At 42.7% G+C, this 253,885-nt stretch overlaps 1 pseudogene; it reads right to left on the reverse strand.

Moving 5' to 3' along the window:
- Window positions 1–60,742: 60,742 nt before the first annotated feature.
- LOC127576941 (CTTNBP2 N-terminal-like protein) lies at window positions 60,743–204,756 on the reverse strand (annotated as a pseudogene).
- Window positions 204,757–253,885: the final 49,129 nt, after the last annotated feature.

The following is a 253,885-nucleotide window of genomic DNA, read 5'->3' on the forward strand; positions in this document are numbered from 1 at the left end:
TAATGAATGAGGTTTAGCACTGGAAAGTGAACAACTGAGGGCATCGGGAGAGAGTCTGCCCAATTAATTCATCATACAGGCTGGTGACAATGAAAAGGATAAGCATGTGATTTTACTCTGGTTGCTGGGAAAAGGGTGACAGCTTTGAAGAGGAGTAAACATAGCCACTGGCAGAAAATACATTTTTATAGACTGCGGCTGTAATTTACTTCATTCGAGTCTGATTAACTGAGCTTGACTGAAATGTTAGTTCTTCTAAAATTAAACTAACTATTTCAGGGATAAATAAAGTGCAAACTTTAAATTTAAAAAAATTTTTAAAAAATTTTATTTTACAGCGTGGTAACAGGCCCTTCCGGCCCAACGAGTCCGTGCCGCCCTTTTTTTTTAAACCCATATTAACCTACCCGTACGTCTTTAGAATGTGGGAGGAAACCGGAGCACCCGGAGGAAACCCACGCTGACACAGGAGAATGTACAAACTCCTTACAGACAGTGACGGGAATCGAACCCCGATCGCTGGTGCTGTAATAGCGTCGCGCTAACCACTACGCTACCGTGCCGCTCTTAACTTAGAAATCTAAACTAACCTAAAAGGATAATAGAGAATTGACAGAGCACTTAAAAGGGAAGAGGGAGTGAACTTTCCAGGGATTGTTACTGATACCGGGACCAATCTGCCCACAGTTTTGGTTTTCGAGCAGACCAAAGTAGGTCAGCATGTTCCATTTTCAGTGTTATGGGTGTTGGCCCAGCTCAGTTATCGCTAGTCTCAACTCTGGTGGAAACGATATGGATGTGTGTCTAAGTCCCATTCCATAAGACCTTCTCCGAAGACCTTCCAAAGGGTTGAGGAAGAGAAAGAGAACTTTTTTTTAACTTACTGATTTTTTTTCATAAGTTGATTGTGACTGGCAAGGCCAGACGTTTTTGTCCATCCCTCAATGCCATTTAGAACATGCGATGAGCTGCATTATGAACCACTGCAGCCCTCCTGTTGAAGGTACTCCCACAGAGCTGCTGTGTTGGAGTTCCAGGATTTAAACTCAGATATGATGAGGGACTAGCGATATATTTCCGAGTCAGGATGGTGTGTGTGTTGTGGGTTTGAAAGGTTCTGCCAGTGGGTCCTTGGCAAGTAACTGCAGTGCATTTTGTGGATGGTGCCCACAGTGTCTGCAGGAGTAAGTGAAAGTTTAGTGTGGTAGATGGGATGCCAGTTAGGTGGGCTGCTGTGTCCTAAATGGCACTGAGCTCTTTTAGTGTTGATGAAGCTGTATTCAGCCAGACAAGTGGAGACTACTTGATCATGCTCCTACCTATGCCTTGTAGATGCTGGAAAGACTATGGAGTTTTATGAGGTGAGTCATTTGTTGCAGGATACCCAGCCTCTGACCTGCTCTCTCTGCCACAGCATTTATCTTGCTAGTTTTGTGGTCCTCTGGTCAATGATAACCTCCAGGATGTTGATGGTGGGGAGGACTCAGCATTGATAATGTCATTAAATGAGGAGAGCTGATTGGAGATGGTCATTTGCCTGGTCCTACAATGGTGTGAATGTTACTGTTCACACTTTAATGTTGTTTAGGTTTTGCTGCATGTTGGCCGTGCTCCTTCACTTCCTGAGGAGACATGAATGGAATTGAACCTTATGCAGTCATCAGGGAACATCCCCACTTCTGATCTGATGATAGAAGGGAGGTCATTGATGAAGCAGCTGAAGATGTTTGGACCCTGAGGAGCTCCTGCAATGGTGTCCTGGGACAGGGATGATCAGCTTCCGACAGCCAGAATTACCTTCCTTCATATGATGTACGACTCTAATCACTGGAACGTTTTCCTCTAGGTGCTAATTGACTTCAGTTTTACCAGGGATTTTTCTGTTTTAAGGGCTTTGTGAATATACATAAAATAGTATTAAAAACAGAAAATGCTGCAAATACTCAGCAGGTCAGGCAACATCTGTGGAGAGTGAAACAGGGTTAGTGTTTCAGGTCAATGACTTTTCAACACAATGTCATGTTTCCAGGATCTACAATATTTTACTGTAATGAGGTCTGGAGCCCAGCAGTTCTAGTGAAATTCAAACTGAGTATCAGTGAGCAGTTTATTGACAAGTCTGCTTGACTTTGCTGTTTTCTGTATTCCATTATTGTTTTCCTTTTGTACTACCTCGATGTACTTTTGTATGGAATGATCTGTCTGGATGGCATGTAAACAAAAGCTTTTCACTGTACCTCAGTACATGTGACAATAATAAACCAATTACCTATTACCAATGATCTCAACTATGTCTTGGCAACATATGGGGTGACCTAAATTCACTAAAGACTGACTTCTATGTTGATGGGAACCTCAGGCAACAGCATGGGTGGATCAGCCTTGTTATTAGCTCTCACGCTTTGGGGACTGGATGTTGTTGGAACTGGGTAGGTACGTGGGATGTTTGGTGGAGGAATATATTTCTGCTGTTGCTCATGGTCCACGGTGCCTTATATGCCCCATTTTGAGCCGCCATGCCTGTTCTGAACTATCCAATTTAGCATGATATAGTGTCATTCAGTATGATGGAGACTATCCCCAAAGTGAAGGCAAAAACTTTGTCTCTTGAAGACTGTGGTGATTAGTGCTTTCAAGGAGGTAGTTTGGGTGAAGATGAGGTCATAGGGGTTTATCCATCATGTTGGTTCACTCACTATCTGCTGCCCTCCCAATCTGGCAGTTTTGTCCTTCAGGACTTGACCAGCTTGGTCAGTGACAGTGCTGCCAAGTGACTTCTGGTGTTGCACAGTGAAGTTCCCCTGTACATACTGTGTTCTGTGCCCTTGCTACTTTTGGTGCTTCTTCCAAGTGGAGGAGTGTTGACTCATCAGCTCAGGGTGGATGGTAGGTGGTAATCAGGAGGCTTCCTTGTCCATGTTTGCCCTGGTGCCATGAGACATCATGGGGTTTGGTATCAATGCTGGGGATGCTTGTACCATCCCTTCCTGCTGGTGGAACACACCATCTCCTGCTGGTGAAACAGGATGTACCCAGAAGTTGTGATGGTGGAGTCTAGCATATTTGTAGGATTCAGTGAGGATGACTACGTCAGCCTGTCCCAATGTAGACCATTCCCCAGATAGATATTCGTGAAGAACTTGCAAAATGGTGATGAAGGACAGCTCCTTCTGGACTTGCTGTTTTGACAATTATACTACCCAGAGGTTCCTCAGTGGTGACCTCCCTCCCAAGTACAAGTTCTCCTGAGAACCTCGACTTGGGAGGGAGGTCATCACCAAGAAAATGATGGTCTACCTTCACAACACCTGACTATTTAACAGCCAAGATATCATGACAGGAGGTTACTGTATGACTCCAACTCTACTTCGACCTCACACACTTGCTTCTCCCAAAACTGACAAGCACAGCCAACCAGCTTCCACCAATACAAACAGCATTCTTCATGTGGGTTTTGAACAGTGCCTAAGCTATGGAGTAGGTATGCCTTCTTTACTCAAAAAACAATCTTGATGGTTCCGACTTTTTGGAGGTTGCCGTGGGGGTAACTTCATCATCAACAACTGTACCCGTGGGGATTTCTCAGTATATCCAGAAGGATCATGGAGAAAGAGGCTCTGATTAATATCTCAGCCTATACTCTGCCACCGTGGCCAAACTTCTCCATCTCAGTGTTGGTCAAGCCAGGAAGCCACAGAAGTCTGTAACTCTCTCAACTCTCTCTTAAGAACATTTAAAATATACTTGGACAGGTACATGGAGGAAAGGTTTAGAGGGATATGGGCCAAACGCATGTAAATGGTATTAGCTTCAATGGGGATCTTGGTCAGCATGGACCAGTTAGGCTGAAGCGACTGTTTCTGCGCTGTATGTCTCTATGACTCTCAGCTAAATAACTACAAACTCAGCAGCTGTGGCCCTGTGATATTTGCTTAGCAAATGAGGGGCAGCATTGAGTTCAGAGCAATTTCTAATCATCCAGCAAATGAGCTTTAAGGCTTGGTACTCTCCATACAATTTCTTCAAGAACGTAAGAAAAGAGAAACAGGAGTAGGCCACCAGGCCCATCAAACATGTCCTGCCATTCAATATAGCTGATCTAGGCTGGCCTCAGCTCCTCTTCTGTTCCAGTTCCCCCTGACTCAATTCCTCCATCTTTCAAAAATTTATCTCCCTCCGTCTTAAATAATGATCTTCCTTCCACAATTCTCTGGGAGTAAAAAGTTCCAGAGATTCTCCACCTTCTTCATTTTAAATGACCGGCCCCTTACCTTGTAATTATGTCTAACATCTACCCTGTCATGCCCCTCAGGATCTTATGTGTCTCAGTAAGGTCACCCTCATTCTTATAAGCTCTAAGGAATGCAGACCGAACCTGCTTAGCCTCGCCTGATAGATCAACACTCTTATCCCAGGAATTAGCCTGGTGAATCTCCTTGGACTGCCTCCATTGCTACCATATCCTTATTTAGGTGAGGGGACCAAAACTGTGCATGGTATTCCAGGTGCGGCCTCACCAGCACCCTGTACAATTGTAACTACCTGCTGCACCTGCCCGCTAGCATTTTGTGTTTCATGCACAGCACCTAGGTTCCTCTGAACTTCACCCATTTGCAGTCTCTCTCTGTTTAGATAATAATTTGATTCCTCCTGCTGAAGTGCATGACCGCACACTTCCCCACATTAAACTCCATTTGCCAGGTTTTTGCCCAATCACTCAATCTATCTCTATCCCATTGCAGCCTCACAATATTTTCATCACAACACGCACTTCCACCTACCTTTGTGTCATCGGCAAACTTAGATACCTTACACTTTGACCCCTCCTCCAGGTCATTAACGTAAATAGTAAATAATTGACGGTCAGGAATTGATTCCTAGGGTACTCCACTAGAGAGTCAACTCTCTCTGCTAATTATGGTTACTGACCTGTCTATCAGAGCACCTTCATCTCCAGAACCCCATTCTGTTACTACATCTGACTTTTGAAGAAAACCTCACTGGAGGACATACTCTTAGGATAATGGGTAAGAGATTTAGAGAGGATCTGAGGAAGAACCTTTTCACTCAGAGGGTGGTTGGGATCTGGAACACACTGCCTGAAGGTGGTGCTGGAAGCAGGAGGCGATCACCGGTGATGGACCGGGACTGGAAGCTGTGTGGTTTGGGTCACACCAGATGCAGAGCTCAGAGGATGCCTGTGAGATCCAGGAGAGTGTGTTGGCATTGCTATCCTATATCCAGATGTTGGTATCTCTCCTGCCTCCACTGGTTCTCTGGTAATGCCCTTGCATGCTCCCCACAGCCAACTAACACCGGCCTACATACAGCCTGGTTCCACCTGTCACCTATCAGCCCTTGTCTCACCCATCCTGCTCACTCCTTTTTGCTGGCGACCTTCCCTCTCAGTTCTGATGCAGGGTTTCACTCTGAAATGGCGACCATCCCTTTGCCTCTACAGATGCTGCTTGACCTGTTGAGTTCCTCCAGCAGTTTGCTTTTTGCTTCAGATTCCAGCATCCACAGAGTCTTGTATCTCTTAGCTTTTATTTATTTGTTAATGCTCTTGTGATGCATTTTGGAAGTTTTTTTTCTACATTACTATATAACTGGAAATGGTTGTTTAAAGACGTTTCCTTACTGGGACCCAAGACAATCCTTCAGAGCTCACTGAGTTTATGTTTGTAAATTGATGTAAATATAAGGATTTTCCTTTTGTAGCTTTCTAAAAATATTATTCTAACACTGAGCACAATCTATATTAAATTTACAGTTAAAATAACAGCAAGAATATGCAGGCTGTCACTTTCAATCTCTGATTTAACATTTCATTCGCTGTATTAACATCTTTTATTAATATTTGAAGAAACTAATCTGCAGCATCGTGGGGAGAGCACAGTCAAAATATCGTGCACTGCAACAGTGGAGGTTGAGTGCTCTGCTGCAGAAAAGATAGGATAAGGTATCTTTATTACTCACGTGTACATCGAAACACACAGTGAAATGCATCTCTTAGGTAGAGTGTTCTGGGGGCAGCCTGCAAGTGTCGCCACACTTCCGGCGCCAACATAGCATGCCCACAACTTCCTAACCCATACGACTTTGGAATGTGGGAGGAAACCGGAGCACTCGGAGGAAACCCACGCAGACACGGGGAGAACGTACAAACTCCTTACAGACAGCAGCAGGAATTGAACCCGGGTCACTGGCGCTGTAATGGCGTTACTCTAACCGCTATACTATAATATCACTGCACCTCATGCTCCTGCAGCTGCCTCTCAGAGATCAGGGATCTTCAGCTAAAACCTGCCATGCAGTGGTGACAGGAGCCTTTAAGACCACTCTAACTACCAGTGACTACTGGACTTGGCCCACACTGTCTCACCTCCCATTGTCCAATGTTCTCTGTGAGCCAGAAAGAAGTTCTCCTTGACACCAACCCCCACTTTCTGTAGTGGTTAGCATAATGCTATTATAGTGCCAGTGACCCAGGTTCAAATCCTGCCGCTGCCTGTAAGGAGTTTGGACGTTCTCCCTGTGTCTGCGTGGGTTTCCTCTGGGTGCTCCAGTTTCTTCCCACATTCCAGAGACGTACGGGTTAGGAGCTGTGGGCATGCTATGTTGGCCCCAGAAGCGTGGCGACACTTGCGGGCTACCCCCACAACATTCTCAGTAATGCAAAAAGATGCATTTCACTGTGTGTTTTGATGTACGTGTGACTAATAGATAAATATCTTAAAGGCATTTAAAATCACACCAGCCATCTTGAGAAACAGCCTTCAGCAGTTAAGTCATGGACACTGGACCACTATACAGGAATAGGATACAGATACTTCATCACTGACCCACTGCAAGGGTCTCTGGCTGTGACCCCCTGTGAAGACAGTGGGTTCCACACAAGCCATGGATGGTATGACCAGCTGGTCCACAAATGGAAGGTGGTCAGTGACCAGAAGGGCAGCCCCGGCCGTGAGGTCCAAACCTTGGAACCCATTAAATTGCCACTTGAGATCTTTCACAGGAGGCAGAGATACGTCCAAGGGTAAAACCAGACCATAATTAGATTGGATGATGGCCAATCAGAAACCAACTGAAACTGTTGGATCAATATTGCTCCCTGATCCCAAAGGGAACCGCAGAATATCCCATCCTGACACTTGAACTGAGTCAGACTTGGCATCCATGCCTGAGAGAGGCTCTCTGAGCTTGGCTGAACTCTCTCCTCCCTCCTCCTCCTCCCATGAGCATATGTCACGGCTTGAAGCTGACACCCTGGAGAGCGCTCCCCATTCCCAGGCAACCTTCCCCGCCCACTCCCTTCCCAAATACATGCTCTACCAACTTGAAATTGATACCCGACACAACCCTGAGAACCTGGATCATATCCCTTACCCACTTCCTGGCCGAGCTTTCAGCTAACATGGCTGCCACCCACTGACAGCAGGTCAGATTGGTCTGGATATAGAACTGAGCTGGGCCAGCACAGAATGGTACAGCACAGCATGGCCAGACCCAAATCCATATGACTGAGCAGAATGTAGACCTGTACAGCACCTACAACTGTGCCCACTGATGTGTGAACATTAATATCCATGCACCAGAGTCTGGCCATCAATCACCTTGGTTCCCCTTTGTCACTGGATCAAGACATTTGCTCTGTGAAGCCAGTGTGTAATGGCAACTAGATGTTAAATGAAACCAAACACACACACAAGCATCTTCCATTCACAGTAGGAAAGTGGGATGTAGAATGTCAGGACCTTCATGGACAATCTCAACAACAATAGACCCGAAGGTTGCTGTGCTATCAGAACTGAGATGGTTTGACATCAACACTGCAACGGCTGAGTGAGTCATAATGGGAAGGAATTGGCCACTTTAAAGAACAATGCAGTGGCTACCCCTTCTGGAGGGGTGCACTAGAAGAAGAACACCTTCTTTTGCAGGGCGGGCTTACCAATAAGAATGAGCTGGTATATCAACTCCCCCTGCAGAATTAGGAAATGCCTTATGACCCTCTGACTCACTCCAGCACAGAAACAACACATCTGCAGCCAAACTTTGAAGCTTCAAATGGGGCCAAGGAGGACTTCACTCTGACCTTCAGAAAAATAAAAGGAAACAAACTGATCCTCGACGCCAGAGTGGGAAGGGATGCCTTCCTTTGGCAATTGTGATTGGTGAGGAAGGAGTAGGGAAGCCTCACTCCAGTGAGCTCCTTTCCTTGACTAACTGCTCAGAGTACAGCCTCATCATAATGATGTCCTGTTTCATGACAGGTGAGCACAAGACATCACGGCAACACCCTCAGTCCAAGCACTAGTACCCACTAGATTATATCATCGTCTGAGCAAGGATCCGCAAAGATGTCAGCATCATCAGCACCATGACAGGCACCAATGACTGTCGGTTCTCACCACCACCTAAACCACTCCATTATCTGTGCTACTGCAGAAAGATAAGTGTCAAAGGTTTGGAACCCCATAAAGCTGGCTCTTCTCAGACAGCACCTCAGAAATGATACCATTAACTCTCAGCCCACAGGAGCCGAAGGGCGTCCAGTGTGTGGTCTGCCCTGAAAGCTGACCTATTTACCACCTGCGAGGAGACTCTTGGCTTTTGTAACAAGAAGAAGCAGGGCTGGTTTGATGAGAAGGGCTAAGAGATTGAAGAGCTGATCTGGTCCTTGGAAGAAACCCTGGAAGTTGCGTTGGTAGACATCTGCAGATGGAGAACTGTCCTCTGCCCACATTGGGGAAGGCCACTACCCTGCCTGCCACTCAGCGTCACCCCTCTCTCCTGGAGCAGGTGGTGCTCCTCTGCTTGGCCTCATTTGACCAGCTGTCCCTTTTCCACATCTGGACCAAGGACAACCCCTGGCGAGATGCAATAAGTGCTCCTCAAAATGTTTCCACTAATAAGTAGAACACCCTTAATGCATTGGATTATATTTGTACCCTTGTTAAACAGCATGTTTGATGTTGCTGGTGACAGCAAGCCTGCAGAGTCATGTGATCATTTTCACAGAAATTCATTTGCTGATCCCAAAGCAATCTCATCTGACAGGCACAGTAGTGTAGCGGTTAGCGTAACGCCATTACAGTGTCAGCGACCCGGGTTCAATTCCAGCCACTGCCTGGAAGAAGTTTGTACGTTCTCCCCGTGTCTGTGTGGGTTTCCTCGGGGTGCTCCGGTTTCCTCTCACATTCCAAAGACGTACAGGTCAGGAAGTTGTGGGCATGCCATGTTGGCGCTGGAAGCGTGGTGACACTTGCGGGCTGGCCCCAGTACACTCTGTGCAAAAGGTGCATTTCACTGTGTGTTTCAATGTACACGTGACTAATAAAGATATATTATATTATCTTGTCTTGTCTTCTCTTCTCTTCTTTTAGGGAAAGTGCAGTGCAGGTAGACAGTAAGGTGCAAGGTCACAATGAGGTAGATTGTGAGGTCAAGAGTCCATCTTATCCTACTAGGGGACCATTCAATAGTTTTATAAGATAATTATCTGATCTTATCATATCTTATCTTATCTCATCTTATCTTAACTACTCAGCCCTTGTTACTCCAAAGAGTGCCCAAAAGGATGTGGTGGCATACCACTTCTTTAAGGTGTGGTCCCCAGAGAATCTACAAAATAAACGTTGGTGACATTTTAAGAAAGTGTCTAAGAAAACCTCCACTATGTTCCAGGGGTTCAATTCATTGCTCCAGTTAGGAATTCTTTCAAGTAGTGAGTACGTCTTTCAATAAATCATGCCATAATTCATGTCGGCATATGCTGGCCAAAACTGAGGGCATAGGGGTAATGGTGAATGTCATAGCAGGGGTAGAGGGTTGCTTAAAGAATAGAAAATAGAATATGAACAAATGGGTTGCTTTCAGATGGGCAGACTCCACAGGGACTCACCACTTATTCACAATTTAGATGAATGTGTTGGAAGGAAAAGCAACCCAATGTTGCTGAACATATTCAAGGCTGAGGCTGAAAGTTTGGTGGAAATTATGGAGACTGGCCAGCAGAGCAGAAAAAGTCACAGGGTCTTGTTGAATGACAGAACAGGCTTGTGGGGCCAGTTGACTGACTCCTGCTTCTGTTTCTCAAGTTGTTATGTTGAACTCCACATTTACCCCCAAATAACTGCCTCAAACAAGGAAATATAGAGTCTCGAACAAGGGGATAGAGTTACAAGATTAGGGATGGTGATTTAAAACTAACGTGTAGGGATATTTTCTCGCAGAGGGTGGTGAATATCTAAAATTCTCCTCCCTTGTGGAGGGTGGATCACTGGGTTTACTTAAGGAGGACAGAGATAAATTGTTGAATGATTAGGGAATTGAGGGCCCTGGGGAACTGGCACAGAAAAGGAGTTGAGTCCTGGGGGAGATCTGCCATGATCACATTGAATCGCAGGGCAGGCTTGAGGGGCTGAGTGACCTACTTCTTTTCCTCAAGTTCTCAGGTGTAACCTCACTTTGACTCTGTGTCCACTCAAACCATCCCTGAATGCCAACAGCTCCTCACTATTTTGTTTAACCCCAACATGAAGCAACAAAACTTCAGATTTTAAAATTAAATTGGTAATGCTAGTGACATTGTTTGGCAAGTAGTTAAGAATTATTATACTATTTTAAATTTATTTCAAGCTGAATACACCAACTCAAACTACAGCTGTATTTAGTGGGTAACCAGTGGGTCTGTAAAAGGATTTCAGTGCCAAATCCTGCAGTGAGGTTTGGAGCAGGGCTACTCATCATCAACTAACAAATTTCACTGTTTAACTACAGACTCGGGAAGTTGGTTACTGATTTACCCGGTAATAAATCAGTCACCTATGTCACAGTGTTGCAGTTGGTGAGCTGCTGCCTCACTTGAGTTCAATCCTAGCACCCACTTCCCTGCCCTGTGCTGTCTGTGTGGAGTTTGTACCTTCTCCATGTGACCACATGGATTTCTTCCGGATGCTTCAGTTTCCTCCCACACCCCATAGATGTGTGGGTTGGTGGGTTAGTGGGTTTATTGGCCACTATAAATGGCCCCTAGTGTCTAGGTGAGTGGCAGGATCTCGGGGGGAGTTGATGAGAATGTGGGGGCAATAAAAATGGGGATTAATGTAGGTTTAGTGTAAATGGGTGGTTGATAGTCACCGTGCACTTGTGAGCTATAGGGTCTGGTTCCTTGCTGTATCTCTATGTGCTGTGAACCTCAGTGTTACTCTCTTCATCAACATTATGACACATTCAAACCAGTATTAACACTCAAACACAATAAAATGACTTAATGGCTCCACTGCATTAACAAAATCTATAATCACAATTACCTGTGAAGTTGAGGTTAATTTTCCTTATTGACTTTATAATGTAGAGCGATTTTTTTGTAGGCTTTCTTGGCCAGTGAGTATGCCATCAAATCCGTGTTTATTGACTATCCCTTGTTATCCAGCAGAGGTGGGTGGGTTACTGCCCCATATTGCAGCTGAACCTGGGGTGATGGTATTCACACAATGGTGTGACGTGGAGAATTTCAGCAGATTGTTGCACTGATCAGGAGAGGATACCAACCCTACTCCAGGATGTGACCTTCAGGAAAAGTTAAGAAATAAGAACTAGAAGCAGGAACGGGCCAAATGTCCTCTTGAGACTGCTCCGTCATTCAATGAGATGATGGCCAATCCACTGCATCAAGTGCAGCTTCCTGCCTGATTCCAGGTAACAGAGAAGGAGAAATAGGGGGAAAGCTTGTCCAGCCTGATTGAGACTCTTCCTTCATAAATTTTCAGAGAGATTGGTAGAAGTCATTTGCTCCATTAATCTTAAGGTACTACTAGTATATGAAAGCCTTTATGTAAACTTCTTATGAGTCGCAAACTTCCTGACTTAGAAATACGTATTCATAAATACATCTCATTTTTTTTATCGTTAACTTGGTCTAAATCCTGGCACGGTAGTGTAGCGGTTAGCGTAACACTATCACAGTGCCAGAGACTCGGGTTCAATTCCGGCCGCTGTCTGTAAGGAGTTTGTACGTTCTCCCCATGTCTGTGTGGGTTTCCTCCAGGTGCTCTGGTTTCCTCCCACATTCTAAAGATGTACAGGTTAGGAAGTTGTGGGCATGCTACGTTGGCGCTGGAAGCGTGGCAACACTTGCGGGCTGTCCCAAGAACACTCTATGCAAAAAGATGCATTTCACTGTGTGTTTCAATGTACATGTGACTAATAAAGAAATCTTATCTTAAAAATCCCCACCCAACAGAATAATGGGAGTACCTTCACCAGAAGGACTCCAATAGTTTAAGAAGTTGGCTCATTACCTTCTTCTCAAGGGTAACCAGTGCCTGAAAGTGTGCAATGTAGATTCACAGGACGTTGCCTGGGATGGAATGTTTTAGTTATGAAGAGAGACCAGAGAGTCTAGGTCTGTTTTCTCAGGAGTCAAAAAGGCTTAAGAGGGAACATGACTGAGGTACATAAAATCATGAGGGGTATAGATGAGGGAGACAGTGGAATCTTTTCTCCTTATCAGAGGAGTAGGAGATTTGAGGGGGACCTTTTCACCCAGAGTGCACAGCCAGAGAGAGTGATGTAAATAGAGTTACTGACAACATTTAAGAGGTATCTAGATGAGCACTTGAAATGCTGAGGCATTGAAAGCTATGGGCCAGATATGGGAAGATGAGATTAACACTGACGGGTGCCCACTGGTTGTCATGGTCATGGTGGGCAGAAAGACCTGTTCCTGTGTTGTATGACTCTAGTACTTGATGGGTAATAAATGCTGCCCTTCTTAGTGACACCCAGAGCCAAGACTAAAATATTCTCCCACTGCTATTAGAGGCAGACAGAATAATTGTCAATAATACAAATATATTGTTAAGAAGGAGAAACAAATAATACAAAATTAAATAGCCAGGAGATGGAGTGATTAAGAAGGTTAACATTGATTAACTTACCTGAGTATTCTCTAAGTGTGCCTCAGATGCCATAGTAATCTGTATAAATGGGCATCACCACGAAGATCACGGACAGTGCACCAGATGTGAAGAACTGGATCTAATAGTTTTCCTCTCTATTTAAACTAGAATTGTAAGGTCAGCACCACTTGTATGTGGAATTGATCTCCACCACTTTTAGTTGTTTTCTCTTAGAATTCGAGAATGGGATTGTTATGGCACAGAAGAGGCCATTTGGCGCATCATGTTCTTAAATGCTCTTTGTAGAGCAGTCCCAAGAGGTACACTTCCCAGCAGCCACAATCATGTCATGAAATGTCAATTATGTCTGATTCACTTTGTTTCCTGCACCTCTGTTGGTGGACAATTCAGAATTAATCTCTGTATAAAAATGGTTTCCTCACAACACCTCTGTACTTTTTGCCCATCTAGTTAAATATGTGCCACTGATCTTTGAACCATATGCTGATTGGAATAGCTTCACTTTATTTACCCTATCTAAACCAGTCCTGATCTTGTATCCCTCCACCATGCCTTCTTCAGCCATCTTCAGTTTAATGTTGCATCTGAAGTTGCCAACCTTTGAGTAAAACTTTTCCGCACTGTGTCAAAGACCTTCACATCCTTTCTGAATTGTAGTGACCAGAAATGAATACCATGCACCAGTTGTAACCATTGTTTCCAGAAAGATCCAATGTAATCTCCCTGCTTTTGTTTTCTATGTCATTTTCCTAATTCAGCATCCTATGTGCTTTACTACTAGCCACAGAAGGCATTATGGAATAAAATTAAGAGTTCACAGTTTTGGAGTAATACCTTGGCTTGCATTGAGGATTGGTTAATGGATAGGAAACAGAGTGAGAATAAACTAGTCGTTTTTGAGTTGGAAGGCTGGTGGGAGACAGATTTTTGGGACTGGTGTCCCAGCCAACTGCTTACAAGCTATACCAATGATTTAGATGAGGGAATCAAGTGTAATATAAGAAAGTTTGCTGACAACGTAGGTTGTGAGGAAGGTACAGAGAGGCTCAAGGGGGATTATAGACAGGTTAACTGGATGGGGAAGAGCTAATGTGGAAAAATGCAGAGCCTTTCATTTTGGTTGAAAAGACAGAATGGTGGAGTATTTTTTAAAATGTGAGAGATTGAAAGGCTATTGGGACACCCCTTTCTAGAAGCACGATGTAGGGGAATGTGAGGTTATTCATTTTGGTATTGAGAACAGAGAAGCAGAGTATTCTTTAAAAGAAGAGAGACTACAGAACCTTGCTGTGTGTTCGGGACCTGTACATGAATCACTGGAAGTCAACAGTGCAGATGCAACAAATAATTTGGAAGGCACACAGCATATTAGCCTTTATAGCAAGAGATTTTAATACAAGTTTAGAGATAACTTGCTTCGATTATATACAGTATTGATGAGACTGCATCCAAAATGTGTGTATTTCTAGTCTTCCTACATAAGGAAAGATAATCTAGTGATAAAGAAAGTGCAGCAAAGGTTCAACAGATTGATTTCTGGGTTTGTCATTTACATAGAAGAGAGGCGAGATTTACATCTGAGGAGAGATTTAACCAGCAGAGCCCATACAAGGAGGAAAGGTTAGAAAATTCAAAAGATTCTCTCCCCTCTGGTTGAAGAAATTAGAAGTAAGAAAGAAAGGAACTACGAAATTCCTGTGGAGCCTGATAGGGTAGATGTGTCGCTGATACCTCCCTGGCTGGGTGTCTAGAACCGGGCTCATAGTCTCAAAAATGGGGTTGGCCATTCAGGATAGAGATGAGAAGAAAATTCTTCACCCAGAGGAGGTTGAATCTTAGGAAATCCCCCCTGAAAAGGGATGTGAAGTGTCAATCAGTGAGTATATTCAAGACAGAGAATGATAGATTTTTAGATACTAAGGGATTCAAGTTCTATGGGAGTGGAGCAGGAATGACGGCTGAATGGCTTACTGCTTCTATTTCTGATGTTCTCTGAACATGTCCTTCTGTCTTCAAAGGTTTGTTCTCACTTATACCCAGGACCCTCTGTTCCAGCACACCCTTTATTACTATGTCATTTAGTCCACATTGTAGTTTCCCATTCTTCCTGCCACAATGAATCACTTCATACTTCTTTGTATTAAGTTATATCAGCCCATTCTGCCAGCCAATCTACGTCCCCTTGTAATATTGCTTTCCTTCCCACCACTGAGCATGGCTCTATGTATCATCTGCAAATTTCATCCAGAACATCCATATTAAGTCATTAATATGTCTCAAAATGTCTGGTGTTCCCAACACCGACCCCTGGGGAAAACCATTGTTGACCATCCACCAGAGTGAAAAGAAACCATTTACCATGACCCTGCTTATGATATCCATGCTGCCACTGACATTCTAATTCCACGCAGCTCAGTTCTGCTAACCAGCTTGTTGTGCAGGACTCTGTCAAGTGCCTTCTTAAAATTCTTACATCTACTATATCCTCTTCATTAACTCTCTCTGTTAAATCATCAAAAAATTCAATTTAGTTAGTCAAACAAGATACGGCATTAATAAATCCATGCCAGATTTCCTTTAACAATTCGAACATTTCAAAGTGCCTCTTTTTAGCATTGTATATGCTTTAAAGAACTCCCCCACCACTGAGGTTAAATTAAAACAGCCTGCAGTGAATGTAAGTGCCATGTGATGTGTTGCCAAGTGAGTTAATGAGAACTTTCTCCTTTTGCCTATTTGATAAAAAGCTGCATTTCAAAAGGTAATACAAGCAATAACAATAAAAGAAAAATAATTTTCCTTCTATACATTAATCATTCTGTTTTCTCATTCCATGCCAACTATGAGGCACCACACAAGAGCTAAGAGCTGGATGGACAACTTGCTCCCAAAGTAAGGGCAAAGGAACGCTGATGCGCATTGCAGTGTAGTTGACCTATTAACTAGATCCTCCTTGAGTCTGAGGGGTCATGGCTTCCCATTGCACTTACTAGATCAGTCTAATAGCAGGTACACAACAATGACATCAGTGTCTTAGGAGGGACTGGCCATCTCACTCTGCCACAGCTTAGTATTTTGGAATGCCACCATACTTGCAGTATCCTCAGTCCACCGTGATACAATTTGTTCTAATGGTATATTAAAGCTTAATCTCTGATACACAGCTACCAGGGTTGAAGAATAACGCTATGCTTTTTCTTTTGTTTTCTTTTAATGCTTTTGCTATTTAGCTACAAACATGGAGGGACATGGAGGAAGGCCATATAATGGAGAACAGACAGTGTTGGCAGTCTTTGACCAATGTCCTGGGATGCTTGGCTGTGAAGCTCAACAGTATTAATGAAATCACGAAGAAGGTATGACAGCGGATCTTCTTCGTTAGGAGTTTGGGTATGTCATCAAAGACATACCAAATCTCCTCAAATTTCTATAGATGTGCAATGGGGAGCATTCTGACTGGTTGCATCACAGCCTGGTATGGAGACGACAATCTACAGAATCGCAAGAGGCTGCAGAGGGTTGTAGACTCTGCCAGTTCCATCATGGGCACAACCCTCCCCACCATTGGGGACATCTTCAAGAAGGTGGCATCCATCACCAAGACCCTCACCATCCGGGACATCCTCTCTTCTCGTTACTACCATCGGGGAGGAGGTACAGGAGCCTGAAGACCCACACTCGATTCAGAAGCAACTTCTTCCCCTCCACCATCAGATTTCTGAACAGTCCATGAACCCATGAACACTACCTCGTTATTTTTTTGCACTATTTATTTATTTTTGTAATTTATAGTAATCTTATGTTTTTGCACTGTCTTGCTTCCGCAAAACAACAAATTTCATGTCATATAAGTCAGTGATAATAAAACTGATTCTAATTCTGAATATGCATGCAACCTACTAGATCAGGTTCACTTAGGTACATGTTGCAAGATTTGCTTTATTATCAACACGGTGTACAGCCATTCATCGAGTCTATTTCTCATGTATTTTACATGGACATGGTTTAATGGATTAGTTGTGTAAGGTGCAAAGAGGCTTTGACTGCCTATGGATCCAGGAACCCTTAATTTGGCTCTAACTGATCTTAAGCTAGAAAATAATTTTCTGATGGTTTAGGAGGGATGATGCACTCTGGTGTCATCAAGGCTCCACTTCCAATCAGTGAATGTAACACACCCTGTATAGAGTGACTCCTACCACTGGAGGATAGGACCCGTGACAATTCAAGAGCTGTTCAGTGACTGAGGAGGTATGGTATTCCCCTCTGAAAGTTAAACCTCACTCGTTGATTTGAATCATTCGTGCTGTTTCTGTCTCCATAGATGCTGCCCGACCTGATGAGTATTCATGGTGTTTTCTGTTTTTTTCTCTCAGATTTCTAGCATCTGCAGTCTTTTTCCTTTAATTACACCTCCCTGTTGTTTTGTTTTCATATGTTTGTAGAGGGAGTAAATCAGGTCAAAGACAATGATTAGGTATGGTTTGTAACTAACGTGGTGTATTTTCTGTCCAGAAAGTTTTATATAATTGCTATTTGTTCTATATTGCATTACGACTGGTATGGAGGCTCAAATGCACAGGATTGCAAGAGAGTGTAGAGCGCTGTAGACTCAACTGTCCCCACTATTGAGGACATCTTCAAGAGGAGGTGCCTCAAGAAGACGGCATCCATCCGGGACATCCTCCCTTCTCGTTACTTCCATCAGGGAGGAGGTACAAGAGCCTGAAGACGGACAGACAATGATTCAGAAACAGCTTCTTCCTCTCCAGCATCAGATTTCTGAATGGTCCATGAACCCATGAACACTACCTCGTTATTTCTTTTATTTTTGCACTACTTATTTATTTTTGTAACTTATAGTAATTTTATGTCTTTGTCGCAAAACAACAAGTTTCACGTCATGTAAGTCAGTGGTAATAAACCTGATTCTAATTCTGAAACCTGCCTTGCTGAGACAAGAAAGATATACTTAGACCACAAGAAAAAGAAGGAAACTTTTTCTGCTCTTAATGCTCTGACAGCCTGGGAAGAAAAATGGTTGACTGAATCGAGTCCCATGACATGTGAAAACCTGATGTGTGCAGCTTGACTGCCCTTGTCATTGAACTGAAAGCTGGATGTGCAATTTGGACCCTTTATCTTGGCCTCTGTCAAAGAGACATTTGTGGCTGGCTCCACCGCTGCAGGAAGAACCATGCTTGGTGAGTTACACAGGTTGGGGAGCTGTCAACCTGTGACAGGTTGTGCATCTATTTGATTGACACCTGGACCAGCTCGGATCAGCCTGAGTAGCACCCAGCAAAGTGGAACAAATAGTTCTCCTGGGCCTTGCTATTCTGCTGCCTAAGATGAGGGAGAATTAGCAGCTGGTGCATGAAATGAGAAACCAAAGGCTGAGGAGTGGTTGCAATTTATTGTGTGAATCTGGTACACAGTATGATGACAGTTTTTCGTTAAGTCTTGAATAACACACTGCTGTGAAAGTTCAGAAGCCTGATTAAAGTGAAAATACCAGAGTGTGTTTTTATATTTCTTAGTTCTCAGGATGTCTGCATTGATGCAATGGTTGGCACTTAACACCCATTGCTGTTATCTTCCAGTGATACAACTGAGCAACTTGTTCGTCTATTATAGAGGGCTGTTTAAAGCCAACCACATTGGTGTCAGGCTACAAAATGGCTGGGTGGCATAAGGATTGTAGATTTCCTTCCCTATCGGTTTTACGAGAATTTGACTGCCTCATCCTTACTTTTATTAATATTAGATTTTATTTTCCAGAGTGTTTAAAAACTTAAATCCTCAAACATGGTGGGATCTGAACTCACATCCTTTCTTGATTAATGCTCTAGGTTTGTGGATTATTAGTTTAGGACATAGTTACTGAACCAATGCATGTGTACATAGGAAAAATAGATTATCCATTTTATTATTATATAATGGGGGGACAATTGCCTTTGTTGGATAATTGTAGTAAAGAAGTTGATTAAATAAATACTTAAGTAAAATCAGCAGAAAGTTTGGGTTAACATATCAAGTGTACTTAGCGCCGATCTGTGGAATCCCATCTTTTCAAATAAAGGCTATTTATCTATTTTCATTTATTTGCAGTTTGTTTACACAGCAACAACGACAAGCCCAGGAAACCAAAAGCTTGATGAGAGGTAGGTTTAAAGGAAGAAAACAAAGTGGAGAGAAGAAAAGGGAGAAGGAGAGATGTATGGAGGGAACTCCAGGGCCTTAGCAGCGAAAGGCAGAACTGCCAATGGAGCAAATAAACTCAGGAGAATCACGTGGTCAGAACTGGAGAAGTGTATATGAGTGAAGGGGTTATACAACAGGGGCAGATTACAGAGGGGTGAAGCTATGAGTTGATGCTCAACTGGAGATCAATGTAGGTAGGTCAGCATGCACAATAATGTTGAGTAGTTGGACATGATGAGGTTAGACACAGACAGCAGAGGTCTTGATGACAAGTTTACAGTAAGTGGAAAGAGAGAAGCATTAGAATAGTCAACTAACTCATGCAAATATTGAAAGCTCATTTCATTCCAATCTTCTAAGTGAGAGATTTGAAATATTATGAAAGCATTTGGAAAGGGAGGATTATGGAGGAATTACCATTCCCTATTTCATTGATGTTCTGATTGCAATGGAGAGCAAATAAAACAGGGTGAGGAGATGTTGTCTAGAGGCACAAAACTGAAGCAGGAGGAGGAGGAGATGTTTTTAAGAAGGTGCAGACCTGGAGAGCACAAGTGCATGAGAAGTAGATCCAGGAGAGGTCATGTGGCCCTGAGCCTACTAAGCCAAGTCTACTTACTTACCTGATCCCCAAATTTCTTGCTTCTCTGATTGTCCAAAAATCTATCCCGAATGGACTCAGTGACAGAGGATCCAAGACCCCTCATGGTAGAGAACTCTAGAAGTCCACAACATCCTATTTCAGTCCCAAGTGATTAGTCAGAAACCAGTCATCTTAACGTTGATGGCCGGAAAATTACTGCAAAATCTAAAGGAGAATGTGGAAGAAACTATGATGAATATTCAGTATGGGTTTAAAAATGGAATGCAACTTCCTGGGTTTGTGTTGGTGCCAGGGCAGCCTCCAGTGGCCCTCTCCACTGGATCTGCTCTCAGGTGGCATTTGCTCATCCAGCTTTGCCAGCACATGGACTTCAAACTTCCACTGCTGAAGTACAATAGTGGCGCAATAGTATCTGACAATGAGCATCTTCATCACATAAAATTCAGACCAGTACCACCTGACATTCAACAGTAAGACCAATGCCCATTTTCCAAGCACTTGGGGGGGGTGTGTGTAAACTGTCATCAGGGAACAGGATCAACCAGGCAGTGAGTCACTGGTTCCAGAAGATCATCATTGCAGCAGAGATGGGGTTGCAGTTAACATTATCAACCTATTTCTCATTGCACCAATAAAGCATAGAAACAGGACCGAGTCCATAGTGATCTTTAGGCACCCATTTACTCTAATCATATTGTATTCTCTCCAAGTTTTCATCAGCTCCGGCCAGATTATACCCAGCACCTACACACTAGGGGCAATTTGCAGTGGCCAATTAACCTACTGACCCACATGTACTTGGAATGTGGGAAGAAACTGGAGCAACTGGGGAAAACCCACACAGTCTCATGGAGAATGTGCAAACTCCACGTGGGCAGCACAGGAGGTCAGGACTGAACCCTGGTTCACTGGAGTTGTGAAGCAGCAGCTCCACCAGCTGTGCTACTATATTGCCCTGTCTCCGAGGTTCACACCAAGGACAATAATGAGAACTACCTTCAGGTCGCTAGGAGTCACGCTCAGAACAGAAAAGTTCCTGCTATGTATCTGCCTCTGCCCACGTAGCCCAGACTAGAAAAACCAACTGCAAGGGCTCTGACCAAGTGCCAGTGGTGAGACAATGTATTCAGGCTGACAACGTTAACATTCTTTCCACTGGAATTCAGACACTGGCCTTGGCACTGCCCCTTAGTCAGCCAGCTCAGAGTGTTGGGTGAGATGATGGGGTCTGAAGCCGGGCTGCCCCAGCCCAGATCTGATCACAGTCGCCCTTCATCTGCTGCTTCCCCTATGGCAAGGGAGCAAGTTACTCCCCTGGTCTGTCAGCAGCTACAGAGGGGTCCCCTAACCCAGAGATAGAAAGCAGATCCCAGAGAGTCCCTGTCATTCTCTGAGAACAGGACATCAGGGGACCTGGCGATCTGCTGAAGGTCTGATCTCACTGCCCTGGTGTCTGGCCTAACAGTCAAGTCAGCCCCAGAATGGTGGTGTCTATGCCCTTACCTGGCATCAAGACAGCCTTGCGAGCTGGTAAGTGGTAGAGGTGGGTACAATTACAGCTTTTAGTAGACGTTTGGACAGATTCATGGACAGGAAAAGATTAGAGGGATATGGGTCAAAGCAGGCAAATGGGACTAGCTCAAGAAGGCACCTTGGTCAGCATGGACGAGTTGGGCCAAAGGGCCAGTTGTTGTTTTGTAAGGCTCTATGATAATGGCTCAAAACACGAGGTGCTCCTGGTGCTGCCACGTGAGCTCACCCTCTGCCATGAAGAATAGCCGCGTCTGTTCCTGCTGGCATGCTGGACTCCCCACTCCCCACATGGCATAGTGTGGTTTCTCAACGTTCTGCAGAAGGACCCCGTCCTACTCTTTGATGTTTCTCCCTGGCTTTCTCCAACTGGACAACACAACAAACATCTACAGTTGCAACAGAATCCACGTTCTCCTGTCAGCTGCGCCAGCTGAGTCCTCCAGAGCAGAACTGGGTGTCTCTGTTCGCTGGAAGTTAACACACTGGTTATCACAGATTTCTCAACCAGCAACACTTCATCATGTTGACATTGTGCATTTATCCAGACCTCACCATTCTGCCAGGAAGTGGGACATGAGTTGGTGGTCGGGAGGGTCAAGTACATTGATGCAGTAATCTCCCTCCTCTTCCTCATCAGAATCAGGCTGCCAGGAGTCGGGTGGCTGTCCAGACACGATTCCTTCCTCCTCTGTAACATTAAAGGCAAAAGAACATGGCTACGCTGAGAGGAGGACACAGGGCAGAGGGGAGCTTATGAGACACTCAATATCCTCAAAGCAAGTGGACCTCCCCCATTAATCACAGGCTCAGTGACAGCAGAGCCCATGGTCACCAATACACGCTACTCCACTCATCTGCCACTGGGACTGGAAAGGACCCTTTAGTACACAGTGCGAGATGCCAGTTCCTATCCCATTTCCCCTGCAAGAGAAAGGCTGCAGAGGCTTGTAGACTCAGTCAGCTCCATCACGGGCACAACCGCCCCCACCATCGAGGACATCTTCAAGAGGCGGTGCCTCAAGAAGGTGGCATCCATCATTAAGGACCCTCACCACCTGGGACATGCTCTCTTCCTGTTACTACCATTGGGGAAGAGGTACAGGAGCCTGAAGACCTACACTCAATGTTTCAGGAACAGCTTCTTCCCCTCCGTCATCAGATTTCTGAACTGTCCAGGAGCTCATGAACACTACCTCATTATTCCTCTTTTGAACTATTTACTTATTTTTGTAACTTACAGTAACTTTTATGTCTTTATTTCTTTGCATCTTACTGCTGCTGCTGCAAAGCAAACAAATTTCATGACATATATCAGTGATAATGAACCTGATTCTGATTCTGAGTTTCTCTCTTGCATTTGTATGAAAAGGTTGCAAAGGTAGAACTGCTGTCGGTGTGTTGTGTGAGAATGTTGGGAGGGTGGGGAGTGTGTGAGGGAAGCAATACTGGCTTTAGATGGAATGAGATTTGTGGGTGACTCTACGAACCTTGACGTCACTAGTGAGGTCACTGAATTCTTTTCCCACATGACAAACATATCCATGGTGCCTTCCTCCTGGTAGTGATCTCTCTTGTAGCCTCCTGGTAGTTTTCTCCTGCATAGGGTGGGGTAGTAGGGGACCATGGCATCCCTGAAGCTCTCAGCTTCCTCCAAGAGGAAGTCTGCTCACCAGCCAGATCCCTTGCAGCCATTGTTTTAGTATCATGTGTCTGTAAACCGGCAGTGGTGTGACTAAGTGGTCAGGAGCTCTCTCAGAGCTAAAGCCCTGACATCTCCTGCTGATGGTTCACTTTAACTGGTCCATGATGTTGGTGGAAAGAGCACGTAGTTAAGGTTACCTGTGGGAAGGTTGTGACACTAATCATAAAACACTTCCAGCACAGAAGGAGGCTACACTGCCTATTATATTCCCACCGGCTATCAGTCTTACTTCGCCCACCAGCCCTCTCTGTAATCATACAAACTTTTCTCCACCATTAATTTATCAATTCCAGCTTGGAGGCCATAATGAAGCCTGCCTCCACCACACCTACAGGCAGTGGCTTCCAGAATTCAAACAGACACTGCATAAAATTTTTGTCCTGCCACTATTAATTCCTTCCCCCTTTGTTCTTTACCTGTAACCTCTGGTTCTCGACAGCAACACCAAAGGGGGCAGCCCACCGTTATCCACTCTTTCCAGACTTCTCATCATTTTATATACTTCTCCCCAATCTCCCCTCAGCTGTCTCTTCTCCAAAAATAGCCTCTCTAATCTATCCCTAACTAATGCCCCTCATCCAAGGAACCCTTCATGTAAATCTTTACTGGACAGTCTCTACCACCGTCATATACTTACTATGTCTGAGGAGTTCCTTGCTGACCTCCCCAGGAGCGTATAACTAGCCCAAGAGATTACTCTGTCCCCAACTTTGCAGAACATCACACTTTGTAAAAGGTAATGTCCACTGCAGCCATAAACTGGTCCAGCTCCGTGACATGATTAATCACAACTTCACACTTTCTATTCGGAGGCCCAAACAAATCTGCAGTAGAAATAAGAGTATTGAGAGCCTAAAATCTATTGCGATTATTATTACAGCAACTGCTGGAATGTAATTTATTTTATGAATTTGCATTTAAATAATCTGTAAATCAGGTTAGTAGTTAACGGTTTAAATGTCTGGAAGTACATTATATATCTGACAAATATTGATTTAAAAAAATAAATGTTCCACGTAAACATTTGTGCAGAATTCTGCTGACTGTGATTTTTCTCTTTATTCTTTCAAGTGTCAATGGTATCTTATGTGTCAGACATGTGGTAAACAAATGATGCAGAAGTCCTTGCTTTGACTGAGTTATTTTTTCTCATTGCATTTTCCCTTTCACTTTAGGTTTTGAATGGAGGGATATTTTGTTTTGCCCATTAACTTGTATCCAATTTATCCTCCTTAACTCTATTAAACTCTAATCCCTCAACTCCCTCAAGAACTCGACACTGGTCCTATACTCTGTCCTCTTGCACACTCACATTTCCATTGACCAGCCACACTTGCTCTGATCTAGATCCTAAACTTTGGAGCTTTACCCCTTGGATTCTCTGCTCCACTATCTCTCTGCAAGGTCGACGATATGAGTCTCCACCTTTCCAACAAAGATTTAGGCTCAGTTTGAGAACAGTGTAAAAATACAACCCTTGTCAAATGTTCTGACCCCTAGACATCAAACTAACCAGTTAATAAAAATAAGTATAATATATTGTAAGTGTTAGATCTTGAAGAACCATTAGTACCATGAGGTATGATTTGTGATACATCTTGGTTCAGCCATTGCTATTAGTTGAGTATTTTTCACCTTCTACAAAGGATATTTGGTTAGAAGCTCCATCCTTGTTACAGCAATAGAGGAGAACCAATGGATGTCACAGTGGTGATGAGTTTATGATGTCGCTGCTGAGAAAGTAGCAAGGTAGTAATCAGATGTGAGGGAAAAGAGTACATGTTTCTCTAGATCAAGAGGGAATGATTGCAGGTAATAGACACGGTGGATACGTCATTGAGCTGGAGAAGTATGAGAGGTCGCAGCACTTTACGCTGTAAATGAAGCAGGTGGAGATGCTCTTGAGAGTAAATGTCATTGTTGGGGTCCCGAGAGATGACACATTTTCGACAAGCAACCATTTGTGAAAGAAGGTAGATGATTCTATTACTCGTACTAGGGATGGAGACATAAATTTATTAGTGCTACAAGGACATGATTTCTTATGAGCACGTTGTAAGAACTTTGAAGAGAGACTTTAATTCAGTTCCTTCAGAGATTTCACTATTGGGTTTGAGATACTTTAGAAACATTTTATAGTTGTATTTACTGTAGTGGTTAATAGGTGTAGAGATCCATGTTAAGTTTGGAGTTACAAATGATGCTTAGGTATGTATGTGATATACTGTATAGGTCATCCCAAGGTTTCAGCAGGTATCTGTTCCTGGGAGCTGTTCGCAACCCAAACAGATTGCAAATGGGAACCGAGTTCCCTGGTGGCAGAAGGTGCCTGCAGCTGGCAAATCCATACGGCCAGTCTCCCAAATGTTCGTTCCTATGTACAGGCTGTACATAAGTGGGGTGTTCATAAGCTGGGGAAGAGCTGTATTCATAGTTATGATTATTTAATACGGAATATGAGATTTGTCACATGTGAATCTTATCAGAGAAGTTATTTATTGGATTTGTCAATCTCAGGGTGCCTATTGTAAATTATGTTTGGTGTTGCAGAGGACAGGATCAGACAATGAGTAGCTTTACGTTTAGTTAAATGGTATAGTTATTAATTTGTGAATTCAAGGGCTCTCTGGGTTACGAATGACCTCATCTATGGAAATCCAACATTATGCAAATTCTCCCATACAATTATAAAGCATTGTTCAAGCTAGTAATAATAATGATAATAATAGTAATAAGACTATGTTTCATGGTAGTTAATAATGACTGGATAGAGTATATATTCGTAGAGTCATAGAGTCATAGAGCAATACAGCACAGACACAGGCCCTTCGGCCTAGCCAGTCCATGCTGACCATGGTGGATGTGGTCTACATGGATTTTAGTAAGGCGTTTGATAAGGTTCCACATGGTAGGCTTCTACAGAAGGTCAGAGGCCAAGGGATCCAGGGAGGCTTGGCAGTATGGATTCAGAATTGGCTTGCCTGTAGAAAGCAGAGGGTTGTGCTGGAGGGAGTGCATTCGGACTGGAGGGCTGTGACTAGTGGTGTCCCACAGGTATCGGTTCTGGGACCTCTACTTTTTGTGATATTTATTAATGACTTAGATGAGGGGGTGGAAGGGTGGGTTAGCAAGTTTGCAGATGACACAAAGATCGGTGGTGTTGTGGATAGTGTGGAGGGCTGTTGAAGCTCACAGAGAGATATTGATAGGATGCAGAGCTGGGCTGACAAGTGGCAGATGGAGTTCAATCCGGAGAAGTGTGAGGTGGTGCACTTTGGAAGGACAAACTCCAAGGCAGAGTACAAGGTAAATGACAGGATTCTGGGCAGTGTAGAGGAGCAGAGGGATCTGGGGGTTCACATCCACAGATCACTGAAAGTCGCCTCGCAGGTAGATAGGGTAGTTAAGAAAGCTTATGGGATGTTAGCTATCCTAAGTTGTGGAATCGAGTTTAAGAGCTGCGAAGTAATGATGCAGCTTTACAAAACTCTGGTTAGGCCACACTTAGAGTACTGTGTCCAGTTCTGGTCGCCTCATTATAGGAAGGATGTGGAAGCGTTGGAAAGGGTGCAGAGGAGACTTACCAGGATGCTGCCTGGATTAGAGAGTATGGATTATGAGGAGAGACTAAAGGAGCTAGGGCTTTACTCATTGGAGAGAAGGAGGATGAGGGGAGGCATGATAGAGGTATACAAGTTATTAGGAGGAATCGATAGAGTGGACAGCCAGCGCCTCTTTCCCAGGGCACCACTGCTCAAAACAAGAGGACATGGCTTTAAGGTAATGGGTGGGAAGTTCAAGGGAGATGTTAGAGAGAGGTTTTTCACCCAAAGAGTGGTTGGTGCATGGAATGTGCTGCCTGGGGTGGTGGTGGAGGCTGATACGTTGGTCAAGTTCAAGAGATTGTTAGATAATCATATGGAGGAATTTAAGATAGAGGAATATGTGGGAAGAAGGGGTTAGATCGTCTTAGGTGTGGTTTGAAGGGCGGCACAACATGGTGGGCCGAAGGGCCTGTATTGTGCTGGGTTGTTCTATGGTTCTATGGTGCCACCCTGCTAGTCCCAATTTCCTGCGTTCGGCCCATATATCTCAAAGCCCTGCCCCTCCATGTACCTATCCAAGTGCCTCTTAAATGCCTCAACCACTTCCTCGGGCAGCTCATTCAATATACTCACAAACCTCTGCGTGAAAAATTTGCCCCTCAGGTCCCCTTTAATCCTTCTCCTCTCACCGGAAACTTGTGTCTCTTAGTTTTGGACTCCCCTACCCTGGGGAAAAGATTGTTACTGTCCACCTTATCTGTGCCTCTCATAATTTTAAACACTTCTATAAGGTTGCCCCTCATTCTCCTACGTTCCAAGGAATAAAGACCCAGCCTGGCCAACTTCTCCCTGTAACTCAGGCCCTCTTGTCCTGGCAACATCCTCATAAATCTTTCCAGTTTAACCACGTCTTTCCTATAACGGGGTGACCAACACTGTACACAGTACTCCAAGTGCGGCCTCACCAACGACTTATACAACTGCAACATAATGTCCCAACTCCTATACTCATTGCCCTGACTGATGAAGACCAACGTGCTAAACACCTTTTTCACCACCTGTCTACCTATGGTGCCACTTTCAATGAACTATGCACTTGTACTCCTAGGTCCCTCTGTTCCATTACACTCCCTAGTGCTCTACTATTCATAGTATAAGTCCTACGCTTTGACTTTGACTTTTCAAAATGCATCACCTCACACTCATCTGTATTGAAATCCATTTGTCACTCCTCAGCCCACTTCCCTAACCGATCAAGATCCCCCTGTAATCTACGATAACCTTCTTCACTGTCAATGACACCTCCTAATTTTGTGTCATCCACAAACTTACTGATCAAGGCTTGTACATTCGCATCCAAGTCGTTTATATAAATAACGAATAATAAGGGTCCCAACACTGACCCCTGCAGCACACCACTGGTCACTGGCCTCCATTCTGAGGAACAACCTTCGACCACCACCCTCTGCTTCTTACCTCTGAACCAATTTTGAATCCACCTAACCAGCTCTTCCTGGATTCCATGGCACCTAACCTTTCAGACCAGCCTGCCATGCGAAATCTTGTCAAAGACCTTGTTGAAGTCCAAATGGACAACATCCACTGCCCTACCCTCATCTACCTTTTTGGTTACCTCTTCAAAAAACTCTAAAAGATTTGTCAAGCACGACTTTCCACGCACAACGCCATGCTGACTCCTCCTAATCAGACTTAGTCTATCCAAATGCTGGCAGATCCTGTCCCTCAGAATTCCCTCCAGTAACTTCCCCACCACTGATGTCAGGCTGACTGGCCTGTAGTTCCCTGGCTTGTCCTTGCTACCCTTCTTAAACAACAGAACAACATTAGCCACCTTCTAGTCTTTGGGAACTTTACCAGTGGCTAATGATGAAGCAAATATCTCCATAAGGGTCTCCATGATTTCTTCTCTAGCCTCCCACAAAGTCCGAGGATGCACTCAGTCAGGCCCTGGGGATTTATCCACCATAATGCGCTGTAAGGCTAAAAATACCTCCTCCCTGGTAATATGAATCTTCACCAAAACATCTCCACTTTTTTCCCTTGTCTCTTGAGTAACTATGATTTTCTCCTCAGTAAATACCGAGGCAAAATATTCATTAAAAATTCAACCTATTTCCTTCAGCTCGAGACATAGGTGGCCCTGCTGATCTCTAAGGGGACTTACTCTCTCCCTAGCCACTCTTTTACTCTTAGTATCACCATAGAACACTTGGGATTTTCCTTAACCTTACCTGCCAGATCCATCTCATACCCTCTCTTGCCCTCCTGATTTCCCTTTTAAGAGTATTCTTAATCTTCTTATTGTCATCAAAGGATTCACTTGTCCCCGACCTCCTAAACCCAATGTATTCTTCCTTATTTTTCTTGACCAGAGCCTCAGTATCTCTCGTCAGCCAAGGTTCCCTACCTATACTTGCCGGGTTTACCCTTCACCCTAACAGGAAGATGCTGCACCTGGACTCTTGCTATTGCACGCTTGCCTGTCATTCTTTTCCCTTCAAACAGGCTCACCTGATTAATCTCTGCTAGATCCTGCCTAATTCCCCCAAAGTTATCCCTGCTCCAGGTTAGGACACTAACCTGTGGACCTGTCCTGTCCTTTTCCATCACTCTCTTAAAACTAAAAGAATTATGGTCACTAGAGCCAAAGTGCTCCCTGGCTGCCACTTCAGTTACTTGCCCTGCCCCGTTCCCGAAGAGAACTATTGCACCCTCTATATATTGACTCAGGAAACTTTCCTGGACCCATTTCACAAATTCCACCCCGTCCAGGCCCTTAACACTCTATGTGGCCCAGTGAATACCAGGGAAGTTAAAATCTCCCACTAATACAACACTATTATTCTTATAACTATGAGCAATTCCTCAACACACCTGCTCCTCAAGTTCCCGCTATTTGGTGGTCTATAATACAGCCCCACTAGAGTGATCCTCCCCTTCTCGTTTCTAAGTTCTACCCATATGGCCTCAATGGACGATCCTCCAAGAATGTCATTTCTAAGTACTGCTGTGACGTCCTCCCTTAAGCAGCATCCCCTCCTCGCTTACCTGTACCTCTGTCACACCTGTAGCATCTATATCCTGGAACATTGAGCTGCCAGTCCTGCCCTTCTCACTGCCATGTTTCTGTTATGGCTGTAACATCCCAGAGCCAATCCATGCTCTGAGTTCATCTGCCTTACCTGTTAGACCTTGTGCATTGAGATAAATGCAGTTTAGCTAAGTATTCCTTTCCCTCCCTTTACTGTGCCTCTGGCTATCCTGATTACTAAACTTCAGGATCACGATCACGATCAGAATCAGGTTTATTATCACTGACATATGTTGTGAAATTTGTAGTTTTGTGGCAGCAGTACAGTGCAAAAAATAAAGACATAAAAATTACTATAAGTTACAAAAATAAATAAATTGTGTGAAAGAGGAATAATGAGGTAGTGTTCATGGGTTCACGGACCATTCAGAAATCTGATGGTGGAGAGGAAGAAGCTGTTCCTGAAACGTTGAGTGTGGATCTTCAGGCTCCTGTACCTCCTCCCTGATGGTAGTAACGTGAAAAGGGTATGTCCCAGATGGTGAGGGTCCTCAATGATGGATGCCGTCTCCTTGAGGCACCGCCTCTTGAAGATGTCCTCGATGGCGGGGAGGGTTGTGCCCGTGATGGAGCTGGCTGAGTCTACAACCATCTGCAGCCTCTTTCAATCCTGCACATTGGAGCCTCCATACTAGGCCATGATGCAACCAGTCAGAATGCTCTCCATTGTACATCTGCAGAAATTTGCAAGTCTTTGGTGACTCACCAAATCTCCACAAACTCCTAATGAAGTACAGCCATCGGCATGCCTTCTTCGTGATTGCATCAATATGTTGGGCCCAAGATAGATCCTCTGCTCTCAAGATAGCTCTCGCTGGCTACTGCTTTATCCCATGACTTGCTCCTGCTCAGTCCTACCCCCCTGCCAATCTAGTTTAAACCCTCTAGTGCAGCACTAGCAAATTTCCCTGCAAGGATATTGGTCCCTCTCTGGTTCAAGTGCACCCATCCCTCCTGTACAGGTCGCCTCTACCCCAGAAGAGATCCCAATGGTCCAAGAACCTGAATCACTGCCCCCTGCAGCAGCCCCTCAGCCATGAATTCGTCTGGCCTATTTTTCTATTTCTGACCTCGTTAGCACATGGCACCAGGAGATGACCACACTCGAGGTCCTGTTTCTCAACTTCTTAACTAACTCCCAATACTTATTCTTGAGGACCTCATCCCTTGTTCTACCTATGTCATCTGTACCAACACGTACAACGACCTCTGGCTGTTCACCCTCTCCCTTGAGAATTTTCTGCAGCCACTCAGAGATATCTTTGACCTTGGCACCCAGGAGACAACACGTCATCCTGGCATCTCTTCTGCGGCCACAGAATCTAGAGTCTAGAGGGCATATGTTTAAGGTGAGAGGGGAAAGGGGACCTGAAGGGGAAGTTTTTCACACAGAGGGTGATGGGTAAATGGAACAAGGTGCCAGATGAAGTGGTAGAGGCGGGTGCAATTACAATGTTCAAGAGACATTTGGACAGATATATGGATAGGAAAGGTTTAGAGGGATATGTGCCAGATGCAGGCAAATAGAACTAGCTTGGGAAGCCACTTTGGTCAGCATGGACATGTTGGGCCCAAGGGTCTGTTTCCATGCTGTATAACTCTATGACTCTATAACCAAAAAAATCTTGGACTGTAAACCAATTAGTCAGTCTTTCTGTGGTCATTGTATTCAAAGTTGCACTTCACCATCCAAATTTTCTGTGAAGACTTGCAAGCACCTAACATGACACTCAGGAGGTTCCAAAATCATTACAGTTCACCTAAATTCATCTGATCTCGATTTATGCATGTCCCTTTCATTTTGGTCTCTCACCCCAATGTAATTAGTTCTGACTTTGCCTAGGTATATAGGAATTGTAATTGGCTATTCAACTCCTCAAGCCCACTCAATCACATCAGAGTTGCTAGGTACCTCAACATTTACCCTCTCTCATTCTCAATCTGAAAGCTCAAATTCATCCACAGCTTCCATGGAGGGAAATAAACAATCTTCCTTTCCAGTCCTGATGAAGGGTCTCAGCCTGAAACATTGACTGTTCCTTTCCCTCCATGGATGCTGCCTGACCTGCTGAGTTCCTCCAGCACTTTTTGTGCATTGCTCCAGATTCCAGCATCTGCAGAATCTCTTGTGTCTCTGATCCACAGCTTCCTTCCTTATGGGAAAACAAATTCAGATTTCTGCTATCTTACATGAAAACAAAATAATTTCTAATTTCACTTCAGAATAAAAAAGCCCCTTGTTCTAATATTTTCCATATCTACCCAATAAAATCTGTCTAACATCTTAAACACCTTGATTAGAATACCTCTCCATTTCAGTATTGCTCTGGTGAGCTTCTCCATTCATGAATTTATTAAATGAATACTGAGTCATATTTTGCCACTACTCAGTCTTATCTCCAATGAGAACAGGTCTAATTCTTTGTGTTTAACCGCAACAGATTTCTATCTACTATTCCCTACCTGCCAATTTCCAGGGGGTAGTCACCTCCTTAAGTGACTGAAGATATTGTTTCCTTGACAGATTCACTAGACTGCCTTACAGTTACCATTATTATTCAGTAAGTGACTGTCGAATGAGGTTATAGCAAAAGCTATGCTGACTGGATTATGACCACAGTGGAAATGTGGGAAAAACACTGATTCTTCCAAAAGACAAACTGCATTAAGGATGATTGGTTTGCTTTCAGATAATCATGACCATATCAACCTGTTTACAGCAAAAGCTTCTGGGCAAACAACAATGTCTGTATTCTGGTGTCAGCCAGTTGTGGAGTATAATCATTAATTACATTTTATTGTTAGGATGAGACATTAAACCCTGGTCCCATGTGCCCTCTCATGTGGATGCAAAGTATTTTGAAACAGAGTGATCAATGTGGGAGAGGGCCAAAGAATTAAAGTGACAGGTGACAGGAACCTCAGGTCTGCCCCTGCAGACTGAATGAAGATTTTCTGCATTACAGTTACCCAATCTACATTTGGTTTCTCCGCTATAGAGGTGACCACATCATGAACACCAAATGCAATACACTAATTTGGAAGCGCAAGTGCTGCTTCATCTGGAAGGATTGTTTTGGTTCCTGGATGGTGGGAGGAGAAGAGTTAAAAGGACAGGTGTTGTATATTCTGTATTTGCATGAGGAAGTGCCATGAGAAGGGGACTGGTTGGTGGAGTTCCAGGGAAGAAGGCCCTTGTTTGTCATTCATCAATTTAAATTTTGAAGTCCAAGTATTGTCTTGTAAATCAGGAGAAAATTTTTAAAAACCTGCGTTTCTGCAGCATCTTTTGCAACTTCAGGGAAGTGTTTTACAACCATTGCTTGTGTTTGTACTTAGAGTTATTGTTCACAGAGAGGTCCAAGCTGATAATGACCAGATAACCGTACCAGTGGCTCAGGGATAAATGTTAACCAGGATACCCCTACACTTCTTTGAAATGATATCACAGGACATTAAACATGGTCCTGAGAGGACATACGGGGCCTCGTTTTAATGCTTCATATGAAAGAAGGCATCTTCACTGGTTCAGCATCCTCTCAACACCTCAGTAAAGTGCCAATTTTGGTGTCACATGGTTATAGTATATCCAGATCTGTGACCCATGGATCACAAGTGGTTAAGGACAGATAGAGTCAAGCCATTTCTGTCTCTACTTTTTGGAGAATCTGAACGTTCTTCTATAATGCTGTTTAGTAAGGCAAATATCAAGGATAGAGTTTCTAAGCAGACATCCTGCATTGAGGGTGAATAGTTCTCAACAAACTGCAGTATCTGATGCAATGATATGGCAGAGATCATACCTCACGTTACATACAATTTTTAATATACACTGTGTTCCCTTTATAAGATATGAAACCCATAACAATAATAAATGTCTGTACATTTAAATTGTTCTATCGATTAACTATTTATATATAACATGAAGGTGGACTGGGAAATGCAGCAAGGTGGTAGTACTCAGGAGAGTGAGTTTGTGGAATGTCTAAGGGATGTTTTTCTGGAGCAACTTATTGAGGAGCAAGGTGGTAGTACTCAGGAGAGTGAGTTTGTGGAATGTCTAAGGGATGTTTTTCTGGAGCAACTTATTGAGGAGCCCACCAGGGGATCGGCTGTTTTGGATTGGGTGCTGTGTAGTGAGCCCGAGGTGATTAGGGAACTAAAGGTAAAGGAACCACTGGGAACAAGTGATCACAATATGATTGAGTTTAGTTTCAAGTTTGAGAAGGAGAAGCTGATAACTGGTGTATCGATATTTCAGTGGAATAAGGGAAATTACAAAGGTATGAGAGATGAGTTGGCCCAAATTGATTGGAGGAGTAAGTTAGCTGAAGGGCCGGCAGAGGAAAAATGGAAGAAATTTCTACAGGAAATAAGGACAATGCAGGACAGATATATTCCAAGAAAAAAGGTTTTGAATGGAAAAAAGGCACAGATGTGGATAACGAGGGAGGTGAAGGATAAAATAAAAGCAAAAGGGGCGGCGTACAAAGTAGCAAAAATTAGTGGGAAAACAGAAGATTGGAACGATTTTAAAAATCTGCAGAGAGAAACTAAGAAGGTCATTAGGAAAGCAAAGATGAGTTACGAAAGGAAGCTGGCGGACAACATTCGGAAGGATTCTAAGAGTTTTTTTAAATACATAAGGAATAAAAGAGAGACACGGGTTGACATAGGACCAATTGATAACGGTGCAGGAGGTATTATAATGGATGATAGTGAGATGGCAAGGGAATTGAATGAATATTTTGCATCGGTCTTCACCGTGGAGGACATAAGCAATGTGCCCATTAGTCAGGAGTCTCACGAATTGGAGCTGAGTTCAATTGAGATTAATAGGGAGAAGGTGCTTGGAAAACTAAAGGGGCTTAAGGCTGATAAGGCTCCCGGACCGGATGAGGTGCATCCCCGGGTTCTGAAGGAGGTGGCTGTGGAGATAGCGGAGGCGTTGGCGATTATTTTTCAGGAATCGATAGATTCTGGCATGGTTCCGGAGGACTGGAGGGTAGCGAATGTAGTTTCGTTGTATAAGAAAGGTGGGAGGCAGCACAAAGGCAATTACAGACCTATTAGTCTGACGTCAGTGGTGGGAAAATTATTGGAATCTATCCTCAAGGAGGAGGTTACCGAATACCTAGAGGCGCAAGGCAAGATAGGACCTAGTCAACATGGTTTTGTGAAGGGGAGGTCCTGTCTGACCAACCTATTGGAGTTTTTTGAAGAAATCACAGGTAGGGTGGATAAGGGAGAGGCGGTAGATGTTGTGTATTTAGACTTTCAAAAGGCCTTCGATAAGGTGCCTCACAAGAGACTGATTAATAAGATGAGAGGTCATGGAATTATGGGCAGGGTAGCAAAATGGGTGGAGAATTGGCTGGTTGGCAGGAAGCAAAGGGTGGAAATAAAAGGATCTCGTTCTGGTTGGTTACCGGTTACTAGTGGTGTGCCGCAAGGGTCGGTGTTGGGGCCTCTCCTTTTTACCTTGTACATCAATGATTTGGATGATGGAATAAATGGTTGTGTGGCTAAGTTTGCGGATGACACCAAGATAAGTGGAGGAGTAGGGAGCATAGAGGAAATAGAAAGAATGCAGAGGGACCTAGACAGTTTAGGAGAATGGGCAAGGAAATGGCAGATGAGATTCAATGTTGAGAAATGTGCAGTTGTACACTTTGGAAGTAGAAATAAGCGGGTAGATTATTATCTAGAAGGAGAGAAGATTGATAGTGCGGTAGTACAAAGGGACTTGGGGGTACTCGTACAAGATACCTTAAAAGTTAACCACCAGGTTGGATCAGTGGTTAAGAAAGCGAATGCTATGTTGGCATTCATCTCGAGAGGTATAGTGTATAAAAGTAAGGACGTGTTGATGAGGCTCTACGGGGCGCTAGTGAGGCCTCATTTGGAATACTGTGCGCAGTTTTGGGCCCCGCATCTTAGGAAGGATGTGCTGACGTTGGAGAGGGTTCAGAGGAGATTTACGAGAATGATTCCAGGAATGAAAGGGCTTAAGTATGATGAGCGTTTGTCGGCTCTTGGACTGTACTCGCTGGAGTACAGAAGGATGAGAGGGGACCTCGTAGCGACATTTAAAATGTTGACAGGTAAGGATAGAGTAGATGTGGCTAGGCTGTTTCCCTTGGTGGGCGTGTCCAGGACCAGAGGACACAATCTTAGAATTAGAGGGTACAGTTTCAAGACAGAGATGAGGAGAAGTTTCTTTACCCAGAGGGTGGTGAAATTGTGGAACTCCTTGCCACGCACAGCAGTGGAGGCCAGATCAGTGGGGGTATTCAAGGAGGAGATAGACAGATATCTAAATAGTCAGGGTATCAAGGGATATGGGGATAAGGCTGGCAAATGGGATTAGAATAGTTTTTTTTTCTCTCTCTTTTTTCCCACCCCATTTCTTTTTCCCTTTTTCTTGGAGCAGACTCGATGGGCCGAATGGCCTGCTTCTGCTCCCTTATCTTGTGATCTTGTGATCTTGTGATAATGTAAAATTGCACAACTAATTACGGGCAGTCCCCAGATTATGCAAAGTTTCCATTTCTGAGAACTCTCTGTGCATCAATTTCTCCATAAGTCAGAAACATCCGTTTTCTATAGCTACCTATATCGTATCACTCTACATACATTTACTATAATTCTTTTATTTCATTGAAAAATTATCCCAGCACTACCATAATTAAGCTAATGGAATTAAACTAATGGTGTAGGAGTGGGGGAGTTGAGGCTTTGGCTCAAGAGGCTTGGGTGAGGAGGCACGGGTAAGAACAGGTAAGGTTTTATTTTCCTGTTCATCCTTAGTACTTGGTTCAGTGTAAACAGGAAGGGAGTTAGGGCAGTGGAATGCTCCTCCTGCAAGATGTGGGAAATCAGAGAACCTCACGGTCTCCCTGACAACTACACCTGTGGGAAGTGCACCCAGCTGCAGCTCCTGACAGACTGGGTGAAGGAACTGGAGCTGGATTTGAATGTACTCAAGATCATTCAGGATGCTGAGAGCATCATAGATGAGACTTTTACTGAGGTGGTCACACCCAAGGTACAGGGTTCAGATAGATGGGTGACCACCAGGAAAAGTAAGGGGAGTAGGCAGAGTGCAGGGTTCCCCTGTGGCTATTCCCCTCACTAACAGATAGATCTATCTCTCACTAGAGATAGAGAGCTTAGTGGAATGGTGTCATGATAACAACCTTGCCCTCAATGTCAACAAAACAAAAGAGCTGGTCATTGACTTCAGGAAAGGGGGTGGTGTACATTCACTTGTCTACATCAACGGTGCCGAGGTCGAGAGGGTTGAGAGCTTCAAGTTCCTAGGAGTGAACATCACCAACAGCCTGTCCTGGTCAAATCACGTAGATGCCACAGCCAAGAAAGCTCACCAGCGCCTCAACTTCCTCAAGAGGCTAAAGAAATTTGGTTTGTCCCCTTTGACTCTCACCAACTTTTACAGATGCACCATAGAAAGCGTCCTATCTGGATGCATCACGGCTTGGTACGGGAACTGCTCTGCCCAGGACAGCAAGAAACTGCGGAGAGTTGTGGACACAGCTCAGTGCATTACGGACACCAGCCTCCCCTCCTTGGACTCTGTCTTTACCTCTCGCTGTCTTGGTGAAGCAGCCAGCATAATCAAAGACCCCACCCACCCGGGACATTCTCTCTTCTCTCCTCTTCCATTGAGTAGAAGATACAGGAGCCTGAAGGCACGTACCACCAGACTTAAGGACAGCTTCTACCCCACTGTGATAAGACTATTGAACAGTTCCCTTATACAATGAGATGGACTATGACCGCACGATCTACCTTGTTGTGACCTCACACTTATTGCACCGCACTTTCTCTGTAGCTGTGACACTTTACTCTGTACTGTTATTGTTTTTACCTGTACTACATCAATGCACTCTGTACTGACTCAATGTAACTGCACTGTGTAATGAATTGACCTGTATGATCGGTTTGTAAGACAAGCTTTTCACTGTACCTCAGTACAAGTGACAATAATAAACCAATACCAATACCAATAACAGGTATCCCTCTTTGGATACTGTTGAGGAGGATGTTCTTTCAAGGGTGAGCAGTAGTAGTCAAGTCTCTGGCACCATGATGGGCTCTGAGGCTCAGAGGGAAAGGGTGCAGTCAGCCAGGATGACAGTGATCAGAGACTCAACAGGAGATTCTGTGATTAAGCTAGAAAGGGTACAGAAAAGATTAATGAGGAGAGACTGAATAAGCTGGGATTGTTTTCCCTGGAGCGAGGGGCGCTGAGGTGTGATCTTATGGAGTTTATAAAATCATGAGGGAGATAGATACAGTAAATAGTCACAATCTTTTTCCCAGGGTAGGAGAGTCTAAAACTAGACCCTTTCTAGCTTAATCACATCCTTCCTATAGAATGGCAACCAGAACTGCACACAATATTTCAGGTGTAGTCTCACCAATGTCTTCTACAGCTGTAACATGATGTCCCAACTCTTGAACTTAATGCACTGTCCATTGAAAGCAAGCACACCTTCCTCACCACTTTGTCCAGCTGTGTTGCCACTTCTAGGGAACCATATACTGCACACCTAGGTCTTTCCATTCTACAACACTTTCCAGCGCCCAGTCATTTACTGTATATGCCCTGCCCTGGTTGTTAATTTAAAATGTTGAATGGGTGAACAAAGGATAATCCTGATCAAATAACATAGTCTGTAGACTCTTCCGACATGAGATTTGTGTATGCAACCACTTCAGGTTAATTGTTTGTCTGAAGATCAAAATTCATAAAAGTAAGTGGATTGCTTATAACTCACATCTGTTCGTTATGAACTAAACTCTGAGGAAAAAATTATGAGTACTTAATGCAATAATACTTTACACAATAATTTAGAAAGTATTAGCAACTTGAATTTATTCCCCATCTTAAAGCCCTAAGGGCACAAAGAGTTTTCCACTTTACATAGGACTACAGGTGCATTAATTATACTGTTGAGCTCTAATTGAATACGATATATTGCCTCATTTAGATTATTAGGAAATATAGCTCTTTGCATAGATGGAGACTGAAATTTGAAATGGGTGAAATATATATTTGAAAGCCCTGCTAAAATTAGCTTTAATATTTGCCAGTACATTACAACCAGCACTTCTTCACAAACATATGGAGATCCATACACATTTGCAATAGAAAAGAACCCAGGCCATTGTGTTTGTGCCAGATTATGTTAGTACAATTCAAGTTAAGTCTCATTGCCCCATTCTTATTCTGTACTTTGCACTTTCCTGCACTTGAAATAGCCACCCAAATTTCTATCCAACAATACAGTTCTCTGCCTCAGCTGTTGCCTGGGATAATGTGTTTCATCCCTTCCCCTTTAGGATGACAACAGGCCCAGAGATTCGCTGTACTGGCCCACCCAGCTCTGTGGTGAAGTAGGTAATAATATTGGTATTGGTATTAGTTTATTATTGTCACTTGTACTGAGGTACAGTGAAAACTTGTCTTGCATACTGATTGTACAGGTCAATTCATTACACAGTGCACTGAGGTAGTACAGGATAAAAACAATAACAGAATACAGAGCAAGGTGTCACAGCTACAGGGAAGTGCATTGCAAGTAGACAACAAGGTGCAAGGTCATAACAAGGAATATTTACAGTAATAAAATTATTTCACAGAGCAGTATTGAGACATTTCAGAGGACAGCACTGGAAGTAGCTTCTATTGGATGAGTAATCACATTTTATCACCACAGAGCTGGCTGAGAAAAATCAAGTATAGTACCCGGAGAGTTCCCGTCAATTATCAAATGTTTTGGCCGTACTATAATGAAATATTAATTAAATAAATAAAAGACCAGGAAGTCATCTTACTTATCTCCCAAGTGGTAAAATAGAAAGGCAAATCTGTAAATTATGCAAAGGATATTAGAGATAGGATATCTGGCAGCATGTCCATACCTCACAGTTGGAAATTATGAATCAGGTTTCTGTGATTCCTGAGCTGGCTTTTATTTGAATGGTACTGCATTATCAAATTATATTAATGGTTAGAGAATCCAAATAATTTGCTGCAGGAACATTGTACAGATAACCAGCATCCTACAGATTGGGGAATGCATTAATTAAAATTATTTATCACTGTACATGAAGACACAATTATCACCATAATAAAGTTTAGCATTGAAGTTAAAGAAGTATATGGGTATAAAAAAATTCAAAATCATTACCAATTCAAAAATAGTTTAAACACATAGGACAATCTATTAGCTGGGTTTGTTTAATGGCATTATATCACAGTTATGTTCAATGTGCATGATTATGTTATGAATTAATGAAGTTTTCAGTTTATGTTCAATGTTACATTTATATAGTTAACCTCCAGATACTCTGGTGTCCCTTTGTCATGTGGACATAAACTGAAAATATTCTTCTTTCTGGAGTCTATTGTGTTGATGTCATATTGTTCTGCATTCTACTGGCACATTTAGATTCAATGCTCAACTTATCTCTCTTTAGTCACTGTCTTCTCATCTGAGCCAAGCCAACCTACTGTATACGTTGTTCCTCTGCATTGTCACCATATTACATTTCCCTCTCCATGTTAGGTGACAGCTATGGCTCAGTTGCAACCATTCTTGTAACTGAATCAGAAGGCCCTGGATTCAAGCATTGTTGGCAGAGATTTGACCACAAATATCTTGGTTGATAGTCCGCTGTAGCACCCAGGGGACGCTACATTGTCAACTTCTTTTGCTGTTGACCATTTAAGCAAGTTGCTGGCAATGTAGGGTGTGTGCCTGTTCACTGTACCCATTCAAAAGAAAACAAGACAGATTCCCTGGAGAAGCCAACATACAGTGGTTGAGCCAATGAAGGAATACATCATCCTGTCAGTCTTTTGGAATTTATTTCATCATGCTGGGTTTGGAGGGGAACTTCTTAGAGCTATTTTTCCTAAACTGGCTCACACTTTTCTTTTTTTTCTGGCCTCTCCTAGGATGGTATTCAATACTCAGAAGTTCTGAAGGTTTTACAGTTCCCATCCTTGGCTTCAAATCCTCTATGGCCTTGCTTCTTTCTAACTCTGTAAGCTCCTCTGGCATCCCTGATTCTTTTGACCCACCGGTACTGGCTTTGCCTTAAGCTGTCTCAACCCTATGATTTGCAATCCTCCCCACCCACCTAAACTCATCTGCCATCCTACTTGTTCCTTTTCTGTTGTTGCTCCTTCAAAAGCCACCAGATTGATCAAACATCCAGTCAAGTGTCCTAGTACCTCTTCATGTGGGTTGGTGTCAAAATTAGTCTTCTGTGAAGCCTTGGACCATTTCACTACATTAAAGTATCACATAACTACTCACAGTTGCTCAGAACAACCTGGAGGAACTCAGTGGGTCAGGCAGCATCTACGGAGGGAAATGGATAGTTGATGTTTTGGGTCAAGCCCCTTCATGAAGGGTCTTGAAGGGTGAAGGGTTCTGACCCGAAACGTCGATTGTCCATTTCCCTCCACAGATGCTGCCTGACCTGCCGAGTTCCTCCAGATTCCAGCGTGTGCAGTCTCGTGTCTCTACTCACAGTTGACGTTTGATTCTACTGTAATTATTTTTCTTTTGCCATTAAGAAATTTTTGCACCTTCTCAAAATCTCTAGATCTTGAGTCCAAAGATTATCATTTCTTTTAACAAAATAAATCCCTTTTTAAATGTATATCATTACAATTGACCAGTCAAGGTGACTCATTCTGTACATAAATCTTTCCTAAAATAGGTGGGTATCAGATTTTAATTGGTTTGACAAAGGCCAATCCTCTCATTAGGTGTTAAGCTTCCTTGCTTTTCTCAGTTCCTAAATCAAGACAAGGTGACACCTTGGTGATATCTATAGTCTCAGAGTCATTATTCTTACCGCTGAGTCACAGTCATTACACTTTTATTTACTTACTGTGACTTCTGGATAGCCTGAAGATGCAGAATCTTGACAAGTCTATGCTCAACCAACACTTGTCCTTTAAAGAAGCATGTTGGCAGTTTCTATCGAACCTCTGATATTATCCAGTCTCTACAAGCCTATGGTTGGTGTTTGCAAAATTTTATTATTACCCTTTTGATTTTTTCTAAATTGGAATTGGAATTGGTTTATTATTGTCACATGTACCGAGGTACAGTGAAAAACTTGTCTTGCAAACTGTTCATGCAGATCAATTCGTTACAAAAGCGCTTTGAGGTAGTACAAGGTAAAACAAGGGTTATAAGGCGTTGGTCAGAACACATTTGGAGTATTGTGAGCAGTTTTGGGCCCCATATCTAAGGAAGGATGTGCTGGCATTGGAGAGGGTCCAGAGGAGGTTTACAATAATGATCCCAGGAATGAAAGAGTTAATGTATGAGGAGTGTTTGATGGCTCTGGGCCCTAAATTGCTGGAAGTTAGAAGGATGAGGGGTGGATCTCCTTGAAACCTACCCAATATTGAAAGGTCTGGATAGAGTGGACGTGGAGAGGATGTTTCCAGTAGTGGGAGAGTCTAGGACCAGAGGGCACAGCCTCAGAATAGAAGGACTTTCCTTTAGAATAGAGATGAAAAAGAATTTCTTTAGCCAGGGGGTGGTGAATCTGTGGAATTCATTGCCACAGAGGGCTGTGGAGGCCAAGTCATTGGGTATATTTAAAGCAGAGGTTGATAGGTTCTTGATTAGTAAGGGTGTCAAAGGCTACAGGGGGAAGGCAGGAGAATGGGGTTGAGAGGGAAACATAAATCAGCCATGATCAAATGGTGCAGCAAACTCGAAGGGCCGAATGGCCTAATTCTGCTCCTTTGGCTTATGGCCTTAAAGCAATAACAGAATGCAGAATAAAGTGTAACAGTTCAGAGAAAGTGCAGTGGAGATAGACAATAAGGTGCAAGGTCATAACATAGAATCATAGAATCATAGAACAGTACAGCACAATACAGGCCCTTTGGCCCACAATGTTGTGTCGACCTTAAAACCTCGCCTAAGACTATCTAACCTCTACCTCCCTCATATCCCTCTATTTTAAATTCCTCCATATGCTTATCTAGGAATCTCCTGAATTTGACCAATGTACCTGCCTCCACCACCACCCCAGGCAGTGCAATCCATGCCCCAACCATTCCCTGGGTAAAACGCCTTCCTCTGATATCTCCCTTGAACTTTCCACCCATTACTTTAAAGCCATGCCTTCTTGTCTTGAGCATTGGTGCCCTGGGAAAGAGGCGCTGGCTGTTTACTCTGTCTGTTCCTCTTAATATTTTGTATACCTCTATCATGTCTCCCTTCATCCTCCTTCTCTCCAAAGTGTAAAGCCCTAGCTCCCTCAGTCTCTCCTCATAATGCAGACTCTCTAAACCAGGCAGCATCCCGGTAAATCTCTTCTGCACCCTTTCCAACACTTTCACATCTTTCTTATAATGAGGCAACCAGAACTGGACACAGTACTCTAAGTGTGGTCTAACCAGAGTTTTGTAGAGCTGCATCATTACCTTGCGGCTCCTAAACTCGATCCCACGACTTATGAATGCTAACATCCTATATGCTTTCTTACTGAGGTAGATTGTGAGGTCAAGGGTCCATCTTATTGTACTAGGGAATGATTCAATAGTCTTATAACAGCGGGACAGAAGCTGTCCTTGAGCCTGGTAGTATGTGCTTTCAGGGGAGAAGAAATAATGTCCAGGGTGGGTGAGGTCTTTGATTATGTTGGCTGCTTTACTGAGGCAGCGCGAAGTGCAGACAGACTCCATGGTGGGGAGGCTGGTTTCCATGACATGCTGAGTTGTGTCCACAACTCTCTGCAGTGTCTAGTAGTCTTAGGCATAGCAGTGCCATACTGATGGCATGATGCATCCAGATAGGATGCTTTCTTTGGTACATCAATAAAAATTGGCAAAGGTTGATGGGGACATGCCAAATTTCTTTAGCCTTCTGGGGAAGTAGAGGTGCTGGTGAGCTTTCTTGGCTGTGGTATCTACATGGTTGGACCAGGAGAGGCTAGTGGTGATGTTCACTCCTAGGAACTTGAAGATCTCATCCATCTTGACCTCAGCACCGTTGATGTAGACAGGAGCATGTGCACCGCCCCCCCCTTTCTGAAGTCAATGACCAGCTCTTTTGTTTTGCTGACATTGAGGGAAAGGTTGTTGTCATAAACACCATGTTACTAAGCTCTCTATCTCCTTCCTGTGCTCTGACTCATTGTTATTTGAAATATGGCCCACTATGGTGGTATCATCTGCAAACTTGTAGATGGAGTTAGAGCTGAATCTGGCCACACAGTCATGAGTGTATAGGCCGTAGAGTAGAGGGCTGAGGATGCAGCCTTGTGGGGAACTAGTGTTGAGAATAATCATGCTGGAGGTGTTGCTGCCTATCCTTACCGATTGCAGTCTGTTGGTCAAGAAGTCAAAGATCAAAGGGAAGTGTCGAGTTCCAGGTCCTGGAGTTTGGTGATGAGTTTGTTTGGAATTATAGTATTGAAGGTGGAGCTGTAGTCAATGAAAAACAGTCTAACGTTGGAGTCTTCACTGTCCAGATGCTCCCAAATTAAGTATAGGGCCAGGGAGATGGCGTCCATCATAGATCTGTTTTGGTGGTAGGCAAATTGCAGTGGGTTGAGGTTGTCTAGGAGGCTGGAGTTAATGTGTGCCATGACCAGCCTCTCAAAGCACTTCATGATTATAGGATGGTATAACAGGGACATGCTTCTCAGAAGATCCTTCTGCAGTTGTTTATGCTCCTTATGCTTCATGCTTCAGTGTCACTTTCCATTCTCATTCTTTATTGTTTTTGGAGTATTTGTACAATATCAGTTACTTAACTGTGATTAATTGCAGTGTATCAGGTTCTGTCAAAGATGGCAAAGGGCAGACAAATGGTTGGGAATGTTATGCAGTGTGGGTCAAAGGACAGCTAACTGATCTGTCTGCCCTCGAGAGGATTAACTTCGTTCAAGAAGCAACAACACTGAATCAAAGTCTTGTTGCATTTGAAATTTAACTCTGGTTGTTTCACATTTATCAGATCACAGAAAATGGATGATCATATATGGGTGTTTATATGCTTTTGAAACATTACTGGCACTATCTCATTATAAATAACTGTAATACTAGTATAAAATTATATAAGGTTACAAAAATTTTCACCATTTTCCAAATCAGTCAGCCCAAGTTGTTTCTTCTAAGATTTAAGCTTACTCCACCCCATCCTATTACCACATCGTTCTATTCCTTTCCTCTTCAGGTGATTATTATATTTTTACCTTTGCTGAATTTGACCAGGAAACTTACGATTTGGAGAGATATTTGTTTATCGAATTCATCATGTACCTGGTGAAAGGACAAGAGCCGTAATGCCTGAGTTAAGATAGTCAATGGTATGAAGGAAAGGTTCTCAAAATAGTCACAATTTCTCAATTGTATCGAGGTGGCAGTGGATGGTATTACAATAAATGCTTAGCAATTGGTGTTGCAGTCCATTGGAGCATATTAGTTTGTTTTTCACCTTTGAGTGTGAACCTTGAAGCATCCTTTCCTATTTGACTGTCTCAGGATATTTTTAGTAACGTGGCTCTACCTTTTCTTCTTGCTTAAGGCCTCCTTGAGGATTACAATGTCCTTTAGTTCACTGCCTTCCTGTGGATTGATCTTGAATAGCAAAGGATTGGGCCAGTCTCCAGTTGGTGTTGATTCCCAAAGAAGTGATTTCTGATCTTGGAAATTCCAGACTTCCCCAGGAGACTTACAGGAGTCAGCAAAACAAAATATTTTAATTTTGAATCATGAAATTTTTTCATACCGTTGACTATTTCAAAATGGCTCTTGGTACTTTCTTCAAGTGCTTGATAAGGTCCTTAGACAAACGCCTTCACTAACCTCTTTGAAGTACAGCCACTCAGATCAATTTTTAGTTTAATTTTTCTTTGCACAATCCAATAAAAACTTAATCCAGTCTTAAGCACATATTTTATATGTAGTGTTTCAAATTCTCATAATTACCTCCAATATGCTTAATTATGTCTTTAATAAAGGCCGATCTGTTCCAGGTCATGTTAAATTCTACCTGACTAAAATGATTTATAATATTAATCATGTACAGTTAAGATTGGGGACTGGTAGATGCTGAGGTATAAGGTTGGTGGCACAGAGCACTGTCATTTAGTTCTTTGCACAGTCACTAAATAGGATACTGAAAAAATGTTATATTTTTGCACTTGACAAGGTTCAACCTATTTTTAGCCTTTTTTGTACTGCATTAATCCCGTTGGCTCAAAAAAGAAAAAGAAGTTTCATTTATGCAGTGACTTCACTGCGTGTCCAAAGTGCTTCACAACCAATGAAAAACTTCTGGAGTTCATTCATTTTTCTACCCACCAAACTGTGTATAGCAAGGTCCCACAAACTTCAGTGCAATAGAGAGGTGAACAATGACCAGGGCTGCATCCTGGCAGGGATTAACACCTGGCGCGGATTGTTTCCCAATGGGTTTTGAAGGTAGGAGGGTTGGGGGAGGGGTTTGGATTAGTGGGTTGGTGGGACAAGATGAGTTTCTATTTCAACCTGTTAGAGCCATGCCTACTGGATCCAGGCTGTAGATTTTTGCTTGCCAGGCCACTGAATAATATGTGTTCATAGAGTTAGTCTTCCTGAGAGCATTGATATTTCCTTTACTATTACATTTCTAGTTGCTGTGTTTGCAGAAAAAGGATAAAATCTCTTCTTGTAATTGTACCACAGTACTCTAGGTGTCAGCCTTAGCTCATGCGGTTACATTCCTCTATTTGATTTAAAAAACTGTTGGTTCAAATCCCATTTGAGCCTGTAATCTAGGTTTACACTCTGAGGCAATGTGACATTATTGGAAGTGCTATCTTTCAGATGAGATGTGAAAGCAAAGCACCATCTGCCCTCACAGATGGGTGTGAACGATCTCATGGAGTTATCTGAAGAAGAGCAAGAGAGATATCTCTGAGACCCTGGTCAATTTTACTCTTCAACTGAATCACTAAATCAGGTTAGCGGCTATCTGCTCAATTATATCATTGTGTTTGTGGGCAGAAGCAGATTGGCTGCTGCACTTCCTGAGGTAAACTGTGACCATCCTTTAATGTTACTAATACCTGAAAATAAACAGAAGATGCTGGAAATTCTCATCAGGTCAGGCAGCATCTATGGCAATAGAAAAAGAGTTAAGTATTTTGCTTTTATTTTACAATTACTTGGGTTGGCTGTGAAGTACTGTGGAATCCCAAGGACAACCTATATAAATAAAAGAAAGCTCTTCATTTTCCTTAATATTGAGAAGCAATCTCTAGGCGATAAAGGGAGGATTGCCAGGCAACATTATGTCAGTGTCAGATGTCCTTGAGGATAATTGATGAAAATAAAAGATATTCCTTGTTGTTTCTCTGGTTGAACTCTGCAATTGCAACACTGTTAAATACAAAATGGAATAAAGTTTAGACATAGGTGTGTGTGTGTGTGTGTGTGTGTGTGTGTGTGTGTGTGTGTGTGTGTGTGTGTGTGTGTGTGTGTGTGTGTGTGTGTGTGTGTGTCTGTGTCTGTGTGTCTGTGTTTTGAAACTTGTTCTGACAACCTTGCATTTAGCTTAGCCTATTAAATAGTGGGTCTGAGTCGTTGAGTTTCAATAAGCTCAGCCTGGTTCATCTGGGCTGTGGGTTTCCCACTTTTCCATGAATATCTCCCTGGAGTTGGTTGGATGTCAGTGAGAGGAGGGATTATTTTTTATATAATTGCAAATTGAGCTTTTTTCTTCCCTGTTAACATCATAATCTGTCCATCATGTTTTATGTAGCAAGCTGATATAAGGTCATAGATTTGAACTCAATGTAATTAGAATTGATTTTGCTGAACCTAATGCCTCTTTTGGGACATTCATTGGCTCCATCATCATAAAACAGCTTTTTCGTACCTCTTAGGTTTTTTCTGTCATGTTGATGCTAACACAAGCACTGGTTGCTTTATTCTAGCGCTCCTACTTCATCTGGGAGCTAATGGTTAGTTTCGGCCATTAGTTCATCAGTGTTGAACTTCATCTTATTTTACACAGCAAGAGCCACTGAGAAACAACCAGGAGAACAAAGTCCAGCACATTACACAAGGTCCATATGCCATACGGTGCAGACATTATCTGCTGGTAATGAACCATTTGCCATATTCATAAAGGCTGAACATAAGAAATAGGACAAAGAGCAGGGGACTCGGCCCCTCAAGTCTGCCCCGCCATTCAATATGGTCATGGTTGATCTGATCTTACCTCCTCTTCTGTGCCAGCGCTCCACAGCCATCAGTTACCTGACCTTCCAAAAATTATTTGCTTCCTCTTTAAATATCCAAGATCACCCAGCCTCCTCAACCTTCTGGAGCAGAGAATTCTAGAGATTCACTACCCTTTGCGTGAAGTTCCTATGCATCTCAGTTCTAAATTACCACCCCTAATCTTGTAACTATTTCCCCTTGTACTATTTCCCCTTCTCCTACTAGTGGAAACATCTCAACACTTATCCTGTCGTGCCCATTAAGTGTTTCAATAAGATCACTCCTCATTCTTCTGAACTCCTGAAGAACATAGATCTAATTTCTTTTGCTGCTCATGATAGGTCAACTCTCTCATCCCAAGAATTAGCCTCAAGAATCTCTTCTGGACTGCCTTCAATTCCAGTATATCCTTTCTTACATAAAGGCAATCCTTCCATAAATAAGGAGACCAGAGATGTTGACAGTACTCCAGGCATGCACTCGCCATTACTCTGTACAATTTTAACAACAGTATTTCTGAGCTACAACCCTCTTGCAATAAAGAGCAATGTGCTATTTGCCTTCCTAACCATTTGCTGCACCTAACTGCTAACATTTTGTGATTTGAGCACAAAAATAACTAGATTCCTCTGTACATTGCTCATCTGTAACCTTTCTTCGTTTAGTTAATAGTCTGCCTTTAGATTCCTCTGACTGAAATGTATAATCTCACACTTTCCCACATCAAACTCTATTTGCCAAGTTTTCACCCTTTCACTCAACCTATCTACAGTCCTAATATCCTCATCACAACATCTTGCTGCCTTGGTGAAGCAGCCGGCATAATCAAAGACCCCACCCAGCTGGGTCATTCTCTCTTCTCTCCTCTTCCATCAGGTAGAAGATACAGGAGCCTGAGGGCACATTCCACAAGACTTAAGGACAGCTTCTATCCCACTGTGATAAGACTATTGAATGAGTTGGACTCTGACCTCACAATCTACCTTGTTGTGACCTTGCACCTTATTGTCTACATGCTCTGCATTTTCTCTGTAGCTGTGACACTTTACTCTGTACTGTTATTGTTTTTACCTGTACTACCTCAATGTACTCTGTACTAACTCAGTGTAACTGCACTGTGTAATGAATTGACCTGTACGATCAGTATGCAAGACAAGTTTTTCACTGTACCTCAGTACAAGTGACAATAATAAACCAATACCAATACCAATACAACATGCTCTCCTATTTATTTTCATGTCATTCACAAAACTGGATACTTTACACTCTAGCCCCTCCCCCAGATCATTAATATAAACCACAAATAATTGAGGGCCAAGAAGTGATCCTTGGTTGTAATCCTCATTGCAACCTTGCAGCCTGAAAACGACCTGTCTGTTTATTCTGACTCTGTCTTCTAAGTGAAATCCAATCCATGCAAACACACCTCCCCCAATACCATAGGCATCAGCCTTTTATATGGTACCTCAAATTCCTTCTGAAAATCCAAATATGCTACATCTACAGGTTCCCCTCTATCAACTCTACTAAATACATCCTCAAACAATTCCAGTAAATTTTTCAAACAGGATTTACCTTTCATAAAATCATGTTGATGGTTTGATACATTAAGCTTCTTTAAATGACTACCTGTTTCTTCCTTGATTATAGATTCCAGCATCATGCCAACAACAAATGTTAAGCCATCAGGCCTATAGTTGCCTGCCTTTGGTCTTCATTCCTTCTTAAACAATGAGGTCACATTTACAGATTTTCAATTCCAGAACTCAGTGAGTTTTGGAAAACTTCAACCAATGGCTCCACCACCTCTGCAGCCATTTCCTCTAAAACCCTCAGGTACAGGCCATCAGGACCTAGTGACTTGTCTACCTTTAGTGTCATTAGTTTTTCTGATACCTTGTACCTCGTGATAGTGGTTGCTCCAAGTTTATCCATACTGCTTGAAACTAGCCTATCACAAATCTTTGGGATGCTTGCAGTATCCTCAACTGTGAAGGTTGATGTAGGGTATTGATTAAACTTCCCTCCATATCCTTGTTTCTAGTTATTAGTTCCCCAGTCTCACTGCCCTCTTTCTCCCCATATTACCCCTCATTCCTGATTACTTTCATATCCACTCAGTTGCCCTTTCCCTGCTGAATGCCCCACTGCCCCCTGCTTCCAAATTTCAATCACTTTCACTTGTCTCCCAACTGTGCAGCCTCACTTGGTCACTTCCACTGTCTCCTTATTATTTTCCTGCCACCTAATTGGTGTGTGCTTTGTACCCCTCACGCGGTGGAAAGATGAGACCAGAACTCCACTCAGTGGGCCACCAGCAAAATGTAATGGGCGTCAAACAATCTTCTGGAGGAACTCAGCGAGTCGAGCAGCATTTGTACGGGGAAAGGGTTTATCAATGTTTCAGTTCAAAACCCTGCATCAGGACTGTTGAAGGGTTTTAACCCGAAACGCTGACAATTCCTTTTCCCCTACAGATGCTGCTCGACCCATTGAGTTCTTCCAACAGGTTGTTTGTTGTTCCAGGTTCCAGCATCTGCAGTCTCTTGTGTCTCCATATATTGGATTCCATTTGCAGGAAAGGGGCGGGGACAATCAGGAGGAGAGGGCAATCAGGAGGAGAGGGGTGGAAGAAACCAGGAGGAGAGGGGCAACTGGGGGAGTGGTTTTGATTAGGACAAAGGAGGCTATTACCCCCTCTCTCTCAATCACTTTCACTGTTTCCTAAATGCCCTCTTTTTCTCATTTTCCCTATCTCATAAGACATAAGAGCAGAATTAGGTCATTTGGCCCATCGAGTCTGCTCTGCTATTCGATCATGGTTGACTTATCTTTCCCTCTCAACCCCATTCTCCTCCCTTCTCCCTGTGACCTTTGATGCCCTTACTAATCAAGAACCTATCAACCTTTGCTATAAATATACCCACTTACTTGGCCTCCACAGCCCTCAGTGGTAATAAATTCCACAGATTCCCTACCCTCTGGCTAAAGAAATTCCTCCTCATCTCTGTCCTAAAGGAATGTTCTTCTATTCTGAGGCTGTGCCCTCCGGTCCTAGACCAGAAACATCCTCTCCATGTCCAATCTATCCAGGCCTTTCAATATTGGGTAGGTTTGAATGAGATCCCCCCCTCATCCTTCTAACCTCCAGCGACTGCAAGCCCAGAGCCATCAAACGCTCCTAATACATTAACTCTTTCATTCCTGGGATCATTATTGTAAACCTCCTCTGAACCCTCTCTAATGCCAGCACATCCTTCCTTGGATATGGGTCCCAGAACTGTTCACAATACTCTGGTCTGACTAGTGGTCTGACCAATGCCTTATAAAGCCTCAGCATTATATCTTTGCTTTTATATTCTAGTCCTCTCGAAATGACTGCTAACATTGCATTTGCCTTCCTTACTGTCAACTGCTATCTCCCAACTGTATTCCCATCTTGATCACTTTCCAGTCTCTAATTGTCCCCCCTCTCAATCACATTGCCTATCTTTCAGTTCCCCTTTTCCTCTTAATCACTTCTCCTTTCACCCAATTGCCCCTTCTGATCACTTCCCTTATCTCCAATTGCCCCTTCCTTTTAATGCCCTTCTGCTCACACCTGATTGCTTGCCATCAGTTCTACCTTTCAATTGTACCTTCCCAAATCCTTTGTCCCCATAAAAACCACGTCCTCTGATTTCTCCCCTCCTCCTGAATGCTTCCACCCCTGTTCCAGTGAGAACTTGGGAGCCACTGCCAAATATCCACATAATTCTTTGTTGATGACCTATTGGGTGTCACCCAGCAGGGACTGGTGGCCTTCTGATCCTACCTGTTTCTGCAGCAGGAGGTGTCTTGCGTGTGCACCAATACCAACAGCTAAGAAATACACAGGGTGAATGGAATGAGCAACTTGTTTGCATGATACCTCTCACGAGCTAATAGCATTCTATTACCCGAAGTGACAGCCACACAATTTGAGGTTACAATGAATTATTAAAAAGATGTGCCTCTGGGACTAGAGTTCAGTCAGATAAAAACTTGAGGCATCAAGGGTGATAATAAAGGATGAATCGGGTAGGAATAATTCTCAGTGAAGCATGAAGCAGGCTTTCAGTTGATCTGGACATGTGGCAGCTACAGATAGAGACAACAATCATCTCACTATTTACAAGATGTTCATTAAAAGAAAATTTCAAAGTAATAAATCTGCAAATGGACAGCTCTGAGAAACCTCGTGCTTTAATTATTTAGAATTACTTGAAGCTTACATAAGCCTGCTTTGAATTTGACACCAAATCATAAAATATTATTTCATGTTTCTCACAACCCAGAAGCAGGGAATTCAGCCCATCAAGTTTATTCTGGCTCTCAGGGAGATCTGATGACTGCATTTTATTTCCCAGTACCCTGTTCTCTCTCACATGCTCCTCAACTCCTGACAATTCTCCTGCCATCCCCCGACACTGGGAGCAACTTACAGAGAACAATTAACCTATCAGGCAGCAGGAAGAGGAGGCAGTGTCCCTTTTTGCTTCGGCAGCTACTGTGCCTGGAATGATACGTAGTCTTGGAAGCTTGGGGAGAAAGTGGGGGGAGCGAGATTAGTTGGATTGGCCTTGCCTTTGACGGGTGGAATGAATGACCTTCTTTCAAGCTGGAACCATACTGTGATTGAAATTCAAGGAGGCAGAGACCTTGGTCTCTACAGAACATAGGACAGGAAAGCACAGGATCAGGCCCATGATGTTGGGCCAAACTAATTAAGCTATTGACACCTAATCCCTTCTGCCTACGCAATGTCCATATCCCTCCATTCTCTGCACATTCATGTACCTATCTAAGAGCCTCTTAAACGCCTCTATCGTATCTGCCTCCACCACCACCCCTGGCAGCGCATTCTAGGCACCCACCACTCTCTGGTGTAAAAGACGTGCCCTGCATGTCTCCTTTGAACTTTCCCACTCTCACTTTAAATCCATGCCTTCAAATATTGGACATTTCAACCCTGGAAAAAGATACCAGCTGACTACTCTATCTATGTCTCTCATAATTTTATGAACTTCTATTTGGTCTCCCCTCAGCTTCCATTGCTCCAGAGAAAGCAACCCTAGTTTGTCCAACCGCTCCTTATAGCACATGCCCTCTAATCCAGGCAGCATCCTGGTAAACCTCTTCTGCACCGTCCCCAAAACCTCAACATCCTTCCTGTAATGGGGCGACCAGAATCGAATGCAATACTCCAGATGTGGCCTAACTAGAGTTTTATAAAGATGCAACATAACTTACTGACTTGAACTCAATGCCTCGACTAATAAAGGCAAGCATGCCATACGCCTTCTTCACCACCCTATTGATGTGTGGAACAGTTCTAGCTCCATACCTGGTGATCTCCCCAGATACATTGCTCATCAGAGAGCTGGAGATGTGAGGCTCCCTGTACCCTACTGGTAATGATGATTTATTGACATGAACCCTTCTTCCCCATCTCCCCCCAGGGTCCTCTTCTCCTGCCTCCAATGCCCAGCCTGCAGGCGCAGCATGCCCGGAGGCACCAGCACAGGAACGTGCATGGCAAATAGGTAACATGGAGAAATGAAAATGTGTATCACCCGTGGTTGCTCCATCCACTTGTAGTAGACACTTAAAGGGATGGCCAGCCTCCAAACATCTGTGTAGAAGGTGGAAGAGGTATACCTTAGGTGACTGAGTACGTTTTAGGCAGCACAGCCATTGTGAATGAAGTGCTATGGAAACTTAGTTCACTGAGAGGGGCCAACGATGTTTGAATGTTTGAAAGCAGAATGCTGTGAATATCATTTGCATGCTGGCATGGACAGTGAGCAGAGGTGCCAGCTGAGTTTTGAGAAACATTCAATTCATACAGCACAACTTATGGTTGAAAACAATGAAAGGCTGAAAGAAGTGACACCATATAATCCAGTTTCTGGACATTGATATATTGCTTTACATGAGAACACAAGAAGTAGGAACAGGAGAAGGGCACTTGGCCCTTCTAGCATGCTCTGTCATTCAATGAGGTCATGGCCAATCTTCCATCTCAGCACCATTTTCTTCGTCATATCCCCTAATTCTCTTAATATCCTTTGGTTATTTATCTTTTCAATGAATATTTAAATGTTAATGTCATCGTGATATTTATTTTTCCTTTCCATCAACTTATGTTTATTTCCAAACCTGTGTACTGATGATCTCCCTGGATAGCTCTTTTTGGTTCTTATGGATGTGAGGGTACATGGGGAGCATATCTGATGGACTGGATCATGGACTCAGTATAAATCAGGTAGTTAAGTCCCACCTCCACTGATTTGAGTGTCAGTACTAACAGTGGTGCCACTGTTTGAATGGGACATGAATTCAAATTCCCACCTTTCAGGTGGATCTAAAAGATATCATGGAACTATTTCAGAGAAGTACAGGACAGATGTCTGACCCGTCCTGGGGACCATTTGTCCTCAACCATCACCAAAATCAGCTACATTACAACAAAATGTAGTTCAGAAGTTTATTCACTGCAAGTTCTTGAGGGTATCCTGAAATCTTGAAAGGAACAAGTCCTAGTTCTTTCTCATCCAAAGGAATATCTCATCAATGCCAATATTTACTGATTGTCCGTAAAACATTTTGGGATGCTCTGTGATTCTGGAAACTGTAAAATCAAAGGCTTTCTTTATCTTCACTTTAACATTCCCTCCAATGCCACATAAACTTTGTTTCCTCATTTGTGCTAAATGCTTCTTTCCCCTCCACAGCTCAATATTTCCCTACAACATAGCAGGAGGTCATTCAGCCCATCAAGCCTATGACAGCTCTCAGAACAATCCCATTCTCCACCTATTCTCTCACGCATGCCCATAAACTCCATCCTGATTCTTCTATCAGCCACCCACACCACAGATAATATATAGTAGCCAGTTAAACCAACAACCAGTACATCTTGAGAATGTGGTGGAAACTTACATGGTCACAGGGAGAACATGCAAACACCACAGACAGCAGTGGAGGTCATGTCTGGACCTGGAGCTACGTGAGAGCTGCACTACCCACTGTGCTGCCCTGCTTTATGAAACCTAAAACTCTGTAACTGGATCACCGTTCCTGTTTCTGGGAGGTATTCACTGAACCTACCTTGAGCTTCTGGAATGTACAATTAATTGTGGGTAGCTGTCTTGGTGTGTGAAAGCTGTGAAATGTAAATATGAACAGTGCTAAGTGTGTAAGGATGTGTTGGAGCATGTGAATATCAGGCAGGAGTGCTGATTCATTGAGGTTGTTGGTAACAGGGGTACGGTTCATCGTAAAGTGTGGATGATGTATTCACTGATATAGAAAATGTATGCGTAGAGTCATAGGGTCATACAGCACAGAAGTGGGTCCATCCGCCCACCACTGACCATCAAGTGCCCATTTATACTAATTCTGCACTAATCCCAATTTTTTTCTGTTCTCCCCAGATTCCCATAAACTTCTTCCAGATTCCACCACTCACCTACACACTGGGGGCAATTTACAGTGGCCAATTAACCTAATAACCTGCACGTCTTTGTAATATGCGAGGAAACGCATGTGAACGTACAAACTCCACAGGTCAGCATTGAACCCATGTCGCTGGAGCTGTGAGGCAGCGGCTGCACAAACTGCAGTGCTGTGTCACTGTGGCACTGTAACCAGGTCCTTCGTGGTGGACTCCTGATGACATCACCTTTATCTACACCCCCCAACTCCACCCCACTCCAGCTGTTTATATATCTGGGGGTTGTAAAAAAAATCAAGATCTTTCCTCTGCTGTAATTCCTCCACCAGGATTTCTAGTGCAGCGCAGAATACTGTGGAGCCGATTCTTTCCCACTGGTGCTTTTCATGGAATGTTGTTCAGGTCAGTCCCTATTAGCACCTTCCCGTAAAATAGTGCTGACTGAGTTTAAGAGATGTGGATGATTGAAGCAGGTGTTACCAAGTTGAGATATTGGCAGTTTACTGGTACATGCAGCTAATGAACAGTGTAGTTAGTGCGAACTACAGGGGGGTCATTACTTAAGCACAGATAGCACCACACTGGTGTCCTTCAGAAGTGAGAGGGGTGGATTAACCATGCTTTGTTATCCTGTTTTCAGGGGCTATCAATTTATTCTCCCAAACCTCACTTTAACACTCATATGAGGTGGGATTTATGTAAAACCAAACCTTTTTGAATTACACTTTTTCTTTAAATGTTCAGCTAAGTTGGGTCCACATTTGCTATTGAACCTGTAAACTATGGCCTAGTCTCCTACTTGCAGTGTCAAGCTGATTTCTAAACAACCATGGTCCCTCTTTCCATTTTTGGACTGACATGTGTATCTTATTGAGGGGCTGATCCCAGGCCTCTCTTGACATTGCTCTTGGATTTGCTGGAAGTTTCCAAATTGAGAAGTTAATTGTGTCCACAAAACTGAACAGGCTTTCTGTTAGGAAATCTCTCAGTGAGTTGCACTAAGATGATTGATTAGAGGAATTAAAGGAACAATTAAATAATTAAAGGAAGATGTCTTTTATGGAACTTCCCACTCGCTAGTGCAATTTTACCATTTCTATTTAACCAATTAATTAATTATCCAACTAATTCCCTTGTCTATGATAATATTAGACTGTAGCCATACGCGGTGCATGACAGAAAAGAAAACGCAGAAACGCGGAGGCTGGACTGGAGCAGACTTTACTGACTCAAACAAAACGCGCGTGCTCGCTAAAGTAACCGAGAACCTCTCCGGCGGACGTGACCTGTGGTCCACGCCGGAAGGCCCGCCCCGTGGTTAGTCTGCATCGCGCTCCTGCGCATGGGCCCGCGGCCGCCGATGGCGGTTCGAGTTCTGGGGGTCCAGACCGCTACGCCACCCCCTCCAGAATCGTCCATCGGGGGCGTGGGATCCCCAGTCTGTGTGTCCTTCTTGGGTGGCCTGCCCCGCCGGCGCGGTGAGGGCACCTTCACGGGCTGTCCGGTGTCCAAATGCGCCGGTTTGAGGTGGTCCACTGTGAAGGTCTCCTCGCGGCCCCCCAGCTCCATGACACACGTAGGTTCGTTGTGCCAGATCACCTTGAAGGGTCCTTCGTATGGCCTTTGCAGAGGGGACTTGTGCATGCCCCTGCGAATGAAAACGTACTCACAGTCCCTGAGATCCCTAGGAACGAAAGACGGTGTAGTGCCATGTCTGGAGGTTGGAACCGGTGCCAGGCTCCCCACCTTCATCAGCACTTCCACCGGCGTCCCTGCTGGACCTTGGGCTTCCGGCACAAACTTGCCCGCGACCGTCAGGGGGGTCCCGTAAACCAACTCCACTGAGGAGGTGCCCAGGTCCTCCTTTGGGGCCATGCGATGCCCAGTAGAACCCAAGGAAGTTCATCTGCCCAGATGGGCCCTCTGAGGCATGCCATCAGGGCTGACTTGAGGTGCCTGTGGAAACGCTCAACCAAACTGTTGGCCTGTGGGTGGTACGCCGTGGTGTGGTGTAACTGGGTGCCCAGGAGCTGCACCAGTGCTGTCCACAACCCTGACGTGAACTGTGCCCCTCTGTCGGAGGTGATGTCCGCTGGAAGTCTGAACCTGGCGATCCAGTTTGCGATGAGCGTCCTGGCGCAGGACTCAGTGGACGTGTCTGCTAGTGGCTTGTCCTCCGGCCATCTGGTGAACTTGTCAACCATGGTGAAGATATACCTGGCGCCCAGGGAGATGGGCAGCGGGCCGATGATGTCCACGTGGATAGGCTGAAACCTGTCGAGCGTCGGTTGGAACTGTTGGAGGGGGGCCTTAGCGCGCCGCTGGCCTTTGGCGGTCTGGCAGTGTACACAGGTCCTGGCCCAGTGTCTGACCTGCTTGCGCAGACTGTGCCAGACGAATTTTTCTGAGACCAATTTGGTGGATGCCCGGATGGACGGGTGGGCCAGGCCGTGTAGCGTGTCGAACACCCACCGCCTCAATGCTGTTGGTACCATGGGCCGAGGTCTGCCAGTCGACATGTCGCACAGGAGCCGAACCGCTGTAGGGCCGACGGGGATGTCCTCCAGCCGGAGTCCCGAAATGGCGGTACGATAGGCCGGGATCTCAGTGTCCGCTTGTTTTGCCTGCGCCAGCACCGTGTAGTTGACCCCTGGGGCTGAGGTGGTCACTTAATGGATGTGGGGATGAGACAGCGTGTCGGCGACCACATTTGTTCTTCCCCGCGATGTGGCAGATGTTGGTGGTAAACTCTGAGATAAACAAGAGGTGCCTCTGCTGCCGAGCCGACTATGGGTCCGATACCTTTGCAAGGGCAAAGGTGAGGGGTTTGTGGTCCGTATACGCGGTGAAATCCCTTCCTTCGAGGAAATACCGGAAGTGCCGGATGGCTAGGTAGGGCGCTAGCAACTCCTTGTCGAAGGTGCTGTACTTCACCTCCGGTGGTCGCAGGTGTCGGCTGAAAAAGGCGAGCGGTTGCCACTGGCCCTCGACGAGTTGCTCCAGGACTCCGCCAACCGCCATGTCAGAAGTGTCGACTGTGAGCGCCATGGGTACATCGACTCTCGGATGTACTAGGAGGGCCGCCTTCGCCAAAGCCTCTTTGGTCTGCTCGAAGGCTTCCATGGACTCCGCGTCCCATTCCACCTCTTTGGTCTTGCCAGCCGTGAGACCGAACAAGGGTCTAATGATGCGCGCCGCTGCCGGCATGAACTGGTGGTAGAAATTCACCATCCCCACGAACTCCTGCAGGCCCTTGACCATGCTGGATTTGGGAAACTGGCGGATGGCCTGGACCTTGTCCGGCAGAGGGGCGGCTCCTTGCTGGTTGACCCTGTGGCCCAAGAAGTCGATCTCCGTCAGCCCGAATTGGCTCTTCGCCTGGTTGATTGCCAGTCTGTGGTCACTCAGGCGCTGGCAGAGCTGGCGCAAATGTGCCACATGCTCCTTGCATGACTTGCTGGCCACCAGGATGTCGTCTAGGTAGATGAAGACGAAATCCAGGCCTCGCCCATTAGCCTCTGGAAAGTCTGAGCTGCGTTCTTGAAACCGAAGGGCATCCTTAGGAATTCAAACAGCCCGAAAGTGTTGATGAGGGCTGTCTTGCGCACATCGTCAGGGTGCACGGGGATCTGATGATACCCTCGGACCAGGTCGATTTTTGAAAAGATGGTCGACCCCTGGAGGTTGGCCGTGAAGTACTGGATGTGGGGCACCGGGTATCTGTTGGCGGTTGTGGCGTCGTTAAGTCTCCTGTAGTCCCCACAGGGCCTCCAACCTCCTGCAGACTTGGGCACCATGTGCAGTGGCAATGCCCAAAGACTGTCCGAGCGGCAGATGATCCCCATCTCCTCCATTTTCCGGAACTCCTCCTTGGCGAGGCGGAGCTTTTTGAGTGGCAGCCTATGGGTCCGGGCGTGCAGCGGTGGTCCTTGCGTGGGAATGTGGTGCTGTACGCCGTGCTTGGGGCCGGCAGTGGAGAACTGTGGGGTGATGATGGAGGGGAAATCCGCCAGCACCCTGGCGAACTCGTCACCCGAGAGTGTGATGGAGTCCAGGTGAAGGGCCGGGAACTGAGCTTCCCCGAGCTGGAAGGTTTGGAAAGTCTCGGCGTGGACCAAACGCCGGCCTTTCAGGTCGACCAGAAGACGCTTGGCCTGTAGGAAATCCGCCCCTAGTAATGGCTGCGACACCGCTGCTACCGTGAAGGTCCAGGTAAAACAACTGGGGCTGAAACACAGTGGGATGGTACGCGAGCCGTACGTCTGGATGGTGGTGCCGTTCACGGCTGTGAGGTCGGGGCCTGGGGCCGCGGTACGGGTGTCCATGTTTGAGGGGAGAAGGACGCTGATCTCGGCCCTGGTGTCCACCAGGAAACGTCGCCCGGAATGTTGGTCCCAGAGGAACAGGAGGCTGTCGCGGTGGCCAGCCATCAAAGCCACTAGCGACGGCTGGCTCCAGGGTTTCCCGGGAAGGCACACGGTGGATGGCAGCGGCGCATGTTTGACCCCCACCTCTGATGGTAAAAACACCATTGGTCCGAACCCTCTTCTTTGTCCCCCATGGGTCTCGGCAGTTTCAGTTGTGGGGTCTTGGCCTTAGGCTGCGCGGTCGTGGTTAGGCAGATGAAAGCCGCTCCCCTCTGCTTACTCTGCCACAAAATGTCCGCCCTGGCCGCGAGGCTGCACAGGTCGCTGAAATCTTCACCTGCAAGGAGTAGGCGAAAGTTCTCTGGCAGTTGCTCGGGGAACAGCTGCTCGAAAAGGAGGCAGGGTTTATGGCCATCCATGAGTGCCAGCATGTCGTCCATCAGCTCGGATGGCTTGTGGTTGCCCAGGCCGTCCATGCGCAGGAGCCGTGCGGCTCATTCGCAGCAGGAGAGTCCGAAAGTGCGGAGGAGGAGTGCCTTGATTTTAATGTACCTGTCCTCTGTAGGTGGATAGTGCAGGAAGTTGATGATCTGTGCTGCCATGTCCTGGTTGAGCGCGCTGACCACGTAGTAGTACCGTATGGTGTTGGCTGTAATGCCTCTGATGCTGAACTGGGCCTCAGCCTGCTCGAACCAAACATGGGGCTGAGTGGCCCAGAAAGTTGGGAGCTTGAGCGAGGCTGCGTTGTGCGAGTCGTTGGGATTCATGTCACGGGTTCCAGATGCTGTCTGGGAGCATTGGGGTCACCAAATGTAGCCGTACACAGCGCGTGGCAGAAAAGAAAATGCAGAAATGCGGAGGCTGGACTGGAGCACACTTCGCTGACTCAAACAAAGCGCATGCCCTCACTGAAGTAACCGAGAGCCTCTCCGGCTGACGTGATGTGCGGTCCCTGCCGGAAGGCCCCCCCCACGGTTAGTCTATGCCGCACTCACGCGCACGTGCCCGCGCCCGCCGATGGCAGTTCGAGTCCTGCGGGTCCGGGCCGCTACCAGAGAAACATTGATCGGGAGCCTTTAATTTCCCCAACAACCTGATATACATTGATCGAGTCTAGTTCTTCAGTTCAGAATGATTCCAAATCAAAAGAATGATATTGTTGGGATTGTCAACACTTGTCAACCTTATGCTTTTCTCTTTATATATCTATAAGACTCATGTTGTTTGTTCTGATATTGCCAGTATACTCTCATAAGCTGTTTTATCCCTCTTTATTAGCTTTTTTAGACTCTTGCTGTTGGTCCCTGAAAATTTCCAGTCCTCTGGTCAACCACTAGCTTTTGCCACTTCTTAAGCTTTAGTGTTTGATTTAATGTTTTCCTTGACTTCTTTTGTTACTCGCAGATGCCACATCTTTCCCATTGACTCCCTTTTTCTGCTTGAGATAAATTTCTGCTGAGTATTAAGAAATAGCTGCTTAAGTACCTGCCACAGCTCATCTCCTCACCTTTCCTTCAGCCTATTTTTCTAGACCATTCAAGACAGCTCTTCCTTCATACCTTTACAATTGCCCTTACTTAAATTGAGGACACTGGTTTTGGATCTGAGGTGTGTGCCCTCAAAGTGTATCTGGAATTCTACCATGTTGTGATCAGTAGTCCCTGCAGGATCCTTAATGATAACATCATTTATTAATCCTACCTCATTATCCAGATTTATCACTATGTATATAAAACTGACTCCTAGTTTTGAGAAGTTCAATTCTCTTTTTATAAAGCTCCAAATTAGGAGCAACAGAGTATTTTTTATCAATTTCTTTAATCCTACCAACCAATATACGTATTTCATTATTAGTTTGTTTTCTCAATCCAGCAGGATATGAAATAATTTGACCACGGATATAAGCTTTAAAGGTATCCCATAATATCCCATGGGAAATTTCTTCTGTAGAGTTAGTTGAAAAGAAAAAGACAATCTGCTCTTTAATAAAATTAATGAAGTTTAAATCCTGAAGCGGAGAAGAATTGAACCGCCATTGCCTGGCGCCAGAAATTATGTCCGCTAGTTTGATTGATAACTTCAATGGCGCATGATTGGAAATGGCAATTGCATCATACTTACAATCAATAACAGATGGAGCTAATCGAAAGTCGATAAAGGAATAATCAATTCTAGAGTAATTGTGATAAACATGAGAAAAGAATGAAAACTCTTTATCGTTGGGGTGTAGAAACCTCCAAACTTCTAGAATTCCAGAATCAACTAGAAAGGAATTGATAAAGATAACGGATTTGTTCGGAAGTACTTGATTAGACACAGACCTATCCATCTAAGGGTTCAAACAACAGTTGAAATCTCCACCCATAATCAACGTATATTCGTTTAAGTTAGGAAAAGATGCAAATAAATGTTTAAAGAACTCGGGATAGTCAATGTTAGGTGCATAAACATTAAACCTAACAACTTTTTTGTTATGAAGTACGCCAGTAATTAATCAAAATCTACCGTTCGGGTCTGAAATTGTTTCGTAACGAACAAATGAAATCGAGGAGTCTATAAAAATAGAAACTCCTTTCAACTTAGCTTGTGAATTAGAGTGGAATTATTGACCTTTCCAAAACCTAAAAAAACGCTGATTATCCTCCTTCCTAATATGAGTCTCCTGAGCAAAAATAATCTGAGCATCCAATCTATGGAAAACTTTAAAAATCTTCTTCTGTTTAATAGGATGGTTTAAACCATTCGTATTCCATGAACCAAAGTTAATTATGTTATCCATTTTACTTAAATAAAGCATATGGTACGTAAAGGGTTAACCTTGCTGCGCAGGAGACTCATTAATCAGGAAGCAGGAAAGAGGTTCAAAGAGGAGCCAAATGTTACAACAATTCAGACATATTTGCAGTTTTAGGTCAGTCCAGAAAGAAAAAGCTAAGCTAAGAATAGCCCCACCCCCACCAATAAAAGCCCGAAAACTGGCCAATAGACAGCTAAAAAGCTAACTACAAAATCCCTTAACCCCACCTCTCTTGATGGCAAATCTCCAACTTAAAAGGAATGCAAGACAACACCATTAGTCAAAACATTGAGATAAGAGTACCAAAAACATTCCGAACATATAAACATGTAGAGAAAAAAGCAGTTAAAATTTCTAAAAGGCGACATATTAAGAAATACAATCTTACTAATAATTCAAAAAAATCATCAAATCAGATTCTAAATTATTTCAAAAATAAACAAATAAAAACAATAAAGTAAAATAATAAAATAAAAGAAAAGAATCGTAAAATAGAAGCATGATAAATATCTATATTCCAAAACCAGACACGATAGTATTAACAAAGGGCAAAAAAATCTCCGGTCATAAAAAGTTCAGATCCATGAGAGTTATTAACTTATAGAACAAATGGGTATAAAAATGAATGAATAGTACGTTTATTGGCCATCTGGAGATGAAAGTTGATTGTTAAGAAAGTTTTCAGCTTCATCCACGGAGCTAAACCATTTACGTGATTTGTCAGGGAGAACAACCCTTAACTGGGTTGGAAATAGCAATGCAGGTTGAAATTTCCTCTGACAGAGCTGTGACTTGATCGGTTTAAAAAGCAACCTCTCTTTCATAATTTCTGGACTGTAATCTTCAACCAGATGAAGCTTCAGATCTTTGTATTGGATAATTCTTTTACGACGAGCAATTCGAATTAAATCCTCTTTGGTATTCACATAGTGGAATCGCAAGATTACTGGCCGTGGTTTTTGGTCTTCGAGAGGTTTAGGTCTTAAAGCTCGATGAGCATGATCAAGTATAGGGACGGGCAGAAAAAACTTCAAATCCAAACATATCCATTAAAAATTTGGAAAAGAATTCAATAGGATTACCAGTCTTGACATTTTCATGGAGACCAATTATCCTTAGGTTTTTTCTCCGACTTCGACTTTCTAAGTCAATAATCTTCTGTCTGTACTGTTCAAATGCTTGAGTGGTCAAAGTTAGTTTCTTTTCCAACGAGTCCAGTCTACGATCTCTCTGTCTGCCAGCTTCATCCAGTTCAGAAATTAGTTTCTGTTACTTTGCATTTTCCTGTTTAAGTGCTGTTAATCTTCCTTCGATCTCCTTTAACAACACTTCCAAAGTGGAAAATCTTTGATCAAATTTTTCATTTTTTTTCATCCGGGAGTTTGGAGATAGGTTCCAAGGTGAGTTGGGGTTCGTCAGACCCATTGCTTTCAGCTGCTGCTTTTTGACTTCTAGTAGACATTTCCAGCAGTTAAAAATCAAAGTCCAATCATATAAAAGTATTATAAAAGTATTATTATTATTTTAACATACGTAGTAAAAGGGTGGTGGGAAGAAATTAAAAAGAGAGTGGAGCAGTGCCAAGATGCAACCTACTCCATATAGCGCCACCAAGAGAGTTAGAACAGAGAGACCGAGGGTTACAAGTATATGGTTTCCTGGAAGTGATAACACAGGTAGACCAGGTGGTGAAGAAAGCATATGGCACACTGGCCTTGATCGAACAGGGCACTGAATAGAAGAGTTGGACATCAATATTCCAGGTGCAGTCTCACCAACATCCTACACAGCTGTATAGGACATTGGTGAGACCACACCTGGAATATTGTGTGCATTTCTGGTCGCCATACTATAGGAAGGAGGTGATTAAACTAGAGAGAGTGCAGAGAAGGTTCACAAGGATGTTGCTGGGACTGGAGGGCTTGAGTTATGAGAAGAGACTGGATAGACTGGGGTTGTTTTCTCTGGAGTGAAGGAGGCTGAGGGGTGACCTTCTAGAAGTTTATAAAATCATGAGGGGCATAGATAAGGTAAGTGGTCAGAATCTCTTTTCCAGGTTAGGGGAGTCTAAAACTAGAGGACGTAAGTTTAAGGTGTGAGGGGAAAGTTTATTACATAGAGGGTGCAGATTATATGGAATGAGCTGCCAGAGGAAGTGATAGCTCCATGTACAATTACAATGTTTAAGAGACATTTAGACAAAATTTAAGGATAGGAAAGGTTTAGGGGGATATGGACCAAATGCAGGCAAATGGGATTAGCTCAGAAAGGCACCTTGGTCTGCATGGATGAGTTGGGCTGAAGGGCCTGTTTCTGCACCTTATAAATCTATGATTCTATCTAACTCTCTCTCTCTCTTCCTTTAAAGCACACTTTAAAACCAACTTCTTTTGGTCATCTGAGGTCACTTTTCCATTTGACTCAGTCCGTTTTTCATACACCTGTTAATATTACTATGAAATGCCTTGGGTGTTTTGCTTTGTTAAAGTTGTTATGAAATTAAGTTGTAGTTGGTAATGGCAACTTTCCAGAAATTAAAGATTCATCTTCAGGAGAGTGCTGCAAGCATTCCAGTGGGAAATTCATAATGCATTAAGTAAGTTGTCTTGCTTTATTTGTACTTCTGTGTAAAAAAAGTGCTGACTATGGAACTGGGTGGAGAGGGCTGTGGGTGGTGGGAAGTGTGGGAAAGGTTGTTTGATAGTTCAAAATCATCTAATTAGTTGTGTCCACTTTGCAGTTGCTTTGAGAAGGTATAACATGGTGGACCTGTTAGGTGACCAGTGAGGAGAGTAAAAAGTTGGCACTTGGAGGTCAATGCGATGAAATCTCCCGGAATACCTTTCAACCAGAGTTGACAACACTGTTATTCTCATTGTCATAGTAATACATCTCCTGCTGGGCCCCTGTAGTAAACTCGTCAAGATTGCCCAATAGAATAAAACAAAGCTCAATTTAACTACAGCCACAGCCGAGGTGACCTTGCTGGCTGCTGGGCTGTCAATGTCAAAAGAAGAACGAGATTGCACCCAAGTAATGGTTCAGCAAACTCCTGCAGATATAATGCATTTGCGTAGGTCATTTGTTAGTTGAGTGACATGCAGGCACACGTATAAAGATCTAAACACTGTGGTGTCACAATACATTATTGAAAACTTCTATCACTACTTTAATGGTTTACTCTTAGAATAGAATACTGCTGAGGCTCAACATTATTCCACGTGAAAGGTCTTTAAAATAATGTTGGAATTTATATACCTTTGTTGACCCTTATAAAAAGGTTGTTTGTATTGTGCTTACTCTTCCAAAAACCCAGTAACTGTATTTTCTTGATCTAGTCTTTAAATACAATCAACAGGAACCACATTCATAATCAACCTGCTGCTGATGGAGCCTCATAACAATGTATGGACACCACTGCATTGTGTTGCCAAAACTGTTGTCTGCTTTGATACTAGGATACACATCCATTCATCACTTGTGTCTTATGTAATAATGAAAACCATGTTAGTTATCTGAATTTATACATCATCAAAAATATAGCACCTTTAATATAGTAATACATGCCAAGATAGTTCACAGTAGTGCAACCAACAAACATTTGATCCTGAGACACAGGTGTCCAAAAATTTGGCCAAAGAGATCAGTTTTTAAAGATTGTAATAGATTATGAAAAATATTAAAAAGAGAGTGAGAGACTTAAGAAAGACTTGGCACTGGAAGGAATTGAAATTGAAAGTGTGCAAGAGGCTAGAGAATAGGAGGAGTGCAAGATCTCAGACTTATCCTGCATTCTGATTCCTTGAAAAGCCAGTTTTATGTGGGATGGAGATACAGACTGAATTCTCAGACCTGCCTTCTGAAACCTGTTGTACTAAATGTAATGATATTTATTTTATGATGAGGTTCAAAATTATTTCTGTCACCACCTTTATGCACTCCAGGACTGTTATATTGATCGCTCTTTACAAACCTGCCAGCAAGGCCATTAATAAATGGCTGCATTTCCCATGAGTGACAATCTATTTTGACCTGAACCAATCAGGATTTATTTTTTGGTTTTCATATTATCATTCTCGACTGAACGGGAATGTTTCTTTAAATCTAAACGTACCTGCTTAAAAATGCATATTCTTCCACAATAGCCTATTTGCAAGTAATTGAGTGGGTCAAAGAAAGAGATGAGCCATCACAATCAGATTACCTGTTGCAATTCTGAGCAGTCACCTTAGTTTGACTGGTAATTTTGCTGTGTTTTTTAATGGCTGTCGGGTGATACAGAAATAGCAATAATGCAGCAAGTCAATGGGACTTGAATGTTTTGAGGTAAATTAGTTAAAGCTGCATTACAAAAACCATTGTATGGAATTATATTTAATTATGTAGAATAGGAAGGACAGTAACAGGTCAACAAAAGCTGATATTTAAATTCCACTTGTGCTTCATCTCATCTTTCCTCATCTAACACTAACGGCACAACCCATCCGTTCCACACCCCTCAAAGGATTATCAAGTGACTTTCATATTTGCATCACTCTCAGGGAAAAGATGTTTCTCTGATCTCCCTGTTTCATTCTTTGGTGAGTTTCTTACATTGGTGAGCCCTAGTTTTCCTCTTCCCCACAAGTGGAAGCAAGCTCACTGTCTCTGCTCTTTTCAGGGTATCAACATTTATCATGCTTTTCAAAGATCTATGTATAATCCCTGCTCGCCCCTCTGGGCAAAGCCGTCCATTTTGTTAGGAAAAATTTTAAAAAGGAGCCTATTGATGATGAGAAATTGCAGAGCTCTGAGATACAGAAGAGTGTGGGTATCCTACTGGATAATTTGCAAAAGGCAGGTACAACAGGTAATTAGAAAAGCTAAAAAACTGTGAAGGTAATTGTATGCAAAGGTTCAGAGGATATCTACCAAGATCATGTCTGCAGTACTGAGTGCAGTATTCACCTTATTTAAAGAAGATTGTTAATATGTTGGAAGGAGTTCAGAGGCTTATTATACTAATACCTGGAAGGAGCAGTTTACCTTATGAGGAAGAGTTGGACAGGCTGGGCTTGTATCCACTAGACTTTGAAAAGTGAGTCGGGACTTGATCAAAGCATGTAAGATCCTGAGGGGTCTTGACAGGGTGGCTGTGAGGAGGACATTTCCTCTTGTGGGAGAATCTAGAGGTAGGGGTCTATTTAAAATAAAGGGTCACTCATTTCAAGCAGAAATGAGGTGGAATTTCTTTGCCTCTGAGGATCATGAGTCATTGGAACTTTCTTTCTCAAAGGGCAATTGAAGCAGAGTCTAAATATTCTTGTCGGTTCTGGATAAGCAAGTGGATAAAAGGTTACAAATCTGCTTCAGGGTCTCTATATTCTTTTTTTTTGTTTACAGCATGGTAACAGGCCCTTCTGGCCTGACGAGTCCACGTCACCCATTTTTTTTAACCCAAATTAACCTACCCATACGTCTTGGAATGTGGGAGGAAACCGGAGCACCCGGAGGAAACCCACGCAGACACGGGAGAATGTACAAACTCCTTACAGATAGCGACGGGAATCGAACCCCAATCGCTGGCACTGTAATTTATAACTTGGCATCCTAAACATCTAGGTAGCACCTCATCCATCATATCATACTTCCACTGTAGCAGTGGAGGCAATTGGCTCAAACTCCTCACTGATAAGACAGCAGTAGATTAGTTATAAACTAATCAGCCTTGGTTTTATTGATGGTGGAGCAGGCCTGAGGAGCTGAGAAGCACTTCTGCTCCTAATTTATACATTCATATTTTTGTTTGTTCTCTTTTCAAGGGAAGGGAGACCAGCTTCTTAATCCTGATGAAAAACACTATAGTGCTGGAGGAACTCAGCAGGCCAGGCAGCATCTGTGGAGAAAAGCAGGCAGTCAACGTTTCGGGTCAGGACCCTTCTTCAGGACTACCTGCTTTTCTCCACGGATGCTTCCTGGCCTGCTGAGTTCCTCCAGCATCGTAGTGTTTTTCATCTAGATTCCAGCATCTGCAGTCCTTTGTTTCTCCAGCCTATTCATCCTTTTCTGATGGGTGTACTGATACATTTCCGGTATCATCCTTGTAAATCTTTCTTTTTCATCCTCTTCAGGGTCTCTATATTCTTTTTATAACATGGCAATCTATACATCTGGGGAGCACCTCATCCATCATATCATATTTCCTCTGTTGCAGTGGAGGCAAATGGCTCAAACTCCTCACTGATAAAACAACAGCAGATTAGAACTGAACTTTCAAAGAATGTCAACCCAGAACCAAAAAAAAGAATTGTAAAGGCTTCCCACCACTGAGTCCTTGAGACATGGTCATCTGCTAGTCAGATATCGGGCTGTGGTGCAGGTGTGTAAGGGTGAATCACCTCAGCTTCCCCATTGATGACTGGGAGCACCTCTTATGCAGTTATTGGGGTGGGGCTGTGGGATTAAAAAGCCACCATCTTCACCACTACCACAGGTGCATACATCAATGTTCCTTGATGTATACTGTAGTTCTTTTCTAGTTGTACTCTCTGCCTGATTGTATTTGTCATTCTCTGTCTAATGAGCCACTCTTAAAGGTTCCACAGAAAACATGCCCAGGAAACATTTATTTTGTTAAGGTCTGTAAGGTCAGGGGAAACAGGACTATGTCTCTGGTGCCTACAATAAAACAGTAGCACAATGCTAATTCATTATGACCTGCCTTAGCAAATGGTCCTGAAATGAGTGTCATTCCCCTCACTTCAATGTCAAAATGAGACTGGGTGATCTCTGGGGAAGTCAACAACAGCAGGGTGTCAGACCAGACTGGGTGTAGGCTATTATACTGATGAACTCGCCATTGCTGGATTTACTTTAGAAGGGCAAACTGGGCTCAACAATGTCAAACTTCTCCTGTTCTGAATTCACTATGTATTATATGGGTACTATGTATTGGCAATCTGCCAGTGTAATATACCTGCCATTATTACTTATCCATCAAAGGCATTTTATCCAGCAAAAAATTGAAATTTCATTATTTTCTATTTTAAAATGTAAAATGTAGCTGTCATTTGTTGAAGATTGTTGTAGGACAAGCACTATTTACACCAGAACCCAACTGATGCAGCCTGCTTGCCATCTGTTGGAATGTTATGTCATTATGAGCGAAAATCTTTAATTATTTGTGAGTGGTTAGGTTAATCAGTACACAAACAATGTACGACACCTTCAGAATGAGTGTAATCCTCTTTGAAAATTTGATTTATGACCAAGCATTTCAGTTCTAGATTTAAAATTAAAAAAATTGCATAGCAGAGCTTGAATCCATCTATAAAACAGTTTGTTCAAAACTTTTATCCTTAGGCGTGGTATTTAAATTCAGTTGATTAAATAAGCTTTTACCCCCAAAAAAAGAAGAAACTTTTCTGAGTTACGGTTGTAAACCCTTACCTGTTTACTAATGCCTGTATATCAGACTCACAGAAGTCTGGCTGACCGTCAACAAGCCCCTTGAGTTCAGAGAAAAGATAGAACTGGATCAAGCTGGATGCTGAACTCAGACATGGCAAAGTTGCCTGCAGCCCCGGTCACTGTTGCATGAGCATTTTAGGGACTGGTGTGTAATGGCTAAATTGGGAAAGCTGTCCAACAGGCAAGTCAATCAGCAGCCCAAAATAGTTGTACACACAGATTCATACCCTATGTGTTACAGCACAACTCCATCACAGTCTCTGGGCATGCCCTGTCCCACCAGAGGTAGTAGCAGGATGATGTACAGGTAAAAGGAAGTAACCTGAGGAACCCTCAGCATTGACTCCGCACTCCGTGAAGTCTCACTGGCAAGGAAACTTCCTCCTGATTACCACCTACTGACCTCTACTGCGACTCCTCCGTGTTGAACTACGATTGGAAGATGCACTGAAAGAAGCAAAGGCACAGAATGTACTCTGGATTGGGGGCTTCAACATCCATCACTAAAATTGGGTAGCAGCGTGGCTGAATCCTGAAGAACGCATCTGTCAGGCTGTGGGTCTGTGGCAGATGGTGTGTGAACCAACACAAGAATAAATCTACTTGGCCCTGTTTCTATCTGTGGGAGATGCACCTGGATAGGATGGCACTGGTAGGACTGACTACTTCACAATCCTTGTGGAAGCAAAGTCCTATCTTCATATGGATCACACCCTCCATTGTGTTGTGTGGGACAATAATTGTGCTGAATGGAATGGATTCCTTTCAAGTTTGACAGCTCAAACTTGGGCTTTGATAAAGTGTGTTGGACCTTAAGCCCAGGTTTGTAGCAGGACATTAAGCAAGTTTCAGAAGAGGAAAAGGAGTTGAGGGAAGGGGTACATGGATCAGTCCTTGTTTCATTTCACTTGGACCTCTTTATCTGTACTGATGCTGCTACCTTCACTCATACAGAACTCAAACATTTCATTGCTTATGCTGCTAATCTCTTATGAGCTCGCACTTTCACAAGGTCCATCTCTGAATTTTCCCTTCCCTCTCTGAATCTGTCTCAGGGGATAGGTTAGCGACAAACATCCACAGACTCCCATATATCCTGACTGTCCTTTCTCTCACCCTGCCTTCTGTAAAGACTATAGTCCATTCTCCATGCTCCATCCTATGTGCTTTGATGATGCGTTCTTATACAGATCTGCCTCTGAGATGTCTTCGTTATTCCTTTAAACGTGGCTTTCCCCCTACCGTGTTCAACAGAGCCTTTGATTGTGGAATTCTTTGCCAGAGAGGGCTGTGGAGGCCAAGTCATTGGGTATGTTTAAGGAAGAAATTGATACATTCTTGACTGGTAAAGGGGTGAAGGGTTACGGGGAGAAGGCAGGAGAATGGGGTTAAAAAAAAGCCATGATTGAATGGCGGAGCAGACTTGATGGGCCGAATGGTCTAATTCTGCTCCTGTATCTTATGGTCTTATGGTCTGTATCTCATCTATTTCCCACAGCTCTGCTCTCATTTCCTCTTCCCCAAGACAGAGCGAAGATCGACTCAAATTCAACAATTCTAGACAATAGTTTTCTCTGTATTCGGACTCTACAGTCCTGCTGCAGGGTATCTATTTGTAATATTAACTTGTTTTTTCTCTCTCCACTGACACTGACTGATTTGCCGGGTATTTTCTACAGCTCTGAGCTGCATTTCACAGCTTTTAGATGTCCCTTCCTTTATCTCCATAAATTCCCTCATCAATCTATCAACCGAATAGCTTTATCATTATGGCAACCCTGGCCCCACCTATCAGTGATTTTCCCTTTGACCTTTCTATCCCTTTCCAATTTAAAACTAACTTGTTTTCACTCCTTGCTTGTGATGGTGGGTCTACTGAAGCATTAACTCTGTTCCTCTCTCCACAGACGCTGCCTGACCTGCTGCGTATTTCCATCATTTTCTGTTTTCATACTGAACAAGATGCAGCTCTTGTTCTAAGTTGATTTTCAAAATGAGTGGTAGCCAGTTATGCAGTGTCATACCTTTTCACAAAGGAACAAAAGAATTTAAGAACTAAGATCAGGATTAGATCAAAGGGCCCTTGAAACTGCAGCTGTTCCACCATTTAACATGACCTTTGTTAATCAGCTCTACTCCCTCAGCCCTTCTTGAGTCACTTTGTTCCCTTAGGGCTAAAAATTTTATCAATACCATCTTGGAATATATTAATTGTCTGAATATCCCAGTCCCGATTCAGGGTTTCAACCCAAAACGTCAACAATTCCTTTCCTTCCTTAGATGCTGCTCGACCCACTGAGTTCCTCCAGCAGATTGCTGCTGTATTCTCAGTCTTGTTGGGTACAGAAAACAGCCCACTCCTTATCCCAGTACTAAATAGTCAACTTCTTATGCTGATCCCTTGATCCCTGCTTCTAGCTTTTCCAGGAAGACAGATGTTCAGCGTGAACCCTAGACCCTAGCAAACGGTCTAAGAACTTTATATTTTCTGTTTAGATCGCGATCCACTGAGGCCCAACTTCAGCTCCTTTCTATACTCCACCAGTTACTCTTTGCTATTCAGAAAAAGGCCCTTTTATTCCTATTATCTGTATTCTGTTCTCAATACATTCTAGCAAGATAAGATAAGGTAAGATAAGATAAGATTTCTTTATTAGTCACATGCACATTGAAACACACAGTGAAATGCATCTTTTACGTAGAGTTTTCTGGGGCCAGTCCGCAAGTGTCACCACACTTCCAGCGCCAACATAGCATGCCCACAACTTCCTAACCCCGTACGTCTTTGGAATGTGGGAGGAAACCGGAGCACCTGGAGGAAAGCCACACAGACACAGGGAGAATGTACAAACTCCTTACAGACAGTGGCCAGAATTGAACCCAGGTCGCTCGTGCTGTAATAGCGTTACGCTATCGCAATCATGAGCCCTGAACTTGAGTCGCAACCTCATGTGGCACACATTTTTCAACACCTTCTGGGCATCCATATTCATTACATCTCACTGATTCCCTCATCTCTAACCTGCAAGTTACAACCTCAAAAATACCATCACATTTGCCAAGCACTGCTTCCTTTTTGTAAACTTGTGTGGATTCTGTCCAAATCAGCAATGCCCAACACGATTCACTACGCTCCCAATTAGAGTTTGACTTCTCTTCTTAGGCAGTCCCTTGGGGTCAAGGATGATGTTTGATCACTCCAGTTTTGTGAATTGTGATATGGCTGAAGATTTCTATGCAGGAACCTTAGACTGACACTGGTGGGGCTGTTCTTGATTGCTGGATGGTGGTAGTGGTGGTGAGGAGATGGGGAGTTTAGTTTGCTGTAGCTCTTTCAGTTGCTTTTGCATGATCTCTGTGTGCTCCTGTGCCTTCCCTTATGACTCTCCTCCATTTTGAGCAGAAACGACCATAGTTAGTGGGAATGTTATACTTTGAGAATATCCTTAAAGTAGTTATTCTGTCCTCTTAGAGATGTCTTCCTGTGACAAAGCTCAGTGTAGGGTGATTCTGGGGATGTTGGCCCGGAGGGGATTAATTTATCTATCATGCTGATGGATTTGGAGAATTTTGGAGAGATAATGTTGATGCTACCACTCCAGTGCTTTGAGTTTTTCACATCTGTGAACCATACAGGCTGGCAGGTTCACTGCTGCTCCATTGATGAAAAGTTCAGTGCCTGGTCTCAGGCTTTAGTCTTTGAATGCCCTTTTCCTCAGTCAGTCAAAGGCTGTGCTAGCACATTGGAGGTGGTGGTGAATTTTATCATCAATGTCTGCCTTCACTGAGAGGTGAATCCCAAGGTAAGGGAGGTAGTCCACATTTTTCCAGGGTCTTGATTGTCTGGGTGGTGCTGTGCGGCAAAGGCAAACTGGTAGAGGTCCTTTATCTTCTGAATGTTCAGGGTAAGGTCCAAGAGTTTGGTTAAAGAGTCAAAAATGACTTGGAGCTCCACCTCCAATGCACACATATGCACGTTTCGTCTGTATCAATGACTGAATTGAGGATGATCTTGGCTCTTAAGTGCTGATGACAAAGATCGACCAGTTGTCCACTGACTGTGTAGACTAAGTTCACTTTAACGGGAAGCTTGTTGGAGTTGAGATGCAGCATTGTGGCAAGGAAGAACGAGAAGAGGGATGGTCCAATGAGATTGCCTTGTTTGATCCCAGTCTCCATTGGGATTGGGTGGTGGGGACATTGGTTCGGACCATGCCTGCATGTCATCATCTGGTAGATGTAGTATGGAAAGAATTTCTGAGGTCTGCCAAATTTAAGAATGATTCTCCATATTCCCTCTCAGTTTGTAGAGTTTTAAGATCTTATGAGGTCGGAAAAGCCACGTATGGTGGTTGGTGTTGCTCTCCACATTTTTCTTGGATTTGCTGTGTGGTGAAGATAATGTCCCTTGTACCTCTTGATAGAGGAGATCCATACTACAACTCCAGGAGGAGCAAAGGCCTGTGCGAGTCCTGATGCAGGGTTTCGACCCGAAACGTTGACAATTCCTTCCCCCCCACGGATGCTGCTCGACCCGCTGAGTTCCTCCAGCAGACTGTCTGTTGCTCCAGATTCCAGCATCTGCAGTTTCTGGGGTCGCCTCTGGGAAGAGGCAACTGAGGAGGCCATTGCAATGACTTCCCCTGTGGCAGACAGCAAGGATACCTCCCCTGTAATTATCACAATTGGACTTGTCTCCTTTTCCGAAAATGGTCCCAATTAAGGAATCTCTTTTATCCCCTGGAACATCCTTTTCTTTCATGGTGAGTAAACAGAGGTTGTGAGTTCTTATTAACAATACTTCAGAAAGAATTTTCCTGACAATTAATGTCAGGTAAATTGCCTCAAAATTCCATGTTTTCTCATCTTTGTCTTCCTTGAACAGTAATGTAACACCTTTTATCTTTCATTGTTAAGAAACTGTTGCAGATACAGGGAATTCTAGAAGATCAAAATCAATATATGCAATTGATCTGCAGGTATCTTTTTTAAAATCCTGGGACGTGGGCCATCAGGTAGCTTTTAATATCTCAAGTCCTTTATTGATATTAATAACTTTAAATTTTAGGCTCTCACTGGGCCTTTGATTCAATACAAAATCAATACAAATTAGGCTGTGAACATCTTTTTTGTAGGGCTACAGCTGTGCTGACTGGTTTATGAGTTCAGCAAATAAAATGCCACAGAACTGTATATTTGTTAATGTCAAAACTTTCCGCAATAACAATTTGTATTTATTTTGTGCCTTTAACAAGATGCCCCAACCTGCTTCACAGGAGAGAAGTCAGGCGAAATTGATACTAAGGCAGAGAAGGAGATCTTGAGGAGATTCCAGAAGCTTAGTCAGAGGCAGGCTTTAGGGATTTTTTAAGCACAGGGATGGCAAGAAGGAGTAGAGATATTTAGGGAAGGAATTCCAAAGCTTAGGACATAAACAGATGAAAGACAGCCACCATCGGTGGATCAAAGAAGATCAGGAACATATGGAGCCCAGAATTAATTCAGCAACCTGAAACATTAGTTTTGTTTTCCTCTCTCCTCTGATGGGATCTCAGGCTTGGGAAGGGTCATGGCAGAGATTACTAACTTATATTAACTATAACTTTCCAGTATTGCCCAGCATGTCCATCATTTTCTGTTTTTATTTCTGATTTTTGGTGTTGCTGGCATTTTGATTATGATTAGTTCTTAAGAGGACTGCAGATATGAAGGAGGTTGTAGCGACTGAGAGTGCAGGCTATAAACATCTGCATACCATGATAAGAATCAGCACATTGCTTGACTGGAAGCTGGGTCAGTCGGTAGATAATGGGTGAATCAATAGGATAAGGAGCTATTAAAAGATTAGGAGTTTCAAATGAGCTTAACAGGAGATAGAGTCGTAGAGAGGTACAGCATGGAAACTGGCCCTTTGGCTCACTGATGTAAAAGGTAACTGGAAATGTAAGGGTCAATGGCGTGCAGCTATTATTTCTTCAACCATGGTGTGATATTGCTTCAACCATGGTGTGACTATAGTTATGACTGCAAGTTGTGCAGGTGCTGGTGAGAAACAAAGGAGTACTTAAGGCATATCTTGTTTTGCTAAAAGTTTGCTGTAAGCAACTGCTCTAGTATGTGCAATTTCCCACATAGGCTTCTTTAGATTAAGTATAAAAGGAGGGACACTAACATGTAAATCTCTGAGTGGGGATCAGTACAGAGATTGGGTTACACTGTTTACTCTTTCTCTTTAACCCTCACTCCCGCTAGCATTAAAATAACAAAACATTAATTGTATTCTCCTTGGTTCTGCTGTTGTCTGCTTTATTACAGCGTGGGTTGACTTTCACACTGTGTGCACACTGAACGACAACCATCCATTTGTACTTATCCTACATTAATCCCACTTTTTATTTCCCCCACATTCTCATCAACTACCACTCACCTACACACTAGTGACAATTTACAGTAGCCCATTAAAATATCAACCTGCACATTTTTAGGATGTGGGAGGAAAACGGAGCACCAAGAGGAAACCCACGCGGTCACCATGCAACTCCACACAGACAGCACCCCAGGTCAGGATTGAACCTAGTCTCTAAACTGGTAAATTGTTTTTTTATTGTCACATGTACCGAGGTAAAATGAAAAACTTTGTTTTGCATGCCATCCATACAGGTCATTTCATTACAACAGTATGTTGAGGTACTACAAGGGAAAACAATAACAGAATGCAGAATAAAGTGTTACAGTTACAGAGAAAGTGAGAAAGTGCAGTGCAGGCAGACAATTAGGTGCAAGGCCATAACAAGGTAGATTATGAGGTCAAGAGTCAATCTTATTGTACTATGAGGCAGCAGTTCTCCTAGCTGTGCCACTGTGCTGCCATAGGACCCTAGGATATGGTGCTGTAATAGGATAAATATTAGTCCAGATGTGACAGAGGTACAGCTGAGGGTTTCAACAGCACGTAAACTGAATTGGGGCAGAGAAGAACAAAACCGTGCATATAGAAATAGGTGATTTTGATTTTAGAGTTGATATGGGGTTGGCCATTCCTTGTGAGGTCAAATGGGATCTCAGGCTTGGGAAAGGTCATGGCAGAGATTACCAACTATATTAAAAAGTTAACTATAACTTTGCAGAAGCTGACAATCTGACTTTAAGTTTTTCCTTTGTGCTTGTAATAGTAAATTTGAAGGCAGAGTATTTTTTTGCAATTGGCTCCTGGTGTGAAACCTCACCAAATGAGAAAGTTTCTTGGGGATTCCAGCACCTGACACCACCACAAATGGGCAGAGATTTCCATTCATGGAACAAAGCAGTAAAACTACCTTTGAAATAAAAACAGAAAATTCTGGAACACTCAGCAAGTCAGGCAGCATCTGCGGAAAGAGAAACAATTAATGTTTCAGGTCTGATGAAGAGTACTGGACTTGAAGCGTTAGCTGTTTTTACTCCCACAGATGTTGCCTGACCTGCTGAGTTTTTCCAGCTGTGTTTTTTTTAATTTCACACAGTGACCTGACTGATTAAGACCAGGTTTCCTTCCCGAAAAGGCATGAATGAATCAGTTCCATGTCGATGGCAAACAGACTACTTCGTTATTACTTCTAGATTCTTTTTACACTGAATTTAAAGTCCAGGTCTCTGGATTATTTGTCCCATGAGTAACAACTAAATCTACTGCACCTGTACTGATAAAAAGTTGCCTCTATATATGCTGTGACCACTGGTAAAGCTCTCAACTTTGAGTCAGAAGTTCTGAGTTCAAGCCCCATTCAGATATTCAAGTGTAAAGTGCAGAGAGTGCTGACATTTTTAATTCCTCATCCCATACCCACTCTTGACCTTTGAGGAAAAACTGAACAGAAGCCCTTAAGAAAATGTGATGGGAGAGATTGTGGTAGGAAGCCTTGCTCTCTGATGCCAGTCATTTTAATTTGGTCCCATTTCTTGTTCTGTTTTGCACCTCTCATTATTTTCTTTAAATCCCTTTGCTGCTCGTTACAGTTCTCTTGGTCTCAGCCTACCCAATACTTGAAGGGCAACTTTGTTGGGCTCTGTCAAAAGGGCAGGAGGATGGGACTCATTAAGTAGTTCTTTCAAATAGCTGCTCCCAGCCTGATGAGATTTTTGATCCATGGAGTGCTGCATCCTCTCAGGATTCACTGCTGCATTTACACTTTTCAATGCTCAGCGCAAAGAATTAACACTTGAAGCCATGACGAATGGAATACTGGGAACGTGGGTGAAGAACACAGGTAGAGCTGGACAGCTGATATTATAGTTACTGTCTGGATATGGAATTGAAGAGCCCAGATAAGAGTTGAGAGAATGGCAAACTTGTTCCAAGCCTGACTTACAGGAGGAGGGTGGCCAATGATAGGAAATGATAAGGATAACAGGTTCTGAATCATAATTTCATTAACGCGCCAACTGCTATACCTGGCCTTACTCAGGTTGCTATGCTGGCAATCATGATGTTTGCTTTTATTTCCATGTAGTCAGGCTTGATAATATTTCTTGCAAATGAAATAAAATTCAATTTAAGTATATCATTATTTCATGAATAATATAATTAGGGGATTAGAATCATGTAGTTACCAATCAAACATACACACTGAAAGTAAATATGTATGCAAAAATTACATCCAATAGAATTCTCATTAAATAGGTATATACGTAAGCACAATGTGCAATTTACTAGATTTGAATGTTGAAGTGCTTCAGAATACATTATATTTATTTTGAATCCAGTGTAAAAATATATAGGTTATTTTTACCTCCAACTCTGGAGCAACCAACATATAGCTGACCATGGGAAAAGCACTGAGTTTTGAGATTAGCCATAGAACCATAGAACAGTACAGCACAATACAGGCCCTTCGGCCCACCATGTTGTGCCGACCTTCAAACCACTCCTAAGACTATCTAACCCCTTCCTCCCACATATTCCTCTATCTTAAATTCCTCCATATGCTTATCTAACAATCTCTTGAACTTGACCAACGTATCAGCCTCCACCACCACCCCAGGCAGCACATTCCATGCACCAACCACTCTCTGGGTGAAAAACCTCCCTCTGACATCTCCCTTGAATTTCCCACCCATTACCTTAAAGCCATGCCCTCTTGTATTGAGCATTGGTGCCCTGGGAAAGAGGCGCTGGCTGTCCACTCTACCTATTCCTCTTAATATTTTGTATACCTCTATCATGTCTCCCCTTATCCTCCTTCCCTCCAATGTGTAAAGCCCCAGCTCATTTAGTCTCTCCTCATAATCCATACTCTCTAATCCAGGCAGCATCCTGGTAAATCTCCTCTGCACCCTTTCCAATGCCTCCACATCCTTCCTATAATGAGGCCACCAGAACTGAACACAGTACTCTAAGTGTTGTCTAAGCAGAGTTTTGTAAAGCCGCATCATTACTTTGCAGCTCTTAAACTCGATCCCACGACTTATGAAAGCTAACATCCCATAAGCTTTCTTAACTACCTGATTGGCTGCAACCTGCAGATATCTGGCTTTTCAATTGGCTTCCTTTACATCTGGATATAAGGCTAAGAATATCATTGGTCAAGGCATTGAAAACCAGGCAGTGTCCTAGATCTAGTCCTTATTTTTGTCAAATTAGATTGTCTCAGTTTCTGCAATAGAATGATGACCCAATAAATGATTTTTGTACCCTTGAACTTAGGTTACAAAAGGGTCAATTTCTAGGATTGGCTACAGTGGCCAATTCTAGAGAAATGGGTTTGAATTAACACAAGAACAGAAAGGGATATTGTTGTACTGTGTTCCCCACCTTAACTGCTTGTGGAACTAAAAGCCTCTTTAGAACCAATATGATATGGCAGATAAATGGAGAGAATTTGTTTATAAGCTGAGAATTTCAGCTCCACAGTGTTAATAATATGCTGACACAAAGGTCTTCAATATGCTGACAATTTTCCTCAATGCTGTCCATGAAGGTACTCTCTCCAGTTACTGGCTGAGTATCTTCAGCATAATAACCTTGAAAAATTATTGGCAAAAACACTCTTCAAAATTATGAACAAAATTCTTCTTGCAATTTTCCAAAGCTTAACATAAAGATTTTGGTACTTTGAAGCCAAATACTCTTAGTTTTTTGGACATAAAAGTTCTGTTTAGCTGGAAGTTCCTGCTCAGCCACTGTCATCAGAAATCATCAGATTTCTTGGGGACTTGCTTCTATCATAATCCAATTTATCACAATGAAACAACTATTCCTGAGCTTAGTGAATCAAGTCATTTAAAATGTATGCTCAGTATGTTTCTTGAGTCTATGAAGGATTTTGTGTTAACAAACTTCAAACAAATGATATTATTCAAAAATACCTTGTTCTAATAGAATAATATTGAACATAGAGTAGGTCCACAAGTATTCATTATGGCTTTCAAAATGCATAGCGCAAGGAAGAAGACAATGTCAGCAAGTAAACATTGAAATAGGTAGATTAAGGCCAAAAACTTTTAGTGATTTAGTCCTTGTGCCTTCTTAATGCTCATAGTAAAATTATGTTGAACAGGGAACTGAAGTTGCATGAATTGAAAAGGCAGATCAGATGAGGTAATTGGTATCTGAGGAATGAAGACATTTTCCCCAACAGCATTACCAGTCGTTATTGTAGCCTCAATTACACATGGTAGTTATTTTTGAACTGATAGTCTTGTGCTGTTACGTAGTATTGGTGGATCCAAATTCCTGAGTAGTTTGATTGCAGCTACTTGTAGTTCAAGATGATGTGCTGGCACACCAGGTAGTCTCATAGACTTTAAAAATTCAGCAGGCAAATGCCCAGCCTCGTCAACATCTGTCACACTGTCAATAGATTTATATCATACAAATTGTCCGGGAAGCTTCAAAGGAGAACCTTTATTCATGGCCTGTGCTGCGTCATTTTTTTGGTGCTAAAATTGCTCTTTCACGCAACCATTGGTAATTCAAATACTGTCGAGTGACATTTGGGGAAACAGCTTGCATCGGATCATTAAGTGATGTAACAACTCAGCCTAAGTTTTTCATCAACATAATTCCTTTGTATTTAATTTCCCCTTTTCCTAATTTGAGTAAATTTGAAGCAAACTCTCTCGCAGGTGAATTGCCTGTCAAATGTGTTCGCAGTCTGGTTTTTAAGCGTAATTGTTTAACATTTTCCCAAATATATGATACTTTAATACAGGCTTTCAATTCCTCTGCTTTAGAACCTCATGGAATTACTGGTAGCATTTGAAGAAAATCTCCAGCTAGCACTAAAGTAACACCTCCCATTAATTTATTATTGTCTCTAAAATTTTGTTATGTTCGATCTAATGCTTCAATGGTGGCTTTGTGAGTCACTGTACATTTATCCCAGACAATACGTTCACAGCTTTTTTAGAAGTTTTTCCTTTGCTGTTCCGCAACCAATGCTACTTGTATTTAAAAGCCAAATGTGTAGTTTCCACGTCAAATGTGTTTTTGATGTCACAGACAGGGCAATCATGTTTTGTCTTTGAAATTCAGCCCAAAGTAGATTAATAAGGAAAGTCTTTCCCGTTCCACCAGAAGCATTTAAAAGAGTATGATTTCTTTATCATTGCAAGCAGTCACTGTAACACTATCTAAGGCATTTCTTTGGTACTTCACTAAGCCTGGTTCTTTCCCTGGGATATATCCGTCTAACTGGTTTAAATCATAACTGGTCTCCCGCAGAAACTTGGTGCACAAATTTTCACTTTCTCTTTGTGGGTCAGGTAGACCAAAAGTACTTGGGTCAGGTCCAACCAAATATTTAGTACCTCAAAAATAGATCTGCAAAAAAAAACCTCATTAATTTTCAATGGGGAAATTTCAAATTAGGCCCCTTTAGGTCAATGGGAAGACTCCTATGGGGATGTTAGAAAAACTAAGAGTGTGGTGAGCATCCTTATGCTGATATAAGACACACAGGCATTTATTATCTGTCTTGGGATGAATATTAGGATAGTACAGCAACAACCCTGGTGTTTCAGTTTGGAATGGGTTGTCTTTGCCTCAGGACAACAGTGTTGACGTGAATGGTTGAGGACACTATTACGGTGTGGTAGACATATGTCCTGGTAATTCTATCACACAGTACCTGCTTTTTATGTATTATGTGACTGAATTGACTCACAAAATAATTCACCAATCACAAAAGCCAACCAAATCCGATGCTTGGAGCAGCTGGAGCACACAGGGTGTCATCAATACCTGTGCAACACTCTGTTGGAGAAGCCCCTGTGAAATTAAATCATGGGAATGAAATTAACACTTGGAATCCTCAGTGTCAGCCAAGAGAAGGAAGGTATTAACAAGGACGTAAGCAAAAGGAGCAGGAGAAGGCCACAGGACCATCATCACAAAGTGGAATTCAGACCAGTTCTCCTCGAGCCTCGGCAGCACTAACATTACTCATTGGCCAGTGGACCCAAACCTTGGAAATCACATGATAAGGCAATAGTCAGATATTGAATGACTGTGTCAAAGTGCCAGTCTAGTGCTGATCTTCCCGCCTCCCAAAGATGTTGCTCCATCTGATCTTGGACTCTGCTCCATTTTTCTGCTTGATTCTCATAACCACTATAGACCAAATATATGTCTCCCTCAGCCATGAATACACTCAGTGACTCTGGTTCTCTAGCTTCACAGCTCTCAGAGTTAGGGAACTCCATAGATTCACAGCCTAGTGACAGAAGAATTCCCTCCTCACCTCCATCTCACTCTACCCCCTGAGTTCTGCATTTCAGCAAGAGGGAAAACATCCTCAAAGCATCTACCCCAGCAAGGCCCTTCCAGATCTTATTCTTCGAACTCTAATGCAAATAAGCCCAACACGCTCAATCACTCTTTGTATGTCAACTCCTTCACCCCAGGAATCAATCCAATGAACCTTTACTGATCTGACTCCAATGCAAGAAAATTCTTCCCTAAACAAGGTAGCCAAAACTGTACCCAGAATTCTAGATGTGATACCACCAGCTCCCCGTTCAGTTACAACAAGGCTATATGCTTTCATAAGCCATCCCCTTTGCATTAAAGGATATTTTCATTTGCCTCCCTGATTAGTTCCCGTACCTGCATGCTAACTAGTGTTTCATTTATCTAGACTCCTCAGTACATTTTTTAGTCGTTCTCCATTAAAAAAATATTCTGCTTATCTAGTTTCCCTACCCAAGCCAATAACCTTACAATTCCCCAAATTATACTCTTGGAAAGGGGCATGTCAAAGAAATGGAAGATCATCACACTCACCAAAAGCTGACCTCCCTGCGATGACCAACAGTGCTGACGTATAAAGACGCAGATCCCCACACTGATCCAGTCTCCTTCTTGGGTCCTCCCGCTAGTGTTCACTTCCATCTCTCCTTCATCACAAGCCAGAATATTTGCAAGCAAGTAATGCAACATTCACAATATTCTATACATGCAAGCAATAATGTTACCATATGTTGACCCTGATGCATGCCCTATTTTGTCTGTTTCCCGTGTGTCATTGCCTGTCCTACTACGTCAATGCAAAATGCTGCCACTATGGCTACAGATAAGCTGGTGGTTGGCTTCTCTCTTGCTGTGAGGATGTTTGCAAATGACTGTGAAGACCAGAGATGCCTGGCTTCAGACTGCATCATCTGCCACAGCAGTCTTGGCAATAGATCTTGGTTGGAGTAGATGCTGCCAAGGCATCGAGAGCTATGGACCATGTGCTGGTTAATAGGATTAGTGAAATTGGGCACTTGATCGTCGGCATGGCCAAGGTGGGCTGAAGGACCTGTTTCTGCGTTGTATGACTCTATCACTCTACGGGCATTGATTTACTGATCTGTTGGACAACTGCAAGAGCTTCACAGAATGTCCATGTTGGGAGCACAAATGCTGCTATCCTGAGACAGGAGAGCAGATTCTTATTGTACAGACCCACTGACACTTGCCCACACTGGGGCACCAGGTAGCTTGGCAATCTGCTGGACAATGGATCAAGCAACCTCTAATGCAGCCTCAAAAGTCCGTGCTGTTAGTGAAATCCGGCATTGAGAAAGCAGCAGTCTGTGCCCAACTGCCAGCTGGAATGGACACAGGTTGACCACTCAGTACCCAAGTGCTGGGTGCCCTCCAACCATGCTGCTATGGTAACTGGGAGCTCTGCCATCATCAGATACCCTAAACTTGGTTTCATGCCAACAAGGAGCTGGCCTCCACTTTCCTGCTGGAAACAATGGCTCCAGGCACAATGTGAAGGTCTCTGAGTGGTTAACATTGAGCTCCCTCATGCTCCATGATGTTCCCAGAAGACCTTTGGATGGGCCAGTCAATGCCTTTGTTGCCATCCAACGCCCTCATTTGGGTCCTCCAGAACTGAAGAATGACATTGCCCTCTGGTTAGGTGGCACATGGTCGACCCTTCTCTCCTGGTCCAGCGCCCATCCATTTGTGCCGGATGTCCCACCATGTACAGATCCCGACTCCACCTTCTCTGAGATGCGGGATCTGAGCTGGCAGACTGATTCAGTGACACTCTGTCTCCTTCCATTTTCTCAGCAGAGTCTTGAGGTAGCCACAATGGCTTGGTCATGTTGAGGGGAGGGGACATAGAAGAACATGTATGAAAGCTCTTGATTTTCCCAAGGAAATAAAATTGTGAGATGAGGAGAGATGGAAAGTGAGGACAGATTCGATATAAATGTATTTTTGATCCGCCAGTGCCCATTATTGCTTGTACTGTCTTCTCAAAGCTGTGAGATTAGAAGCACCCCCTCCTGTCTGTAACTGCAGCTACAAATTTTCTCCTTCTGGACAGATGGAAGCTAATTAATGAGAATGTGTTGGAATGAAACGACTGCTCTGGTTAAATAGGTGTAGGTTTATATGTGAGGTGTGAGCTGTGTGTATGAGACTAGACCAGTAGGATGTGTGTGAGTGTAATATTGCTGTCAGATGGGCCTGGTGGCTACTTCCACTGATGTGTGAGGCCATTGAACTTCTATCAGCGCCATGGGCCTCCCCCCTGGCAATAACGTCTCATGTCACCTTCTCCTATTGGTGCTTAATCTCAGTTAAAAGGGACTTCCCCTCCCTCTTCCCCTTTCCCCCAGTACACAGGACTACTATGCAGCTGTCAGCCTCTTGGACAAGGATGCCAATGAATCCAGGACCCTTTCCAATCTGTGTGTACGGCTGTATGCAACTTTAACATTGTATGAGAGGTAAAGATTTCCTGCTAAGGATGAATTCAATGGTCATCCCTGTTGAGTTTCATGAAATTACTTGGGCTTAACATATGCTAATGAACAAGTCAATAAAATATGTGATTGAACAGTGCACACTCTTCTGTCTGGTTTGGGGATGCTCCATCATGCATCAACAGTAATCGTAAAGACAGTTGCAGGTGCCCACTGAGTGACAATTTAGCACATGTTGTTACTGATAATGCAGTTTTAAGCATTCAATATTAACAGAGGTCAATGTTGAACATATTATCTACTGAAGGTAGATGAAGGGAGAACATGCTGGAAATACTCAGCATCTGTGGAGAGATAAACAGAATTAATGTTTCTGTTTGATGACCTTTCATTTGCTGAGGGGTACCTGGATAGACAGCATGATCAAAGGCATTTTAAAGTGAGGTCTGCACATTATTTTCTGGCTTGTTGAGAGATACTGCTTCTAGGACATTAACCAGAGATATCACTATGCTGAATTTCTGCCCAGATCAATGCTTATGAGCCTGTGATCTTCCCCTTGCTCTGGTGGTTGTCACTGAGGTCTTGAAGAACCCTGGTTGTTCTAGGATCCAGAGTCTGGGAAGCAAACAATAGGAAGACAATATTCCAGCAGAGCATGGTGCAAATTATATTTCTTTTATCCTAACTGTTAATAAGTCCCCATGCTCTTCTTGTGGTTACCATGGAGACTGGGCAGCAAACCATGCAGAATCAGATGGCAATATTTGAATATGTGATGTTATCACCAGTCTTGACAATATGCAACTCATATTTTTGACATTTAAGACTTTTTAATTGCAAAGAACTGACTGTGGTTAGCATAGAAAATTCACAGAAAATGGCATTCTTGGTTTACAAGCCAATTAAGTGATACATGAGATATCAATCGCTACCTTTTTTTTAATAAAGGATGGATTTCAGACATTGCCTGTCCTACACAAGGGAGCTTTTGTGAAAGGATAACGCGTTTTCACATTAAATTGATGCGCAAGGTAAAGAAAAAATTCAGCAGTTTCTTTTCCACTTTCCCATAAGTTAACATGACAATGGGGAGATTTGGCTGATGGAAAATAATGAGTCCCAAAAGTTGTCAGTTCTCTGCACTTTAAATGTGTGAGTGGTTAATTTAAATTGCAAATCTTGTGTGAATTGCTGCAGACAGTGCTTAGGTCTTGCCTCCATGTAATAAAGGGGATGCAGAGGGTTATGCAAGAAAAGATCAATAACTTTAACTGAGCGCAGAAGTTTCAGTGAGGACCAAAAGGCTGGGATTCTTATTTTTTGTAGAATAGGGAAGCCAAATTAAGCTCCAAGAAATAATGAAAAGTATTGATTGAGTGGATGTGGAGAAGACACTTCCTTGTGGGAGAGACCAGGAGATGCAGGAAGATCTGAATGTCATAGTGCATGATTCTCAAAAGGTAAGGATGCAGTTACAGCCAGTAATAAGGAAAGCTAACAGAACATTACTGTTTATTGCTAGGGGAACTGAATAAAAATGTAGGGAGCTTATGCTTCAGTTCAATAGACATTGTTGAGATCACTTCTGAAATACTCTGTACAATATTGGTCTCCTTACTTAAGGAAGGCTGTTAATATGTTAGAAAGAGTTAAAACAGAATTAAAGGATGTTTGGTATGCTAACACCTGAACTGGGCAAATGTCCTATTAGGAAAATTTGGACACGCTTGGCTTGTATTTTCTGGATTTAGGAGAGGGTGGTGGTCATTGGCTCGTCATGCAAAACTTCAGTTGCATCTGAGACTCAAGGCCATAGTCACAATGGACTGGGTGTTATGCATTATCACTGGGGAAAATGCCCTGCCCAGTCCTCCTTTCCAGAGGCTGAGCTTGAGAGCCAGTCAGTTACAAGCTCAACCAGCTTGTTGCTTGTAGTGTAATGCAGAAGATAGCAAGAACTTTGTAATTGGTTTAGAATAGTGATATGTATACATTCTACTCAGTTTACGAACACATTGTGACATGTGCAACTAACATTGTTTAAAACCACTGGTGTGGTAATGGTTAATGTGTTAAACAGCTTAATTTAAGCTTGTCTGCTATAGTGGAGACATGAGATTGCAGATACTGGAACCTGGAGCAACAAACAATCTGCTGGAGGAACTCAGTGTGTCAAGCAGCATCTGCGCGGGTGTGGGGGGGGAGGGTGGAAGGAATTCTTGACGATTCAGGTTGAAACCCTGCCCTAGTCCTGATGCAGGGTTTTGATCTGAAACATCAACAAATCTCCCCAACAGCCCCCCCCCCCCCCCCCCGCATAGATGCTGCTCAGCCTCCAGCAGATTGTTTGTTGTTTTCGCGTGTGATTTGTCACGTGACCAGAAGGAGTCATCAAGTTACAGGAAGTTATTTGATCATGTGTATATAAGGAGACTTTTTGGCTAATGGAGAGGACTTTACCTTTAGATTGGGATTGTGAGTGGTGTTAAGGGCCATAAACAGAGAAGATACTCTTATATTGGCTGTTACCAAGAGTCCCTGACAACAGAAAGAATGTAAGAACACTGTTTTGCTTGAGAACTGTTTGTTTCTTGGATCTTTCTTTCTTTTTCAATCTTTTTATTAATTTTCAAATTAATGCAGATTAATACATAAAACATCAGTAATTATACACGTGATACAAAGAGATCGGGAGGACAATCATGACATATATAGTCATAAAGAATAAAAAACATATTCTAGGTCCCACAGTTTCTTGGTAAATGAATATATTACAAAAAAAATCAAAAAGAGAAAGAAAAAGATTTATTATATTAAAAAAAACCAAATTGAAAAAAAATATAAGTAATAAAACGAAACAAACTAAAAAAATTTTCAAAAGAAAAAAAAATGGACTGATATTTCTCGATGAACAAAGAGCATTATTATGTTGTCAACTCCGCTCCTCTAAGTTCAAAGATTATTGAAAACAGATCTATATCATACGAAAATATTGAATGAATGGACTCCAAAGTTCCTCAATTTTAAGCGAAGAATCAACAGTGCCACTCCTAATTTTTTCTAAGTTTAAACATGATATAGTTTGAGAAAACCATTGAAAAGTAGTGGGAGGTATTGGATCCTTCCACTTAAACAAAATGGATCACTTGGCCATTAATGTAACAAAGGCAATCATACGACAAGCAGCAGCAGATAAGTGGCCAGATTCCATGATTGGTAGCCCCAAAATTGCAGTAATTGGGTGAGGTTGTAAATCAATATTCAATACAGCTGAAATAATGTTAAAAATGTCTTTCCAATATTTTTCCAAAAGAGGACAGGACCAAAACATATGAAGCCACCTCCAAATTACATCTATCACATATAGGATTTATATGGTGATAAACACGGGCTAACTTGTCCTTCGACATATGGGTCCTGTGAACCACCTTAAATTGTATCCAAGAGTGTCTGGCACACATTGAAGATGTATTAACTAATTGAAGAATTTTCTTCCATGTCTCTGTGGGTAAAAGTATCTCTCCCATTCATTCTTAATTTTATCAAGTGTCTCTGGACGTATTTTCATAATTAGATCATAAATTATTGCTATCAAGCCCTTTGATAGGGATTAAAGCCTAAAATTTTTTCCATAATTTCAATTTTATATGAAGTCGGAAAAGAAGGCATAGTAACTTTTAAAAAATTTCTAATCTGTAAGTATCAAAAAAAGTGTGATCTAGGCAAATTGTATTTATTAGACAACTGTTCAAAAGATTAAAACAATTATCAATGAATAAATCATGGAAACATGTTATTCCCTTCATTTTCCATAAAGTAAAAGTTAAGTCGATTCTGGATGGTTGAAAGAAAAAATTAGATTGAATGGGGTTTGATAAATTAAATTTATTCAATCCAAAGAATTTACGGAATTGAAACCATATTCGTATTGTATGTTTAACTATTGGGTTAGTCATATGTTAACTCAAGTTAGTAAGTGCAAAAGGGAGTGAGGCTCCTAAAATAGAAACTAATGAAAATCCTTGCACTGATTTATACTCAAGGTATACCCATTTGGGACATTGAATTACATCTAAATCTTGTGCCCAAAAAATTAAATATCTGATATTAATTGCCCAGTAATATAATCTAAGGTTAGGCAAAGCCATGCCACCATCCTTTTTTAATTTTTGTAAATATTTCTTACTTAACCTTGGGTTTTTATTCTGCCATATATATGAAAGAATTTTAGAATCGATAGTGGCAAAAAAAGATTTCGGGATGAAAGTTGGAATCGCCTGAAATAAATATAGAAATTTTGGTAAAATATTCATCTTAACCGCATAGAGATAATGGGGACCATTTCATAAATAATTGTTTAACGTGATCAATTAAAGGTAACAAGTTAACTTTAAACAGGTCCTTATGCTTCTTGGTAATTTTAACTCCCAAATACATAAAATGGTCTGCTACTAATCTAAATGGTAATTGCCTATAAATTGGGGTTTGCGTATTTAATGGAAAGAGTTCACTCTTATTAAGATTTAATCTATAACCAGAAAAAACACTAAACTGAGCAAGCAGTGATAATACTGCAGGGATGGATTCATCTGGGTTAAAAATATAAAGTAACAAGTCATCTGCATATCGAGATACCTTATCCACGAGAGATACCCTGTCCACGAGTGATACCAAATATGTTAAAAGAATCCTGAAGGGCAATTGCCAAGGGTTCCAAAGCAATATCAAATAATAAAGGACTTAGAGGGCAACTCTGTCTAGTGCCTTCAAAAAGCCAGAACAGTGAGGATCTCTGAATATTAGTAAGTATTGAAGCCATAGGTGTATGATAAATCGATTGATCGCAGATATAAAATTGGGACTAAAATTAAATTTCTCAAGTGTATTAAATAAATATTCCCATTCACTCTATCAAATGCCTTTTCAGCATCTGATGAAATAACACATTCTGGAATTTTAGATGAGGGGATATATATAATATTCATTAACCTCCCAATGTTAAAATGCAAATAACGATTCTGGATAAATCCTGTCTGGTCATCAGAGACAATTTGTGGAAGAACCTTTTCCAATCTAGAAGCCAATATTTTGGAAAATATTTTGGAATCCACATTTAATAAAGAAATGGGTCTGTAAGATGCACATCCAGTGGGATCTTTATCCTTTTTAAGAATTAAAGAGATAGTAGCTTCATAAAAGGATTGTGGTAGTTTACCCACTGATAGGGCATCTTTATAAATTTTTCCTAACCAGGGAGAAAGAAGATCAGAAAAGGATTTAAAAAATTCGACTGTATACCCATCAGGACTGGGTGTTTTACCAGAATTCATTGAAGAAATTGCTCTCTTTATTTCTTCCTCCGAAATGTGTGCATCTAATATTGAACGTTCATTACATGATAATTTCGGAGTCTTCAGGTCCCTTAAAAAACCGTGCATTAATGTAGAATCCTCAGGGAATTCTCAGGAAGTATAAAATTCTTGAAAAGATTTATTAATTTGTTCATGGTCCACCGTATAGTTACCATCTGGTTTACGAATTTCAATAATCTGACGTTTAGTTGAAGCAGCTTTCAGTTGATTGGCAAGCAATCTACCAGATTTGTCACCATGTATATAAAACTGACTTCTGGTTTTAAGTAATTGATTTTCAATTGGAGATGTTAATAGTAAACTATGTTGTAATTGAAGTTCTGTTCTCTTGTTATAGAGCTCCAAATTAGGAGCATCAGAATATTTTTTATCGATTTCTTTAGTCTTATCAGCCAATATATGTATTTCATTATTAGTTTGTTTTTTCAATCCAGCAGAACATGAAATAATTTGACCGCGGATATATGCTTTAAAAGTATCTCATTTCATTCCACTGGAAATTTCTTCAGTAAAATTAGTTAAAAAGAAAAATGAAATCTGTTCTTTAATAAATTGGACAAAGTCTAAACATTGCAATAGAAAAGAAGGATTGAATCGCCATTGTTTGACACCAGAGGGTACATCTGGTAATTTAATTGATAATTTCAATGGCACATGATCAGAAATGGCAATTGCATCATATTTACAATCAATAATAAATGGAGCTAATCTAGCATCAGTAAAAAAGTAATCAATCCTCGAGTAATTATGATAAACCATAGAACCATAGAACCATCAAACATGAGAAAAAAATGAAAATTCTTTATCATATGGGTGTAGAAATCTCCAAACATCTAAAATTCCGGAATCAACTAAAAAGGAATTAATAAAGACAACGGATTTGTTTGGAAGTGCAGGATTTGACACAGATCTATCCATCAGAGGGTTTAAACAGCAGTTGAAATCTCCTCCCATGATCAAAGTATATTTGTTTAAATCAGGAAAAGATGCAAATAAATGTTTAAAATATTCAGGATGATCAACATTAGGTGCATAGACATTAACCATAACAACTTTTTTATTATGAAGTAAGCCAGTAATTAATAAAAATCTACCATTCGGGTCTGAAATTATCTCATGATGAACAAATGAAACCGAGGAGTCTATAAAAATAGAGACTCTTTTCACCTTTGCTTGTGAATTAGAATGGAACTGCTGATCCCTCCAAAATCTAAAAAAGCGCTGATTATCCTCTCTCCTAATATGAGTCTCCTGCACAAAAATAATCTGAGCATTCCGTCTATGAAAAACTTTAATAAAGACCTTGTTGTGCTTAATTGCATTATTTAAACCATACATATTCCAGGAAACAAAATTAATCATCTTATCCATTTCAATAGACTAAAAACATATGGTATGTAAAGGATTAACGTTACTGTACAGGAGGCTCATTAACAGGAAGAGGAAAAAGAGTTCAAAGAGGAGCTGGATAGGATGAGAATTCAGACATATTTGTAGTTCATCAGTCCAGAGGAAGAAAAAACTAACCTAAAAACAGCCCCACCCCCCACCCACAAAAGCCTTAAAACTGGCCAATAGGCAGCCAGAAAGCTATCTACTAGTTCAAATACCCCCAACTCTATTGGTGGCAAATCTCCAAAATTGAAAAGAATGTAAACCACCTTTTGTAGTCAAAACAAACTATTGAAAAACCCAAAACAAATTTACCGAACTATAAGCAAACTTGTTAAAAAATTTAAACAAAGGCAAAGGATATTAACAGTCAACACTTAAAAAATACAGTTTTATAATTATTTCAAAGAAAAAAACGATCAATCACTTTGTCAAGTTCTTGATTATTATTAAAACAGAGCATTAAAAAATTATTGAACTAAAAGAGATAATAGAAAAAGGAAAAGAAGAATCTTTAAGTATGATAGGTGTCCATGTTCCAGAACCAAGCAGGAGAACATTAACAAAAGAGAAAAAAGTATCTCCAAAGTTAGAAAGAGTCAAATCTGAAAGTTAATTATTACTTAATAGATCAAATAAGTATTAAATCAAGGAAGAACACATTTCTTAACCCTCTAAAATTGAAGGCTAGTCCATGAGAAAATCTTCGGCATCCTTGATGGAGTTAAACCATTTACGGATTTATCGGGTAATGTAATTCTCAGCCGTGCTGGAAATAATAATGCTAGATGGTAATTGCTTTGTTAAAGACGCGACATAACTGGTTTGTAACTCAGTCTCTCTTTCATAACTTCTGGGGTGTAATCTTCAACCAAACAAAACTTCCACTGTTTATATTGAATCATTCCACAACGACGAGCAATTCAAATCAAATGTTCATTACGTAATGAAATCTCAACATTACTGGCCGTGGTTTTTGCTCTGGCGGAGGCTTTGGTCTTGTCGCTCGATGACCACAATCAAGAATAGGCTGAGCAGAAAACACTTCAGAGCCAAAGACATCTACCAGAAGTTTAGAAAAGAATTCAATGCGGTTGCCAGTTTCAGCATTTTCTGGAAATCCGATGATTCTTACATTTGTTCTCCGACTGCGACTCTCTAAATCAATAATCCTCTGTTTTTGCTGTTCCAGCTTTTGTTTGGTCGTAATTAAATCTTTTTCGAGTGAGTTCAGTCTGGAATCTCTCTTTTTACCAGCTTGATCCAGCTCAGCAATTAATTGCTGCATTTTAGCATTTTCCTGAATGAGTGTATTTTGTCTGTGTTCCATGTCCTTTAAAAGTGTTTCCAAATCGGCAAATCTTTGATCAAGCTTTTTATCCAGTTTAGAAATAGCTTCCAAAGTAGGTTGAGGTTCTCCATTATTCTTGCCATTAGCTCCAGCTTCGGATCTGGTATTCATTTCCGCAGTTAAAAATCAAAATTAATCTTGTAACAGTATTATAAAAGTCTTATTAAAGGGTGTTACATGAAAGTTAGATGGAGCAGAGCCAAAATATGCCTCACTCCATGCAGCGCCACCAATAGACTCTTCTTGGATCAATTGAATGGACTTCCCCTTTGAACCATGGTCATGAATAGTATTGTGCTACTGATGACTCTTACATCTACTGTTGCTAGGGGTCTCACTAGTAGTAGGGCTATGAAAATAGTGTTTATTTTAGTAGGGCAAACTGTTTTCTCCTTGCTTAATAAAACAATTTTCTCAAACGTTGATTGGATCAGAATCATATTGTAATAAAGCAGTGTTTTGCAACAACATTGAAGGGGGTTGTTGTGAGAGGCAGTGGGGGTGGAAGAAATTTGGATTCCACGTACTTATAAGGTGGGGGGAGAAGTAGTAGGGGGACTGTCAGATTTTTCTAGGGCTGTGGTTGTGAAGTTGGTGTTTCTTAATGAAGAAGATAGCTTTTGTAATGCTAATCATGAGACTACCAAATGTCTTAAAAATTCTTCAGCTCTTATCTTTATTTGGTCTGACCTATACATGACTGCAATGTGGTTGACTCATTTGGTCCTCGAACAGCCAATTATGCTGAAAGGGTGAAATTGTATGGATGACTCAGCAATCACTTTGGCAATGGATTTGCAGATGGCGCTGTCGTTCCAAGCCCAGATCTTGTAAAATCCAATTTTATGAGGGCGGATAGGGATAGAAAATAAATGCTGACCATAGATGTCCAGACCTCTTGAAACAAATTGAGTATCTCACAATTTTAAGTGTAGTCTGTTTTTTCTTCTCACCATAGTGAATAGCCATGTATTTTCCAACAATATATTTCTGTCTTCTTCTTATCCATTTGCTTAACTTGTCTACATCCTTTTGCAAACCTTTTGTGTCTACCTTTTGACTAACTTTCCCGCCATTCTTTGTATCACCTCCATGTCAGATCTGCTACAAATAGGGCCTTAACATGAATTGTGGATAGCTGTGCGTTTAGTGCTGACAGCCCATTGGTAGGAAGCCAACATTAAGACAATTCACTAATTCCCTCTCTGTTTTCTCCATGCTAATTTTGCTCCCCTATTCCAGTGAGCCCTTAGTTTATGGAACAAAGGCTTTTGAATATTTAAATATCCCATATCCACTTATTTCCATTTATTAATCCTGCAAATTACATCCTCAAAACTCACTATTTTATTTGTCCATTAAACTTCCTTTTCTTGAAGCTGTGTTGACTCTGCCTAATCATATTATTACCTGCTAACTGCCCTTTTACCATCTCCTTAATGATGGGTCCCCGCATTTGTTGATAACAAATGACAGGCAGACTGGACTATGGCTCTCTCCATTGTTCTCCTTGCTTTCTTAAAATCAGGGGTGCATTTGTGCCCTGTCAGTCTGCTGGGACTGTTTAAAATATCTCGGAAAATCATAATGCATCCACTCTCTGTTGCTCTCTTAGAACCCTGGGTTGAAAAGTATCAAATGAAAAGCAATTTGCCAAGTTTTGTCTTCTTCATTTCTCTGGAACTTTCTCTGTCATGGTTTTAACGACTTTATCCTCACTTTTATTTAACCCTCAGTTCCATTTCTGCTACATTTATTGTGTCTTCTGCGGTGGATGGATATAAAATCCTTGTTTCATGTCTCAGTCACTTCTTCATTCTAGTCTATAATTTCTTCCCTTATTGTCTCAATGGGGCTCACATTTACTTTTGCTGCTCTCCTTTTTATTTGGTTTTGGCAGTTCCTACACTTCTTTATTGTACCTCTTGGCAATTTACTCCCGTATGCAGTCTTTCCCTCCTTTATCAATTTTCATTACTGCTCACTAAAATCCCCCCAATCCTCAGGCACTCTGCTGTCCTTGACAACATCACAAACATTTTTAATCGTGTATCCTTAACCTCCGTAGTTAGTCACAGATGGATCACTTTTCTCATGGTTTTTATTTCTCTGTGGGAGGTACATTTGTTCAAAATTGAGATATTTATTTATTTCTGGGAAACTTTTCAGTCTATTTTCCCATGCTACTTTCGCCAGTTCAGCCCTCATACCCTTTGGCTTTAGTCAAGATTAATACTCTAATATCTGACTCATCTTTGCTTCTCTCCATCTGACTACAAGATTGTGATAGTTTTTGCCTCCTTTTACCCTGCTTCAAAAATATCAATCAAGTTGATGAGTCACAGCCTTGTCCACACGGGCTCTTTCCAATCAGTGGAGCATATTCAGCATGTTCAGTCACTCAATTCATAATTACAGACTCTAGTAATTTCCCAGCAACTTATGTTAGACAGAGGTCCATAACTCTCTGCTTTTCCTCTCTCACCTTTCTTAAATAGAACATAATGATTATTATTGCCTCGCAAATCTTCTCCATGGTCTGTCTCTGACCTCTGCATTAAATGTCATCCAAGCTGGGGATTTATTTGCTTTTAGCCCTTTTGGACTGTTTGGTCCTTCAGAATCACTAATAATGAAGTCATTGATTATAACTGGGTTAAGTTTAATTTGTATGTTGCTCACGTCTCCCGTTGTGAATGGAGGAAGCATTCATTCAGGGCATTTACTATTCTGTGCTGAACTTCAGTTTCCCGCCTACTTGCATCTTTTATAGGTTTCGCATGTTCTTTGATTAATCTGTGTAATATTGAAAGCACTTTTTACTTCCTAGCTTCACCTTGGGCATGGTGGTATTTTCTGGATCCCACTTTGCGGTTGTATTTGCCTTTAGATGAATTCTTTTATTCCTGTTTCTTTTCTCTCTGAGTCCCTTGAATGTATTGTTGTCTCTTGCCAGCAGGCCCATCATATTTAAAACTGTGTTTGAATTGAGTCTTCTAATGTCTGCCCTCTGTTGTTCAGCTTTATAGGGCTCCAAACACAAAGGTCCCTCCCTATTACTCTGAATGCAATCAATCCATGGTCTTAGTCATTAGGTTAGAGATTAAAATATGTAGCACCCTTTTTTAGGCACGAACTTTATACAATTCAAAAATTTAATGTAATAGTTGACACCATAACCTGCAATACCTCAAAAATTTAAAGTAATAATTGACACCACAACCTGCAATACCTTTTCTTGCTAAGTTATGAGCTCAACTTTAAGTACTCTTGATATGTTGATAATCTGGTATTGTATGTCTTCTGGTGACTGACCTGATCACTCCTTCCCAACTGCAGTGTCTTCATTGTTGTGATCCTGTTATCTTAAGGCCAAACTCTGCTGGTCATTAACAGTTGCCTCTGCAACTTCTCTTTGTGCTCCGTTCACATTAACATACAGCATGGAAACGGGCCCTTCGGCCCAACTGGTCCATGCCAACCAAGGTTGCCAGCTAAGCTAGTCCCATTTGCCTGTGTTTGGCCCATATCCTTCCAAACCTTTCCTATCCATGTACCGCCCAAGTATCTTTTAGATTTTGTTAATGTATCTACCTCAACTGCTTCCTCTGGCAGCTCATTTCATATATGGACCACCCTCTGGGTGAAAAAGTTGCCCCTCGGGTTGCTATTAAATCTTTCCCCTCTTGCCTTTAACCTAGGCCCTGTAGTTCTTGATTCCCCAAAGCTGGGAAAAAGACTGTCCACATTCACCCTATCCATGTCCCTCATGATTTTATACACTTTCATTGCCCTACGCTCCAATGAAAGAAGTCCCAACTGTTCACCCAATCGTCCTGATATTCCCATCCGTATTTTCCAATCTCTCCATGACATTTCTCCTATTTCTGTAACTTTCCCCAGCCCTATAACCTTCTGAGATATTTGTCCACCTCCAGTTCTGACTTCTTGTGGATCTCTGGAACTCTCTCCCCAGCTCCACCTCCTCTTTTAAGAGGGATTTTTACAGTTAGCTCTCTGACCAAGCATTTGGTTACCTGACCTAACATCTCCTTATATGCCAAATATTGCTCCTATGGAGCACCTAGCAACATTTTCCCATGTTAAAGATGCAAGTTCTTGTTCACTTCCACACCCCAGTGCTTGACGTCAGATAAATACAATGGCCTAGAAACTTTTACACGCAGCACAGCAATTTTGTGTTCCAAGCAAATGAATTTAATGCATGATGCAATTACAGTTTTGTGTGTAGTTTTCATAGTATAAATATTTGGACCTGGGTCCTCCATATTGGTATTGGTTTATTATTGTCACGTACCGAGGTACAGTGAAAAACTTGTCTTGCATACCGTTCGTACAGATCAATTCATTATACAGTGCATTGAGGTAGTACAGAGTGCACTGAGGTAGTACAGGGTAAAAACAATGACAGAATACAGAATAAAATGTCACAGCTACAGGGAAGTGCATTGCAGGTAGACAATAAGGTGCAAGGTCATAACAAGATAGATTGTGAGGTCAACTTATGATGGGTGTGCAGAGGCTTCAAACAACTTTCAATACATTCTTGGCTGTCAACTCGCATACAATTCACTTCTACAGCTGTGGCTTGCAAATGGCTTGGGTCACTCATCCAGAAGCAGGCTTTCACAAAGTAGGGAAGGCTTTCTTATGTACTACCGAAAAGAAACCTGGCTAATGTCAGTGAGCAAAATATTCCATTTGGACCATCAAGTCTATGCCAGTAGACCGAGCAACATTATTTTCCCCGCTAATTTTCTCTATATCCTTTTCTCCCCACATTCCCATCACCCATAGTATACTATAGGGCAATTTGCAGTGACTAATTAACATACCGACCTGCGTGTTTTTGGGATGTGGGAGGAAACTGTGGCACTCAGAAGACTGAACCCTGGACACTGGAGCTGTGAGACAGCAGCTCTACTGATTGCACCACTGTGCCATCCATTGATGCAGTTTGGAAGGGAGAATAACTGTGACAAGATGTGGGCTCCATGTTGATGAAGATCGAAGAGATTTAAAGATACAATTTCACAAAGCACAAAGTGCCTTCAATATCTTTCTTGGATTCATCTGCCTCTTCTATTCTTGCTAATTGATAAGTTAACAAAAACAGTTGGAGAACAAAGTAATATAATTTTTGATTTTATCATTGAGGCTCAGAACATAAAACCAAGAGGTAATGATGAGTCTGTATCAAAACAAAATCCCAATTATTACGGTGTACTGTATTTGTTTCTACTCTATGGGACGTTAAGAGGACATTAATAGGGTTCCAAAGTCCTCCTGTTATGAGGAAATTCCAAAATATAGAAACCCTTGAAATACTGGTGTTTTCTTCCAAAAAAAATGCATATACCAAGACAAATTCGAAAAGGTTTTACAATAATGAAAGAAGGGTTTGGGTATATAGTACACTGTATTCAGTAACTGAAAATCTAGGGTTATGGGAATGAATAAAAAATAAATAGCATAAAGCAAGCAAAACTGAGTTTGTAGAATTCACTTGAGGCAAAAACTGTCAACATCCAAAATTAGACAGTTGGATGGTGAAAATGGGGGAATGATGGAAAGTGGAATTAAGGAAAGGAAGTGATATGGAAACAGATGGGTAAAGTTGGTTAGGACTATTGGCTCTCAAGGGATTGAAATGCGAGCACAGCCTGGTTGATCTGAACAATTCGTTTCTGTGCTGTAATATCTATGCATTTCCATGTAAACGTTAATCCCCATGATTTTACAGTTTTCTAAAAATGAGACCTTTCCCTTAAAAGTGAAGAACTATTGGCCACAATGGAAAAGTTTCACAAGCAAAATGAAGGCTGATGGTGGAAGAAGGAATAATTCCTTCTAAATGTGGAAAGTGATTCCTTCCAAATGTGGAAAGTGATTCCTTCTAAATGTGGAAAGTGATTCCTTCTAAATGTGGAAAGCTGTCAAGAGTTTATAAGATTTTTAAATGTACTTTTCTGTCTCTGTGAAGAATGAACTATTGACTCTGTCCAAATTTTTAAACTCTTAGCTCATTAAAATGTTATATTTAGATTTGCAGCCGAAGATTCTCCTTTCTTTTCTCCATGCTTTAGTTGCATTTGTGTGTCAACAACTTTGATGAAGAATTTTTGTCGCCCCTGTTACAATGGAACTAAGGACTTAATTCTGATGACAAGATTCCCTGGGACAACAAGCTGCTAACTGTGGTGGTGCTTTCCGACCGTATGTTCTCAAAATTGCAGATTTTACTTTGTGCAGACATAATTTATTAGAAGTCTTTTATCTGGGCACCCTCGTTCAGTTACCTTCCCTCTTTAATCCCTCTCTCATTCCTTCTTGGTTTTAACTCCCTATATAACGGTGACCTATCAGTAGAAGTAAAATATCCTTCCGGTCCTTTTTTCCTTTGCAGAGAATGCCCAGTCATTTCAAAAAGCACCATTAGACTTATTTGAAACAATAGACAATTGACACCAAAGATGGAAGACAACGTGCCCCATGCCACACAGGGTTACCAGCACGACCCTTACATCAATATGAAGTAATGGCATCGGGCACTCAAAATCTGACAATCAGCCCACTGGCACCCCAAAGAAATTCAGGATGAATCTTTCGCTGTTTTAAACCACAAGGTAACTGACAATATGGTTGAAGTGCAAAATTGGTGGTGATTCATACATAAAGCTCAAGCAAAATCTGGAGGATGGTACTGAGACAGTGTTTCCAAAGAATTCTGTTTTAATGCTACTTCTCAGAAGTATTGCCTCTGACTGAGAAGTTTGAAAATACATACTGAATATCCACAACTGCCTCCTCGCTTCCCCCATGAAGCGGCCACACAGACACGTATACACATACACAGTCACACACATACAGACACACACACACACACAAACACACACAAATACACACAGACACAGACTCACAGACACACACACAAACGCAGACAGACACACAGACACAGACAGACCAACACACACATTCACACACACACACAGACACAGACAGACACACATGTACATTGACACAGACCCATACATAGACACAGACAGACAGACACAAACACATACACATGCACGCAGTCTCACACACACACACACACACACACACACACACACACACACACACAGAGGCAGACAGACAGACACACAATCACAATCACGTTAACTTTTTGACTGATCATTTTTGACTTCCTATCCCCCAGGATGGATTACTTTATTACTCCATGACTTGAATCCGACTGCCAGTGAGTGCAGCTGCATTGGACAACAAGGGTGAAAGCCACAGTGAAAAGCTAAAATTCTTTGTTTCTTATCAGTTCAAGCATTATGTAGACAGCAAGCAGCATCTCGCAATGCAGTACTTCAAACTGATCTTACAGCTAAATATTTATCAGAATAACCTTGATACTGCTTTACCCTTGCTGTGATTTACGAATTACTTACCAATATTATTCATTATTTTGACTTTTTCTCCCATTGGGTGCACCAAAGATTGCAAAAAGCTGATCCAATGCAAATGGGAAGATAAATGACGATTAACTTGAAGATATAAGACAATAGAAAAAAATATATAATTTATTTTTAAATTATAAATGACACATTTCAGATATTACTGGACTACAGGCCTGTTATGGAGTTTTACAGAAAATGTCCCCAATTTCCTTCCCTCTCAAGTTTCATCATCAATTTCTTGACTTAAAAATTAGCGTGGCCGCAGCTGGGTTGATCACCACAAGTTAGACGTGGTTATGCTGATTGAGGTCCCATCTATAAACTAAATAACTATGCTTGTTAAATGATAAACTGCATGTTCCATGATTAAATAATATCTTTTAAAAATGATTGATTTTGGGATTTGGATGTTGCTGGAAGGTCAGCATTTATTGACAACCACTAATTTTATTGGGGGTGTAGATAAGGTGAAAGGTCACAGTCTTTTTCCCAGGGCAGGGGAGTCTAATACTAAAGGACGTAGATTTAAGGTGAGAGGGGAAAGATTTAAAAGGGACCTGGGGGGCAACTTTTCCACATATGGTAGGTGGGCATGTGGAATGAGCCGCCAGAGGAAGCTGTAGAGGCGGGTACAATTACAATGTTTAAGAGACACTTAGACAGGTACATGGACAGAAAAGGTTTAGAGGGATATGGGCCAAACATAGGCAAATGGAACTAGCTTGGATAGACATCTTGGTCAGCGTGGATGAGTTAGACCGAAGGGCCTGTTTCCATGCTGTATAAATCTATAACTCTAATGCATTCTATAACATGTACATAACATAAAGTGTTCTATATGTCAGAAATAAAATATTTGTATGAGATGAGTACAACTCCTACATCACTGAAGAAGTTGGAAGCCATCCATGATGAAGCAATGTATTTGATGGCACCCTATCCAATCCCAGGAATATCCATCCCCTGCTTACAAATGTACAATCTACAAGTTACAATGCAGCTATGGAAATTTCACAGACAGTATTATGTTTGGAACATGTTTCCACTCTTTCATTGGAAAGGCAAGATCTCAGAATTATCCCATACATTACCCTGGATTTTGATGTCAGCAGTGAAGTTATGGTGCTTGATGATGTCTCTGAAGAAAGATGCCCACAAGGATCCAGCAATCTCTGCAGTGAGGATTTCATCTTTTCCTGGTCCTTTGCTGTGGAACTCAATAGAACAACCACTAAATCATCCAGTTTTCTACATGGAACTTAGTAGACAAGCTATGTGCTCATCTAACTCTGCTCACCTAACTTGAGTTCCACCAGGTATACTCTGACCCCCTCAACTGGAATTCACTAGTCTTCAAATGAACCCCAACAAACCTGCAAGTGGCAGATGATCCCTTTAGATAGAACAGGTGCAGAGTGTGCTCCTGGTATTGAGACACAGGAGACTGCAGATGCTGGAATCTGAAGCAACAAACAGGACTGATGCAGGGTTTCGACTTGAAACGTTGACAATTCCTTTCCTGCCACAGATGCTGCTCGATCTGCTGAGTTCCTCCAGCAGATTGTTGCTCCCTGGCATTGAGATCTGCTTTCCTATATGTGATCCATACTGAATAATTACACACATATCATTCTGTTTTGAGTGTGGGTGTGTGTGTGTGTGTGTGTGTGTGTGTGTGGGGGGGGGGGTGTCTCCAGCTCAGTGTTGCATGTTAACCAGTGTCATGCATACTTGGCGTGCTCAAATGAAGTTCTTAATATGTGCACTTTATGAATGCTTAACTGCTACAAGTCAATCATGCAGCACTTAAAATTTATTTGCTGCACCACTGATTTGTGCGGCTGCTATTTCCTGTGGCTGAAGAGTTGATGAAATGAGAGAGAAGATTTAGGGTGATTGGTAGGATCAGAGAATGACCAGAGGAATAAAATTTTATCCATTGAGTGATTAGGATTGGAACGTTCTGCCTGACAGGGCAGTAGATTGAGATTCAATTGTATCTTTCCAAAGGGAACTAGATAAATACTTGAAGGAGAAAATAGTTACAGGGATATAGGTAAGGGTGAAAGAGAGAGTAGGATAGATATAGAATTGATGGCTGGATGACTACCTTCTGTCCTGAACCTTTCCACAATTTACTCAATGCAACACTCCAATAGTTCAACCAAGAGTAACAGGCAGGCTACCAGAGCCACCTTGTTAAAACTGATCCTGGTAACTGTTACACAAAGACACAAGAGATTCTGCAGATGCTTTATTTCTCTCCATAAATGCTGCCTGACCTGCTGAGTTCCTCCAGCATTTCGTATGGAATCAATCCCATGGAGTGATCACCCACCACGTTCATCATTTTTATGGCCCATTTTCATCCTAAGTAAGATGTTGATGTCGAAGAGTTGTTTAGCTCATTTACAACCTCTTAAATGGGGCAAGGAGGGGAAGAGTTAAGGGTGAAATGGTTTTCATGGTGTTTCTGAGACCTATAGACTGTTGAGTGCATCTTGGAATTTGTATAGTGCCTTTAACATTGCAAATTGTCTCAAGATGCTTCGAAGCATCATAATTAGACAAAGATTAACATTAAGCCACATGAAGAGATCTTAAAGTTGTAGAAAATAAGTTGTCAACCATACGTGCTTTAAGAAACATCAGAGATAGAGGGAGAGGTAGAGAAGTTTGGGGGGAACTCCAGCCCTGAGGATCCCCACAGCTGAAGGGTCAGCCACCTGAGGAAGAATGACTAAAACTGGTGTGACTAATGTGTAGGAATCAGAGGAGGGCTTCTGGAAGTCACAGACAAAGGTAAGGAGAGAGGTCATGCATGAATTTGAAGTATTAAATCTGAGCCACTGCTGGACTGAGAACTGAACATAAGAACACAAGAAGTAGGACCCTGGCTTTTCAAGCCTGCCCTGCCATTCAATATGATGATCGCTGATCTGCTCCAGGTTGAATATCCTCCACTGTGTCCATTAGCTCTCAATTCCCTGTTCTTTCAATAATTTACCTAGACCTCTTTAAATGCCCCCAGGAATCCAGCCTCCACAACCCTCTGGGGTAGAAAATTCTAGAGATTCACCACCCTCTGCATGAAAAAATTCCAATGCACCTCGGTTTTAACTATATCCCTCTTACCTTATAACTCCGTCCCCCATTTGAGACTTTCCCGCTTGTGGAACATCTGCCATCACGTACATGTTTCATTAAGATCACCCCTCATTCGCCTAAATTCCAACTTCTTTAGCCACTTGTGAAAGGGCAATCCTCTGGTGCTGATGTACGTTGTCCAGCATAAGGTTGATAGGGAAGTGGGGTAATGAGATGACGCAAATTAATGCACGACCAGTTTTTGTTGGTGGAAAGTGCGAAGTGGGAGGCCAACTAAAAGAATCTTGTAATGGTTGTGTCTGCAGGTAACGTGAGAATGAATGAGGTCTTCAACAGCAGAAGCACTAAGGCAAGGAAGGAGGTGGGTGAACATATATAAGACGAAGTAGGCTTCCTTGGTGCTGGAGATGATATGGGGCCTGCAGCTCAGCTCAGGATCACCTAGAAAGCTAAGGTGGTGAATGATCTGGCTCCTCCTCAGACTGTTGCCATGAAGGGGGGCTGTGGAGCAGAGATCAGTCTTTCCAGAGTCTAATCAAGGCAAATTGCAACTCATCTGTCAGTAGATGCGTGGCAAGGATCGTGATAAACCGTTGGGAGTGGGGGCTGGAGCGACATTATGTTAGATCTTGATGCTGTAATGTTCATGTGGAACCTGATTTGGATCAAGCATGTGGAAGAGAAAACAGGAGGGGGTTAAGGATCCTTGGAGTATCCAGGGGGAGCAGCAGTAAGAAAAAGCAGTGCAGGATTGATTACATGGATAAGGATCAAGCACAGTCCCGCTCAGCTGGATGGCGGAGAGGCAATGTTGGCGGAGGTTGCTGTAGTGAACCATGGAAAACATTGCAGGATGAAACATAATTCACTCTCGTCACAACCACATGCAGCACCATTAGAACTTTGATAAGGCTCATTTAGGATCTTTGGGGTGAGAAATGGATTGATGGGATCAAGCATCATAACAGGATTCCAGTGTGGAAGGAGGCTATTTATCCCACCTTGACCAATAGAATCATGTTGTAATTGCACAAAACATTGTTTAGACTCCACTTAGAATATTGTGTACAGTTCTGGTCACCTCTTTACAGGAAGTATGCGGTAGCAATAGGAGAGAGTGCAGAAGAGATTCACCGGGATGTTGCCTGGAATGGAGGGCTGTAGTTATTCGGAGAGATTGGATTGGCTGGGTTTATTCTCACTGGGACATAGGAGGATGAGGTTTGTCCTTATGGAGGCTTACAAATTTATGAGGAGCAGAGATAGGTTAGATAGTCCGATTTTTTTCCCCAGGGCAGGGGAGTATAGAACTAGAGGACACAGGTTTAAGGTGAGAGAGGAAAAAGTTAAAGGAGATCTGAGGGGTAGGTTTTTCACACAGAAGGGTGATGAATAATCGGAACGAACTGCCAGAAGAGGTAGTGGAGGCAGATACTACTTCAATATTTTTAGAAGGCATTTGGACAAGTACTTGGACAGGAAAGGAGTAGAGGGATGTGGGCCTAATGCAACAAATGGGATCAGTGTGTACAGGGATTATGGTCAGCGTGGATGAGATGGGCTGAAAGGGCTCTTCTCTGTGCTGTATGATTCTATGGTTTATGTCAGTGCAGGCTCTCTACCAGAGCAATGCTCTTATTCCACCCACCAGCCCTTTCTCTGCATTTACAGTATATATCCAATTTCCTTTTGAAGGTGGCAGTGGAACCTGACTCCACCACATCTACAGGCAGTGCATTCCAGCTTCCAACCACACACTGCACAAAGAAGTTTTTCCTCCTGTCACTATTAATTCTCTTCCCCTTTATCTTATACTTGTGACCTCTAGTCCTTGACACCTCCACCAAAGGGGGCAAGCTTACCACTATCCACTCTGTCCAAATCTCTCATCATTTTATATACTTCTGTCAAATTTCCCCTCAGCCTTCTCTTCTCCAAAGATGGCAGTCCCAGCCTCTCTAATCTACCCCTGTAACTGTCATCCCTCATTGCAGGAGATCATTTCTGGACCCCCATTTATGCCTTCACATTCTTCTTGTAATGTGGTGACCAGAACTGAACACAATACTCCAGATGAGGATGGAGCAATGTTTTATAAAGGTTCAGTGTAACACTGCTGTGTTTATACTCTGCCTTTAATGACAAAGCCCAGGATTGTGTCTGCCTTATTAACTACTTTCTCAAATAATTTTCAATGATTTAGGTGGAGTTGTACCATACAATGTAGCTCTCACATAAAACCGTGGAGAATGCATTTTAGCTGCATTATAAGCACATTGCAACATGCTCAGAAATAAAACAGTTGATTAGTAGTTATTCTTTACTTGCAGCCAGAAGCAGGGAGAATCCATTGATACTTTCTTAACAGAGCTAAGAATGTAGGCTCATTCTGTCTCAGAACTGCTGTCTCATAGGTTTGAATTACTTGCTCATCTGAGTTGGATTGTTTCTGGGATCTGGGAGTGCAGCCAGAGGGAAAGGCTACTACATGAGTTGGAGCCAACTCCAGGAACATGCTTACTGACATGCAAAGCTGTAGAACTTTCTAAAAGCCAGGTTACATTGGTAATTGGTTTATATTATTGTCATATATACTGAGCTACAGTGAAAAGCTTTTGTTTCCATGCCATTCAGACAGATCATTCCGTACATAAGTACATCAAGGTAGTCCAAAAGGGAAAAAAAAAACAGAATGCAGAATATAGTGTTACTGTAACAGAGACAGTGCAGTGCAGGCAGACAAATAAAGTGCAAGGGCCATGATGAAGAAGATTGAGAGATCAAGAGTTCACCTTTATTGTATAAGAGGTCTGTTCAAGAGTCTTATAACAGTGGGATGGAAGCTATCCTTGAGCCTGGTGGTATGTGTTCCCAAGCTTTTGTATCTTCTGCATGATGGGAGAGGGGAGAAGAGAGAATGACCAGGATAGGAGGGGTCTTTGATTATGTTGGCTGCTTTCCTGAGGCATAGAGAAGTATAGACAGAGTCCACGGAGGGGAGGCTCGTTTCCATGACATGCTGAGCTGTGTCCACAACTCTCTGCAGTTTCTTGTGGTCACGGGCAGAGCAGTTGCCATACTGAAGCGTGATGCATCCAGATAGGATGCTTTCCATGGTGTGTCTGTAAAAATTGGTGAGGGTCATTGGGGACATGCTGATTTTCCTTAGCCTTCTGAGGAAGTAGAGGTACTGATGTGCTTTCTTGACCATGGTGTTGACGTGGTTGGACCAGGGCAAAGTGTAGGTGACATAAACTGGAAAGCCAAAGGCAGGAAGTACGCAGGCAGAGCACGGGACAAAAGGCAGAACAAGGAATGTACGGTCAAGGTGGGATGAATGTTGCAAGTATTGTTTATGCTAACATGAGCTGCTGATAAGGGAATTCCTTGGCTATGTGGATTGGAAAATCACTTCTGGAAAAATTGCACATCGAAGAGGCCATCGAAAGTCCGTGGAGTGGAGATGAGATTTGCAGGGACAGAACAATGAACCACGTGGCAAAGGAGGTGAATTTTGTGAAAGGAGCAGACCGAGCAGCAGTGGGCAACTAGGCCCTTAAACCTAGTTGGCCATTTATTAAGATCATGACTGATTTAATTCTACTCTCAACTCTGTATTCACATCTACAGAGGTCCTTTCGCTCCTCTGCTTATCAGTTACAGGTCTACCTCTGCCCTTAAATGTTCAATGACTGCTTCCACCATCTATCTTAGGAAGACAGTTTCCAAGATGTGTGTTCCTCTGAAAGAAACAAGTCACCTCATCGGTCTTAAATAGGCGATCCTTTATTTTTTAAACAATAACCCGTAGTTCTGGATTCCCCCACAAAAAGAAACGTTCTCTCCACGTCCATTGGATTTGGAGGATTTTGCAAAGGCAGTTTTGGTATTCCCCATTACAGCTGCTCCCTTTGTTCTATCTGTCCCTTCCTCCACTTACTATGCAAATTAAAACTAACTTGTTTTTCTCTTTCTTAGTTCTCTCGAAGAATCTTTGACCTAAAAATGTTAACTCGGTTTCTCTTTCCGCAGATGTGGTGTAAACTGGTGAGTGTTTGCATCATTTTGCATTTTTAATCCTCTCCACATCCACCTTGTCCGGACTACTCAGAATCTTATATATTTCAATGAAGTCCCATCTCACTCTTCTAAACTTCAGCAGACACAAGCCTAGCCTGTCCAACTTGACCTTCATAAGAGAACCTGCCCATTTTGAGTATTAGTTTGGTAAACCTTCCCTGAACTAGTTTCAATGCACTAGCACCCTTCCCAAAATAAGGAGACCAATGCTGTACACAGCACTCCAAATGGCCAATATAATTGAAGCATAAAATCCTTACCTTTATATTCAATTTCCCCAGCAATAAATTTGGCACGGTAGTGTAGCAGTTAGCGTAACGCTATTACAGCGCCAGCAATCCGGGTTCAATTCCCGCCGCTGTCTGTAAGGAGTTTGTACGTTCTCCCTGTGTCTGTGTGGGTTTCCTCTGGATGCTCTGGTTTCCTCCCACAGTCCAAAGACGTACAGGTTAGGAACTATGGGCATGCTATGTTGGCGCCGGAAGCATGACGACGCTTGCGGGCTGGCCCCCAGCACATTCTCAGTAATGCAAAAAGATGCATTTCACTGTATGTTTTGATGTACATGTGACTAATAAATAAATATATAAATATATAATAACACTCTGAATACCCATTAGATATATCCAGTCCTAAATGTTGGTGCAAGGGGATCCAGTGACATTCCAGCTTGACTCAGGCACAACGTGTAACATCCTGTCAAGGCAAACCATCAATCTCCAGGTGGTGTAGTTAAAACTAAGAAGTCCTGTGCTGTTAATACACAGCAAGAATACATTGAAACCAGCTGGGAGGACCACCTATGGTCTTTGAATGTGGTGAACCCAAAGAATCAAGAGGGTTATAATGTGTATTTCATCCTGGTGGAATGGAAAGACATCACACCCATACCCGAAAGAAATCTAGTCTTTTTCCCTTTTCCTCTTTGGAGTCCCCTGGAGTCATGGAAGGCTTGCTTCTGCTACAGTTCTGAGGTGTCGAATAAAATGAACATGATTTCCTCAGATTGTACCACAGGAACTGCGTGACAGGATGGTGGGTGGGTAGTGTGGGATGTGTGTGCTCCTTACACTGTTTTCCAGGATACTGCCTGTTCCCAGTGAAGAGATTTAAGATTCTCACAGCAATCCCGGACATTCCTGCTCCATTTTGAATGGTCATGGGCACAAGTCAGTGAGAATGTTACACGGCTTCTAGTGGTCTTTGAGAATATCTTGAATCATTTCCTCTGTCCTCTTGGTAATCTTTTGCTGTGAAGGAGCTCAGAGGACACTGTTTTTGCTGTCTAGCACATGACTGATGGGCCTGCTCCTGAGAACTGGCTGAAAGTTATTAGAGCCTGGGGATGTTGGTCTGGGAAAAGGCTCTGGCATTGGTTTGTTTATTCTGCCAATGGATTTGGAAGATTTGCATTTTGTCCGTGCTTCTTCAGTGCTTTGAGGTGCCTGGTGTACGCAGGCCACATCTTAGAAGCATACACAAGGTCGGGGATCAGTGATGACCTGCAGACTATGGGCTTGGATTTGAGGTCTTGACTTCTTGTACTCTTCTCCCCAGATAGCCGAATGCTTTGCTGGCACACTGGATTTCATCATCGATGTTTATCTTTGCTGAGAGGTAGTTCCCAAGATGTGGAGTATGGTCTGGGGTTTTGCTGTTGATTTTTGTTGGATGGTTCTATGAAACAGGGCAGTTTGGCAGAGGACCATTATTTTTGGCAGTGAACAAGCTGATGATGACTCGCATATCGTCTCCTGAAGGTCCAGATAGACAAGCGTCATCTGCCACAGAAGAGGCCTGATTGATGGAAGAAGCTGTGGAGACACTGACAGAGGGAGAGAGAAGACACCACAGCTCAGCACCTGGCATTGGGACAATTGTGATCAGTTAGGATCAGACCTGGAAGGACAATCCATTGACCCAAGTACCTGGAAGACTTTGTGCCAGAGTTGGGACAGTTATTTTGGATGTTTGTTTTTACCCTTTTCTGTTCACTTAGGAGGGATGTTACACATATGCATGTGTAATTTTGGATGTGTAACCCCACATGAATTGTAGCATCTGCATGTTGCTACAGACAGTTCATTGCAGGGACTTTGAAGCTGTCTATTTCTGTAGATACTGCTGCTCTAAGAAATATTGCTTTGAACGTTTTAAGTTATTTTAGAAATAAAGTCCTTTGTTAGCTTAAAATTACTGACTCTTCTCCTGTGTCTTAGTGAGTGAATGAGAGGAAGATACTGAGGTGGTTGCCAGATTAGCAGCCAGTAATTTTCAACCGAAACAGATAAGAGGTTTCTTGTATGTGCTATTCAGGGTCTGAATGCCTGCCCTAGCATTGACTTTGTAGACCATGCAGCTTGAGGTTTTGTTTTGTTTTGCTGAACCCCCGACAGTGACTTAGACTTATGGTTGTTAAACAGAACTGCAGGAGGCCATTAACCAAAAAAAATGCTGCCGTTCCATAATAAACGCTGGGCTTTCACTCCTGGTCATCCCCTTTGCCCCACCCCTTGTTTAACCAGCATTGCTGAAGCAGACTTCAACCAGTGAAAAGCTCTGGAATGCCAATTGTTCTCTGCACTTCTCTCACTTTATTAAAATGAGACCCTGGTTACAACCTCCAGTCTCCCTTGGCCTAATGCCTGTGAGTGAGCACAGCAGGCACACTGCTCAATCTGGCTAGGTTCCAAAGAGACCTGAATTCCTTCCTGCAGAGCTGTAGGTTGAGCTGCCAAGAACTGCAAGCAGATGTGAGTCCTCTTTGCTCGCTTTGGAGTGAGTGTTGGCAACAAGTCCAATTATCCAACCCTGTAGGTTTGTTACAGAGACTTTTGAGTCTGTATAGGGGAATAGTTGAAGGTTACCCAGCTAAATTCACAGATCACCAAGAGTGGCCAACTCTGTGGTATTTGTCCTACCTTTTCCAATAGGTATTGGCTATCAGAGTTCTTTGGAAAAGTTCCCAGTAGAATCCAGCTCACTCACCCAGCTATGAATTAGGTTGGCTACTTATTCACCAGTACTGCTGTTGATGACTGAGCACGTGATCTATTTCTGACATTGCTGCACTGGGTCAATATTCTTGACCTTTAGGGGTTCCCTTCCCTCCAAAGGGATTTTGTTTTGATTGGTCGCTCCACTCCAAACTCTAACTAATCATTAGTTAGAGAATTGATGAATGTAAGTTACAGACAAGTAACAACAAACTCCTCCCACAGGGTGCCATGAGCAGACCCACGCCACAGTGATCTATGAATGATTCTGATTCTTCATGGTTTAAAAGTTAAAGTATGGGAAGTAACATTCAAATATCCAACTAAATATGGGAAAAAGGATTATTCTTTACCATACGTTTGAAAATCTGATTATAACATTGTGATTTGTTATGTTATAGGAAATTATGTTTTTTCCTTTATTCTGAAAAGATTCATGGAAGAATTTTACAGTTCTTGACTAATTTGGATCTTCATGAACGATAGGCTGGAAGTGTATTTGTTATTGCTTGTTGCAACTTTCCTGATAACGATCCTCAGAAGTAATTGCAAATATGAACTCTAACTTGACTGAGGCTCCATAACTGAATTTTGATGTTTTTTCATTCACCTTGCTTCAAGGAGTCTTGTCCACAATTTAGCACAATTATTTTAGATACACTCTTGCCAATTAAATATAGATTATGAATAGTGATGACATGGAGATGAATAATAGAAAGGACATTTTGTAATGTTACCTTCAAAGAATTGCTAACAAAATGAAGCCTTTTTTAAACATTACACAAATGAACTTATACATGGATAGCACAACAAATAATCTTTAGTACAAAAGAACTGAATAATCTGACAGAAGAATCAAAGTTTCATTATAAGAACAAAATACAATCCTGAATAATTTTCCATTGAGGACTCCAGTGAACTGTATCTGATTATTGCCCATATGGTGCAATGTGTTTACAATTAATAATATGACAACTAATGTGACAGGCAACATTTCTTTCCCATATTTTCTTCAGAGCTCTGCACATCCTCCACGAAGTCCACCTTTTGTTAACTACATGCACTTAGTTTTTGAAGAAGATACAAAGTGATAGAATGTGTATGTCACCTTTCACAACTTCAGAATGTTCCAATATACTTTACAACCAATGAAGGACTTATGAGGTGTAGTCAATGAGATAATGGAGAAAACAAAGTATCTAATTTCTGCAAAGTCTCATAATTAATTGTGGAATAAATGGCAAGATCGTTTGCTTTTGCTGGTTTCTTGAATTATAAGTCTTGGCCAAAACTCGAGGAGAAGTCGTCTATCCTTCTCTTACATTCACTTGAATGGGCAGATGGTTCTTTGGTCTAATGTTTCATCCAAAACAATGGAGCACTCCCTCAGTGTTGTCAATATTGATACGGAGTGAGGTGGAGTAACAGATGGACCATGAAGTGTACGTCTACAGATTCTAGATGTAGCAGGACAAGTAATTAAGGTGGTTAAAAAGGCATGCTAGGTGCTTTTTTAAAATTAACTGCAGCATAGAACATAACAGCAGGGAGGTTATTCTGGAGCTCTATGCCACAGTAGCTAAGCCACACTTGAGTACTGCATATATTTCTTGTACCACATTACAGGAAAGCTGTGATTGCAGTGGAGAGGCTGCAGGGGAGGTTTACAAGGATATTGCCATGACTGGTAGTTATGAAGAAAGAATGGAACAGAGGAACCTAAGAACAGACCATCTGGGATGTGTAAAATTCTGAGGAGGCCCATGTACAACAAAAAAGGAGGATTCTTTGTTTCCCTTCAGCAGAGGGGTCAGAAAGAGGCAGTACATGTTTCAAGTAATCAGTAGAAGGCACCCACTGAATGACCTTGTCAGCACTTAGATTCCAAAAGTTGGTCTACCTGATAGTTTTCTGTAAACTTTGGAAAGAGTCTAAGAAGCCTGCACTAAGTTTTGAATCTGCCCACTCAGATGTCCAGATATCTGCAAACTGCAGAGATAACCATAGTCACTTTAAGCATTACACAGCCCCAGAAAGGCAAACAAGCTAACTCATAATTATTCTTGGCCCACTGAATTGAAAATGTAAAACTGTAATTAAATTGTTTGAAGACTCACCTTTTCCCTTCTAACTCGTTCTTGCTCAAGTTCCAATTGCTCAGATAATCTATCATCCGACAATTTGGAATCAGGCTCACAGGGGTCTGATTCCCACACTTCCTTCCACTCACCAGGGCTCTGGTTCACATGCTCCCTTACACTTTCCTGATTCAGCATCACTAATGTCCCAAGCACACCAGGTTATTGGAGTTTTACTTATGAGGACAGTGGTTAAGTAGTGTTCTGAAAAACTTAGATGAAAAATCTACTATCAGAGTGTGAATTACACCATAGTTACAAGAGAATTTAAATTTAATTGAGTTTACACAAATAAACAATTAATGTTAGCACTGGTTGCTGTGAAACCACTGGGCTGTGGTAAGAATCAATCTGAGTCACTCTTGCCCTTCAGGGAAGAAGTGAGAAGGAGTGCAAGGAGTGCAGGGAAGAAGTGAGAATCACTGCAAGGTGATTGATGTTTAACTGACCTCTGAATGATCTAAGAAGCTATTTATTTGCCAAAACCACTATGTTGAAACACAATTATAGCGAGAATTTGCAAGGATTTGAACACAATAGGGTCCAGCATACTTGGCCTTGCAAAGTACTCTTCACAAACTTTGGTGGACTGGTGTCGAAGAAGAGGAAACTGCAGTATGGACCAATCAAGCAACTACTTGACATTGTCAGACTTAGAAAGTCGCACCTTACAGACAACATCTTTGACTCCTTCAACATGTGTGATGAGAATAGTAATTAGAAAAGCACTGGATAATTCAACTCCTTCATCAACATCTCTGACTCCTTCTTCAAAATCCCTGGTCATGTCCTGTCCCATGGGCAGGACATACCTACAGACCCAGTGAAATCTCATGGCATCAGGTCAAACATCCCAAATACAACCTACCGTCCTCCCTCAAATGAATCAGTAAGAACAGCCCTTGCTAATAGCAAGGACACAGTATGTACTATGGCTGGAGAACTTCAATAATCATCACAAAGGTTAGCATCATACTTGGCCAAGTTTTGAAGGTCATACCTGGCCATATTCTGAAGGACACAGCTGCCATATGGTAAGTCATTGACTATGAGGAATAAACCTAGATGACCATATGCTCATCAGTCTATATGTTGCAAAAGCATCTGTCTATAACAGTATTGGCAGAATTGATCATGGCACAGTTCTTGTGGAAATAGTCCCGTCTTCATACCAAGCACACATTTCGCCATGTTGTCTGGTCCTATGGGATACATTCAGAACAGATATGGCAACTCAAAACTCATGAAGTGCTGTGGATCATTAGTAATGGAGGAATTATATTCCAGTGCAGTCTGTAAATCACAGACCAAATATATCCATTCGACCATAACTGTCAGGTCAGGAGACCAAACCTGGTGCAATGAAGAGGGTAGAAAAGCATACCAGAAGCATCAACACGTGTGCATAATAATGTGCTGCCAACCTTATCAAGACTGTATGTGGGCTAAACAGTAAAGGTGGCATGTAATTGGTAGAACTAAGAAATTCCATAACAAATGGTTCAGATCAAAGTTCTGAAGTTCTGCCACATCCAGTAAGGAATAAGATAAGATAAGATAAGATAAGATAAGATATCTTTATTAGTCACATGTACATTGAAACATACAGTGAAATGCATGTTTTATATAGAGTGTTCTGGGGGGGCAGTCCGCAAGTGTTGTCACGCTTCCGGCACCAACATAGCATGCCCACAACTTCCTAACCCGTTGTCTTTGGAATGTGGGAGGAAAATGGAGCACCTGGAGGAAAATCACGCAGACACGGGGAGAACATACAAACTCTTCACAGACAGTGGCCGGCATTGAACCCGGGTCACTGGTGCTACACTATTATTCAATTAAGGAACTAACATGAGGTTGAAACTCCAAGAACAACCCCATCCCCAAAGATGGTGGAGACTGGCTTGTGAGTGCCAAAGAAAAGTTTTAAACAGTTGCCACTATCTTCATCCAAAAGTGCTGAGTGGATAACTCAGCTTCCTCCTGAGACCCCTGGCTATCATAGATTAACCCCATGCAAGTTTAAGAATTGACAACAATATCTAAATGCATTGGAATTAGTTCAGAGAAGGGTAAGGGTGATGCCTGGGTTGTCTTTTGAGGAAAGGTTGGGCAGGCTGGTCTTGTATCTGCTGGAGATTAGAAGAGTGAGAGGGGACTTGATTGAAACATTTAGGATTCTGAGGGGTCTCGTCAGGGTGATGCAGAGAGACCTGGGAGAACCTAGAACAAAGGCCCACTGTTTAAAAATAAGTGGTCACCCATTTAAAACAGAGATTAGATGAATTTTTTTCCCAGACGTTTGTAAGTCTTTGAACTCCCTTCTTCAAGGGATAGTTGAAGTAGAGATTTTAAATATTTTTAAGACAGAGAAAGATAGTTTCATGATAGACACGAGGATAAAAGAATACCAGAGATAGTTGTGAATGTGGAGTTGAGATTACAATCAGATCAATCATGACCTCATTGAGTGGTGAAACAGATTGGGAAAATAAATGTCTATCTCTGCTCTTAATTTATACGTTTGTATGTACGCCTGTATGCAACAAAGACTATGGCACCAGATATCATCCTGGCCGAGTCCAGAAGGCTTGCTCTTTAGACTTACTGCACCGCAAGCCATGTAGCTCCAGTACAGTTACAACACTGGCATCTAAATGGCAATGTGGAACATTGCCCAGGTATGCCCTGGAAATAAACTGTCAGACAAATCCATTCTGGCTAATTACCATCCAATCTGTCCACTCTCAATCACCAGTAAAGTGACAGAAGGTGTTGTTAACTTTGCTGTCAAGTGACACATGTTCAGCAGTAACCTGCTCACTGTTGCCCAGTTTGAGGTTTGCTCGGACTGCTTGGCTCCAGACTTCATCACAACATTGGTGTAAACAAGGACTGAAGAGCAGCACTCCAGAGGCAAGGTGAGAGTGACTTCCTTTGATATCAAGGTTGCATTTGACTGCATCAAGTAAAGGATTTGAACGTGAGCCCTGGTAAAATGAAAGTCAATGGAAATCAATTACTCTGATGGTTGGAGTGATATTTTGTACAGCAGAGGGATGATTTTGTTTGTGGAAGGTCAATCTTCCCAGCTCCAGAACATCACTTCAAGAGTTCCTTAGGATTGTGTCCTAGGCACAGTCACCTTCAGCTATTTCATCAACGACTTTCCTTCCATCGTAAAGTCAGAATTGGGATGATTACAAAATGTTCAACTCCATTTGCAACTCCTCAGCAAATGAAGCAGTCCATGTATTTAGAAAGACATAAAAACGTCATGTTATTTCCCTCCTGGTTCAATGAACCTACAACTGACATTAAGTACCACACACAGGAAGCATTTTTTCTCCTTTGAAATTTGCTTTCTAATGGCTTCTGGATATGTGGATTCCTTTAGCCGTGACAAGTTTCTTTGCTTGACATTGTTTTCTTCTGTTATTGATGTCACACTCTGTTCAACTGTGCACTAAATTGGTGAATTTGACTTCATTCTGAAATAAAGCAGAAAAGGTGATACAAGTTTACACTTTATGTTCCTGTAGGACTGTTTTTCACTTAGTTAATCCAATGGATGTGGAACAAAAGGGGCCCTTGGCATGATGCTCCCCAGTCAACAAATGGAGCCATTTGACCAATCCACACTAGCATCCTGTTTTCATACCACCTTGACCACAAAATGGCCAAAGGCACTTCACTGGAGCATTATCAAGCAACATCTAACACTGAGGATACATTAGGGCAAATGATTCAAGGAATCTGTTGAAACAATTGACCCAGAGGGAGAGAGAACTCATGAGTCGGAGAAGTTTATGGAGGGAATTACTGAGCTTGGGGCCTTGATATCTGAAGGAACAGCTCCCAATGGCAGAGGAATTAAAATGTGCAGGAGGCCAGGATTTCAGGAGCATAGTATTCTTGGAGAATTTTAAGGATGGAGGAAGCTACCCAAGTAAGATGTAACAAGGTCATAGTGGGATTTGAAGATGAGTGATGAGTTTTCTGGTATATTGACTGATAGGGCAGTGTTTCTTTCAGTGTTCCATAAGAGTGAACATCGAGCTTTTAAGGGTACTCTGATCATGGTCACAGTTCTTGGCAGGGAAATTTGCAGTCTGTAAACAAGCAGTGCTGTGCTGTGGTTGTCGATGCTGGGTGCCTGCTCCTTATGATAAGCTGGATACTGACCCAAAAGGGAAGGCCGTTTTGGAGAAGCAGAAAGCTTCTCTAATTTTTTTATAAATCAGCTCAATAATTTCTTGAAGTAGCATTTTTCCAAGAAAGATGTTCTCCACTCCACCATTCCCAGCACAGCCTTACTTGGTGGAGGAATGGCCCACACATAGGTGGGTGGGGAGGTGGAGTGTGGCCCCATGCAGCTAATCAGCTACATTTAATGAAGCCTAGAATGGAGTAATTTCGCCCTTTACCTCACACCATTCCAGGAGAGAGCCATTCTTCCTCAGGGCCTGCAAGAGGGAGGCACAGAATATCTTTGGAAGGAAATACTTTATCTGCTTCTGCCTTAGCTATTTTCCTGCTGAAATGTGCACCTACAACTTGCCTATCTCTAGTTTGAGTACATCAAGGCATTCCCTTTGGGTGTTCACTATTATAGCCCCAATAAACTTAAGGGTTTTCCAAAATCCTGCTCCACATGTTCTGATGTGAAGCATTCCGTTGACCTGCTCCCCACGGATGGGGCTTCCCGGGTTATGGAACACTTGACTTAGGGAAATCTAACTTTATGCAAATTCTCCCATAAATTTCAAGATATTTCAAGATTCAAAAATTATAACAATAATAATAATAATAATAATAATAATAATAAACTTTTTTGTAGCATTCATTAACAACTGGATACAGTATATATTCCATTAGTTTAATAATAAGTAGTGTTAGGGTGAATATTCAATGAAATGAATGAGTTATAGCAAATGTATGCAGAGTGATACAATACTATAGAAAACTATAGAAAATGGATGTTTCTGACTTATGGAAAAATCAGCTGATGGATAGCTCTCAGGAAAGGAGCCCTTATACAATCCGCGGACTGCCTGTACTTGCTGACCAACACTGGCTCCCAGTTAAGTAAAGTCTCAGTTTTAAAATCCCCATTTTCATATTCTTTCATGGTGTCACTCTGCTCCAGCTCTGTAATTTCTTCCAGCCTCTAACCTCCAATTCTGGCCTCTTGCACACTTCCAACTTCCATTGTCAGGAGCTGTGCCTTCAGCTGCCGATGCCTAAGCTCTGGAATTCTCTCCCCAAACTGCTTCTTGCTCCTCTAATTCATTTTTAAAATTCATCTCTTTCACAAACATTTGGTTAACTGCCTAAGTATCTGCTTATATCACTTAGCAACAATTTTTTTGATAAAGCCTGTGAGACTTCTTGCTCTGGTAAAGGAAATATATAAATGTGAGTTCTTGTTGTCATTAAGTGAAACAGACAGTGATCAGTCATGAATTACTAGGATGTGTTAAGAAGTAAATTTATGCTCATTGCCGGCATGTTCTTGTACTGCATCAGTAGTCCTGTGTGCCCGTTGATGGAAAAAAAACAGAGTGAGGATAATTATTGTTACTTCAGTTATGATTTCATTTGACATCATCTATTACTGACTTAATTCTGCAGTATTTGACTCAAACCGGTTCTTAGCGCATGGGAGGAGAAATTCTCCTGTTTCTCCAGTGGTTAATTGGCACATGATTTTGATTCCAGAAGGTTAGAATAGTGCTGGTCCACCCAACTGACTGTGGTGAATCTTGGCTGCTCTTCCTGGCAGCCACTTGAAATAGGCATTCACTTCTTTGGAATTTACCAACAGGAAATTATTCTCATGATCTACAAGCAGCAGAATACTGACGGATTGGAAATTCCTCTAGTTGATGAAGAAGTCTGAATTGTTATCTGGAGTCCTGATTTGTATGTGAATGCAATGAATCACTGTCCAGCATATCCCAATGCCTGAGATGCCATTTTCACCTTCGAAATAGTTGACATAATTTCTTTGCAAACATAGTGCCTTTGTGAACTTCCTGATGTTGCAGCGAACAGCACACTGAGTGCCACATCAGAGATCTGCCATGGCTGCCTGGAAAGATCCTGTGTCAAGGAAGTTGAAAGTCAAAGTGACCTTGACCTCCTTAGAGAGATCAATCCAGATATGAGAACATAACTGAAGGCTCCACTTATCTCAGCCTTTAAACAAAAATGACCCTGCAGCCTGAACATTGCTCATCAAACAAAAGTCCAGGTTGATGTCTCTGAATATACTCTGGGAATCTCTAAATTCAATCTCCTGCTTCGGCAGGAGAACAGGGTCAATAAAACAGGGGCATAAGAAGGGCATAATGTAGATGGGTGAGTTAGTAAGTTTGCAGACGATACAAAGATTGGTGCCGTTGTGGATAGTGTAGAAGATTATAGATCAGTTGCAGATAAGGGTGGAGAAATGGCAGATGGAGTTTAATCCAGCCAAGTGTGAGGTGTCGTACTTTGGGAGATCAAATGTAAAGGGACAGTACACTGTTAATGGCAAGACCCTTAACAGTGTTGATGTACAGAGTTCAGAGTACAAAGTCCATAGTTCCCTAAAAGTGGTTGCACAAGTTGATAGGGCAGTAAAGAAGGCATATTGCATGCTCTTATTACTTGAGGTACTGAGTTCAAGTGTCAGGAAGTTATGTTGCAGCTTTACAAAACTCTGGTTAGGCCACATCTGGAGTACACACATGGCCTGCCATGTTCATACCAATGATTCCAGTAACGGAGTGCAGCCAGAAGTATGACCAGTGGGGCACCCACTGTCTGAACATCTCAGCAGCTAAATGCCGAAAAAGTCCCTTACTGCCAGTTGCAGTGCTCTCTGTGAGCTTTGAAAGGTCCTTGAGCAAGTTCTGAAACTGGTTAGTCAGGTCTCCCAACGTCAACAGGGAGTCCCTTCGTGTGGCGATGAATACAAGAATTTAACATGATGTGATCCTGCTTCAGGAGGACTACTCAGTGATGGTCATTGTGTGGAGATTTGAGCTCCAATTTATGTCGATACGAATAGAAATGTATGTTGTGTGAATAGTGATATCATTGAGTATGTGACAGGTAAACTCACATGAACAGAAGTGTCCAATCCAATTTCAAAACTGGCAAAACCAATTGATTTCCTTCAGGTAAAACCAAAACTGGATTGAACAATTCTTAAAAAGTGCTACATGATCCCATTCAAGACAAGCCTTTTTAATCTGAAATTTGAAAATCCTGTGGTGGGAGCATGTTGCAACCTTTCACCTATCCACACAGGCCAGAGTTTGTGGACCAAAGATTCAAAAAAACTCAAACACATTTTTCAGCTACTCAGTCACATGCCTTGCCATATCTGAATGTCTGGCTGATACATGTATATCGCCATGAGCCTCTCTGCTTTGATTAGCATGCATCATTGTGTCCATATCCACCACTTTTTGTGTATTTTTATGTCCAAAACCCCCTTACTTTCTTGGAAAGAGACCCCCTGAGTAAGTCACATCATGTTTATTCCTTCAATAATATAAAGCTCTCTGTGACACCTTTTCTTCTCAAATGAGAGCTGTTCTTCCACGCCCACAAAATACAATTGGTGTTTCTCCATTATTGTGGCTTTCAACGTGTACAGGGTCTGTTAAAAAAAATCTTTACTACTACTCATTCTTCACACAAGTCAAAATCTTCACAGCTACATTAGCGGCCTTTCAACATTTATACTGACTAAGCTGCTCATTAGCTTTGAGAAATATTAAGGGATGCAATTGCATTACGATTGGCTGCCAGTGGTCCATGCCTGCTAATGAAATAATGTTTCTAGAAAACTAATATTTTAAAACAACTCTGCTTTGGATTTGTTAGTGGGTTATAAACTGTGATGGAGATTGAGTACTGCCCCAGTTCATAAAAAGTAAGATGTTAATTTATGCCATTTTTAAAGCAAATGGCTTTGAGTTGGGGAGCTCTGGAGGCAAAAAATTGATCATGTGAAGTAAAATTACATTAACTGACCGACAGTTTAGCTCCAGGTGCTAATTTTGCTGTTGTACAAGCTCCAGTTTGCTCAATTTTAGTTCTAATTAAGCTGCAAAATACAAATAATGAATTAAAACAACAATAGGCTTAATGAAAAAGTTAACACTATTGTTCCACTTCCAAACCTTTCATCACACCATTCCCATTGTTCCATTTGCTAATGCTAATAACAGTGATAAGCTGCAGAAGGAACCATCAGCTTGCTGGTTTAATGATGTCCTCTACAGTTTATCATCAATGCAATATTGCCCCCACCATCTCAGAGATATTTCCTTTATCCTATCCATCTACTTTATCCTCTCTGCAACCTAAAACTAATTTGTCTTTTTGTTCCTTTTTCCCCAGCTCTGATGAAAGATTTTCAATCTGAAAGAAACCTAGTTCCATTTCCACAGATGCTGCCTGACCAGCTGAGTGTTTCCAACATTTTTGTTTTTTTTTAAATTTCAAATTTCCAACATCTGCAGTATTTTTATTTTATTTTCAGTTAAGAGCTGGGCTCTGAAATATGCACAGGAGATGGATGGGCTTCTAGGGGGTGTCACCCAGAAAGGAGGAGAACAGGATCAATAAAACAGGGGCATAAGAAGGGCATAATGTAGATGGGTGAGTTAGTAAGTTTGTAGACGATACAAAGATTGGTGCCATTGCGGATACTGTAGAAGATTGCCAAAGGCCACAGCAGGATATAGATCAGTTGCAGATAAGGGTGGAGAAATGGCAGATGGAGTTTAATCCAGCCAAGTGTGAGGTGTCGTACTTTGGGAGATCAAATGTAAAGGGACAGTACACTGTTAATGGCAAGACCCTTAAGATAAGATAAGATTTCTTTATTAGTCACATGTACGTCAAAACACACAGTGAAATGCATCTTTTGCGTAGAGTGTTCTGGGAGCAGCCCGCAAGTGTCGCCACGCTTCCGGCCCCAACATAGCATGCCCACAACTTCCTAACCCGTACATCTTTTGAACTGTTGGAGGAAACCGGAGCACCCGGAGGAAACCCATGCAGACTTGGGGAGAACGTATAAACTCCTTACAGACAGCGACTGGAATTGAACCCTTAACAGTGTTGATGTACAGAGTTGAGAGTACAAAGCCCATAGATCCCTAAAAGTGGTTGCACAAGTTGATAGGGCAGTAAAGAAGGCATATGGCATGCCTTTATTAGTTGAGGTACTGAGCTCAAGAGTCAGTAAGTTATGTTGCAGCTTTACAAAACTCTGGTTAGGTTGCATCTGGAGTATTACTTTCATTTCTGGTCACCCCATTATAGGAAGAGTGTGGGGGCTTTGGAGAGGGTGCAGAAGAGGTTTACCAGGATGCCTCCTGGATTAGAGGGCATTTCTTATGAGAAGAAGTCAGACAAACTTAGGCTGTTTTCTCTGAAGAACCAGAGATTGAGGGGAGACCTGATAGAAGTTTATAAAATTATGAGGGGCATAGATAGACAGACAGTATTTTTTGCCCAGGGTTAAAATGTCTAATACTAGAGGGCATGCATTTAAGGTGAGAGGGGGTAAATTCAAAGGATATATGTGGGCAAGTTTTTTTACACAGTGTGGTGGGTGCCTGGAATCCAATGCCAAGGGTGGTCTTGGAGGCAAATACGATAGAGGTGTTTAAGAGATTCTTACGCAGAGAATATGAATATGCAGAGAATAAAGGCATATGGACGTGTAGGCAGAAGGGACTAGTTTAGTAGGCTTTTAATTACTAGTTTAATTAGTTTGACACAACACCATGGGCGATAGGGTCTGTTCCTATGCTGTAAGAGATGTTCTAAGAGAGTGGATGTAGGGCCAGATGAGGTTACAAAGACCAGGCGGGGTAAAGTCAGGAGATGCTTTTACAGATGAAAATTGGAAGTTTCTATTGAAACATCAGCAGCCTGGCAACTGTTTTAATCAGCAAGGACGCAGGGCAATGGTTGAGCAGAAATGTGGTGCAGAGCTTTGGACATTCTGAGGCTTACAGATTGCAAAGGATGGGAGCCAGCTAGGATAGCATTGGATTGATTGAATGTAGAGGTTGCCAGGACCTGGATGAGGGTTCCAGCAGCAGATTGAAGGAGGCAGGAGAAGAGTTGATGCTCTGGAGGTGCAATTCAGTAGTCTTTGTGATGAAGAGGACCTGGTGTCAGAAGTTCAGTTTCAAAGTGAATTGGATGGTGAGAATTTGACTAATTTGGTTCAGATTGAGCTAGTGACTAGGAGGAGGAGGAAATCATCGGTGAGGGAATGCAGACTGTGCCAATGGCTGAAAGTGATGGCTTTGCTCTTTAAAACATTCAGCTGCAGTAAGTTGCCATTCATACAGCATTGGATGGAAGAGAAGTAATCTGTCAACACAGAGGCAGAGAGGAAAAGAGACACTTGGTGGAGAAACAGAGATTGGTGTGTCAGTGTTTAATTGGAAGCATCTGTGATGCGCTCTGGAGCATTTATTTTACATTAAAGGCATTACAGTCATTCCTAAGGTTGGTTACACAGCTAGCAAACTCATCTTGCTCAGTCTACTTTTATGCTTTTAGCTAACCCATCAATTTGGCTCCTACCTTCACAGGAGTACTAGCAAAAGTTCTGGTATGAGTACGTGTCTACACAGAAACAGGCTCCTTCACCTGCCATCTCAATACTGATCATTAAATACCCAGCTATATTATTCCCATTTGGTTCTTAGTCTTCTATGCCTTTGCAATTCAAGTGCTTGTCTAGATACTTCTCAGATGTTGTGTGAGTACCTGCCTTCACCACCTCCTCAGGCAATATGTTCTAGGTTCCAATCATCCTCTTGGTGAAAAATTCCTCCTCACACCTCCTCTAAATTTCTTACCCCAACTCTATGCCGATGCCCTCTAGTTTTAGGCAGGACTGCTATGGCGATAATATGCTATCAGTATTAAAAAAATCCTGAGTTGCTTCACAAGTGCAATTTTAACGACAATTGAAGAAGACCCACAGGTGATATCTGACCAGTTGATCAAATACTTGGTCAACGGGATGTGTTTTAAGGAGCATCTTAAAGCTGGAAAGGGAGGCAAAGAGACAGAGTGATTTTAGAAAGGAATTTCAGAGCTTGGAGCCTCGGCGACTGAAGGTATGGCTAGAAATGGTGCAGTGATTAAATCTGAGGATAAGGATGAAGGCATCCCCAATTGGAGCCACTCTAATCCCACCATAGATTCAACCAATTAATTACATTCTGGAATAAAAAGCTACAAATGGCAATGATGACTGTGAAACTACTGATTGTTGTAAAGAACCATCTGGTTCACTAATGTCCTTTAGCAAAGGAAATGTACCATCCTTACATGGACAAGAGAAAAAGAATAGAAGGTGGGAAAAGGTGAGCTCAGCCACTTTGGCTGGAAAAGTAGAAAGATAGAGGAACTGTTTAAATGGTGAAAGGTGTTGGTGTTCAGAGGGACTTGAGTGGCCTTGTAGACAAACTACTGAAAGTTAGCTTGCAGGTACAAAATGCAATTAGGAAGGCAAATGCTATGTTGGCTTTTAGTGCAAGAAGATTTGAAAACAAAAGTAGGGACATCTTGCTCCAATTATATAGGGCACCCTTGGGACTGCTTCCAGAATATTGTACCTTCTTTCTTTCTGAGGCAGTTCCTTGGGACTGAGGATGATGTTTCCACTCTGGTTCTGTTTGGGCTCTGACATGACTAGTGAGGCCAATGTGGGAAGCACAGACTTTCCCATAGATGGGGCTGGAGGTTCCTGACGGGTCAGGCAGGTGGGTAGTTAGTGAGGTGGTGTGTTCCTTCCATCATTTTCGCTGGGAATCTGCAAGTCCTTTTTCTCATGTCCATGTCCATGTACCTGCAAGCTAACTTTCAGTGGTTTGTATAAAAGGACACTTAAGTCCCTCTGAACACCAACACCTTTCACCATTTAAACAGTTCCTCTATCTTTCTACTTTTCCAACCAAAGCCTAGCTTTGAAGTTCTCACCACCGTCCCGAATGCTCCATTTCCACTTGGAATACTCATGGACCAAAGGTTCCCAGGATTTTGCAGTTTTTCCAAGGAAGCTTTGGGCACATTCTTGAATCTTTTCCTCTAACTGCCTGTAATCTTGTCCCATGACAGTGCTCAGTATAGACTCTATTCTGCCTCCTCAATGAAGGATACAATTGCAGCAGAGGGAGTGCAGCGAGGTTCACCAGATTAAATGCTGGAAAACTGGTTTTGTCAAATGAGAAAAGTGAAGAGATTAAGCAGACTGAGCCTATAGTGTCTTGACTTTAAGAGGATCTCACTGAAGGGTACAAAATACTTTGAAAGAGTAGACGAGGGAGAATGTTTCTCCTGGCTGGAGTGTCTAGAATCAAGAATCACAATCCCTAAACAAGGAGTCCCTCAGGAAGGAGATGAAAACACAATTCCTTCATCCTGAAAAAAGTGACTCTTTGAAATTCTCCATCCAAGAGAATTACGAAGGCTCAGCCACTGGGTATTTTCAACACAGAGATTCTTAGATATGATGGACTGGAATTAGTTTGGGGTTATGCAGGAAAGTGATGCTTGTGTTAAAAGATCAGCCATAATCTTATTGAGCAGGGGAGCTGTCAAATGGGCTACACCTGCCTTCGATTTCTTACATTCTTAACTTCAAACTCACACAAATGTGTTTGACTCTTAAGTGAAATGGCTTAGTAAGCCACTCAATTCAAGGGCAATTAGGAATAGATATTAAATGCTGGCCTTGCCACATCATGTGAATGAATTAAACAAATCTGATAACATGGTTGAGAACACTGCAAAGGAAGGGGAAGTTGGAGGTGTGGGCAATTAGCAATCTTTTGAGGAAGGGGTAGTTTTGAAAGGGAGGGTGATAGTGCTTGTGGAGACAAAACCAATTAATATTTGTATCATTATTCTGCAATGTAACCTCATCACTGTTAGAATATTCCTTTTTGATTTATGGACAGCTAATCCCAAGATACAATCTTGCATTTTAGTAACTAGCATGGTAATAGCTTCCTATTGATTGGAAACTTCGAGCAAATGATTAATAATCATGCCAAACTCTTTTCCTTCTGCATCATTGCTGATGACACCATCTCATTATGTTTTCTGTTTCTAGTTCCAATATGCAGTGCCTTATTTTTATTTCAGCACATTAATGGATGGTTTGCACAATCGAGAGTGACCCAGCTCATTCCTTCTGACTGATGTAGGATGTCAAAAGAACAGCAAGTTGCAGATGGGTGGAGCAAGGCAACCTTGGTAAACTGACAATGAGACTTTCATGTTTTAAAGTTATGATCCCTGAGGGACCTCAAGTCTTGCAAACTGCATAATTTCTTAGCAATAATAGAAAAGCATACTTCTCTGATCCATATAGCTTGGCTGCAGACATCCACCTTCAGCCATGGGGGAAGGCAACAGTTAACATTAAGCAAACTATTGTCACTTCAGTTCAAACAATGGCTGCTGGGTGATGAAAAAATTATCACTGTTCACTGAGCAAAGAGGTCAGATGACAGCAGGAACTCATGGTAGGCCAACTAATGTGGAGTGGTATCTTATTTATTTGTTCAGTAGCACTACCTCAACTTTGTCACTTATTATAATGAATTGCATAGAACTAGTAGTATTAAGAAAGGCCATTCAGCCCAACAACACCATACTAGTGGTTACATTCTACAAATGCCTCCTCTTCAACTACCTGTACCAGACTATCTTTCTATTTGGTTCTTCCTCATGCACTTAGCAAGCTTCCCTTTTAATAGATCTATGCCTTTTTGCCTGAACTTCTCATCTGTGATCCTCTAATATATTCCATAGTCCAGCCACTATCTGAGTAAAGTTTCTCCAGAATTCTCCACTACACTTATTTGATGATTATCTTTTATTTATAACCCCCAGTCTGGTTTCCTTCACAACTACAAACAATTTCATCTACTCTCTCAACAACAATGGTAATACTTGCATCTATACAGCAATATTAAAATGGTAAAACATCCCAAAGCCCTTCACAGGAGCTGCTTCATGTTCTGAAGATCTCTCTTTTTTTGCACAACTGCAGTTGTAATGTACCTTTAAAGCAGCAAGTACTCCCGAAGGTGTTTGACAGGAAGATCATTGGACAAAAAAATTAACTTTAAGCCACAGGAGATTTTAGGGCAGATGACCAAATGCTTGGCCAAAGAGGTAGGCTTCAATGCATCTAATAAAGGACGAAAGGGAGGTAGAGAGACCATTTATTAATGAGGTAGAAATAAAACTTATCCTCAGTGCTCCATTGCTGGTTAACTTTCAACAGGATAGAGTTTTGTTCTTTACATCCAATCTACAATCCAATGCCTCTTCAGATTTTAGGATTTTGATTGGCTGAAAACAGAGCCTATGTTTTTATACAAAACAAAATTGATTTTATATTATCTCTAAAAAATTCTTCAGGGAAGTGGGTGATAGGATCAGGAAAAAAATCGGCTGACTTGATAATTTAATGAAAGGATAGAAGTAGCCAACTGTAGATTGTTTTATTCAATTAATTCAATTTTCAGGATCAGTGCATTGTTATTCCGGATTGTCCTTGAACTGAGTTGCCTGCAACATCATTTCAGCGGGATTTAGCTGTTAATCACGCTGGTGGGCTTAAAGACACACAGATACCAGACTAATTAAAATTGTCAGATTTTTGTCGCAGAAGGACAGTAGTGAACCAGATGGGTTCAAAAAGGCAGTAAAAGACCATTCAATCGATAACAAAAACAGAAAGTGTTGATGATACTCGGCAGGTCATGCAGCATCAATGGAGAGAGAAAAACAGAGAAGACATTTCAGATCGATGAACTATCACAAGAACATAAGTGGACATTCTGCTGAAACATAAAACTCTCTACGTGTTCAACCAGGTTGGGAGCACAGCCTCTGTATATTGCTGATAATTGCCTGTTATCCTGGGCGCTATTCTGATTCTTTAATTCTGCATCTGTCCAGTGTGCCATTTGTATTTCACCCACTACAGCAAGCCAAAGACAACAAGGGCTATCCCTCACAAATCGAAAGGTCATCAGCCTAAAACGTTACTCCTGTTTCTCTCTCCACAGATCCTGCCTGAGCATTTCCAGCATTTATGTTTCCGACCTTCATGACATGGCTCGATTTCAGTCAGGAAGCAAACCAATGAGAGCCAAGCTGCCACACCTAATAAATATGTGGGCAGGTACAGTAGTGCAGTGGTTAGTGTAACGCTATTACAGCGCCAGCTACTTTGGTTCAATTCTGGCTACTGTCTGTAAGGAGTTTGTATGTTCTCCCTGGGTCTGTGTGGGTTTCCTCCGGGTGCTCCGGTTTCCTCCCACGTTCCAAAGACGTACGGGTTAGGAAGTTGTGAGAATGCTATGTTGGAGCTGGAAGGGTGGCAACACTTGCGGGCTTCCCCCAGAACACTCTAACGCAAGAAGATGCATTTCACCGTGTGTTTTGATGTGACTAATAAAGATTTCTTATCTAAAAATACGATATCGTTCACCACCAGTGTCCTCAAGCAATGTTTCCATTGTCTGCTTTGTTCTAATGGATCCCTGTGGTTGCCAGTTGAACAGATATCAAGATCTGTGACATTAGGCTGAATGCTGCATGACTTGGCCACTGTGAGGGACCAGTGTGAGCAGATAGAGTCTACCACCATGTATCAGACATGAAGCTGAAGAATGGGAGGATGAAGAGGAGGAACAAAAGGGAAAGGAAGACCAGGAAGATGAAGGGAGGTTACAATACAGGTTCTCCCTTTCTCCCTGTGTCGTCTGTGTTGAATTTCTTTGTAATCAGTATCAGCAGTTTTGCCACAACCCCCTTTCTGCAGCAGTCTTCCATCCCCGGTGTTCCATTCTGAAAATCCTTGCATCCAACTGCTCTGGGCCTCATGCATTCATTTATAATTTAGTTCACTTAATTATTGAATTCAGAACTAGATCTATATTAATGATGCTCTGAGCTAATTTCAAAAGATCAAATCAATGCCTATATTCAAAAATATACACGCGGTAATCGAGCCCCTCAGGTTATTGCCTTACACAACAGCTACTTCCCACAGACATGGTGTGGCCTTTGTCAAACAGCTTGTGCCAAATACACTTCAGTTTCTCTGGAGGCAGAAGATGGAGCCAGAGCAGAGCTGTGATTTTTGGGTGGTGCTTTGAATGGGCAATCCTGGGATTGGCCATCACTGGAAGGCCAGAGTATAATGATCATTTCTGCCTGCCGCTTGAGTTGATGAGCTCTTCCAGCTTTGGTCAAATTCAGGAGATTGTTAGATAAGCATATGGAGGAATTTAAAATAGGGGGATATGTGGAAGGAAGGGGTTAGATAGTCTTAGGCGTGGTTTAAAGGTCGGCACAACATGGTGGGCTGAAGGGCCAGTATTGTGCTGTATTGCTCTATGGTTCTATGGTTCACTGTCGTCTTTGTAATTGAGGTACCCCTGAGTGCTGTCAGGGACAGAGTGCCAGGTTTTCAGTAACAAAGGAATAGCAAAATATTTTTGTCAGGTTGCCTTGGAGACTACCTTGCAGATGTTGGTGTATCCAGGTGATTGCTGCCCTTGTCTTCCAAGAGGTGAAAGGAGCTGCATCTGTCAGAAGATGGGAAATCTTTGCAAGGTCAAGAGTAAAGTCTCCTGCTGCAGAGCACACAATCTCTACATGCACTTGTAGCCAGAAGGCATCAAATATCAAGGCAATAGATTAAACAACACATGGGAGGATGTTGAATAAAGTTCACTGGAACAGAGAGTCACTGAAAGCAGGACAGGTCAACATGGGGTTTAAAAAGGCACTTTGGAACCTTATCCTTATTAACAAAAACAGAGAATATAAAAGCAGGGGGATTCTGCTGGAAATATATGTAATACTTGTTAGACTATAACTAGTGTACATTAAAGAAAAGGTGTAATTATACTGGAGAGGCTACAGTAGAAAATTATGGGGATGTTGCAGGGACTGGAACATTCTAACTGTGAGGAAAAATGGAAATTCTGGAATTGTTTTCTTTACAACAGAGGCAGCTGAGGGGAGACTTGATTGGGATGTACAAAGCTATGAGGGGACTAGACAGAATAAATAGGAAGGATCCCCAATTTTCTTCAGCTGCGGGGTTAAGATCCAGGGGGTGGTGGTAGGGGAGGTGGTGGTCTGGTATTGATTCAAAGCAGCTAATGTTAGAATGAGAGTGGAGATGAAAAAAAGTGATGGAGATCTGGAACTCTCTGCCTGAAAGTCTGGCTGAGGCAGAGACCTTCGCCACATTTGAAAGTGCCTGGATATGGACTTAAAGAGCTGATAACCTACAGGGCTACAGACCTGCAGGTGCTAGACCTGGTATAACACTGTCTCTATTTTTAACTAGCACACATATGATGGGCCAAATGAACGTCTTCTGCATGATAGGTTTTCTATGATTCCACAAGTCCAGGCAGTGACATGTTTCCCCTTGATACCCATTGAGTTCAGTTTTACCAAGGCTCCCTGAAGCTACGTTTGGTCAAAAATTGCTGAGTGTGATTGCTGTCAGGAGCAATCACACTCACTTCACCTCTTTTGGACCAATGTTTGTACCAAGGCTCTGATGAAGTCTGGAACCAAGTCGTTTTGGCAAATGTCAAACTAAGCTTTACTGATGGGCTTACTGGTGAATAAATGCTGCTTGACATCACTGTCAACAATACCTTCCACCATTTTGCTAAAAAATTGACTAATTAGGTAGTTATTAGCTAAATTGAATTTGTTTTGCTTTTTGTGGGCAGGACACACCAGGACAATTATCCCCATTGTCAGGTAGATGCAATGTTTCAACTGTATGCCCGGAGACATGGCCAGTTCTGGAACGCCGTTCTTCAGGACCACAGATGGGATCCCATTGCCTTGGCTGCATCCAGTGATCTGAGCTGCTCCTCGATATCACATGGAAGGAACAAAATTGGCCGAGAGCTGAGTTCTCTGATGACAGGGTCTCAGGAGGAAACCTGTAATGGGCGCAGGAGGCCGCCTGCCTTCAGCTGAGCCTTGATGTTCCTCCATGCTGCTGACAGCTTCTCTAAAGGAGCTGTTGGCTGAAGATCAATGAAATGTTTCCAAAAGGTTAGTTGCTCAAAACCAGTTTTTAAGTCACACTTGTACTTTCTTAAGAGATTTTAAGTATAACATTGAAATCTCTTAAATCACTACAATAGTATTGAGTATTAGATAGCATATTATTGTAATTACTGTTTAAATTGATAATTTTCTGCTTGAGTGTCAACACATAATGCTTATTATTAATTTCAGCATTGAAGCTGACTGAAGAGATTTTATACTGTAGGCATGTATCTGCCTTGCAGTACACAAACTATGTAGTTTCCCTGATGGTACAGTTGCCCCCATGATATGAAGAGTTACACAGCAGCCGTGCTTGTTGAGGTATTGCAGGCATACGTCCTAGAAGTACCCATCCATTGTTCTCATGGGGTACACAATTATATGCGGAATTCCCGTGAATTTCTGATCGGTTGTCGTGGTGGGTTGTTCTCTGGCCATTAGTGTCCAGTGTAAAAATGGACTCCCTGTCTCCCAATGTCTTTTTCCATGGTGAACCAACTGTACAAAGATCCTTTGATAACCATTGTCAAAGTTTGGTGCTACTTTCCTCAAATGATAAGAGTCCCTCTTGATGAGTTACTCTGATGAAATAATTTCATTCCACAGTAAATTAACCTTGCAGAGAAATCATAGATAATGAGATTATACTTTATTCTAATTAAGCCTAATTTGTTGAACAGCAAACTGAGCACCAACAGTTAACTCCAGTTCATAATGAGCTGATCTAAGCTTGCATATTCCAATAAAACTGAATAAGATACACCCACGTAAGTAAGTTGAATTATGTCCAGAGCTCGGACTTTACAAGCTCTTGTTCCACATGTGACATCTGTCAGCATCCATGGAAAGACCCCCAAAGGATATTAGACTTTAAAAGGTCTGATGTAAAGAGCCTTATGAAACTTGATCTCATTTAGAACTTTTTCCAATAAGATTAAAGACTCTGAAGTTTCCTCCAGATGGTTATCAAATTTATTTTCGTAAAGAAAATAAAGGAATTGTATCATTAAGCATGAAAAATCCAGAAGCAGGAATGCCAATTTTTAAAATTATTAAGTTTTCAATGAGAAGTTTTATTCTAATTCATTTATGGTTCCATCTCTAGGATAATTAGGATATTAAAAAAGAGGATTTAGTTGTGGAGCTGGAAATACATTTGTGTAGACAGATTCATTGATTTCTAATGGAGCTTATTTGATTTGAATTTAATTTGAAATTTGAATCAAATAGATTCCTTCACTTGGACTCTGTTGAAGGGTCATTGAACTGAAACATGAACCAGATTTTTTCTCTCCACAGGTGTTGCCTGACCTGCTGAGTATCCCCAGTATTTTCTGCTTTTATTTCAGATCTTCAGCATCTACAGTTTTTTGCTCTTTCGATTCCATTACTTGATTGACTCCAAAATCCTCCTTGAAATGACCCAGTAAACTACACACTTTTACTGTTACTTAGGGCAACAAAGAACAGCTAATAAATAACCTGCTAATGACACACGGAAAGCAAGGGTGAATAAAGGAATTAAATTAGTGGAAATCAGTAACTCCTACAAGCAGCAGTTTACTGAAGTGTTACCTTTGGAACAATTGTTTTGAATTGATTGAAATGAAAACAACAGCTTCATAATAGAATTAAAACAAAATTGAAGAAATCTCTTCCGAAATTGATTCAAACACACATAAAAGGTCAACAGCAGTGTAGGAAAATTGGCAATTGACAGTGTCAAATATTTTGCTCCATGCTATAGATTAAAACACCTCTCTGAAAATGTTAGAGTTGTGTTTGAACAAAGTATACAATATTCAAAGAAAATACTGCCCAAACTTGGGTAAATGTACAGTGAATATGTTTGCAGCTTCAGAGTAAGTAGATGAATATGTAATGGCACATGTTGTTCCAGATTGTGGTGTTGATTTATGCTGAACTGGAATTTGGATGTGGAAAACTGCTGAGGTGTGTAAAATAGTGAAGTTTACAGACCAATGTGAAACGAGGGTGAATGAGAGTCTTGACACGGCAATAAACTTTTATGCTAACATATTTTCTTGCTCCTTTTAGCTTACGTGCATTGTTAAAGTTATTGGATTGCTCTGCATCTTGTAATGGAGACAGACATGACGGCCTCATTTCTCCAGAGGTCCAGTATTTTCCTACATTTTAACCTCAAAATGTGCAAGGGTAAGAAAGGACTTGGATTTCAATCGGACATTCATGACCTCAGGATTGCTGAATGTGCTTTTTGGCCATGGAATGCAGTTATTGTTCAGTACTGGCACTGTGAGGCAATTAGCACGCAGCAAGCTCCCACAAACAGCAAAGAGATATGTGACCCGTTCATCTGTTCAACAAAAAAACCTTCTCAAACTGCGATATCCTGCCTTATTGTTACCACCTCCCCAAACAACCTGCCCCAGGATTATCCTCATGTATTTTCTGTATGTGTGTGATGTATATATGATGTATGCGCACATGCACAGAATATTTAGAGAGAGTGGAATGAACAAGATGTATGTGTTTTACTGGTACTCCATATCTCTTAGTGATTCATTATACTCTGAGCACCACAGTGTAAGAACTCATAAGCATTACACATTAGGGATGAAGATGAGGAGAAAGAAGATAACTCTGAGTTCAGCAAGAGACCTACCTGTGAGCTGACAGCATTGGCAACCACAACAGCACTGGCATTGTTGCTGAGTGAGGGCTGGGACAGAATTCTTGCCAAAGGTCTGCACAAGAAGTGGGGCAGCGTAACTCAAGAGACTCCAGGACAAGTACTTTGGGTGAGGACTGGCAATGTCCGAGTGGAGATGTGTGAGGCCATGCAGATATGGTGAGGTCAACAGAGCGACTTCCGATGTGAATTCTGGGATGATCTGAAAACATGGGAATCGCATTGAGAACTAGAACATAGAACAGTACAGCACAACAATAGGACTTTCGGCCCACAATGTTGTGCCGAACCAAGTAAGCTGATGACACCTAATCTCTTCTGCCTGCACGTGGTCCATATCCCTCCATTCTCTGCACATTCATGTGTCTATCTAAGAGCCTGCTGAATGCCTCTATCAAATCTGCCTCCACGGCCACCCCTGGCAGTGCATTCAAGACACCCACCACTCACTGTGTAAAGAAACTTGCCCTGCACATCTCCTTTGAACTTTCTCCCTCTCACCTTAAATGCATTGCAGCTAATTTAATGAACAGCAGGCGGCAGCCATTAAATTAACTTGGCACTGAAAAAGCGGGAAACTGCATATTCTGGTGCAATGCCATTAGCTTTGACAGGAACAGCGATAGAAGAAGAAAATCAAAATGGCTACTCAGACTCAAACAGATTACACTGAAAGTCTTGTTGTTTATGGTCAGGCGCTGAACCTTTTGGTTCGGTCACAGAACATGCGGAAAACTTTCCCCAGAACAAGTAACATAGTGAAAATTGATGATAATGGTGAGATAGTGCTTACACAAAATATTATCATAGAGGAGTGCTTCACTTCTGTTCATTGAAATGTGTTGTGAAGCATACAGTACATTAGCAAATCTTCCAATGAGGCAGAAAGCAAAAGATGTTTAGTTTTGTGAAATAGTGCTGAAGATACAGGATCATTTCAGTCCTGATCCCTCAGAAACTGTGGAGAGCTACAAATCTGGAACATGGAATCAGATGAGGCTTTCAGCTCGTTGTCTTGGCACCGTAACTTTTGTGTCTTCTTTGATAGTGAGTTGCTCAAGAAGTTTGCTTGTAGTTTAATTGACATACAAATTCAACTGAAAGTTATTAAACATACAGAATCTCATGTTTGCTCATATGTGTTAAAATGTAACGTCTGTGGAGATGGCATGAGAAGTTCTAAAGAATATTGTCCTGTGCATGGTACAAAAATGATAGCAGTTTACAGTCACAGAACAGAAGCAAAAGCTGGAGTTCAAAAGCAGAATGCAAAGCATGTTGCTGAGGCTGGCAGAGCTAACTGCCCCATATGTATCAGGAGTCATTCACCACATGTGTGTCAAATTTAAATGGCAACATCTTTTAATTGCCTGAAAAAAAGGGCACATATGCTCTGTATGTGGGTCTAAAGCCAAGATGACTAATCAAAGCTGTAGTGTGATTTCACCACATAAGGAAGGTTTCACAGTAAACAATGGAGAATTGGGCTTATGTAGAATTTGCAGCAATGGCAGTAAGCAGAATGACTTCGACAAAAGTATAGTTATGTCATCGATATATCTATCTGGCTCCAGACCGATCGATTGATCATGGCCAAGGACACATGTTTAAGTCAGTTCCACCAAGTGCATAGTGGACTTGAAAACCATTTGGACGAAATATTGAAGGCTTTCAGTCAAACAAAATGCTTAGTGAATCACAATGGTGATACCTGGTTTGCAAGTTCATAGCTTCCTGAAAGTTATGACGCAGGTGGATAGGTAGTGAAGAAGGCATTTGGTATGGTTGCCTTCATAAGCTGAGGCATTGAATATAAGAGTTGGGACATGATATTGCAGTTGTACAAAACATTGGTTAGATCGCACTTAGAGTATTGTGTACAACTCTGGTCACCACATTACAGGAAGGATGTCGTAGCAATAGAAAGAGTGCAGAACAGATTCATCAAGGTGTTGTCTGGAATGGAGGGCTGTAATTATAAAGACAGATTTGTTAGACTGGGTTTATTTTCATTGGAATGTAGGAGGCTGAGGGGGTGACCTTACAGAGGTTTACAAAATTATAAGAGGTATAAATAGGACATATAGTCAGAATCTTTATCCCAGGTTGGGGGAGTCTAGAACTAGAGGGCACAGGCTTAAGGTGAGAAGGGTGAAATTTAAAGGAGATCTGCGGGGTCATTTTTTCATGCAGAAGATGGTGAATGTTTGGAATGAGCTGCAAGAGGAGGTAGCTGAGGCAGATATACTGTAATTACAGCATTTAAGAGCTATTTGGACAGGTCCTGAGAAATGAAAGGTATAGAGGGGAGGCCTAATGCAGGTAATGAGATTAGCATTGATAGGTGTCATGGTTAGCATGGACGAAGTGGGTTGCAAGGGCCCATTCCTGCGCTGTACATTTCTATGATTCAAATAGAATTATCAATTATATCTGATTACTCTAATCAACTAACACTAATGGACAAAGATTGGGTCAGAGAACTGAAGATGGACTGGAAGGAGGTATGCAGCATGAATACTTCAATGGGTGTCACAGTGGTACAGTGAGTAGAGCAACTGCTTCACAGCTCCAGTGACCCAGTTCAGTCCTGACTTTGGGTACTGTCTGTGTGGAGTTTGCATGTTTTCCTTGTGACTATGTAGATTCCCCCCCCCCCCCCCCCCCCCCCCCCCCGGGTGCTCTGGTTTCTTATCGACGTATGGTTTGGGTGCTTGATTGGCTGCTGTGAATTGTCCCAAGTATGGAGATGAGTGAGAGAATCTGGGGGGAGTTGATGGGAATGTGGGGAGAATAGGTTACAGGGAATATTAGTAGGGGAACAGGACCGCTCTTAAATGGGCTGAGAGGTCTCCTCTGTTGTTATGGAACATATTAAATATGAAAAGCACAGTTTGACAAACTGTTGGGAAGGTCGTCAGAAATGTTCCAGGACTCGATGAGAAGCCTTGACCTGTGCCATGTGCATTGAAGAGCTAAGTATAAGTTAGAATGAAATGGGGTTCGGATGAAACAGAGTTCTCGTGAAGACAAGTCTGAGTGACTCGACAAAAGCAGATAAAACTTTTCACCTGTATGGTGACTACAAGGTGATGTTGCATCAGGTTGTGTACAATGAACAGTACCCATTAACTACCTCACAGGATCTGTATACAGAGCTGGCAGAAGCCAAAATCATCATCAAACTGTATCTGCCACATGCATATGATCAGATGAATGTGGATAAGGAGAATCTGTATTATTTAACGATTTACACTTGTAAGGGTCTGCATTCATGCACAACACCACCTTATGGTGTGAAATAATCCTAGAATTTTCACATTGCCAAGGACATGCTACTGCAAGGTTTAGATAACAGTCTATGTAATGAAGACAATATGCTAATAGCCATAAATACTGAAGAAGAAAACCTCTGAATATTATTTCAGGTGACTCTCAAATGCAGTATAGAAGTGAAAAGATGCAAATGCACATGTGTACAGCAAGGAGTAGTTTATTGTGGGTTAAAAGGAGATACAAATGGATTATAATTAGACAAAGAAAATGTAGGATCAATTGTGGAGTCAAGGAAACCTGAAAACATTACAGAATTTAAGTCATTCTTAGGCAGGATTCAACACTATGTTAGGTTTATCAGACTTGAAACAGGATCAATGCTATTACATCAGTTAGCATAACCAGATGAAAAATCAAATTGTGGCAAAGATAAGGAAAAAGCATGCAACTTATTTAAGCGTCTATGAAGAGAGTCTCTGTTAGTTCACTATGGTACAATGTGAATGATGAAACACGCCTGTGAATGATAGATTGGAAGCTGGAATCAGTTCTGCAATGAACAATGGTGAAGAAAAAAATAATTGATTTGCATCACCCACATGGACAAAGAATGAGAAAAACTATACTTGTATTGGGTAAATATTTTACTTAGTTGAAAATAGAAGAGAAAAATGAAACAAATTGAAACAGAAAGAAAATGGGAAGTCTTCAACTGCCATTTTTTAAAAAAAAGTAATTGTTTCTTTGACAACTCTGGCCTCCACCTTATCACACGTATTCCCTTTTCCATTCTCCCCATATGCAACTTAACACACATTTCCAGTTACTAATGAAAGGCCATTAATCCAAAACAACCCCTGTTTCTCTCTCCATTAAACACCTCTTAATCTGTTGTGTGCATCTAGCATTTTCTGTTTTGGTTCAGAACCTTCTCTTGGTTGGCATGGAGTTTGCTTCATACCAGAGAAAGGTACCAAAAATATATCCTGACCAACATAGTCAAGGTATATTGGACAGGTATCCAGTTTATTTCCCCTTTATTGACCATGGAGTTTTTGACCTTTTGTTTTCTCTTTCAGGATAGTGGGCAAAGAATGCCGTGATGTGATGAGTAGTCCTCTGCCGACTTAATCAGATAGGCTGATTGGAGTTGCAGGATCTTCCAGTCAAATGTTTTTGCATTATTGTACACTTTACAAAGAACCTCATCATATTGAAGTAGAATCAAGGCTTGACATTACTAATTTACACTATAATTATAATAACAGTGCAACGTGCTTTCCCAACACTGTCCTCTTATTATAAGTGCAGCCTTAGCCAGAGCACAAGCAGACATTGTGAGTCCCCTCAGAGATTATCTTGCTGCACTTTGCTTCAGTGCCAGTTTGGACCTTGATGCCCAATTCCCACCATACATTTTTACCACTGAAGTAAAGCTCAGGTGGGCTTCAGGCAATTATTGAATGACCAAGAGCAAAAGAGGGAAGTGGGCCAGGTTATGAGTGAATGGGTATTATAGCACCCTGTACACAAAGGAAATTGCTTTAGGATGATTTCCTCTCCTCTCCTGGACAGAAAGATATGAATTGAAATCAGTCAACTGGAAACTCTTAATGACTTCTCCAAGGCAGAATCAGAATATGTCATATGCAATTGTAATAGTTTCCACTAAAGCCAATTTACAAACCTTTTTTTTTCTCCCTTCAATAAATTAAGCTTAACTTCAGAGAACATGTTTAAATGACTGAAAGTAGCAGCACATACTCACTGGAGAGGATTTGACTTGTTTTTCACATTGAGGAATGTCACTGTACTGATATGAAGAAGACAGTGAAACCAAACTGGTGTCAGCAAGGAGGCGATTACTGTATGTTATCCCTCAACCCTTCTTGTTCTGCACTGTTGCCATAATAACACAAAGCACACTTCTTGTGAAAAATATCTGAAAATAGGAGATTGGGAGAAGTTAAAGACTCAACCAGAAGGGAGCTATGAGCAGTGTGAAAGAATTATGCAGTCACAGCCTTTAACCCTTGATGGCTGGGTAAGACAATTCTGTTTTCCATACAAGCAATTCCCTTTACTTCTGAGCGTGGTGTCAAATTAGTGAGAATTCTACTCGGAAACTGGGTCCACTTGTGTTGAGAAGCCATCACCACCAGTAATTGATTTTCAAAGCTCATTTTTTATTTGAGAATTACCACCAGGAAAGGGAAGGGGCATTTATCATACCTCATCTAAAGACCCTCCAATGAAGATTTTGGTTTACTATGGTTGATCATGTCGTTCTACTTTTTCCTTTCTTCTGTTCCAAAATTCATTCAGGACAGTTGTTAAGTTTTTCCCCAGCAATAGTAATCATTTATTCACTATGGTTCTTTTTTCATTCCTAATTACCAACTAATTATCTAGAATTGCAGGTGGTTCTGTCGTATGCACTCAACAATGTGGTGATGTGACTGTCACTCACAAGCAAAAATGAAACATTTCAGAATTTAATCTGAACTTTTCCACTAAAAAAGGAAAAGGTGAAATGAACTATAATCCTTACAAGATGAACAGTTCATCCTTTAACCCCCTACTGAGGCATGGATTTGATGTTGAGAAAATTTGCCATCAACACGTATTCTGAATGCAAGGACGCAGCTGGAAACCCTCCCTGATGTGAGAGAGCTAGACAATGCTCAGGTTTTCTCATTCAACATTGTAATAAAACTATTAAAAAACACAGAAGAAAAATCGACGATTAAATCTAACCATGCCTTGTTGAGAATGCTGCTAATTTTTTTGATTAAAACCTTACATTGACCCTGAGGAAACATATGGACTGACATCATTGGCTTGTGGCTTGCCCATAAACCTGGCTGGGCCAGGTGGATCCTTGTCCTGAGTCTCTTCCACCATTCGATCATGGCTGATTTTTTTCTCAACTCAATTCTCCTGCCTTTTCCCTGTAACCATATCAATCAAGAACCTTAAATACACCCATTTGTCATCTATATTAACGATTTGGATGACAATGTTGTCAACATGGTTAGTACATTTGCAGATGACACCAAAGTTGGTGGTTCAGTGTACAACTTGGATAAACATCTTGGTCAGCATGGATGAGTTGAGCCAAAGGGATCGTTTTTGTGCTGTATAACTCTATGACTCTAAATCTCCAGGCTGGAGGAGAGCGTGCAGCTAAGTAAAGAGACAGGGGAGAATGCAGCTTCTGTCACATCCACTTTGAGGTGGTAAACAGAGACTGTAGGGATCTGGGCAGTGTGTCAAATACATGGAGCAGCTGCTGCCTGTCTGCAGCAATGTCCACACTCATCATGCCAGCCAGGTAGTAACCTCAAGCCCTGCGTCTCGGTGCTGAGTGGCTGCACCGCCTGGCTCAGGTCTCACAGGCGGCCTCTGCACTCTGCGTCAGCAGTTCAATGCACACTAAGCGGTGCAGTGATGAGATTATCATTTCACTGCTGTAGGAGCACTGGGTTCCCACCACAGGAGCCCACAACCTAGAGCAGATGTCTTTCTTACAGGAGAAGCAAAGGACTGCAGATGCTGGAATCTAGATGAAAAACATGATGATGCTGGAGGAACTCAGCAGGCCAGGCAGTATCCGTGGAGAAAAGCAGGAGGTCAACGTTCGGGGTCGGGACTCTTCTTCAGTACAGGGAGTTTCATACCTGTGAGTGTTCAGAGTCCAGGAGAAGAGTGCTATAACTAATCTGTAGGAGGACGCTAAGTGGGGTGCTGGTAAACCAGAGCTCTGGACCATTGCTTGAGAGACAGGAGTTGGAATCCCACCATAGCATCTGGGAAATTTAAATTCAAGTTGCAAATCATTCCTGGAATTTTAAATAAATCTTGTCTCAGCAAAGGCAAACATGTCACAACCAGACTCTTATAGTGATTCATTAATGTGCTTCAGGGAAGGCAATCTGACATCTTTACCTAGTTAGGCCTACGTGTGACTCCAGACCCACAAATGTGGTGGTCTCCTCATTTCAGGGGTAGTTAGGGACAGGAAATAAATGCCAGCATTGCCAGTGATGTCCACACCCTGCAAACAACCAGCACAAGAAAGTGTACCACCTGTGGTTACACACCAGCTGGACACTGAGGGAGTGGAATCCTTTTTGAATGGAGGCAACTTTCTGACAATCAAAAGCATCCTGCATTATGTAGGTCTGCCACTGTTCTTGGGCAAATGAGAATGACACGTACTCGCCTCTCTTGTAATAGAGAGCAGCAGTGATATCCTGAATGCAGCTTGTGGATGGCAAATTACAAACACACAAAAGTTCACGGTGATAGTCACCTTGATGGTCTGCAGTAATCCATTCTTTGGTAATTGGTAATTGGTTTATTACTGTCACATGTACCAAGACACAGTGAAAAACTTTTGTTCCATGTCATCCATACAGATCATTTCAAAACAAAAGTACATCAGGGTAGTACAAAGGGAAAAGCAATAACAGAATGCAGAATATAGTGTTACAGTTACAGAGAAAGTGCAGTGCAGGCAGACAATAAGGTGCAAGGCCTACAACGAGGTAGATTGTGAGGTCAAGTGTTCACCTTTATCGTAGAAGTCCATTCAAGAGTCTTATAACAGTGAAATGGATATTTTAAGATTTTTCTTTATTAGTCACATGTACATCGAAACACACAGTGAAATGCATCTTTTGCATAGAGTGTTCTTGGGGGCAGCCTGCAAGTGTCGCCATGCTCCGGTGCCAACATAGCATGCCCACAACTTCGGAACCCGTACATCTTTGGAATGTGGGAGGAAACTGGAGCACCCAGCGACGGGAATCGAACCTGGGTTGCTGGCGCTGTAATAGCGTTACCCTAACTGTTATACTACCGTGCCTCCCTTGAAGCTGTCCTTGAGCCTGATGGTGGGTGTTTTGAAACCTTTATATCTTCTGTCCAACGGAAGTGGGGAGAAGAGAGAATGACCGGGGTGGGAGGGGTCTTTGATTATGTTGGCTGCTTTTCTGAGGCAGTGGGAAGTGTAGACAGAGTCAATAGGGGGGAGTTTGGTTATTGTGATGTCACGAACTAGCAACAAAAAAAACACACTGAGCATGATTTAGTGTTAAAAACTATTTTATTAATCACTACTTATGATAATACGTAAAATAAAAGTAAAAATGTTAGTATGTTAGAATTCAAAAATGTTAAACCTCGAACGTTAACCCCAAAACTAAACTCTTCGTGTATGTGTGTGACAAAGTCCAAAACTCCCAGTTCCTGAATGGTTCTTAAAGTTCAGTTCCGCAAGCCATAAGGTGAAACATGAGCAAGGGCTTCTTCAACAACCACCGTTGTCTGAAGATAAGATGTAGATGTAGAAAAACATAGAGAGAGTACATACGAAATCCAAATGTTCCACGATGGAACCCAAACGACACTTCAGTGTTTACTCGGTAGTGACTTCCTCACCCCGAAAAGCATCCGAACCGTGGTCGTCCACACACAAATACCTGTTTCCTTCTACAGGTCAGCAACAAAGTGAACTCCACCGGATTACTTCCAACTTCCATACATGGATTTCAGTGGCAAACACAGTTATTGTTTCTCATCCATCGATAGAGAAAACAAGCAGGCTGGTGTCTCTCTCCCTTCTCTCTCTCTCTCTCTCCTTCTTCTTCTTCTGCCTTCTTCAACAACGTCATTACGTCCTTTATCTTCTATTGACGTAAGCACGCCCCACACACACATACACACACACTCTCTATCTTAAAGGGACTTTCACTGAGTCCGTAACAGTGAGCTGTGTCCACAACTCCTTGCAATTTCTTCTGGTCTTGGGCAGAGCAGTTGCCATATCCTGTGATGCATCTGGATAGGATGCTTTCTATGGTGTATCTATAAAAATCGGTGAGTGTCAATGGTGATGGCCTTCTGAGGAAGTAGAGGTATTGGTGTGCTTTCTTGGCCACAGCATCTACGTGGGCAAGCTCTTGGTGATATTTACACCGAGGAACTTGAAGCTCTCAACTGTCTTCACCTTGGCATCATTGATACATCCAGGAGCGTGTGCTCTCTCCCGCTTCCTGAAGTCAATGACCATCTTTTTTGTTTTGCTGACATTGAAGACTCTCATTGTGGTTGTCATGGCTGCACATTTCAGTGAGGATAACCTTGTCGAAGCAAAGTTTCTCACAATGTTCCTTGATGAAGCTGGGGGGAGATCCGTTTCCTTAACATTCTGGCCTCCTGCAGAGAGCCATCCTCCTCCTCTTTACTGGAACTCAACCGGTTTTCATAGTGCTAGAAAACAAGTGCTATGGAGGGATAATTTTATGCCCTTGGTGTGTCATCTGGACCATGGGAGGAAATGCGATGAAGAGAATTACTTGAGTATATGAATTATGGCTGAACATCTCAACCATGTATTAGCCAATGCTCCTGATATTTAAAATAACCCCTTTCACATGCTTTTTCGGAATATTTTCTGCCTTAATGGAATAGTTGCAACCGAGCCTAACCTCCTATTTTGACCTAGCAACCACTGGTGTTGGTGATCTAACATGACAGCAGCGAAGTTCTCCTCACCTTTAAATCACAAACAAAAAGGTTTTATAGATTTTTTTTTGACAGTGCTAAACTTGTTAACACTGATTGAGGCCCACTTTCAGCACAGATGCTTTCACAGTCATTGATGTTCATTGAATTACCTCTGTTATTGTCTGGGCTCACCTTGAATGAGAGTTAAAGCAAGTTAAAGGAATCCTGAACTGTTTACAGGATGAGCAGCATCACTATATTTATTTCTTGGAGACCAGAGACAGTGATCATTGCATCTTCAGTCCTTGGAAATGGTGCACTGGGTGGCCTAGACTAGTCATATGGCGCTGGCTCTAGTTTGAACATGTTGGGGCAATCTTATCACTTTAATTTACATGAACTCACAGTCAAGCATTCACTTATCACATCATGTCAGTCCAATCTATAGTGATCATGATGAATAAGTTTGCAGATGGAAAAAAATTGGCCATTGCCACAGGGTTTGCTCCTTACTTTTCTGCTACTTAAAATGAGTTGTAGATTGCATAGTATTGTTTAGTTTCTGTCAGTAAGGCATTGGTGTGGGTCACGTATTGAGGACATCATGTGCTTGAGTGATGCAGAGAGAAATGACAGATCAGCTGATGGGAGCCATGCTCAGATGTTCCAACCTTCAGTGGAGATTTCTGTCATGTAAAACATACACAATGTGATTTTTATGCGCGATATGTGCATCAAAAAGCAGATACAAATGGGTCCAGTTTCTGGTCACCACTCATGACCATGATTGCAAAGGGATTTTTATTCCTACAACTTAAAACATTTGTTTACCCAAGATTTAAGATGTTCAAACAGCACCAATAAACAAAACTTACTGTAACAATTGTGGAACAAGCTTCATTGCTCGTACGCACACTGCTCAAATTCTTTCACTGCTTGTTCATGGAGGTTTATCAATTCTGAATCTCTCTGGATCTTGACCACTATTTAAGGCCCAGTTACTTGAAAGTTCTTGTTCTTAAGTAGACTGCATTTCTCAGGATCAGGACTGCCAAAATAATAATAACTGGTTGAAAGTGCAACAACAGAAATAAAACTAACCTTAACTCCTTCTCCATATGAAATTTTGTGTAGTGGTTTAGTGTAGCACAATTACAGCTCCAGTGACCCAGGTTCAATTCTGGCCACTGTCTGTAAGGAGTTTGTATGTTCTCCCCATGTCTGCGTGGGTTTCCTCCGGGTGCTCTGGTTTCCTCCCACATTCCAAAGACGTACGGGTTAGGAAATTGAGGGCATGCTATGTTGGCGCCGGAAGCGTGGCGACACTTGCGGGCTGCCCCCAGAACACTCTACGCAAAAGATGTATTTCACTGTGTGTTTTGATGTACATGTGACTCATAAAGAAACCTTATCAAATGCAGTGAGCTATCCATATGTGGAATCTAATTTACTCTTAAAAAGGTATCATTGTTAAGTGGAGCTAGATTTTCTGGTTTTCTTGCAGTGAATATCATCTTTTGCCTAATCGCATGTAATCATCACAGATTCATTTTATAATAAGGTATTAATGATATCACTCCACATTAGCCAATGAAAGTTCGGTTGCATTCCACTTTTAATCCTGTTTGAATGCGGACTGTGGATAATGTTGTGTTGCTATGAACCTGATGGAAAGCTCAATGCAGAAAGTTGCAGGTACCCTGGCTCTTAAACCTGGCAATTAATAGGTACTAACCAATATTAATTGGCTGCTGATTTGAAAATATGAAGAAGAGTTACTCAAGATATCTACCCCCTGACTACAGCAAGTAGAAACAGACTTAAAATAATAAAAGCTAAAAGACAAGTTCACCTATCCATGTCTGAGCCTCTGATGGTATGAAGATGGATGGGAAATTTAACCTAAATGACATTGCAAAATGCGATAATGGATTAGTGGCCCATTATACATCTTACTCAATTTTTTAATGTGGTCTGGGTGGTCAAATTGTTACTGATTATTTTGTCCTGCTGCTGAAGTTGAATTTTGTTCTCCAAACATGTAGTTTTGCAGCTCAGACCCTTGCTGAGAGAGTGGGGTTCAAAGGAAACCTTGATTATCCTGAACATTTCCTGCCTTTCTCAGTATTTCAAAGAGAAGAGCACCAGGTTATGATTTTAACAGCCTTGGGCATTAACTTTTGACTGAGAAGAAAAGCGGAGAAGAAAATCACATGAAAGGATTGATTGGTTTGATCTTCCATTTAAATGAATGAAACCAGAATTATTTAAAAATTTGTTGGTTTCTCAGAATGATTATTTAAGAAATTATGTGGTTTCTACAGGAAATGAGAGGGAAAAGAAAAGCCTGCCATTATGCAGTGCCATAGAACCATAGAACCATACAGCACAAAATAGGCCCTTCGGCCCACCATATTGTGCCATCCATCAAACCACCCTCACACTATCTAAACCTTCCTCCCGCATATCCCTCTATCTCACATTCCTCCATGTGCCTATCCAACAAACTCTTGAACCTGTCCAATGTATCTGCCTCCACCACCACCCCAGGCAGTGCATTCCATGCACCAACCACTCTCTGGGTGAAAAACCTCCCCCTGACATCTCCCCTGAACCTCCCACCCATAACCTTAAAGCCATGCCCTCTCGTCTTGAGCATTGGTGCCCTGGAAAGGAGGCGCTGGCTGTCTACTCTATCTATTCCTCTCAATATTTTATATACCTCTATCATGTCTCCCCTCATCCTCCTCCTTTCCAGTGAATAAAGCCCTAGCACCTTAAGCCTTTCCTCATATTCCATACGCTCTAATCCAGGCAGCATCCTGGTAAATCTCCTCTGCACCCTCTCCAACACCTCCACATCCTTCCTATAATGTGGCGACCAGAACTGAACACAGTACTCTAGGTGTGGTCTAACTAAAGTTTTGTAAAGCTGCATCATCACTTTGCGGCTCTTAAACTCAATCCCACGATTTATGAAAGCTAACATCCCATAGGCCTTCTTAACTGCTCTATCCACCTGTGAGGAAACTTTCAGTGAACTGTGAATATGAACCCCCCAGATCCCTCTGCTCCTCTACACTGTCAAGTACCTTGCCATTTACCCTGTACTCTGCCCTGGAGTTTGTCCTTCCAAAGTGTACCACCTCACACTTCTCCGGATTGAACTCCATCTGCCACTTGTCAGCCCAGCTCTGCATCCTATCAATATCCCTCTGTAAGTTCTGACAGCCCTCCACACTATCCACAACACCGCCGACCTTAGTGTTGTCCGCAAACTTACTAACCCAGCCTTCCACCCCCTCATCTAAGTCATCTATAAATATCACAAAAAGTAGAGGTCCCAGAACCGATCCCTGTGGGACACCACTAGTCACTGCCCTCCAATCTGAGGGCACTCCTTCCACCACAACCCTTTGCTTTCTATAGGCAAGCCAATTCCTAATCCACACAGCCAAGCTTCCCTGGATCCCTTGGCCTCCGACCTTCTGAAGAAGCCTAGCATGAGGTACCTTATCAAACACCTTACTAAAATCCATATAGGCCACATCCACCGCACTACCCTCATCAATCTTCCTCGTCACCTCCTCAAAGTGCCTTTTCAGGAACTCAGACTATTCCAAATTCAATACAGCCAGTGGAGCGAGATTGGCACAGATGTCTAGCTACCTGAAACCCCAAAATATCAGAGTTGGGTTTTAAAGAGAAATCTTGCCACTAAACCAAATGCAGTTTTCTGCTATTAATTGAGGACATGCCTAGAGTGAAGTGGTAGAAAATGACAAGACCAAGAACAGATCTAGAGAAAGGGGTGAAGACAGGGCAGATAGAAAGAAATGAGACTGAGTGTGGACGGTGGCAAGTACAGCAATGGAAAAGGGCGTGGTTATGAGAACATGGTGGTTCTGTCGATCTTGCTCTTTCTGCTTATCATTGTGCAGTTTCAAAATCCATCTCCCAGCCACCTCAGGTACCTTTGCGCAATAGTTTTCCGTTGGCATTAATATTGCACATCTTAATATATGCGTTAAGTAACAGCTCACTGCATTAAAGAACCCTCTCCTCATAGCTCCTCTGATTCTTTTGTTACTTACCTTTAATCTTTCCTTTGGTTGCTGTCCTTCCTGCCAGGAGGACACGCTCCTTATTCAGATCTTCAGCATCTCTCCAGTATTGCCCATTCTACAAATCTGGCATTGGGACCCATGAAAATTCCTCAGTATCCCAACATTAAAGTAGGTGAGCTGATTCCTCTTCCCTACATCTCCTGAAGGTGGCTCATGGTGGGATGGAGCTCACAGTGATTGCTTGAAATGGACAAGAGACATAAAAGTGTAGTCAACATACAAACATAGCAGGGTAATTTGCTGGAATGATGGAGGATAAATACACTACAGGGTGAAGACCATCTGATAGACTCAGTTTTCTGGAAGTATTTTTGAAAATCTTTTACTTAAGGCTCATAGAAGCTAGGTTAAAAAACCACAGGAGAGCAGATGGGGAGAAACACATGGAAAGCAAGGGAGGACGTGCCAAGTAAGTTGCATAGGTGATGCATTGGTATTGGTATTGGTTTATTATTGTCACTTGTACCGAGGTACAGTGAAAAGCTTGTCTTACAAACGGATCGTACAGGTCAATTCATTACACAGTGCAGTTACATTGAGTTAGTACAGAGTGCATTGATGTAGTACAGGTAAAAACAATAACAGTACAGAGTAAAGCGTCACAGTTACAGAGAAAGTGCAGTGCAATAAGGTGCAAGGTCACAACAAGGTAGATCGTGAGGTCATAGTCCATCTCATTGTATAAGGGAACTGTTCAATAGTCTTATCACTGTGGGGTAGAAGCTGTCCTTAAGTCTGGTGGTACGTGCCTTCAGGCTCCTGTATCTTCTCCCCGATGGAAGAGGAGAGAAGAGAGAATGTCCCAGGTGGGTGGGGTCTTTGATTATACTGACTGCTTCACCAAGACAGTGAGAGGTAAAGACAAGAGTCCAAGGAGGGGAGGCTCATGTCCATAATGCGCTGGGCTGTGTCCACAACCCTCTGCAGTTTCTTGCAGTCCTGGGCAGAGCAGTTGCCATACCAAGCTGTGATACATGCAGATAGGATGCTTTCTATGGTGCATCTGTAAAAGTTGGTGAGAGTCAAAGGGGACAAACCAAATTTCTTTAGCCTCCTAAGGAAGTAGAGGCGCTATCTTTGCATCTTTGATTTTTGCATCTTTGTTAGCCATAGGTGAGGTACCAGAAGACTGGAGGATAGTTAATGTTGTTCCTTTATTTAAGGTGGGCAGCAGGGATATCAGGTAACTAGAGGCTGGAGAGCCTTGCGTCAGTAGCAGGGAAATTATTGGAGAAAATCCTAAGGGATTTATGTATTTTTTGAAAGGCAGGGACTGATCAGGGATAGTCAGCATGGCCTTGTGTGAGGGAGGAATCCTGCCTTACTAGTTTAATTGAGCTTTCTAAGGAGCTAACTAAAAGATTGATGAAGGCAGGGCAATAGACTTTGTTCATATGGACTTTAGTAAGGCATTTTACAAGGTCCCACATGGTAAGCTGGTCCAGAAAGTTAAGGCATATGGGATCGCAGGCAAGCTAGATAATTGGATCCAAAATGGGTTTGGTGACAGGAGGGAGATGGTAGTAGTGGAAGAATGATTTTCTGATTGGAAGTTTGTGACCAATGGTGTACCACAGGGATCGGTGCTGGGACCCTTGTTGTTCGTGAAATATATCAGCAACTTGGATGTGAATAAATTTGTGGATGACACAAAAGTTGGTGGTGTTGTGGATAGCAAGGAAGGTTGTTGAAGGCTACAGCAGGATATAGACCAGGTGGAAGGTTGGGAGGAGTGCTGGCAAATGGAATTTATTCCTGACAAGTACAAAGTCATGTATTTTGGGAAGGCAAATAAGTTGGGTATGTACAGCAAAAGGTATGGTGCTAAGGAATGTTGAATGAACAGAGCAATCTTGAATTTAAGTCCATAGTTCCCCGAAATTGGCAACACAGTCAGATAGGATGGCGAGAAAGGCATAAGGCACATTTGTCTTCATAGCTTGGGACATTGAATATAAAAATTGGGATGTTATGTTGCAACTTTGCAAACCACTGGTTTGAATGCATGTGGAGTATTGTGTGCAGTTCCGGTCATCAAACTATAGGAAGGACGTGGTTGTGCGGGAGAAAGTGTGCTGGAGGTTCACCGGGATGTTGCCTGAATTGGAGGACTTTAGTTATGGGGCGAGATCGGATAGTTTAGGTTTGTTTTCCCTGGAACGAAGGCTGAGGGGTGACCTGATAACATATATGAAATTATAAGAAGCAAAGAAAGGGTAGAAAGTCAGTATCTTTCCCCAGGGTATCAAAAACAGGAGGGCATAGGTTTAAAGTGAGAGGATGTGAATGTAGGAGGTATGATTAATAAGTTTGCAGATGACATGAAAATTGGTGGTGTTGTGGATAGCAAGGGACCTCGTGAGGAGAAAGTTTTTTTTACACAGAGAGTGGTTGATATCTGAAACCTGTTGCCAGAGGTAGTGGTGGAGTCAGATACAATCACCACATTTAAGAGATATTTAGACAGGCACTCAAATAGGCAAAGAATCGAGGGACATGGACCTGGTGTGGGAAAATGGACTAAAAGATCAGCCTAGGTGTGGTGCACCAAAGGGCCTGTTTCTGTGTTGTACATGTCTATGACTCTATGAAGCAACTGAAGATGGTTGGGCCAAACACACTGTCCTGAGGGAATCCTGCAGCAATACTCTAGAATTGAGAGGTGTGAACCAGAGAGGTGCAACTCTTGATACCCATCATCTTCAACTTTACTAATGCCACGGTGAACTGAATGCTGCCTTAATGTCAAGGTCTATCATACTCGAGTCCCATCTGGAATTCAAGTCTTGTTCCATGTTTGGACCTGGACTGCGATTAGGTCTGGAGCCAAGTGGTTCTGTCAGAACCAAAATTGAGCACCAGTTAGTAGGTATTGAATGAACCAGTTCTGACTGATAGCCTTGTCAACAATGTCATCCATCAAGCTGCTTTTGAGTGATATTAGACCAATGAGGTAATGATTAGCAGGATTGGACTTGGCTTGCTTTCTTGTGGAAAAGACATACCCGCACAATTTCCTAGAATTGGATAAATGCCACTACTGCACCTGTAGCTGGCTGTGGGTGCAGTTATTTCTGAAGCACAATTGCTCATCATTACACCAGGATGTTGCCTGGCCTTTTGCAGAATGCAATGCTCCCAGCCGTTCCTTGATATTACATGGAGTGAATTGAATTGGTCGAAGACATTCTTCTTTGATGGCAGGGTCCTCAGGAGGAGGCTGAGGGATTATCCACCTCCTTGTTGACAGGGTTCCAAATGCTTCAGTCCCATATTTGGCATTCACACGTTGGACTCTGCCATCACTGGATGTTCTTTGCACCTCCTCCTCCCATCAGCAGTTTGATGACTTCATGTGGCAAGACTGCAGAACTTTGACCTTATCCATTGATTATCAATGAGCTTAGCTCTGTCCACAGCACTCTGGTTCATGTTTAGAATACACTTAGTCCTATGTTGTAATCTCATTTTTAAATGCCTGCTGTTGCCCTAGGTCTACACTCTTTATTAAACCAGGGCTGGTGCCTGGTTTGATGGAGTGGCAGAGTGGGGGATACGTTGGGTCATAAGGTTACAGGTTGTGGTGGAATACAATCCTGGAACTCCCTTCCCCTCAGCAGCATGGAAGCCGTTCTGGTAGGTGGATCACCACCTTCTCAATGGCAGTAAGGGATGGGCAATAAATGCTGCCCTCCAGGGCTTTCTGCGGCAATAGTTTCACCATTCAAGAGGGAGAGCAGAATAAGCCCTGTCTCTAACATTGCTGAAAAACTTTGACAGCAGGCTAAGCCACATCCCCTGTCAAAGCTAGCTTCAAACCTATGTCAAAAACCATCAATATTACGGAATATGCTTGACATTCAGAAGCTTTCAAAAACTGCTGCAATCAAATAAAATTCTTCAAACTATTATAAAAATTTTATAGTATTTATAAAAATTAAGTAAACACTTAAAATCCCTTCAAAATATTTTAAACATTTAATTCAACTCAAATAACTAAATCTATTAATATTACTTGGCAATAGTGGCTGAGTAGTTAAGGATTGGACTTGAGATACAACGAGGTCTCTACAGGTTCGAACCCCACTTGCTGCAGTGATGTGTCTGAGGGCAGCACAATGGCAATGCAGCTATTTCACACCTACAGCAATCCTGGTTCAATTCTGACCTCCAGTACTGTCTGTCTGGAGTTTGCATCTTCTCCCTGTACCAGGTGAGCTTCTCCAGAGTGCTCCAGTTTCTTCCCACATCCCAAATACATGCTTGTCAGTAGATTACTTCAAATTATGCTTCGTGTAGGTGGCCGGTGGGAGAATTGGGTGGCGGGACTGGGGAATTGTGGGGGGGGTGGGGTGGGGTGTGAGGATGGAAGTGTTGTGTTAATGCAAGTGTGAAAGAGTAGCAAATATGCTATGGGGAAATGAGTGGGCCAGTAGGGTTGACTTATGAGCCAGCATACACTCAATGACCCAAATGATCTCCTACATTGTAAGGAAATACGAATGTGAATACTTGAGTATCTCACAATAGTTCTTTGAAATGAATGGAGAAGACTCACTGTCCTGGTTGTAACCTGGTGTGCACTGTGTGAGACGATTCCCTGCCACTGATTCAGGAGCATAGATCTCATGTGCAGGCCATGGAGAAAGTCTCCATATTTCTGGTGGAGATTGTGGAAAAGATGAATGAGTCCATAACCTACAATTGTAAAAAACGTAATTGATGTATCATGGCATGAGTTACACTGGAGACTGGGATATCAGTGCAATCTCAAGATATCAGACTATTCCAAACAACACTCACAAAATGCTGGAGGAACTCAGCAGGTCAGGCAGCATCTATGGAGGGAAATAAACAGTCAACGTTTCGGGTTGAGGCCCTTCATCAGGACTAGAAAGGAAGAGGGCAGAAGCCAGAGTCAAAAGGTAGGGGGAGTGGGAGGGGCAGGAGCTGCCAGCTGATAGTTGAGTCCAGGTGAGAGGGGGAAGGTAGGAAGGTGGGGGAGAGGTGTGTTAAAGGGGGTGATGTAAGAAGCTGGGAGGTGATAGGGTGGAAGAGACAAAGGGCTGAAGAAGAAGGAATCAGATAGGAGAGGACAGTAGACCATGGAATAAAGGGAAGGAGGTGGGCAGGCGATAGGCAGCTTGTGAGGAAGGGGGGAAAAAGAGGGGTTGAGGGGACCACAGGAATGAGATAAAACAAAGGGGGGCGGGGGAGGGAAAGCAGAGGGGAGGGGTTACCGGAAGTTGAGAAATCGATGTTGATGCCATCAGGTTGGAGACTACCAAGACAGAATATGAGGTGTTGTTCCTCCAACCTGCATCTGGCCTCAAAATGGCAGTAGAGGAGGCTGTGAATGGACATGTCAGTATGGGAATTGGGAAGTGAAATTGAAGTGGCTGGCCACCGGGAAAGTCTGACTGTTGCGGCAGATGGAGCGAAGGTGCTTGATGAAGTAGTCACCCAATCTGCGCCGGGTCTCACCGATGTAGAGGAGGCCACACCGGATACAATAAATAACACCCTCAGATTCTCAGGTGAAGCGCTGCCTCACCTGGAAAGACTGTCTGGGGCCCTGAATGGTGGTGAGGGAGGAGGTGTAGGGACAGGTGTAGCACTTTGGTCTAGGGCCCTGAATGGTGGTGAGGGAGGCACTTAGACGAGTACCTTCACTCTGTCTGCCACAACAGCCAGGATCTCCCGGTGGCCACTCACTTCAATTCCGCTTCCCACCCCCATACTGACAGGTCCATCCACAGCCTCCTCTACTGCCACTTTGAGGCCAGATGCAGGTTGGAGGAGCAACACTTCATATTCCATCTTGGTAGTCTCTAAACCGACAGCATCAACATCAATTTCTCCCATTTCTGGTAACCCCTCCTCTCTGTTTTCCCCCCTTCCCCCCCTTTGTTTCCCTCATTCCTGTGGACCCCTCACCCCATTTCATTTCCTTCCCCCTCCCTCACAACCTGCCCATCACCTCCCTCTGGTTCCCCACCTCCTTCCCTTTATTCCATGGTCTCCAGTCCTCTCCTATTGGATTCCTTCTTCTTCAGCCCTTTGCCCCTTCCACCTATCACCTCCCAGCTTCTTACATCACTCCCTTCCATCCTCCCTCCTCCACCCACCTACCTTCCCCTTCTCACCTAGACTCACCTATCACCCGTCAGCTTGTGCTCCTCCCACTCCCCCGACCTTTTTATTCTGGCTTCTGCCCTCTTCCTTTACAGTCCTGATGAAGGGTCTCCACCCGGAAAGTCGACTGTTTATTTCCCTCCATAGATGCTGCCTGACCTGCTGAGTTCCTTCAGTATTTTGCATGTGTTGTCCCAGATGTCAGCATCTGCAGAATCTCTTGTGTCTTAGACTATTCCAAAGGCAGCTTTTGCTTCCAGAGTCAGTAAAGACTCAAGAACATAAGAGGCAGGATTCGGCAACAAGCCTGCCCTGCCATTCACATTTTATCTACCCCAGGCCTTATCTCCTCTTCTGAGCCAGTTCCACATCGCTCTCAATTCCCTGGACTTCGGTTGAGGTTTTGGTTTGCTCTAATTCAGGCTTTTAACACTAAGATGTGATTATTTAAGCAGCTTCCATGTAGATTATTAGCCAACTTCAGCCTTCAGCCAACAGTAACTGTAATGGGGTGCAAGTATTGAGTATAAATATTGTAGCTGCCTGTTTGCCCTCGATGTGCAAGTCAAATAGAACATAGAACATAGAACAGTTTGGGACAGGATCAGGCCCTTCTGCCCACGTTGTTGAGCCGAACTAATTAAAGTATTAAGTAAATGCCTAATTAAACTCATCCCTTCTGCCTACACAGCATCCATATCCCTCCATTCTCTGCATATTCATGTGCCTAGCTAAGAGCCTCTTAAACACCTCTATCTACCACGCCCAGCAGTGCATTCCAGGCACCCGGCATTCTCTGTGTAAAAATCTTGCCCCACACATTTCCTAACTAACAATAAGAAAAAGGCCTTTAAAGGAATCAGTTCACTTTTCTAAGCACCAGCTAAATCTTCATAGTCTTTATTGGTACAGTCATTGGTATCAGATCGTAAACACTCCTGACATTGAAGAGGAACCGGTAGGAGAAGATCTCACACATTAAAGTACTACAGGGATTCAAATCTGAAATTCAAAAAAAACAGAACCAAGGTAAGTAAACATTGTGATACAGGTCTAACATCATGGCAGAAGAGCTTTTGAGCTGCTGTCTTGTCTACTACTTTCCTCATGTTGCATTGATAAGAGGTATCAGCAGTATCATGGCACAATGAAATGACATGTTAATAGACATGAATGTTACTAGGTTTTCATGTATTGTTTTCGAAGGACTAGTAATATCCTTTACACGGAGATTGATATATGTTAGGTTCTTTCCCAGAGACAATAATAGATTTGAAAGTTTGACTGAAGTAATGTTAGAGACAGTAAAATGTTTTATTGCACCCCTAAGAGTCTTCCTTTATGTCTGTGATTGTTTCTAGACTGAACCAATGTGCTGTTAACTTGTATAATTGTTTATGGAGGATCCAGCAAGCCACTACATTTCAGGAAACTTGTTCCTTAAAATGCAAACAGAGACCATTTAACCCATTGAGAGTTTATGCCAGCTCTCAGAGGAATCCCGTCGATCCCATTCCCTCACTTATCTCCCTGCTGCCTGTTCTCTCTCAGATGCCCATCAATTCCCTAGTTCTCTGCCACCCACTGCACTGGGGACATTTTACAGTGGACACTCAACCCACCAGCATGACTTTTGAGATGTGGGAGGAAACTGGAGCACCCAGGAGAAACGCAAATGGTCACAGGGACAACAGATGAACAGCAAAAGAGGTCACAAAAGAACTCAGGTTATTGGAGATGTGAGACAGCAGCACTACCTGCTAAACCACCCCAGAGCAATCGGACCTGTCTTGACAATTACTATGAGATCTTCCAACACCATGGCTGCAAAGGGGACATCAGCTAAGGCCACGAAAGGTACTCGTGATTCTCCTGTCAGCCATGCCTTTACATGGCTGTGCCCAACAAAGCAGGTATGTTAGAATGCCTGAGAATGAATGAATCATGACTGCTCCTTGAATAGAAGTTACTGTCAGTGCAGTGTAACATAGCATCATTCATTATCTGCAGGGAGAGCTTTATTGGCAATTAATGGCACCATACACTTCTTTCAAAAGCAATAACAGAAAACAGCTAACTCAGCTCAGACTAGAATCATAAGAATGATAGCCAGCTCTCCGGTGCATTGCTCCTGTGAGAAGTCTTTGAGACCAGATTCTTCCTGCTTATTTGAAGTCGCTGAAACCCATTGTATCCAGTGACATTTTACTCACTTTTTTACCCCCTAGAGCCCTATATTAGTACACCTTGGGCAGAGGGAAGGCATTTGAATCAGGGTGTAAAAGTAGTCTGGGAGTGGGAAAAAGATAGTACATCTTGGGAGAGGGGAAGCCTAGGATAGCAGAGCCTTAGCATTTTCTCTGTGAGAGCACTCCTGCTTTTCCTGGCTTCACTGAAGAGAGATAGTTTGCAAATTATCTTAAGATAAGATTTCTTTATTAGTCACACATACTTCAAAACACACAGTGAAATACATCTTTTTGCGTAGTGATTTGGGGGGCAGCCCACAAGTGTCGCCACGCTTCCGGCGCCAACATAGCATGCCCACAACTTCCTAATCACTTCATGCCACTCACTGTCTCCCACACAGCCTTGCCCTGTAAGGACTTCTGGGACCAGTTAAGATACTACTCAGGTTCTGTGTTGAAACAAGGAATCAAAAGCATCAGAGTGGGGTGGAGCATAGGAACATTGAGAGCAGGAGAAGCTCATATGACCCCAAGCATTCAACTATGTTATCTGTGCCAAAATCAGTTTGCACATCTTGCTTCCAAATTCCTTGCCACCCTTCCCAAACTGAAATCAAGTGGAATAGCTCCATTTTAACTACATGTCTGCTCCTTCCTGGGCATTCCCAGGCACGGTAGTGTAACGGTTAGCATAATGCTTTACAGCGCTAGCAACCCGGGTTCAATTCTGGCAGCTGTCTGTAAGGAGCTTGTACGGTCTCCCCACATCTGCGTGGGTTTCCTCCGGGTGCTCTGGTTTCCTCCCACATTCCAAAGATGTACAGGTTAGGAAGTTGTTTGCATGCTATGTTGACGCCGGAAGCGTGGCAACACTTGCGGGCTGCCCCCAGAACACTCTACACAAAGATGCATTTCACTGTGTGTTTTGATGTACATGTGACTAATAAAGATAAAGAAGATTCTTTATGTTCCTGAAGTATTGGTATTGGTATTGGTTTATTATTGTCACTTGTACAGAGGTACAGTGAAAAGCTTGTCTTGCAAACCGATCGTACAGGTCAATCCATTACACAGTGCAGTTACATTGAGTTAGTACAAAGTGCGTTGAGTTAGTACAGGTAAAAACAGTAACAGTACAGAGTAAAGTGTCACAGCTACAGAGAAAGTGCAGTGCAATAAGGTGCAAGGTCACAACAAGTGACGTGAGGTCATAGTCCATCTCATTGTACAAGGGAACTGTTCAATAGTCTTATCACAGTGGGGTAGAAGCTGTCCTTAAGTCTGGTGGTATCGGGCGCCTGTATCTTCTACCCGATGGAAGAGGAGAGAAGAAAGAATGTCCCAGGTGGGTGGGGTCTTTGATTATGCTGGCTGCTTCACCAAGACAATGAAAGGTAAAGACAGAGTCCAAGGAGGGGAGGCTGGTGTCCGTGATGCGCTGGGCTGTGTCCACAGCTCTCTGCAGCTTCTTTCGGTCCTGGGCAGAGCAGCAGTCCTGAAGTGAAGATGTGAAAACAACATCTCTTTGTCAATGACATTACTTTGTTTTCCCATTAATAAATTCAAGTGTATTACGTTTGGAATATCACTATTACTTTTTTAATAGTATGTCTTTGGAATGTCGGAGGAAACCGGAGCACCCGGAGGAAACCCACGCAGACACGGGGAGACCGTACAAACTCCTTACAGACAGCAGTGATAAACAGATATAATTATGGGGTTCAAAGTGTATCAAATCGTAGCAATCACTAAAGACGAACCAAATCCAAGCAGGTGTGACAAAAGAAGCTTTCTTTGAGTACACATTCAGAACTAAGCCGTCCAAAACTTGATTCAATACCAATGCATGCAAGGAGACCAGGAAATTCCCAAAGCTGGCTACAAGATCAAATTAATATTTATGTGTCATTAATTGTACACATTGATAATTCACTTGTATCTTTCGATTGCTTTAAACAAAAAAAGGGAACAATGCATAATGTAAGTTTATTGTTCTCTCTGTATCCCTTTTCGTGATCCTACGGGACAGCAGAGTTATGTGGTGTAACCTGCTTCTGAATGAACAGGTTCAGAGACTTATCAATGTTCCAGCTAAGAATCTCAATACAAGAATAGTTTGCATGTTATCTCTAGTAAATAAACCTATGTATACATAAGTATGACAGGAGGAAGGCCTTTGGAAGATATAGATAGTCCTGTCAGCTAAGCAGAAAAGGGGCAAATGAAATGTAATCAGATATAGGTAGGGTAATACATTTGAGGAGGTGCAACCATGCCATACACAATAGATGGGAGGTTATTGAGTGGTGTGGAGACACAGAGGGATCTTAGGGTCAATGTTATAGATCCTTAAAAGTAGCAGGATAGGTCAATAAAGTGGTTAAAAAGGCATACAGGAAGCTTTCTGAGGCATAGAATATCTGATCAGTGAGGTTATGTTGGAATTGTACACAATGCATATATTTATCACTTTATAGGAAAGCTGTGATTGTATTGGAGTGATTGAAAAGGAGATTTAAACTGGTAAATTTGTAAATTGGTTTATTCTTGTTACATGTACCGAGGTACAGTGAAGTGAAGAACTTTGTTTTGCATGCCATCCATACAGATAATTTCATCACATCGGCATATTGAGGTAGTACAAGGGAAAAGCAATAACAGGATGCAGAGTATAGTGTTACAGTTACAGAGACAGTGCAGTACAGACAGACAATAAAGGTGCAAGGCTGTGTCGAGGTAGATTGTGAGGTCACAAGTCCATCTTATCATACAAGGGGACCGATCAGTAGTCTTATAACAGCAGGATAGAAGATATTCCAAGACTGTAAGACTTTAGCTCTGATGAAAGACTAGATTGAATATTTTTTTCTTTGGTTCAGAGGAGACAAAGGGGGACCTAATTAAGATGTGCAAAAATGAAGGGCTTAGGTCAAATAAGTAGGAAAATCATATTTCCTTAAATTGAAGGGTCAAAAACTATATTTAAAGTAATTGGTAGAATGATTGGAGGGAAAGTGAAGAAAAAAATCTTTTCTAAAAGTGGCAGGGACTAGAACAGTGGTAGAGGCAGAAATGCTCATTACATTTAATTAGTACTTGGATGTTCACTTGAAGAGCTTTGACCTGCAGGCCCACAGACCAAGTGCTGGAAGGATGGGGAAGGGGAAAGAATTTGGCTGGGAAGCTTTCTTTTGCCTGGCACAGACATGTTGAGCCCAGCAACCTCCTTCATAAATATGCATTGATTATATGATTGAGTACGTCACATATGAAGATATTGCAGGGAGATTTTAGGAGAACACAGGTAGATTGGTATCCCTAGTGGATTGGTAACCTAGGGCAAGTGTGAGCTACTGCTTAAAATGTATCTCTTTGTCCAAGCTTTTGGTTAACTTGTTCTATGGCAAATTTTAATAATGCCACTTTAAAGTGCCTTGGGACATTTTACTACACTAAACACTGCATTTAAATGCAAGCTGTCTTGCTGTTATAACCTTTAAACGTGTATACTTGAAAAGGGAATCTTAGAACAGGGTGGGGGTTCAACTTGATTTCTCTGTCAAAGATAGGAAGATATGGCACAGAGACTGTTCAAAATAACCAGTTTCAATCAATGCCAGGTGATTCATTGCAATTTCAACACTTTTGCTTTGAGTTGGACAGAAGGTCTGGAATGATTTTGAGTGAACAGCTTGAAGCAGGAAGATACTGAATTGCAAAACAATTGTTAATAGAATGTAAAAAGTGGTGAGCAATTTGAATGAGGAAAGTGATTATTCTTACATATTAACAAAAGGTATTTGAAACAACTGGAGAAAACACCCAATCAAGAAGCGGTGAATTCTTTCACTAATTCATCTGGCATGAAAGTTGGTGCTGAGGAACAGTTCATGAGAAAGGAAGAAGCAAGGTGACACAATGTGTCACAATTGGCTCTTTTGTGTTGCTGTTCACCAGGACCAGAATCAACGATAGAGCTACCAACAAGCACCTTTTATCGAAGGCAATAAGCTATCAAATAGCAGCTGAGAGATAAAAGTCATACAACAGGATACACACAGTAATTCACATTCATACAATACAGCACTGCTTTCCTCTAAAAAATATAACAATCCTGTATAAATCAGCAGCTTTCTGTATATTTATTAAATTGTGCCCTTGGTAACTATCTATAATAGATCTATAATTATACACCAAGTTAAATATTTACAAATAAATACAGTATAAATTCAATCAATCTACAGGTTTATAGGTTTTCTTAACCTCTGAGTAGAAAGATATCATTGTCATCACTGAAATGTTCACCCTGAATTCTGATAGATTACTTCCTCCAGTCAATTGCCTCATCTACTCAGTTTCAGATCTTCAGTGCCTCTTGATCCAGGTCCTGCCCAGTAATTGCTGCATCATAGTACCAGTCCTATAACTCATCCTGCTCCTCATGTTCTCAACCACCATCTTCTTGCACATCACAGGCTTGTACTAATGGACTACATGAACTTTTTGACATTACTCACCCCTCTTCACCATGTAGATCATGACTCCCAGCGTATTTCCAATCTCTCCACTGCTTCAGGTCAACAATTCTTCATGGACTGGTGACTGGAGCACAATCACGGTGACCCCAACTGACATCACCTTTCCTCGGTTCTCCTCTGTTCCTACACCCATTCTTCCAAGTTAGGTTGCACTAAGTTCTGCCATGTTCACAGCCTTTGGCCCAACAGTATCGCAGCCAGGGGATATCAAACATAATGTTCTCTATATCAAAGAGCTTTTGCTCTCTTTAACCAGTCCATACACCAGCCTATCCCACAGTGTCCTTAGCCTAGCCTGGAATTGCGTCTTCAAGTTCCTGGTCATATGAATCAACTGTGACTCTTTGGTGCTTCAACAAAGGATCTATTCACAAAATACCTCATGAGTGGTTTATGGCACCTCCAGAAGCAATGTCTCTTGTGTCTCTGTACCTAATGCCAGCAATAATATCCCCTTCCCCTTTGTGTATGGTTACATTATCCTCTCTGGGATGGCATAATTTTGGTTCACTCTCAGGATTATTTCTATCCGTTCTATGTACAGAGTGAGTGGCTGAGGCCACTCGTACCTTTCAAGCTTGTCAACTCATCGACCACGTCTGCTGCCGGCCATCATTACCGCCCTACCTGGAGAATCAAAGTCTCTATTATTACACTCTTGTTTACTGCCCTGCTATTTCCTCAAGCCACAGCATCCCAAACTTGTCAACAATGTGGTGTCCATGGGCTGTTTTGCATTGCTGTTCACTGTGACAAGGAACAAGACAGAAGCTACCAACATCCTTTGCTGAAGGTTGTAAACTCTCAACTAATGGCAGTAACAGTGACTGATGCATTAATGTATCAAGAGTCATATCACATGGCACACACAGTTCTTAAAGATACATGCATATAGTGGTAATTATTTATATTATAAATTTTAATATTTTAATTCATGAACCTTTGAGCCTGTGTTCTGCCCTTAGGTTCATCTGAACTTACCTTGTTTTTACTGATGAGATTCTTGAACGACTTACCAGGAAAGAGTAATTGAGCCTTCCCTCATGGCTTTTATCTCCACTATACCTCCTCCCAAATGTGTGGATTAAAGAATCCCACTTATGTTTTAAAAGGCGGCATTGTCACACATCCAGCTGAGACCTAGAACCACCCCCCCCCCCCCCCACCTCCAGTGAATTTCAACCTGCTTTATGGAGCCAGCTGTCCAGCTTTGGTTGTCTCTAGAATGCAGCCCAAACTCAACCATTCTATGTCAGAGGCAAAAGGACCACCACTGAGTAAATGGTTACTTCATTTGAACAGAAGCATCACGTGGTTTGCTAACCAGCATTTTGAGATTTATTCCAATCTCCACTTGTTAGGGCTATCGGGAGTGAGGTCCCAACCGAACCCTTGTCTCAGAGATGGGAGAATGATCACACAGCCAAGGGCTTGCTATCATAAACCCTTTCTGTGCCACAACTTGGTGTGGGTTGTGACTTGGAGAACAGAGGCTTAGGTTTGTCCTTGTAAGATGGTACATCCCTGGCAATCATGAGTGATGCCATGGGAGATCAACTAGTCTAATTTCATTATGCATTGCTATATTTTATCACTTCTATTACATTGTTGCTATGGAAAGTGTGGCATTTCTATTAAAAATGTAATCATCTTCTAAAACATAAGGATAAATCACATGGAATCAATAAAAATCCATTAAACTCCGAGTTGGTTGTTCTGAGCAGACCATTATATTAATGTAAATGAGTATTATACTTCAAAATTCTCTGCTGAAACTGCTGCCCCAAAAGAGCTCTCTGAATGTTAATTTGTTTCTTTGGCTGTGAGCTTCACTTTGTTCAAGGCCAGATCAGCTGGTTCTGGATCTTGGTCACGTACTTTAACAGCACCATTACAGAGTAAGAATTCAAATTTGCTTGCTCCATTTGTCTATGCCATTAAACAGTCATTATAATCCTTTTGACAGTTCAACTGTCAATATTTTTTCAGGCTTTATTAGTTGATAAGAGGCTGAAGCACCATCAGTGATATTAATAATACATTTACTGTGTGTCTACATCATGAGAGGGATATTAATGCATTATCCCCAGTTCAAGCATGGACATGGTAATTAGAGCCATGTATTAATATACAGTGGCTTTCATGTCTGCTCAGATTTCACCGGAGTTTTCAGTTTTCAGAAAGGTGGAGCGGATATAGTGAGGACACTTCTTCTGATGGGAGACACAACTGAAAGGTAGGAGTATCCCCAAAAGAACTTTACACAAGGAAGAGTGGAGATCTGGAAATATCTTCCCAAAATACCTTGTTACTCAATGAATTTCAAGGATAAGCCTGATGGAATGTTGTTGAATTTTGGAACAACTACAGTTAAAGCAAACATTAAAATACAAATAAGCCATGATCTCATTGAATGGGAGGACAAACTTGGCCAAAGCCCTTCTGATGTATTAAAGTTAATATTAAATGACTCATGGAACTATCTGTACAGCAGAAAACTTAATTCCCCAGCCAATAGCTTAACTGTATTCCGAATCTTGCTCTGCTCTGGATCTGGCATTGAAATACAAATCCCAATGCCCAGCACTTGGTGCATAGCCCTCTGTGCCTATGTGATTCAAGTGCTTATCTGTACACTTCTGAAATGCTTTCAGTGACGCCGCCTCAAACTATTCTCTCTGACAGTGCATTTCAGGTACTTACCACCAGCCTATACAAGCCTCCAGTGTACAAATTCCAAAGATTCCCACAAGCAATTCTTTAAATGATCATCCCCTATCCAGTAACTATGTCCCCTCAAGATTCTCTCAGTTCTGCAGAAACATGTAGAATGGACATGGAGATTTGTGTGCACGACAGACTTTCCCACAGTCTGGGTATTCAAAGACTCGATCATGTCCATACAGAGAACTTGCTCTGGATCTGACCCACCAATATTGTTGATTCTCAGATGCCCTCAGCAACAGCCAAGATGGTTGCACATTTGTACCAAAACCAGGATGGCCATCAGGCATTAACCTCTGCACCAAATGCAAACATTGCAAAATGAGAGCAACTTTGCTAAGACCTCCTCACAGACATCTGGAGACTGGTATCTAAATTATGAGAACTGTCCCATCCACTGGTTAAGAAAGAGCCTCCCATAGTCACAGAAACATGCCTCAAACAATAGGCCAGACTCCTCCATACAATCCCAGAGGGGTGACTTTGTGGAGTATGGATGGGAAGTGTCCTGGGAGTCCCATAGGATCAGGTCAAACATGTGCAAGGAAATCAACAACTATCCTCCTCAGCTAATAAATTAATGCTTCTCCATGTTGAATAGTACTTGGATGTCACATGGCCACAGCATGTACTCTGGATATGGTCTTCAATGTTCATCACCTGGAGTGGCTTAGTAGCACCATCTGTTCATCAGTAGCCTGAAGGACACAGCTGCAAGAATGGGTCTGCGGTGATTGTAGAGTGAACCAGCCTGAAAAAAAGACCTACATACCTCATCTGCTCCAATCTACCTGTGACAGATGCATCTGTCCATGCCAGCACAGGGCAAATGATCACTGCACAATCCTAATAGAGATGACAGCCCACCTTCACACAATTCTGTTGGGCACCACTACAAATGTGCTAAATGGGAAAGACTCAGGACAGATCTGGCAGCTCAAAACTGGTATCTATGAGGTCTGATACCATCGGTAGCAGCAGAAATGTCTATAACTTTAAGGCTTCATAATTCCCTCACTCTACCATTATCATCATGCTAGAGGATCAGCTCTGGTTCAAGGAGGAATACAGAAGGGCATGCTAGGAGCAGCACCAGCCACACCTAAAAATGAGGTCCCAACCTGGTGAAGCTGCAACACAGCACTACACGCAAACCCAATAGCAATAATGGCATGCAGTAGACAGAGCTAAGCAGACTGAAGGTACATGGATTAGATCAAAGCTCTGCAGTTCTCTCACATCTAGTCATGAACGGTGTTGGGCAATTTGTCAGCTAAGGGATGCCAAGAATATCCCCATCCTTAATGTTGCTGGGGCCTGGTATATTAGTGCTTAAGGCAAGGCTGAAACAATCTGATCCGTGGTAAGCTAGAAGTGCAAATTGTAAGATAGATCTCAGCTTTCTCCTAAGATTCTTATCTTCACTGAAGCCAACCTCCAGAAAAGTCCATTCACTTCATGTGATATCAAGAAATGCCTAAGAGCATTGAATGCAGTAAAGGCTGAGGGACACAGCAGTCCAGTAGCAATACTGACGATCTGCACTCCAGAACTAGTTGCAACTCTGGCCAAGCTGTTCCAGTACAGTTACAACGCTGGCACTTACCCGACAACATTAAGGAGGTCATCTGAACTCAAGGAGAGGAAAAGAAAGTAGGAGCAGGGGTACACCATCATTCCCCTTCTAGCCCTCTAACCTCTAACCTGCATGATCGTGACTGATCTGCCCCAGGCCTCAACTTTTCTAGAAAGATAGAAAACTTGCAGCACAATTCAGGCCCTTCAGCCCACAAAGCTGTGCTGAATGCTGTGTTGAAAGCTGTGTTTTCTTCTGTGTCGGTTTCCCATTTGTCTTCATTTTCCTGATCTTTCAAAAAATTATCTATCTCCTCTTTAACTACCACCAATGATCTAGAATCATAGAATGGACAACATAGGAACAGGCCATTTGGCCCAACTGTTCATGCTCACCAGTGGGCATCCTTCCATACAAATCCCAATGCCCAGCACTTGATGCATAGCCCTCTATGCTTGTGTGATTCAAGTGCTCATCTGGACACCTCTTAAATGCTTACAGTGACCCAGCCTCAACCATTCTCTCTGGTAGTGCATTTCAGGTACTTACCACCAGCCTATACAAACCTCCAGGGTACAAATTCCAAAGATTCCCCCAAGCAATTCCTTAAATGATCATTCCCCTATCCAGTAACTATGTCCCCTCAAGATTCTCTCAGTTCTGCAGAAACATGTAGAATGGGCATGGGAGATCTGTGTGCACGACAGACCCTTCCCACAGTCCTGGGCATTCAAAGACTTGATCATGTCCATACAGGGAACTTGCTGGCAAACCCCTGCCAGGAGTGCTTGGTCGTAGTCCTGGAGGGTCCCCTGTGCATAATTAAACATGCTTTCTGCCCCCCTATACTTCATCAGCATGTCCAGGGTCCCTCTGGCCCCCAGGAGCACTTTCTCACCTTCTTCTCAATATTGCAGCACCCACTCATTGAGTAGCAATAAGACTTTTCTGGAAGAATGGGTGATTTGCAGATGCAACAGGTTATTAAGAAGGCAAATGGAATGTTGGCCTTCATTGCTAGAGGGATTGAATTTAAGAGCAGGGAGGTTATGCTGCAACTGTACGGGGTACTGGTGAGGTCGCACCTGGAATACTGCGTGCAGTTCTGATCTCCTTACTTGAGAAAGATATACTGGCTTGGAGGCAGTGCAGAGGAGGGTTCACCAGGTTGATTCCTGAGATGTGGGGGCTTGCCTATGAGGAGAGATTGAGTTGCCTGGGACTATACTCACTGGAATTCAGAAAAATGAGAGGGGATCTTAGAGAAACATATAAAATTATGAAAGGGATAGATAAGGTAGAGGCAGGAAAGTTTTTTCCACTGGTAGGTGAGACTAGAACTAGGGGACATTGCCTCAAGATTCGGGGGAATAGATTTAGGACTGAGATGAGGAGGAACTGCTTTTCCCAGAGAGTAGTGAATCTGTGGAATTCTCTGCCCAGGGAAGCAGTAGAGGCTACCTTATTAAATATATTTAAGACACAGTTACATAGATTTTTGCATAGTAGGAGAATTAAGGGTTATGGGGGAAAGGCAGGTAGGTGGATTTGAGCCCATGGCCAGATCAGCCATGATCTTATTGAATGGTGGAGCAGACTCGATGGGCCTGATGGCCTATTCCTGCTCCTATTTCTTATGTTCTTAAGAATATTTCTTGTACTGTGGTATGTCACTATCTGCAGAGGTTGTACTTGCAAGCCTAACTGTTGGCAGCTGCCAGAACATGCAATGGATCAACAGAAGAACACTGTGTTGAAACCTTTGCATGTGAAGTACTCTGTGGCTGACTTTCACAAGCATCATTAGCGTGATTGCAGCTGCGTTTTTAACATCTTTAAAAGGCAGCAAAGTAGTAAAAGTAGTAAAGCTGGTGAATGTGTAAATATTTCAAGAGGCTGTTTCTTCAAGAACTTGATATTTTTGTATTGTAATGAATGGGGAAAAGAATTGTACTGAAGCGCTAACTGTGAAAGGAACAGGTAGGTTAGGTAGAAAATATTTCCTCACATAGGGTGACATTCAGAACAAGAAAACACATTCTTAAAATTAGGGGCTGAGTCATCCAGAGCTGAAATCAGGAAGTACTCTTTCATATAAATATTTTGGGGCAATTGGAACTGCCTCTGCCAAAATCTGTTGAAGTATCAATTTAAAATGCAAGAGCTGGTATTGATAGAGTTTTGCTCTGCAAAGATATTGTGGTGTGAAGCGAAGAAAGCTATGTGTCATTCACATACAGATTCACCATAATCTAATTGAACAATGAAACATGTTCAGGGAACTAAACAGCCTTCTTATTCCAAGTAGGCCCATGTAGGGGAGGGGTTAAGAGAAGCTCTGATTATTCCCAGTGCCTGGTACATTTGGATCACAAATTCTTTAACCCTGAAAATAGGATTGTCCTGTATGAAAGGGAAGCAGAGCTGGTTGTGTGGTGGGAGAAGAGGTTGTCTTTTCAGGAGCCATTTGTTTGAACTGCAAATCAATCAAGCATTTTCTCAGTTAGATTCAGTGCAGAATTACACTTCTGCCTTCCCAGGTTCTTACTGAGTGTCTTTAGAGGTCAGATGTGTCTTGAATAATGTTCCACTCTTGGTCGATTTTTTTTTATCCACATCTGCTGGGTATATTCTATTCAGTGTAATCTATTTGGTGTGGCAGCAAATTAGTGAATTAAATGGAATAATAAAGCATACAGGACAAGGTACTTGTACAATTTTGAATTTGTAGTAAAGTTTGTTTTTGCATGAGATCTAACTACTACACTTTGAATGTCAAAACTCTAAATGTGTTGAGATCATTTTATTGTGAACAGTTGAGTAGTCTTTATGGATTCGTTTTTATGAACTGAGCATTTTGAGCTCGCATGAAAAGATATTATTCATTTTTACATAGTGGTGAGCTTTCATGAATAATTAAGCAAATCATTTTGCAACAGCAGGATGGAACAAACAAACATTTAATTTTCATACCCAAGCTATATTTCTTTCATATTCTGTTGTTCGAGTAAAAATTAACTTGCAGTAAATGCTTAGATTTTATATTCTCATGTAATTTTTTATCTGCTCTACCAGATTTTCAAAGGGCAGAGTATGAAACAGCCAGCATCCCATTTTAGTGCCAATAAATCTGATTCATTGATTTTATCATAACCTTTCAAATCATTTTAATCTGCTGGGTTAATTTCAGACAAAGCATCTGAAAACAAATTAAACCTCATTTCTAATAACTTTGACTGATTTGGATGTCAACAAACAGCCTGAGAAATTTCACAGTCTGAAAAGTCTCATCATCCAAATGTACTTTAAAAAATTTATTCCTCTCCCTTTTAACATACTTGAGTAATGGTGACTTGTTGCTTAATTTATAGGCAATACTCTCTGCCTCTTTACATCTACTTCTGCCTAGTTTATGTATAATTATTATATTTTCAATAAATCCTCAAGATTTAAACCTCATTTGCAAGGCCAGCATTTTTTACTTATCCCTTATTGCCCTGTGTTTGATATAAGTAACTTGCCAGATGCTCAGAGGGCAAGAGTTAACCTCCCTAATGTGAGATCAGTACTTTGCCCCCTGTGATTTCTCATCTCCTTTCTGCTACGCAGTGAAAACCCTGTTTCAGTTTCCACATTTACATTGTTGACCCCAAATCAACATCATCTCTCAACTCCTCCACTCTAAGTTGCCAGATTTATTTTACCAGTTCAGAACCAGATAGGCAGAAGTCTCATCCAGCCACACTAAGGGGCAATCAAAGCGTTGTCCCTTCACAAAGTAAAAGCAAATCCTACGGATGCTGGAAATCTGAAATAAAAACAGAAAACATTGGAAACGCTCAACAGGTCATGCAGAGAGAAGGCAGGGGGAAGAGATAACATCTACATGGAGGTGGAGATGGAAGAGATAACACCTATGGTCGTTCATTCGTCCATTAGTTGACCTAAAAACAGTAACTCTGTTTCTCTTTCCATAGATGTTCCTGATCGGCTGATTATTTCCAGAATTTCCTATTTTATTCCATTGTCTTCTGGTTCTGCTACAAACCATTCTCCAGCTCTCTCTCTCTCTCCCTGGCATTGTCTGAGGCTTAAACAGACTATGGAATGTTGCGTCATGTTCAATGGGACTGGTAAGGCAAATAGCTCAGTTTTCACTTGGTGACTTACACATTGCAAGTGAGCGAGGACGTAGGTGAATATGAGAATTAAGAGGAGTGGGCCATCTGTTCCTTTAAGGCCTGCTTCCACCATTTATTGAGATCGTGGCTGATCTTCTACTTCAGCTCCATTTTCCTGCATTGCACCATATCCCTTGATTCCCTTAAAATTCAAAATCCAATCGATCCCCGATTTGAACGAATTCAAAGTCAGAGCCATCGTAGTGCAGTGGGGTGGAGATATCCAAAGTTTCACCCCATCAGTGAAGAGGGTTATCACCGGGGAGACAGAAATAGCAGTGGGCAGTCTGCTTCAGAGGATACAGACCAGCTGAACTTTTGTTATGAACCAGCAACAAAAGAAACACACTGAGTCATGATTCAGTGTTAAAATCTATTTTCTTAATCACTACTTATGATAATAAGAAAAATAAAAGTAAAAATGTTAGTATGTTAGAAGTAAAAATGTTAAACCTTGAACATTAACCCCAAAACTAAACTTTTCGTGTGTGTGTGGCAAAGTCCCAAACTCCAAGTCCAGGAATGGTTCTTAAAGTTCAGTTCAGCAAGCCATGAGGTGAAACATAAGCAAAGGCTTCTTCAACAACCACCGTTGTCTGAAGATAAGACGTAGATGTAGAGAACATAGAGAGAGTATAATCACGAAATCCAAATGTTCCACGATGGAACCCAAATGACACCTCAGTGTTCACTCGGGAGTGACTTCCTCACCCTGAAAAGCATCCAAGTCGTGGTCGTCCACACAAATACCTGTTTCCTTCTACAGGTCAGCAACAAAGTGAACGCCACCGGATTACTCCCAATTTCCATACGTGGATTGCAGTGGACAGACAGAGTTAGTTGTTTCTCATCCATTGATAGAGAAACTAGCAGGCTGGTGTCTCTGTCTCCCTTTTCTCTCTCTCGCTCTCTCTCTTTCGACTGGCCGTCTTCACAACATCATTACGTCCTTTATCTTTGGTTGACGTAAGCACGCCACACACACACACACACACACCACACACACAGACTACAGACACACACATACACAGACACAGACACAGACATCACACACACACAACTCTATCTTAAAGGGACAATTCACCGAGTCCGTAACACTTTTCAACAACTCAACATGATACCATCACCTTGAGGGTAACTGAATAAGAATCTTCAGGAGCAGTTGCTAAGAAAATGCAAGTTTGGTATTGGTTTATTATTGTCACTTGTACCAAGGTACAGTTGAAACGCTGTCTTACAAACCGATCGTGAACAGGTCAATTCATTACACAGTGCATTACATTGAGTTAGTACAGAGTGCATTGATGTAGTACGGTAAAAATAATAACAGTACAGAGTGAAGTGTCACAGCTACAGAGAAGTGCAGTGCAATAAGGTGCAAGGTCACAACAAGGTAGATCGTGAGGTCATAGTCCATTCATTGTATAAGAGGGACCGTTCATAGTCTTATCACAGGTGAAGGTAGAAAGCTATCCTTAAAGTCTGGTGGTACGTGCCCTCAGGTTCCTGTATCTTCTACCTGATGGAAGAGGAGAGAAGAGAGAAATGTCCCAGGTGGGTGGGGTCTTTGATTAGGCTGTCTGCTACACCAAGACAACGAGAGGTAAAGACAGAGTCCAAGGAGGGGAGGCTGGTGTCCCGTGATGCGCTGGGCTGTGTCCACAACTCCTCGGCAGCTTCTTGTGGTCCTGGGCAGAGCAGTTGCCGTACCAAGCCATAATACATTCAGATAGGATGCGTTCTATTGTGCACCAGTAAAAGGTTGGTGAGAGTCAAAGGTGGACAAAACCAAATTTCTTTAGCCTCCTGAGGAAGTAGAGGTGCTGGTGAGCTTCGTGGCCATGGCATCTATGTGATTTGAACCAGGACAGGCTGTTGGTGATGTTCACTGGTCCCAGGACTTTGAAGCTCTCAACCCTCTTTACCTCAGCACCATTGAGTGTAGATAGGTGTGTGTACACTACACCCCCTTTCCTGAAGTCAATGACCAGCTCTTAGTTTTGTTGACATTGAGGGAAAGGTTGTTGTCAATGAACACCATTCCACTAATCTGTCTATCTACCTTCCAGTACTCTGACTCATCGCTGTTTGAGATACGGCCCACAATGTGTGGTATCATCTGCAAACTTGTAGAGTGAGTTGAGAGCAGAAATCTGGACACGCAGTCCATGTAGTGCATAGGAGTATAGAGTAAGGGGCTGAGGACGCAGCCTTGTGGGGCACCAGTGTTGAGAATAATCGTGCCAGAGGTATGGCTGCCTATCCTCACTGATTGCGGTCTGTTTGTTAGAAAGTCAAGGATCCAGTTACAGAGGGAGGTGTTGAGTCCTAGGTCTCGGAGTCTGGTGACAAGCTTGCTTGGAATTATTGTATTGAAGGCAGAACTGTAGTCAATAAACAATAGTGTAACGTAAGTGTCTTTACTGTACAGATGCTCCAGAGCTGAGTGTAGGGCCAGGGAGATGGCATCCGCTGTAGACCTGTTTCGCTGATAGGCGAATTGCAATGGGTCCAGGTTGTCTGGTAGGCTGGAGTTGACGTGTGCCATGACCAACCTCTTAAAGCACTTCATGATGGTGGATGTCAGAGCCACTGGTCAGTATTCATTGAGGCATGTTACCTTGCTTTTCTTTGGTACCGAGATGATGGTGGTCTTCTTAAAACAGGAGGGAACCTGAGACTGAAGCAGGGAGAGGTTGAATATGTCCGCAAATACTTCTGCCAGCTGATCAGCACAAGATCTGAGCAGGTGGCCCAGGACACCATCTGGGCCAGGTGCTTTCCTCGTGTTCACTCTTCGGAAGACTGATCTTACGTCCTCCACTGTGGTGACAGGTTCAGCTGCATTGGTGGCTGTCAGGGTGGATGGTGACAATCCACTTCCCATTTGTTCAAAATGCACATAGAACGTGTTAAGTTCATCAGGAAGGCAGGTGCTGTTGTTAGCTATGCAGCCCGACTTCATCTTGTAGCCTTTTAGGGCATGTAAGCCCTGCCATAACTGGTGGCTGGTCAGGGACTCTATTTTGAGTTGGTATTGTCTCTTGGCATCCCTGATAGCAAAGTACTGGTAGGGTGGCTGTCCCGCACTGTGTATGTTTGTAGGGCTTTTGCGTTGACATCTTTGTGCATGGAAAGAGTAGACAATGGAGCATCAAGAAAAGCAATCAAGCAAGTGCACCAAAGTCTTTCCCAATAGCTTGCATCCTTTGACTGCCACCTTAACTCGGATGAATGACATGCTAGTCCTCACCTTTCATCAACAAACTAATGTATAACAAAGTCTTCTCCAGCATGTTTCCAGCAGGGCAATGAGCTGAGCCATAAGAGGGATGACAGCAAGAAATAATAGAAGTAGGTCTTGACAAAATCTTTCTACTTCTCACCCATTTTCCGGTCTCTCCATCTGTATTCCCACGCACTCCAGATTGGAAAGGATGGCCTTTGCACAGGTAGAACTGAAGAAGGCCGCAGAGCGTGCCCTCGCAGCCTCCACAATCCAGAGAATGTCCACCAAGTGTATCTTGGCAGTTCAAGCCCTGACCTAAGCACCTTTACCCAGGAACTAGATTCCAGCTATTAGTTCTGCAGTAAAACTTTGTAGCGCGTAACGCAAATGGCAGATTGATCTTTGTCCAAAAGAAATCACCAAATTGGTCAAAACAAAATTGCAACACTGTGCTTAACCCCCGCAGAAAGAAACATTGAAACAAGACCTGTGCAATTGTTGATGGAACCTCACTCAATTCAGCACAGCTATCAAAACTGCTGCTGAATAATCAGAGGACACTGCCCTTAAATGTGCACACCCCATGTTAGCCAGACACCAGCACCAAACATTATGGCTGCCATGGATAGAGGGTGAGGCTGCAGGAAAGGAGAGGAGCTCCCACATTCATTCAAAGGGGCATGGGAAAAGGAGGTTCTCTCTATCTGGGGTGCCATGAGACTGCTAAGATTAACATAAGATTGGCAGGTGTTGGATTTAATGGTCTCCTCTGGGAGTGACAACTCCTACTCAATGGTGAATTGCTTAAATATATTTCTTTAGAAGAAATGTCAGTGAGCCATACACCAAAAGAAATACTTCATGCAAACTTATATATGCCCACACAAAGTGCTACTCCATTCATGCATGCCACCTTCTCCTGAACACTCAACATACAATTGCCATTCTACCTCCTGCAGCCCCATCATAAGGTAGCCTCCAATGGGAAGAAAATAAAAATGTCACTTAATGTCTTTCATCTCCTCTGTTTAGATGAAATTACCAAGCAACAGGAGGGAGCTCTTATTAGTGCATTTGACCTGCCGGAAGAGACAAAGCTTCCTATCATGGGTAGAGAGACCACAGAGGGGCAAAACACCTCAGGAGTAGAGGCAGTTCAAAATCTGCCAGGTATCCTCATTAACAATGCTTCACTCTTGTAAATTCACCCCCTTTGAACTGCTGTCCAGTAATTTTTGTTCTATTGCATCATCAGAAAGGAGCTTTTGTGCAGTTTATTTATCACAGAGAGATACAACATGGAAACATATCCTTCATCCCACTGAGCCCATGCCAACCATCAACCACTCATTTGCACATCAATCCCTTTTTTTAAATTCTCCCCACATTCTCAGCATTTTCACTCAGATTCTACCACTCACCTACACACTAGGGGGCAATTTACAACTAACCTACCAACCTGCACATCTTAGAGATATAGGAGGAAACCAAAGCACTTGGAAGAAACCCACACGGTCACAGAGAGGATGTGCAAACTTCACACAGGCTGCACCCAAGGTCAGGATTGAACCCTGGTCCCTGGTTCTGTGAAGCAGCAGCTCTCCTAGTCAGTAGATAGAGAAGTATGAGGGAGGAGTGAAGAGAGGAAGAGGAGGAAGACATTGATGACAGTGGTGCAGAGCTCAGTGCATCACTGCACCCAATGCCCCAGAGCACCACCACAGAGTCTGTACCGGAAAGGTACGACGGATGAGCAAAACAGGGGGGCATAGGGAGGAACATCAGGTACTGGCAACCTTGCACAAACTGTTGGGAAGCTTACCATCAGTAACACCGCAGAGGACTCAGATGAGGACTATATTTAGGATGCTTTCATGATGAGGTTAGTGGGGACAGTTTGTGCATTGTTTGGCTTGCATGGTTGAATGTGGGAAATGACAATGATCATTTAAGGGTTCATCTCCACGTTCTTTCAGATTGGGTAGAATCAGGAGACCATGGGCTCCACTTCTAAGATTATATGCATTTCTTTGCTGAGGTTTATTGACGGTGCATATTGGTTCAGGGGCAGCTCGAGGCGGCGCAGATGGGGGTCTCTCTGTTTCAATGCAGTCTCCTGTAATCTGTGAAAATTGGTAATAGACATCAGGGACATGCTGAATTGCCTTAGCCTTCTGAGGAAGTGGACGCATTGATGTGCTTTCTTGGCCATCGCTTCAACATGGCTGGACCAGGACAAATTATTGATGATATTTACACCTAGGAACTTGAAGCTTTCAACCACCTTTTCCTTAGCACCACTGATACAGAGAAGGACATGTACTCCACCCTGCTTCCAGAAGTCAATGACCAGCTGCTTCATTTTGCTGACCTTGAGGGAAAGGTTGTTGTCTTGACACCATGCCACCAGGCTCCCTATCTCCTTGCTATACTCCTTGTTTGACATCCGGCCCACTCAAAATGCTGCTCTCCTCACTGAGATCAAAAAAGGTGAAATCATTCTTTGTGTGTATAGAGCCTCTGTGACCTTTCTGATGGAGAAGTGTGGCACAGATTTGCTACTGCTGCAGCCCTGAAATGATGCAGTGCTCAGGAAGTCAAGTCACCATCTGGGAGAGCAGAACCAGGCAGGAGGGTGTGGCTGAAGGTTGGCTTGCAGAATGTCAGTGATGACAGATATTGATAAATTGAGCTAATGAATACATTGCGCTTTAGGTGGCATGTTGCGTCTCTTAAGATTCTCTGGGAATGGGCGTTTCACTGCTGAATATGGTTTTGCTTCCAGCCCCAATGTCCTCGACCCTCTCTGACTGGCCAGCCACGCTCATAACAACACCTCCAGTAAAGGAAGCAGAATCAGCACCAAGACACCCTTTGACTGAGTAGGTCAGCAGTCGCAAAAGACTCTCCATTAGTCTGACCAAACCATAGCACAAATGTCATGCGTGAGGTTTCCATGTTTCTATACAACTTAGAAGGAGGCCATTTAGGCCCATCAAGTTAATGCTGGTTCACAGCGCAGTCCCACTCCCCAGATAGTTTTTGCCTGTAATCTATTCTGCATTCCCATCAATTCCCTCCCCCACCCAACTACCACCACCTCTAACCTTCACACTGGGCAATTTCTGGGGCAACATCAAGCAATTAAGAAAGCAAATGGTATGTTAGCCTTTATTGTAAAGAGATTTAAGCATGAGTACAGAAGGTGATATAAATCCCTGCATCTGGGCCCCATGTAACTCCCACTGTCAGCACTCTGGTTGCTCCTCTTAAAAGCTGCTGAATCGCTAACATCTCTGGGTGTGAATGTAGGATATTCAGCCTAAAACATTGACTCTGTTTCTCTCCACACAGAAACTGCCTGACCACCTGAGTTTCCAGCAATTGTAGTATTTTGTTTTTATTCTGCTGAAAGTCACCTAATGGGCCATTTATAATTCTCAAGTGCTGTGACAAGTGCCCCACTCAAATATGGGACCCTTTGACCTCCTGGGCACTGTTACAATCTACGTAGGGGCAGCTTGGTAGGTGGCTTGTGGTTATGAAGGAAGAGGGATTTTGATGGCTGGTTCATTGCCATTGATAGTACACAGTGTTGGTGCCAGTGCCCCAGAAACTCTAGTGCAGAAGAAAACACGGAAGTGGCTCTTCTTGAACCCAGTCGTGGCATTTCATGAGGAGCTATAGTTAATCTTGTTGCTGTGTTTAGGACTTCACTGTATGTAAATTACCCTCCTCCAAACCAGAACCCAATCTTTAAACAGGACTTCAATGCCCTGCTGGGCAGCAGCAATCCCCGTTCTCCTACATGCTTCTGAAACCTGGACTACGTACAGCAGGTATTTCGTGTTGAGACCCTTCATGTGGACTCTTGAGATTCTAGAAACATCGACTGTCCATTTCCCTCCACAGATGCTGCCTGACCCGCTGAGTTCCTCCAGCAACTTGCTTTTTGCTCCAGATTCCTGCATCTGCAGTCTCTTGTGTCTCTATCAGAAAAAACACCATCAATGCTGTCTCCATAAGATCCTCCAAATTCGCTGAAGGGACAATGAACCCACATAAGCACCTTCTTCCAGACCCACACCTCCAGTGTCGAGGCCCTAGTTACACTCGGTGGGCTACGATTGGCAGTTCACATTACTCACATGGCCAAGAGCAAACACCAGAAACGGGCACTCTGTTCTGAGCTCCGTCATGGCTTTGACTGTTCATCAGAGGACATGGTTCAAAAATCTGCTCAAAGTTTCCTTGAAGAAATGCAGCATCCTCACTAATCCCTGGGAACCTCTGGCCCATAACCACTTAAAGTGAAGAGGGAGCATTCGGGATGGTATTTGTGAACCTTGAGGCCCTGTGCAAGTAGCAGAAGGAGCCACTGCCTCACAGACCAGCCACACACCTGTTCCACCAGCCATATCTTGCCCTACCGATGGAAGACTCCATGGTTCCTTAACGGCCTCTTGCGCCACATCTGAATTCACAAGACCTGAGGAGAGCAAGTCATCCTTGATCCTGAGAGACTGCCTGAAAAGAAAAATGACTTCAATGACCATGAAGATAGCTCAGACAACTGAAATGCATTGTGTGACTGTAAACTCTTTATGCCTTTCACCAGTAATTCTAATTCATTTTACTTCTTGTTACATTTGCTGCACATTTTAGAATACACCAAATTAAAATGTATTTTATTCACTGAAGAACCTTATGACAACCTCTGTATACAGTCGGTTCACTTTTGATCCTAATAGCTTTCCCAAGTGGCAATGTTAAAGCATAAAGATACAAGGATTTATTAGAACAAACATTGTATTGCCTAACTCAACCAACGTTACAGCCCAATTTATTTGAGGTGAATAAGTTATTCAATGTATTATCATTGCAATGTTAAAAATAATTTGAAAATTAATCTCAAACTTCGGGGGAAAATATTAAACTTGAACTGAGAAGATAAACAAAATCAACAAGATTTATTTCGTACATAGGAACAGGAGTTGGTTATTCAGCTCTTCAGAGCCGATGCAAAATTGAACTACACCACCACCACAGCTGAATAATGTTTTAATCGTGTTTACTGTTAATAACTTGACATTCCATGATTGTACTGTATTCATATCCAAGGAGAACTATCTTAGCTCTGAAAGCTCCAATGCTTACCAGCATCCACAGCATTTTGGGGATAGAATTCCAGATTTTCATCACCCAATCTATGATGAACACTTCCCAATTTCATTCCCAATGATCTAGGTCTAAAGGGCTCTGCCACCAGAAGAAAGCAACTAAAAAGGAGTACAAGTTTTGGGCTTAAAAATATCTGCAGGATTGATGTAAAATTATATTCAATAACTACGACTCTTGCAGCTATCGTCTCACCTCAATTGTCTCATTCCTGGTTTGACCTGACTGTTTCCACAATGAATACGAGAGGCGAGTTACAAGCAGTCCCCAGGTCACGACAAGCTTCTGTTCCTGAGAACTGTTTGTAACCCGAACTGTTTGCAAGTCGGAAATGAACAAAAACAGAGTGTGGGCGAGGACCACAGAAGCAGCCGTGACCAGAGAGTGAGCAGGTGCGGGGAGAGCAGCTGCCAGCCATTGCTCACTGACTCAGTGAGTGAGCAAGTGAGTCTGCTCAGTGCTCCCAGCTCCACCTGGCTTGACCCAGCTTCAATTGTTGTGGCTTGGGGAAGGGGAGGGGTGGTTGAGAGAGAAGGCGTGCGGAAATGCTCTATTGTCACCAGCCAGGAGATACCCGCAGCCCCACTGCAGCTGGTAAATCCATCCCCATCCATCCTGTCAGTTTACCAAATGCTCTATCGTATGTACGGGGTGTCCATAAATCAGGCATTTGTGACCTGGAGAGGGCCTGTATGAAACAACACTTCCTTACTAATGGATGAGAACTTGACCTGACTATCAAATGGAGAGTCAAACCTCAAAAGTACAGAGTAGAAGCAGGCTGTAGAATGGTTGGGAAAGAGAATCAAACTGGGGTATCAGGATTAAATACATCTTAAGTTAATTCTTAGAGTCATAGAGTTATACAGCATGGAAACAGGCCCTTCGGCCCAACTGATCCATGCTGACCAAGATTCCCATCTAAGCTAGTCCCATTTGCCCAAGTTTGGCCTACATCCTCTTAAACCTTTCTGATCCATGTGCCTGTCCAAGTACCTTTTAAATGTTAATGTAGCTGCCTCAACAACTTTCTCCTGCAGCTCATTCCATATACTGACTTCTCTCTGGGTGAAAAAGTTGCCCCTCAGGTTCCTATTAAATCTCTTCATGATTTTATACACCTCTATAAGATCACCCCTCATTCTCCTACACTCCAGTGAAAAAAGTCCCAACTTGCTCAACCTCTCTCCATAACTCAGTCCCTCGAGTCCTGGCAACATCCTTGTAAACCTCTCTGCACTCTTTCCAGCTTACTGGCATCCTTTCTATAGCAGGGTGACCAAAATTGGACACGATATTCCAAAAATGGCCTCACCAACATCTCATACAACTGCAACATAATCTCAACTTCCATACTGAATGCCCTGACTGATGAAGGCCAGTGTGCCAAAAGCCGCCTTCACCATCCTGTGTAACTGCGACGCCACCTTGTACTTGTAATCCCCTGTCTCTCTGCTCCACAGTGCTCCCCAGCGCCCTACCATTCACTATGAAAGTTCTATCCTCATTTGTCTTCCCAAAATGCAACACTTGACACATCCGAATTAAACTCCAGTTGCCATTCCTTGGCCCGCTTACCCAGCTGATCAAGATTCCTCTGTAAATCCTGATAACCATCTTCACTGTCAACGACACCACCTACTTCAGTGCCATCTGCAAACTTACTAACCATGCCTTGTACATTCTCATCCAAATCATTGATATAAATGACAAAAAGCAATGGGGCTGGCACCGACCCATGGGGAACACCACTAGTCATGGGCTCCAGTCTGAAAATTAATCTTCCACCATCACCCTCTGCTTCTTACCATCAAGACAATTCTGTATCCAATTAGCTGCTCACCCTGGATCCCATGCAATCTCACTTTCCATAGCAGCCTACTTGATGGAGTACTCGATGGAGTTCAGAAGGGTGAGGGGGATCTCATTGAGACCTACCAAATACTGAAAGAACTGGATAGAGTGGATGTGGATGTTTAAACTAGTCGGTGAGTCCAGAATCTGAGGGCACAGCCTCAAAAGAAAGGCATGTGTCTTTAGAACTGAGATGAGGAATTTCTTCAGCCAGAGGGTGGTGAATCTGTGGAATTTGTTGCCAGAAGGGCTATGGAGGCCAAGACATTGAGTGTATTTAAGGCAGAGATTGATAGGTTCTTGATTGGTAAGGGGGTTAAGGGTTACGGGGAGAAGGCGGGAGAATGAAGTTGAGAAAAAAAGCAGCCATGATTGAATGGCGGAGGGGACTCAATGGACCAAATGGCTTAATTCTGCTCCTATGTATTATGGCATTAATACAAACTTTAGAATAGGCAAAATGATAGAAAAGCAAGGAAAGATGAACAGAAATGCTTAAATTTCTTAGGTTTATGTTAAAATTGTTTAAGAGTTAATGTTCCAGGAAAGTTACAGTTGACAGTTTTGTTGAATTTTGTTTCACAAGCCATGATTCATCATAAGTAGTGATGCCACTAATTGTTAACCCTTTGGTTTATGACTCTGGATAGAATCCCTACCATAAACTGTAATGGATAACATATTAAAACTCCTCTATAGCATACTTACATCAGCTTCAATAGGACATTGATACGCTGGACACAGCTCAGAGAGAATTGATAATGAGGATCTCAGAATGAAACATATTTTTACTGGAGAACAGAAGATTTGGGAGGGATGTGATTTAGCTCTTCTGAAATATAGAAAGACATGAATAATGCAGTTTATTTAATTTAAAAGCTCTGAACCAACGGATATAGCCATGAGAAAAATAATCCTCGAGGAAGATTAAAGACTAGAAGAATTTTCATTTTGAAACAGAATAGTCAATATACAAAATGGACTTCCAGCGAAAGCCATTAATGATTTGTTGGTTAACATCATTAAATCAAAAGCTGGATAAATATGTGACTGATTTCAGCAACAAATGTTCTACAGATAAATAAAGACATCACAGATGCTGCAGAATACAGCAGCCTACATGTTGATCGATCCACAAAAATCTCATCTGCTGGCTGACACTGCTCAGGTACATCAGGAGATTGATATCCCAGGGTCTGATTAAATTATTTAGGCAGAGAAGGGAGGTGGAGAAAAGATCAGAAAAGTGATTTTGTTTCCTGCTACTCCTGAAAATTTGGTTGCAATGTTGAGTTACCATGAGTTCCCTGTAAGCCTATTCACACTGAGGGTCAGCTGCCCATCTGGGGTCACATTTGGATGGAGAGTTTGATGGAAGGATGCAAGATTTTGAGGAAATTTAGGTCTGTTATAGTTTAACGTATTACTAAATCACACCCAAATGTCAAGGATTCTTAAACCCCATAAATAGCTTGTACCAGTATCTAGGCATAGAAGCAGAAAAAACATCTGCAGTCATCTGTAAAGACCTGAAAACAAGAAAGGGCCACCTTCGTCTGAGGGGGTGCTCCCATGAAATAGAAATGCAGAAAGATTTGCATTTCTATGCAGTGTCTTTCCTAACATCAGGACATCTGAAAACAGTTTGAAATTTGATCATTTGAGATGTAAGAATTGCAGTTGCCAGATAACACTTAGCAAGTTTCCAAAAGCAGCATGATGAAACTAACTGGCAGTAGCCTAGCAGTCTGGGGAAATATCTTTGCTTTGCTCAGCACTTTGCATCTTATAGTTATTAAATGAGTGGCTCTTGATTCTGAGCAACAAACAACATGCTGGAGTAACACAGTGCGTCTCAACACGAAACGCCGACTGTACGTTTCCCCCCACAGATGTTGCCCGACCCACTGAGTTTCTCAAGCAGATTGACTGTTGCTCCAGATTCCAGCATCTGAAGCCTCTTGAGTCTCCATTTTGCTACTCCGGTCTCTTCAAGGTATGCCTACTTTAAAGTTTTCCTCCTCTCTTCGACAGTTCGGTGAGACCTTCTCTCACTTCTCCCCCTCTGTGATTTCTCTCACTTCTCCCCCTCTGGGAGTCCAGATGAAAGGTCTTGACCTGAAATGTTGAATGTTCATTCATTCCCCCCACAGATGCTGCCTGACCCACTGAGTTCCTCCAGCAGTTTATTTGTTACTCCAGATTCCAGCATCTGCAGTCTCCTGTGTCTCTTGACTCTGAGCAGTTCTGGGTCTAATTATGCCATTCTGACTGCTTGGCTGCAATTCACTCTTGCATACCTGATGCATCTCCAGCATCAGTCACACATTGGACGATGTCATTCCCTGTGCAGCATCCCTTTTGGAGCTTTGAGAGAAAAATTAGATCCTCATCCTGGGAACCACTATCATTGGGCTTTCTCAGAACAACTTGCTCTTCACAGTGCTGCGCTGGATTGTGACCCAACTACAGTAAGTGAGGAGGGATACTGTGGAACAAGCGAACCAGCAACGAGGGGATAATATGCACCCTTTGAGATCGCAGCATATTTCTCCAGAGAAGCTGGCATCCTATGAGGTGCTCGAGTAACAGAACTTGTCAATGGGAGATAAGCAACAATGCCTTCCACCATGAGGTCTTAGGAGATGAAAAAGTTGTCACCGTCAAGCTTTGATGTCACTTTCCACAGACACCTCTTGCTTAGAGATGGCAGGCTAGAACAAAGAAATTCTAGTGCCATGAGACCCACGCGCTATTAAGAGTTAATGATCCTAATACACTTGCTGATCACACTGTGTTGGCTGCTGAGTAATGACCAAACAATTGTGCACTGGTAAATCCTAATTGTCTTTTCTAAGCATGCACAAAACTGCTGAGTTCTGCACCACTGTGGACTTCGTCCATTAACTGAAAGGGCCCTCTCTATATCTTCCAGGTAAAAGGTCAATCAAATAAATACCGTATAGTTCTGTTTTATCTGAGAATGGTATTATGTAAATCATCCTATGCTCCATACTTAGCTTTTATTCCTTGTTTCCTCCCATCCTCTGATATCCTCTAATATTGATTCCCTGATCTTCACCTGACCCATCAATCTCCCCCTTGACCCTCCAATTGGCCAGTGCCTACTAATCTTCAAAAAGGCTCACATCTTCCAATCAGCCCTTGTTTAGGATTGAGATCCCAATCTCTACCTCTCAATCACCATCCCCTGTCCATTTACCCAGTTGCAACCTTTGGTCTCAGAGACACATGCGTTACCCCCGAGGGACAGTGGTTGACAACCACAATGTTATGGAGGTCCAGGTGATGCAAAAGCGACCCTGGCCCCATCCTTCTGCTCTTTCTCTGCCACAGGGCAGGCGTTATGTTCCTCAAGTTAACTAAATAGAACAAGCAGTTACCTTACTCTTCTGCATCCTCTCAGTGTAGAGAGGACATTAACCGTGGACATTAACCCACATTAACCGTGGCACCCTGTCACTTAATAAAATTATAGAGAAACTGGAGAGGGCAAACTTTTGTTGTGTAAGAACACCTAGTGACCTTTCTATTGTCAAATCTAGCTACCATTCTACCCTTATCACTTGGCTTTTTAGACTCTTCCTCCTTCACAGTGCCCCAAGTGGAAGGAAGAGCTGATGAGAAAACAATACCGGACACGCAGTAACAGGGAAGGATGTGTCTTCTTTGTCTATGGTCCCATTACTGTGTTTACAGGTGGTGTGGAATTTACCACAAATCAAACTCTGCATTTGGAATGACAGTGAGCAGTTGAGAGATGCACGGTCTCCTCAGGAACCATGGCATCATTGAAGTTCAGACTGCCAGGGAAGGGCTATCCGTGCACCACTATAGCATTGGTTTATTGTCTGTTTGCAAAGTGCATCATCATCAACGTGGGTCCATCCTCCACCACCCAGGGAAGCATTATTATCCCTGCTTCCTAATTTCAACCAATTTAAATTAAACCTGTGGCCAAACAAGTGTTGTATACAGATCTAGCATAATCTCTCCATTCTTATATTCTACAAAGGAAAGCAAATCCTGTCTTTTAAACTACCTTATTGACCAGTACTGAAATTTTAAGGACTTTAACTTCTGCACTCAACGGCACACAGCTCTGGAAGTAATCCTGAGGTTTATACCTTTTTGATCCTGTTTCTTACTGTCTTTCCCAACTCCTTAATATATGACTGCAGGACTTCATCCCCTTTTCTAAATATGCCATTTCGTACCTCTTACAGTTCCCCCCTCCCCCAAATGTCTTGCAGCCACTCAACTTACCATCTTGGAATCACATCTGCAACAACAGAAATGCTTGTCTGCTTTCTTAAATATATAATTCCTTGTCTGGCTCTCTTGATCTTTCTCCCTCCTCGCCTGTAACCGAGTCACCCATGGTCTTGGCTCTGACTGCCTTCCCCAAGGGAAGCACTCTGCCAAGTGCTGGTTAGAGAGCAAGATGCCCTCAAGGGTGTCCTCAACCACCTGCTTGCTCTTTCTTGTCCATCGGTCAACTGCCCTGTCTCTCTCTTGTTGGCTGGACAATGGAAACCAGAACCTCTCTCCTGCATTAAACTTCCTGAAACAGATTTGGATTCTCCCCATTGAAGGATGGGAACTTGACCTGTGGCTCTTGGGCACCTGATTTAAATTTATTAGTCAAATTCCACCAAATTCACATGACCGTCTACTCAGCAGAGGGATCTCAAACAGCTGGGCTAGATACTAAGTCCTGGTTCTGCTCCTGGGCTTCCTGTCCTTGCCAGGTAAGTTCAGCAAGCATCCAGGAATGTTAGACCCAATAAGAAAATTACAGCAGACAGCTGGAGGTACACCCCTGGTGAGCTTCATTCATTGTCTTCTGGATGCTTCTGCAATGCTGGAAAATCCATCTTCTGTGCATGTTGATGATGTTTGTTGAGGTAGAAATGTCAACCATACCATCAGAAATAACTGTGGATTAGCTGGGCAGTGATGCTGCTTGCGGTATTCTGTGTATTACAGAACGAGGCAAGACTTCAAGCTTCGCCAAGGGGGAGAGGACAGCAAGGTAAATGTGGAGCATGGTGACTGCTGACAGTTGGAGACAAATGGTAGTGGATGAGCAGAAGTTACTGCTTGCCTGAAGATTTATGATGTTGCATCAAACAGAACAATACAGTTATTGCAAGAGCTGCCTCACAGGGCCCATTAGAAGTAGCACTTTGTTTGCAACTGATTAAACTTGAAATTTGTTGTGTGTCTGTAAGGCATTGGGAATAGCTAAAAGGAAAGGATAAACATTTGTTCTGAAGTTTGTTCAGCTGCTCTCCCTCAGTCACAGAGAATGAAGTGGGCTAGCCCTGCTATGGTAAAAAGGAGCTTGCGGATGCCATTTTGGCTGGCAATCTGTTCATTTGCTATGACCAGATTTTGTGGCATATGTCCACTTCAAATAAAAGGGAAACCAAGATTGGCCAGAGGGAAGACCTCATGACCATAAGGTGCTCATTGTGCTTTACAGCCAGAGATACAGTACTGCAGTGTGGTTACTGTTGTAATGCAAGAAAATCTAGCAGCCAATTTGAAAACAACAAGATCCCACAAAGCTGTGTATAACTCTGTCTTCGTCAGAAGCATGAAAAAAGCAATTGCGAGTTGAGAGTCTCTCTAATTTTCTTGCCATATTGACTTCAAATTTAAGTTGGTTAATTAAAAATCTGGAACAGTTAAACTTTCCAGAATTGTGTCACAAAGGAATTATTGTGTATGTCAAGTTAAACAAAGACTTGCATTTATATTGTGTCTTTCGCTCCACAGGAAATGAAGTTCTGTAGCTGTTGTTGTATTGCATTAAAACACAACAACCAATCTGCACACAGCAAGCTCCACCAAACAGGAATCTGATAATGATTAGATCATCTGGTTTTCAGACAGGATAATGGCTCTTTCTGAGGTAGGCAGAGGGAAACTGAGAAAGATGGAGGGAGACTAGCAGAGGCTGTGAGAAATGAGAGCCACTGAGGGAAAGAAGGGTGATAAAAAGAAGTAGATAGACTTGAAAAGCACAATGAGGATTTGAAAACTGAGGGCTGGTCTGATCAGGAATCAGTGTAAGCAGAATTCGCTGAGGTGTTGGGTGTATGACAAAAGTGGGGGACAATGGCCCAAAGTTCCACATTGCTTACATTTGATCTTGGGCAGAAAGTGACATGAGCAACTTGATAAAGGTTGTCAATACCCATTGCTGGATTGATGGAGTGACGAGAGATTGCTTCCCAATTTCTGTATTTTGCTTCTGATTGTCAGAGACAGAAGCAGGAAATTAACATCTCAGCAAGCCATCAGCATTGCCAAAGATTCCTGCCCAGGTATGGAGACAATGCCCAGGCCAGGTGCCAGATCATTGCACAAGCCTAAGGTTGGATATGCAGGTGAAACGCAACAAAGAGATTAGGTTTGACTGACAAATTTGAGATGAGGAGGGAAGGGACCATAATCTGTAAAACGTTCAGGCATGGGCTGATAAGTGTTAGCAATAACCATATTCAACAAGGTCTAAATATCTCCCTTTGACATTCATCAACATTACTCCCACTGAATCCCCCACTACCAAAATGCCGAGGGTCACCACCAACTAGAAGCTTAACTGGATCAGCCACATAAATATTGTGGGTACAAGAGCAAATCCGAAACTGGGAATTCTATGGTGGGTGCCCACTTCCTGACACCCCAAATGCATTCCACATCTACAAGCCACAAGTCAGGAGTGTGATGGAATATTCTCCATTTGCCTGTATGAGAATAGTTCCAACAACAAGAAACTCATTGTCCAGGACAACAGCCAGGACCTCCTGGTGTCCACCCACTTCAATTCCACATCCCACTCCCATACTGACATGTCTATCCATGGCCTCCTCTACTGCCACGTTGAAGCCAGATGCAGACTGGAGGGGCAACACCTTATATTCCACCTTGGGTGTCTCCAACCTGACGGCCTCAACATCGATGTCTCTAACTTTTGGTAACCCCATTCCATTTTCTTCCCCCCCCCCCCAACTTCTTTGTCTTCCCTTATTCCTGTGGCTCCCTTCCCCCGCCTTGATGGCCTGCCCATCTCCTCTCCTCCCCTCCCCCATCCTTTATTCCATGGTCCACTGCCCTCTCCTACTGGATTCCTCCTCCTTCAGCCCTCAGCCTCTTCTACCTATCACCTCTCAGTTTGTTACACCTTCTCCCCCTCCCCCACCCACTACTTCCCCCCCTCACCTGAATTCACCTATCACCTGCCTGCATGGGCTCCTCCCCCTCCCCCACCTTCTTATTCTGGCTTCTGCCCTCTTCCTTCCCAGTCCTGATGAAGGGTCTCGGCCCGAAATGTCGACTGTTCATTTCCCTCCATGGATGCTGCCTGACCCGCTGAGTTCCTCCAGCACTTTTTGTGCTCCAGATTCCAGCATCTGCAGAATTTCTTGTGTCTCTAGCGCCCAGGACAAAGCAGCTGCTTGATGAGCTCACCATTTATCACCCTAATTACTTATTCCCTCCAGCATTGTGCAATTTGTTTGCAGTGTGCAGAGGCTATGATATTCACAGCAGGAACCCATCAAAGCTTCTTAGCATCCCTAATCAAAAACGGAAAAGGAAAGTAAGCAGGAGGAATACCACAGCTTGAATGTTCATCTCCATGCAACATACCAGCATAACCTTGGAAATCTCTTTCTCTTCCTTCATTGTCATTAGGTCTAAGTACTGGATATCCCTTCTTAAAAGCGCCAAGGGGAACACTTTACAGAAGGGCAAAAAGCACCATCTTTATAGTCATTAATATAGGCATTAATTTCTGCCTAGCTACTTCCCATAAATTGATAATGAGCTGGGTCATGAAGGTGGCGAACACTGAGCTGCTCATTTTGCTACTTGGGATTCCACCCGCATCTTTATGATCACTACGTTCAGTTAGCTTGTACCAGCTCACCCGTGACAGTAGAAAAAGCAACAACTACTCTTGCCCATGCCCCTATCCCCCATCTTGTCCGATTCCACTGATGCAAATAACTCGGACACTCCTCGTTAGTCTGTCATTTCCTATTCTCACATTCGTCTACGAGTAACTTAGACGGCCACTTGTCCCCAAGCACACAAGCAGCCAAAATGTCACTAAGGAGGCAGCGACTGAGTTATCCCATCTGCTTCAGCAGGATCATCAGCCAATGTGTTGGCTGCAGAGGTTTTGCCAGGATAATTTTCATTTTACTTATGTAGCAGTCTAATATTTTTCAGTTTACATGTCTGCAGGTTATACATGGAAAATGCAAGGCCATTATCCTGAAATGCTCTCAGAAATGCTCGCAATGCTGCTTTGGTGATGTATCTTCATTGGAAGTATGATGGAAATCTTGTTTTTTTAACAATAGAGGAGCAGGAGTAGCTGTGAAGAAATAAGAAATGAAGTTAGTGTTTTTAACAAGTTCGACTGGAATATTCTCTCTGTGATTGGGGTATTCAGATTTGAAAGAGAAAGATTGCAAATTTTTATGAGATTTTTGTGAATAATATGGCACTCTGTGAAGCTTTTAGTGGGTTTAAAAACAAAACAGTTCAGCGACTCTGCTAAATTAGAGGTAAGAGGAATTTCAGGTGACTGTTATGCTGGAATCCTGTGCCTCGATATTACGCAACATAGTAATTTTATAAATTTGTATTCCTGGTACAGAGTTTTATCTGCTGGGAGCCCCATGTGTGAAATCTACTGGCCTTGTGCCTGAACTACTAAAAGGCATTCCAGGTAATTGGAATGAGAAGATCAAGAAACCTGCCCCTGTTTATTTAGTTAGAAATGCAATTGTAAGCTGAGCACAGAATACTCAGCGATGGAAATGAATTCTGTGCCTCAACACTCTCTATATGGAGATACTGGAGAAAATGTAATCTGCTTCAACTATGAATTAGAATAACAAATATAACACTACACAATCATGAAGTTATTAAACATAGATAGATGTGGATTGATGAAGGTTTTATTAAGGATGGTGTTTTAGAGCAAGAATTTGGAAATTGTGTGATTTTGAGGAGCTGCAGTGATTTAAATCTGAGCAACCTACAGCTAATTGATGTTCAGATGATGGGGAGGGAAAGTGATTTGGAATTAAGTGGGGGGATTGAGGATAGGGTAACAGGACCATCTTAACTGTAAACCTGCTTGGCTTGGATTCATTCACATCAGCTAGTCTTGGTTCAATTAGATTTTATTGTTAATCAAGCAAGGTATTAGTGTGGAGGTGAGCAGCAATATTCCTGCAGTGGATTGTGATGTGGAATCGGTTTGGGTGGAAATAAGGAATAGCAGCGAAAAGACTCAAGTGAAGGTAGTCTTGGGGCTACAGGTGTTACCTATAGATATAGGTATGTAAGAAGGGGACTGCAATTATCATGGGCCATTTTAATCAACTTGGCAAGGGTGCAATGGAAGGGAATTTTGCGGTATGCATCAGGGATTAGAGTTTTAGAATCTATGTAGGGACAGGCCATGTTAGATTTGGTCATGTGTAATAAAAGATCTTGTTCTTAAAGATTCTCTGGAGAACAGTATGGTAGAATTCCAGATACAGTTTAAAGGCAAGCACCCCAGGTCAAAACCAGAATCCTCAATTTAAATAAGAGTAATACAAAGGTAAGAAGGAAGAGTTGTCTATAGTGGACTGGGAAAATAGGCTAAACATCAGTACGTGAGCAATGACAGATATTTAAGCAGCCATTCATAATGCTCAGTAGAATTTTATCCCAATCAGAAAGATGGACTCAGTGAGAAAGATGAATCACCTAAAAGTTAGCATATCGATGCAGCAGGTAATTAATAATGCAAGTGGCCTTTATTGCAAGGAGGTGGAGTTAACCTCAGAGAAGTATTGTTAAAAATGTACAGGGTGTTGGTGAGGCCACAGCTTGAGTACTATTTTGGTCCCCTTTTTATGAAAAGATATATGAGGATTGGAGGCAATCTAGAGGAAATGCACCAGACTAATTCTTGGGATCAGAGTGTTGTCTTATTATGAACATCTAAACAATGTTAGATCTGTATTCTTTGGAGGTTAGAAGAATGAGCGGTGATATTATTCAAATATATACATATGTCCCTATGGAGGCATGACAAAGTAGATACTGAGATTTTTCTATCAGAGAGAGAGAGAGATTCAGAGAGAGAGAGAGAGAGAGAGAGAGAGATGCAGTAGAGAGAGAGGTGCAAAGAGAGATAGATATGCAGAGAGAGAGAGTGAGAAGCAGAGAGAGAGAGGGAGAGAAAGAGAGGAAGAGAGAGAATCCTGAATGGGGGAGGACTACACAGTTACAAGTTAAAGGAGGCAATCATTTAAAACTGGGGGACATAACAATTACTTCTCACAGAGGATGGTGAATGTCTCGAATTCTCTACCCGAGAGGGTTGTGGAGGATTAGTCCCTTACTGTTAAACAGAAGAAAGAATTGTGTAACTTTTGCACATTTCACACCCCTTTTAGAATATCCTGTAGCACTTTTTAACCATAGAAATATCTTGTAATATAGGAAATCAGACAGTAAACTTACATAAGGCATAGCCTTTACAAAACAACGATGTAATAAAGGTCAGACCATCTGTTTCAGTTTATTTTGAGAGGATAAACAAAGAAGCTGCAGATGCTTAAAATCTGACATGGACCATGTTGATACTGGCTGAGTGACATGATGAAGGCTTTTAATCGCAGCTGATCTATCTGGAAGAGATCAATGAGGACAGAAGAGAGAGAGAGGAAGAGAGAAAACAAATGCTGAAACTGTGAAGTATCAAACAAAAATCAGAAATAAAAGGAAATGCAGGAAATACTCAGCAGATCAGACACAATCTGTGGAGAGAGAAAAATGAGTTAACATTATACTGTAGGTCCTGATGCAGGCTCTCAACCTGAAACGAAAATAATTCCTTTCTTCCCACAGATGCTGCATGACCCACTGAGTTTCTCCAGCAGATTGTTTTAACATTACAGGTTAATGAGTTTTCATCAGGAAAGTCTAGTTCTGACACAAACTGGAAAGGCTGGTCGTTTGAAGTTGAATTCAATGTTGAGTCCTGATGGCTGTGATGTACAAGGTTGGAACATGAGGTTTTGTTCCTGGTACTTAGAGTGGAACAGTGTTGGTGGCCAAAGGCAAAGAGATTATTGTGGGAGTGGAAATGGAGAATTAAAGTGTCAGGCATCTGGAAGCTCCGGGTCAATGTTGAGAACTGAACAGAAGTGTTCTGCAAAGCAGTCACCTTCATTTGGGTTCTCCATTGTAGAGCAGAGGGTTAACTTCGAGTTAGGAGACTGGAGATACCTCGGTTCTTTAGAAGAGTACCTTGGGGTACTCTGTATCTATCTGAGAAAACAACTGGTATAATTGGTATAATAATGCATCTGGAAGACAGCACATCTGAACAAGGCAGCACTTCCTCAGTGGAACACTGGCCTAAGTTCTTGTGCTCAAATCCCTGGAGCAGGCAAACAAAAATCTGTATTGTCTTTCTCCAATTTGAGGTATTTAACTTCATTGCTCTGCCATAGTTCTGCCCATTGACTTAATTTGACTGTATCACTTTGACATGTTTTACATGTCTGATACCTGAAAGGGACACCATTTTGAGCTCTGCCAAGTGAAGTGTTTACCAGGTAGACAGAGGATGTTTTCTAAGCCTCCTTGAAAGAAATGCGATGTCTCCTCTGACTCATGGGAATCCCTGACAAATGACTGCTCAAAGCGAACGCGGCAAACTTCGAGCCCATGCGCTGGGAGCACAAAGAAACCCAGCAGAAATGGCAGAAGGAGTGCACCACCTCTCTAACTACCCAAATGGCTGTCCCTGTGGCTTCTACGTTGGCCTCATCAGTCACTTCAGAACCCACTAAACCAAAGTGGAAACACATCATCCCTGATCCAAAGCAAAACGAAACAGAGACAGAACAACTTCTTTCCACTACTGTGTCTCCTTACTTGGTGTTGTCATCAAACATGAATTTGCAGTTTATTGAAGCCAATTAATTAAAATTAAAGACATCTGTATCTGAATGTGTTAAGTATTCATAACAAACTAGATGAAGTAATTGAAATAATAGGTATTCCAAAGACATTGCTGCATGTGACCAAGGCAAGAAACAATATATTCCAAGGTACTTGATACTTAGAAAGGACAAAATCAGGAGACATCTTTCACACAGTGAGCACTGGGGGGGGTCTGGATTTATGCAGCTTGAACAGTGGTGGCAGCAGAAGTCCTCATCATATTCAAAACAGTCCTGGACAAGATCTTGAACTACCTCAGCCTAAGGGGCAACCAACCAAACTGGGAAGTGGATGTCTTTTTTGGTTAGTATAGGCTTTATGGGCCTAATGACTTCCTTGTACTCTTTCTATGATTCTACTCATCATTTTATTTTCTCTGTATAGCACAGCCAAGAAATGTTTTCAATGTATTGGAAATGAAATTCACTCGCCTCTCTCTCTAGTTCTCTGCTGTTGAACATCTACTAACATGAGACTGGCTCAGGCAAGTACTAGATACTGACCAGACACCCATCTATTGAATGAACCTTCCTTCACTTCTTTCACTTTGGAAATACTGTACGACAACTTAACCTTAAATGGTCATTTGTTGTGAACTGTTCTACTTTAATCAGACATTGAAAATAAATACTTAAGACTTTGTTTGAGTGTTGAATAGACTGTTGCCTAGAAACTCGACCCAGTTGGTTGTGCTAAATAGTGAAGTAGGGCAATCATGTCCTACTCCACTTCTGGAATGCACTTCCTTTGAATTCAAGGACAAGAGGAAGCAGCCCTCCCCAATTTGGCAACCCAGATCTCAGCAGCAGTGTTCTGTGCATGTGAGGAAGAAGCACTATCATGGGTTGTCACCTCCTCCAGGTGGACTGCGAAGTTACATGTGATGAAGTCTTTGAATTCCAGTACAACGAGTTCTCTTTGAAATATGGTGGTCCTAATATACAGAGGCTGGGATGAAATGAGGGTGACTATGAGCAACCGCTGAACCAAAAGTTACGTAGTAGACCATTGCTGAAGGGGCCAAGGGAATGCACCACTGCTCTTCCTACCCCTATGTTGTACCAGAACATCATCAACCTTATTGCTCCAATAGGGTCTTCATCGATAGGTTTTCTGAGCTCTTGGCCTCAGCTATTAATTCCAGATGGAAGGTCTGAACTGAGGTGTGTGACCACATGAATGTTCTAGGTCAACCAACCTGCCTCTTGAGAAGAGGCTCCGCACCTGCACTAGCATGTCCCACTTGTCAATCATGAAGGAATCAAATTTATGGATAATAAAGAGCCCAGAGCTGGTGGGGTGTAGATGCCTTAGGAGGGCTGTTGAGCTGGAGGAAATTAAAAAGTTAGAGAAAGCTGAAATTTGTGGGTGTTCAAGAGCCCAGAACTGAAGAGAGGAGAGTGAGTGTTACTTTCAATAAAATGAAATGCAGAGAAATTAGAATGGTGAGTTCGGAAAAGATGGAAGGGGCCAAATCAGTTGCTGGGGATTTGAAAGCAAGGATAACAACTCCAGAATTGCTGCATTGGTTAACTGGTAGCCAGTGTCAAAGAGCACAGGAGTGATGAGTGAACAAGACATTGCGAGTCAGGCTCAGGCCAGGAGAGATTTGGATGACCTTATGTTTGCCGAGGCAGGTTGACCAGGAGATGATTGGAACAATTCAAGGCATGGATGAGCACTTCAGCAGCAACTGAGCTGAAGCATAGAACAAAGAACAACACAACACAGGAACAGACCCTTCAACCCACAATGTTGTGCCGAATTAAACAAACTAGTAATTAAACGCCTAACTAGATTAATCCCTTCTGTTTACACAAGGTCCATATTGCTCCATTCTCTGCATATTCATGTGCTTATCGAAGAGCCACTTAAATGCCTCTATCATATTTGCCTCCACTACCACCCCCAGCAGTGCATTCCAGCCACCCACCACTCTCTGTGTACAAAACTTACCCCACACATCTCCTTTGAACTTACACCTTCTCACCTTAAATGCATGCCCTCTAGTATTAGACGTTTCGACCCTGGGTAAATGATATCAGCTGTCTCCTCTATCAATGCCTCTCGTAATTTTATAAATTATCAGGTCTCCCCTCAACCGCCACCACTCTGGAGAAAACAGCCCAAGTCTGTCCAATTTTTCTTTATAGCACATGCCCTCTAATCCAGGTGGCATCCTGGTAAAGCTGGTAAAGCAGAGGAAGAATTGGGTGATGTGCAATCTTTAGCCTTGGCATGGATATGTGGTCTGAGACTCATCTTGGTTTCAAATATGACATTAAATTGGGCACGATGTGATTGGATCTCTGAGAATTAGCAGGGAGTGGGATGGAAACGTTTGATGAGATTAGAGTTTGTGGTGGAGATAAAGACAAAGGCGTTGGCCGTGGCATTATTTAGCTTGCAGAATTTGCACTCTCTCATATTGGATAGTGGTCAAGCAGTGGATGGGTCATGAGAAGAGAGTCTTAAGAGTCGAGTCCTACAGGACAGAAACAGGCCCTTCAGTCTGTCATGTCCCTGCTTCATATTACATCCATTTATACTAATCCCATTTACCCACATTAGGTCCACAGCCTTCTTTGCCTTGGCAACTCAAATGTTTGTCCAAAGGCTTCCTGAATATTGTGAAAGTATCTGCTTCCACCACCTCCTCAGGTAGCACATTCCAGAGTCCAACCGCTCTGTGTGTGAAATAATTCCCTCTCAGATCCCCTCTATACGTACTTCCTCTCAACTTAAATCTATGCCCTGTTGTCTTTGACACACCCATCATGGGGAAATTCTTACTATCTATTCTATTTATCCTCCCAATAATTTTGTATTCCTCTATCACCCCTCAGCCTCCTCCACTCCAGGGAAAACAAGGCCAGCCTATCCAGTCTCTCCCCATAAGTAAAGGCCCCCAATCCAGGTGATTCTCTGCACTTCTCCAGCACAAGCACATCCTTCCTATGGTGTGGCGACCAGAACTGCACACAATGCACCAGGTCCAGCCGAGCCAATGTTTTATGAAGTTGTAACATGATGTCTCTGTTCTTATATTCATTGCCAAAGCCAATCAAAGCAAGCATGCCACATGCTTTCTTCACCAGCCTATGCTGCCATTTTAAGGAATTTATGGATATACCAAAGGTCCCCCTGTTCAGCAATATTCCCAAGGACCCTATCATTTATTGTGTTTGTCCTATCCTTGTTTGCCCTCCCAAAACGCATCACCTTGCATTTGTAAGGATTAAATTCATCTTTCATAGCTCCACTAGAAATTGCTAACAATGACACCACTAATTTTTATGTTATCTGAAAACTTACTAATCATATCTCTTCCATCCAAATCATTAATGTATATCATAAATATCAAAGGTCTCAGCACCAATCCTTGTGATACACAACTGGTCACAGACTTCCAATAAGAAAAGCAACCCTTCCCAGAACCTTCTGCCTCCTATTTCTAAGCCAATCTTGGATTTATTTGGCCATCTTCTCCTGGATCCCATGGGCTCCAAACATCTGGACTGGCCTATCATGTGGAACCTTGTCAAAAGCCTTATAAGGTCCATATAGACAACATCTACTGCACTGCCCTCATCAATATGCTTCGTTACCATGTCAAAATTTCAATCACATTTGAGAGGCAAAATTTCCCACAAAGCAATGCTGACTATCCCTAATCAATCCCTGCCTTTCCAAGTGTACATAAAACCCATCCCTTGGTTTTTCTACCACTGATGTAAGGCTGACCAACTTGTAGCTACCTGGTTTATCCGTGGTGTCCTTCTTGAACAAAGAAATAACAAAGGAATATCCTTCGGTCACCTGGCACCTCACCTGTGGCTAATGAAGATGCTGAAGTCTCCATTAGGGCTTCAACAATCTCCACATTTGCTTCCCTTAGGAGCTAGGATACATCTCAATAGCCCTGGGGATTGATCCACATTTATGCACTCCAACATGTTCCAGGATACAACTGTCCCTCTCTCTAAACTATCCATCTATCATGTCTTTCTCCTTAGTGAATACAGACAAGAAGTATTCATTTAGGACCTTGCTCACATACCCTGGCTCTATACACTGATTGTCCTTCTGGTCTCTAAGGAGATCAACTCTTTCTTTAAAATACTTTAAGATATTTCATGGCCTCCTTTGCCCTCCTAATTTCTTTTTTAAAGTACTCTCCTGCACTGTCTATATTTCTCTAGGGACTTGACCATTTTCAGTTGCCTATATCTGTCATATGCTTCATTGTTTTACTTCAAATAGTGGCAATGGAATGTAGAATTTGAAAAATATTTGATGCTTTGTGATACCGCTGGCTCTAAATTCTCAGGATGAAGATGTATGAGAAAATGAACATTACCAAATGATTCAGCACCATGAAATACATAAAATAATGTAGTTTACAACATTGCTTTGTTTTAGATAATGGCAATGGAATGAATTTAGTCAGTCTACATTACAAACATCTGTTTTGCTTGTTTGAAGAATTTTGGATGCTTTGCGATAACGTTAGCTATAACTTTTTAGGATTAAGTTGTATAAACAAAATGAATGTTGCCAAATGATTCAGCACCATGAAAACATAAAATAACATACCTGACAACAAGATACTTCATTGCTTTATTGTAGAAATGGCAATGGAACTAATTCATTTGGAGTACATTGCAAACACCCTTTAGGAAGCAGGAAGAACTTTGGATACTTTTTTTGGCTCTAATTTCTCAGGATTAAGTTGTAAAACCAAATGAATGTTACCAAATGATTCAATCCCATGAAATACAAAAAATGAAGTACTTTACAACAAGTTATTTCAACCTTTTGTCATCCAGGGTTCCCTAATCTTGCCACCTTATCTTATGGGAACATGAAGGCTCTGAACTCTCACTCTCTCCCCTTTAAAAGACTTCCAGTTGCCGGGTGTTGTTTTATGGGCAAGCAGCTGGTACCAATCTGCTTTTGCTAGATGCTTTCTTGCATTATTGAAATTGGTCTTCCTCCAGTTCAGTACCTTAACTTGTAGGCCATCCTTATCCATAACCACCTTGAAACTTCCAGAATTATGCTCACTATCCCCAAAATACTGATTGGTAAGGGGTTTAAAGGTTATGGGGAGAAGGCAGGAGAATGGGGTTGAAAAAAATCAGCCATGATTGAATGGTGGAGCAGACTCGATGGGCCGAATGGCCTAATTCTGCTCCTCCATCTTATGGTCAAAGGTGCTCCTGCACTGACACTTCCACTATTTGCCAGGCTTCATTTCCCAAGATTAAGTCCAGCAGAGTCCTTTCTGCAGTAGGACTATTTGTGCATTGGCTTAAAAAATTCTCTCCACCCAAGCCCCTCACACTAAGGAAATCCCAGTTAATATTGGGGAAGTTAAAATCCACCACAGTTATAACACTATTACTCTTACAATTTTCTATGATTTGTCTGCATTTCTGCTCCTCTATCTCCTGTTAGCTGACGGAGGGCGATTAAGAGTGGGACTGGCAGCTGATTGAAAACACGGTGAATTAAATGCTTGCAGTTCGCTGGAGTGGATGAAGCAGACCAAGAATTCAGTTAAAAATCATAGAAAAGGAAGCCATTTAAGAAAGCTAAACCGTACCCCAACAACAAACAGGTCACCGTCAGGAGACAAGAAGTAGAAAGGGGTGAAGAACATTGCAACTCAAAGTGTGAAAGGAGAAAAGGTACTTGTTACATAGAGCATTACCTTCTCTGTATGATCCAGCCCAAAATGGACTCTAACTTGCCCATATTACATTCACTGTACCCCAGCAACTTTTGGATACCCAAGATCTGCCAGACTCTCAGCAAAATTTTCAAACAAAGGCACAACACTACTGTAGGACCAGATGAAAGGTTATATAAATACACAAAATAAGAGAGTAGTAATAGATGGTTGTCTCTCTGACTGGAGGCCTGTGACTAGTGGTGTGCTGCAGATATCGATATTGGGTCCATTGTTGTTTATCATCTATATTAATGATTTATATGTTAATGTGGTAAACTGGATCAGCAAATTTGCAGATGACACCAAGATTTGGGTGTAGTAGAGAGCGAGGAAGGCTATCAAAGCTTGCAGTGTGATCTTGACCAGTTAGGAAAATGGGCTGAAAAATGGCTTTTGGAATTTAATGCAGACAGGTGTGATGTGACGCACTTTGGGAGGACAAACCAATGTAGGACTTACATAGTGAATGGGAGGGCTCTGAGGTGAGCAGTAGAACAGAAGGAAACAGGGAATACAGGTCCATAGTTATTTGAAAGTGGTCTCACATGTAGATAGCGTTGTAAAGGGAGCTTTTGGCACTTTGGCCTTCATAAATCAGGGTATTGAGTACAGGAGTTCGGATGTTATGTTGAAATTGTACAAGACGTTGGTGAGACTGAATTTAAAGTATTGTGTGTAGTTCTGCTCACCTACCTACAGGAAAGATATCAATAAGCTTGAGAGAGTGTAGAGAAAATTTACAAGGATGTTGCCGGGACTTGAGAACCTGAGTTATAGGGATAGGTTGAATAGGTTAGGACTATCCCTGGAGCGCAGGAGAATGAGGGGAGATCCTATAGACATATACAAAATTATGAAGGGTATAGATAGGGTGAATGCATGCAGGGTTTTTCCCCTCAGGTTGGGTGAGACTAGAACTAGAGGACTTAGGTTTAGGGTGAAAGGTGAAATACATAAGAGGAATCTGAGGGGAAACTTCTTCACTCAGAGGGTGGTGCAAGTGTGGAACGAGCTGCCAGCAGAAGTGGTAGATGGGGGTTCAATTGTAACACTTAAGAGAGGTTTGGATAGGTACATGGATGGGAGGGGTTTGGAGAGATATGGTCCAGGTGCAGGTAGATGGGACTAGGCAGGAGATCAGGTCGGCATGGACTAGATGGGCCGTAGGTCCTGTTTCTGTGCTGTAATACTCTATGATTCTAAAATCCAAATCCAGTTGCTACAGTTGTTGGAGCATATGTCATACACAATTCGATCTATTGTCCCAGGTTCTGCATGGCCTCAGTAGGTGTCCTTAAAGGGACTGCTGAGAACAATCCAGAAGTGCTAGGGGAGTTATAGGAAGGTTAGTCAGGCAGGACCTTCCCTTAACAAATTCATGCTGGCTGCTCATGGTTAATCTGTGTCTTTCTAAATGAAGGTTTATACTGTCCCTCAAGTGACTCCAATACTTTATCTACCATAGAAGTTTAAATGGCCATTAATTACTCGCTTTATCCCTTCCTTTCTTTTAAGCCGGTACAAGTTTAGCAATCCTTCAGCCCCTTGCTAACACTCCTGTAGCCAGGAATGATTGAGCTACCCATCTGTGTTTTTTGTCTGTTTGGCACTCACTTGTTACTTTGTTGTGCTCTTGTGCTCACCTTCCAATATGTGCTAACCATGAAACCCTCAGCCTCGTGGATGGACAGCAGTGAGGTAAGATGCAAAACCTGGAGCTCAAGCTCTTCCAACTGCTAACACTTCCTGAGAAAATAGAGTACTTACAGTTCTTTAGAAAGAGAAAATAGAACATGTGAGTCAACCAGCAAGAAACAAAACAGATTGGGAGCTTCTAAAGGTATGCAGATAGGAAAAGACTAACATGGGCCATTGTGGATCCCTTACAAATAGAGACAAGAGCATTTATAACAGGGAATTAAAAAAAATAGTATAAAGTACGAACTGGAGTAGGCCACCAACTCCCTCCCACCTACATGGCCTCAACTCCTCTTCTGTGCCAGTTCCTCATAACCTTCAATTTCTCGATCTTCCAAGATTTAACTGTCTCCACCTTAAATATATTTAATGATCTGGCATCTACCACCCAATGGGGCAGAGAATTCAAGAGATTCGCTGCCTTCTGAGAGAAGACATTTCTATGCACCTCAGTTTTAAGTGACCGGCCCCAAATTTTGCAGCTGCATCCCTTTGTTTGAGAACCAGCTGTCCTGTACAGATAATGAAGTAAAAGAAATTATTGGTGAAAACAAGAGAGGTTAATGAGCTGCTCTCAGTAGACAAGGGGAGACCTACAGATCTGCAGGAATGAAAAGAGAGATGTTGCATATAACCTGATCAGTTTCCTAACAGAACAGAGATGTGCTGTCCTTGAACTCATCTCTCTTCTGCAGGTGCAGAGTCATGCATCCCATTTTTAAACAGGTCCTCCATCAGGAGTAGAGTCCTACTCAGCTTGAGCTGGGAATTGTCTCTGAGGAGATGACTGAATACAGGACTCCGATGAGTTGGGGTCTGTCAGTTGCATCTGCTTAATGTCTGGAGATTGAAATGCTGTTGGTGCGATTTGGGTCACAGTGGATTGTTGCACTATTGTCCACCTGGTTTCCTGAGAGGTTGCCTGGTGAGCTGGGGAAAGACATTATTGCAGCAATCGACTTGAAAGGCTTTGCTTTTTGATTAATGTTTTGTTACCTTTTCATAAATGGATACATAGGAACTTCCAATGTTTAGAGCCAAGTCCTGTGGTCTTGTAGCTGCCTCATTTAGCAGGCTAGTGGCAGCAAGTCATGGTGGATTGCTACTGAGCACAGATGCTTCTGAATTAATGAGGAATACCACCCGAAACCACGGCATGAATGTCAAAGCCATGCAGCACAGAAACAGGCCCTTCAGCCCATTACATCCATGCTGACCATCAAATACCTATGTATACTAATTCCATTTACCAGCCCTTGATCAGTAGTATTCTGTGGCTTGGCAGTTCAAGTGCTCATCTATATACTTAAACTGTTGTGAGAGTCTCTGCATATGCCACCCACTCAGTCAGTGTGTTCCAGATCCAACCACTCTCTTCCTCAGATCCCCTCTAAACCTCTTACACTTTACCCTCTAGTTCTAGACACCTCTACTATGGGGAAAAGTTTCCTACTATCTGCCCTATCTATGCCCCTCATAAGTATTTTTATATATGTATCTGTCTTATCAGTTTCCCATCAGCCCCCTCTGCTCCAAGAAAAACAAACCCAGTCTGTCCATTTCCGCTTCACAACTGAAATGTTCTATCCGAGGGAACACCCTTATGAATCTTCTCCGCACCCTCTTCACCGCAACGCAATCACGCCCTTCCTATAGTGTGGTCAACAGAACTATACACAGTACTCCAGCAATGGCTGAACCGATGTTGTACCATAGCGTCCCTGTTCTTACATTCTATACTCCAGCTAATGAAAGCAACTAAGCTCACTAAGACATCCAATGCCTCCTTTTCAATGATAACATAAACAGAATTTCACCATCCCCCTTCCTGAATTCATCAACTGCAGTGACTTTCTCCTTAGTGAACACAGACAAGAAGCATTCATTTAAGACCTCATGTATATCCTCTGGCTGTATGCACCAATTGCTACTTTTGTCCCCAATGGGCCCTACTCTTTCCTCAGTTACCATATTCACCTTAATATACTTATAAAATGCTTTGCTATATTCCTTAATCCTATCCACCTATGATATTTGTGACTCCTCTTTGCCCTCCTAACTTTTTTAAGTACCATTCTACACCTTCTATCCTCCAGAAGTGCCTCTATTGTTATAAGCTCTCTGTGCACGCCGTGTGCTTCCTTTTCTCTCTTTATCCAACCTTTGAAATTCCTTGATATCCAAGGTTTCTTGGACTTGTTGTCCCTTCCTTTCACCTTTCCAGGAACACATTGGGCCTGAGCTCTCATTGTTTTACTTTTGAATAACTCCTATTTGTCTGACGTGGCCCTACCTGCCAGTAGCTACTCCTCTTCTAATTTTGCCGGGTCCTCTCTTATGATATTGAAGTCAGCCTTCTCCCATTTCAGGACCTTAGCTTCCAGATTAACTTTATCCCTTTTCATAACTGCCATTGAAACCGACTAAGAATTGTGATGAAGTAACTAAGACAGTAGCCGTACCTACCATGTAATTCTGCTGATGAAAGAATGTGGTCTGTGACTTCAGTTACATTGTTCACTCAAAATTATTCTTCTTCTTTCCTGCCTGGTGTGCTCCACAAAGACATTTAATGGTACTCTGAAGACACTCCTATGATAGGCTGGAGAATATGAACAAGTCAGCATGGTCAAATACAGCATTTGTTCAATGCTCCCAATACTCCAAGAGGCTTGATTTCTGTATGTGCTTAAAAGCTGCATGAGCAGGTCAGATTGCATATGTCAAATGTGATTAATCTCCTTTCACACAATCCTGGTCAAGGCATCTCATTTCTTAGGTGTGAATAGAATGAAACATGATTCTTCCCTGGAATTTCCATCATCAGTGGTCTATTGTGCACCTTAGAGTATTCAATTGTTTGATGACTTCAACTGAAATTCATGACTCACAGTGAGTTCTATGTATCTCACCTCTTGCTGCCTGGTAGTGAACTTAATTGGCTTGAAACATTAACCTTCAATGAATGCGCTTAGTTTCTGCGTGTCATTCCACTGACTATATTGCAATGGCCATTACTCTCAGTTGCAATGCCTCCAGTGACAATTATCAGCCATTGATGATAATCAGCAGCCCAAAGTGATCTCTGTGAAGAGCCAAGAGGCATAGATGGAATAAAAAAAACTGCAAATGACAGAAATAAGAAATAATACAACTGAACTGTGATGCCTTACCAAACTCCTATTAATTACTTCTCAAAGTCTTCCCAAAACTGAAGTTAAATTGATTGCCCTGTAGTTACCTTGTGTGTTCTTGTACCACTTTTTGAACAAGGGTTTTCTGCTTGCCCTTCTCCTGTCTTCTGGCACATCCTCTGCATTAAGGAATGATTTGGAAGATTAGGGCAAACCCTTCTGCAACCTTCCTCCTGCTCCTGTCTCAGCAGCCTGGGATGTTCCCATCCAGCCCAGGTAACTCACTGTAGCAAAGTCAGTCATAGTAATTTTCACTCCATTCATTATTTCTACGACATTGAGATTGTGGCAGCTTCCCCTCCTTCTAAAGGCCAAAATGGGTATTCATTTAATACTCCAACTCAACCTTTTGCTTCTGCACATAGATCACTTTCTTGGTTCCTAATTGGACCAACCACTCTTAATAGTTAAATTTTACTTGCCTGTAAGAATAATTTTTGGTTCCTATTGATCTTTTCTCAGTGGCCTGGTTTATATTTGCACCATAAGCAATGAGCACTTCAACTTGCCCCCTTGCAGCACACAATGGTATGAATAAATTCTTTCCAACAGCATCAACCTGTGCTCTGGAGTTCAGCAGTTATTTTACACCATCTGTAGTGTATATATCTATATAGTGTGGATTTCCTTGGTCAATTCTTGCTCTTGTGGGAGATTTTAATCCAGTAGGAGAGACATTCAGAGAACTGGTAATCTTACCAACAGCCTTTGGATAATATGAGCCCTCACTTGTTGGTGAATGTGCCAGTCCAGGTTTTAAATTAGTAACAGTAGGATTCCAGTTTTCTGTGGCAAATGGAGATGTACTGTTCATACAAGGTGGTATGCACAGAGGACCTTGGTAGAACCAGGCTGACAGTGTTCTGATCCAGCTGCTTGGCAGGAGAATTATCCCATTTAGTGGGTGACAATTCCTGTGACATGGGTCCCATCACTGCCATGTTTTTTTTTCCAGATCCCCAGCCTGGGCTCAAAATTTAAATTGAGCATTTTGCATTCTTGGACTCAGTCCTGGTTGCATAGCTGTGCAAGAACGTGGAGAACTCAAACTCTGCATCGTTGATCCCAGTGAAGGGTGTGGTGATGATGTTACTGAAGAAAGGGGAGAAAGAGCAATGGTATGGCTTAGTGGAAGGGATGCACTGCAAACCAAATGGAGTAATGCCCCCAACAAAGGACCAGAGCTGGTCCTGACTGAGGGTCCATTCTCCAAACTGGAAGGAACAACTTTGGCTTGCTTTGGTCGTCTTCTGACCTAACTGTTAGCACGTTACCACCAAATGGCTTGACTAAAGGTGTATTACTAGACGTGCTCAGTTTTGTACTTGCCACTGATGGAGAATTTCCTGCAGATGGTTTAACTGGTATTGGTAAAGTTGCCTTTTGATGTAACTTTCACTGGAAATATCAACAAAAGGTTCTGTTTGGGAAGCAACAGATAACATACTTTGCTTACTTAATCCAACATCTAAGGCTTTACTTAAACTACTGGACAATGAACCAGCTTCGTTTTCTCTTGTACAGTTAAATTCTGTCATTTTCTTGGAATTCTCAACTTCTAGTCTCAGATCTTTGGTAAGGTTTTCCTCATGATTAAGTTTGACATGCAGCTATTCTCTTTCAATATCAAACTCAAGAGTTTTTTTCCATTTTAGTTTCCATAAGGAAACTTCTCTTTCTTGTTCATCAATTCCTCCTCCAATTCATTGTTCATTTTTTGCTCTTCCTCTGGAATTTTGGTGACTTGGTGAACGCTTGTCTTTCATCTGCTACTTTGCTGAAAATTGTTTGCACTCTTTTTACCAGCATCATTACAAGTTGTTTATTTTTGATACGTTCTTCTTCAAATTCTGTGGACAATTTTTTATTCTGTGTCTCCATTTGTTTTAATTGGGATTTCTCAAAGTCCACCAGCTGTAAAAGACACTCACTCTCTTATCCCTAGCATGTACATAACATCATCTCCCTGGGCTGCATCTTGGGCATGTTTATGCCCCTCCTCTTCAAGGTCCAAGATGACCTTTCAGTGTCAGATTTCAGCAGCGGCCATCTGTGCAGACATTCTCTTCTGCATCTTTTTTTGCAGAGGCTCAAGACTGTTTCCAATATGGACAGTGGACTGATGCAGCTGAGTTGTTTATCCTTGCTTCCATCTCCACCTCCTACTTCATTGTTTCACTGCAGAGCCAGGAGTGGATCACCAAGATTGAACCAAAGTGTTCCTGGACAAAAACATCCTTCCACCGAGACCTCAAGCTTTCCTAACCAGTGGGGCGGCACGGTAGCGTAGCAGTTAGCGCGACGCTATTACAGCGCCAGCGATCGGCGTTCGATTCCCGTCGCTGTCTGTAAGGAGTTTGTACGTTCTCCCACGTCTGCGTGGGTTTCCTCCGGGTGCTCCGGTTTCCTCCCACATTGCAAAGACGTACGGGTAGATTAATTTGGGTTTAAAATGGGCGGCGCGGACTCGCTGGGCCAGAAGGGCCTGTTACCATGCTGTAAATAAAATTTAATTTAAATTTAAAAGTTTTAAATTTAATTTAAGATCTCTGGCTTCTAGTTCCCCCTCAAAGATGCTAAGAAGAGTCAGTAGTTCAGGTTTACTGAGATTGTCCATGTTAAATTCCATTAGTCTTTTCCTTTTGAGTTCCTCTCTCAGCTTAAATATTTCTGCCTGATTCTCACTGGAGTTATTCACCTGACGGATTATTCATGTGACGAAGGGTCTTTGATCTGAAATGTTAACTCTGCTTCTTGTCGCACAGATGCAGCCTGACCTGCTGAGTATTTCCAGTATTTTCTGCGTTTACACCCTATGCCACTCTCTTATTTGTGCTGCCTCTGTCCCTTTGATTCCTTGGGCTTCCATTTTGTTAAACTGCTAAACTTATGTGAGGTGCTTAGCAAGTGCCTTTTGAATTTGCAAGTATGTAACATTAACCATATTGCTACTATTAACTTCCACTGTTATCTCATCGATTAAGTTAGTTAAACATGACTCACCTTTAAAAGATCTAATTTGGTCCATACTCATTGAAATAAATGTTAACTTTGGCCCTGATTATTGTTTCGAACTGATTCCCCATCACCAGTTTTCGGTTTGCACGTTTTCTCCAATCCTTTGAAAACATCCTTGTGTTGAAGGAAGATTGGGAGATTACAATCGTTACATCTGTAGTTTTGAACCTTGTTTCTGTCAAAAAATGGGATCTGTTTTTTTGCAGTTCTGTTATATCTTAAGAATAGCCAGCCTTTTTCCATGTCAAATTCCACTTCTCATTTCCTTTTGACTCCCTCTCTCAGCTTACAATTTTCTGTCTGGTTCTCACTGGAGTTATTCACCTGACAAATCATGTCTGTCAATTTTTACTCAGTCCAGTGTCTCAGTTACCTTGCTTAATGTGACTTTGACAGCATCTTCCTCCTTGCGATAGATAGCTGAAAAATATTTAGTACTTCTCTTTTCCCTTTGCCTCCAATTTGGCACCTAATTGCCCTACCCCTCCTTATGTCTGTAGATGGCTATTTGATTCCCTTTTAGGTTGCTGCTTGATGCTCTGTTTTCTCTTTGAATTTTTTTAACACTCCTTCAGATCTTTCTACCTTCAGCCTAATTCTAACTTGTGCAATCAGTTACCTGTGCTGCCGTCAGGTATTCCCTTTATCTGCCTCATTTTTTTCTCTATCCCCAAGGGCCAATCAGGAGACTTTGGTCGTCCTGCTATGATGACCAATTCTACCCTACACCACTTTCTACAAGCAGGATGGGTTGCACCTGAACTGGAGGGGGACCGCTATCCTTGCAGGGAGAATCAGAATCAGTCAGATGTACTATCACTGACATATGATGTGAAATTTGTTGTTTTGTGGGAACAGTACAGTGCAAAGACATAAAAATCTACAAATCACAAAAACAAATAGAGAAACAAATGACTGCGGATGCTGGAATCTAGATGAAAAACACAATAATGCTGGAGGAACTCAGCAGGCCAGGCAACATCGGTGGAGAAAAACAGGCGGTCAACGTTTCAGGTCAGGACCTGAACGTAAATAAATAGTGCAGAAACAAAAGGAATAACAAGGTAGTGTTCATGGGTTTATGGACTGTTTAGAAATCTGATGGCAGAGGGGAAGAAGCTGTTCCTAAATTGTTGAGTGAGGGTCTTCAGGCTCCTGTATCTCCTCCCTGATGGTAGTAATGAGAAGAGGGCATGTCCTGGATGTTGAGGGTCCTTAGTGATGGATGCCACATTTTTGAGGCACCGCCTCTTGAGGATATCCTCGGTGGCGGGGAGGGTTGTGCCCGTGATGGAGCTGGCTGAGTCTATGAACCTCTGCAGCCTCTTTCAATCTTGTGCATTGGAGTCTCCATACCAGGCTGTGATGCAACCAGTCAGAATGCTCTCCACCGTACATCTATAGAAATTTGTAGGAGTGTTTGGTGACATACCAAATCTCCTTAAACTCCTAACAAAGTAGAGCTGCTGGTGTGCCTTCTTCATGATTGCATCAATATGTTGGGCCCAGGATAGATCCTCTCAGATGTTGATGCCCAGGAACTTGCTCACACTTTCCACTGCTGACCACTCAATGAGAACTGATGTGTGTTCTCCCGACTTCCCCTTCCTGAAGTCCGCAATCAACTCCTTGGTCTTGCTGATGTTGAGTGCGAGGTTGTTGTCGCGACACCACTCAACCAGCTGATCTATCTCACTCATCGCCATCTGAGATCCTACCAACAACAGTGGTGTCATCGGTGAATTTATAGATGGCGTTTGAGCTGTGCTTAGCCACACAGTCATGGGTGTAGTGAGAGTAAAGCAGTGGGCTAAGCATGCAACCTTGAGGTGTGCCTGTGTTGATTGTCAGCGAGGAGGAGATGTTATTACCGATCTGCTCTGACTGTGGTCTCCCAATAAGGAAGTCAAGGATCCAGTTTCAGAGGGAGGTACAGAGGTCCAGGTTTTGAAGCTTGGTTACTAGTACTGAGGGAATGATGATATTGAAAGCTGAGCTGTAATTGTTAAAAAGCAGCCTGACATATCTCTTGCGGTCTTCTTCATTCTGTTGGGATGGGAGTAAACTAATTTGTCAGAGGAGTGGGATGCAGAATATTAGTACAGCAGATGTGGAGATGGAGTCAAATATAGAAGATAAACCAAGCAAGTCCAGTCGGCAGAGCAGATGGGGGCTTGATCAGGCACATGATAGGCTAAACTGCATTTATTTTATGGAAGCTCCAGATGTCCTCAGTCAAGATAATTCAACTCTAGTGCACCACCACTAACCAGTCATCTTTGTCCCTGAAGCCTCTTTGCTTTCTACTAATATTCATGCTTTATGCTGGAAATGCAACTTAGAATCACAGTGGAAATGAGCCGTCGTGCATAGATAATTGCTAATTAAAACAACAAATTCTTGCTGTATCTTGATCTTCATAGAATTGGAATTTGCCGTATGGGAACAGCTTCCTTTTATTTACCCTACGTAAATCAGCCAGGATCTTGAATATGTCTATCAAATCACTTCTCAGCCTTCTTTGCAATATTATTGCTGGTGTTGATTTGACAAGATTGGATTTAAATGTTAACACTCAGGCTGTGTTGCAGAATATCATATGTTGAAATTGGTTTATCATCTACCTGAAAAAAGAATTGTACATCTGTATTTTCAGGTCAGATTCTGGTGGAATGGAATTTTCGTTGTTGATGCACATAATTAGCATTGTGGTGACGCTGGGGGAGTAGAAGGACTTGTGTCTTCAAAGGAGCAGAGCACGTATGGCCTACCTCGTTTTTGAGACCAATTTCAGAAATTTAAAGTGGAAATTTTATAAACCGTATTTTGTGACTTTGAGATCCTTGGAAGTGCGGACTTCTTGCACTAATGTAGTGAGTGATTTATTTGTGAACCCCTTTTTGTTTGCTCCACACATACTATCCTTTCACTCAACATCCAAAGTATATCCACCATAGACTCACTATGCATTTGCTATTCATGTATTCATTCAATTCACTTCATGCCTCAACTGACACAATATGTTTTATGACAGAGCCTCAGTGCTTCTGGTCTGTGACCTGTTAAATGTATCCACTGTGCATCTATCATTTACACTACACACCTGCCATTTACTAATGACATATCCCTGGCTGGTTTTCCTTTCTATTGACACAAAATCTTGGAGAAAGTTCTTTTCAAAACATGTGTAATTTAATTGATACCCCTTCATCCTCTTTACTTATTCATGACTGGTTGCTATTCACTTGCTGTGTTTCTCTTGACATTTTCCAGCATCTTTTTTTGTCTGTTATTCATAATTTATCCATCAATTCTGTCCAATTTTACATTTTTGAACACGTCGATGTAATGCCCCAGAATTTCCTACCAGCCAAGGACTGCCCTGACTCACTCTCGAGCTATGTGTTAAGGTTATGCTCAGCTTCTCTGGGCCCCAGCATCACCTTACAGCAAAGTGTTGGCCCAGTCCTTCAAGCTGCTGCCCCAGGCTCCAGCAGGCTCCAGCATATATAAATGCTATTACATTGAACGGGTAGGGTGGGGCGTGGGGTAGCTGATGCTAATATGGTGGACAGAAAAAAGCTTTGCTGAGGGAAAAGCTGACTAAACTCTGACACTCAGTTGAGCAATGCTCCTCAGCTTAGCTGGCTGTCAAAACAATCAAAATGCTTTGATTCTCTCTGAATATGATATTCAGAATGATTGAAAAAAAGACATAAAACCAGTAAAAAATACTGGTCAGTAAAATATCAAACCATATTTTGAAAAAATAGATAAACCAAAACACTTAAGTATTCTTAAAACTCCTAAAATAATTAAAATCATATAAACTACAATAACTTTAAAATGTATAAATTTACCATAATTCTGACCAACCTCTCCTCTCCATTAAAATGAATAGAGGTGCTGTTCCCGTGCCAGGTATCATCCGGTGCAGATTGTTTGGATGGATTGTTTAGCACAGGAACTGGGAAACTGCTGCAACTTCGTGCTCTCTGCAGGATTCCAAGAGGAGTCTAATGTCGGCGCACCTTTTATACATATACCTCTATTAGGTGACAAGAATGCTGGGACTTTTATGTTTGCAGTTATGAAAAATCACCACAAAGTCCAAGCCATTGTTTAAAAATCTAACAGCAAATATCTGATAGTGACAGATAAAAAATATGATGGTAGCTATTGTAAAAGGAAGTGCTAGTGAATCACAAGATCTTTAGGAAATAACAGGTAATTCTGGATAGGTACGGGTAAAAAGTAAAGACAGATTGAGGACTTTTTACATAGAAACCCATTATATTCAGAAGGATGGAGACACAAGAGACTGCAGATGCTGGAACCTGGAGCAAAAAACGAGCTGCAGGAGGAACTCAGTGGGTCGAGCAGCATCTATAGAGGGAAATGGACAGTCAACATTTCGGGCCAAGGCTCTTCATCTGGACTGTAAGAGTAGAGGGGAGATCGGCAATTATAAGGGGGTGGGGGTGTGGAAAGGGTTGTCAAGCATTAGGTGGACCCAGGTAAGGAGGGATTGATTGGCAGATGGGGGAGGGAAGGGTGGAGGGGACCCAGTGGGATGAGTGGGTGGTTGGTAGAAGGAATAGTTGGGGAAGGGGAAAGAAACTGGGAGATGGGGGGGGGGGTGGGGTGGTCTGAGAAGATGGCTTGGAAAGGAAGGTTTCCCACCTCCCCCCATCACCCGGTTTCTTTCCCTTCCCCCTACTGTTCCCATCTGCCCTCCTCACCTCCCTTATTTGGTTCCATGTTCCGCCTTCCTTTCCTATCAGATTCCATCATCTGCAGCTCTTTTGTTGCCTCTACTAACACCGCACAGCTTCTGTCGCTCTGTCCACTCTTCCCTCCTCCACCTGCCTATCACCCCTCCTTGATGGAAAGCACAATGACGCTGGAGGAACTCAGCAGGCCAGGCAACATCAGTGGAGAAAAGCAGGCGGTCAACGCTTCAGGTCAGGACCCTTCTTCAGGACTGAAGATAGGAAAAGGGGAAGCCCAATATATAGGAGGGAAAAGCAGAGCAGTGATAGGTGGACAGAAGAGGGGAGGCGGGGTGGGCACGGGGCGGGGTGATAGGTAGATGCAGGTAAGAGATGGTGATAGGCAGGTGCGGGGGAGGGGAGACAGATCCACCAGGGGATGGATAAAAGGTAAGAAGAGCGAGGGAAAAAAGGGGCTAGGAAAGGGAAGAAGAGAAGAAGGATGGTGGGGGGTTGTGGGGAATGAGGGGGTGGGGATTACCTAAAATATTCATGCTGTTAGGCTACAAGGTCCCCCTCCCACACCATCACTGATATATCAGTCCTCAGCCTCCTCCACTGCCAGGAGAATTCCAAGTGCAAACTGGAGGAACAGCACCTCATTTTCTGTCTTGGAACCTTGCAGCCTAATAGCATGAACATTGAATTTTCCCACTTTGAGTTCCTCCATCTTTTGCACCATATTCAGAAATTTGATATTTTGTCACTTTTGTGAACCATAGAACCACACAGCACAAAACAGGCCCTTCGGCCCACCATGTTGTGCCATCCATCAAACCACTCTCACACTATCTAAACCTTTCCTCCCGCATATCCCTCTATCTCACATTCCTCCATGTGCCTATCCAACAAACCCTTGAACCTGTCCAATGTATCTGCCTCTACCGCCACCCCAGGCAGTGCATTCCATGCACCAACCACCCTGTGGGTGAAAAACCTCCCCCTGACATCTCCCCTGAACCTCCCACCCATAACCTTAAAGCCATGCCCTCTTGTCTTGAGGACTGGTGCCCTGGGAAGGAAGCGCTGACTGTCTACTCTATCTATTCCTCTCAATATTTTATGTACCTCTATCATGTCTCCTCTCATCCTCCTCCTTTCCAGTGAATAAAGCCCTAGCACCTTAAACCTCTCCTCATAATCCATACATTCTAATCCAGGCAGCATCCTGGTAAATCTCCTCTGCACCCTCTCCAACGCCTCCACATCCTTCCTATAATGCGGCGACCAGAACTGAACACAGTACTCTAAGTGTGGTCTAACTAGAGTTTTGTAAAACTGCATCATCACTTCGCGGCTCTTAAACTCAATCCCACGATTTATGAAAGCTAACATCCCATTGGCCTTCTTAACTGCTCTATCCACCTGTGAGGCAACTTTCAGTGAACTGTGAATATGAACCCCCCAGATCCCTCTGCTCCTCTACACTGCCAAGTACCTTGCCATTTACCCTTTATTCTGCCCTGGAGTTTGTCTTTCCAAAGTGTACTACCTCACACTTCTCCGGATTGAACTCCATCTGCCACTTGTCAGCCCAGCTCTGCATCCTATCAATATCCCTCTGTAAGTTCCGACAGCCCTCCACACTATCCACAACACCGCCGATCTTAGTGTCATCCGCAAACTTACTAACCCAGCCTTCCACCCCCTCATCTAAGTTATCTAGAAATATCACAAAAAGTAGAGGTCCCAGAACCGATCCCTGTGGGACACCACTAGTCACTGCCCTCCAATCCGAGGGCACTCCCTCCACCACAACCCTCTGCTTTCTACAGGCAAGCCAATTCCTAATCCACACAGCCAAGCTTCCCTGGATCCCTTGGCCTCTGACCTTCTGAAGAAGCCTACCATGAGGAACCTTATCAAACGCCTTACTAAAATCCATGTAAACCACATCCACCACACTGCCCTCATCAATCTTCCTGGTCACCTTCTCAAAGAACTCTATCAGGCTTGTGAGGCAAGATCTTCCCTTCACAAAGCCATGCTGGCTGTCCCTAATCAGTCCATGATTCTCTAGGTGTTCATAGATCCTATCCCTCAGAATCCTTTCTAACAGCTTACCCACCACAGACGTGAGACTCACCGGTCTGTAATTCCCTGGACTATCCCTACTACCTTTTTTGAACAAGGGGACAACATTCGCCACCCTCCAATCCTCCGGCACCATCCCTTTGCACCATCCTTACCAACGGTTCAACAAGCTCCTCCCTCGCCTCTCGAAGCAGCCTGGGGAAAATCCCATCAGGCCCCAGAGATTTATCCATCTTGATATTATTTAACAACTTCAACACATCCTCTCTCTTGATATCTACACTCTCGAGAACATTACCCTTACCAGCACTCCCTTCCGCGTCATCAAGACCCCTCTCCTTGGTGAATACCGAAGAGAAGTACTCATTGAGAACTTCTCCCACTTCCACCGCCTCCAGGCACATTCTCCCACCTTTGTCTTTAATCGGACCTACCTTTACCCTAGCCATCCTCCTACCCTTCACGTACGTGAAAAAGGCCTTGGGATTTTCCTTAACCCTACTAGCCAAAGCCTTTTCATGTCCCCTTCTAGCTCTCCTCAGCCCTTTCTTAAGTTCCTTCCTCACTACTCTATATTCCTCATGGGCCCTGTCTGAACCTTGCTGCTTATACCTCACGTATGTTACCTTCTTCTCCTCAACTAGTCGTTCCACCTCTCTCGTCACCCACGGTTCCTTCACCCTGCCATTCCTTCTCTGCCTCACCGGGACATATTTATCCCTAACATCCTGCATAAAATCCCTGAACATCGACCACATCTCCATGGTACATTTCCCTTCAAAAAGGACATCCCAATTTACACTCCCAAGTTCTCTCCTTATAGCCTCATTGTTCGCCCTTCCCCACTTAAATATCTTCTTGTCCTCTCTGCACCTGTCCTTGTCCATGACAATTTTAAAGGTTATGGAGCAATGGTCACTGTCCCCCAAATGCTCACCCACCAATAGATCCTTCACCTGTCCCGGTTCATTTCCTAAAACTAGATCTAACATGGCATTCCCTCTAGTCGGCCTGTCAACATACTGCGTCAGGAATCCCTCCTGGACACATTTAACAAATTCCGTCCCATCTAAACCTTTGGCACTAAGCAGGTTCCAGTCTACAATTGGGAAGTTGAAGTCTCCCATTATAACAACCCTGTTATTTTTGCTTCTCTCCAAACACTGCCTGCCAACCCGCTCCTCTATATCTCTACTGCTACCGGGGACCTATAGAATACTCCTAGTAGAGTAACTGCTCCTTTCTTGTTTCTTACTTCCACCCATACGGACTCTAGAGATGATCCTTCTACAACATCCATCCTTTCCACAGTCGTAACAGTGTCCCTGACAAGTATCGCCACCCCTCCTCCTCTTCTCTATCCCTCTTAAAACACCGAAAACCAGGAATATTCAATATCCACTCCTGCCCTGACGTCAGCCATGTCTCAGTAATAGCCATGATATCATAGTTCCCCCATACTTATCCAAGCCCTCAGTTCATCTCCCTTATTCCTGATGCTTCTTGCATTTAAGTAAACACACTTCAGTCCATCTACCTTACTACTTTTATAGCCTGTATTCTGCTTCTCCTTCCCCAAAGCCTCTCTACCTGTTTGAGCTAACTGTTCCCCATTCCCTTCTTCCTCTGACCTACTCCTCCAGTTCCCTTCCCCCTCACAAACTAGTTTAAACCCTCCCGAACCACCCTAGCAAACCTAGCCGCAAGGATATTGGTCCCCTTCTGGTTTGGGTGTAACCCGTCCTCTCTGTACAGGTCCCACCTTCCCGAGAAGAGATCCGAATGATCTAGAAATCTAAAACCCTCCCTCCTGCACCAGCTTCTCAGCCACGCATTTATCTTCCACCTCCTCCTGTTCCTGCCTTCACTATCACGTGGCACCGGCAGCAATCCCGAGATTGCTACCCTTGAGGTCCTGTTCCTCGGTCTTCTGCCTAGCTCCCTGAACTCGCTCTTCAGGACCTCATCCCCCTTCCTACCTATGTCGTTGGTGCCAACATGGACCACAACTTCTGGCTGCTCTCCCTCCCGCTCAAGAATCCTGTGGACCCGATCAGTGACATCCTGGACCCTGGCACCTGGGAGGCAACATACCATCCGGGATTCATGCTCACTGCCACAGAACCTCCTATCTGTTTCCCTGACTATCGAGTCCCCTATCACTACCGCATGTCTCTTTCCCACCCTTCCCTTCTGAGTAGCAGTACCAGTCCCAGTGCCAGAGACCTGGTTGAAATTGTAAGTTTGGATAAACTCGGGGTAAAATTGGACAATGGGCAGCAACAAATGAACAACAGCAAATCAGTGGTTGTTTTACATCCTGCTTAATTTTCTTTCCCATGTAGATTTGTTCTTGCCTGACTTTTACCCTAGAGCCAGTTTCATCCCCTTTTAAGTTGCAAGATCCAACACCTTCCTGGGACTGAGGGAGTGACAAGTCCACAGTGAATGCAACCAGTGACGTTGAACAATTTGAGTCATTGTTTCATTTCACAATTATTTTTCAGCTTGTGAAGCCATGTTATGGATGACCGTGAAGAGTGCAGTGTTTGCCAGTGCACATTAATATCCAGGTATACAATAATTCTAATACTTGCTGTTCTGAAAGATGCCCTGCAGGCTGTAATAATAATTGCAGACAGTATGTGATGGTTTTAAGAGTGTGTGGCAGCTAGGCCAAGGCGGGTCAATGTTGCCAGAGTCTGGCAGGCTGCCAATCATGTGGCCGGTCATGCCTGATGATCCCCCAAATCTGTCACTCGGTGTAGTGACTGCAGCTTGACTGAAAGTCACAGTGGCAGAAGGATATTTCCCAATCATAAGGTGCCGTAGTGATGTTCTTTTCCCTTAATAGGAAATGGCATCTGTCATTGTGATGATTCATTAATGACCCCTTAATCAGCCTTAATAATCAGTGATGCCGAGTGGGTCTCAAATTAGCACTGTGAGAGCAGGGTACAAGGACAGAAACAACAGCAGGAATGACTGCCACAACTGTTTTCCAGTCAATTTTACACAGATTCTCGATAGCATTAATGATGCAAAATTTCGCAAAGAAACACGGGAGCACAGATGGAGGCCACTTAGCCCACTGAACCTAAACTGGCAAACACGATAATTCCCTTTCTTGTTTCTTTACCATAACCTTGCTGTGTTTTTTTAAATTTCTTTAAGTACTTGCCTAATTCCTCTTTGAAAGCCACAACTGACTCTGCTTTTCCATGCTTTTCCATGCTTCCCGTGGAGAGTAAATTGTGGAGCCATTTAGCGGGATCTTGCAGTGGTTGATTGGGCAAGATTGTTGCAGGGAAAAGAGCGTCTGCAAATCATGAGGCCTTTAAAATTGCGATGTCAAGCATTCGGGGCCTGCATATTGAGGCTCTGGTTAAGAAAACAAGGGAGGCATACACTGCACATAAGCAATTGGGAACTAGTGAATCTCTTGGTGATTACAAGAAGCGTAGGAGTGCACAAGAGAGAAGTTAGGATGACAAAAAGAGGATATGAGAAGGATCTGGCAGGCAAGGTGAGGCAAAATCCCAAGAGATTCTGTAGGTATATTAAGAGTAAAAGAGTGGCTGGGGAGAGGATAGGTCCCCGCAAAGATTAGCATGGTCGCCTGTGTGTGGAACCAAATGAGGGTGAGATTTTTAATGACTATTTCTCTTCAGTTTTTACTGTGGAGAAAATGATGGAAGCTAAGGAAATGGAGGAAATGAGTGGTGTTGTCTTGGACCATGTATGAATTAACAGGGAGGACATACTGGAGGTCTTAAAGTGCATTAAGGTGGATAAATCCCCAGGGCCTGACCCAGTGCATTCACAGACCTTGTGGGAAGCTAGAGAAGAAATTGAGGAGGCCTTTGCAGAGATCTTTGCTTCATCTCTGGCCACAGGTGAAGTTCTGGAGGACTGGAGAGAGGCTAATGTGGTACCATTGTTTAAAAGGGGTAGCAAAAACAAGCCAAGAAACTACAGACCAGTGAGTCTGACACCAGTGGTGGGTAAATTGCTGGAGGGGATTCTGAGGGACAGGATCTACCAACATTTGAAGAGACAGGGTCTGATTCGGGACAGTCAGCATGGGGCTTTATGAGCAGGAAGTCATGTCTGACAAATATCCTGGAGTTGTTTGAGGAGGTAACCAAGAGGGTAGATGAGGGTAGGACAGTGGATGTTGTCTATATGGACTTTAGCAAGGCCTTTGACTAGGTCCCGCATGGCAGACTAGTCTGGAAGGTTAGATCGCATGGGACTCAATGGGAGATTGCTGATTGGATTCATAATTGGCTCAGTGGTAGGAAGCAGAGGGTGATGGTTGAGGGTTGCTTCTCAGACTGTTGGCCTGTGTCTAGTGGTGTGCCACAGGGGTCAGTGATGGGACCTTTGTTGTTTGTAATTTATATCAATGATTTGAATGTGAAAGTACAAGGTGTGGTTAGTAAGTTTACAGATATTACTAAAATAGGTGCTGTTGTAGATAATGTTAGAAGGTTATGAAAAATCACAGGAGGACCTTGATCAGCTGGGTATGTGGGCTGAGGACTAGCAAATGACTATCAATCAAGATAAATGTGAGGTATTGCATTTTGGCAGATCAAACTGGGGTAGGAATTGTACAATGAATGGTAGGGCCCTGGGAAGAGTTATGGAACAGAGGGTCCTAGAAGTGCAAGTGCATAGTTCACTGAATGTAGCATCACAGGTAGATAGGGTGGTGAAGGCAGCGTTTGGCACACTGGCCTTCATCAGTCAGGGCAATGAGTATAGGAGTCAGGATGTTGCAGTTGTACAAGATGTTGGTGAGACCACACTTGGAGAATTATGTACAGTTTTGGTCAACCTCTTATAGGAAAGATGTTATTAAACTAGAAAGAGTGAAGGAAAGATTTACCAGGACGTTGTCTCGACTTGGGGGCCTGAGTTACAAGGAGAGGTTGCGTAGACCAAGACTTTATTCCCTGGAATATAGGAGATTGAGGGGTGACCTGATAGAAGTATATCAGATCATGTGGGGCATAGACAGGGTGAAAGCACATTGTCTTTTTCCTAGGGAGAGGGTGCTAAAAACAAGAGGGCGTAGGGTTAAGTTCAGAGGCAAGAAATTTAAAAGGGACATCAGGGGCAGCTTCTTCACGCAAAGGGTGGTGCATATTTGGAATGAGCTGCCAGAAATAGTGGTTGAGGTGGACACATTAGCAACATTTAAATGTTATCTAGATAAGTACATGGATAGGAGAGGTTTAGAGGGCTATGGGCCAAATGCGGACAGATGGATGAGTTGGGCCGAAGGGCCTGTTTCAATGCTGTAAGACTCTATGACTCTTTCAGGTAGTAAATTCCAGAATAAAACTATTTACTACGAAAGAAAGATTTTCCTCATGCCTTTGGCTAATCATCTTAAAGCTACACCTCCAGTTTCTCTTACTCCAATTGAAACAGATTCGCTTTATTTGTCTTGCACATCATGATTTTCAACACTTCTGTCAGCTAACTTCTAAGCCTTCCAAGAGGAAGAACCCCAGCCTCCACTGTCCATCCAAGTAACTGATGTTCCTCATACTTCTGTTGCAATTCTGTGGGAACTTTGCTGCACCTTCCCAAGGTACCTCTGTCCTGAAGTATGGATCCAGAAATGTATAAAATATTTCCAGCTGTGCACAAACCTGTGTTTCCCAGAGGATCAATGAGCCTCATTGCCATGGTGATCTAGGCCTCTATCTGTGGAGCTGTTGCTTTAAACACTTTAAGCTATTTGTCAAAATGTCTTGCCACTTTAAGAAGTTTCAAGCTCGTTCATACCCTCAGAGTTGGAGACTTTGTACGACTTTGTCTTTCCCTTTTCTCCCTGCTAAAATAGAAATTTTTGATGATAAACTTCATCTGCATGTTTGCCCCTTCCAATAGCCTGCCTGTATTCTCTGAAAATTTTCAGTATACTTCTCACTATTTACCACACTTTCAAGTTTTGCGTTGACTGCTGGTTTTAAAATTGTGACCCACACATACACAGGGAGAACGTAAAAACTCCTTATAGACAGTGACGGGATTTGAACCCGGATCGCTGGTGCTGTAATAACGTTAACATTTATCAAGGAAAGTAATGGTTCCCAGCAACAACTTCTAGGGAACACTTCTGTGTTCCTTCCTCCAGCCTGAAAAGCAACTGCTCACCAGTACTGCCCTCACTCATGTTAATTTCTCACCCATGTTGCCAAATATCCCCTTTCTTCCTTGAACTTAAATTTTATTGACAAACTTATTAAGTACTTTCAGGAATCACAAACTTTTAAGCACCACCTCTTTGCCTTTTTCAATACACTGTCTCCTCCTTTCCCACCATAATTTCAACATCTGCTTCTCCAGTGAAGATGGATGCAAAGTACTTTTTACTACTTCAGACATAAGATAAGATATCTTTATTAGTCACATGTACATCGAAACACACAGTGAAATGCATCTTTTGTGTAGTGTTCTGCGGGCAGCCTGCAAATGTTGCCACGCTTCCAGTGCCGACATAGCATGCCCACAACTTCCTAACCCATACATGTTTGGAATGTGGGAGGAAACCGGAGCACCCGGAGGAAACCCACACAGACATGGGGAAAACATACAAACTCCTTACAGACAGCGGCAGGAATTGAACCCGGATTGCTGGCACTGTAATAGCATTATGCTAACTGCTGCACTACCGTGCCTGCTGTTACAAGCCAGGTTGCTACTTGGTGAATATCCCTTTAAGGCGCCTGGACAGTAGTGTAGTAGTGTGTGTGGTGTGATCTGAGGACAGCAAGACTATAACTGGAGCGTACTGGCTATTGGAGGGAGGGAAAAAAAAGAAAAAAGAAAAAAACAATAGTTGTGTCGGACACTTGTATGGATTGTTGGAGCAATCTGTGGAGTCCACTTTGTCATTAACCTGTACTGGAAAGTAGGTATTTCTGTGGGTGGCCACGTATCGAATGCCCTCGGAGTAGCAGATACTTTGGAACAAAGCAATGGAGATCATTGGTGATTGAGATGTCGTATGGGTTCCATCGTGGAACATGTGGATTTCGTCAATTCTCTCTACATTCTCTCTACAATCTACTGTGGTTTTGCAAATGCCTTTGCTCATCGTTCCACCTTAGGACTTGCTGAACTGAACTTTGAGAACTACTCCTAGACTTGGGAATTTGCCACACACACACTTCGAGTTTATTTTTGGGGTCAATGTTTAATATCTAATGTTTTTATTTCTCTTATTATTACGAGTAGTTATTAATAAATAGATTCTAACATTCATACATGGCTCTTTGTGTTTTTGTTGTTGCTGGTACATAACTCTGCCCTATGCACACCAGTGTTGCTTTCACTAAATTATTCCCTTTTTGGTTCTTTGTTTTCCCCACTTTTCCTGCGATTAACTGTTAAGTATTCTTGTATTTAAACAAGAGTATTATTTCTCTTTTGCATTAACCACTAATGTATTCTAATTATCTTCTTTCTCCAAGCCCATAAGACCATAAGATATAGGAGCAGAATTAGGTCATTCGGCCCTTTGAGTCTGCTCCACCATTCGATCATGGCTGATTTATTTTTCCCTCTCAACCCCATTCTCCCCGTGACCTTTGATGCCCTTACTAATCAAGAACCTATCAACCTCTGCTTTAAATATACCCAATGACTTGGCCTCCATAGCCGTCTGTGGCAATGAATTCCACAGATTCACCACCCTCTGGCTAAAGAAATTCCTCCTCATCTTTGTTCTAAAGGAACTTCCTTCTATTCTGAGGCTGTGCCCTCTGGTCCTAGACTCTCCCACTACTGGAAACATCCTCTCCACATGCACTTTATCCAGGCCTTTCAATATTTGGTAGGTTTCAATGAGATCCCCCCTTATCCTTCTAAACTCCAGTGAGTACAGGCCCAGGACCATCAAACGCTCCTCATACATTAAGGTTTCCCCTTCTTGAGCAAGGTCCCTGTTATTGCCCTCTTTTCATCATACTATCTGGCTACTTGTGCCTGCAACTCTTCAATCTTATTTACCATGTTCTATTAATTTCTGGACACATAAACCCACCCAAACCCATCTTTTACTGCTCTGCCTTTGCTCCATATCTGATCCCTACTAGTTCGGGACTATTTTTTACTGATGTGCTACATGCCCCTCCCAGTCCTTTGTCCACTTTGGTCCTTTTTCCTAATGTTTCATCCTGGTGCTTGCCGGCACCATTATCCCATTCTCCACTCTGTCAAATTCACTTAAAACCAGAAGCAGATAATGAATAAAGAAACTGAAGCCAAGGCTGATGAGGTGCGACAGACAAAGAGGGGTTTGTGTTGAATGTCAACACTGACCTAGATCAATTGGGCCAAATGGGCTCTTTCTGTGTCGTGGCCTCTATGTAACAATGTAAATCAAGAATTTCTATATTTTCCTTGAGTTTGTAGACACATAGACCATACACATCACCAAGACAAATATTTTCTCATTACCTCGGGAGATTTCATCCACTCAGACTGGATTATTAAATTTCTTACTGCATTGCATTCAAATTCTGGGGCATGACTTTTGCAATTGAGCGCTACATTTATCTGTTCCCAGTGATCTTTTAAGCATGCATCTGGAGAGTCTCTCGCATCGTATGTATAGAACACATCCCTCCTGTAAACTATACCAAGGCCTCCAATGTAGCAAACAAAACATGTCCTGCTCTCTCTCATGTGGTGCCTTTCTTCACTGACTGTAACCAATGTGACCACCTGCCCAGGCACACTGCACCTTCACCTCAAAGGTGCAAGGTGGGTTTAAGATGAGTGGGCCAGTTTAATGGGCTCTTACTATTTATGATATTGGGTATCGCCCTGCCAACCAATAAGTGTGGTACATGCTGCCTGAATGCAAAAATTGTTCTTGTACACTGACAGGATGAAGCTGGCATGCTGCCTACTTTGCAATCAATGGACACGGGTTAATTGTGCAAGGTGACCCCTGTGCCCATTTTCAATAAAGCCCCAAAAGACTTTAACAACAAAAACGAGTTCCTGATGCATTAAAATGACATTAATCAAACTCTAATGTGAGGGCAGGGAGTGAGGGCGTGTATCACTAAATGGCTAAATAATTGCGTGTGTATTTAAATTGTCAGCAAAGAAAAATGTCTTAAATTAATTTGTTCTGTTCCAACCTTAAGTAGGGGATATTACTGACAGGTTTTCAATTTGCCAGTATGTTGTCAAAAATTAGCTTGGTGCGGAAAATGAGAAAGCGAAGTTCACAGATTCTTGGATGCAAATCTTAATTAAAGGTGATTACTGTCTGCTTTCCATGTCTTTTCCATGCCAACAAATAAACAGCAACACCATTTTGTTAACACTGCATGACTTTATCTGCTCATCAAGTGACCTGCTCTTGTGAACACTTCAGATGGAAAAGTACTCATATTAAAAGCATACTGGAGGCTTCAGCAGCAAGCTGAAAATTTTCACAAGATGAAAGGTTCTCTCTCTCTCTCTACAACATAGAAAGGTTGCCCTTTCCTTTTACTATAACCTGAGAGAATATATGTTCCTCTGCCGTATAAGACGGAAAGGTGGGTTTCCCACCTTTTTTCTTTTAACCTGGGAGGACGTATTTCCTCTCTCTGTATAATATTGAAGTGTGGAGAGCTCTTCTCTCTCTAATCTCAGAGAATGAGCTTCTTTCTTTCTATAACCTAAGTTAGTGAGTTCCTTTCTCTCTCTATTTGTAACATGGCAGGATGGAGATTTGTCTCCCTAATGTGGGACAGTACAACCTCCCTTTCTCTCTAACATGCAGTTCCCCCTCCATATAACCTGGGTGGGTAGGGCTTCCTCTACTTTTTAGGATTATAAGTGGACATCTTCACATTTGGTTACAATGCATCTGCTCTATTTTTACAGTCACTTAATCTTTTTGTATTTCTTTCCAATTCACTACTTCAACTCAAACCACTTTATAAGGGCATCTTCCGTTGTGTCAATGGCAAATAGCTATGTAGCGTCCAATCCAGTTATTAATTTATAAATATGGTAGATAGTTGTGGCCCAATTCCAGATCCCTGTGGCACCCTGTAATCCTTTTTGTTTCATACAACTCAGCCAATTTCTCAACCATCTCAATAACATAGAACATTACAGCACAGTACAGGCCCACAATGTTGTGCGGACACTTTATCCTGCTCTAATATCTATCTAACCCTTCCCTCCCACATAGCCCTCAATTTTTCTATTATTCATGTGTCTATCTAAGAGTTTCTTAAATGTCCCTAATGTATCTGCCCCCACAACCTCTGCTGGCAGTGCGTTCCACGCACCCACCACTCTCTGTGTAAAAAACTTACCCCTGACATTCCCCCTTATACCTTCCTCCAATCACCTTAAAATGATGTCCCCTTGTGTTAGCTATTGTCACCCTGGGAAAAAGTTTCTGACTGATAATTTGCCTGTAATTCGATGAACTTCATTTGGAAAGGCACAAATGGCACAAAAGTGTCAGTCAATATGGATTTGTTCAGGGAAGCTTGTGAGCAATTAATTGTTTGAATTTTTTTGAGGAGATTACAAGGAAAGTTGATGTGGGCAGTGCATTTGATGCAGTCCATATGGACCTCAGCTAGGATTTTGACAAGGTCCCACATGACACCCAATAGAATGGCAAATTGGGTCGAAAATTGGCTCATTGGCAGGACACAAAGAATCAAAGTTGATGACTATTTTTAGTGATTGAAAAGCTGCTACCAGTAGTGTTCTGTGGGACTCAGTAGTGATCCCTTGCTTTTGTAATATATGTAATTACTTGAACTTAAATGTAGTGTGACTGTTTGAATTACCAGTTTTGTATCATCTGGTACAAAAATTGGCCATGTGATTGGCAGTGACAAGGAAAGCTTACAACTTTCAAGAAGATCTGGATGGTATGGTTAATTGGGCAGAAAAGTGGCAGATAGAATTTGATCAGAGGAGTGAGACGCAGTGCATTTGTGGATGTGAAACAGGGCAAGAAAATACACTATAAATGAGATTATTATTGAGTGGTGTGGAGGAAAAGTGGGACCTTGTAGTGTTTGTCCCCTGACCTTTAAATATAGCTGAACAGGTAAATAAGGTATAAAGACATACGTGATGGTTTCCTTTATTTGTCGAGCTATAATGTTTAAGAGCAAGAAGGTTCCATAGAAATGTAGACAGCATTAGTTAGACAATAGTTTGATTATTGAGAACAGTCTGATCACCACGTTATAGGAAAGATGTGCACTGGAGAGGGTGCAGATGAGATTTACAAAGATGTTGTCAGGGCTGGCAAATTGTAGCTACGACCAAAGGTTGGATAGGTAGGGGTCATTTCTTTTGGAGGCTGTGCGGAATATATAATTCTGAGTGGCTTTGACACAGAAATAATCTGCTTCCCTTAGCATAGGGGTCAATAAACTAAGGGGCATAGATTTAGAGTAATTGACAGAAAGATGAGAAAAAAATGTTTTCACCAGAGTGTGTCAAGGGTCTGAAATTCACCACTTGAAAGGGCAGTAGATGCAGAACCCCTCAACATATTTAATAAGTACTTGGATGCGTCTTTGAAGACCCATGACCTGTAGGACAATGGACCCCCAGGTGTGAGAAGGTAGGATTAGGTTGGATAGTTCTTTTTTATATACAGGCAAAGGCACTATGGGTTGAATAGCCACCTTCTATGTTTAAAGTTTCTATAATCCTTTGATTTTATCGTCAATAGACATTCCCCAGTTCACTATTTGATTACCTCTTCAAAAAACTCATTCAGGTTTGTTTGATATGCTCCATCCTTCATAAAATCACTCTGTCTCTCTTTAATCAGCTGAAAATTTTCAAGGTGCACATTCACTCTGTCCATAATTGAATACTCCAGTAATCTGCCAACAACGGATATTAGACCTAACTGATCTGAAAGCTTCTTCCTTTTTCTTAAAGAGTGGAGAATCATGTGCAGTTTTCAAATCTCAAGTAAGTTTTCTCAAATGAAGAGAAGTTTGGAAAATTATTGTTAAGAGTGTCTGCAGTGCCCTGACCTATTCCCTTTAAAACCATGGTCCTGAGCATTTGCCGCTCTTCAGTACCATTATTTTGTTCAAGGGAATGGTTGTTGGAAGTGAAAGTACCCTTGGGTACGTGAGGAAGTACATCAATAGACGATGGGAATGGGTGTAGATTCAAGATAAAGCTGTGATGAGTAATTGGTTAGAAAAGGTTTGAAAAGGCAGGGTGAAGAGACTGGGATGACCTGCACATCTATATAGGCAGACTTGCCATTGCACTCACATTTCCTGCTCTGACTACCTCATTGAACCTCTATTCTCCTGCTGCTTCTTCTTGTGCTACTTCTAACCATGCCTTCTTGGTGATCGCAGTTCAGCTTCTTCCATCTGAGTTACCAGCAGCACTTTCAGGGAGGGGTCAATAAAGTGAGTACACAACCTTTGACCTCCCTCCCAACCTTATCTACTTTATTTTGTATATTGTAAAATTGTGGAACTGACATTGTGTCACATAAGCAACTGTCAGTCCCAAGAAAGAGAATAAGCCAAGAATCTCAGAAAGTATGTGTTAACACAGGGGTTATATTTGAAAAGCACCAAATGACATACTTTGCATTTTCCTGAGTTTCCTACACATTATTGGGCTCCTCCCTATTCACAGCACAGCCTAACAGTAAGAACCAGGAAAGAATTATTTACCCAGACACTTTCATCTGACCATTCTAGTAAATTACAGATCATTTCTGACATGCATTTTTACCGAGAAATCTGTCTTAATAATTTACAGTGCTCCTTAAAATTATTAATATAGAATCATGGGATGATATAATACAGAAGGAGGTAATGTGAGCTATCATGTCTGCGCCAACATATATTACCCAGTTCTGAGATATATCATACCATAAATCACACATACCCACCTTCACAGAGGCTAGTGCTCAGCCAAATTGATTCATTCCATGCAATTTCAATACATGGGTGCATGCACTCTGTACTGCCATGGTATTGATCCTCCCCATTGGAGTATCCCGAAGGAAGTCACACCATGAGATGTAATTGGCAAATTATTCACTGCCTTAAACATTCACTTCCTCTATTACCGGTGCATTATGGCTGCAGTATTCACCAGAAAGCAGTCGCGGCTTTTTGCACAGACTCCCTCGAACCTTTGGCCCCCAGATAAATGGCAGCAAACACCACCTCTCCAAGTCACACACAGTCCTGAAGTGGGTAAGTTGTTGTTCCTCAGCAACACTGGGGCAAATCTTGGAACTTCTTCCCTACCACAGGGTCATACAGCAGGGAAACAGGCCATTCAGCCCATCACATCCATGCTGACAATGTGGGCACCCATCCATATTAATCCCATCTTCCAGCACTTCCTTCACCATAGGAGATATAATCATGGCATTTCTCCCACCACCAAGGGAAACTTGGGATGGCAATAAATGTGGCCCTGACCAGTGACACCCCACATCCCATGAATTGATAAAAATGTGTCAACACTCCACCTTTGGCAGAGCAGTATTATTCTTGTCCAAGTTACATGGTGTAGGATTCAGACTCTAGTCTGAGGAGCTCCGGCTCTGAAGTCGAAGCTGGCGTACCGTGAGATATACCATTGAATGTAAATGTGCCCCCTTATCATGTGGGCTGGGAATCCAGAAAATCCCTCCAACATATCAGCTGAACCATTCTTTCGACAGGAATGAAGAGGACTGCAACTTGTCCGACTGTGACTGAGCCAGAAAATCCTTTCACAATTTCATACCAGTCCCCCTGGGAGACCGTTTTTGATACAGGCGATAGAAAAACAGTATCAGAATAAATTGACTGACTTTTGATTGTCCTTAAAGTACATTACTAAATAAATAAATGTTCATGCATTATAAATACATTATCTGAATCCTCCTGCTAACTGGCCTCATGCTACTCCAAGTGTACAGCAGAGATAATTTCTTATTAATAAAACTTGTGTTCTGAAATTATTCCAAAACATTATCTGAAATGATTAACTTGAGATGGTTACAATATTTGTTTATGATTCACCACTCGTTCCTTTAAAGGAATGTGCTACTCATCCACTGGAAAGATACCAGCTGAATTAACACCATAGGATGAATGTTCACCCTTTGGATCGCAGGCCAATTGCTTTGTATTCTGTCAACACCAATAATAAATCAGTCCATACTCCTGTCACAAATGATCTTTTGTCCTTTGGTTGTGTGGCAAATAAGGGAGAACACGCCTGACATCACGTGCCTGCGCAGTCTATCCCCGCTATCCCCGAACCGTTAGAGAAAAATATATCTTTTCAGAAGTCCTCGACTGATTCCGCTCACTCGCCTCTGGGATGAAATGGTTGCCACAAGAGGACATAGGCTTAAGGTGCTGGGGAGCAGGTATAGAGGAGATGTCAGGGGTAAGTTTTTTACTCAGAGAGTGGTGAGTGCGTGGAATGGGCTGCCGGCAACGGTGGTGGAGGCAGATACGATAGGGTCTTGTAAGAGACTGTTGGATAGGTACATGGAGCTGAGAAAAATAGAGGGCTATGGGTAAGCCTAGTAATTTCTGAGGTAGGGACATGTTTGGCACAGCTTTGTGGACCAAAGGGCCTGAACTGTTCTGTAGGTTTTCTATGTTTCTATGTTCACTGTATTGGTGAGGTCACATAACCAGGTAAGGTTAACCTGAAGCGTAAGTGAGAGAGGTGTGAACCCAATGGGCTGAATAGCCTTCTGTGCTGTTGTAAGATGAGTTGCTAGTTAACTGCACTTCTACTGAGCTCTGACTTTGTGTTATTGTGTCAGAGAATTGGAGAGGATTTTCCCAGAGCTTTCCTTGGATTAGCTGCAGCCTTTATTCTGTTTTTCAAACCTTACCAAATGCCACAAGAGTTGACCACCATTCAGTCTAGGAATGGCGAGCAGCAGCTGAATGTTGTACCACGTGAAATGGTTGGCAATGACCATCATCTTTCAGTAGCAAATCTCACCTTTCCCCCTAAGTTCAATGGTATTGCCATTGTAAATTCTGCCAACAGCAACATCCTAGGAACCACCAATGACCCAATACCGACTGGCACCTTGTTACAGTGGCTGCATGACCAAATGAAAAGCTACATATGCTGCAGGACTTTGCAAAGCCATTCTAGTATCTGTAAGAAGCAGATTACTGAGCAAATCTAAGACACATTAGGGAAGTTCTCTGTAGGAACAATATTTTTTTGCAATTCATCATTTACACAATACCTGCAGCCCTAAAACGGGTAGCAACTGCTACCCATCTTCTCCTTCTGCCTCATCACAAGAAAAGTCTCAACCTGTACCCCCACAAAGGTAGTATTGCTTGTGCAATCTAACTCCCTGCAAGTGGACATTGTATGTGCTCATTCTCTACGTTGGAGTTACCCCCAGATCACCATGGAGAGAGTGCCCTCACTTGTCAGGAAGGCAGCTCCTCACGACTCTTAGTGGTGTAGTAAACTGTGACAATTAACAAATGCTCCCATTGATGCCCACCACCCGTAAATGCTAACAGATAAGAAGAAACAAATAAAAGATCCCAGAGTTCCCACTTAGTCATTCCTCCGTTAACAGTCTTCTCAGTGTCTCCTTTGTACAATGCACAAAATCTTCAATCAAGCAAATAAAGACGCCAAACATGTTAATAATTTATACAAACTAAATTGCCTGGAGAAACTATGGTAGCTGCCAACTGGGTTCTTCAATTGCAAAGTGGATTTTGCCACTAAACATCCTCTTTTAGAAATATATCCCCCTTCTACCTATGGGCTTGCTCATTCACTGTGTTGAAGCTACCATGGTGTTGGCATTCCCCTAATGCAAGCTCTGCAATGAGTCTGTGCTGTGGTGGTAGCTCAGTTATCTGTCATTGGACCTTGTCCATGGTTACGTCCACATGTATTAACACGGAGTGGGAAAAAACGGGATCCAGGTTCTGCTCAGAGTCAATGTTGGAGTTGGATTTCTCCATGCTCCTTGACATCACAGTAGGCTGGTTAATACCTCAAGGATCTCCATGTGCATACCCATTAACCTTCATCTGTGGGTTGCCTTCTGATCTGAGTCTTCAGTTGCAGAACCAAAGTCTGACATTGCCCTCCAGGAGGCAGCTTTGTGAACTGTCTCCTCCCCTTATCTAACTGTAGTCCCCTTTTGCCCTGTGACTCACCACATGCAGAGACCACTTATTACCTGCCCTCTGTTGTCCATAGAGTACCAGCATCTGAGTTGGTGGATGTGACTGGAAGATGGATTTATGTACTGCTATTCTTCTGAATCTTCTGATTCTTCTGGCTCAGTAAGTTGGCTAACTGAGCAGAAGAAACTGAGCAGTGGTGTGTCATAGTGAGACGAGGGGGCAGAGAAGAGGTAAATATTTAAACCTGAGATTTTCAATGATATGGAATGTAAGATTCGGTCATTGCAAAGTCCCAAATGACCTCTGACCCATTGTTGACCATAGACTCTGTGGCTGCCAAGCCAAGTTTCGCCATCATGGTCTCCTCAATGTAGGTCAGTCTGTGGGTCTGACAAGACATCTCCAGTCTGTTGCTGCAAGCCATTGTTGAGTGCCCCTGTCTCCTGTAAGAGAGAGAGGAACAAGGGCTAGGGAGTAAGTTGCTTGTGTCTGTGTGATGTGGCTGCCATACAGAAACAGCTGGAAATGTATGTCAAATATGCGTGAGTGCTGGAGCAGTGTTACATGTATGAGTTGTACTGGGGAATATGAACGCTAAAGATCATGGTTAGATGAATGATAAAACTATGCTACGTGGACATGTATTTCAGTGTAGTTGTGCGTTTCTAGATAGAGAAGATTAGTTAATGTATTCAAAGACCTTGACACACGCGTGAGGTCAATGAATGTTTTCCTGCACTGTGACCACTACAAAGGGTCATCAGTCTTTGAATCTACCTCCTGGTAATTTCTATTGATGTTTCTTTGCAGATCCTTGTATGTGTCTGTGATCCCAAGTGTTCCAGATGGCTTTTCTGTGGCCTACTTTTTGACTAGGAATTTGTGGTTTGCTTCAGGGAAGATAAGAGGCCTTCTGATGGTGCTCCCATTCTTGTCAACAGTGTTCCCCAGAGTGCAATGACTTCCAGGGATTGAGGATTATGGGGATCTGGTACAGAGGTGGAGTTGCCAACGTAGATCAGCCATGATCATACTGAATGGTGGGGCCTACTCCTGCTCCTAACTTCTTGCGTTCTAGTGTTCAAGTAGTGGTTGGATCCACACCAAGATGGTTTAGGATTGACATCAACTGGTGCAGGGTAGTTTTAGCTACTGTAAAAATGCTCCCAATGGATATCTAGTTAGTTGCATAGGTCCTTGTGCTATGTACACCAAAAGATTCTGTGTGTAAGTGGCATTGAAACAAATTAGCATGAATCCCCTGTGAAGTGCCATTTTTCAACACATGCCTACGTGCAATGGAGCTGCAAGGTAGAAGCAAACCAGCTGGCCCACCTGCTCTGTGTCAGTGCCTTCCTCTCACTTGAACAAATAGATCCAATAATACTCAACGGCTCCATTCTCTCAGTTTTTTCAGGGATGGAAAGAGATGTGACTCATTAAGAACATTGATCAAATTAGATGTAACATCAGTCTTTCAGTCCAAAACAAAAGTGAGCTGATGAAAGAAATGAGAAGCAGAAGGTGTATATTGTTTCTGCGGAAGAAATTTTTATTTACTATCTTGCCAAACTTCTCATAGGTTGAAGACTGATGGACCTAACCTTCAGCCTTGTCCTTCCATTTAGACAATCAATCTTCTGGCAAAACAGCTTGTGTGTGCATCTATGTTGCTTAATGATAGTTCTGACACATAGCAGCATGAGATTGATCCTTATAACAATGGAAATATTATTCCCCTAACGAAACTCAATTAATGGCCTTCTGAGGATTTCTTTTTCTTAATGCACTCACTGCAATATAATGCATGATGCACTAGTTGCTGAATTAATTCTTGGAAAAGCAACTGGACCATTAAATGGCAGCATCTCACAGTGATCTTGAAACCTGAAAGTGTGACCGTGAAAGGTTTATTAGTGTTTGTCTGCAGAACATCCTGGAGATGTCAGGCTAAAAATGACATCAGTAAACATCGGAGTATGCTTGTCTTAAAAGCTGCTGAAGGATTGCGATCTGCAAACCTGCAACAACATGGGCACAATATTTTTCTAAATGCTGCTTTACTTGGAAAATTCTATGCAATTTTGCATAGTTGTCAGCATTTAATTGCTGTGACTTTGAGCTCAAGCTCTTAAAGGAATCTGTGCAATTCACACACACTACCTCTACAATTTGTAATGATAGTTATGCTAAAAATGGCAGAGAGAGGCAGGAGAGTTGATAGACCGAGCCCCCAAATTCACCGAGTGAGACTTTGAATCTCTAATGGAGGGAATCCACAATAGGGGATAGGTCCTTTGTGCTAATAGACCAGGATGTCATGGAAGGCACAGTCAGGCAGACTGGCTCCCTCTTGGACTCAGAGATTGTCTACTCTGGCAGAGAGTGCCCTCCTCATTATGGGCATTGGGGCAGCCTAGCCCAGTACCCTATGGCTGAATCTTATGAACCTCAGAACCTTTTGCTTTCACCTCACGTTGTCTCTTGTTGAAATGGTCTCTCTGTTTAAGACACGAGTTATCCTCTCTCCACAAAGGTGGGCGAGCAGCGAGTGGGAGCGGGCTGCTGTTCTGTGGGATCTCAGCACAGTTTTGAGAGGGCAGACAGCAGTTTTCTGGGATGCACAAGATGGGGTTGGCAGTGCTCTGCAGACTTCTGTGATCTGTACCACAACACATCCGCACAGCTTTTCCAGCCCTGTCTCATGAGAGTCCCGGTGGCACTGTGCAGTTTCAACATGCTGTCCTCCCTCACTAGATCAGGATTTGTTCTTCTGCCAGAGGCTATTCTCTACTATCCCCTCTCCTGGGCCCCACAGCCAGCTTTCCTGGTCTACAAGTCACTTCCGACGGAACCCTGAAGTCACGAGCCAGCCCTTCTGGGATACGAGAACATAGCAGGGTGACCGACACAGACATTTCTTTTCCCTTCATAAAAAGAGGTGACATAAAAAGAGCAGCCACAGAGGGGAATCTCAGATGTAGTGGTAGAACTGTGAAGCCAGGCTATAAAACTGACACAATGAGGGTGCCCTGGGGTTTACACACGTTTTCACACATTTACAATTTTACTTAACCTTTTCATTCCATGGGAAACAACGGGACTGTGCTAAAACTAAATAGAGGTGGAATGATGCATTGTATAGCATGGCACTCTAATCCAAAATATTGGAGTCAGACCTTGCAACATAGAGGGGATGACAGATCATTGAAGCACAGGTCTAGCATCTGCAGTCTTTTGCCTTTTAACTGTCAACTGTGAACTGCAGTTATAGGTCCAGCATCGAACATATCTCTGCCACTCACACGCTGATGGCTCAAAACCAACAAATCAATCAATCAAGACAGGGTGAGCTGGACCATATTTGACCTAACAACAAATGACTGTCAAGGAAACTATTGAGTAGGAGGAGGAGGAAGAGGAGGTGGGGAGGTAGTAATTTTTAAAAATATTTTCCAGTCAACTTCTTTTTCTGAATTAACCTGAGGGCATAATCCAGAAATACAGCTTCTACAAAATATATATATACAGTGTATAATTCATGGTAAAATTATTCAACATGCTCATATATTCACTGTCCAATCTCTCCAATATTTTGCTTATACCCCAGTCAGTACAGAACTCCCACTGGCTAGCAGACAGAGAGGTGCAAATTCTACACTGGCCTCCTTTGGGGCCAGAAGTGGGAGGTCCTGGGCTTCCACAGAATTGGACGTGAAGATACAGAGCTCAATCTGCCACTTGAACCAGGCTGGCTGACTCCAGGAGGAGGAGGTAGGGTGCCCTCACCGCAACCCTCAGTTTGGTTATGGGAAGATCAGGAAGGGGTCGGGACATAAATGGGTGAGACAAGGGGTTCCGATTGAGTGGGAGAAGGAGGACGATAGAAATGGAGGATGGTGATATTTGGAGTGAGTCCCAATCGCAATCTGGGCTGCATGGTAGAATGACTGAATCCAACTACTATTTGGATGTGAAGACCAGCCAGGGATGCACGGGGAAGAGAGAAAGCATTCCATTCCATGGATGTGTCCTGGAAATTTTACTGGGAGAGTTGGACAAACACGGGAAGACTCTTCATATTAGGGCATAGATGGAAGTGGACAGAGAATCTAGTGGGATTTCTCTTCTGACTTGGGGATAAGTAAAATATTCCAGAGATTTCAAACACAGAATGCCATCCAAGCATCTATGTCAGTTTTGCAAAACTTTGAATGACTTCATACATGGTCATGGTCAGTGCAGTAAGCAATGATTCCCATCTGCCAACACAAGCCACCCTACTGTCTACTAGCACCAGTACCATCCCTTGCTGCACGATGAGATAAAGATGCTAACTTCAGCAACGGATGACCTAAAAGAACAGCTCCATGTGACTGAACTAATGCACAGAGATGTGGATTGAGAGTTGGCTAGACAAGGTAATCACTTCAGAGAACTTCACAAGGGCCATCGAGACATATATCTCAAGGACCACTATATCATAAATGCGTGAAAACCACTGAGATAATCTAATTACTTCTGAGTGGATCACAAGGATGACAGAGATATGTTTGAAGAACAATCACATCATGAGCATCTAAAGCTCCTTGAAATAATTTGATCGCATATGTTTTGAGAAAATAGCTAAAAGGAAATAGTATACACACACACTCACATGCACATATAGGTGGACATACAAGTGTATGCACACACAGAGGCACAGATAAGTGCACACACACTCATACACTTGCACACCTCATACTTGCACACACATTACAGCTATTCTACTACTGCTGCTGTTTAGTACACACTCATTGCAACATATCGATTAACATGCTTCAAACCCTCTTGCAGAAGGTTAGGAGCCTCTGGCTGTAGTAGCAAGTGGTGCCCAGGGTATCAGTTATTTGGAAAAGTGCAGGCAGCTATGAGCTCAGCTGGCACAGACCCAGTGGCCTCTGGCAGCTCACAAGTCACAAAGGGTGAGGGCATTCTCATATTGTATTTTCCCCTGTCATATCTCCCTGCTACCTCATCCTGCATTTTAATTGTCTTTTATCACCATGCCCATACCATTGCATCTTCCTCATTTCACAGATGTACCACCCATCCCTAGCCCTGACCAATGAGTCACTAAAGACAATGGATGAAGAAGATGCATCATCATTGTTTCTGTCATCCTGTTTCACTACCTCAAGCCCTGGCACTTTACAGACATTAGAGGCAGGACTTGCATGTAGTCAGCCCAGGCCAGGGCCAAAGAGCATCTCATGTCAGCACACTAGAGGGACAGTAATACTCTAGTTCTTCCCCAGGGGATTCAAATGAGGATTCTGATGGAACACTTTATAGATGGAAGACCAGTGAGACTGCACACAGAGATTCTTGAGTCGATGTCCAGCCAACCCAATAGCCCGTAGGAGAAGTTCAAAGACCCCACCCACCTGGGTCATTCTCTGTTCTCTCCTCTCCCATCAGGCAGAAGATACAGGGGCCTGAGGGCACATACCACCAGGCTCATGGACAGCTTCTATCTCACGGTGATAAGACTATTGAACAGTTCCCTCATACAATGAGATGAACACTTGACCTCACATTCTACCTTGTTTGACCTTGCACCTTATTGCACTGCACTTTCCCTGTAGCTGTGACACTTTACTCTGTACTATACTCTGTTATTGTTTTTACCTGTACTACTTCAGTGCACTCTGTACTAACTCAATGTAACTGCACTGTGTAATGAACTGACCTGTACGATCGGTTTGTAAGACAAGCTTTTCACTGTACCTCGGTACGAGTGACAATAATAGACCAATACCAATACCAGGGGAGTTCTTCCTGTATGCATCCCTCATCTAGTGCAGATCATCAGGTCTGGCAGATGTTCGTGAGATCTGACTCTGCTCAAATTAGCTGCAGCATTTCCAATATTAAAGAAAAGTGACTTTCAATCGTACCTTCGCTGGCTGCCAAGCATTTTGGGGTGATCTATGGTTGTGAAAATACAATAACATTCAGCCCAATGACTCAGTTTTATTGTTAAGAACTAAATTAGGCATTTGTATCATATGGTGTAATTTATGTAATTGCTGTGTACTTACAGCCCAAAGACTCCTTACACTCACAGACGGAACAACTTCTCACTGTGCCAGCGATTACAAAAAGGCATAATTTTCTAAGTGCATGTGTACTTGCGTGGTGTACTATAGACAGCCTTGGATATCAAGAAGAATCTGTGACAGTCAAAGATTTAATTATTCAGAAGGCGTACTTGACACTGGGGCAGCTGAATCACACAAGAAGCTTTTAGATGTTGCATGAGGTATTTTACTTACAGGAGGAATACAAGTTGACCAAAGCTGGGCAAGCCACTTTACCCCATGCATTTATACCAGCTGTATTTAACCTCTAAAGCTGCATCAATCTGTTCTAGTGATGCATAATTGATTGGATTTTGAAAATCTGAAGCAATACTTAAATTCTCAGCATCATCAATAGTTGAATAAATGATTCCATTTATCTTGAACAACTCTAAATGTGCTCTAAAATTATTCATCAGGCTTTTATTCATGAGAAACATTTTCAGATACTGTTCAGATTGCAAAATCTTCATATACTAAAATTCTTTCATGCCACCTCAAATATTACAAGAGACTTTGGCTGAGGAATTGGAGCAGGTACTGCAATTATTTTCTGGTGGTGAGAGTGTTGATTTTCTTCCAAGTTCATATTCTTAGAGCAATTGCTGTTGTTCGGCAAATTGGATAGTGAGATAGTGTAAGCAGGAATTCTTCTGAAAAGGCACTTGGTGACCTGTATGGCCCAATGGTGATTTGAAGTCAGGCCTGCTAACCAAGGCCACACTGATACAACTAACATGATGGTGTTAAACACACCCAGGAAATCTGGCTTTTAGTGGCAGGACAACCTCTTCACCAACAACAACCTTCACTTTTGAAAGAGGCCTTATTGCTTTGCAAGAGTAATGGGGACTGAACAGGAGGTTGGCAGATGCGCTGAGTGAGTGTACCAGAGGAAGTAAAACTTCTGATGAGAAACAAGTATTTTGGTGCTCATCTTGCCAAGCCATCACTATGACAAAGAGGGAGAGGAGAGGCCCAGAAATTTGAGACCATTGGAGATTAGGTTGTGAAGCAGAGAGTTTGAAGTGTTGCAATAGCTTCCTTCATTTCACCACATGCAGCGTTAACCCTTACTCCAGCTTCACAGCAGAAAGAGGAAAATGGTGAAGATCTGGAGAAGAATCAAGGCAGGAGGTGAGACAAGGAGGCTCCTTTAGATATACTCTAAGATCCAGGATAATCCCCCTTCACTTACTTTAAGGAGTGTCAGCTCCATTAAAACAGCTTAGAGAATAAGGCAGAACTTGTCCATGTGTGGCCGGCCCAGGACCATGTTTTGTCTTGCGCTGAGAGGTGATATCCACCTGCAAAATGATTATTTTCATATAAAGGTCATCCACCTACTTCGATGGCAACGTATTTTCCAAATTCCTCAGCATTAGTGTCCCGGGTGCTTGATCAGAAATTTAACTGGACCAGCTACATAACCACTGCAGGGGCAGGAGCTGTCCAAAGGCCAAGTATTTTCAGCATGTGACACTCCTAGTTGGCTTCCCAAAGCCATTCCATCTTATAAGGAATGTGATGTAATATCTCCCACAGGTCTGGATAAGCACAGCTCTCACATCACCAAAGAAGCTTCGTCGTTCAGGACAAGACAGCTCATTTATTTGGCACAGCATCCTGAAAATTCCCTCCCTCCACAGTGGCTGGAGGATGTGCTATCTTCAAAGTTCAGCATCATCGCAACTGTTTCAACAGCTTCCTAAGAACACACAGCCTCTAACACCCAGAAGACAAAGGCAGAAATTGCATCCCAACCTGCAAGACGGTCTTCAAGTTACGCAGCAGCTTGAAGGCACACACAGAAATGTATCTGTGCATCTCTCTAAGGTTGGGTCAAATCTTTGAATTTCCTACCTGATAGCCGTTCGGGGAACCTTCACCATATGTACTGCAGCTGGTCGGAGAGTTGGTTTCAACCAACTTTCCAAAGACAGATAACTGTAACTCATGGCAGCAGGCTCTGACACATCCATCTGTGAAGACTCTACTCCCATTTGTCTTCACAACACTACATCATACCCAGACCTCTCTGATAAACAATATTATTTACAGGCTCAGGTTTCCAAGGCTGTCATCGCTGAAATACATGACATTCTGCAGGAAGACCTTTCGCTATGCCCTCCTGCCTGGACTGCTCTCTCCATGGAGGTCCAGGTCATGTTCAACTCTTTGCTTCCTTGCCACAGGATCTTGCCTAGTGGCTACAACAGATCGCTCCCAGATTAGTTTCAACACGGTAGTGTAGCGTTTAGTGTAACACTATTACAGCGCCAGTGACCTGGGTTCAAATCCGGCCGCTGTCTGTAAGGAGTTTGTAGATTCTCCCCGTGTCTGCATGGGTTTCCTCCGGGTGCTCCGGTTTCCTCCCACATTCCAAAGACGTACGGGTTAGGAAGTTGTGGGCACGCTATGTTGGCGCCAGAAGCACGGCGACACTTGCAGGCTGCTCCCAGAACACTCTACGCAAAAGATGCATTTCACTGTGTGTTTCAATGTACGTGTGTCTAATAAAGATATCTTATCTTATCTTATCTTATCTTATCTTATCTTATCTTATCTTATCTTATCTTATCTGTCACGCATGCAGAATACCCAGGCACTACATCCACAAGGAAAGTGGCTTCAATGAGGAACAGGCGGCATTGCAGACACTGGGATCTTCCCCCACTGTTGATGTCCCATGAGTGCAGGCAGCCATTCACTTAGAACACAAAAAGTTTCCACTCTCTCAGAACCCAGGTGGCTGTAAATCACAAACAGCATTTCCTGATGGAGAATCCACATTTCTGGGAAGCACACATAACTCTTTTATGCTGAGGAGATCCGCATTGCTGGACACGGCCAGCAGTAAACACTGCTGGGAGGAATGGAACCAAGAGGACAAGGTCTAACCCTTACTTCCCTGGCTCCTCACGCCAGTACACATGCCAAGCACAACAACTGAGCCAAACATATCCCCGAATCTTTGCGGAGAACACCTCCTGAAGGTGAACCTTTGCTGCCTGCAGCTGTCTGGGAGCACTAGGCCGTAGATATCATCTGCCACAGGTTGAAGGACCTTGCTGATCAGAAACAGCAGCTGATGCTGGTGGAAGAGGAGTGATGAAACCCAGGAGGAGTATGGAAAGAAGTGGAAGAACGGGGAGCTGAAGGACACTACCTGGGGATCTCCCCATTCAGTACCCACTGCCACATTGTGCTCCAGCAGAAGAGAGGCAGGTTCCCACGGACTGTCTCTCCACTCACGCTGAACGGCAATCTGCTGACGAGGAACTTTTCTCTGTTTGGGGAGAATGGCAGCCCTTTGCACCTGGGCAAGTGGGAGCTGCTTAAGGGTTGCACTTGTGTCCATTGCGAGTGGTAATCTGTCACCAATGGTATCTCATTGTGCAATGAGGATAACAATCTGCTCATGAACTTAGCTCCTTGATCAGGGTGGACATTGAGCTGCTCCTGAGGAGCTTTGAGCTGCTCGTGTGCAGGGGGACCAAGCATCTGGCTGGATCAAGGTGAGGTGGCATGGGAGGAAGAAAACACGGCACGGCCTCCATCCGTACTTCCACACCATGCCAGTAGGCATTGTGACTGGACTTTGGCCGAGCCCTTGCAAAGTGTGCATGAATCTCCAAAGTAGATGTCGTGGTCTGACCCACCACAACCTCCCATGAGATCATAGAGATGGACTTGTTCATATGTCTTGTCACCAGCTGCACTCAGCTAGTCAGGGCTGACTATGTGCTTGCCATCTCACTGTGCATTTGTATTAGCCTTGTCACGAAAGCGCACCAATCCTGGTCCACACTCAGTCCTTTGCTAAGGTACGTGGCATACCCCTACTCTGGTGACACTCTGTACCGGATTCCCTCCATCTGGAGCCAGACTGAAATTCACTGAGTCCTGAAGAAGGGTCCTGACCCGAAACGTTGACCGCCTGCTTTTCTCCATGTATGCTGCCTGGCCTGCTGATTTCCTCCAGCATCATTGTGAAGCTCTATCTCCCCATGACATGGGTCCCTCTAATTTAATCTGCTCTTACTTTGCCTTGCCAGCCTCTGAGGTGGTACTGTGGGGAGTCAGATGCAGTGAGGCACTCTAGTGTCCATCGCTATCACCTCCATCATCAACCCGCACCTTCCCCACCCCTTCTGGTGATTTTTTTGGCTCCACCTGCTGTCAGTGATGGTGTCCGGGGAGGGTGGGGGAATCTGCTGATGCTCTGCAAAGACCAAACAGAAAGATGGCTGCATTGTAAACTGCACCCAAAACACCTTCATGCTGATGTAGCTGCACACATGGCAACCAGAAAAGGTGCAGAAGTCCCAGTGTAAAACACTATCAGTAAGCATGCCAGGTAGATTTTGCAGAGCCTCTGCTCATTAAGCTCCTTGCTCTTTTGTAGCCCTGACAAGGAGAAGGGCCTACTTAAGTCTGGGAGGCTCTACGCTCATGAGGGACCCCTTCTCCTTCTTACTGTCTTAGTCTAAATGGATAGGATGAATGATCTCCAGAGGATTTCCCACTGAGTGGGGGATGGAGAGGGTTGAAGTTGAAATCCAACGAGAGAGAGAGAGAGAGAGAGAGAGAGAGAGAGAGAGAGAGAGAGAGATGCTTATTCAACTATCTGTCTACCTCTGGATATGTGAGCAGTCTTCTCATTGCGTGCCGCTCACTTCGGCCTACCTTCCGAGGTCATGACATTCCTTGCAACACTATTCTGACTTGAGGACTCTCACTCCTGGAGGAGACTATTGTAGCCATCTCTTATAATCGTGGTGCTAAAGAGTCCTTTGGCCTCCATGGGACTTCCCTCCTGCCAATCTTCTTGTTGATCAGCTCTTCTAAGTCCCTCCCTGTGAATCTGGGAGCCCTTTCCTTCAATCTTCCTCTCCCCTGCAGCCTCTTTCTTCTTCATGGCAGTCATAGTTGGTGTTGAGGCTGTCCGGTTGCCATGGGGCCTGTACCTTTCTCTGATTACCGTGCAGTAAATTGTCAGAAGCTGCTGTTAACTGAGTGAGACCTGTTGGGAACTGCGCAGGCCACGCATTGCCACTTCATTCTGGAGTAAACCATCTTAAAGCTGCTTCTGACACACTCCAAATCCTAGTGCAGAGTGGAGTCAAGCTGCCCTGAGCTTTGCAATGACTCCCTGTGGTAAGCCAATGCCTAACATTGATTGTCACTGGTGAGCTACAATGGGGCTTGAAACCAGAGCTGGTGGTAACATGATTAAGCAATAGATTGCTCGATTAGCACTGAAAGGATGTTGTAGTCATAATAATGAGAGAGTAGAATGAACAGCAAGTATGACCTGAAGTAGCTGAAACTGGCAAGGGCTAATCAGGCACTGCACTTCCAGCTGTTTCTCACCTTTTATACCACTTTTAACTAATCTGCAGTTTCCTCGGACTACCTGAATAGAAACTAGTGACAATGTAACTTTTCAGCACAGCTCCTGTTGTTTCAGCGGTCTCCCTTTCCCCACCTACTCCACTGTTGACAGGTCCTACGGCAGTTACGTGGGACCACGGAGAAGGCACACTCAACTTGCACGAGTACAGGACCTCCTGAAGTGGGTTTTGGTCAATCTGCAGTTTACTGATGCATTCCAAGGGTCACTGGTGCTTTGTTTTCGGTCAACAGACCTTCGTCACTTCCTCAAAGCAGGACCACATGGACACAACAATTATTTCACTTTGCAGATTGGAAATGATGAGGTGGAAGAAGAGTTCTGGGAAAGAGGGAGGGATAGAATTACGAAGTATTGTATCTAATCGTTCCTCTGGATGCATCACGGCTTGGTATGGCAACTGCTCTGCCTGAGAATGCAAGAAACAGCAAAGAGTTGTGAACACTGCTCAGCACATCACGGAAACCAGCCTCCCCTCCATGGACTCTGTCTGCACTTCTTGCTGCCTCGGTAAAGCAGACAACATAATCAAAGACCATGCCCACCCCGGACATTCTCTCTTCTCCCCCCTCCCATAGGGCAGAAAATACAAAACCCTGAAAGCATGTACCACCAGGCTCAAGGACAGCTTCTATCCTGCTGTTATAATACTATTGAATGGTCCCCTAGTACGCTAAAATGGACTTTTGACTTCACAGTCTACCTCATTATGGCCTCACACCTTATTGTCTGCTTGCACTGCACTTTCTCTGTACTGTAACACTTTATTCTGCATTCTGTTATTGTTTTCCCTTGTACTACCTCAATTCACTGTTGTAATGAAATGATCTGGATATATGGCTGCAAAAACAAAGTTTTTCACTGTTCCTCAGTACCTGTGACAATAATAAACCAATTTACCAATTTTTACTTGGTCACCCTAACCTATGGAATCTATCCTATGAGGACTCCTGCTACATTGATATCCATTTCCTCAGTGACCAGCTGCAAACCATCCCCACTTCCCTGGAGCAATCATAATCCCATTACTTTAAGATAGCCCTTTATCTCTGGTTTTTGGAAGAATCAGGACAAGGAATGGTCATCCTTACTGACCAATGATCTTACAAGACTCCATCTCACATGTAATTGCAAAGTCTGTGTATTAAGCAAAGGAACCATGAAGCTGACTGTTGGCAATTTGAACAATGAACAGCACAGGAACAGACCCTTTGGCCCACAATGTCTGTGTCAACCGTGACGCCAAATTAAACTAATCCCATCTGCCTGTGCATGATCCACATCCCTCCATTCCCTTCATGTTCATGTGCCTGTCTAAATGCTTCTTAAACACCAGCCCTGGCCGTATGTTCCAGACACCTACCAATCTGTGTAAAAAAACTTACCCTGCACATCTCCTTTAAATTTCGAATACAGTGAGGGGGCAGTTCTCACAGCAAGAGCTCATCTGAGGCTCCAACATTCCAGGACTATTTGTCGTATGGGATAACGTTCAGCCATCTGCAAATAATTTACAACGGTTGGAGTTGGAGGGTCATCTTTAGTCAGAAGCTGAGAATGAATCCGATATTTCGGGAACCAGGAGAAGTAGCACGTTAAGTTGTTACAGGGCAGTGATACAGCAATGCAATGTCCCAGTATACCATGAAGATTATCCCCCAGCATTGGCCTCTGCACCACTGATTCCGGTAAACATTCTCTTGTTAACACCACAACAAGTTCAGAGGTCTTTGAACCATTTAGTCCAGCTATTCTTTGCATTCCCTTGGTGCACTTCTGGTGTAATACAGAATCCAAGTTGTGGATAGTAATTTTGTTTAAGCCCTTAAACTTTGCCTCACCACACTACGTCTGGTGGCGGGCTGGATTGGGGGAACTTTGCTGCCTTTTCTGAACAATATTCAGCCGCTGAAACATGAACTAAAACTTACCCGCATGCGCCGCGAAAAGTAACCGGCTGGGACTCATTGGAGCCAGCGGAGGACTCGATCTTGTTGGGGCTCTGCGTTACCTCCAGGGAGTCTCCTCTTGGATTTTGCACAGGATCTGAGAGCCCAATAGGGATTGTAGGGTGAAGTACTTGGAGGCATAGGGAAGGTAACCTTAGGTAAATTCCTGGTGTTTTAAGAAAAAGTTCTTAAAATTTATTTTCTGTTAGTTTAATGTATTGAATTATATATGTAGTTTTACATTAGCTATTCTTATTTGTTAAAAATTCTGTAATACTTTCTTCACAAGTATTCATTCTCGTTAACAGTTTTTTAACTATCTGAAAATAAGAATCAATGACAGTTTCCACAGCTGGTAAAACTCCGCCTCCAGCTTTGCCAGTTGTCAGGAGGGTTCGGGGATGGGGCTTTCATACAGTGTTGTCCCCTGCCCTGTCACTGTCCAAACCACACCTCTGCCCTCAGAGGGAACACATTAGGGCCTCCATATCTGGACCAGGCGAGGCGAGTGTGGGCACTGATTCTGGGGGTGGTGTGGTGATGACAGTGGGCACTGGTCTCATACAATCCAACTGCACATCCAGTGAAAAAAAGTTTCTTCAGCAGTCCCTATTTTCCTCCATCTATAATTACAAGTATCTCTATCGCACCCCTTCTAACATGATTTGTTTTCAAGGGGTGAACAACCAGAATATTCAATAGTTTAGCCGTGTACTGTTGCTCATTCTGCACCATTTTTTGAAATCCACCAGAGAAAATAAAAGTAAACTGATCAACTTACTTCCTTATTAGTGATTGAAGGGTGCACATTTGGTGCCGTTCATTCTGGTTACAGCCAACCCCAGTGTTACAGCTGTTATGGTCTTGGAAACTTGCCCTTATGGAATTCACAAATCGCTACCCAAAAGTTTGAGATAGCGAATAAAATACGGTATCGCAGAATTAATGTGTGAAAAAAAATCAACACAAATATATGTTTCCATCCTGTGTTTCTTGACACATACACAGATGATGTGGTTTTGTGTTACAGCCTATTTCGAGGAACACAACCACACACCCTCCCCCATAACACGGGGGTGACCTGTATTATCTATATGGGCAGCATTTGATGTGTCTTCTGCTACTCATTCTTGAGTCTTTCTGCAATGGAAGGAGAATTGTGGGGTGCTGTTAGCTAGTGATCTCTTTGGCTTGGTGGTCCTGTATTCACGCAAAGGGAATTTTCAGATAGTCTCTTACTTGTCACTGCTTCGCTCCTTGGAGACACAAGAGTCTGCAAATGCTGGAATCTGGATCAATAAACAAACTGCTGGAGGAACTTGGCAGGTCAGGCAGCATCTACGGAGGGAAGTGACCAGTCGACATTTCGGGTCGAGACCCTTCATCGGGACTGGAGGGTAGAGTGCTGATGGCCAGTATAAAAAGGTGGAGGGAAGGGGTGGAGCAAGAGCTGCCAGGTGATTGGTAGATCCAGGTGAGGAGGGTGATAGGCAGCGGGGGGAGGGGAGAGTGTAATGGCGTCAGAAGCTGGTGGATGATGGGTGGAGGTGACAAAGGGCCGAAGATGATGGAATCTGATAGGAGAGGAAGATGGAGCATGGGATAAAGAGAGGGAGGTGGGGAGGGAAGAAGGGAGGGGTGGCCGGTGGGAGGAGTGTGTGGGCGACTGCTTCAGAAAGCACTTTCTCTCTGCCCATCTGGAGCTCCCGGTTACCTGCCATTTTAATTCTCCTTCCCACTCTCACACCTCAGCCTCATCCACTGCCAAAATGAGGCTAAATGCAAATTAGAGAAACAGCACCTCATATTCTGCCCGGGTAGTCTACAACCTGGCAGCATGAACATTGAATTCTCCTGCTTCTGGTAACGTACCCCCCCCCCCCCCCCCGTCATTTTCTGTCATTTCTCTCTCCTCCTGATCCACCTGGCCCCCATCACCCTATCTCTTTCCCCTCCCCCCACCCTCTTCATCTGCCCATCACCCACACACTCCTCCCACCGGTAGCACCCCCTGCGTTCCCCACATCCCTTCCTTGGTTCCAGGCTCCACCTTCCTCTCCTATCAGATTTCATCATCTTCAGCCCATTGCCACTTCCACCCCTCATCTCCCGACGCCATTCCCACTTTCCCTTCCCCCATCTGCCTATCATCCCCTCTCACCTGGATGCATCTATTATCTGCCAGCTCTTGCTCCAACTCTTCCCTTTTTACACTGGCTATTCCCCCTCTATCTTTCAGTCCAGTCTCAACCTGAAATTTTGACTGTCTATTTCCCTCCGTAGATACTGCCTGACCTGCTGAGTTCCTTCAGCAGTTAGTGTGTTACTGCCGTGTTCCTTGCTGCGATAACTGTCTGGTTCTGACCACTTGTGTGTGCATCAATATCTTTTTAAAGGTAATCATTTATGGGCACTGGGTGTTGCTGACAGTGTTTATTGGCTTTCTCTAGCTGCTGAAGAGAAATTTTATAAAACTGAATATCTTTCTAAAATCAAAACAGAAAGTGCTGAAGGTACTCAACAAGTCAGGCAGTATCTATGGAGAAAGAAGTAGAATTAATGTTTCAGGTTTATAACCTTTCATCAGAACTGAATATCTTTTTAGGCCATCTGAGAGATTATGCTGGTCTGGGATAGGGATCATATATCAACCAGAATGGGCAAATATTGCATGTTTCTTTTCCTAGAGAACTTTGTTAGGTCTCTGAAACAAACAGGAAGCCTCTTGATCTCCTTTATTATTAATGTCAATGCTCTTTCTCTCAACTATGTTTCTATTTTTGTCTTATTTTCACTCCGTCTTTTGTTTTCCTTTGTCAGAGCTTATGCTTCCTTCTCAATTCTGTTTCCCTGCTGTGCCTGAACTGCTCTTTTACTGAATCTCTCTTTTTGACTTTCTCTCTTATTGAATCCTCCCTTAACATTACTAAATATTGATTCTCCTCAGTCCAAAGCCTCTCCCTTTCTCTGTCTTTGAGAACATCTCTATCTAAATCGCCCACTCTCTGACCTTCTCTCTAGATCTCTCACTCTCCGAACTACTCTCTCCAAGCCCCTCATTTTCTGATGACTCTCTTGCTGTCACCTTTTACAATACTTCACATGGTTCATTGTGCTCCCTTTCCAAAGTCTCTTCCCTGAACTTCCTTCTCTGCCTCATTCCTGCTCTTATGTTTGTCTTTGTCCCCTCAACGTCATCCCATGTGAACTGAGGCTAATAACCTCCTGACTTGTGCTGGCTGCTTTAAATCCATTTAGAGTAGTATGAGAATAACTCCCCACAAACTTTGCTGCTCCCTACCCCATCACTGCTGCCTCCATGGCCCCTCCACCCCCAGCTGTAAGGCAGTGCCCAGCAGGGACTTGAGTTTGGGAGAAAAAATATGTGAGTTTTCTACAACCTGCTCTTCCCCAGCTGACACAAAATAATTCTCTGCAGGTTCAATCGCATAATACCAATTTTTCCCTTGGAAAATTCAGCCAGGCACTTTCCTGTCATCAGTCGCTTTCTGCCTCAGGAGCGCATGTGAGGAAGTCATTCCCCAGGTAGCACTGCAGGGAAACTTGCATCACCTTGTCCTGGGCCCACTTATCGTAGGGCAATCCTGGGACAATGCGGTCTTCAAACCACTGTGCAAGTAATAAGTAAAACGTTTATCTGAATCCTCCCTCACCCTTGATCTCAGGATCCTACGAACCTTCTCATCCTGCAGTCCTACCCATTTTCTGCCAGCTACCAATCCCCTTTATCTCCCCACAATGTACCAGCTTTACAACCTTCCCTCCCCTCCATGTCCCCCAACCAAGTTCAACCCCACCCTCCCATCCCCAACAAGCTGGTGCATTTGGTCTCTCTCCCTGCTATCAACTATATTCTACCCTTGTGGCTGACGAGCTTTCAAGTCTTGCCTTGGGAAAAGAGGTTGAACCAGCACATACTCACTGACAAGAAAACCCGCAGTTAATGCCATGAGCCAACAACTAGACCAGGTATTGGCACCTGTCACCTTCAGCACTGCGCTACAATTTCTAGGCAAATGTAGTTTCTCCACAACCTGAGAATCAGCTCTGAGGAAAGCCTAGTGCCAGCTTCAGAAATCACTGCAATAAAGGAAATGTAAGTGGAGTAGTAAAGTTTATTTGTTGCTTCTCGCATGAACATCATTTACAAGATAATGAAAAGGCAAGTTGCAGAACGGAGCTTAAGATACCTCAGCAGTCATTGCTACCAGACTGGATAAAAAAATGCCCTTTACTACCACTTTCTGTTCTCTTTTATGAACCAATTCTTCATTCAATTCACACCTACTTGCAGCATTCCCAAAGCTATTATCTTTGCTGGAAATTTTGCTTTGTGGAACTTGATTGAGTTAAAAATGTAGTTCAAATAGTGTTTTTGAAGAGGAGCCACCAACTTGCTCATGTCTCTTCAATCCCACCTTAATTATTTCATTGGTGAGAGCAAACCAAAGGCTGCCAATATATAATTAATGTTTAATTTAGTCAGCAGGAGGAAATGCAAAAGCCATTATGTGATCATTTTCAGCAAGACACATTTCATACTTGTGAACATATTATTTATGGCGATAGTTATTTTTTCCAGAAAATGTCGACTAAATTAAATGAACGTTACTCTGAGAATGTTACCCAGTACTTCCACAGATTAAATAATTGCTGTTTGGCATTCAATTTTGTTTCAGTATAATGAATTATTTCAGCATTGCAATTCACTTCTGCTGAGCTACTCCCAGCAGTGACAATGCAATGCAAAGTGCAAAACAATTGTTTCCCAATTTCCCAAGATTCTTTAATACAAAAGAGGAATATAGCAGATGCTGGAAATCTGAAGTAAAAGCAGAAAATATTACCCGCTCTGTGTTTCCAAACTAGCTTAACCTTTCCAAGTCTTTGAATGTGTTCTCGCTTCTCAGATCTGCGCTGAACTTCCCAAGAATTCCATTTTATGTCTCTCCAATATAGTTTTCCTTCTTGCAGCATTACTGATAAGGCTCGAATGCCACACTGCTGATGGTCTCCATGTTCACCCCTCCCTCCTTTGACATGTTTGCCCTCGCCTCTGGAGAGGGACGGATTTGTACGGATCCATCTTTATCTATCCACTTGCTCATATCTTAAATTCCTACTGGATTTTTAAATGAGTGTTAGGGATTATTGGGGACATCTTTCAGGGGTTATGGAATAGGGGGAGCAGTTAGTTACTTCAAGTGAGAACCAGTCTTTAAAAAAACCTATTCACAATTTCACTTCCACTAATGCTTTAAGGCCATCGAAACCAATCATCAGGTGTGGGACATGAATGTTCATGTTAATCAGCCCCCATTGAAACCCCCATGATGAGACCAGGGAAGGCATTAAGTGGCCACCTCCTGTATTAACACATCATTAAAGACATATCCCTGCCACTCAATATACAGTTCAGGACATTCCTGTTTGTCAGTTAATACTTAGGCTGTTTGTATATTCAAGGAGCCATCTCTCAGACTGTAACAGGAAAAGCATAGTTTGTGTGTCTGGTGTTTTGTGCTCAGAACCCCTCAGACCAGCCATTGGCATTTGAATATTCAGAGTTCTGTCAGTTGGGACGTGATCCCATTGTAAATACATAATTCTGCAAAAGTTACCTGTCTGAACCAAAATGTTGAAGTAGATAATTAGAGCCATGGAAGTGGTAGTTAATAATCTATTGCTGTCTTTTTGTTTAAAAAGTATAAAACATTACTGTACTGTTGAGTGTTGGGGAGAGGAGAAATAGATTCTCCTGAAGACCTGCTTGTGTCGAATAAGGATCTTTAGCAGCTGCCAGCTTCCATCTCTGTGTGGCTTAGACACAGTCACAACAACGAGTGTCTTATTTTTGGTTTCCCCCACAGTTGGAAGCATCTCTATCGTACAAAACTCATTTATAATTTCAAAAACCTCCATAACTCTGCCTATTTTATAACAATAAATACTACTGGAGACTGACAGAAAGCTGCATAAATGTAATTGATTCCAACAGACTGAACCAACAGAATATTATTAATGACAGACCAAAGGATTCCTCAATGGATATTTTGCTCACTGCAGATGGTGAAGCTTTTCAAGATGACCAAATAATGCATGAATGTGTGGATAATTGCAAGGATCAAACCTGAAGCTTTTAATTATTGAGAAGTATTTGAAAATTTCAATAGCACGGAGATATTTCTGCTCACCTACTGTGTCAGTCATTGTTCAGGTGGCATCATATTTGCCTCTGATTCAGAAGAGTAACAGTTCAAGTTCCATTTTAGTTCAATGAGCACCATAATTTAAGATGACACTCCACTATGGTACTGAGGGCCCCTGCACTGTTGGAGGTGCAGTATCTTGTATGAGACATTAAACTGAGGCCTTCTCTGCTATCCTGTATTGGCACGAAGACCCTATTAGGACATTCTGAAGAAGAGCTGGGGAATTATAATTGTCCTCCTGACTAATACTGTACCTCTCAGTCACCATCCCTTAAAAACAAATTATCTAGTCATTGTCACGTTGGTTGTTTCTGGGAGCTTGAATTGGCTGCTTCTTCCTAAATTATAGCAGTGAAAAGTATTCCATTAGATTTATTTCTTAATTTTTTTGGGACGTGGCTATTTCTGGCAGGGGTAGCATTCATTATTCATCCCTAATTGCCCTAGAAAAGGAGGTAGCAAATCACCTTCTTGGACTATAGTAATCCTGGTGAGGGATTATTGGATTGAGAGTTCCAAAGATTAGACCTGGCAGTGAAGGAATTTCCAAGTCAGGATGTTATGCAGTTTGGAGGGGGCTTGCAGATGGGAATGTGATCACGTGTTTGGGAAGTGCTGTCAGAGCAGCCTGGGCAAGTGACTGCATTGCATTTTGCAGATGGGACATAGAGCAGTCATTGTGCATTGGTGGTGGACCTGATGAACGTTTCAAATGATGGGTTGGATTCCATTCAAATGGGCTGCATTGTCCTGGATAGTCATTGAGTTGTACAACACAGAAACAGGCCCTTCAGTCCATCATATCTATGCCAAACATCAAGTACCCACCTATATTAATCCTATTTACCAACATTTGGTTTGTAGCCCACCGCGCTTTGGCGATTCAAGTTCTCATCCAGATACTTCTTAAGGGTTGTGAAGGTACCTGTCTCCTCAGGCAGTGTGTTCCAGATTGCAACCATGCTCTAGAAGAAAAAGTTCTTTCTCAGATGCCCTCTAAGCCTCTTACTCCTTACCTTAAACCCATGCCTCTGGTCTTTGACACCCCTCCCATAATAGAGAAAAGTTTCTTAACTATTTGCCATATCAATGCCTCTCATAATTTGGTATACCTCCAATAGGTCCCCCCTCAGCCTGATCCACTCCAAGGAAAACAAACCCAGCCTGTCCAAAACTGAAACATCCCATCGCAGGCAACACCCTGGTGAATCTCCTCTGCATCCTCTCCAGTGCAATCACATCCTTCCTATAGTGTGGTGACCAGAACTGCACATAATATTCCAGCTGCTGCCTAACTTGCACTAGTGTTGTTATGTTTATTTTGTTGTGTAGGTTATGTATAATTTATGTTAATTTAAGTTTATGTTTGTCATTTTTGTAATGTACTGTGCTGCTGCAAAAAGCTAATTTTCATGACATTAATGCCCTGTGTATGTATGCCTTTTACAATAAACTTCAACTTGGCCTTGAACTTAACCAACGTTTTATGAAGTTGCACCAAGACCTCCCTTCTCTATACTCTATGCCCCAACTAATAAACTAAGCATCCTTATGCCCTCTCCACCACCTTATCTACCTGTGCAATCACCTTCAGGGACCTTTGGACTGTGTAAAGCTTGAGAGTGGTTGGAATTGCACTCTTCTAAGCAAGTAAACATTATTCTTCCACATTCCTGCTTGTGCCTTATAGATGCTGGAAAGGCTTTTGGATGTCAGGAGATGAGTTAATTGCTGCAGGATGCCTAGCTTCTGAACCGTTCTTTTAGCCACTGTGTTTATAAGGTAGGTCCAGCTGAGTTTCTGATCAGTGGTGACTCCCAGAATGTTGATGGTGGGCAGGATGGGAATGCTGTTGAATGGCAGGTGTTAGGTTGTAGACTGTCTCTTGCTGAAGATGCTCATTGCATGGCACTTGTGTGGCACATATGTTACTTACCACTTAACAACCCATGCCTAAACATTGCCTGGATCCTTTTAGAGGCATGGGTTGCTTCATTTGCTGAGGGACTGTGAAAGGTATTGCACATGGTGCAATCATCAGTGAACATCTTCACTTTGACCTTAGGATAGAAGTAGGGTCACTGTGAAGATGGCTAGGCCCTGGGCACTGCCCTGACAGACACTTGCACCGTTGTCCAGGGGCTGGGATGATTGACCCCCATTTTCCTTTCTGTGAGGTACGACCCCAAAGGGGAAATTGTGTTTACCCCTTGATGCCCATTTTAACTGCTTAGTTTCTCACTTGGTCAAATGCTGCCTTATGCCCCAGCAGAGTTTACTTTCACTTCAGTATCTTCTAGCACTAATTGCAGAATGATACCATCCAAAACATTAACCTACAGCCGCATAATGAATCCACATGGTTAATTGTATATCTGATGATCAAATCAAAGATCAACAAAGACATCATTCCTGGCCATGTGATCTCAATACTACTAGTCACACACTTGAAATTTGAAATAATCAGCAAAAGAAAAACAGAGAATGTGTGCTTGGTGGTTGTGATTGCAACATATGTTTTATTAATGAATCCTGGCAAGTGTTTGTTAAATAAATATGCAGCTGTGAAGTAGAGTTGTGGACACGATGAATGTTTCAATAATTATTTATTAGAACCAGTGTTTATGAACATATGCAGCTTTTATTGCACTGCACTGACATAGCAGGGCCTGACTGTGAGAGTATCACGTGGACCAGAGATTCAGGCACTCAGTTCATGGAGGTGTTGTGTGGGGCTCCCTCCATGTTGAAGGTAAGGAATATTTGAACCTCTGTATATTGGTAATCACAGATGGCAATAAATACAGACCTCCCAGTGTCACCCACATCCCAATGACTTTTCCGTTAATCTACGTAACATTTGATGACATATTTTACACCAAAACTAAACCCAATTAGAAGGAGAACATTTAATATGTCCAGAAGAATCATTTGGAGATGGGATCTGGGGTAGGGCTGAGAGAAAATGAGAGCAAGAAATAGGATCAGGAGGAGTCCCCACATCCGTTGTCTGCTCTGCCTTTCAATCAGATTGTGGCTGGTCTGATCATTAGCCTCAACACTTTCCTGCCTGATCCCCCAGCCCTTGATTGCCCTCAAGTCTAAGGCTCAAACATTCTTAATGGCTCAACAGACACAGCCTCCAAAGATTCCTAACAAGAACTTACTTATCATCTCCATCTTTAGTGGGTGACTGCTTATTTTGAAATCATGTTAATGTACAGAGGGATCTTGGGATCCAAGTCCATAGCTCCCTGAAAGTGTCTGCACAGGTTGATAGGATTATAAAGAAGGCCTATGGCATGCTTGCCTTTGTTAGTCAAGGCACTGAGTTCAATAGTCAGGAAGTTATATTGTATCTTTATAAAACTCTGGTTAGGCCACATCTGGAGTAGTGTATTCAATGTATAGGGATTTGGAGAGGGTGCAGAAGAGGTTTACCAGGATGCTGCCTGGATTAGAGTACATGTGCTCTATGGAGAGTGTGGACAAACTTGGGTTGTTTTCTCTGGAGCAGCGGAGGCTGTGGGGGAGACCTGATAGAGGTTTATAAGATTATGAGAGGCATAGATAGAGTAGATAGCCGGTATCTTTCTCCCAGGGTCGAAATCTCTAATACTGGAGGCCATGCATTTAAGGTGATAGACGGTAAGTTCAAAGGAGATGCACGGGGCAAGTTTTTTTTCACACAGAGAGTGGTGGGTGCCTGGAATGTGCTGCCTGGGGTGGTGGTGGAGGCAAATACGATAGGGGCATTCAAGAAGCTCTTAGAAAGGCACATGAATGTTTGTGGATATTTGGATGGGCAGTTGTTATGACCAGCGTCTTGAACTATCTATAAATGGCAAGAAGTAGAATGGATATTGTGGGCTGCAGAGGCAAAGAATGGAAGGTGCAATGAACAGGGAGCTCAAACAATCACAGTGCAATGGAGAGAGAGCAGAGATGAAAGGTGTAGAACTGAATATTTAGGTACAAGCCACAGAGCCAAATGGAAAAAAATCAGGATACTACGAACTGGGTGAGGGGAAGTAGAGAATTAACTATTTCCTGTAATCAGGCAGGGTTTTAAAATTGCCCCTAAGAGGTTGAGGAGGAAGGTTAGGAGATTTGTCTTTATATAGAAACAAATCACTGTGTAACTGTGGAAGCATTGCTGATATATTACTCTTTTATCTGTTTAAAATTCACAAACTAGTTTTGGGGCGTTGCTCCAAAGTGTTGAAATAAATAACCTTTTATTGCTGTTACTGTAGTATTCGCTATTATCAGTTTTTCCACAGGATGGCAATGTAACTCCTAAAATATACACTATTTCGAAGTCATGTTATTTTGCTCCCTTCAGAGGTGTCACTCTGTCTTGTCTCAACCGGTTACAACAAACACAGCTGAAGACATGTCAAGATTGATTTTCGAGAGAGGTGGCATGGGAGTAGGGCTGGGTGGTACGAGGCTGGTGATCAGTAGGATACCCAGTTGATCCATGTATGTGCTGGGGTTAAATTTACATGCATTCCTCAAAATGCCAGCACTCCACAGGCACAATATTAGTTGAGGAGGGTGGGAGGCGTGGAATACTGTGGGGCGGCCAATACTTAAAGAATCCTGGAAGCCCTTCCATAGAAGAGCCGTTCTGGATGGTGGATAGCAGAAAGTGACATCCTGGAGTGGGATGAGTTGTGCCATTGGTTCCTTATTGAGTGATGAAGATCCTCACACAGCTAGTGAGATGCACAAAGGATGACTTTTTGCCCAGACCAATTTGTCAGCAGGAATGGAGTCACATTGTGGAGCAGAAAAATGTCACAAGCTTTGTGTCCCTGACCTGGCTGGTGTATAGGAGAAAATTGACTGATCTCCCCAGGATTGCCAAGGTAAGGTTCCTCTTCATACCCTTCTGTGCATGGGCCTGACTAACCCATTCCAGCCCCAGCGTTCTCCCTCTTTCACTCCAGATCACCAAGGTTCCCATTACACTTTTGCATGCATTCCCATTTTGCCCACACTCACTGCTTCTTCTCTTGTCATGAACATTAGGCCATGTTTTCTCAGATAACCTGAACTCAGTTAAACAGATCTTTTGGAGTAGCAGCTGGGAGGCCTGCTCACTCACACACACCCCCACTCACTCATATACACACCCACTCACTCACACACACCCCCACTCACTCATATACACACCCACTCACTCACACACCCACTCACACACCCACTCACTCACACACACACCCACTCACACACACACATCCACTCACTGACACACATTCACACACACCCCCACTCGCTCATATACACACCCACTCACTCACACACCCACTCACACACCCACTCACTCACACACAGACCCACTCACACACACACATCCGCTCACTGACACACATTCACACACACATACCCACTCACTCACACACACCCCCACTCACTCACACACATTCACACACACATTCATACTCTCACACACACACTCACTCTCACACACGCACACATTCATACACAACAACGCATATTTCACACACACCCACTCACACACACTCACACACACACACATACACACACACTCACACACACTCACACACACACACACACACACACATATGTGCGCATGCACATACACATGTGACAACCAAAGGAAGTCTTTCAGCTGCTCCTGCTCATCATTAGTGGAAATTATTAAACTGTGTCCCTCTCCCTTCCACATATAACTGAGATATAATGCCTGATCACAGAGAAGGCAAATAATTGCTTCTGATGTGTAGTTGGACACCAAAAGCAGCTAAGAAAGTGGCATCTACTGTGTACAAATGACGAATTAGAGAATGATTTACTCAGGGAATGAGCACAAGGGTGGCCAGGAAGGTCCAGCAACAAACCTGATCTAAGTCACATTTCAGCTCTGCTCAAGGGAAGACCACTGCAGGCTTTAGAGATCCAGCCTTTAAAAGGAAGATCAACACACTAAGTGTTGGAGGAACTCAGCAGGTCAGGCAGCATCGATGGAGGGAAATAAACAGCTGACAT

Source organism: Pristis pectinata, chromosome 12 (genome assembly GCF_009764475.1).
Source record: "Pristis pectinata isolate sPriPec2 chromosome 12, sPriPec2.1.pri, whole genome shotgun sequence".
Classification (NCBI taxonomy): Eukaryota; Metazoa; Chordata; class Chondrichthyes; order Rhinopristiformes; family Pristidae; genus Pristis; species Pristis pectinata.